The sequence below is a fragment of the Sarcophilus harrisii genome, chromosome 6, assembly GCF_902635505.1.
Source record: "Sarcophilus harrisii chromosome 6, mSarHar1.11, whole genome shotgun sequence".
Lineage (NCBI taxonomy): Eukaryota > Metazoa > Chordata > Mammalia > Dasyuromorphia > Dasyuridae > Sarcophilus > Sarcophilus harrisii.
Window position 1 is genome coordinate 55,656,646 of NC_045431.1, and position 288,358 is coordinate 55,945,003.

Here is a 288,358-nt window from a genome sequence, read left to right on the forward strand (position 1 = left end):
CTTTCATAGTTTCTTTTCTTCTTTGTCTTTTGATATGGTCTTTCAAATTTAGTAGTATGGGAAATCTTCCTCATCTAATGTAAAAAAAAAAACACTAATTTTATAGTTATTGGTTTATTTTGGTTAGCTATTTTTAAAAAAATCTTGATGTAATCATTAACTCTCTTTAAAAGATTTTTTTTCTTTGAGGTGGGGGGCTGGGCAAGGATAGTAGAGATCCTACTCATATCTACTTATTCAGTCCTAATTTCTTTTCTAAATTCCAGTATCATCTCTGCAAGGTCCTATTGTGCTTCTCAATTTGGTTATTTTTTAGACATCTTATGTTTTGTATTTCCCAAAGGACATAAATGTAAGAATTAAATAGTCCCTTTCAAAATAGCATATGATTTATATATAAAGCATGGCATCACATAAGCAAATTAAGGAATCACAGATTAGTTTACATTTCAGATCTCTGGATGAGAAAAAGATTTATGAACAAGTAAGAGGATTATTACAGTATGTAAAATAGGTAATTTTGATGAATAAATCAAAGCTATCTGTAGTCATATAAAAATTTCCAAATCACCACTGATAAAAGAAATTTAAATTACAGCTACTCTGAGTATCATCTTATAGGTATCAGTCTGGCTAATGTGAAAGAAAATGAAAATGACATATTGTGGATGGAATGAGGGAAAAGTGAGATATTAGTATACTGTTGATGAAGTTGTGAACTAATCCAATCATTGTGCTGAGCAATTTGGAACTATATCAAAAGAGTTATAAAACTGTGCATATTCTTTGACCCAGCAATAGCATTACCACATTTGTATCCCAAAGAGTTTTTTTTTTTTAATTTTTAAAGGGAAAAACCTATATATACAAAAATATCATAGCAGCTCATTTGTCATATAAAATAAGTGGAAATAGAGTATCCATCAGTTGGACAATAGTTGCAAGCTTGTGATGAAATAATATTGTGCTGTCAGAATTGAAGAGCATATTTCCAGAAAACTTATAAAGACCTACCTGTATAATATATGATATATAAATAAAATAATATAAATAAAATAAATAAAATAAATATAATGATATAAAGTAAAATAAGCAGTAAGAGAGTAGAACACTGTATATAGTAACAACAATAGTGTAGAGATGAATTGTGAATAACAGCTATGTACAATCATGCAAAAATTCAAGAAAATTCTTAAGGATTTATTATGAAAAATGTTATAAACCCTCAGAAAAAGAATTCATGGAGTGTGAATATAGATATATAGACTGAAACTTACTTTTTTTCATAATTTTGTTTGCTTTTTCCTTTACTAATATTACTAATTTTTTTGGAATCATGTAGAAATGTGTTTTGCATTACCACATATGTACAACCTATACCAAATTGTTCACTCTTTCAATGAGAAATGAGAAAAATCAAAGAATGAAAAATTTGAAATTCATTTTTAATTAAAAATTATATTACATGTAATTGTAAGAAATATTATTTAATGAAAAAGAAAACAAGAATAACAAAAAAACTTTAGCATTTCTATCTTACTTTACAACTTGCAAATTTATTTGTCCATTATCATACTATGAGCAGGAAATGGGGTTATTATTATTGTTGTTGTTTTAATAATTATAATGTCCGGTCAAGCTCTCTGGAGGGTCTCAGGACAGGCCTTATTCTTTAGGTGGAGAAGTGATGAAGGCTTGAGAGCCACCATGAAGCTGGTCAAAGATGGAGTTCTGAATCTTCTACGTCTATGTCTGAGACTCTTCTTTGACTGAGACCCCTAGTTCTATCAGCCTTTAAATACCTCAGTACAATTACATCACTACAGCACACTGAACATGCTCCAACTATTAGGAAAGCCATTACATCACCATATCACACTAAGTATGTGCTTAACTAGAGTGGTTACATCATTACAACACACTAAGTATGTGCTTAACTAGAGAATCATTATCTCATTAATCACACTGAATAGGTGCTTAACTATAAGTACACTGCTGTTAATATCTTAAGTATACCTTTTCAGAGTTCCAGCCCTCTACATATCCTGCCTTCTTTTCTTTTAGAACACAGGTGGTCATACCCTTCCTGACTTCTCAGGAAGGGAGGTGAGAACACCAATGGGAAATGGGTAGCCAAACCAGATATTATTAGCAGGTTTCCTTTGAGCTGAAATTGAAATGGGTATACATAAATCCATCAACATGGGAGGTATTACACAAGCACATATTAATATAACTCAGGCTAGTAGTGAGGTAACAAACAACATGAATCAACAGAGTGATATAACAAACAATATGAATATAAAGTCCTAGAAGGACGGTATATAAATAACAATCACACATACACCAACTTCAGTAGCCAAGAAACAGTCCAAAACCAAGCTATTGTCCAGTATTTCACGTGTCAGAGAACCCAATGATTCCTGCAAGTTTTGAAGTCCTGCAATAATCTCATCATGTGTCAGGGAATCCAAATTGGAAGGCAATCTGTACAGCTTTTTAATATACTACTTGGTTCTTTTTTTGTTATCCTAATTTCAAATGTAAAGCTCAAAGCTCAAGCATCCTGATGATATGCAGAATGAGATTCTTTAGCTGCCTGAAATAAAAGAGGATTGGCTGACATGATTAGAAGGCTATCTGCTTTTGAATTTCCATCAAAAATAGAACCTGAAAGTCGACTATGAGAGTGCATATGCAAGATATAAATCTTACCTGGATGCTTTCTCATTTGCTCTTGAAGTTCCTTAAAGAACTGATATATGTAGGACTTCTGGGGGCAGAGCCAAGATGGTGGAGATGACACACATTTCTCTCTGACCTTCTTTACAATCCTCACAATAATTATGAAATCCAGCCTCTGAAGTAGCTCTAGATGGGCAGAACCCACAAATATTGGGAGTGCTACAAATTATCAGTGGAAGGTAATTTCAAAGATAGCCAAAAAAGCTCTGTTTCAATTGAAAACAGGAGGGAGGCAGCCAAGGCAACAAGTACAAATGCCAGTGCAAAAAGCTCAGTGTCCTGGAGCATAGAATTTGCAGGAGGAAACAGACCAGAAAGAGATCCCTTTCAATCAGAAAGGGGAGAGAGGTAGCTAAGCACAAACAGCTGACCACAAACATCAGCACAGACAGCACAGGGCCCTGGGGCAGAACAATCTCAGTGTGGTGGTGAGACTTCCATGGGGCAGAGAGTTTGTGGGAAGAAGCAGACCAGAGAAGATCTGTTTCAATTGGAAGAAGGAGAAAGACAGTGAGGCCCAGGCAGATGACCACAAATGTCAGCACAGACAGCTTAGAGTCCAGGAACAGTGCAATCAATCTCAGGGTACCTATACAGACTCTGACCATAAACACCAGGCAGATACCACAGAGTCTAGGGGCATTGCTAATGACTCTATTTGGCAAAGCCAGCACCAGGAGTGAATCAATACTGACCCAGTACAGCTGTGGTTACTTAGAAAACCTCTACTGCCCTAAAGACAGACATTAACTTAAATTTAAAAAAAAATGAGTAAAAAAGTGAAGAAGACTCTAACAAATGACAGCTTTTATGCCAAAAGAGAACAGATTTCAAATCCCAAGGAGACTAGCATCAGATTATCTCCAGATGAAGCTCCTAAAGGTGAAATAATCTGGTCCCCATCACACAAGGCTTTCCTAGAAGAACTTTAAAAGAATCTTAAGAGAGGAAGAGGAAAAATGGGGAAACGGAACAAAATCCTTGCAAGAGAGTCTGGAAAAGGCAACACAAATGGAAAAAGCATATAACTCATTAAAAGATACATTTGATAAACTAGAAAAAGAAACCAACTCCCAGAAAAACAGAATTTGTGGAAAAGAAAAATAAAATAACTTCTTAAAAAACAAAATTTGTGAAATGCAAAAAGAAAATAACCCCCTAAAAAACAGAATTTGTGAAATGGAAAGAAAATTCTATAAAACAAAACAAAAACAACTCATTCAAAAATTCAATTAGACAAATACAAAAGGTAGTAAAAAAGTAAACAAAGAAAATAACACTAAAATTCAGAATTGAAAAAATGGAAAAGAATGACTCAATAAGGCAACAAGAATCAGTCAAGCAAAACCATAAAAATGAAAAAATTAAAAAAAAAATTAAAATACCTAATGAGGAAAACAACCCACCTGGAAAATAGATCTAGGAAAGATAATCTAAGGAGTATTGGACTCCCTGAAATACATGATGAACAAAAAGAGCCTAGACATTATTTTTCAGGAAACAATCAAGGAGAACTGCCCAGATGTCATAGAAACAATTCATAGATCACCCACAGAAAGAGATTCCAAAATTAAAACTCCAAGAAATATTGTGGCTAATTCCAGCACTATCAGATCAAGATAAAAATACTAAAAATAGCCAGAAGGAAACAATTCAAACACTGAGGAGCCACAATAAGCATCACTCAGGAGCTAGCAGCTTCCATGTTAAAAGGATAAAAGCCTGTAATCAATATCCCAAAAGTCAAAGGAACTTCTGATAGAAAAAAAAAAAAAAAAAAAACAGAGCTAAACAAAAACTTTGACCTCCAAATGTAGGACTCAAGAGAAGCATTAAAAGGTAAAAAGAACTCTTGAGAATTGTATTTTTGTTACAGGTATACAATAAGAGTACATGTATAATTTGGTTTACTATTATAATATAAAAAATGCTCTTACGATAGAAAGAAAATTGTACCAGAAAAAAGGAAAAGTAGAGGCAAAAAGAGGGAAACTACATCTCATCAAGAGGCAAAGGAAAGCTATTATATCTGAGAGAAAGAAGGAAGGGGAATGATTATAGTGTGAATCTTACTTTCATTAGAATAGGCTCAAAGATAAAATATTAGATATATTTGCTTTACAGAGAAACTTCTCTCACCTCATTGAACAGTTGGAGGGGAAAAGCAAAAAGGAAAGGGGTAGGATAAATAAAAGGGATTACAGAAATTGAAAGAGAAAGGTTTAAGAAAAGGGGAGGGACTCTAAGGGGAAGGGAGAGAGACTAAAAAGGAGGGCTGTGTGAGGCAAGTGGTAATTATAAGTTCAATATTGGGGAGGGGGATAAGGGAAAAGGAAAGAGAAAAGCATAATCTGGAGTTAACATGATGGCAGGAAATGTAGAATTAGTAATCTTAACCATAAATGTGAATGGGGTAAACAGCCCCACAAAGTGGAGGCAGATAGCAAACTGGGTTAAAAGCCAGAATCCTACAATATGTTATTTACAAGAAACATACTTGAAGCAGGGCAATACATACAGAGTAAAGATAAAAGTTTGGAGCAGAATCTACTTTGTTTCAGGTGAAGTCAAAAAAGCAGGGGTAGCCATCCTCTCCTTAGATCAAGCAAAAGCAAAAATTGATTTAATTAAAAGAGATAAGGAAGGGCACTATATCTTACTAAAGGGCAGCAGAGATAATGAAGCAATATCAATACTAAACATATATTTACCAAGTAGTATAGCATCTCAATTCCTAAAGGAGAAGTTAAGAGTTCTGCAAGAAGAAATAGAGAGCAAAACTATAATAGTGGGAGATCTCAACCTTGCACTCTCAGAACTCAATAACTCAAATCACAAAATAAATAAGAAAGTAGTTAAAGAGGTCAATAGAACACTAGAAAATTTAGGTATGATAGATCTTTGGAGAAAACTAAATGGAGACAGAAAGGAGTACACTTTTTTCTCAGCAGTTCATGGAACCTATATAAAAATTGACTTTATATTAGGACATAATAACCTCAAATTCAAATGCAGAAAGGCAGAAATAGTAAATGCATCCTTTTCAGTTCACAATGCAATAAAAATTACATTCAATTAAAAGCCAGGGGGAAATAGACTAAAAAGTAACTTGAAACTAAATAATCTCATGCTGAAAATGGGTGAAGCAGCCAATCATAGACACAATTAATAATTTCGTCCAGGACAATGATAATAATGAGACAACATATCAAAATGTGTGGGAGTCAAAGTGGTAATAAGGGGAAATTTTATATCTCTAGAAGTCTGCTTGCATAAAATAGAGAAAGAGAAATTCAGTGAATTAGGCTTTCAACTAAAAAAACTGGAAAAAGAGCAAATTAAAAACCCCCAATCAAAAACTAAACTTTAAATTCTAAAAATAAAAGGAGAGATTAAAAAACTGAAAGTAAAAAAAAAACTATTGAATTAATAAATAAAAGTAAGAGTTGGTTCTATGAAAAAAAACAACAAAATAGATAAACCTTTGGTAAATCTGGTTAGAAAAAAAAGGAGGTAAAGACTAAATTGTTAGTCTTAAAAATGAAAAGGGAGAACTTTCCACCAATGAAGAGGAAATTAGAGCAATAATTAGGAGTTACTTTACCCAACTTTATGCCAATAAATTTGATAACTTAAATGAAATGGATGAATATCTTCAAAAATATAGGTTGCACAGATTAATTGAGGAGAAAGTAAATTGCTTAAATAGTCCCATTTCAGAAAAAGAAATAGAGCAAGCTATTAATCAACTCCCTAAGAAAAAATCCCCAGGACCAGATAGATTTACATGAGAATTCTACCAAACATTTAAAGAACAATTAGCCCCAATGCTATATGAACTATTTGAAAAAAAAAAATAGGGAATGAAGGAGTCCTACCAAATTCCTTTTATGATACAGACATGTTACTGATACCTAAACCAGGTAGGAGGAAAACAGAAAAAGAAAATTATAGACCAATCTTCTTAATGGAGATAAATGCAAAAATCTTAAATAAAATATTAGCAAAAAGATTACAGAAAATCATCCCCAGGATAATACATTATGACCAAGTAGGATTTGTACCAGGAATGCAGGGCTGGTTGAATGTTAGGAAAACTATTAATATAATTGATTATATCAATAACAAAATAAACAAAAAAACATATGATCATCTCAATAGATGCAGAAAAAGCATGTGATAAAATCCAAAACTCATTCCTATTAAAAATACTAGAGATTTATAGGAATAAATGGACTTTTCCTTAAAATAACCAGTAGCATCTATTTAAAGCCATCAGTAAGCATCATATGTAATGGTGATAAACTGGAACCATTGGCAATAAAATCAGGAGTGCAACAAGGCTGGCCACTATCACCATTACTATTCAGTATTGTATTAGAAAATGCTAGCTTCCTCAATAAGAGATGCAAGAAGAGATTAAAAGAATTTAGAGTAGGTAATGAGGAAACCAAATTATCACTCTTTGCAGATGATATGATGGTATACTTAGAGAAACCCAGAGGTTCTACTAAAAAGCTATTAGAAATAATCCACAAGTTTAACAAGGTTTCAGGATACAAAATAAATCCACATAAATCATCAGCATTTCTATACATCACCAACAAAATATTACAGCAAGAGGTACAAAGAGAATTTCCATTAAAATAATTGTCCATACTGTAAAATATTTGGGAATCTATCTGCCAAGGGAAAGTCAGGAACTATATAAGAAAATTACAAAACACTTTTTCACAAAAATAAAGTCAGATATAAACAAGTGGAATAATATTAAGTGCTCTTGGATTGATTGAGTGAATATAATAAATATAACCATAGTCCCTAAACTAATTTATTTATTTTGTGCTATACCAATCAGACTCCCAAGAAACTATTTTAATGACTTAGAAAAAATAGCAACAAAATTCATCTGGAAGAACAAAAGGTTGAGAATTTCAAGGAAACTAATGAAAAAAAATCAAATGAATGTGACCTAGCTGTACCTGATCTAAAACTATATTATAAAGCAGCTGTCACTAAAACCACTTGATATTGGCTAAGAAATAGACTAATTGATCAATGAAATAGGTTAGGTTCACAGGATAAAATAATTAATAACTATACCAATTTAGTGTTGGACAAACCCAAAGACCCCAACTTTTGGGATAAGAATGAACTATTTGACAAAAACTGCTGGGAAAATTGGAAATTAGTATGGCAGAAAATAGGCATGGAACCACACTTGTGACCAAAGGAGAACTAGAGATCATTATTGATCACAAACTAGAAATTTTTGATTATATCAAGTTTAGAAGCTTTTGTACAAACAAAACAAATGCAGACAAGATTAGAAGAGAAGCAATAAACTGGGAAACATCTCTACACATTAAAGGTTCTGATAAAGGCCTCATTTTAAAAATATAGAGAGAATTGACTCAAATTTATAAATCGTGATTCTCCAACTGATCAAACTGGTCAAAGAATATGATGATGAAATTGAAACTATTTCTACCCATATGAAAAGGTGTTTCAAATCATTAGTAATAGAGAAATGCAAATTAACACAACTCTGAAATACCACTACACTCCTCTCAGATTGACTAAGATGACAGGAAAATATAGTGATGAATGTTGGAGGGGATATGGAGAAAGTGATGCATTTGGGACACTGATGCATTGTTGGTGGAGTTGTAAATACATCCAAATATTCTGGAGAGCAATCTAGAACTACAATTAAAAAGTTGTCAAACTGTGCACAACCTTTGACCCAGCAGTGTAACTACTAGGCTTATATCCCAAAGAGATATTAAAGAAGGGAAAGGGACCTGTATGTGCAAAAATATTTCTGGCAGTCCTTTTTATAGTGGCTAGAAACTAGAAATTGAATGGATGCCCATCTATTGGAGAATGGCTGGGGAAATTGTGGTATATGAATGTTATGGAATTTTATTGTTATGTAAGAAATGACGAGCAGGTTGAATAAAAAGAGGCCTGGAGAGACTTACATGAACTGGTGCTAAGTGAAATGAGCAGAACCAGAAGATAATTATACACTTAACAACAATACTGTATGAGGATCAGTTCTGATGGAAGTGGCTATCTTCAATAATGAAAGGACCCAAAGCAGTTCCAATTGATCAGTAATGAACAGAACCAGCTACACCCAGCAAAAGAACACAGGAAATGAGTATGGATCACAATATAGTATTTACATTCTTTCTGTTATTGTTTGCATGTGTTTTTGTTTTTCTTCCCAGGTCATTACCTTCTTTCTAAATCCAATTTTTCTTGTGTAGCAAGACAACTGTATTAATACATATACATATATTGTATTTAACATATACTTTAATATATTTAATATGTATGGGACAACCTGCCATCTAGGCGAGGGATGGAATGAAGGTGGGAAAAAAGTTGGAACAGTTTTTGCAAGCATCAATGTTGAAAAATTATCTAATCAAATGCTTTGTCAATAAAAAAGTTATAATAAATAAATAAATAAATATCATAACAAACATTAAAAAAAAAGTATGTGATGATCAATTCTGATGGACATGGCTCTTTTCAACAATAAGGTGATTTAGGCCAATTCCAATATACTTGTGATGGAGAGAGCCATCTGCATTCAGAAAGAGGACTGTGGGCACTGAATGTGAATCTCAACGTGATTTTCACTTTTTTGTTGTTCTTTGCTCACTTTTTCTTTTCTTTATCATTTTGTTCCTTTTTGATATAATTTTTCTTTTGTAGCATAATTGTGAAATATTTATGGAAAAATTGAACATGCTTAACATATATTGGATTATTTGTTGTCTAAGGAAGAGGATAAGGGGGACAGAAGGAGAAGAAAATTGCAACACCAGCTTTTGCAAAGGTGAATGTTGAAAACTGTCTTTGCATATATTTTGAGAATAAAAGGCAATTAATTTAAAGGGGGCGAAAGCTGATATATGTTAGAAGTTACAAATTTTATTTGAGCTATGTCAATTCTTTGTACCACACCTACTGAATAGGCTGAATCAGATATTATATTTATATTTCCTGGATAATAAGAGCTAGCATGATTGCATACAATTCATTCTGCTGATTGGATTGAAAAGAAGTTCTGACTACACTATAGTTAAGTCATGAGAGTATACAGCACAAGTGTTATGTTTGGATGCATCTGTAAAGATAGTTGGTCTTTTAAGAGAAACCTTAGAAACCTTTTCTTCAAAAATCCATTGCCAATTATGTAATAACCGGGTTATCTTTAATGGAGACCCGTGTGTAAAATTTGGAGCTATGGCCAATGAAACTTGCCACTCTGGGATGGTTTCACAGCTTTGTGCTTTGGTATAAAAGGTATATATCTTGTCAGATCTTATAGTGCTCGCTTAATGGCCTTTAATAAAATTCTAATCACAAGCACTTGGTAAGGAGTTAATCTTTGGTCTGGTTGTGCTGGGAATTTCACCCACTCTATCACACTGTCTCCTTGATGAAGAACTACTGTGGGTGCTTCCTTTGTAGCAAAAACTGATATTTCCAAGGGGTATTGAGTAACTCTTTCAACCACATTGGAAAATGCCAGTTCAACCTCTCTCAAAGACTCTTGAGCTTCTTTTGTAAGCTGGTGTGATGAGTTTAAAGCAATGTCTCCCTTTAAAATGTCATACAATGGTTGTAATTGATAGTTACTATCTATAGACTAACCCTGGATGCATCCAATGAATATCTCCTATCAATATCTGAAAATTATTTAAGGTGTTCACTTTCTCTGTTCCTAAATAAAGTGTTTGTACTGTAAGAATCTTAGAATATACATTATATGCTAAATATAGAAAAGGAGTGTGCCTTTGAAATTTTTTTCTGGATTTATATGCAATTTGTAGTTCCTTAGTGTTTCTATTGTCTTTTGGAGACATGCTTCTAACATTTGCTCCTCAGGTACACATCCCAAAATATCATCCATGTAATGTAACAACATAACTTTTGGAAATGCTTTTCTTACTGGATGAAAAACAGCAGCCACATTCATTTGACACATAGTAGGGCTATTTTTCATTCCCTGTGGCAAATCTGTCCATTCATATCTTTTATAATGCTCAGCTAAATTAATGCTGGGTTCTGAAAAGGCAAATTTTTTTTTTCATATCCTCCTTATCTATATAGATAAAATAGAAACAATCCTTAATGTTTATAACCCAAAGAGGCCATTCTCTAGGCAACTGAGTAGGAGATAGAAGTCCAGGCTGAAGAGTTTCCATAGTTTCCATCTGTTCATTTACTTTTTTAGATCAGTCAACATCTTCCATTTTCCAGATTTCTTTTTTTTTTTCTTTTTTTTTTTTTTACACATCAAATACAGGGAAATTCCAAGGATTTAGAGAAGATTGTAAGTGTCCTTGGTCACATTACTCTTGTACTACATCTAATAAGGCCTGATTTTTTTTCACTTGATAAGGGCTACTGTTCTACCCACACCAGTGTATCAGTTTTTGAATGGGAACAGGTGAGAGTGTATGCAGGCCTTCAACAACAGCACTGCCTAAAAAGCCAAAGTAGTCATTTATAATCCTAAGTGTTCTAAGATGTCTTCAAATATCCATATCGAAGGGGTAGCACTAACTTCAGCTGCTATTCATCCTCCTGTGCCAGACATATAGGAGTCTACCTTAATCCTTGGCCAATGAGTGGGCCAAATGGCACATCTTATGACTATAAGATCTGCACTCGTTTCTACCAACCCTTTCAGTGATATTCCATTTATATAGATAGTGAGCAGAGGATGGTTAGCTGTAACAGCTGCAGTTCAGAACATTCCTGGATTCTATTGTTGGGAGTCAAAACCTGGGTAAATATCACCAGATTGCCTATCAGGAGTATGAATCAGTAAACCTGATGCTACTACTTCTCCTTGGTGATAATTCACACATTGTCTACTTGTATTAGTGACTGGGATATTAGCTACACATTCCCCAGTTTCCCACATCAGTGTATGGATGGACACGTTTTTGTAAGCATTCTCAGGAGATGAAATGGTCAAGCCTACTGTACCTGGAGGTAAAGGATTTATAAGCCAGACAGGCACAGATTTCACTACTTCAGGGGTATCTCAATAGTGCCAGCTACATACAACTTTATTCTCCCCAATTGTAATCCCTTTGTCCCATCAGGTTGCTTCTTGGCTGATTGACCCTGTTGGAATATTGAGTTTCCAAAGACTCTCTGAGTGTAACATCAGTTGCCATCATTCCCCAAGTGTTTTTTTTTTTTTTTTTTTTTTGGCCTGGGGGCCCTGGAGCTAGACTCTACTTTCCATTTCTCTGAGTCAGTCTACATTCTGATGCCCAATGGAAGCCTTTGTTGCATTTTGGATGTAGTGTTTTGGGCTTGTTCTCCCACCCTGTTTTTTCACTCTGTCTTTTTTTTTCATTTTTTTTTATTTTTTATTATAGTTTTTTTATTTACAAGATATATGCATGGGTAATTTTTCAATATTGACCCTTGCAAAACCTTCTATTCCATCTTTTCCCTCATTTCCCTCCATCCCCTCCCCTAGATGTCAGGTAGATCAATACAAGTACATGTTAAATATAATGCATTTATACATATCTATACAGTTATTTTGCTGAACAAGAAAAATCAGACTTAGACATAAGATAAAAATAACTTGAAAGGAATAAAAAATGCAAGCAGACAAAAACAGAGGGAATAGAAATGCTATGTTGCAGTTCATACTGAAATCATCTTGCTGGCTATTTCTTAGAGAACAATAATATTCCATAACATTCATACACCATAATTTATTCAGCCATTCTCCAATTGATGGGCATCTTTTCAATTTTCAGTTTCTGGCCATTACAAAGAGGGCTGCCACAAACATTCTTGCACATACAGGTCCCTTTCCCTTCTTTAGTATCTCTTTGGGGTATAAGCCCAGTAGAAACACTGCTGGATCAAAGGGTATGCACAGTTTGATAACTTTTTGAGCATAGTTCCAAATTGCTCTCCAGAATGGCTGGATGCATTCACAATTCTACCAACAATGTATCTTTCACTCTGTCTTTATGCCAATATTGAGCTTTACTTTACCTACTTTACCACATTGAAAGCATTGATGAATCTCTTTGGAAGTCCCTTGCCAAAAGGGACCCTGTCTTCCCATGTTCAGATCTTGGTAAGTCTGCATTATAGCCTGGGTATAAAAGGTATTTGTGCCCACTGTGGCACAGCATCTTATGATCTCCTCTAAAGGAGCATACTTGTATATTCCTAGTATAATTCTTCTACTAACCTCATTAGCATTTTCTTTAGTAAGTTGTCTTAACATAATTTCTGTTGCTGCATTTTCACCAATAGTTTGTATGACTGCTGTCTGCAAATGCCCTACAGAATCAGCAAAACGTTCCGTTGGATCTTGTGCTATTTTTGTGAAGGCTTCCCCTCTATCTTGTCTTCCTGAGAGTGTCCCATGCTTTGACAGCAACAGAATCAATTTGCTCATATGCTCCTGTAGGGTAATCAATCTTCGCTAAAGTGTCTGCATAATGACCTATACCTTCTAGTTGATCAAAGGTGACTAGTATGTTAATTCCAGGTTGCCTATTTTGTTAGACTTGTATTCTATAGAGTTCACTATACTCAAAAAGCCACAACAAGTTTTGTCCAGGTTTTAAATATGTCCTTGCTATAGATTTCCCATCATTAGGGGTTAAAATTTCAAAAGCCAAATTCTATAATTACATCTTAATATAAGACAATGTAGACCCATAAAGAATGCAAGGCTTTTTCAGATATTTGATGACTTCAGGATTAAAAGGAGTATATCATCATTTTTCTTGAACTCAAGAGTCAAACTCTTCACAGGGCATGCTTCTATTTTTGAATCAGATGCATCCTGTTATTCTTCTTTAGCTTTAAATACTGCCTTTTATAATGATGTCATAGGGGGTGACCCAACTGCTGCATGGATGGTGCTGATGGTGTCACTTCCCTTCCTAATCCTCCTCCTCCCTCCACCCACAAATGTAAAATTGAGGGAGAATGGTCAGGAAATGGGGAATGTCCTAAGGATGCTTGCCCTGGTGTAACTGACCTGTAAAAGTGAGAAGCACCACACCCCTTAAATTCATCAGTGCTGTATTTAACTTCTTTCTTGTCCAATTAGCCATGCATTTCAGCTGCTTTGTCAGTATCATCCCCCTCCTTACACTTCCTTGTCTGGCTGTCCCCTTAAAAACTTTTCCTTTTTTTAGAACTTATAGGATTTTTTAAATCTAATTTTATTATATTGGACATAAGGAATGTTTCCTCAGGAATTGAATCAGGACCCATCACTTCATAATATTCAATTAGTTGTTCTCTCACTAGCTCCCACATATCTGGTTCTATTTTTTCTACCTTAACGAGCCAAGGAGATGTGCACTCTAATATATTTAAGAGTCCAGTCTTCTGCTTCCAAGTTACCAACAAACTTTGCCTCTTTATTAACCTAACTATGCATTCTACACACTTCCCTTTGGATGGACGTGGCTCTTAGTATTTGTCCCATTTCTGCTGAAAAACAAAAGTAACTAGTTTAGCTCTTACCAAAGTTTCCTGCTTTTCTGTTTTTAAACACACCCTATTTCCAGGTCACAGGAACTTCACCGAGTTTACAGTCCTGTCAGTTGAACTGATTTTTGCCCTGGTTTGCAAAGCCCAGCATTTCTGGGGCCCCGCATTTAGGCACCAAAATGTAATATCTGGGCTAGTTCTCTGGAGGGTCTCAAGACAGACCTTGGTCTTTAGGTGGAGAAGTGATGAAGGCAGGAGAACCATCATAAGGCTGGTCAAAGATGGAGTCCAGAATCCTCTCTGTGTCTGTGTCTGAGACCCTTCTGTGTATGAGACTCCCCTTTCCCTCATCCCTTAAATATCTCACTACGATTACATCACTATGGCACACTATTAGCTGAGCCATCACATCACCATATCACACTAAGTATTTGCTTAATTAGAGTGATTACATCTAAGTATGTGCTTAACTAGAGAATCATTATCTCATCAATCACACTGAGTAGGTGCTTAAATATAAGCACCCTGCTGTCAATATCTTAAGTATATCTTTTCAGAATTCAGGACCTCTACAAATAATTTTAAAAAGAAAGAAATTGGATTGCTCATGATTGTAAAACTAGTTAGAATAAGAATTTGGCTTTGAAATTCATGATCTTATACAAAATCTATTTTTGTAATAAACTGCTCAGTTTTCTCCCCATACCCATTTTTTTTCTTTTTCTCTTATGATTCTTTGAAAAGCTAAAAGAATTACTTAACACAACAACTTCCTAAAATTCTTGTAGGGGTGAAAAAAATTGGCCTTAGGGATCTAATTTTCAATCCTGCCTTTGAGATTTATTTTTTCAAGTGACCATGGATAAGACATTCTGCTTTTCTGAGCTTTCCTCATTAGTAGAAAACAGATTCTTTCTAGTATTTCACATAGTATTTGTGAGGAACAGATAAGATTATATTCAATCAAAAAGCATGAATTAAATGCCTTATACTAATGTATATGGAGCATCATGCAAGCCTTTTCACACTACATAAGCATCAACTAGGTCTCATATAATTGATGCAGACAGATGGGGGATAGAATTGGATCTGTAATTTAATGGATATACATAACTCTCTTATAAGAAGACATGCACTAACAATGCAAGTCAGCACCTTTTCTGTAATTTATAGGTTTAAAGCTTTCCCTAAAACACTACTGAGCAGTTAAGTGACTTATCTAAGCAAGATTGCTAGTAAAGCGACTGGAAATACACTCAGATTGTCTTGGTTTTTGGGCCAATTCTCTCTCTTTTAGTCCATGATACTTGTTATTAGCTGTCAAAATATGGGTTTCTTTTGTTTGTTTCATTGTTTTTGCCAGATCTAGTTATGGGTTTCTATTTAAGAATGTCTGAGTTCAAATCATAGCTTTGAAATTGATCAGTTATATGTACAAATCTAAGTAAACTAAACTATCTCAGCCTCAGTTTTCTTGTCTGTGAAACCTGTATTACTTAGATTTAGAAGTGGTATCAGGTTCAAGGGGAAACAAAGAATATTTTAAAGTAGTAAAGAATATCAGCTCTTCTTGTCAATCTATTTAAAAAATGTCCCATTCACTTTAAATGTAGTTAATTGAATACACAAAATGAATATCAGTAAAAACTCAGTAACTATTGTCAACCTAATCAATGCAGGATACTTTTGTACAGAGAGATATACATAACTAGCAGAGAAACTGAAAAAATACTTCAAGATGAAAGTATCACTCTTTCCAGTACTTATTATTAGATCATTCCTATTTTATTTCTTTTGTGCATAGAATTTTACTGCAAAAGCTCTTTCTCTCTGACTCACTATATCTGCCTCTCTCTCTCTCTGTTCTTTATTTGTTTCATTCTTTATCTCTCTTTGTATCTCTATATCTCTGTGTATCTGTATGGAATAGAGAGAGATAAGGTGAAGAACTTACAGGGATGTATGAATTCTTTTTCTGTATTTTATTATTTCTGTGTTTCCCCTATGACCTGTATAATATGTGCAGGCTCATATCTACTTGAGCCTTGGCCAGCTAGAAACATATTTACTTAACCTGAGCTGATGACATTTATTGGTATTTGACATTTATCGATATTTAATCTATTAGCTAGACCACTGTCTGCTTGATTAAGCCTGACTTAATCAAGGCCTGACTTTCTGTTTCCTTGAAATCAGGAGATTTCGGGAAACAGAAACCTTCCATTCCAATCTCTCCAAATAGCAACAACCAATTAGATGCCTCCCCCTCCCCTTCTCAATGCTCTCTTACTTGTGATGTAATTTCTTGTATAAAAGCTATGTATCTTTACTACTTCTTTAGCCCTCCTACCGCTAGCTTTCTCTTTCTTATCTCGTGATGGGATGGCTCATCCTCTGGAGGTTTTCAATAAACAACTTTTCTGCCTTCTACTGAGTAATCTCTGAGTAGTCATTTTGGGTAAGGGTCTTCTACATCCCTCACATATCTCTTTGTGTCTGTCTTTGTCTGTCTCTGTTTCTTTCTCTCTGTCTCTCTGTTCTCTTTCACTCTGTTCTTTCTCATTCTCTGTTTCTCTATGTCTCTCTCTTTGTGTATATATATATATATATATATATATATATATATATATAAATACACATACATACATATATATTTACAACTGAAAGATTTGATATACTATATCCTGAGGCAAAATTATTGTATTTAGGCAACCGGTGGCTTAATGTTTTTCACTTAAAGAAAAAATAGAGGCAGCTAATTGGCACAGTGGCTAGAGCACTAGCCTTGGAGTCTGGAGGACCTGAGTTCAAATGTGGTCTCAGATACTTAACAGTTACTTTGCAAGTCACTTAACTCCAGTAGCCTCAGGAAAAAAAAAAAAAAAAAAAAAACAAAACAAAAAACAACCTCTGGGTTAAGGTCTATTTCAGGGTCAAATTGATAAAACTGTTCAAAATTCATTAAATAAATACAATATTATGTGAGATTTAGGCACTCACCAAAATTTTTACATTTTATAAAATGGAAAATGCTTTGAGGACAGGAAATACATGTTTAACACAAACCAAAGATAATTATATTAAGACAGATCTCAGTAGTAATATATATATATATATATATATAAATATATATATATTTGCCAGAATATTTCCAAGTAGTCAGAAGACATTCAGACATTCTCAATACAATAGTTAGTACTATTTTTGTGACTAGAGAATTGAAATTTACAAAATTTGTAAATGGAAAAAAATAAAATAGTTATTAACAAAATAATGAATAATTTTACTGAACTATCTCTTCAAATATTGTGGGCTTGGCATTTTGTTGATTTTTGTGACAAGTAATAAGAAATTATTTGAGCAGAATCCCTATTATTACACATCTTAAGTGCAATGTGTCTAGTAGGAGAAATTTTTAAAAGAAAGCATGGATATACTATATATAAAAAGGAGGGTCACTATGAATACATACTTACATACATATACATGTATATATAGTGCATATCACTCCTAGTCAACTGTTAACTTAATACTATTCTAGTATTTCTAGAATTTCTAGACATTTTGGGGTCATTCTTTCTAATAATACAGACCACAAAACATTTCTGCTGTAACATAAAAAATGATTGTACTAATATGAATTTATAAGTCAGTAACTATTTTTCCTTGTAAAGAGTATATTCAAACTTATTTCTCATGTGATAGACATAGAAATCATAGCTAGACTCTTATTTTGTCTCTTCTTCCCTCCCTTCCTCCTTCCCAACCATTTTTTCCTTCCTTCTTTCTTTCCTTCCTTCCTTTCTTCTTTCCTTCCTTCCTAAGTTCATTTCTCTTTCCTTCCTAACTTCTTTCCTTCCTTTCTTTCTTTTTGCCATTCCTTCCCTCCTTTCTTTTGCAGATTTTATAATGAAGATGACACCTAAATTGAGTTTTCAAAGAATTCAAAGAATTAGGGAATGTAAGAGGTAGAGATTATGTAGGAAAGTATTCTAAATCTAAACAAGAACTTAAAAATGGTCCCAACATTTTGAGTTAGAAGGTAGGGGACGAGTAAGTTATAAAGTTTGGCTACAAAAGGGATTACATTTGTAAAGCAGGGAAAATAATTGAATAGCATCTAGAAAAGTAGATTGTAACCAGATTTGAAGGTATTTAAGTATTAAATAGAGGAACTTCATTTTTTTTTAATTCAATTATACTTTGGTAACATTTGCTATATCAAGCTTCCTTTTTATTCTTTCTCTACCTCCACAATTTTTCAGAATTATTATTAGTAATAGTCAAAATATCATTTGGACTTCAGTGGGGCCTATCATTTTAAATTTTAACTCTTTTATCAGTTTGATTATAACATTAATTTTCCTGTACACATATTACACTATTGTTTTATATTTGATGCATTACTTATTGGAAGATGTGAATAAGAAATGTTCAGAAGGACTAAGTTTTAATTAGTTATATTCTAAGGCAGTATCTAGTTTGATGAAATCATAAATTTGTAGAAGTATTAAAACATGGAAGGCATTAGAAAATATTTTTGCAAGAGAAATGCCATAACTCATTTACAAAATAATTTTAGATAAAACTTTATAATAGGGCTGATCTTGCAACTTACTATAGGTGTGACCTTGAGATATCCATGTAACATTATTAGGCTTTGCTTTCTTCATAGATAAAAAAAAAATGATGATTTATAAGGTTCTAAAACCCCACTTTACTATTTACTCCTTTTGAATCCTGGACTCAATAAGTGCCTAATAATAGTTAAAACATCAAGTGAAATATAAGCTCCAAAATGCTACATAAATACCATATAGGATTACTGCTATTTTTATTATTTTTTATTATGAATATTTTTGTTCAAATAAATTGGGAAGTTCTTATGCTGTTATAAATCCTATTTAGATCTGTGAATCAGAAAAACAATTCAAAATATTTTATATAATGTAGTGTGTGGCAAAGAAGTTAGGAGATCAATGTATTTTTAAAAAATTGACTGACCACTAAAAATGGTAATGATGACTATAATAATAAGAGTTAATGTTTGTATCAATCTATTAAAGATTTTTAAAGCTTTTTGAATATTGTTTGATGCTTGAAACAATCCTGTGAGGTGAGTTATTGAAATATTTGAAAGATGTTAAATTAATTGAAAGAGTTTAAGGGACTTGTCTACGTTCATGCAGCCAGTAATTGTATAAGGCTAGATTAAAAATTATACCTTCCTAACTCCACAGTTGTCACAAACCCTGCCTGAAACAATACCAATAGATGATAAGATGACAGAAAGAATTCAGAAGGTGACTGAACTCACTCCAGTTTCTCTTTGAAACAATCTTTACACAAACCTCTGAAAACACAAGAGAAGATTAAAACAAATGGAGATTTCCTTAAAACAATAAATAGTATCTATCTGAAATTATCATTAAGCATTTTATATAAGGGGAATCAGCTTAGAAGACTTCATAATATGATTAGAGTGAGTCAATAATGCATATTATTACTGCATATGAGTACTACAATGTAGTACTAGAAATGTTAGCTTTGAGAAGAAAAGAAAAAAATGAAATAAATAAAAAGCCACTCTTTCTAGGTAAGATGATGTTATACTTAGCAAATCTAGAGAATGAAGTGAAAAAAACTAATTTAAATAAATAACAATTTAAGTAAAGCTACAGAATATAAAATAACCCCACATAAATCACCAATATTTCTATATGTTACTAACAAAACAATAGCAACAAGAGATAGAAATTCCATTTTGAATTCCATTTAAAATAATTGTAGACAATATAAAATACTTGGGAGTCTTCTGCCAAGACAAACCTAAGAACTATATGAAGATAATTACAAAACACTTTGTGCACAAAGTTAATTCTAAATCATTGGAAAAATATCAATTGCTCATGTGTAGGCCAAGTAAATATAAAAACAGAAGGGAAAACAGAAATAGTAGGGCAAAAGTGGAGCTGCTATTAAGGGGGAGGGCTGCTTGAAAGAAGTGGTGGTCAGAAGAAAATACTGGGAAAGAGGGAAAGGGGGAAAGGAAAGAGAAAAGCATAACTTGGGGAAAATAAGATGCCAGGAAATACAAAATTGTGAATATAAATTGGATAAACTTTACCTAAAATGTAAATGGATAGCAGACTGGATTAAAAGCCAGAATCCTACAATATGTTGTTTACAAGAAACACACTCAAAGCAGAGTGATATATTTAGAATAAAGACAAAAGGCTGGAGCAGGACCTATTATGCTTCAGGTGAAGTAAAGAAAAAAAAAAAAAAAAAAGCAGGGTAGCAATCCTGATCTCAATTCAAGCAAAAGCAAAAAAGATTTAATTAAGAGAGAAAAGGAACGAAAATATATCTTGCTAAATGTACCATAGATAATGAAGTAATATCAATACTAAAAATATATGCACCAAGTACTATACCATCCAAATTTCTAGAAAAGTTAAGAGAGCTGAAAGAAGAAATAGATGGCAAAACTGTAATAGTAGAGTATCTCAATATTACTCTCTGAGAACTATATAAATTGATCCACAAAATAAATAAGAAAGAAAATAGAGAGGTAAATAGAATTTTAGAAAAGCTAGATATGATAGAACTTTGGTGAAAATTAAGTGGAGATAGAAAGGAGTATACTTTTTTTCTCAGCAGTTCATGGAACCTATACAAAATGGGACCATATATTAGGGCTTAAAGGTTTCAAATCAAATGCAGAAAAGCAGAAAACTTAGTAAATGCATTTTTTTTCAGCTCACAATGCAATAAAAATTACATGAAACAAAAGGCCAGGGGAAAATACACCAACAATTAATTGGAAACTAAATAATCTCATCTTAAAGAATGAGTAGATGAAACAACAAATCATAGAAAAAATTGCTAATTTCATCCAAGAGAATGACAATAATGAGACAACATACTCATTATTTGTGAGATATTTTTGTGAAATGCAGCCAAAACAGTTATTAAAGGAAATTTTAAAGCTCCAAATGCTTACTTGCATAAAAGAGAAATGAATATCAGTAAATTGGGTTAGCACCTAAAAAAATCTAAAAAAAAAAAAAAAAGAATAAATTAAACTCCCCCAAGTAAATACCAAATTTATAATTCTAAAAATAAAAGGCGAGATTATTAAATAAAAATAATTCTTTAGTTTTATGGAAAAAAATCAACAAAATAGATAAACATTTAGTTAAATTGATTAGACAAAGGAAAAAAAAGAAAATCAAGTTGTTAGTCTCAAAAATGAAAAGGGAGAACTTTCCACCAATGAAGAGGAAATTACAGCAATAACGAGGTGTTACTTTGCCCAATAATATGTCAATAAATTAAATAAACTAAGTGAAATAGAGGGATATCTACAAAAACATAGATTGCCTAAATTAACTGAAGAGGAAATAAATTATTTAAATAGTATCATTTTAGAAAAAGAAATAGAACAAGCTATTAATCAATTCCCTAAGAAAAAATCTACCAGGCCAGATGAATTTACATGTGAATTTTATCAAACATTTAAATAACAATCCAATCCTATGCAAACTATTTGCAAAAAAATGGGGAAAAGACCCCTACCAAGTTCCTACCATGTCTACCATGACTACCATGTCTGTGTCATAAAAGGAACTTGGAAAGAAAGTTAAAAAAAAAAAAAAAGAGAGACGAGGAAAACAAAAATGTGCCCTAAATAACTATTGATTAGAGAAAATGCAGCTCTAAGCTAAAGACTCACACTTCTAAGATAGGCTAATATGACAGAAAAAGAAAATTACATATATATATATATATGAGACGATGCAAGAAAATTGAAACACAAATGCTTTGTTTGGAGTTGTGAATCTATCCAGTCATTCTGGAGAGCACTATGCTGAAAGGGAAATAAAACTGTACATAACCTTTGATCTATCAATAAAACTATTAGGTCTATGTCCCAAGGAGATCATAATAAAGGAAAAGGCCTTAAATGTGCAAAGATTGTATATAATGAGAACAATATTTACATGTAATTGAAAAAAAAAAACAAAATATCATTAAGTGAAGAAGAGACAAAAAAAGGGAAGAGATCAAGGATGATCTTTAAGTTTTTTCTGATTTTCAAATCTATGATTCCATGATCCTATGAACTTTGCATATGCTATTAAACTGGTTATGTTAATTTATAAAGAAAGAAACACTACGCAGCACAACATGAAAGACATTATAATGAAATTTGAAAATATTTAACAAAATGAACAAAAATATCACATAACATTTATTGAATTTTAGATTTTTAGATGTGTGCATTGTTATACTCACTTTGATTCTAAGAATTTAATAAAGAAGATTTCAATTCACATTGAAGAACAAAAGAATGAGAGTTTGCTATTTTCCTTTGATTAAGATATGGACCAACCATTGATACACTTTATAAAGTTTTTCTATATGTTCCTGGTTAGACAACTTTTTATTTTGTGATCAGATCTAAATGCTAGTTTTTAGGAATAACTTTGACAAACTGGAGACTGGATTGGAAAGGGAAATTAGATTGGTGAGAAAACTTCAAATCATGATAGTGAAGAAATCCATTGTTATAATAAGGAGATTTATAGAAAATGTTTAGGCAAGGAAATAAAATTTTAAAGAAAGAAATGATAAATATTTTCAAGAATGGAAAAAAATTAATTAGGTAAAAAACAGATTTGTCTTCTGCATGTACTTTGTGAATAGAAGCAGAAGCAATTGAATTTGGGTCTTTTCAACTTACAATATATTTTGGTATGTGTAGAAGTAAATATATATGGATGTGTATGTATACATATATATATATATATGGGTATGTATATGTACACATATATTTATACAAATGTACATACACACATAAAAATACATTATATAGATTATATATACACACATATATACAATCTGCACACACATATCGCTAAATGTGCTGTGGTAGACAATGAGGATATTAAGGGAAAAAATGAAACAATACCTGCATTTAGGGAGTTTATTGCCTACTAAACTGATGGAAGTTGAAAGGTGTGGATTTCACTTTATTATTCTATAAGGAAAATCATCTCATTGATGAGAGTAGTAAAAAGTAGAATGGACTGCTTCATCAAGTGTTATGTAGATCTCTTTATTAGATGTCCTAAAACAAAGGCTAGATAAATTGGCTAGAGTGTATCAACTCTGAAGTTTTTATTTTTTTTTCTTACTTGAGGTTCCATATTTAGAAATAAAAACATCCAATATACATAGAGGAATGGAAGTAATGAAAATTGTGTTTGTTATTCTGCCACCTACAAATTCAACAGAACAGGGAGAAGAGATAAACAATGTTGAATATAGGGAAGAATAACTTATGGAGGTCACAGAAAATTTTTTTCTGATATACTTTAATTAATTCATACATAGAAAAAACTAAAAATAGGCTCTTTAAATAAGAAGCAAACACATTTGTCCAACTGTCCCTCAAACCATATCACTAGGCATGCTTAATCTACTCATCAGTTCTGAAATATTGCTTATAGCACTATTAATGCATTGGGCTAGCCATGGATAAGAATAAAACAGAATAGCTAAGCAAATGATCTTCTGAAATGAAAATCACAAAGTCAATAGACCAGAAATATGTCCAGTGAAACAAGGCTTCAAATAATAGGGTAGCTATGGGCTACTGGGAAGTTTTAATAAAACCCTGTTTTAAAACTAATATATTGATCCTTTTTAAGCAAAGAAATCTGGAAAAATGGAAATGCAGAACTATAAAAATTTTTCTTAAATGTATAAAAATAGTAGTTGTGAAATTAAAAAAAAAACTATATATTATCTATACAATTTAATAAGGACTCTAGGTTATCTTTCCCCATCAATCCTAAAGGTAGGAGTGCCATTGTTAAGTAGGAAGATTAAGATATTACAATAAGTCATTCTCTCTCTTAGTCTCATTGTATGAAAGAAATAATGATTGAGTAATGTGAAGAATGAATAAAGGTTTCAAATTAGTTAATTAAGGAATAACATTTATTTTGTAAATGAATAATTTGAAGCATACTTTAAAAAAGCATCTCATCTTGAAACCAACATATTTTTAGTAATTATTTTCATTCATTGATTTGTTTTTTGATGTTATACTTTTTCATGTGCTGTTACCTGGCCTTCTGGCCTAATCATTTTATTTCCTGTTAATTTTATTCATTTATTCTGTTTTTTTCCAGCACTTTTTCTATATTTTGACTTTTCTTATGAATTTTTCAGGTCCCATCATATTGATTATAATCAATCATTATAATTAATTTTCCCCTTTTATTAAAACCTCAGATTCCTTCTTAAACCTTTAAAGTACATTATTTAATCTGATCTGCCCTGTTGAACTAATATAATTTCATGTCCAAACAATTGTTCATTGTTCCAGAGTTTTGTTTTGTTTTATCTCCTGCTGGTTTTCTCATTTCCTTATCCTTTCTTTTCTCTTACCTGAGAAGCTATTCTCTTTCGAGGGTCTTTTGTTAGTCTTCTTCTCTATCTTTTTCTCTTTTTTTTGTATTTTTTAAAATGGTATCTTTTTACTCTATTCATGTATAACAGATTGATGTAATGAGCTCTTTCATGAACTCTTACTTTATCCTTTTGTCAGTTATAAGACCATGATTTTTTTGGACACATTATCTCAATGATAGGAAAGGGTGACACAGATTTCAATTCAAATGACTGGAGAGAATGCAACTCTAAAAGGACTGTTATTAACATTTAACTTTTCAGAACAGACTAATATGGGACATCTTTGAACAAGCAATTAACCATATTTGGATAGAATTAAATTGCATATGTTATATGTTATAACTAAATAGTGTATGGAAGATATTGCAAGGCCACTAGAAAATTATTTTGATCTCATGGAATCTTTTGTTTGCACAATTATGCTGAATCATGTGGGACAAGAAATGACTCAATTAAGTGACCGGTTTAATTCTCTTTTTTATGTTTAATATATATATATATATATATATATATATATATATTTGGATTGGAAAACAATAAAAACAAAACATCTTATGGAAGGTATCATAATGGACTAAGAAACATTTATTAACATTTTTTGAATATCATAATGGAACTATCTTTTCATTCTTCCATTTGATCAAGTACAGTTTTCCTTTGTCACAGAGGAGTTATGAGTTCTGAACATGATAAAAGTGAAGTAAAGCAAAGATGGACATGACTATCCATGTAAACCAAATCCATTCCCCAATGATTTTAGACAATCCAATAATACAAAATAAAGCATTTGGGTAAATCCAGATTATCACTAAATTAATATTTGAACTCTGGTGGCCATGATGAAAGGTAGAATCTCACCTGTAAAGTTATAAGTAAAAGAATATTTATGGGATAAAAGAGAGCTTTTTTTCCTCTTTTCTTTCCATTCAATACATGTAATTCTTTACATTCCCATTATTTACATTTACAATTCAACAATTTTTATCAAGTGCCTATGATATACAAAATATTGGGCCCTAAATTTTAGCAAGTCCCTTATAGACATTATAATATTTGACTTTCATAACAACCACTTGCATACAATCCAACTAGCTGTTCATAAGCTTCTATATGTAATACAGTTCATTTTATATTTAATTAAATTTCTAATTTATCCACATTCATTTCTTCAATGAGTGTGTAGTTGTCAACATGAAGATTATCCCATTTGGTGAATATCACAAGATGTCTCTTCTGAACCAATGAAATCCTGCTCACAATTTTCCCAATGAACATCCAGAAAGCATATCCCACCACCATCCTCTTATCTTAATAAGTTAGAGGTCTTTATTTTCTATGCCATTAAAATATTTTTACATGCTTTTTATTTCTTTGTAACAATATATGACATTGCTTATTTTTCATTTAAATTTTAAATAAATATATCCTAGAAAAACTTTATTTTTTGTTGTGTGAGGATTTTGTTTTAAGAAATAGTTGGGGGAAAAGATATCAGGAAAAACAGAAAATAGATATAAATAAATGTATATTATATATATATATATAATAGATAGAAATAAATAAACCAAAATAAGATATTTATTTATTTTATATTAAACAATAACAAAAGCTAAACATAGATGAACTTGTTGCAATGGTGAATATTTTCTCTCAGATTTCAAATGCTTTCAGTGTTCTGTAGACATAGTATGTCCCCAAAAAAAGTTTGTTTAAAAATAATTAAAAGGATAATAAAAGCATACTAAGAATTATAAAAGTTTTAAATCTTCTATAAACATTAACTTAGTTATTCATATAATGAGATCACAGATTTCTGAAATTTTTTAACATTGAATTTAAAAACACGCTAAGAGAGTCATTTGATTCCAAGTAATATTGGAGAAATAATATATTTTCCATATCTAAGACTAGTTCATATTGCCTGATGAAAAAAATTCACAAAACTTTATGAAAATAAACTTATTGCAGACCATTATCTGTACTCAGTGAACATCACATAATAATGCAGCTGAGAAAGGATAGTGATAACATTTGTATTGCAATCTTTCATAGACAAAAAAGATTCTCCAAATCTGTGTTAAAATCCATCTCCATTCCTAGTATCTGTTTATATCTATAAAATAAGAGTTTGGATTAAATTCCTGCTCTTCAGTTTAGATATTCTGTGATTTGTAACATTTTTCTCTCTTTTTGAGAACAAGTTCTAGCGTCACTTCTTTCAGGAAATATTCTAGTATAACCTCTCACCCGAAATCACCTTATCACCACCAATCAAGTAAAAGTGACATTAATCTTACATGCTCCTCATATTATCTTATTTTGACTTTTATGTGAATCTCATATTTTGATTCATATTAATGAAATTTGTATACATATTATATCCCACTCACAATTCTATAATTTCTAAAGATTTTGTTGCCAACAATCAAAGATTTAAATTAGAAAAGAGGTTAGAGTCCATCTAATTTATTAAAGCTTTTTATTTTCAAAACATATGCATGTATAATTTTTCAGCACTGACCCTTGCAAAACTTTGTGTTCCAAATTTCCCTCCCTTTTCCCTTACCTCTCCCCCTAGATGGCAAGTTATCCAACATATGTTAAACATGTTAAAATATATGCTAAATCCAACATATGTATACATATTTATACAATTATCTTGCTACACAAGAAAAAATCAGATCAAAAAGGGAAAAAAATGAGAAAGAAAAAAAATTCAAGCAAACAGCAACAGAAAGAGTGAAAAAGCTATGTTGTGATCCACACTCAGTTTCCAGTTCTCTCTCTTCATCAGAAGATCATTAGAACTGGCCTGGAACATCTCATTATTGAAAAGAGGTACAAAGGACTTATATTCTAATTGAAAAAAACAATAAGGAAGGTCCCCTTATAGATAAGAACACTGCAAGCCTGGATAGGAAATGAATTCTAGATTTTAAGAATTCAGGAATTATGGTAAAAAAAAAAAGTTGGAGAAGTTCAAGAATGTTTTTATGGAGGAGTGAAGACATAAATGAGTAAGTTTTGACTGAAGAAGCTTGTGAAGCAAGCTAATTGTACAATATTTCAGAGTCTGATTCTTTTTGTACAGCAAAATAACGGTTTGGTCATGTATACTTACTGTGTATCTAATTTATATTTTAATATATTTAACATCTACTGGTCATCCTGCCATCTGGGGGAGGAGTGGAGGGTAAGAGGTGAAAAATTGGAACAAGAGGTTTGGCAGTTGTTAATGCTGTAAAGTTACCCATACATATAACCTGTAAATAAAAGGCTATTAAATAAAATAAATAAAAATAAATAAAAAAAAAAAGAAGAAGCTTGTGAAGGATGATAGTGTACAACATGATTGTGTAGTGAAAAGATTCAGTGAATTTGTGAGCACCAAAATATATATATATATATATATATATATATATATATATATATATAAGGTTGGCAAGCTCTTGGCACTGAGCCTTATTCTGAGACAGATTGCATATAATTGTAAAGTATAGTGCAAATAAAGTAAACTAAAACTCTGTGATAAGAAGGTTGTTTGATGAGATTCTATCCAGTATAATGTCTGTATTATTTGAATTTCTTGCCTTTTTCTGGTTCTGCTTCAGAAAGTATTGCTATACAGCAGAGAGGTAAAGGATTATAAATGCACTAATTTTGTTTGATGATGGAATGAAGATATGCATGTAATGAAAGTTTTTTTTTTTTTTTTTTTTTGTCATTTCTCTAGTGGGTTCACTATTTAGTGACTTTTCCACCATACTCCAGGACTATCATTATTGGGGAAACAAATCACATCAGTCCTGAGAATCTACGTTACCCCTACTCTCCACCTGAACTGTGAAAGATGAAAATTTGAACTCCAAAACTTCTACTTACAGAGTGAGCTAAACTCAGCAAATTTTATTTCTTATTTGGCTGCACTTTTGCTATTTCCCTTGACTTTTTAATTTTGTTTTCCTACATTGGATTTTCTGTGCTCCTCATCCCACCCCTTTTTCAAACTTTTTTTGTTTTTGTTTTTAATCTTCTTTCATTAGATTGTAACTTCCTTGAGGGCAGGGACTGTCTTTAATTTTTAATGTTTTTATCCCTACTGCTTATCACAGAGCCTGGCAAAGAGCCGTTGTTCAATAAATAATTATTGGCCATTTATATTATGATCTATTTATTACCTATCTAGTTTTGATCTATCTTTCACCTATTATTATCTGTGAAGACCGTGTATTTTTAAAATCAGCAGGAGTCTGAAGTTCAGGTTAGGGTAAAATCGTCAGTCTTTATTCTCAGTGAAGAAGGATTGGAGGTGGAAGAGAATCGGCGATAGCAATGTGTGCAGCTAAGTCAAGAAGCTAGCTAGACCAGCAGCCACACGACCAGCAGCTACAAGCATGGGACCAAGGCCCAATCTCTCCCAGCTTCTCTTCCTGTTCCTCTCTCTGCCTCCACCCACCAAAATCGTCATTTCCTGTACAACACATAAGGACTTGCACAGAGAGTGAGCAGGGACCATTCTTTATCCAATCATGTATATTAATATAGTCCAATTACTATTTAGCCTCATGTACTTGGGACCTCAGTGCATCAACTCAAGCCTCAGCCCATTACATCTCCCGCTTTCTTTTATTTTAGAATACAGGTGGTCATACCATCCTTGACTCCTCAGGGAGGTCAGAGCCCCCATTGGGAGGTGATCACAGCCTCCCTAGCTTCTCAAGGAAGGAAGTGAAAGCACCGAAAAGGAGGTGATCACGCCCTCCCTGACATCTCAGGAAGGGAGATGAAAAGCACCAAAGGGAAATGGGGGTTGCTAGCGGGTTTCTGGGCTGAAGGGTCTTATTATGCACAAACCCATCAGCATGGGAGGTATTACACAAGCACATAGCAATAACGCAGAGGCTATTAGGGATGACTCTCCCCACAGTCAGTGCAGGCTCGATGTGGTGTAACAAACATGAATTGTACATGCAAGTAGTGGCATAGCAAACAATATAAATCAACATGGTGTTGGAAAAGATTATCAGAAATCCTAGAAGGAGGGTATGTAAACAACAGTCACACATACACCTTCTTCAGCAGCCAAGAGATAGTCCAAAACCAATCTACCGTCCATTGCTTCACATGTCAGGGAATCCAATGATCTCCCTGGGTTTTTGAAGTCCTGCAAAAGTCTTTTTATGTGTTAGGGAATCCAATGATTCCAGCAGATTTTGAAGTCCTGTAACAGTCTTATCATTTCTCAGAGAATCCAATGATTCCTGAGAGTTTTCAAGTCCTATGTCTCAGAGAATCCAATGATTCCTGAGGGTTTTCAAGTCCAACAATCTTTGATGTCCATGAGTCAAATGCTATAACTGCCACGTTCTTTCAATGGTGAGCACAATCAGCAACAGAACCATTCGATATTTCTTGGATCTTCTTCTTTGTTTCAAGGGTCTGCTCTGTCTCTCTGCGATGGACAATGCGAATATGGCTCGTTGGCACCCATCTGATTCCTTCTCCACCTGTAGAGATACAAGTAAACCCTCTCCCCAAAGCAGTTAGCCTATCTGGTCCTTTCTATTCACCACTTTCTGGGTCTCTCCACCTCACCTGGCGATTATCTAAAGATAGTGGAGCTGCTCACACTGGACACTGACCTTCCGGTGGGTTATAAAACCTGTCTGCCGGAGCCAGTGCATCTTTGTCAAAAATCAAGAAGTTAATAGTATAAAGAGCTAGATTTAGAAGTTCTCTAGGGCTACCTGTGGCTCCCCCTTTCTTTTGTTTTTGGAGGAGCATCTTAATATCTCTGTTTCTCCTCTCCACTATTGCCTGTCCTTGAGGATTAAAAGGTATGCCCATGGTGTGTAAAATCTTATACTGTGCACAAAAGTGTGCAAAATGTTTTGAAGTATAAGCAGGACCATTGTCTGTTTTTATTGCTTGTGGCATACCCATAATGGCAAATGCTTGTATGAGGAATTCAGTGACCACTCGGGCTGTCTCTTTTGCTGCTGGCATTGCAAAAGTGAATCCCAAAAGGTGTCTACCACAACGTGGATGAAAGACAGACGACCAAAAGATTTATAATGGGTCACATCCATTTGCCAGATTTCATTGGGTCTCAAACCACGATGGTTCTTCCCTGGAGGCAGTGTAGGAGCGTGGAAAGGAAGGCAAGCCGTACAGGCTTTTACTATGCTCCTAGCTTCCTCTCTTGTTATTCCAAATTGTAAACGTAAAGCTCAAGCAGCCTGATGATATTTAGAATGAGATGCCTGAGCTTCTTGGAACAAAGGGGTATTGACCAACATAGTTAGAAGGCTATCTGCCTTTGAATTGCCATCAAATATGAGACCTGGAAGTCCACTATGAGAGTGGACATGTAATGTATAGATCTTACCTGGATGCTTTCTCACTTGCTCTTGAAGTTTCTTAAAGAGCTGATATATATTAGAGGCTGCAAATTTTATTTGGGCTGTGGCAATTCTTTGTACCACACCTACTAAATAGGCCAAATCAGATATTATATTTATGTCTCCTAGATCATAAGTAAGAGCTAGAATGATCGTGTACAATTCATTCTGCTGAGTGGACTGAAAAGGAGTTCTGACTACGCTCTTTATAGTTAGATCATGAGAGTACACAGCACAAAAATGATGTTTGGATGCATCCGTGAAGATAGTTGGTCCTTGAAGAGGAACTTTAGAAACTTTTTCTTCAAGAATCCATTGCCAATTATGTAATAGTCTAGTTATCTTTAATGGAGACCCATGTAAAAAATTTGGAGCCATGGCTAATAAAATTTGCCACCCTGGGATGGTCTCACAACACACATTAATTTGTGTATTGGTATAAAAGGTGTATATCTTGTCAGGTCTTGTCCCAGATAATTGTACTGCTCGCTCAGTGGCCTTTAATAAAATTCTAGCCACAAGCACTGGGTAGGGAGTAAGGCTTTGTTCTGGTTGTGCTGGGAGGTTCACCCACTCTATCTGTATCCTTGATGAAGGACAACTGTGGGTGCCTCTTGTGTGGCAAAAACTGATATGTCCAAGGGTATTTGAGTGACTCTTTCAACCACATTGGATAAAGCCAGTTCAACTTCTCTCAAAGCCTTTTGAGCTTCTTTTGTAAGTTGGCGTGGTGAATTTAAAGCACTGTCTCCCCTTAAAATATCATATAACCTAACACTGGTCGCATCCATTGGATATCTCCTATCAATTTCTGAAAATCATTCAATGTGTTTAGCTTTTCTGTTCTTAAGGACAGTTTTTAAACTGTAAGCACCTTAGGGTATACTTCATATCCTAAATATTGAAAAGGAGCATGTCTTTGAATTTTTTCTGGTGCTATGTATAATTTGTAATTCCTTAGTGTTTCTATGGTCTTTTGTAGACATGCTTCTAACATTTGTTCCTCAGGTGCACATCCCAATATATCATCCATGTAATGTAATAGCATAACTTTTGGGAATGCTTTTCTTACTGGAGCAAGAGCAGCAGCAACATACATTTGACACATAGTAGGGCTGTTTTTCATTCCCTGTGGCAAAACTGTCCATTCATATCTTTTATAAGGCTCAGCTAAGTTAACGCTGGGCAATGAAAAGGCAAATCTTTTCATATCCTCCTTATCTAGAGGGATAGAATAGAAACAATCCTTAATATCTATGACCCAAAGAGGCCATTCTCTAGGCAACTGAGTAGGAGATGGAAGTCCAGGCTGAAGAGTTCCCATAGTTTCCATCTGTTCATTCACTTTTCTTAAATCCGTTAACATCCTCCATTTTCCAGATTTCTTTTTCACAACAAACACTGGGGAATTCCAAGGACTTAGAGAAGGTTTTAACTATCCTTGATCAAGCTGCTCCTGTACTGTATCTAATAAGGCCTGAATTTTATCGTTACTTAAGGGCCACTGTTCTATCCACACTGGTGTATCAGTTTTCCATTGGATAGGAACAGGTGAAAGTGTTGGCAGGCCTTCAACAGCAGCCCTGCTTAAAAAACCGAAGTACTCATTTTTAACCCTAATTGCTGTAAAACATCTCTTCCCCACAGATTGATGGGGATTTTTTCTACTATAAAAGGAGTAAAAACTCCTGTTTTGCCTTCAAAAGTCCATCTCATAGGGGCAGCACTAGCTTCAGCTGCTATTGATCCTCCTACACCAGACATGTAGGTGTCTGCTTTAATCTTTGGCCAGTGACTGGGCCAATTGGCACCTCTAATGACCTTTTGATCTGCACCAGTGTCTACCAATCCTTCCAATGGAAGGCCATTTATATAGATTGTGAGCATAGGTCGGTCAATTGTTACAGCTGCTGTCCAGTAAATTGCTGGATTTTGTGATCTGGAATCAGAATCTGGGTGACTATCACCAAGCTGCTTATTAGGATTCTGTATGAGTAAACCTGATGCTGCTATTTCTCCTGGGTGATAAGTCACACATTGTCTGCCTGTATTGGTGACTGGGATATTATCTACACAATTATCTTAGTTCATATTTGTATATTTCATATACAATATGTATCTAATATTTATGGAAATAAATTGATGTCTTTATTTTATAGGTTTTTCTTTTTTCCCCTTCTGTCTTCACGTATATCTTTTCGGAAATTTTAACTTTAACCTTAAGATTTTCTTTAGATGTACCATCTAGGTTATATAGAACTTAGTTTACACTACCTTTGTCATCAATAAGACATGGACTCATTTTCTGTCTCTGAACCATACCTGCCAGGTTACCATGACCAAGTCACTCAAACTTGATATTCTCTCAGAAAACTTTCTGATTACTTAATACATGTAAGTTTTACCCTTTAACAGAGAAGAGAGTTTCTACATTGGAAGTTACTTAAAGCATAGAATTGGAAGTGTAAGTCAAATAAATACTATCTTCTTTAATATGTATCAAGTAGATTTTTTTTTGATCCATTGTCAAAGCTTCACTTGTATCTTATATTTGTATGGTTTTTATACCTCTAACCATCTTGACTTGTCTCTTGAGTGATAATGTTTCACTTTCAGCTTTCTGATAGATGTTTCTTCTTAGCATTCAAATTCACAAAAGTGAAATTTCTCCTTACACTCCAATTCATATTCTTTTTTTTCAGATTTTTAAATTCATTGCTTTGCTTATCCCTCACAACTGTTCATTTCCCTTGAAATTGTCTTTGCAACTTAAATCTCCCTTTGCTGTTCCACTACCAACTCCTTATTTCAGAAAATTATTTGATGATTATTTCAAGTTTGGACTACTTCAACAATCTTCTTGCTGGGGTTGCTTCATTATGTCCCTTATCTGCTCAGAATTGCTACAGAATTTTCCTTTATAAGTAAAAGAACATTAAAAATACAAACTTAGAGTTGAAAACAGGTTTTCCCCATATTCAAAAGCAATGTTTGCCTATTGGAATAGATATGCCTACAGCATATCCCAAATTTCATAACCGGACATTCAGATCCATCTCTAGCTCATATGCCTGCCCCACATATTTCACAACTTTATCCATTTTTCCCTAGGACCAATATAAATTCTATCTCCTTTACAAAGGGTTACTTGATCATAGTGACCAGAAGTGATTTCTTTCTTCTATTGGAAGTTTTTATAATATGATATGATATGATATGATAGATATACAGTAATGCCTCCTGGACACAAACCTCACATTCTTTGAAATTTTGATTAATACTATGTATGCTAGGAGTTTCATAGGGCAATCTAGGTGAGCCTAGAGTAAGTTAATTCTGATTTTAAATCTGTTCTCAGATACTTCATAGCTGTGTGACATTAGATTAGTCTTTTCACCCTATTTGCCTCAGTTTACTTGCCTATAAAATGACTGTAGACACAAATAGAAAGCCACTCCATTATGTTCGCCAAGAAAACTTCAAATGTGGTCCCAAAGAGTCAGACAAGACTGACATGAATAAAAAACAAAACAGAACAAAAAAAATAACAATGTTGAAGATTTGATTGTCTTATTGTTTTGTTGCTTCTCATTATCATTGTACAATTTCACCAGATATTGTAGAGGGCTGCAGATAGTGGGGGAACTCTGAGTGAGGTATAAGACCCTTCAGCCCAGAGAAAACTTGCTAAAAATATCTGGTTTGGCTCCCCAGTTTTCCTTTTGGAATTTCTCACCTCCCTCCTTGAGAAGTCAGGGAGGATATGACCCCATGTGTTCTACTTGAAGCAAGAATATTTCACAGCTTATTCAAAGTGATTGATGAGATGATAGTTCTGTAGTTACACATACTTAGTGTGATATAATGATGTAATCACTCTAGTTGACATATACTTAGCGTGACGTAATGATGTATCGTACTGAGGTATTTAAGGGCTGAGAGGACTGGAAACTCAGATTCCAGACTCCATCCTTGACCATCCTAGTGATGGCTTTCCTGCCTTCATCACTTCTCCACCTAAGATCAAGGCCGACCCAGAGATCCTCCAGAAAGCTAGTCTGGACTCTACAAAATATATTTTTATTTCCACTGGTTTATACTCATCCTAGTCTTTTCTTTACTACTTTGCAACACTTATATTAGATTTTGATTTCTCTCCCATATTCTCAAGAACTAATCATTATGAAATCTCAACATTCTGCATGATCCAGGCAGCCTTAGTATTCAGATTCACAAGCCCTTCTGATTAAATGATGGAGCCATAAACATTTAAGGAAAAGAAACAAAGCAAACATTTCCTTAGGTCCCTGATTTTTCCATATTTTTCACCAGGCTGGATAAATACACATATTTGATCTTTTAGTTTTCCACAAAGTCCTTTGTGCTGCATAGTTTCTCTCCCAGCTTCTTTTAAAGCATTCTTTGGTGTTTTGTCTTATTTCAATAGATTTTAAGATCTTCTTTGCTTTTTTCAAAAGTTTATCCCACACTTAAAACAGTGCTTGGAACATAGTAGGTGCATAATAAATATTAATTGATCATTCACTAAATTAAATCATGGCCATTGCAGGACTGAAATAATACTATATTCACATTAATGGTTCCTATACACACAGTATATTGTATCTATATCCATATTTATAAATACAGAACAATATGTAAAGTTACCAAACTAAGAATTAGAAGCCTGTTTTTTCCCCTTTTCTGGAATAGAAACTAATTAGAAATGAAAGGTCTGACTCCCTTAGGGGTAGAAAGATGTTGTTTGCATTTGTTTAAAGATTTAAAATTTTAGAAAGAATAATTTTAGATAACCAAACAAAACAAGAAATTACATATCTAAAATTCATGTAGATTTAATTATATATATATATTCATATATATTTCTATAACTAATCTTGATAGAAAATATAGAGAAATATTAAATAGCTCATCAAAAATGGAATACCACAGGTATCCTACAAGATCTAGTTCCCCTAGGAAAGGAACGCAAAATTGCAAAAATGTTTGTGGCAGTCCTTTTTGTAGTGGCAAAAACTGACAACTGAGTGGATGGCCGTAAGTTGGAGAATGGCTAAACAAGCATATTAATGTTATGGAATATTATTGTTCTATAAGAAACAATCAACAAGATGATTTCAAAGAGGCCTTGAGAGATTTACATGAACTGATGCTAAGGAAAGTGAGCAGAACCAGGAGATCATTGTACACAGCAATAACAAAACTATATGATGATCTATTCTGATAGATTTGGCTCTTCTCAACAATGAGATAATCCAGGCCAGTTCCAATGATCTTGTGATGAAGAGATCCATCTACACCCAAAGAGAGGAATGTGTTTACTGAATATGGATCACAACATAGAATTTTCACTTTTTTTGTTGTTGTTTGCTCACATTTTATTTTCTTTCTCATTTTTTTCCTTTTTGATTTGATTTTTCTTGTGCAGCAAGATAATCATATAAATATGTATGCCTATATTGGATTATATATATATATATATATATATATATATATATATATATATAAAACCATGTTTAACATATATTGGATTACTTTGCCATCTAGGGGAGAGGAAAGGGGGGAATGTATGTAAAAACTGGAACACAAGTTTTTGCAACAGTTAATGCAGAAAAATTATCCATACATATGTTTTGAAATTTTAAAAAAGTGTAATAAAAAATGATCTACATCCTCCAGATGAGAATAGTGAATTGTAAGGCAAAATGATAGTTTCACAAACTTCCTATCAATTAAGATGTGAAAATATAATTTATTCAATCAAGGATTTCAATGCCCTAATAGACTAAGAACCTTATTAATGGGCCTGTTAAGTCCAACAATGAAAACTATAACCTATGTGTGCTGCTCTATCCTCAGTTAATCTTATCTGTGTTTTCTCTTAAAATTTCCATAGGAAATGTACCCCAAACTGAAAACCTTTTTTTCTCTTGATATAATATAAAAATTAGTGAATCATATCAACTCACAATTAGTTATTCTAACTTCTTTCTATTTTTTAAAGTTTTTTTATTATAGTAACTTTTTATTGACAGAACTAACTTCTTTCTATGTGACAAACATTTTTTCTACTCCTATTTTCCCTTATTCCTCCTCCCCACTCATGTCAAATATTTCTTTGATGCCACATTTTCTGTTTCTTCACTTTAAATTGATTAAAAGAAAAAATGATATAATTTTTAGAGATTATATTTTTTCATAAAAGTCTTTCAGGAGCACAAATTTATATTTGCTACACTAACATTCAAATGTAAACACTTCAGAAGTATCACCCATTCTACACATCTTATTTGTTGCACCCTGAGAAAATGCAGATGAGATAAACAGATGTGAGCAGAGACATATCTATTTTTATTATTTTATAGCAAAGAATATTATCTTCATTACAGAAGATAACAGTTTTATACAGAATTCCATTGCTATACCTATTTCAGCAATATGCCATTAATATTAATCTAACTTCAATATGATGCTTTCTCTGGGGTTTTTCAATATATTTCTATGCTTGATGAGAATCTTTCCATTTGTAGGTATAGAAGAATGCTGGAAAATCATTTAATAACAAGGTTTTTAAGGAAAATATAAAAAGCAAAATTTTAACTCTGATATCTGCTATCAATATCTTCTCTGTTACTTTCATAAATCTATACTATCAATAAAAGAATCAGTTATATCCTGATTTGTTGAATTTGCCAATTATATGAATGACCATGTGAATGGTCATATTGAAAATTTAAGTATCAGCTTCCTTAATCTGGTGCAAAATAGCTCTAGCAAACCAATATTCAGTGATTAGCTCAGAAAGTGAACAGGGACAATTAATTAAGTCAGAATTAAACAATAGTTTTAGAGCACATTGAATTAGTTTAGAGAGATTGGATAGCCCTTATAATAATACCGAACTTCTCTCTGAAAAATGAAAAGATAATATTTTGCACAACAATGCTATTCCATTGATGTTGTTTGGCCTTGACTAACTGAATAATAATAACTCCCAAAGGACAATGAAAAGTCTCAGCAGGTCTGAACATGCTGAAATTAATTTAAAATAATGCATTAAATAGTAAGAGAAATGTACACTGTGAGTTTTATAATAAGTGAGAAAGGCATGATGGACAGTTATCTTTGTGCACTATTGGGTATCCCAACAGAATGAGAAAAATGAAGAAGCTCCATCCCAACTTAGCAGGTGGGGCGTATCTCCTATTTCAACATATTTGAAGGAGATAAAGGTCATAGAGGATGACCAATAGGAATGCCCACACTGAGAAGATCACAGGTCTATCATGAGTATGATTTTAGATATCAAAAATATTTTGCTGTAATAGATCAATGAATATTTATCTATCTTTGAAGCCAGAAAAAATTCTGCATGTGTCCAAAACATGTATCAATTTAAAATGTATTAGATGTGTACTATAGGAAGTGTTTTAAATTTTTTCACTTACTTTTATGAGAAATACTTTGAAGGAAAGTAATATTATAAAAATACAGAAATATGTTATCAAGACAAAACCATTATGAGAAACAAAACAAAAATCCTATAACTTCTAAAGACTGTTAAACTTTATTTTGGGGGAAAAAAATCTGCCAAATATGTGTTTAATAGCTCAATTACACCTCTGTAAAGCAACAGCTGCTCAGGTCAAGGCATATTCTCTAGTTTATTTTAGCTTCAAACCAGACTATAGCTTCTTACATCTCTTTGTATATTGAGCTCTGAAATTCTTTCTGTCAAATTAAGTGACTCCACACACCTTTAGAGAATAAAGCTATTTTTTTTCAGTGATATTGTAGGAAATATTTTGAAGTCTCTTAGAAATGGTGAGAAACCAGATAATAAAAGTCTTCTTCATTGAAGTGGCCAAATCTAGCTCAAGTGAAGGTCACAGTCAGTCAGTAATTAGGGTTGATGTAGGAAGACAGCTATTTACTACATAGGTAGAATTCAGACACTTGTGTCATACTTCTAGAGATAGCTGGGACATCTAGAGTGTTATGTTCACACCTATAAATGAGAAAAGTGAACTCCACAGCTTGAAATTTGGTGGATTGAAAAGAAAATAGATGAGAAGAAAAATGTAGAGAAAATAAGCAGCAAAAATTTCAAGTAGTTGAAATTTTTGATTTTCTACTTGACCTGCAATTTTGTTTTTACCATGTATAAAAAATGAAGGGGAATTTAGTTAGCACATAGTCACTGTTCTTTAGCCCAGTTGACAGAATATCCACCCATCCAGCCTAGACTATTCTTAAAACCAAAAGGCTGAATCTGCTAAATGGTAAATTTCTTATTTTGATTTTTTTCTCACATCCATATTTTGTATTAATTCCAGAACATGGTCTAATTAGAGCTTAGATAGCTATTGAAGATATGTTTCTACAAATATGGGGAGCAGGCTAGCCAAGCCCAAATGTGAAATATGGGAACCTTTTATTTCACAATCCCAGGGTAAAAAGAAGATTCAATGGACTTATGGAAACTCATGAACAGTTACAAAAATATAAATAACTCTAAATATCTGTTTGATATGCTAGACTCTTTTATGGAATGTGGAAGTATTTCTGCCCTACATTTCACACATTCCTGCTTTACTTTCTGTCTCTAGTGCCTGAGTAATTCAGAACAACAGTGTAAAAGGTTGAAGGGTCTAGATTTCTTAACTTCTCTTAATAGATGTAATTTTGTTTCTCAAAAACAAAAACAAAAAAAATATTTCTCAAAAAAAATAAATAAAAGCTTGTTTCTCAAGCTTCAGCAAAAATTCTTACTTCTCAAGGAAAATATCTTCCTTCTAAGACTCTTCTGTCTGACTCAGGAATTCTCCATTTTGGTAATGGAACATAGAAACTCTCAGATTCAAGATTGCCATGTGCTAAAGGACAAGACTGAAAACATCAATACTTAGATTCTAGGTTTAGGAAAAAGAAGAAAGTAAACATTTACTAAGTGCCACTTATGTGCCAGGCACTATGCTAAGTACTTAAAAATATTATCTCATTTGATCCTCATGCAATTAACTTCAGAGCTAAATGCCATCATCATCTCCTTTTTAGAGTTGAGAAAACTGAGGCAGTCCAAGATTTTGTGACTTGTCCTGGGTCATAGGAGTTGTAAGCATTTAATGATATTCAATCCTAGAATCCTTTACTCCAATCCCAGTGCTCTATAAACATAAAAAGGAGAATAAACATAAAAAGGAGAAAGCAGCCAAACCATGCTACAGATGTCCTTTGTATACTTTAGGGAGGATAATTCTAGAGTCCTAAGACACATTTAATTTTAATATTTTAATTTCTAATCAGTTAGTGATTACCGTAAGTATGTCCTTCAAATACAGGAGGTAGGTTCATATTCTACAATATCATCAATTATTTTAGAGGGAGTAGGAACTCATTAAATTGACCAGAGACTCACCTGATTAAAACTTTTATCACACATATACTACCATGTTCTTTTACATAATTTATTAGCTGATAGATAAACATGTTCAATTACTTATGGATTTTCTCCTTTTGATTAAAGTTTCTATATAATTTCAAACTCTACAGAGTTCTATCCTAATTTCTTATCATTGAGTGCATGTTATATAGAACTTCTGAAATTTTGCCACACAAAACAAGCTGTGGAAATTTGAAGCAGTTGGGAAAAGCCTCTAGTGTATCCTTAAGAACTGAGTCTAAACATGAAGACTGAAAATTCTTTATATTATTTTTATAAAATAAACTAATGCTCTTGGCCTTAGAAAAGGTGAAATGTGACCTTATAGAAAGTGGGCTTATTATCATTCTCCCTAGGTACAAATATGTATAAACAATAAAGAAGCAATGTTGTTTTTCTCTAAAGGTTAATTGCTATTTTTCCCTTCGACCACAGATAATATAGAGCACTGCCTGATTCCTAGAATTTGTCTCTTTTATTAAAGTTGAGAGATTTAGCTTTTAAAATTATCCACAAACCCATTTCCCCCTCTCCCCAATAAGCAGCAATCAGTGATAGTTATAGACTCATTCTTCCTACCATAAGGGAAAATAACATAAAAAGAGGTTTAAGGAGACTTACGCAGTTTACTTCATTGAGCTGAATCCAAACAGGGTTGCTGATGGAAAGTATAGAAAGTACTTTACGTGGAGAATTTAGTGCTGCACCTTTGAGCCCTCCAATTAGAGGGAAAAAAAAGAAAGTTGCAACTGTATTGAGATTTTTTTTAAAAAGTGTAGAAGCAAAACAAACACAAATACAAACACAAAAACAAAAACAAAAAACACTTCTCTAAGGCTTAGCTGAACTTTCCTGATTGGGGATAACAAACCTCTCTTTGTTGTCCTTTAAAGTTTATAACTTGACTGAAAAGTTCCTTTCCTGTGGCTTGCTTGTCCAGCTAAGCATACACCTGGTTACAATTATTGTGATGAATCCAACATTACTCCTCTAAAATCCTCCAAACTTTTCCTTTATTTTCTCCTTACTTTCCCCTCTTGTTTCTGACCTCAATTAAGTCTGATCTTGGATTTTTTTGTTCTAAGTACATGTCACTCAACCAGTTTTGAACTCCTAATATGAAATAAAATATAAATATGCCATCTTATTTAATTGTTGCTACCAAATGTTTCATATATCTTTGCCCCAAACCCTTGCTTCTAGCTTTGTTCTACCCTCTGGTAGAGGGTAGCTAGCTCCTACTCCTCTACCCCACCAGCTTTAAAATTCTTTTTAAACTGCCTTACTGTACTTCCATTTCCCCCTTCCCATTTCAAAAACAATTATTACCCTTAGATAGATAAGGTATGGATTTGATTGAATCAATAAATCATCCTCATCCCTCTTAAAGTAACTGAATAAAATGCTATATCTCATTCAGTTTGGAATAAATGTTTCTATTGAATCATTCAAAAGTATTAAATTAAATGTGTTCTATTTAATTAAGTTATGACACTAGGTGATTCAAACCATTGAATGAAATGAAGTGACACTAGATAGGAAACATTGGTATTTCTAAAATAAGGTTCCCTTAGAACCATGGGGCTTGGATAAAAGAAGAAAAAAGCCATTTTGAAATCCTACATTTAAGTGGGGGTCAACTTAATGGTACAAGTGTCTTCAGCTGAGTGTTTGAGAGAGAATCACTTGTTAGAAGCTTGCCTATACATCCAGAGGATGAATTGTGGAGGTTTTAAAGGTCTGAAATTCTAATTATAACCCTTTTCTCTGACTAAGAAGAACATTGTTAGTAACTTCATTGGAAATTAGATGAAAACCAGGCATTTTGATGAAAAAGTATCTTCAAGAATCTAAAAGACACTCAGAAGAAAGATACTCTGTAGCAAATAGGAATTTTATGAAGACTTCACAAAGGAGAAAAAATAAAAGGAATTCCACAATATAGGAGCTGTAAGTTATTCCTTTGTCACAGGTGCTACCTAAACTTGAGTCCATATTCTTAGGACCTTAAGCATTGGTGTGAGATTGACTCACAGAGATTTTAGGGATAAATGAGGATGTGTTGCATTGATTATTCTTACTATATCATTTTAGTAAGTATGTCTTTCTAAAAGTTGTTTAAGCTTAAATATATATTTGATATCAAAATTAATAAAGGAGAAGTAGTGTAGTTAAGAAACAAGATTAATACCATTAAAATATGCCTCCAAAGTATTAGGATTCCTACTAGAACATTTTGTGGAGAAGAATCTAACTAATTTCTGAATATCTGACTTTCCATTTGCAGTGGGAGTTTAAATAGTAAGTGAAGTGTCTATGCTACGTATAGAACAACATTTTGTACAACACTGTTTTTTTTTAAACAAGTCTGTTCCTAGCTTGGCCACTGACTCTTACCTTGGCTGAATATTTTAGGCTTACTGGACCTGTTATGTGATTGTCTATGGAATCAGTAATGAACTGGTAGCAGAATACCACTTGATTGCTGCATCTGCCTGCTTTTATTTCTCTAGAAATAAACAAAATGTCAATTCCCAATGCTTCTGTGTCATGTAGAGCAACTTCCTTTGTTATTATTTTGTTTTGTTTTTCCCCTTAATGTCCTTATCTGTAAAGTGGTTATGGTTGCCTTTAAATCCTTTCCAATGATAACATTCCATAATTCTATCCTTAAAAACAGAAACTCAATTTTCTCATTTTCCAAGATGACATTTTTTCTGGAACTCTGATTTTTATATGTTCTAGTAGACTTGTGCAAATAGGATCTGAACTTTTCACTACATGTCCTTAGGAAGGAGAGTTTGAAACAACACATGCAGAGGAATCACTAAAGCAGAAATTTCGGGTTTGTGAACCATATAGCCAAAGTTTCAGAGAAGATTTACTGGATGGCAGTAATTCAAGGACTAATAATCAACCTTGCCAAGGGAGTGGGTTTTTTTATATTTCTATAATGAAAATAAATTAAATTGAATTTGATAAATTTAAATTTTAACTTGAAACAATTTAGATATGTAGATAGTTTCCACAAACAAAAGTTGATTTAAACATTTAAAATCTTTACTTAACTGAATTCAAGATCCAGATAATAAAATTACATGTTTGTGGCTTTGTTGCTTATTAATGCTCAACGTAACATAAAAGATGCTTATTTCAACTACAAATATTATTACTTGAATGAATTTTACTGCCAAGCAATTTCAGCTTTATATGCAATATTATTATCTTTCTTTAGAAATTTCTATAACTTTATTGATGCTACATTTAATTCCCAGGACTTTGAAAAGGTCATAACATCCTTGCAAATTCAGACAAAGCAAAAGGCCAAATGGATTTGCAAAGTTAGCATTGGTTTTCAGAATTGACTAGATTTCTGTCCATAAGCCTCTATTTCCCCATACAAATGAATTCTTTCCTCATACAACTCTAATATTTTAAAATGAAGTTTCCCTATGTCAAGGCATATTTCATTTAATATACTCTGTCATCTATTCTTCATTAATTTGGTTCTGAAAAAAAAATTCAATTTGTTTTTCGGCATGGACAAGTCTTTGCTTGTAGATGCAAAGAGAAAGTAACATGACATGCAGGAAGAGGCCAAGAGTGTTTATTAAAGTGTTTTTTTTTTTTCTTCATTTAACATTATTTTTTGTGCTAGACTATTGGCTGAGTGAAATAATTTTTGTTTAACATGAACTCTGATTTCTAATTCATATCTCACTCAGTTTATTCTTTGCTACTTCTATATAGTGACGATAGTTAATAGAACCAGTGATCAGCAATGATAAAACATGAAAAGATTTGCAGGTTCAGAATTATTATGCAATATGCACATTTAGTCTTGTTTTCTTTGCTTTTGGATAATAGAGAAAGTATGCTATTTTCCTTCAAAAATATGCCTCAAGATCACAATATTTCAAAAAATATTCCTCATGATTACAGTAGAGATCATCTTTCTGATAGAAACATGGAGCTAAAGTTTAAAAAAAAAAAAGAAGAGGGAGTAACTGGAGATCTTTTTCATGCAGGTCTCAATTTAGAAAGTGCCAACAGAAATTCATGCCTCATAAAATTTGGGGTAAGAAACTCTCTTTCTCTCACTAGCATTATTTTCTCACATTGTGTCCTTCATAAGATGGCATTTTGGTGCTCTTTTTCTTTTTGCTCAACAGATGGCACCTTTCTTGTCGCTTCTTTTAGATAGAAAAATGTCCACTTCTTTTATAAGACCTGAAGCTACCTCTTTCCTGTTTTGCATATTGAGGAATCCGAATTCCACAGAAATTAGTGATTGTATAGAGAACAAGGGCAATAAAAGGGATTTGAATTCATACTGTCTCCCTCTCAATTCCATTCTCTTTCCACTATTGAAAAATATTGGAAACAATACCTTTTATAAAATATTTGACAGGGAGTAAGCCACTGTCTACTACATCCCTAGAAAAGCTATTAGTCTTTTGCATAGCTGTATTTCTTAGGATGTTTATTCAATTATCAAAATTAAATGTGTTCCTTTTTAATGTCCACTGCTTAAACCCAGTATACTAGGAACATGTAAAATAATTCTAATTGTTATTAAATACTTCGCTTTTTGGTAGCACATAATTTAAGATGATTATAAAGATAGATATCTAGAGAGAGATATAAACAAAGTATTGTTTTGGCACAATATTAAATGCTATCCTTGTCATCGCATTCCTCTTTATAATGATATGCCATGTTTATTATAATATGAAATGAAGAATTCCTTTGGTGGAATAAAGATGATAACTATATATTTTTTTCACAAAATATTTTGAAATTGTTTTTGAAAAATCATTAGAAAAAATTTTCCCTCTGAAAATTTAGATTTCTATGCAACAATAACTTTATAGGATTATCATGATGGAAATATTTCCTAATGAAATGTACTAACTTGCTCCCCCCCCCCCTCAAGATTGAATGGTTAAGATAAAATTGACTAATCATGATTGGCATGTAAATCATTACCTGTGAAATTTTGTTAAATATTCTAGACAGCTAGGTCTTTCAGTGGAGACAGAATGAGTCTTTTGATTATGAAAATGTGACTTCAAATCCAGATTCAAATTATTACTACTTTAGTATTTCTAGGAAAGACATTTAACTTCAATTTACCTCAGTTTTCTCATCTGCAAAATAGAAAGAGTAAGAACACTTACTCTTAGGTTTGTTTTGAAGATAAAATTTTGTTGTTCAGGCTTGTCCAATCTTTTATGACCTCATCTAAATTTCTTGGCAAAGGTACTAGCATAGATTGTCATTTTCTTTTCCAGCTCATTTCACAGATGAGGAAACTGAGCAAACAGGGTGAAATGACTTGCTCAGAAACTGTCTGACCCTAGATTTGAATTCAGTTCTTCCTGAATTTAGGCTCAGCACTCTAACACTGTGTGATCTAGATGTCTAGTCTTGCCCTTAAATGCCTCAAATTATTTTTAAAGTTAATATTAAATATAATAATATGACAAATTAAAAGAAATTGGAAAAGCTTTATTAACTTTTTCCTATTTAATATTTCTCCAAGACATTATCCCCAAATTAGCACATGTGAAATGAGCTTTTTGGGGAAGTATCTTGGAATAATTTCTTCTTTAATATAAGGATAAATAAGTGATCTAACATCAGAGAAAGATTTTGTAGAATGACACTGGCTCCTGAGTCAAAAAACCTATATTTAAATCCCATTTATGCTACTTATTGGTTGTGTTAACAGAAGTCATTTAAACTCTAGAGATCTTAATTTCTTCATCTCTAAAATGGGAATAATACATCCTCTACTACTTATCATTTTTGATTTATGTAGAAAATGACACCTTACAAACTTTTAATTACTATTTAAATATGGCTTATTGTTTAAATAATAAAGAACTTAGACACATTAAAATATTATATTTTAGATGTAAAATTATGCTAAAATTCTTCAAATTAAAAGTAATATGTATAAATATGACCTCCTTCCAAAGTTACTGAACGTGCTCAGTCTAATGAATATTTTTTTTTGGTTCAATATTAAATAATTCTTTTAAAACAAAATAAAAGCATCCAGTTTAATTTCAATTGAATCTATTAACTTCAAAATTCTAGATTTCAGTCCTTCAAAAGATCTATAATGTCATGTTGTTTGTCTCTACCCATCTTTCCATACACTGGAACCATCCCCTACAGGATCTACCCAATGTGTAGAAAAAGGTTAAACATCTTCCACTCTTCTGTAACAGAATCTCACTCAAGCTCAAGAGCAGTCTGCCTCTTTTTTTTTTAACTAATTTGGGGATAATAGTGAAGTTGCCTTTGGTCAAGCATTACACTTGGCTTATTCATAGATCTCTGTAATGTTCTCCTCTAAAGTGTAATATTCTTTGGGAGCAGGTTTCTGGGGGGAGGGGGGAGAAGGGTTCTGGAAACAGCCTTAGTTTCAGTTTAGTGCAATAATCACCTCAAATGCAGCCAAGTGTTAAAGTCCAAATCCTTTATTGTCTCTTCCAAAATCTTATCTCCTTCATTTGGAGCTCGGCTAGTTTTCTGGAAGCCTTCTGGATCTTGGTTTCAGTGTTCTCCACAGGACAGCCTGCCACCACTTCTCTATCTTCCTTTGTTCCACCCGACTACCATCTCTGGTTTGTGAGTCTCCCGAAGTCAATCCTGGTTGAGGCTCCTAGCTTATATATGCTCTATAAGGTATGAATCTTGTGAAACTGTAGTAAGTACTAAGTACATCTAGAGAACTCTAAAGCACCCTGCTAAACAACCATAGTTTCTATCAATTCCACTGATTTAGCACCTTGTACTCTTAAACAAACAAATTAAAAAAATGTTAACAAGACTCTGACTTCAAGAACTTATACTCTACTGTATGTTTCCCATGATGTATATTCATATAGCATTCATTACTTTGAGAATATTAGCAGGGCAAAAATTCAAAAGAAAAAGATTGGTATCACAGAACCAATAGGAAATATTTCAGATATTAGAAGAAAATCACGGGCCTCCTATTCCATAAGAAAATAAAATTCCAAGTTTTCAGATATGATTCATAATGAACAGATTGCAACAGTGAACTGGACAAGATACCATAACCTGCCTACCTGTCAGTATGATCATTTTCATAGTTCCTGCCTGCAAGGTTCCCATATGGAATATTCTTTAAAACAGATAATGTGAACAGTGCCGTACTCCTCACATACACGAGGATCATGATCCTCTCCTCTAGAAATGAAACTTTGATATTATACCCCTTATGAATACAGCCTATTTTACATGATAATTATGGGCAAAATACTTTTTTTTAAGAAAGAAGAAAGTTATCATAAAAAAACAAAAACAAAACATTAAAAAGAACTTGACCCATTTGCATAAAAAGTATAGAAATATCATTCCATGATTGTGACTGAATAAATCTTGTATATTAAATTGTCTTTACCCAGTTGAAGGAATTGTGACAACTTCAGACAACTGAAGTTAACTTAAGTTAACTTAATCCATTATTAAGCAATATCTTATTTAAATTATTTTAGACATTGTATTTTATTTTATGCCTCTCATTTCTTCATTTTGCACCAATTCATTCAATTTCCCAATGTTTCTCTGATCATTTTCATATCTATCAAACCTTTACAGCAAAATAAATTTCCATGATAGGTACGTATTACAGTGTTTGGTATTCTCCAATTAATGACCATGTGACTTATTTTTGTTTTGACAAACGGTACTGACATAAATATTTGAGTGCTTTGGTGACTTGTTTTTCTTTTAGTTAATATCTTAGAATATTAACTAAATATTTGAATTACTGAAAGAAAACATATGAAAGACTATCTGTTTTTCTGCAAATTGACATTGCTGTTTTTTTTTTTTTTTTTTTTTTTTTTTAATTAGTCATGCCTGACTCTTTGTGAGCCCTTATTGGGGATTTCTTAGCAAAGACATCATGGTGGTTTTCCATTTCTTTCTCCATTTTACAGATTAAAAAAACTGAGATAAACAGGTTGATAAGTGACTTTCCCAGGGTCATTCAGCTATTAAGTATTTTAATCTAAATTTGAATTCAGGTCTTTCTGACAAAAGGGTCAGTAGTTTATCCACTGCACTACTTAGCTATCCCCAACTGCAAATTGTATATTTGAAAAACTTAAATATTACTTTCACAGGAAGTAACTAAGTGTTCCCAACATGAATTAAAAAAAAGGTTTTCTGAAGAATCCACAGTCATCAATTGTGGTCATTGAGTAATACACATTATAGTGTGGTAAAAAGTTATTTTATGTTGGAATATCCAGTGATCTGGCTATCATTTTCTTCTTAAGGATATCTGGAATATAGTAGATAAACTCTGAGATCTTTTCCACTTTACAATAATAATCTTAGTATTTTTCCCTATTTTTTCTCAGTTATTATAACAAATGTTGTCTAATTGAATTGCTCTTGTGAAGTCACTTCTCCCCTTCTGTCTCACCATATACATCCCTTAAGCAAAATTGATTCTAAGCTACTTTTTTTCCATCACAGTTTTCATTAACCATCAAATCCCTAAATACTTCACTCAACTCATCTGTTTTCTGGATATTTGACTAAATTATTGTTTGTTTTGTCCTCAAGGTTTGTGAAAGCCACTTCAGATGGATATACCTTTAGCTGATTTCAGGTCCAATTTTTGGATCTTTTATGATTGTGTCTATCACTCTTAGATCTTTCAACTTGATGACATCTCTCTATTCAGAACCTATTGCTGAGTTTAGCTTAATTTCTAACCTTTTCCCTTAATATTTTTGTCAATGTAACAATAAAAACGAAATCTATATGTCACTCTGGGGATTGTAGAATACAATATACATAATATCATTTGAACTTCACAATTAACCCATGAATCATTACTAGTCCCATTTTACAGACATGACAACTAAGTCTCAGAGAGACTAAGTTACTTGTCTGTCTTCACACTGCTAATACTGTGTGTAATAGAGAAACTGTTAACTAAAAGTATTGTTCTTGTAAGTATACAATATGAATTCATACATACTGACAATTTATGGTTTTTTTTTCTCCTTCTTCTGATTCAGTTGGTTTATTTAAAATCTACTATCATGCCATCCTGATAAGGTCAAATAGTTCTTTCTGGTCCCCACCTCAAATTATTTTTTTTTTAAAGCTGATTTTCATGTTTAGCATGCTTATCAGAGAGTGATACAAAGAAATACATGATTCAACAGCTATCAACTATGCTCTTTGAAACAAATTCTTATACAAGTTTTGTGCACAGAAAGGCAAAAACTAGTAGTTTAAATAAGATTTACCTATGTATTTCTTTTCCATTATTATACATATTTGGGAGTTAGATGTAAAAAAGTTTTGATTAATTCCTTGGCTAAAATAACCAATGCAAAAAATTCAATTTTCCTAAAGAATGTATTCTTTGAATTCAGATAGGCACTTTTATATTGGTAATATCTAATTCAAAAAGAATGAGGGGGATATCTGCATGTTATTACAGATACCTTTAGGAATTATTCAATGCAGTAAAAAAAGCAATTTAAAAAAAATCAATTTCTCTATGTATCCAGTATTCCTATGTAGTATAATACCCACAAGCTACCTTGATACCTATATTCAAATCCAGAAACTTGTACAGATTTTTTACATTAATTAATAAAGCACAAGTCTTTATTCAAGAATCATCTTACTAATAATGTAGGCCCTCAGATTAGAGCCGCCAAGTTAAATGAAATTAACTTCAAGTAAAATGATAAGTCATTTAGTTATAGATTACAAGCATATTAGTATTGCATCAGATTTTGCATTGGTCATTTTTATAGGAATCATATTTTGGCCATAAACTCTTCGTAAAAATCTCATGCAAATGAAATTTTGTATACTTATTTTTCATAATTCAATATCATGACTGAAGTTGTTTGAAGGATAATAAATTGATTCCTTCAAATTTCTAGAATTAAATAGGAGGTTCTACTTTTGTGTAATGAATGAATATATTAATGAAACAACTTTACCAGAAACATTAAAAAATAAGAGAGTGGATATTGTTTTTGAGCTTATCTCTTATATTATCTAAGACAGAATTAAATGTGAAAAATGTATTAATGATACTTTATTTTTTACCATGAACAAACTGTCTTATATATTTTTTTATTTTTCATCTTTCCAAAAGAATAAAAATCCCTGAAGGCAAGAATTGTTTTGATTTTTGTCTTTACATTCCAGTTCCTGGGAAAATACTTTGAATATTGTAGACATTTGATAAATGTTTCTCAAATTTTGTTAACTTCCAGGGAAACTATATTTAGAAATAAATATAAAATGAGACCATAACTACTATGTAGAACTGGAGGTAAACAATGAAAGCAAAAAACTTTCTAGAAAGCAATATACATAATATGGTTGGTTTTGTTTTTGTTAAGAGTAATGATGATATAAAATACTATGCAGTCTTCTGTTTTGCTTACAAGGTTAGGGAATGCAAGCAGCTGAATTATTTAATAGAAATCATGCAGCCATTTTCTAAATAGTCAAACTATTCTACAGTAAACCTTACTTCCATAGATGAAGTTCTATATCTCTAATCAGCAACATTTTGACTTCTCATTATTATTCCAGTGCTAATAATGATCTTCATTTCAGACCTTAGTTAGCATTTAATATTTAAGATGTAAAAGTATACATGTAGCTTGGTATGGTCTAAACAAGTACTAGATTGAGAATAAGAAGACCTTATGAATCCCAGCTCTGATTTTCTAACTCTAACTTAGACTCTCTGAGCTACAATTTTGTCATATATAAAATAATAAGGCTGATCTAAGTGACCTCTAAGAATTTTTCAAAATCTGTATGCAATATTTTCTTACCTTGTTAACTATCTACATTGCCAAAAAGAAATTGTTTCATTTGGGTTTCTTTGTCTCAATGAGATCAGACCCTTTGCATATTCATTTATTGAAATACGTATATTACCAAATCAGGTTGGTGCATACATCATTATTGTTGTGTGTATACATATATAAGTATGCATACTTACATGTAACTGTGTATCTGTATGTATTTGTACGTGTGTAGATATTTTTATATCACAGATTTTGCTTATCTTATTCCTGTATCATTGGATTATTGTCAAAGCAAAGCACTTCTGTTCCTTTCATGGGGTCCATTCACATAAAAAATAAACTTAAAATTAAGACTCTCTTATCCTGTATCTCTGCTTTGGGAAAGAGAATTTTTTTTCCCCAAACAAAATGAAAATTCTAAGCCTACAAATGGACTTATTTCTGTGACTGAAGATAATGTTTAACTTGGGCTTTTCAATTCTTTTTTCCCCCTTTACTGAGATTAGCATATGCTTATGACTCATTCAGAATAAATACAGTGCTCACTTTTATAAAGCTTAGATAAATATATCAACATTTTGGCATCTTAAATCCAGGCATGTCTGGTCCTAACTTCTTTATAATGTCTCATTCCAACATCTCACTAGTAAATGCTACACATTTATTTTTATGTTTTGAAGAGCTGCAACAAAATGTATTTTAAGACAACGATTTTCTCCTTTCTAAAACCCAAAGCACTAAAATAGCATAAAAGGAGCTTGATCAGTTAAATAGCATTCTAAATATTAAAATATGCATATGTGCTTCCTTTGATATTCTGTTTAAATAGAAAGGAACAGAAGGGCTGCTGTAACACTGAGTTAGACATAGCGTCTGCTGAAGAATATTAGGCCTTTTCAGTTCTTTAGAAGGAATCACTAGTAGCTTAAGAACTTTTCAAGTCTATGCATCCTCTTCAACATTTCATAGATGATCACATTGCTATTAGTGGTCAGAATCACATTAATATTTTTGAGATCACAACGGAGGTTTAGAGTACAAAACCCACAAAATTCAAAATCATTCCTTCAGTGGAACTTTCCTTCTCTATCAAAAGTTAAATTACATTTTGAAACAGATTGTACCACTTTAAATAGCTTCTGCTTAAATGATTACAAATGTTTAATGATGTTCAAGTTAAAACTTAGAATTCCAGGAATAATATGTGATTGTTACAATGGCTGGAGAAAATAGCATTTTTCAATCAGTCATACGTTTATAAGGAGCACCAAGCAATGTTCTAGACTGGTGATAAAAAAATGAATAAATAAGGAAATAGGTCCTGTTCCCAGGAGGCTTATACTCTGAAAGATGAAGTGATGATTGCCTTTATGGTCAGATTCCGTTGCACTGTGTCTATGCACCATCTGAATTCAGAAATTAGGGCACTTTTATTCTACATTATAATGCCTTTCTGTATTCAGGCTTCCCACTTTGGATAGGTAGGAACTGCATCAACCAAGTACCCTGCACATACTCTCTATACCGAAACCACACACACACACGTGCATATGTACAGAAGGAGAGAGGCTGGAGACTCTGGACTCCAGAATCCAAGGTACATCTTTGGCAAACCATGTGGCAGCTTGCCTGCCTCCTTCCCTTCTCCCCCTAAAGACCAAGGACTTTGATTTATCCTGACTCCAGCTGATCCTGAAGCCCTCCAGGGAGCTGGCCCATCCTTTACAAGTTTGAGACTCCATTCTGGTATATTTTACACATAAAATAATTTTCAGTTATTTTTTATTCTAACTACATCTTCTCAGGAAATATCTCGTTGGGCAAGTTAACTGATATTGATTTTTATCAGTGTTAAAGAGAAGCTATCAGTTATTCAAATGAGATGTAAGAATAAAAATACAAAGATGTTCTTGTGAACTGAGTACAATTCTCTTCTATTAGTACCTCATGAGAAAGAGTTCAGATTTAAAGTGGTTGGTACAAGTATTCCTTCCATGAAAGTCATTTCTAAAATGGTCCAAGTGATGGGCAAGTCAATATCTTGTTTGTGCCATATGACTTTTTGGCTGCTAGGTTAATACACTGTCATCTACACTATTCTGGTGATATTTCAGACAAGACTCACTCCACAACTGATCCAAATGTGTCATTGATGACACTTTCTGCCATGGATTCCTATTACTAAGACTTGGTATCTCTCAGAGTCTTTCAAATCTCATATGATTTTTTTTTTCCTTTTTTCAAAAGAATACACATAAAAGGAGAAGAGAAAACCATAGACCTATGCATTCATGTCACAATCCAGTTTGGTTGGTTAGATGTAGTTGGAGAAAGTGATACATTGTAGAGACTTATAAGAAATCTTCTTACTCCCTGAAAAGCAAAGGTGGAGAGAGGAAGGGAACAAGGAAAAGAGAGGGAGAAAGTAAGAGGAAGAAAGAGGGAGTTAGAGGGAGAAGAAAGGGAGATACAGATACACAGAAATACAGAGAGAGACAAAGAGAGACAAAGAAACAGATACAGAGAGAGACAGAAAGTCAGAGGAGAACTTGATTTTTATTAAAGCATTATAGTTGACTTCAAATTTGCTATCACCTATAAATATACAACTTCAAATTTAATGAATTTTAAAATTCCTGTCCTGATCATAATCTCTTCTCATTCCAGTTCTCTTTCTGCACTGAAACTTCAAGCCCTCTTCTTTGTGTGCAATTCCTAATCTTGTAAAATCCCAGTTCTTTTCCAGGCCATCACCCTTGCACTAGTTCCCCTTTTCTTTGTCTTCCATTTTGACCCCTTCATAAACCACTAAGCTTCTCTCTTCCCTTGATCACCTTGTCCATATATTCTATTATCTGTCTTGTCTTGCAAAGTCTCAGACTAAGATATTCACTTTTTCCCTTGCTTTTTGATAGCTTTTAGGGAGCTTATCTTTGATATTAACTCTTGTGACAAGCCAGCTTGTCACAATGATTTATCTCTTGGAGTTTTAAATCATAGCGTCTCCTGAATCTATCACAACTAAAGGCAGACTTCCCAAAATTTCTATAGATAAAAATCACATGATTTGATATCTGCATAATTTTGGAATTATATTATTACTATTGTGCCCTAGCATATACAGAAATGGGATATAATATGTTAACTAAATTTTATTTTTAAAATAATAATATGTCTCCCCACATTTTTTTCTTTAATCTCTAGCTGCCAAATGAAGTTCTCTGCTGATGACTCGCAGTCTTCAAGTTTTAAATGATATAGTTAGATTTTTGCTTAAATATCTTTAATGGTCAGGTATCACATCTCTATCATGCCCTAATATAGACAAAAGAATAACAGATCAACAGACATAAATTCACTTATCAAATTAGATCTAATTTTCTTCTTTCTCCTTGTTCTTGATCTCTAGATTAATGCTATAATTACCCATCTATTTGGCTCTGCATTGGAAATGCAAATGATAATGTAAGTATCTTAGTTTTTCACATTAATGACACTCAGAAATATAAATTTTAAAAATGTCCCTTCTATTCACATATGTTTGATATTAGATTGTTATTAAATTTTTCATTTCTACAGAAAAAAGGGGAAGGGTATCATACACCAAACTTAGGTCAAACTCATAGGCAATGCCTTTATTCAAGAGATACATCAATGTCTTTTTATTTTCTTTAAAAAATTTTAACATGAGATAGCTTGGCTTTTTGCCCCTCCCCCCTTTTTTGTTTAACCATTCAGAATTAATGATACTTAATATTTGTTTAATAAAGTTTTTTCAAATAATTTTAATTGCATTACTGCCTTATGTACACCTTATATTAGCCATAGGAAATAAGTGTTGCAGACATTAATATTGCAATTTACCTTAATATTCCAATTTAGCTGATAAGAAAATGAAAATCATTGAGTCTAATCTCATTGATGGACAAATCATTTGCTTGTTTCTGACATTTAGTGTCACAATAGCCATTTAGAGACATGATTCAAAACTAGATATTTCTGATTCTGTCTAAAAATGTTTTCACCATGTCAACATGAGGACCTGAAGATTACCCACTATCATTTCTTAACTGTGGGAGCTTGAGACAATGGTGCAGTTGAAATAGTGCTGAAGTTCTCTCAGGCTGCTAATTCAAAGCTTTTCAAGAATTTTCGCTAAGATATTTTCTTCATGAACTCAGAGTTAAACTGAAAAGACATTTTAAGAAAACTGAGTTTTCTCAAATATGTTTACTCCCTCAGCCTCTCAGAAAATTGGTTTTTATTATTCTTTTCTTTGCCTCATATAGTGTCTCTCAGCCGTAACAGTTAACTCTCTCCAGATGACAATTAAACTGTAGCTCTCCAAAGATTCAATTCTTTGCCTCTCAAATATTCGACAACAATCAAAGTCTCTCTGAGATTTCTATCTAAATTATGGTTTAATGTATGAATACAATGAAATTGGACACCATAGAGAATAAATGATTTTCTTAAACTCACTAAGCTTAGAACTAAGTATCAGACCCAAATGTAATGCACTTTTCAATGTATTATTTTACTTGGATTAGGTGTGAAGATGAAGTAGGCAGAATTTTTTTAGAAGGTGATGAGCAAAAAATAGGAAAGAATAAATTTAATTATTTCAGTAGTTTTTTAACTGAATAAAGTATTTCAACCCAAACGAGTCATCTTAAAATGTAAGCAGATTCTAAAGGAACTTAACAGAATTTGCCAATGATAGAAGCACAGTAAATTTTACCAAAAAAAAAAAAAAAAAAACAAAACACAAATAAATTTAGATTAATTTATTATTTTTGGATGTTTTCTCCTGATAGGAAAGTGTGGAACATAAGAATCTATCTCCTTATTAAAGTGGTTAATTTTTGAAAATGAACTTAAAATTATTACTATATCAATTAAATTCACCATTCATTTTTAAATGTATTTTTTGCATGATTTATAAGTTACTTTTAAAAATTTTCTTTGATGATGTAGATGGTGCTTGTTGATCAGGAGACAAAAACTCTCTAAACATATTTCCTAAATAATTTAAAATAATTATTGAAGTCAGGATGCATTTAACCCCAAATTATAAAAAAATTTCCTATTTTTTTCATCTCAAATAAAACTCTATTCTGGGAATTCTATTTAATTGTGCATGGATTGTACATATGAAAGATGTTGATTGAAAAGATAATTATATTTGAAGTTTAAAGATATGGCTCTGAATTCTATCTTCTTTCAAATCTCAGACAAAATCCCATTTTCAACATTATCTATCCTAATTCTCCTTAGCACTCCTTTGTTACGCTGTATGCCAAGAGATAAATATGTGTATATACAAGTTACATAGTTGTTTACATGTTATCAAGACAATTAGACTGAGTTTTTTGAGAGTAGGCCTATCCACCTTTCTTTGTGTTCCTAGCACTTTGCACAGTTCCTAAATTACAATAGATACCTAATAAATGTGACTGACTAACCAGTTACTCTGATATTGTGAAAAAAATGGTAATAACCTTAATATAGCTCAGTTTTTTTTTTTTTTTATTTAGACAATGAAATGTTTAGATAGATAATCTCCAATGAGCTTCCAAATCAGGATTTTAACTTAAAGATGATATAAATATTCTGATCATTCAAAATTACTACAATAGTGACAACAATGTTAACTTTTAAAATCAAGGAAAATAATTATTATATATTCAAATTACCAATCTTGAATGCCAAACAAAAAATATTTTAAAAAGGAATTTACATACTTCATTTAAAGAACTAAAGACATATAGCTGCATAATACTGATTAAAATCTGACTCTGTCAATATAAAACTCAATAAGTTTTAGTTACCATTTTTTTAATGGTGATCTAATTGTGATAGAAATACAAAGCAGATAAATCTGTTAAAAGACCATGATCATATTATACAAAAGTAAAATTACTAATGAAGTTACAAATTAAATACACATATTTGTACATATATACATGTACAAATTATTTGTGTATATATGTAATTGTATGTATCATATCTATAGTAATATATATCCAAGAATATATATGTATTCACACACAAGTGTTTATATACACAAAATAGTAGGTAACCCAAGAAATGGAAATAATCAAAATTGGAGAGAATGAAAAAGGCTCCCTATCCCCAGAGTAAAATAATTTAAATTGTATAAGAAAAGTAAATTCAACATGTGTAGAGGGCCAGAACTCTGAAAAGATGTACTTAAATCTAGGTCAGCAAGGTACTTATACTTAAGCATATACTTAGTACTTAATATGGTGATGTAATGGTTGTGCAAGTTCATTGTGCTATTGTAATGTAATCATACCAAAGTATTTAAGGCGGGGCAACTGGGAACTCGCTCTCAGCCACAGCCACAAGAGAAGATGCCAGATTCCATACTGTATCTTTGACCAGCCACATGGCAGCTTTCCTACCTCCTTCACTCCTCCACTAAGACCGAGAACTTGGGCTAATCCGAAGGTCCTCCAGAGAGGCAGTCTAGACTTTACATTTTGGTACCCAAATGTAGGGCTCTAGATGAGATTTTTTTACAAATCAGCTTCATTTTAATCAGAAATGCAGAGCCTTGCAAAGTAGGGCACAAATTAGTTCACCTGACACAATCAGCCAAGTTCAGTGGAGAAGCCCCTGTGACCCAGAATCAGGGTGAGTATCAAAATAGACAAGCAGGAAACTTTCATAATGGGTAAACTAGTAACTTTTGGTTTTTAGCTGAAATGGGGCAAATACTAAGAAAAGAGTTTCCTCCTCTCCAAGGAAAATATGCAAAATGCATAGTTAGTTTAATAGAGAAGCAAAGTTTGTTGATAACTTGGAAGCAGATCACTGGACTCTTAAATACATTAGAATGCTTGTCTCTTTGGCTCCCTAAGGAAGAAAAATTACAGCCAGATAAGTGGGAATTAGTGGGAGAGTAACTAAATGAATATTATGAAGCTATGGGTCCTGATTTAATTCCTGAAGAAAGATTCCTTATGTACAATATAATACAATTGGATTTAAAGAATCCCACAAGTTCTTAAAAAAGGAAAAAATTTAAGGAGAACAGCCAAACAATGAAGTGTGAGGAGAAAGAGGAGGAGGGGGAATGGTATTGACAAAGCAGCTGAAAAACATGGAGAATTGGACAAGAACAGCACTGATGACCTTAAGAGGTGTGGTGCTTCTCAGACATCATTAGGCCATAGCCCATATCTTGCCCATCCTCCCTGAATTTTGTCTTTGTGGGTAAAGGGAGGAGGAGGCAGGGGAAGGGGGGACCATCAGTGCAGCAGTTTAATCCACCCCCTATGACACAATTACAAAGGGCACTAATTAAAACTAAAAATGAAGGACAGGTTACATCTGATTTTAAAATAGAAACATGCCCTGTGATTGAAGATTTTGACTCTTCAGGTCAATAAAAAAGAAAATACACTCCGTTTAATTAAGGAATTAAGGAATGAGGTGCTTCACAGCAGGAGCCATTAGGGCATTCCCTATCCCTTGACCTACCCCCTTCAATTAACACTTCATTGGTGGAAGGAAAAAGAGGAAGGGGAGGGGCAATGACACAATCAGCACCACCCATGAAACATTTTTGTCCACCCCCTATGACAAGATTACAAAAGGCACTAGTTAAAGCTAAAAATGGACAGTATATGATTTTAGAATAGGAGCATACCCTGTTATTCAAGTGTTTGAATCTTCAGGTCAAGAAAGGAAAACATGCATTCGTTTTGATCTGGAAATTACAAAAATCTGAAAAAGGATGGCACTCTTTATGGGACTACATTGTTTTATGTTAAGATAATATTAGAGAATTTGGCTTATGAAATTTTAACCCCTAGTGATTGGAAATCTATAACAAGGACATGTTTAGAACCTGGACAAAATTTGTTGTAGCTTTCACAATATTGTGAACTCTGTAGAAAACAAGTCCAATGAAATAGGCAAACTGGAGTTAACATGCCAGTCACTTCTGACCGACCAACAGGTATAGGATTAGCACAGATTAATTACCCTTTGACATCATATGAGAAAATTGCTTCTGCTGTAATCAAAGCATGGGACATCCTACCAGGAAGACAGATAGAGGAGATGCTTTCACAATATAGCACAAGGTCCAACTGAACACTTTGCTGATTCTGTGGGACATCTGTAGACAGCTAACATATGAACTATTGGTGAAAATGTAGCAATTTCTGATAAGACAACTTGCTAAAGAAAATGTTAATGAGGTTTGTAGAAGAATTATACTAGGACTACATAAGGATGCTCCTTCAGAGGAGAGCATAAGATGCTGTGCCACAGTCGGCAAAAATACCTTTTATATCCAAGCTATGATGCAGACTTCTCAAGCTCTGAATATAGGAAGACAGGGTCCATTTTGACAAGGGAATTCCAGAGAGACTCATCAATGCTTTCAAAGTGGTAAAGTAAGTCATTTGAAAATTCAATGATGGCATAAAAGATAGAGTGAAAAAAAAGGATGGGAGAACAAGCCCAAAACCCTACATCTAAAATGCAACAAAAGCTTCCATTGGGCATCAGAATGTAGTTTGACTCAGGGAAATGGGAAATGGGGTCCAGCTCCAGGGCCGCTGGCAGCCAAAAACAAAACAAAACAAACAAACAAACAAAAAAACAAAAAACTTGGAACATGATGGCAGCCAGTGTTACACCTATAGAGTCTTTAGAAGTTTAGTACTTCAACATGATAAATCAGCCAAGAAGCAACCTGATGGGAATAAGGGATTACAATTGGGGAGAATAGAGTTATATGCAGCTGGGACTACTAAAATATTCCCTGGAGAAATGAAATCTGTCCCCATCCAGCCTATAGATCCCTTGACTCCAGGCACAATAGTCTTGACTTGTCACTTCCTGAGAGTGATTACAAAACAATATCCATCCATACACTGATGTGGGAAACTGAAGAATGTGTAGCCAATATCCCAGTCACTAATATAGTAGACAATTTGTAATCTATCACACAAGAGAAATAGTAGCATCAGGTTTACTGATACACAGTTCTAATAGGCAATTTGGTGATAGTTGCCCAGATTTGACTCCCAACAACAGAATCCAGGAACATTCTGGACTGTAGCAGTTACAGCTGACTGTCCTATGCTCACTATCTATGTAAATGGCATACCATTGAAAGGATTGGTAGATACAGGAGCAGATTGTACAGTCATTAAAGGTGACAATAGGTGACAATTCGAGTCATTGGCCAAAGATTAAGGAAGACTCCTATATGCCTGGCACAGGAGGACCAATAGCAACTAAAGTTAATGCTACCCCTTCGAGATGGATTTTTGAAAGTGAAAGAGGTGTTTTTACTCCTTTTGTAGTTGAAAAAATCCCCATCAATATATGAGGAAAAGATATCTTACAACAATTAGTATTACAATTAATTAATTTAGCTTTTTAGGCAGGGCTGCTATTGAAGGTCTGCCTATACTCTCACCTGTTCCTATCCAATGGAAAATTGATATACCAGTGTGGGTAGAACAGTGGCCCTTTGCTAGTGATAGAATTCAGGCCTTATTAGATATAGTACAAGAGTAATTTGTCCAAGCACACTTACAACCTTCTCTAAATCCTTGGAATTCCCTTGTATTTGTTGTAAAAAAGGAAATCTGGTAGATGGAAGATGTTGACTGATTTAAGAAAAGTAAATGAACAAATGGTAACTATAGGAATTCTTCAGCCTGGACTTCCAACTCATACTCAATTGCCTAGAGAATGGCCTCTTTGTGTTATAGACATTAAGGATTGTTTCTTCTCTATCCCTCTAGATTAGGAGGATTTGCCTTTTTCAGTATCCTGTGTTAATTTAGCTGAGCCTTATAAAAGATATGAATGGACAGTTTTGTCACAGGGAATTAAAAATAGCCCTACTATGTGTCAAAGGTATGTTGCAGTTACTCTTATTCTTGTAAGAAAAACATTTCTAAAAGTTATTACATTACATGGATGATGTCTTAGGGCATATACCTCAGGAGCAAATGTTAGAAGCATGTCTACAAAAGACCATAGAAACACTAAGGAACTACAAATTACATATAGGTCCAAAAAATTTCAAAGACACACCCTTTCAATATTTAGCATATGAAGTATATCCTAAAAATTTTCTTAAAGAATAGAGAAATTGAACACCTTCAAGGACTTTCAGTTATTGATTGGAGATATCCATTGGATGCATCCAGTTTTAGACTTTAGATAGTAACTATCAATTGCAACCATTGTATGACATTTTAAGGGGAGACAATGCTTTAAACTCACCATGCCAGCTTACGAAAGAAGCTCAAGAGTCTTTGAGAGAGGTTGAACTCGCATTATCCAGTATAATTGAAAGAGTTACTCAATATTCCTTGGAGATATCTGTTTTTACTACAAAGGAAGCACTCACAACAAGTCCTTCATCAAGGACACAGTGTGATGGAGTGGGTGAACCTCGCAACACAAACAGAACAAAGATTTACTCCTTACCAAGTGCTTCTGGCTAGAATTTTATTAAAAACCCTTAAGCAAGTAGTACAATTATCTGGGATAAGACCTGACAAGATATACATCTTTTATACAAATGCACAGATTAATGTGTGCTGTGAAACCATCCAAGAGTGGCAAATTTTATTGGCCACAGCTCCAAATTCTACACACGGGTCTCCATTAACGATAACATAGCTATTACATATTTGGCAATGGATTTTTGAAGAAAAAGTTTCTATGGTTCCTCTTAAATGACCAACTATCTTTACAGATGCATCCAAACATAACATTTGTGCTTTATACTCTCATGACTAACTATAAAGAGAGTAGTCAGAACTCCTTTTTAGTCCACTTAATAGAATGAATTGTATGCAATCATTCTAGCTCTTACTTATTATCCAGGAGAAGTAAATATAATATCTGATTTGGCGCATTCAGTAGGTGTGGTAAAAAAAATTTCCACAGTCCAGATAAAATTTGTAGTTTCCAATATATATTGTTTTTTGAAGGAACTTCAAGAGCAAGTGAGAAAGCTTCCAGGCAAGATTTATACCTTGCATGTCCACTTTCATAGTGGACTTCCAGATCCTATTTTTGATGGAAATTCAAAGGCAGATAGCCTTTTAACTATGTTAGCCAGTACTCCTTTATTTCAGGCAGTCCAAAAATCTCATTCTAAATGTCATCAGTCTACACAAGCTTTATGTTTGCAATTTGAGATAACAAAAAGAGCAATCTAGGAGCATAGTAAAAACCTTTACAGCTTGCCTTCCTTTCCATGCTCCTATTCTCCCTCTATGGAAGAACCTTCATGGTTTGAGACCCAATGAAATTTGGCAGATGGATGTGACCCATTGGGGACCCATGGTCACCGAATTCCTTATACAACCTTTTGCAATTATGAGTGTGCCACAAGCAATAAAAACAGAAAATGGACTTGCATATACTTCTAGACATTTTGCACACTTTTGTGTACTTTATCAGATTTTACACACCAGTGGCATGTCTTTTAATCCTCAAGGACAGAAAATAGTAGAACGAAGAAACAGAGACATCAAGATGCTCCTCCAAAAACAAAAGAAAGGATAATGACAATGATGAGACATCATACCAAAATTTGTGGGATGCAGCCAAAGCGGTAATAAGAGGGAATTTTATATCCTTAGAGGCTTACTTGAATAAAACAGAGAAAGAAAAGATTAATGAATTGGGCTTGCAACTAAAAAACTAAAAAAGACCAAATTAAAACCCCCAATCAAATACTAAATTGGAAATTCTAAAATTAAAAGGAGAAATTAAAAATATTGAAAGTAAAAAAACTATTGAACTAATTAATAAAACTAAGAGTTGGTTCTATGAAAAAGCCAATAAAATAGATAAGCCTTTGGTAAATCTGATTAGAAAAAGGAGGGAGGAAAATGAAATTAGTAGTCTTAAAAATGAAAAGGGAGAACTTTCCACCAATGAAGAGGAAATTAGAGAAATAATAAGGAATTATTTTGCTCAACTTTATGCCAATAAATTTGATAACCTAAGTGAAATGGATGACTACCTCCAAAATACAGACTTCCCAGACTAACAGAGGAAGAAGTAAATTGCTTGAATAGTCCCATTTCAGAAAAAGAAATAGAACAGGCAATTAAACAACTCCCTAAGAAAAAATCCCCAGGACCAGATGGATTTACATGTGAATTTTACCAAACATTTAAAGAACAATTGGCCCCAATGCTATATAAATTATTTGATAAAATAGGGAATGAAGGAGTCCTACCAAATTCCTTCTATGACACAGACATGGTACTGATACCTAAACCAGGTAGGCTGAAAACAGAGAAAGAAAATTATAGACCAATCTCCCTAATGAATATTGATGCTAGAATCTTAAATAAGATATTAGCAAAAAGACTACAGAAAATCATCTCCAAGATAATACACTATGATCAAGTAGGATTTATACCAGGAATGCAGGGCTGGTTCAATATTAGGAAAACTATCAATATAATTGGCCATGTTAATAACCAAATTAACAAAACCATATGATCATCTCAATAGATGCAGAAAAGCATTTGATAAAATCCAACATCCATTCCTATTAAAAACACTTGAGAGTATAGGAATAAATGGACTTTTCCTTAAAATAATCAGCAGCATCTATTTAAAACCATCAGTAAGCATCATATGTAATGGAGACAAACTGCAACCATTCCCAATAAGATCTGAGGAAACAAGGTTGCCCACTATCACCGTTACTATTTAATATTGTATTAGAAACGCTAGCTATAGCAATAAGAGCTGAGAAAGAGATTAAAGGAATAAGAATAGGCAATGAGGAAGCCAAATTATAACTCTTTGCCGATGACATGATGGTATACTTAGAGAACCCCAGAGATTCTGCTAAAAGTTATTAGAAATAATCCACAACTTTAGCAAAGTTGCTGGTTATAAAATAAACCCACATAAGTCATCAGCATTCTTATATATCACTAACAAAATCCAACAGTCAGAGTTACAAAGAGAAATTCCATTTAAAGTAACTACTGATAATATTAAATATTTAGGAATCTATCTGCAAGGGAAATTCAGAAACTTTATGAGCAAAATTACAGACCACTTTTCACACAAATTAAGTCTGATCTAACCAATTGGAAAAATATTAAATGCTCTTGGATAGGGCGAGCAAATATAATAAAGATGACAATATTACCTAAACTAATCTATTTATTTAGCGCTATACCAATCAGACTCCCAAAAACTATTTTAATGACCTAGAAAAATAACAACAAAGTTCATATGGAAAACAAAAGGTCAAGAATTTCAAGGGAATTAATGAAAAAAAATCAAATGATGGTGGCTTAGCTGTACCAGATCTAAAATTATATTATAGAGCAGCAGTTACCAAAACTATTTGGTATTGGCTAAGGAATAGATTAGTTGATCAGTGGAATAGATTAGGTTCAAGGGATAAAACAGTCAACAAATATAGCAACCTAGTCTTTGACAAACCCAAAGATCCCAGCTTTTGGGATAAGAACTTACTGTTTGATAAAAATTGCTGGAAAATTGGAAACTAATATGGCAGAAACTAGGCATTGATCCATACTTAACACCGTACACCAAGATAAGGTCAAAATGGGTTCATGACCTAGGCATAAGAATGAAATTATTAATAAATTAGAGGAACATAGGACAGTTTACCTCTCAGACCTGTGGAAGGGGAAGGTCTTTATGACCAAAGCAGAACTAGAGATCATTACTGATCACAAAATAGAAAATTTCGATTATACCAAACTGAAAAGTTTTTATACAAACAAAACTAATGCAGACAAGATTAGAAGGGAAGCAATAAACTGGGAAAATATTTGTACAGTCAAAGGTTCTGATAAAGGCCTCATTTTTAAAATATATAGAGAATTAACTCTAATTTATAAAAAATCAAGCCATTCTCCAATTGAAAAATGGTCAAAGGATATGAACAGACAATTCTCAGATGAAGAAATTGAAACTATTTCTAGTCATATGAAAAGATGCTCCAAGTCATTATTAATCAGAGAAATGCAAATTAAGACAACTCTAAGATACCACTACACACCTGTCAGATTGGCTAAGATGACAGGAAAAAATAATGATGATTGTTGGAGGGGATGTGGGAAAACTGGGACATTGATTCATTGTTGGTGGAGTTGTGAACGAATCCAACCATTTTGAGAGTAGTTTGGATCTATGCTCAAAAAGTTATCAAACTGTGCATACCCTTTGATCCAGCAGTGTTACTACTGGGATTATATCCCAAAGAGATTATAAAGAAGGAAAGGGACCTGTATGTGCACGAATGTTTGTGGCAGCCCTTTTGTAGTGGCTAGAAACTGGAAACTGAATGGATGTCCATCAGTTGGAGAATGGCTGAATAAATTGTGGTATATGAAAATTATGGAATATTACTGTTCTGTAAGAAATGACCAACAGGATGATTTCAGAAAGGCCTGGAGAGACTTACACGAACTGATGCTGAGTGAAATGAGCAGGACCAGGAGATCATTATATACTTCTACAACAATACTAGATGATGACCAGTTCTGATGGATCAGGCCATCCTCAGCAACGAGATCAACCAAATCATTTCTAATGGAGCAGTAATGAACTGAACTAGCTATACCCAGAAAAAGAACTCTGGGAGATGACTAAAAACCATTACATTGAATTCCCAATCCCTATAGTTATGCACACCTGCATTTTTGATTTCCTTCACAAGCTAATTGTACAATAATTCAGAGTCTGATTCTTTTTGTACAGCAAAATAACGTTTTGGTCATGTATACTTATTGTGTATCTAAGTTATATTTTAATATATTTTAACATCTACTAGTCATCCTGACATTTAGGGGAGGGGGTGGGGGGGTAAGAGGTGAAAAATTGGAACAAGAGGTTTGGCAATTGTTAATGCTGTAAAGTTACCTATGTATATATCCTGTAAATAAAAGGCTATTAAATAAAAAAAAATTAAAAAAAAACAAAAAAAACAAAAACAAAAGAAAGGGGGATCCACAGGTAACCCTAGAGAACATTCATATTTACCTCTTTACACTATTATTTTTTTTATAAAGATGCACTGGCTCTGGTACACATGTTCACTACCCCACCAGAAGGGCACTGTACAATGCGAGCAGCTCTACTATTTTTAGATAATGACCAGGAAAGAGTGTGGAGAGACCCATAAAGTGGTTAATGGAAGGGACCAGATAGGTTAACTGCTTAGGAGAGAAGGCTTCCTTGTATCTCTATAGATGGAGAAAGAATCAGATGGGTGCCAATAAGTCATATCCACCTTGTCCTTCAGAGAGAGAGACAGAGAAGCCTCTTGAAATGAAGGAGAAGAACTAAGAAACATCAGATGGTTCCATCACTGAATGTGCCCACTACTGAAAAAGCATGGCAGTTACAGCAATTGACTCAAAAACATTAAAAATTGTTGATAAGATTGTTACAAGACTTTAAAACTAGCAGGAATTATTGGATTCCCTGACACATAATGATACTATTGCAGGACTTCAAAACATGCAGGAATCATTTTATTCCTTGACACATGAAGTAATAGATAATAGATTGCTTTTGGACTATCTCTTGGATGCTGAAGGAGGTGTATGTGTGATTGTTATTTATATACCACCTTCCTTCTAGGACTTATAGACATGTATATTCATATTGTTTGTTATATCACTATGTTGATTCATGTTGTTTGTTACATCACTATAACTGAGTTACATTACTATGTGCTTGTGTAGTACCTCCCATACTGATTGATTTATATATACCTGTTTCAGCCCAGAGGAAATCTGCTAACAATATCTGGTTTGACTCTCCATTTCCCTTTGGTATTTTCATCTCCCTTCCTGAGAAGTCAGAGAGAGTGTGATCATTTCCTTTTTGGTGTTTTCACCTCCTTTCCTGAGAAATCAGGGAGAGCATGACCACCTGTGTTCTCAAATGAAAGAAAGTGGAAGATGTAGTGGGCCAGAACCCTGAAAAGTTGTACTTAAATCTAGGCCAGCAAGGTACTTATAGTTAAGTATGTGCTTAGTATTTTGGATGTAATGGTTACACAAGCTCAGTATGCTATAGTGATATAATCGTACTGAAGTATTTAAGGGCTGGGACAACTGGGAATGGCTCTCTCAGTCACAGCTCTCAGTCACAAACACCAGAGAAGACACCAGTTTCCAGACTCCATCTTTGACCAGTCACATAGCCACTCTTCTGCCTCCTTCAGTCTTCCACTAAGACCAAAGACTCGGGCTAATCCAGAGGTCCTCCAGAGAGCTAGTCTGGACATTACAAACATGCATATCTTTTCCTCTGGAGAAGGCACTACAAGGGATACATATTAAAAAAGGCAGAAATACAAAGAAAACCTCAATTTACACCAGGATATTTAAAACATAACTTTTTTTGATAGCAAAATTAAAAATTAAAAAAATAACTAACAAAAACAATAACAAAATTGACCTAGAAATAAAGGGGACAACTATCATTTTGGGAAAGGCTAACAAATATGTTTCTTCATTATGTATGAATATGTATGTATGTATACACATTTATATTCATTTATTTTTGCTTGTGTATATATATATATATATATATATATATATATATATGTATGTATATATAGACGGAATTCCTCTAATATCATCAGAAATGACGATGATATACAAATATATTTATCATGAAATACAGGTGCATCATTCAGGTTTAACATTGGACAAGCAGCTTAGGTGTAAATATCCTATTAAGCTTAGGTAAGATATCATCGATATATTCTTTCTAGGTTAAGTATAAACTGTAGGGTCTCAGAGTCAAAGCCTATAAATGAATAAAACTAAGTCAAATTTATAGAAAACAGTTCATTGCATAAAATCTAATAATCCTCTTTCTAAATGTTATTTTACAAAATTTTATCATTCCATGTTTTATCCTTTTAAAAAATGTTGATACTCAATCCTATGTTTGTTTATATTCAAATTTTATGTTAAAGAGCCTATGCTCAATATCAGTGACAAATTCATTTCCAGAACTATTTTCTCTTTACTTCTGTTCTTTGATTCTAAAGACAGTAAACACAATCTATTTTATTCTTTCAAGTTTTACAGATGCCTTTTGTTTTCCTAATTCAGTGATTTCATCATATACTACCCACTTATCTAATGAGCCATCTCTTATAAAAAAGAAAATGTTACTAAGCAAAATCAAATCATGCAATGACTATATCAAATAGGAAATGGTATGTTCATTATCCTTAGTTCCTAATATATCTAAATAGAAGAAAGTTATAATTCGTCATCTCTTTTCAGAGGGGGAAGATTATTCAATATATTATCATGATATTCTCCTTCCTTTTAGTATTCTTGGCTTTTACTTTACTAGTGTTCATTGATGGTATTATCATCACTATTTAAATTTTTCTTTTTTTTCTACACTACTATACTACTACTTAATTTACAACAATCCCAAAATGATGAGCTTTGCATGTACTTCAAGGTTTACTTTTTTTCTTACTATTGTAGTCTTTGTTGCTTGTTTTGCTGATCAAAAAAATCTACTCTTCTAAGTATTTTGTATATATTTGAATCTTGTCTCTAGTATCCTCAGAGTATATGCTTACTGATGTAATCTCTAGAGGAAAGCTTTTGCACATAGTCTTGTTTATTCTCAAATAATTCCATCTTTTTTTCATAGTATTTCAAACAACTCACAAGTTCATTTGACAATAGATGAGTGATATCTTTCTTTATCTTATTTTATTTTGATTTTTTCCTCTTCTTGGGTCATTTATTTCCTATTTGTTTATGACATAGAATCCCAGAATTGTTTTAACTTGATTTTTTTCCTTATTTTTAGTAATCTTTCAATGTGTTGATATTTTATTTGTATGTGCCTGAACACAAACAAGTACACACACACACATATACACACATATATCAAAAAAAAAATGTTTGTGCCTTTGGCTATGATAAGTCAGGTTATGAGTACCCTTCTATATGAAGTCAGTAGAAATATGGGCTCTTTCTTTACTGCATTCTTTAAAACAATTGAAGCTTTTCTGAATAAAAACTCACCTTTCCATTTTGCAGTTTCATAAGATGATTTTCTTCCTTTCCATCAGTTGAAGGGTGGATATTTTTGAGTGCCAAAACTTTTAGCACTCTCCACAGAAGAAAAAGAGATATAATACATACTCCCAGCAGCAATCTTAGCTACCTGCAAGTTCACATTAGCTCCTTACTGTTACTTTCAGTAAAGTGAAAGCTATGGTTACAGCAACATAAAAATATGATTTATGCCAGCTGAACTACCATCACTGAAAAAGATTTTACTGATATTTATGGAACACTGAACTGGGGAAGTATTTTTAAAGTAGGCTTTGGGTAATATAACTGACAAAAATTTAAATATTCTAAAATTTTTCACATTAGAAATATTCTTGCAATGTTAGCATATTAACCACAAGGCAAATTTGATTTCTTAATTAAACTATCCTATTTCAGCTTCCACCATAGGTCTACCATCCATTTGACAATAGGATGGAATTTTTCTAATCTCAGTCATTAAAGGAACCTTGGTGCTAGGGAAAGAGAATTGAATTCGAAGGCAGCAAACAAATTCATATTTTACCTTGCTGTATTACTCTGAGAAATACTCCTATCATTACTAATTAAAATATTGTCACACCATAAGCCACAATTTTGGACAAGACATTAAAAACCATTAAATATGTATTTGTTCATGTTGTCTTACCTCAATCTCCCTGAGTCTCATTTGTCTCACCTTTAAAATGAAGGGTTTAGATTGAGCGACTTTTAAACTACCTTACGGAATTTCTTTAGTTCTAATATCTTTTCCATTCTTTAATTTATTGCTTTAAAAATTTAAGCGACTTAATAATGTAGCATGATGTAAAATAAGTTATCAGAAGTTCTTGAAGAATGTAAGTGCAAAGAGTGGAGGCTAAATGACAAGGAAGAATTAGGGACTTGGGGAAAGGATTCCAGGGAATATCTGGAGAAAGACACAAGTAGAGGTTTGACCAGTGGGAGAGAAAAACACTTGAAGCATCAAGCAAGAGAGTCTTGGGGCTAACTGGTTTGGGAGATCACCCCAGCTCAAATCCTAAACCTTCATCTCCCAGACATATTGGTGTCAGTAATACGAGTCTAAGAAGTTGGTGGGAATCTCTGTTAATAAGGACCATCAAACCCATCAGTTTTGTTAAGATAGCTCTATTTGAGAAGGAAACAGTACATTTGGTTAGTGCAGAAGCAGTTGGGCTTCTGCTGACTGCTGGCATGTATACAAGGGTGGAGTTCTTGATTTTGGGTTCCAGGTCAGAGCAGAGAACTAAAGGAAAATGTGTCTTTGCAAGCCTAATTGGGATATTGTTAGGTCAAAGGATATGAATGACTTTATCATCCTTGGGGTTTAGTTTATGTTATGATAATTTATCAGTTAATGAATGATTACATCTGCTTTTTTGAAATGGCAACTTATTATTATATAATTTAAAGCCTCTTTGTTAAGATCGTGTATTTTAAGATCAGCACGAGACAGGAATTCAGGTTAGGGGAAAATCGTCAGTCTTTATTCTCAGTGAAGAAGGATTGGAGGTGGAAGAGAATCGGCGATAGCAATGTGTGCAGCTGAGTCAAGAAGCTAGCTCGACCAGCAGCCACACAACCAGCAACCCGGAGTCTCGAACCCAGCCCAATCTCTCCCGCTTGTCTTCCTCCCTCTCTCTCTGCCTCCACCCACCAAAATCGTCATTTCCTATACAACACATCAGGACTTGCACGGAGAGTGGGCAGGGACCATTCTTTATCCAATCATGTATATTAATAGAGTATAGCCCAATTACTATCTAGCCTCATGTACTTGGGACCTCAGTGCATCAGCTCAAACCTCAGCCCATTACACCTCTTGTATCTTCTGCTGTGCATACAGCAATGTTTGTTTTTTTTCTGTAATTTTTTTTCTTTTTCTATTTTGTATTTGTTTTAAGAAAATTAATATACTTGAAAAAGACCACTTGCTGAGTTCTCCCCCAAACTGCATGAAAGCCTTTCAATAATTCCATTAAATAAATTCTAGAGTGGTAGAACCTATAGAAGGATGAGGAGAAACAATTTTCAAACACAAGACAACTTAGAAAGTTGTCAGGTAGGATCTGTTACATGGAGCAGTGAGAGTGGAGTGAGGTTCCCAGGGGTGTGGAATAACCACAGGAAACCAAGAGTAGGCTTTGGGAGCCATTGCCTCAGCAGGAAGAGTGGCTGTTTTTGGAACTTTCAGTACACACACATGGCACAAGAGTTGAACAATAGAAAAGATCCAGGGATCTCCTTGCTGACACTGGAGATAGGACTATTGCTTTGATTATATTTGAATCCAAGTTATAGTCCTCATTCACAGTCCTAGGACAAATTGAAGTACTAGCACCACAGAACTTGTGCTCACAGTGAATCAGGAATGTTTCTTGCAATTAGAAGGCAGAATAGTTCTCTGGTCATTCTCAGACTTGAACGCTGGCCAGTATAATAATAAGTACACTTCTACTTACCTCATACCTCGTTGGAAGAACTGAAAACTTACAGGTCTCTAGAAATACATCTGAAAATAGCTGCACAAAAAAGGTTTGTAACTGTGAACCCTTTGCCCTGAAATCAGAGCCTCACTTTAGCAGATAGTTAAAAATCAAGAAATATTCTGGAAAAATGAACAAATAGTAAAAAGTAATTCTGACTACAGAATGTTAGTATGGTCACAAGGAATATTAAAAGACACACTCATTAAAAGACAGCAAAGACATAAAAGAAAAATATACATTTGTTTCAGGACATGGGGGAGCTCAAAATTTTTTCTTTTTTCTTTTTTCCTTTTTTTCTTTTATTTTACTAATTATATATGTATATTCACTGTTTTTGAATACACATTTCATTTTGAGTCATGTTAAGAGAGAAAAATCAGAACAAAAGAGAAAAACCAAGAGAGGAAAAAAACAGAAGAAGTGAACACAGCATTGATTTACATTCATTCTCCTAAATTTGTTTTCTGGCTGCAGATGGCATTTTCTGCCCAAGTCTATTGGGATTACTTTGGATCACTGAAACACTGTGAAGTCTTTCATAATTGATCATTTTACATTCTTGCTGCAACTGTGTACAATGTATTCCTGTTTCTGTTTGTTTCACTCAGTATCAGTTTATGTACATCTTTCCAGGCTTTTCTAAAATCACCTTGTTCATCATTTTTATAGAACAACAATATTCCATTACTTTATATTCCACAAAATATTTAGCCATTACCCAGTTGATGGGTATTTTCCAGGTTTTTGCTGCCAAAAAAGGTACTACTAACATTTTTCAGATATGGATCCTTTTCCCTCCTTTATGATTTCCTTGGTGTGTGTATATATATACTTCCAGGAAGCATCGGAAACTACAATACAAATTTTATATATTAATAGTTTTAAAAGCTACTTGATAACTTTTTATTATTATGCATGAGATTTGTAAAGGCAAAGAAGCAAACTATCAGGATGATGTTTCTTATATGTCAGTAAATCTTATTTTAATGTCACATTATTAAAATCTTAATTTGATTCTTTAGTTATGTTTATCAGAAATTCCTAAAGGAATGTTCTATCACGATTATCTTAACTTGTCACTTCAGCATTTTCTGTCTTCCCTTTCCATTCTCACCAGGGGCCAGAATGGCACATAAATAATAAAGTCCTTAAAGCTTCATCTGAATGAAACTAATCAGAATTATTTTGCTTTGTAACTACTCATTAACAATCTGTGAATTTATTTATTTAACTAGAATTATTGTTGATGGTAGGACTCCCATTTCAGTCATTTGCAGCAATTTTGAAACTTCATGAGGGCTTTTGTTCCATATTATTACTCATTATCATAATCACCACAATACTAAAATAGCTACCTTAGGAACTGTTTTATCTATTCCAAACATCTCTTTAAACAAAGAAGATGCAATATTTCTATTGATACTTTCCCTTGACATGAGTTTCCTACTAGTGCCTTTTTTTTCAAGATAGTGAGAAGATCATAAGATTTAAAATGTAGAACTGCTCATGACATCAAAGGTCATCCAGCTACTTTTGAAATTTTGTTTTCATTTCATGTTTTTCAATTGACAAACACATTCCCTTTCCCTCCTATCAATCCTTTTTTCTTTTTTTTTTTTATTTATTTAATAGCCTTTTATTTACAGGATATATACATGGGTAACTTTACAGCATTAACAATTGCCAAACCTCTTGTTCCAATTTTTCACCTCTTACCCACCCACCCCCTCCCCTAAATGTCAGGATGACCAGTAGATGTTAAATATATTAAAATATAACTTAGATACACAATAAGTATACATGACCAAAACATTATTTTGCTGTACAAAAAGAATCAGACTCTGAATTATTGTAAAATTAGCTTGTGAAGGAAATAAAAAATGCAGGTGTGCATAAATATAGGGATTGGGAATTCAATGTAATGGTTTTTATCATCTCCCAGAGTTCTTTCTCTGGGCATAGCTAGTTCAGTTCATTACTGCTCCATTAGAAATGATTTGGTTGATCTTGTTGCTGAGGATGGCCTGATCCATCAGAACTGGTCATCATCTAGTATTGTTGTAGAAGTATATAATGATCTCCTGGTCCTGCTCATTTCACTCAGCATCAGTTCGTGTAAAGTCTCTCAGGCCTTTCTGAAATCATCCTGTTGGTCATTTCTTACAGAACAGTAATATTCCATAATTTCTATATACCACAATTTATTCAGCCATTCTCAACTGGTGGACATCCATTCAGTTTCAGTTTCTAGCCACTACAAAAGGGCTGCCACAAACATTCGTGCACATACAGGTCCCTTTCCCTTCTTTATAATCTCTTTGGGATATAATCCCAATAGTAACACTATGGATCAAAGGGTATGCACAGTTTGATAACTTTTTGAGCATAGTTCCAAACTACTCTCCAAAATGGTTGGATTCGTTCCAACCCACCAACAATGCATCAATGTCCCAGTTTTCCCACATCCCCTGCAACAATCATCATTATTTTTCCTGTCATCTTAGCCAATCTGACAGGTGTGTAGTAGTATCTTAGAGTTGTCTTAATTTGCATTTCTCTGATTAATAATGACTTGGAGCATCTTTTCATATGACTAGAAATAGTTTCAATTTCTTCATCTGAGAATTGTCTGTTCATATCCTTTGACCATTTTCAATTAGAGAATGGCTTGATTTTTTTATAAATTAGAGTTAATTCTCTATATATTTTTGGAAATGAGGCCTTTATCAGAACCTTTGACTGTAAAAATATTTTTCCCAGTTTATTGCTTCCTTCTAATCTTGTCTGCATTAGTTTTGTTTGTACAAAACTTTTCAGTTTGGTATAATCAGAATTTTCTATTTTGTGATCAGTAATGATCTCTAGTTCTGCTTTGGTCATAAGACCTTCCCTTCCACAGGTCTGAGGGTAAACTATCCTATGTTCCTCTAATTTATTAATAATTTCATTATTTATGCCTAGGTCATGAACCCATTTTGACCTTATCTTGGTGTACGGAGTTAAGTATGGATCAATGCCTAGCTTCTGCCATATTAGTTTCCAATTTTCCCAGCAATTTTTATCAAACAGTAAGTTCTTATCCCAAAAGCTCGGGTCTTTTGGTTTATCAAAGAATAGGTTGCTATAGTTGTTGACTGTTTATCCCTTGAACCTAACCTATTCCACTGATCAACTAATCTATTCCTTAGCCAATACCAAATAGTTTTGGTAACTGCTGCTCTAAATATAATTTTAGATCTGGTACAGGTAAGCCACCATCATTTGATTTTTTTCATTAATTCCTGAAATTCTTGACCTTTTGTTTTTCCATATGAACTTTGTTGTTATTTTTCTAGGTCATTAAAATAGTTTTTAGGAGTCTGATTGGTATAGCGCTAAATAAATAGATTAGTTTAGGTAATATTGTCATCTTTATTATATTTGCTCGCCCTATCCAAGAGCATTTAATATTTTCAATTGGTTAGATCAGACTTAATTTGTGTGAAAAGTGGTCTGTAATTTTGCTCATAAAGTTTCTGATTTTCCCTTGGCAGATAGATTCTAAATATTTAATATTATCAGTAGTTACTTTAAATGGAATTTCTCTTTGTAACTCTGACTGTTGGATTTTGTTAGTGATATATGGAATCTGATGACTTATGTAGGTTTATTTTATAACCAGCAACTTTGCTAAAGTTGTGGATTATTTCTAATAACTTTTAGCTAGAATCTCTGGGGTTCTCTAAGTATACCATCATGTCATCGGCAAAGAGTGATAATTTGGCTTCCTCATTGCCTATTCTTATTCCTTTAATCTCTTTCTCAGCTCTTATTGCTATAGCTAGTGTTTCTAATACAATATTAAATAGTAACGGTGATAGTGGGCAACCTTGTTTCCTCAGATCTTATTAGGAATGGTTGCGGTTTGTCTCCATTACATATGATGCTTACTGATGGTTTTAAATAGATGCTGCTGATTATTTTAAGGAAAAGTCCATTTATTCCTATACTCTCAAAGTGTTTTTAATAGGAATGGATGTTGGATTGTATCAAATGCTTTTCTGCATCTATTGAGATGATCATATGGTTTTGTTAATTTGGTTATTAACATGTGCCAATTATATTGATAGTTTTCCTAATATTGAACCAGCCCTGCATTCCTGGTATAAATCCTACTTGATCATAGTGTATTATCTTGGAGATGATTTTCTGTAGTCTTTTTGCTAATATCTTATTTAAGATTTTAGCATCAATATTCATTAGGGAGATTGGTCTATAATTTTCTTTCTCTGTTTTCAGCCTACCTGGTTTAGGTATCAGTACCATGTCTGTGTCATAGAAGGAATTTGGTAGGACTCCTTCATTCCCTATTTTATCAAATAATTTATATAGCATTGGGGCCAATTGTTCTTTTAAATGTTTGGTAAAAATTCACATTAAATCCATCTGGTCCTGGGGATTTTTTTTAGGGAGTTGTTTAATTGCCTGTTCTATTTCTTTTTCTGAAATGGGACTATTCAAGCAATTTACTTCCTCCTCTGTTAGTCTGGAAAGTCTATATTTTTGGAGGTAGTCATCCATTTCACTTAGGTTATCAAATTTATTGGCATAAAGTTGAGCAAAATAACTCCTTATTATTTCTCTAATTTCCTCTTCCTTGGTGGAAAGTTCTCTCTTTTCATTTTTAAGACTACTAATTTCATTTTCCTCCCTCCTTTTTCTAATCAGATTTACCAAAGGCTTATCTATTTTATTGGCTTTTCATAGAACCAACTCTTAGTTTTATTAATTAGTTCAATAGTTTTTTTACTTTCAACATTTTTAATTTCTCCTTTTAATTTTAGAATTTCCAATTTAGTATTTGATTGGGGGTTTTTAATTTGGTCTATTTTTAGTTTTTTTAGTTGCAAGCCCAATTCATTAATCTTTTCTTTCTCTGTTTTATTCAAGTAAGCTTCTAAGGATATAAAATTCCCTCTTATTACCGCTTTGGCTGCATCCCACAAATTTTGGTATGATGTCTCATTGTCATTATCTTGAGTGAAATTATTAATTGTATCTATAATTTGCTGCTTCACCCAATCATTTTTTAAGATGAGATTGTTTAGTTTCCAATTACTTTTTGGTCTATTTCCCCCTAACTTTTTGTTGAATGTAGTTCTTACTGCATCATGATCTGAAAAGAAAGCATTTACTATTTCTGCTTTCTTGCATTTAATTTTGAGGTCTTTATGTCCTAATATGGTCAATTTTGAATAGGTTCCATGAACTGCTGAGAAGAAAGTATATTCCCTTCTATCTCCATTCAATTTCTCCAAAGATCCAACATACCTAATTTTTCTAATATTCTATTTACTCTTTAATTTCTTATTTGTTTGTGGTTTGATTTGTCTAATTCTGAGAGTGCAAGGTTGAGATCTCCTACTATTACAGTTTTGTCGTCTATTTCTTCTTGCACTCTCTTAACTTCTCCTTTAGGAAGCTGAGTGCCATACCACTGGTGCATATATGTTTAATATTGATATTGCTTCGTTGTTTATGCTACCCTTTGCTAGGATGTAGTTTCCTTCCTTATCTCTTTTAATTAGATCAATTTTTACTTTTGCTTGATCTGAGATAAGGATGGCTACCCCTGCTTTTTTGACTTCACCTGAAGCATAATAGATTTTGCTCCAGCCTTTTACCTTTACTCTATATGTATCCCCCTGCTTTAAATGTGTTTCTTGTAAACAACATATTGTAGGGTTCTGACTTTTGATCCAGTCTGCTATCTGCCTCCTCTTTATGGGGGAGTTCATCCCATTCACATTTACAGTTAGAATTACTAAATCTGTATTTCCTGCCATCCTAATAACCCCAGATTGTGCTTTACTTGTTCTTGCCTCCCCAACCCTCTTTCCCCCTTTTAAACTTATGTACCCCTCTTGTATCACGATACTTATCCTCTTTATAATCCCTCCCTCCCCCCTTTGAGTCTTTCCCCCTTCCTTCCCTTATTACTCTTTTTCTTTTCCCTTTTCCTCTCCCGCATTTTTAATGAGGCGAGAGGGAATTTTCTCTAAAACAAATGTCAATTATTTTTTCTTTGAGCCAACTCTGATGAGAGTAAGATTCACACAATGTTCCTCCCCCTCTCTAAATTCCCTCAGATATGATAAGTTTCCTTAGCCTCTTTTTGGGATGTGGTTCCCTCTTTTTATCCCTCCTTCCCACCTTATTCTGCCATCATCCCTTTTCCATATCTACTTCCCTTTTTTATGTTATATCAGTACAATCAAATTTTACATGCATTTTTTTTTTATATCCACAACAGAAATACAGTTCTCAAGAGTTATTTTTACCTTTTCTGCATCTCTTGAGTTCTATTCTTGGAGATCAAATTTTTTGTTTAATTCTGGTTTTTTCTTCAGAAACAAATGGAATTCATTTGTTTCATTAAATGTCCATCTTCTTCCCTGGAAGAAAATGCTCAGCTTAGCTGGGTAGTTTATTCTTGGCTGCATCCCAAGTTCTTGTGCCTTTCGGAATATCATATTCCAGGCCCTTCTTTCCTTTAATGTAGAGGCAGCCAGATCTTGGGTGATCTTATTGTGGCACCTCGGTATTTAAATGGTTTTTGGCTGCTTGTAAAATTTTTTCCTTAATCTGATAGTTCTGAAATTTTGCCACAATATTCCTTGGGGTTTTATTTTAGGGTTTCTTTCAGAAGGTGTTTGATGAATTCTTTCAATGCCTATTTACCTTCTCATTCTATTACATCTGGGCAGTTCTCTTTGATGATTTCTTGTAAAATAGTATCTAGGCTCTTTTTTTCATCATAGTTTTCAGAAAGTCCAATAATCCTCAGATTATCTCTCCTAGATCTATTTTCCAAGTCTGTCGTTTTTGCAAGTAGATAATTCGTGGTTTTTTCCAGTTTGTCATTTTTTGTTTTGCTTGACTGATTCTTGCTGTCTCAATGCATCATTAGTTTCAATTTGTTCAGTTCTAATTTTTAAAGAATTATTTTCATCATTAGCTTTTTTACTTCTTTCTGTATATGTCCAATTGAGTTTTGAATGTATTGTTTTGGTCTGTGGAATTTTTTCCATTTCACTAATTTTTTCTTTAGTGAATTATTTACTTTTCAATTCACAGATCCTACTTTCTTGCGTGTTCTTTGTCTTTTTCAATTCTGGATCCTACTTTCTTTGAGTTCTTTGTCTTTCCAATTCACAAATCCTACTTTCTAGTAGATTCTTTATTTTTTCAATTCACAATTCTTACTTTCCTAGATTTTTTACTTTTCAATTCGTATTTCAGGGAAGTTGTTGCTCTCTTGTAGGCTTCTCTTTCCTTTCCCCATTTATCTTCTAACTCTCTTTTTGGACTTTTAATGGTCTCTTCTTGGGAGCATCATGTAAAGGAGGACAGTCTGATGCATTTTTGCTGTTTGAGGTCTCTTCAGGTTTGCTGACCTGCTCTTTTTCTGCATAGAAGCTGTTGATCGTTCTTTTCACCTTTTTATTCATGTTTTAAAGCCTTTAGGGTAGGTCTCCTAGGCAAGGGGGTTACCAGCTTCCTCTGCAGAACAGGGAAAGATTTAAACCGATTTCCGGCTCCGAGGTATGGGAGTGCTCTGAGTGAGAGTTTTCCCTTCCCCCAACAGGAAGTGGATTCAGCACTGGCTGAGCTATCAAACTGCTTAGTAGGGCTGAGTGGATTATCGATTGCCCTGGGCTAGAGACTAAGGGGTGAAAGTGTCACTGCCCCAGGCCGGAGCCTCTTGTGGGACTGTGAGTATTAGCAGCTGACCGCAGACCGCCAGGAACTCTGCCCCAGAGTCTCTGCCCAATGCAAATCGGCCCTGGAAAAGCTCTATGGCCCCCAAGCCGAGCTCCCCACTGTGCAGATTGGAGGCTAACCCGGGTTGCGTCCTCCTGCCGTGCAGGATCACAACTGCCCCAAGGAAAAGCCCTTACTGCTGGTTGGGGATGCACGCTTGTGCTGAGATCTGTGCTTTCACCCTCGGTTTGAGACTCTCCTTGGAACCTAATTTCTCTCCCTGTCTGCGCTAATCTCCCCCCTGGCCCCGGAACCAACCTTTTTTGGCGAGACTGCAGGTTTTCTTCGGCCGGTGAGTTGTTCTACTTCTTATCTTTACGAATTGTAGCAGTCAAGACTATTTTTGAGGCTCGATATAATATTGATAAAGAGGGTAAGAGAAGAGCTTAGAAAGTCGCGTGTGTCTTCTCTGCCATTTTGGCTCCGCCGCCCCTATCAATCCTAATTAAAAGAAAAAGGAAAAACAATAACTAACATACAGAGTTAAGGTAAATAAATTGCTTCATTGGCCATGTCCAAAAGAGAATGCCTTTTAAAAAATATTAATAATTATCATTGCTGTTATTATAATATTACATATTATATTAAGAATATAATATTGCAATACTATGCTTAATCTATCACTTCTCTGTCAAGAGATGAATATAAAGTTTATCAATGGCCCTCTAAAATAGTGATTACTCATTGAATTTTTAGTGTTTTAGGTCTATCAAAGTTTTTTATCTTTGGAATATTGTAATTTTAAAAATTATCACCTTATTTGGTTTTCCTCACATGTCTTGTTCAATTCAGCCAAATCTTTCTAGCCTTCAGTGAAACCAATTTTCATAATTTATTATGACATAACAGTAATACATTATTATAATATGAATTGTTCAATCACATCCTGATTAATAGGTAAAAGAAATGTTTTTAGTTCTTTGTCCTTACCCAAAAAAAAAAAAAAAAAAAAAAAAAGAAGAAGAAAAAAAAAAAACAGACACACATACACAAGGAAAAAAAAACACTTCTATAAATATTGTTGGACCTATGGGACATTTTCTTCTTTATTTGATCTCTTTGAGTTATATATCCACTTAGAAATATTACTAAGGGCATCCATACAGTTTAATGAGTCTGGGGATATAACTCCAAATTGTTCTTTGGTGTATTTGTACCAATTCAGAACTCTAGCAACAATTCAATAATGTGACTTTTCCCCCATAGTTATTTCTAATATTAAAACAACATTTTCTTTCTTTTTTTTTTTAATTTGCTAAATTGATGGGTATGAGCTGTAACTTTGTAGTGTCTCTAATTAAAATTTACCTTAATAGTAGGGATTTTGATCATATTGCTATATAGCTGTTGGTGGTTTAGGTAATCTTACTTTGAGAACTGACTGTCTTTATTTGTTAGAAAATTGCATAGGGAGTTCAAATGACTTTGCCAAAGTCAAATATCTAAGTCTCAGAGCTGGGTTTTAAACCAGTCTTTTGATAAGGGATAAATTAGTTTGAGAAATAGTCCCAAAACATCAGAAAATGATAAATAAAAAGCATAATTTTATTTAGCACTTAAAATACAATTTAATTTGGGAATCTATTTACAGTAATAAAAATGTGAGACTTATGATTCTAAAAGTTACACCCTTCTCTTAAATATTTTATAATATCCAAAATTTAGTAGGAAAAAACCTGTTTTGAATTTAAAGTGACAATACTTTATTATACAAAACTTTATTTGCACAAGCTTTGAATGTTCTATATAAAGACATTCATTACTATATTTTTTTACCATTGATACTTTTGATATTTCAAAGGCTGCAGGATTCCATTGATGGGAGTATTTCTTCCACAAGTGCATGTCATAACCCCTTCATTACTCTTTATTTTAGGATTAGTGCTATCCTCTCATTTTATAATTGGGAAAAAAAAAAAAAAACAATTCTGGAGATATTACTTTTTCAGGTTACTTGCAGGGTTTTATCAGTTGTAAATGGCTGTCAGAATCAGAAGTTGAATCCTGATCTTTTGAATCCAAACAAAATCTTTGTCATCTTACTTTCATCCATGCCCTCTCATAAATTCTCCATAAAGAATTTGTACAACATATAAAAGATAATGTTTTAATAATTTGTTGGTTCCAAAACAAAGTTCAGGCTCCTTTTTTTCATTTAAGTAATAAAACTAATTTAAAAAGGCCTTTTCATAATAATATAACATCAAATAGCAATATAATAAAAATATGATTATACATAAAAATGCAAATCTATTGTGTACAAATTGTTAGTTCACACACACACACACATATAAAAGTTATGAAGTATTATTTATTTTTCTCCCCTCCCCCATATACCCTCCAGATGGCTACAATTAGATAGAAATAGGTTTGTGTGAGTGTATCAACTGATAAATAGTATTATGTGTGTGTGTACATCCATGTGTAAAATAATACTAAAGTGGGAGACTACATTTATTGAACATGGCCATTAATAATATAAAACAGTCTTTTTAGAAATTATAAAAAAATATGGTATTGACACAAGAAATCTTTTCTCATAGTATTTGATAGGAGGACAGGTAATCTTATTGTGGAGAGAAAAACTGGTTTCTGACTCAGTAAAACTTGGGTTCAAACCTGACTTTAATATCTAATTACTTGACTCTAAGCAAGTTATTTCATCTCCCAGTGTCCCTGAGAACCTTCTAAGAGTGTTAATTAAAATGAGTTTCCTATTTCCACCAGGGAGGGAATTTTCCACTGGAATTTCCCACACTGATTAAGTCAGAGGCTTATAATCTTAATCCACCTCCCTTCCACTTTTGATTAGTACTTTAAAAACTGTGTCTCTTAGAACTTTATTAAGTGAGCTATACATAAATTTTTTAAAAAATAATATTAGGCATGGTCAATATGTATGGAATATGATTAGAGATATAAAAGTATTTTATATGCATTTGTGTACACAAACACATTTGTATACACATACACATGTGCATATACATATATAAAAGTATGTGAATGTGTATGTGAGCTATCTATATGATATATGTATATGTGACATGTATGTATCATTTAAAGCTGAAAAGTATATTTGTAATCTTCTTGAACTATCCTTTTATAAATTAGGAAAAACTAAACCAGCATATTTAATGTGATTTGTTTCCAAGATCATAAAAGTATAAAATATAGAAGTCGTTATTTTCACATAAGTTTTTAAAATAGTTGCTTATTCTTCTAGGCTACACTGCCTGACACATCTGTGCATGTGTTTTAATGTAAAGAAAATTTATCATGAGATACTCAAAAAAAAGTCCTGATTGAAAATACTTAGCAATGTAAATTGAAGAAAAGAGGCACTTTGCATACAGATGTTCTGAAGCTCCTATTATCTGTGATTATAGAAAACTTTTTTGAATATTTGAATTTAAAATACCTTTATACATTAGTATTTATCTGTCTTGTGCTTATGGATGTCATTTCTCATGGTATGTAATTTTCAGATACTCTTGTATAAAAATGATATAGTAGTCATTTCCAAATATGTATTCTACAATGTTCATTTAAAGACTTTTCAACTTTTACTATACTCTCCTTGATTTCCAAACATAATTTTATTTCATGCTACATTAATTCCTATTATACACTTTGGTACTTTGTCATTAACATACTTTCATTATTTCAGTAAATGAAACTAAATGTAGTGTTAGCTGTTTGGCTCCATGCTTAGCTAATTCCACCAGGCAGCTGTAAGACAATCAAATAAATGACTGTGGCATACTATTGTTTTAATTATGCTTATTGATTCTGGGTGGTTTAAATCCTTGTTTATTTTTGAATAATTTATTTATCTCTATAAATTGATTAATAAATTGTAATCTCCATCATGCAATAATGGATCCCACAGCTGGCTCAATATTTTTTTTTCTCATACAAATTTGCTAAAATCATATGTGCCAATCATTTTGCATTCTCCATTTACCAGAAGCAAACTTGCCAATAAATCCTTTCACCATGAAGGTAATAGTAATTAGAAACGATGCAATCCCTTAATTCCAGGGAAAGAAGAATGGTTTTGGAATCTGAGGACCTCGGACCAAATCTCAACTCTCCTGCTCACTACTTTTCTGATCCAAACATCTTTTGTCCTAACCTATGGAGTGAGACTAGACTGAGTCTAAGGATATTACCATCTATACATCTGTGACCCCCTGTAAAGTGACAAGTTAACTTGGGCAAGTAACATAAACTTTCTAATATGTTATTTTAAAAAACTTAAATTTTAAACTTTTACATTTTAAAACAATAAATCAAGATAGCAAATCCCACATTGTTATTCCCCACAGTACTCTTGCAATCTCTGCTGCAGTTCCAATGGTATTAAATTTGGAATTAAAGAACATGAATTCAAATCTTTGCTCACATTAATCATACCATAAAGTTGTCTTTAAAAGTATGTTGTAAGGTACTGACTTTTGTGTATTTTTAAATTTTTTTTGATATTTCTTTTGAAGCTTTGCCAAAGTAAACTTTCACTTATCCTAGATAAGTATACAATAATAATTTTGATTTTGAATAACAGAGTATTCCTTAATTGAATAGCACTTAAAGTATAATAGATGCTCCTAGAATTTTAATTTATAGACATGGTGAAAACATAAAATTATTATGTAGAACATCTTAAAAAACTTTCTTCTATTGTCCCTACAGTTTTTAAAATTCAGTCTGTAGTGTTGTTTAGTGTTTCTTTGAGAACATTTCAAGAATTATTAAATGCTTCACATCACTTTTTAAATTTCTTTTAGTATCTGTAAGCTGAAAAAATTCATTGATCAGGTAGATCTTCTCGGTGATTACAAATATCCAGATGTTTTGCTAATTATAAATATAATTCTTATTAAACATAGTTCTACCTAAGTATTAATTAGGTAATTAAGTGTTTACATAATTTCAAATAATTTATTGTTTGATCAATGTTCAGAAAATAATTTAATCTTAAGATAATTTTTATGGGTTGTGTTTTCATTTTGCTAGGGACATGAATCATTCAATCAAATCAGTCATAATTATTCTTCAATTCTACTAAGAGAAACTGATTCACTTGCCCCATACCTGCTGTGTTTTATAATTATTGAGAGAGAAAAACATTTTAATCAAATTAATTTTAAAAATGGTAAAACTGAAATTAATGAGATTTGAAATTAAATTATATAACTTGTTCATATAATCTCATGTTAAATTTCTCAGTCCAAGTTGCCTGATTCCAGTCCCCCCAAATATATATGGATGAGTCCTCCCATAAGATTTCTTTAATTTTTTAAAAATTTTGTTGGAATTAGAGATGTATTAGACTTCAGCTATTATAAACCTTAATTTATTTCAAAATTCAGCTCAAAGAAAACTAAAACATCTTTTTATTTAATTTTGAAAAAAAAGCCAGTTCTGCTATTTTGATAGTCTGAAAAATATATATTTTTTCAGATCATTCAAACTTGAAAAGTGACTATCCAATCTCTGAATTAACTAAAAAAAAAAAAAAAAAAAAACTCATTAGAAAAGTTAAAGCTATTGTCATATACACAGAAGATTCTTCTCCCCCTCACAACCATTTCAGAGCTCTGATCTCACCTTTATTTTGTTCTGACTTAAGTTCTTACATTTTTTTTTTTTTTTTGTCTCTGAATAGCTTGTTGAAGTTACTTTATTCTGAGGGATTCTTTCTATGATTTTGAGGGTTCCCCCCACTTGTATTCTTGGGAACAACAATAAATTGACTACAATAATTGAAGTCTCACAAAAGAAAATAAGTTAGATCATAGGAAAAACAGATTTAATTTAGATTTTAATTTAGATAAGATATTGATAATTTTCTCAGGCTCTGGGCATCATGATCCTCATTTTGGGAGCAAAAGCTTTGCACAATTGCCTAGAATATGAACAACCCACACATTTTCAGAGCTTCTAAAATCTTTTATATTGTGTTTCTTAATTTATATAATACTGCAGTTGAATATATACTGAGTCCATGAGTAATAAATATATAATAAAGCAATTTAATGACATATTAAATGTCTCCTATCAATAGCCCATACAACATAAGTTATTATAAAGAAATATTTTATAGCTGGTAGATGTATTACAAATAATAGTTCTTATCATGTAATATACATTATAGAAATTTCCATTCCTTATTTACATGTAAGTTAACTTGAAAGAATTTTTAAAAATTAATCATCTTTTTTAATTTATTAAAAAGAATACCATGTTTTAAAACTTGTTTTGTTTGTAAATACCTGATTAATTTTCTAGTGCCATGGGACATATTTACCAAGTTGTAAAGTACAAGGTGAGAAACTATTATGAGATCCTATAGTTTTTAATGAGTACAAGTTTTTTCCTGTAGTATTTTATGTCTCTAAATACATGTAAAAAGTTTCCAAAATTAATTTTTGTAGTGTGCTTTCTAGTGTCCCTAAGTTGGGGACTATGCTTTCTAGAGCCCCTACTCTGGGGTGCCAAAATGTACCATTCAGACTTGCTCTTTGGTGGATCCTGGGAACAGGCTGAGGCCTTGGTCTTAATGGAGGAGTGATGAAGGCAGAGACCCATGAAGATGGTCAAAGATGGAGTCCTTTTATTTCAAGTCCTCTCAGCCCCTAAATACAATTTACATCATTATACACAGTAAAATTACATCACTATAGAACACTGAGAAAGTGCCAACTATAATACCATCACATCTCCACAGTACAAGTGCTAACTATAAGCACCCTGCTATTGATATGTAAATGCATCTTTAGTGTAAGTATCCCTGATTCAAGTATAACACAGGTAGTCAATACTCCCCCACCACTCACCCCTCCCTGACTCTCAGGAAGGGTGGTGCAACAAGGGGAGATGAGAGCCTAACCAGAACCATTGTCAGCAGGTTCTTTCTGAGCTGAAGGGTCTCACTGAGAATTCCCTCCTGTCTGTGGTTCCCTACACATTTTTATAAGATTTTATGTTTTAAATTTTCTCCCTCCCTCCCTTACCTCTCCCTTCAACAATATAGGTTAAATATAAATGATTCTTTTAAATATATTTTTGTATTTAAAATAGCTTTCCTGGGGGCGGAGCCAAGATGGCGGAGAAGACACACGCGACTTTCTAAGCTCTTCTCTTACCCTCTTTATCAATATTATATCGAGCCTCAAAAATAGTCTTGACTGCTACAATTCGTAAAGATAAGAAATAGAACAATTCACCGGCCGAAGAAAATCTGCAGTCTCGCCAAAAAAGGTTGGTTCCGGGGCCAGGGGGGAGATCGGCGCAGACAGGGAGAGAAATTAGGTTCCGAGGAGAGTCTCAAACCGAGGGAGAAAGCACAGATCTCAGCACAAGCGCGCAGCCCCAACCCGCAGAACGGGCTTTTCCTTGGGGCAGTTGTGATCCTGCACAGCAGGAGGACGCAGCCCGGGTTAGCCTCCAATCTGCGCAGTGGGGAGCTTGGCTTGGGGCCATAAGAGCTTTTCCAGGGCCGATTTGCATTGGGCAGAGACACTGGGGCAGAGTTCCTGGCGGTCTGCAGTCTGCGCTCAGCTGCTAATACTCACAGTCCCACAAGGGGCTCCGGCCTGGGCGGTGACTCTTTCACCACTTAGTCTCTAGCCGAGGGCAATCGATAATCCACTCAGCCCTACTAAGCAGTTTGATAGCTCGGCCAGTGCTGAATCCACTTCCTGTTGGGGGAAGGGAAAACTCTCACTCGGAGCACTCCCATACCTTGGAGCCGGAAATCGGTTTACATCTCTCCCTGCTCTGCAGAGGAAGCTGGTAACCCCCTTGCCTAGGAGACATACCCTAAAGGCTTTAAAACATGAATAAAAAGATGAAAAGAACGATCGACAGCTTCTATGCAGAAAAAGAGCAGGTCAGCAAACCTGAAGAGACCTCAAACAGCAAAAATGCATCAGACTGTCCTCCTTTACATGATGCTCTCATAGAAGAGACCATTAAAAGTCTCAAAAGAGAGTTAGAAGATAAATGGGGAAAGGAAAGAGAAGCCTTACAAGAGAGCAACAACTTCCTGAAATACGAATTGAAAAGTTAAAAATTCCAGGAATGCAGGAAACAAAATTGGTGAATTGGAAAAAATAAAAAATCTCAGGAAAGTAAGAATTGTGAATTGAAAAATAAAGAATTCACTAGAAAGTAGGATTTGTGGAATTGGAAAGACAAAGAACCTGCAAGAAAGTAGGATCTGTGAATTGGAAAAGAAAATAATTCACTAAAAAAAAAAATTAGTGAAATGGAAAAAATTCCACAGACCAAAACAATACATTCAAAACTCAATTGGACATATACAGAAAGAAGTAAAAAAGCTAATGAAGAAAAATAATTCTTTAAAAATTAGAACTGAACAAATTGAAACTAATGATGCATTGAGACAGCAAGAATCAGTCAAGCAAAACCAAAAATGACAAACTGGAAAAACCATGAATTATCTACTTGCTAAAATGACAGACTTGGAAAATAGATCTAGGAGAGATAATCTGAGGATTATTGACTTTCCGAAAACTATGATGAAAAAAAGAGCCTAGATACTATTTTACAAGAAATCATCAAAGAGAACTGCCCAGATGTAATAGAATCAGAAGGTAAAATAGGCATTGAAAGAATTCATCGAACACCTTCTGAAAGATACCCTAAAATAAAACCCCAAGGAATATTGGGCCAAATTTCAGAACTATCAGATTAAGGAAAAATTTTAAAGCAGCCAAAAAAACCATTTAAATACCGAGGTGCCACAATAAGGATCACCCAAGATCTGGCTGCCTCTACATTAAAGGAAAGAAGGGCCTGGAATATGATATTCCGAAAGGCACAAGAACTTGGGATGCAGCCAAGAATAAACTACCCAGCTAAGCTGAGCATTTTCTTCCAGGGAAGAAGATGGACATTTAATGAAACAAATGAATTCCATTTGTTTCTGAAGAAAAAACCAGAACTAAACAAAAATTTGATCTCCAAGAATAGAACTCAAGAGATGCAGAAAAAGGTAAAAATAACTCTTGAGAATTGTATTTCTGTTGTGGATATACAAAAAAATACATGTAAAATTTGATAGTACTGATATAACATAAAAAGGGAAGTAGATATGGAAAAGGGATGATGGCAGAATAAGGTGGGAAGGAGGGATAAAAAGAGGGAAACCACATCCCACAAAGAGGCTAAGGAAACTTATCATATCTGAGGGAATTTAGAGAGGGGGAGGAACATTGTGTGAATCTTACTCTCATCAGAGTTGGCTCAAAGGAAAAATAATTGACATTTGTTTTAGAGAAAATTCTCTCTCGCCTCATTAAAAACGGGGAGAGGAAAAGGAAAAGAAAAAGAGTAATAAGGGAAGGAAGGGGAAAGACTCAAAGGGGGAGGGGATTATAAAGAGGATAAGTATCGTGATACAAGAGGGTACATAAGTTTAAAAGGGGAAAGAGGGTTGGGGAGCAAGAATAAGTAAAGCACAATCTGGGGTTATTAGGATGGCAGGAAATACAGATTTAGTAATTCTAACTGTAAATGTGAATGGGATGAACTCCCCATAAAGAGGAGGCAGATAGCAGACTGGATCAAAAGTCAGAACCCTACAATATGTTGTTTACAAGAAACACATTTAAAACCAGGGGATACATATAGAGTAAAGGTAAAAGGCTGGAGCAAAATCTATTATGCTTCAGGTGAAGTCAAAAAAGTAGGTAGCCATCCTTATCTCAGATCAGCAAAAGTAAAAATTGATCTAATTAAAAGAGATAAGGAAGGAAACTACATCCTCCTAAAGGGTAGCATAAACAACGAAGCAATATCAATATTAAACATATATGCACCAAGTGGTATGGCACTCAGCTTCCTAAAGGAGAAGTTAAGAGAGTTGCAAGAAGAATAGACAACAAAACTGTAATAGTAGGAGATCTCAACCTTGACTCTCAGAATTAGACAAATCAAACCACAAAACAAATAAGAAAGAAATTAAAGAACTAAACAGAATATTAGAAAAATTAGGTATGTTGGATCTTTGGAGAAAATTGAATGGAGATAGAAGGAATATATACTTTCTTCTCAGCAGTTCATGGAACCTATTCAAAAATTGACCATATATTAGGACATAAGACCTCAAAATTAAATGCAAGAAAGCAGAAATAGTAAATGCTTTCTTTTCAGATCATGATGCAATAAAAACTACATTCAACAAAAATTAGGGGAAATAGACCAAAAGTAATTGGAAACTAAACAATCTCATCTTAAAGAATGATTGGGTGAAGCAGCAAATTATAGATACAATTAATAATTTCACTCAAGATAATGACAATGATGAGACGTCATACCAAAATTTGTGGATGCAGCCAAAGCTGGTAATAAGAGGGAATTTTATATCCTTAGAGGCTTACTTGAATAAAACAGAGAAAGAAAAGATTAATGAATTGGCTTGCAAACTAAAAAAACTAAAAAGACCAAATTAAAACCCCTAATCAATAATACTAAATTGGAAATTCTAAAATTAAAAGGAGAAATTAAAATATTGAAAGTAAAAATCTATTGAACTAATTAATAAAACTAAGAGTTGGTTCTATGAAAAGCCAATAAAATAGATAAGCCTTTGGTAAATCTGATTAGAAAAGGAGGGAGGAAAATGAAATTAGTAGTCTTAAAAATGAAAAGGAGAACTTTCCACCAAGGAAGAGGAAATTAGAGAAATAATAAGTGAGTTATTTTGCTCAACTTTATGCCAATAAATTTGATAACCTAAGTGAAATGGATGACTACCCCAAAATATAGACTTCCCAGATTAACAGAGGAGGAAGTAAATTGCTTGAATAGTCCATTTCAGAAAAAGAAATAGAACAGGCAATTAAACAACTACCTAAGAAAAAATCCCCAGGACCAGATGGATTTACATGTGAATTTTACCAAACATTTAAAGAACAATTGGCCCCAATGCTATATAAATTATTTGATAAAATAGGGAATGAAGGAGTCCTACCAAATTCCTTCTATGACACAGACATGGTACTGATACCTAAACCAGGTAGGCTGAAAACAGAGGAAGAAAATTATAGACCAATCTCCCTAATGAATATTGATGCTAAAATCTTAAATAAGATATTAGCAAAAAGACTACAGAAAATCATCTCCAAGATAATACACTATGATCAAGTAGGATTTATACCAGGAATGCAGGGCTGGTCTCAATATTAGGAAAACTATCAATATAATTGGCCATGTTAATAACCAAATTAACAAAACCATATGATCATCCTCAATAGATGCAGAAAAGCATTTGATAAAATCCAACATCCATTCCTATTAAAAACACTTGAGAGTATAGGAATAAATGGACTTTTCCTTAAAATAATCAGCAGCATCTATTTAAAACCATCAGTAAGCATCATATGTAATGGAGACAAACTGCAACCATTCCCAATAAGATCTGAGTGAAACAAGGTTGCCCACTATCACCGTTACTATTTAATATTGTATTAGAAACGCTAGCTATAGCAATAAGAGCTGAGAAAGAGATTAAAGGAATAAGAATAGGCAATGAGGAAGCCAAATTATCACTCTTTGCCGATGACATGATGGTATACTTAGAGAACCCCAGAGATTCTGCTAAAAAGTTATTAGAAATAATCACAACTTTGCTAAAGTTGTTAGTTATAAAATAAACCCACATAAGTCATCAGCATTCTTATATATCACTAACAAAATCCAACAGTCAGAGTTACAAAGAGAATTCCATTTAAAGTAACACTGATAATATAAAATATTTAGGAATCTATCTGCCAAGGAAAATCAGAAACTTTATGAGCAAAATTACAGACCACTTTTAACACAAATTAAGTCAGATCTTAAACAACTTGAAAAATATTAAATGCTCCTTGGATAGGGCGAGCAAAATAATAAAGATGACAATATTACCTAAACTAATCTATTTATTTAGCGCTATACCAATCAGACTCCCAAAAAACTATTTTAATGACCTAGAAAAATAACAACAAAGTTCATATGGAAAACAAAGGTCAAGAATTTCAAGGAATTAATGAAAAAAAAATCAAATGATGGTGGCTTAGCTGTACCAGATCTAAAACTATACTATAGAGCAGCAGTTACCAAAACTATTTGGTATTGGCTAAGGAATAGATTAGTTGATCAGTGGAATAGATTAGGTTCAAGGGATAAAACAGTCAACAAATATAGCAACCTAGTCTTTGACAAACCCAAAGATCCCAGCTTTTGGGATAAGAACTTACTGTTTGATAAAAATTGCTGGGAAAATTGGAAACTAATATGGCAGAAACTAGGCATTGATCCATACTTAACGCGTACACCAAGATAAGGTCAAAATGGGTTCATGACCTAGGCATAAAGAATGAAATTATTAATAAATTAGAGGAACATAGGATAGTTTACCTCTCAGACCTGTGGAAGCGGAAGGTTTTTATGACCAAAGCAGAACTAGAGATCATTACTGATCACAAAATAGAAAATTTCGATTATACCAAACTGAAAAGTTTTTGTACAAACAAAACTAATGCAGACAAGATTAGAAGGGAAGCAATAAACTGGGAAAATATTTTTACAGTCAAAGGTTCTGATAAAGGCCTCATTTCCAAAATATATAGAGAATTAACTCTAATTTATAAAAAATCAAGCCATTCTCCAATTGAAAAATGGTCAAAGGATATGAACAGACAATTCTCAGATGAAGAAATTGAAACTATTTCTAGTCATATGAAAAGATGCTCCAAGTCATTATTAATCAGAGAAATGCAAATTAAGACAACTCTAAGATACCACTACACACCTGTCAGATTGGCTAAGATGACAGGAAAAATAATGATGATTGTTGGAGGGATTGGGAAAACTGGGACATTGATTCATTGTTGGTGGAGTTGTGAACGAATCCAACCATTTTGGAGAGTAGTTTGGAACTATGCTCAAAAAGTTATCAAACTGTGCATACCCTTTGATCCAGCAGTGTTACTACTGGGATTATATCCCAAAGAGATTATAAAGAAGGGAAAGGGACCTGTATGTGCAACGAATGTTTGTGGCAGCCCTTTTTGTAGTGGCTAGAAACTGAAACTGAATGGATGTCCATCAGTTGGAGAATGGCTGAATAAATTGTGGTATATGAAAATTATGGAATATTACTGTTCTGTAAGAAATGACCAACAGGATGATTTCAGAAAGGCCTGGAGAGACTTACACGAACTGATGCTAAGTGAAATGAGCAGGACCAGGAGATCATTATATACTTCAACAACAATACTAGATGATGACCAGTCCTGATGGATCAGGCCATCCTCAGCAACGAGATCAACCAAATCATTTCTAATGGAGCAGTAATGAACTGAACTAGCTATACCCAGAAAAAGAACTCTGGGAGATGACTAAAAACCACTACATTGAATTCCCAGTCCCTATATTTATGCACACCTGCATCTTTGATTTCCTTCACAAGCTAATTGTACAATAATTCAGAGTCTGATTCTTTTTGTACAGCAAAATAATGTTGTGGTCATGTATACTTATTGTGTATCTTAAGTTATTTTTAATATATTTAACATCTACTGGTCATCCTGCCATTTAGGGGAGGGGGTGGGGGGGGTGGGGTAAGAGGTGAAAAATTGGAACAAGAGGTTTGGCAATTGTTAATGCTGTAAAGTTACCCATGTATATATATCCTGTAAATTAAAGGCTATTAAATTTAAAAAAAAAAATAAATAAAATAAAATAGCTTTCCTTTTCTTTTTAATGTTTATATTTTTATTGTTTTCAATAGTATTTTATTTTTCCAAATAAAGGCCAAGGTAGTATTCAACGTTCACCCCCAAAAAACCTTGTGTTCTTTTTTTTTCCTCACTCCCTTCCTTCTTCTCTCCTCCACAAGAGAACAAACAATCATATATAGTCTAAATATTTGTTGTTCTTCTAAACCTATTCCTAGGAGGTTAGAGTGTATCCAGGAAGCTACCTGAACTCTTCCAGTTTCCTTTGAAAACCACATAAGACCAATCTTCTGAAGACAGTCTGATGAAACGAAATCTCTTTCTAATTCATCATAGATTGGAAAAACTCCAAGAAAAGTCAGTGTCACTGTGGTGAAAAGAGAGTTCAGCCTACCTCAGACAGACTCTGGGAAAGCCAGTAAGAGGGGCTTAAATCAGTAGCTGAGACCCTCAGGCCTGGTTCAGCAGAATAGCACAGAAGCAGAGCAGCTTCCAGTCCCAGCTCAGAAGGCAAACTCTAAGAAACCAGGCTGTTTCTAGAACAGAACAGGAAAAGATCCTCCTGCAACCACAAGTGCCTCCTGGCACTATGGTTTTTAGCCAAGACTCAGAACTGCACTGGAAACTTGGGTTACCACCCCCACCCATACCCCAGAGCTCAACCATAGAAGTAAAAAAAGAGGAAATACCAAAGAAAAGAAAAGAAAATGAACAAGAAACAGAAAAGAACCTTGACTTTAGAAAGTTGTTGTGGTGACTGGACAGAGAACAGCACAAACTCAGGTGAGGACAGAATGTCCATTACAGAAAATCTCAAAGTATGATACAAATTGGTCTCAAACTCAAAGAGGCCTCTTGAAAGTGCTTATAAAGTACTTTAAAAGGAAAATAAGAAAGGTAGAAGAAAAAGTGGAAAGGAAATGAGTGGTATACAAGAAAGAGTCAACAGCTTGGAAAAGGAAGATAATTCCTTTTAAAAATACAATTGGCCAAATGCAAAAAAAAAAAAAAAAAATTATCCACTGAAGAAAACTACATCTTCAAAAGTACAATTAACAAAGTGGAAAAAGAGATATAAAAGCTAACCGAAGAAAATCATACATTAAAAACTAGAATGATATAAATGGAAGCTAATGACTCTATGATATATGAAGAATCAGTCAAACAAATGAACAAGAATGAAAAAATGGAAGAAGATGTGAAATTCCTAGACTCACTGAATTGGAAAATAAGTGCTAAAAGAAACAACATAAACTTATTAGTTTACCTGAAGGCCAGGACCAAAAAAAGGACCTGCATAATCTTCTTCAAGAGATCGTCAAGGAAAATTGCCATGATATTCTAGAAACAAAGGGGAAAATAGTCACTGAAAGAATTGATTATCTTCAGAAACACTGAAACACTAAGGAAAACACCAAGGAAAATTGTTGGAAAACTCAAGAACTACAAACTCAGGGGAAAAATATTACAAGCTGTTAGACATAAAAAATTTCAAATATCAAGAAGCAACTGTCAGGATTATTCAGACTCTGGCAGCTTCTACAATAAAGGGTCAAAGGCCTGGAATACCATATTCCAGAAGGCAAAGGACCTGGGGTTACAACCAAGAATTAACTATGCAGGGAGACTCAGCATCATCTTTCAGGAGAGGAGATGGATCTTCAATGAAGTAAGAGACTTTCAATCATTTCCATTGAGGAGAAAAATGAATTAAATGGTAATTTTAATCTACAAACAGGATTTAAGACAAGCATAGAAAGGTAAACAGGGGAAAATAGACATTATTTAAAGGTTAAACTGTTTACTTCTGTAAATGGAAAATGATATCTTTAATTCTTAAGGATGTTTCTATTGCTGGGGCAGACAGAAGATAACATCACATAGACAGAGGCGTGATTGTGAATGGAAGCTGATGTTATATGAGCAGAAAAGACAGTAAGGGATGGTGAAAGGACTGTGCAGGAACAAAGGGAAAAGGAAAGTATAATGGGACAAATAATATCACACGAAGAGGCGCAAAATACCTATTACAATAAAGGGAAACAAGGCAAAGAGATGAGCATTGTCTGAAGCTTAATCTCATTACTTTGCGTTCAAAGAGAAAATAACTTAATTATTCTTTTGGATATAGATATGGATCTAATCTATAAAGAAGTAGGAGGAGAAGTAGGAAAGAAAAGGGAGGCACAGGATAGGAGGGAGGACAGAAAAATTAGCAATAAAAGGTTAGAAAAGTGGGGAGGGAGAGAGGATATTAGTGAGTGAGATGGGTCAAAATAGGATAGGGAGGTAAGAGAGAACAAAAGTATAGACAGGAAAGAAAATAGGAAGGAGGAAATACAAAGCTGGTAATCATAACTGTGAATATGAATGGCATGAACCATCCCATAAAACAGAAGCAAATAGAATGGATTAAGAAACAGAATCCTAGAATATGTTTACAAGAAACACATATGACACAAAGAGATGCAGATAGAGTAAAGGTGAAAGGTTGGAACATAATTTATCATGCTTCAGATAAAGTTTAAAAAATGCATGGTTAGCAATTCTGAATTTAGGTAAAGCAAAAATAAAAATGAATCTCATTAAAAGAGATAAGGAAGGGGAATACATCTTGATAAAGGACATTGTAAAAAATGAAGTAGTAACAACTTTAAATGTATATGCACCAAGTGGTAGAGCTTAAACCAATTACAAGAAGAAATAGGAAAACTAAATTAGTGGAGGACCTCAAACTTCTTTTCTCATAATCAAATAAATCTAAGCCTAAAATAAACAAGAAAAAAACTGGGAAGGTTAGTAGAATCCTAGAAAATCTAGATATAACAAACCTCTGGAGACAATTGAATAGGGACAGAAAGGAACATACCTTTTTTTCTCGGCAATACATGGCACCTACAAAAAATTGACAAGGTATTTGGGCTTAAAAAATCACAATCAAATGCAGAAAGGCCAAAATTGTAAATGCTTCCTTTGCAGACCACAACACAATAAAAAATATTACTATGGTCAGGGAAAGGTAGACTAAAAAATAATTGGAAATTAAATAATCTAATTCTAAAAAATGAGTGGGTCAAATAACAAATCTCAGAAACATTCCATAATTTCATCCCAGATATGAAAATAATGAGACAATATACCAAAACCCATAAAATGCAGCCAAAGCAGTTCTTAGAAGAGATTTTATATTTCTAAATAGCTACATGAATAAAATAGAGGAAAAAGAGGTCAATGAATTGAGCATGTAACTAAAAAGTCAGAAAAAAAACACATTGAAAACACCCAATTAAAAGGAAATTAGAAATTATGAAACTCGAAGGAGAGATTAGTAAAATTAAAGCTAGGAAACTATTGAACTAAATAAATAAAACTAAAAGTTGGTTTTATGAAAAAAATAGAAAAAACTTTGGTAAATTCTATCAGACTAAGGAAAAAAAATATTATCATCAAAAATATAAAGGGTGAACTTACCATCAATGGAAAAGAAATTAAAGCAATAATTAGGAGCTACTTTGACCAACTATTTGGCAGCAGATCTAAAAATCTAATTGAAATAGATGAATATGTACAAGATATGCACTGCCCAGATTAACAGAAGAAATAAATTACTTAAATAATGCAATTTTAGAAAGAAATTGAGCAACTTATTATGAACATCTAAGAAAAACCTCTAGGGTCAGATAGGACAGAGAAGTGAATTCTACCAAACATTTAATTGCTGCTAGTTGAAGTAGTGGATAGAGTACCAGCCCTGAAGTCAGGGGAACCTGATTTCAAAGCTGACCTCAGACATTTAACATTTCCTGGCTGTGTGACCCTGGGCAAGTCACTTAACCCCAATTGTCTCAGAAAATAAAATAAAACAAGGCATTCATTCCCATTAAAAAACACTAGAGAACATAGGGATAAAGGGAGCTTTCCTTAAAATAATAAGCAGTATCTATCAGAAACCAATACCAAGCCTGTTTTGAAATGGAAAGAAACTGGATGCCTTCCCCAAAAGATCAGAGGTAAAACAAGGATGTCCTTTATGACCACTATTCTTAAACATTGTACTAAAAATGTTGGCTTTAGAAGTAAGAAAAGAAAAAAGAAATTAAATGAATTAAAATAGGGAATGAGGAAATAAAGCTATCACTCTTTGAAGATGATAAGATGATTTATGTAAAGAATCCTAGAAAATCCAAAAACCTACTGGAAAAAATAACAGTTTTAGCAAAATTGTAGGATATAAAATAAAGCTACACACATCATCAGCATTTCTATATATAACTGAAAAAGTTATAAAGAAGAAATAGATTCCATTTAAAGCAACTATAAACAAAATAAAATACTTGAAGATCTATGAGCCAAAATCAGCCCAAGAACTATATGAGCACAATTACAAATACTTCTCACAAAATAAAGTCAGATCTAAACAATTGGAAAACATCAATAGCTCATGGAAAAGTTGAGCTAATATAACAAAAACAATAATTCTGCCTAACTTGATCTAGTTTAGTGCCACAAAAATCTGCCAAAAATTATTTTAGAGAACTAGAAAAACTAATAACAAAATTTTTCTGGAAGAACAAAAGGTCATAAATATCAAGGTAATTAATGAAATAATCAAAGGATGGTGGCTTAACAGTATCAAGGGCAAAACTATATTATAAGGCAGCAATCAGCAAAAACATATGGTACTGGCTAAGAAATAGTGTGGTGCATCATTGGAACAGATTAGATACACAAAACACAATAATGAAGACCTATAGTATTCGAGTGTTTGATAAACCCCCAAATGTCACCTTCTGGAATAAGAATTCAATATATGATAAAAATTGTTGGAAAAATTATAAAATAATATGCCAGAAACTTGGCATATATTTACATCTCATATCCCATGAAAAAGAGGTCAGAGTGGGTATGTGATTTGAGTATAAAGGATGATATTACAAATTAGATCATTGGAGAAGGGAGGATGTTTTTTATTAAAGCTTTATATTTTTGAAAACATATGCATGGATAATTCTGCAACATTAATATTTACAAAATCTTGTGTTCTAGTTCCCACCCCCTTCTCCTACTCCCCTCCCCTAGAGGGCAAATAATCCAATATATGTTAAACTTAGAAGAAATACATGTTAAATCCAATTTATGCACTCTCTGGATGGAAATGGCACTTTGCACTTCAAATCTATTGGATTTTCCTTGAATCAATGCATTATTGAAAAGAGCTAAATCCATTACAATAATCTTGCTGTTATCATGGACAATGTTCGCTTGGTTCTACTCACTTCATTCATCATTGGTTTATTTAAGTCTTTTGATGTTTTTTTTCTCTCTTCTGAAATCAGCCTACTTATCATTTTTTTATTATTTTTAAAGCTTTTTACTTTTTAAATCAAAGCTTTTTTATTTTCAAAATATATACATGGATAATTTTTGGCATTCACCCTTACAAAACTCTGTTTTCTATTTTTCCCTTCCTTCCCTCCCTCCCCCACTTCCCCTAGTCAGCAAGTTATCCAATATAAGTTAAACACATGCAAATCCTTTATACATATTTCTACAAATATAATGTTGCAAAAGAAAAATCATAGCAAAAAGGAAAAAAAATACTAAAGGAAACAAAAAGCAAGTGAACAACAAGAAAAAGAGTGAAATTATTATGTCGTGGTCAATATTCAGTTCCCACAGTACTCTCTCTGGTTGTAGATGACTCTCTTCATCACAAGACCATTGAAACTTGTCTGTATTGTTTACAAGAGCTATGTCCATCAGAATTGATCATCATATAATCTTGCTTTTGCCATATACAAGGATCTTCCAGTTCTGCTCATTTCACTTAGCATCAGTTCATGTGAGTGTCTCCAGGCCTCTCTGAAATCATCCTGCTGATGTTTCTTATAGTCATATTCCACAACATTCAGATACCATAACTTATTCGACCATTCCATTTGATGGGCATCCACTCAGTTTCCAGATTCTTGTCATTATGAAAAGGGCTGCCCCCAAAATTTTGCACATGTGGGTTCCTTTCCCTCCTTTAAGATCTCTTTGGGATACAAGCCCAGGAAAAACATTGCTAAATCAAAGGGTATGCACAGTTTGACAATTTTTTTGAGCATAGTTCCAAATTGCTCTCCAGGAGGGCTAGATCCATTCACAGTTCCACCAACAATGTATTAGTGTCCCAATTTTCTTACATCCCATTCAACCTTTGTCATTATATTTTTCTGTTATCTAAGCTGATCTGAGAGGTATATGGTGGTATCTCAGAGTTGTCGTAATTTGCATTTCTCTGTTCAATACTGATTTAGAGCATCTTTTCATATGATTAGTATTGGTTTCACTTTCTTCACATGAAAATTATCTGTTCATATCCCTTAACCATTTATCAATTGGAGAATGGATTGAATTCTTATAAATTAAAGTCAGTTCTCTTTATATTTTAGAAATGAGGCCTTTATCAGAATACTTCAATGAAAAAAAAATGTTTTCCCAATTTATTCTTTCCCTTCTAGTCTTGTCTGCATCAGCTTTGTTTGTATTAAAACTTTATAACTTAATATAATCAAAATTATCTAGTTGGTGTTCATTTATGAGTTCCAGTTCTTCTTTGAACACAAATTCCTTTCTTCTCCACAAATCTGAGAAGTAAATCCTACTATATTCTTCTAATTTGCTTATAATATCACTATGTCCAAATCATGAACACATTTAGATCTGATCTTGGTATGTGGTGTTAGGTATAGTCGAACCTTAATTTCTTCCATTTTAGTTTTCAATTTTCCCAAATAGGGAATTCTTATCCCAAAATTTGGGGTCTTTGGGTTTGTCAAACACTATATTGCTATAGTTATTGACTATTATATCCTGTGATCCTAATCTATTCTATTGATAAACTACTCTATTTCTTAGGCAGTACCAAATGGTTTTCATGACCACTGCTTTTTTATATATATAATTTTAGGTCTGACACAACTAGGCCAGCTTCATTGAGATTTTTTCCCCCATTAATTCCCTTGAAATTCTTGACTTTTTGTTCTTCCATTTGAACTTTGTTATTATTTTTTCTAGGTCTTTGAAATAATTTCTTGGGAGTTTGATTGGTTTGGCATTAAATAAGTAGATTAATTTAGGTAGTATTGTCATTTTTATTAAGCAAAGGAGAGACAGCTGTTTTATTTTGCCCTGAGGTTAGTTCTGCTGATTGACTTCTGGTGCTGGGTAATCATGTTTAAGTCCTTAGTTTTTCTGAACCTCGCGGTTTTCAATTGGCCTTTTGTAGAAAATCTGTTAGATCACTTTCTTGTAATCAGGACAGAGTAGCCTAAGAAGCTTACAGAATATTCGCAGGTACATGGAAGCTGAAAAGCTCTGATTCCTCACCCCAGCTCCTTGCCCCACTCTCCCTGTAGTGTGGTCTGGGCTCAGCAGACTGCCCCCCTTCCCTTTTGAAACAGATCTGTTCTGATGATTTTCCAAGGTGTCTTCTTCAACAAATGTGTTGTGGGTTCTGTGACTCCAAAACTGGTTTAGTAGCTTAATCTACTTTTGATTTGAGAGAAGGTCAGAGAAAGTTAGAGAAAGTCATGTCTACTCTTCCCATCTTGGCTCTTCCCCTGGTAAATTATTTTAAGCTTTTAAAAGTAGACATTTAAAAATGTGGAACTATTTCAGACAGTAAATGGATAAAAATTAGCACTGTGTCACAGATATCTGGCATTCTGGAAAAACTTATGGAATATTCCTCAGAAAAATGTATTTAAGTATATCAAATCTAAAGAAAAAATGTGATATTGAACAGAAATTGATAAAATATAGAAAGATTATCAGCTTCATGTTTAGTACTTCTGAAGTAGAATAATTAAAATGACTCCTAAAATATTTAAAATAATGAAAATTATTCACATAATTGATTCAATCATTAATAAAAGTTTAATAATTATATCACTATGTCAATATATTCAGAAACAACTTTTGATAAAGTACAATATTCATTTCTGTTAAAAAAAAAAACTTGAAAATGCTGGTATAAATGGATTTTTTTTTAATGTTAACAAAATTTATCTAAAACCATCAGCAAACATTATTTGCAATGGGGCAAAGCTAAAAGCATTGTCAGTAAGATTAGGTATGAAACAAGGATGACCACAGTCACCAATATTATTCAATATTGTATTGGAAATTCTAGCAATAGCAAATAGGGAGTGTTATAATAAAACTAACTTTTTGCAGATGATATATTTGGAAAATCCCCAAGGCTTAACTAAAAGAAAAGATGAAATGATTGATGATTTTAGCAAAGCAGCAGGATATAAAGTAAATATATATAAATCACAAGCATTTCTATATCTTATCCAAAAAAAAAAACCCTATCTAGAAGAGATAATAAAACTCATCATTTAAAATAGCTGGTTAAATAGATTGAGGCATTTGACTTAGGAATTAAAAAAAAAGAATTTATATTTTTACTGCTTCACAGATTTCCAAGTCATCTAAACCAAAAAGTTGTTATAAGATCTTTACAAATATTAAAGAACCATGTATTAGCTATTCTATTTGTTATTGTTATTATACCAATATTTAAAAAAAGAAAAAAATTCATAGGATTTCTTCCCATTTACTGAACATTTCACTTCTTTATTTGTCCTTTGGAAACAATTGCTATTTAAGAATCTATGATTTTACATTCTACTTTGATTATAATGTTTCTTTAAAGAAATGGTATTGTTCAAATAATTTTAGAAGCTATATAACCAGTACCATGGAAACATCTGCTAAATGATCACTGAGAAACAAGTTATATAAAAATATTTTTTTTGGTGGTTTAAAATTTATAAATAATTCTTGCATCTTTTTAAAAAATGAAATCTAATTATCTATGAGTGAATCTGTGTCTAAATGTCTCTTTACTTATAAAAGTTAGTATGTATAGGAAATTTTGAAATGGCAGCAGAAGAAAAGTCTAAATCATCCAAAGAAGCCAAAAAACATATATTATGAGAAAAGATAAATAATGACTAGAGGTGGGTAGTTGAAAGAGAGAATTTTTAAGTAACATTATTGAAGAGATTCAGAGTTATTTTGTTTTTCAGGAAAATTTTTTTCTTTGCCTAAAATATATCCCACCTAGTTCATTGTATCTAGAGAAAATTGCTGCCTTACTCAACCAGAGAATTTAAAAAGAATTTAATCTAGGACGAATTCTGTCACATTGCGTTCAACTCACATTGGGTAGGAATCCTTTGTATATACTGGCTAAGTCTGGGAATGGTTTGGAAGTACATGATATAATAAAACTCACATCCTGAAATTGCTTATTAGAATAGGTCCACTTCTCATTATAATATTCATTCTCATTAATTACTAAACAGAATTGATTGTCATCAGTCAGGAATATTGAAAAAGTATATAAGTAGCAAAAAGTGGCCATGATTCCTCTTTCAATTTTTCAAAGAAACAAAATGAGTCCATATTGTTCATTAATTGCAAGCCATACGTTAAAAATTCCATAATAATTTACACATAAACTCTGTCTCTTGGAAATTTTCACTCACATTAGTAGCATAATCTTATTGTGTTAAATCAAGTTCAAGGCCTCCAAATTTATGCTGACATCATAATGCTAAAACACAATTAACTATAACAATGAGTGATTGGAACAATGGAAAGTTAGGTCTGGATTTTGTTATAACACCAATTTTGGGAGCTATTTAATTCCAGATTTTCCAAGAAGAAGCAGTCTTGTGATATGTAGACATGTAACAGATCTTAATAAATCTGTTACAAAAGCACATCTTTGGATTGTGCTTTTCCCAATGTTTAATAGTCATGCCTAACAAGATCTTTTTTTTTCTTTTTTTTTATTATAACATTTTATTTACAAGATATATACATGAGTAATTTTTCAGCACTGATAATTGCAAAACCTTTTGTTCCAACTTTTCTCCTCCTTCCCCCCATCTCCTCCCCCAGATGGCAGGTTAAGCAAAAATGTTAAATATGTTAAAGTATAAGTTAAATGCAATATATATGTACATGTCTATACAGTTATTTTGCTGTACAAAAAGGATCGGAATTTGAAATAGTGTACAATTAGACTGTGAAGGAAATCAAAAATGCAGGCAGATAAAAATAGAGGGATTGGGAATTCTATGTAGTAGTTCATAGTCATCTCCTAGAGTTCTTTTGCTGGGTGTAACTGGTTCAATTCATCACTGCTCTATTGTAAATAATTTGGTTCATCTCATTGTTGAAGAGGGCCACGTCCATCAGAACTGATCATCATATAGTATTGTTGTTGAAGTATATAATGATCTCCTGGTTCTGCTCATTTCACTCAACATCAGTTCATGTAAGTCACTCTAGGCCTTTCTGAAATCATCCTGCTGGTCATTTCTTACAGAACAATAATATTCCATAATATTCATATACCACAATTTATTCAGCAATTCTCCAATTGATGGGCATAAACTCTGTTTCCAGTTACTGGCCATTACAAAGAGGGCTGCCACAAACATTCTTGCATATACAGATCCCTTTCTTTTATTTAAAATCTCTTTGAGATATAAACCCACTAGTAACAATGCTGGATCAAAGGGTATGCACAGTTTGAGGAAAGTTCCCAATTGCTCTTCAGAATGGCTGGATGTATTCACAATTCCATCAACAATGTATCAGTGTCCCAGTTTTCCCACATCCCCTCCAACATTATGCATTATCTTTCCCTGTCATTCTAGCCAGTCTGACAAGTGTGTAGTGGTATCTCAGAGTTGTCTTAATTTGCAATTCTCTGATTACTAATAACTTGGAGCATCTTTTTATATGGCTAGAAATAGTTTCAATTTCTTTGTCTGAGAATTGTCTGTTCATATCCTTTGACCATTTATCAATTGGAGAATGGCTTGATTTATTATAAATTAGAGTCAATTCTCTATATATTTTGGAAATGAGGCCTTTATCAGAATGTTCGACTATAAAATGTTTTCCCAGTTTATTGCTTCCCTTCTAATCTTGTCTGCATTTATTTTGTTTGTACAAAAACTTTTCAATTTCAAATAATCAAAATTTTCTATTTTGTGATCGATAATGATTTCTAGTTCTCCTTTGGTCATAAATCCCTTCCTCTTCCAAAGGTCTGAGAGGAAAACTATCTTATGTTCTTCTAATTTATTTATAATCTCATTCTTGATGGCTAGGTCATGAACCCATTTTGACTTTATCTTGGTGTATGGTGTTAAGTGTGAGTCAATGTCTAGTTTCTACCATACTAATTTCCAATTTTCCCAGCAATTTTTGTCAAACAGTGAGTTCTTTGTAAAACACTAGATTATTAAATCAAAGTTATTGATTATTTTGTCCTTTGAACCTAAATTATTTCACCAATCAACTAGTCTATTTATTAGCCAATACCAAATGGTTTTGGTAACCACTGCTTTATAATATAATTTTAGATCTGGACAGTTAGGCCACCTTCATTTGATTTTTTTTTCCATTAATTCCCTTGAAATTCTTGACATCTTGTTTTTCCATATGAACTTTGCTGTTATTTTTTTCTAGGTAATTAAAATAATTTTTTGGGAGTCTGATTGGTATAACTCTAAATAAATAGATTAGTTTAGGTAGTATTGTCATCTTTATTATATTTGGTTGCCCTATCCAAGAGCATTTCATATTTTTCCAATTGGTTAGATCTGACTTTATTTGTGTGGAAAGGGTTTTATAGTTTTGCTTATATGGTTCCTGATTTTCCCTTGGCAGATAGATTTCTAAATATTTTGTACTATCAGTAGTTACTTTAAATGGAATTTCTCTTTGTAACTCTCTTTGTAACTTTCTCTTTGTAAGTGTTGGATTTTGTTAGTGATATATAAGAATACTGATCACTTATGTGGGTTTATTTTGTATCCTACAACTTTGCTAAAAGTGTGGATTATTTGTAATAGCTTTTTAGTGGAATCTCTGGGGTTCTCTAAGAATACCATCATATCATCAGCAAAGAGTGATAATTTGGTTTACTCATTACCTAATCTAATTTCTTTAATCTCTTTCTCAACTCTTATTGCCAAATCTAGCATTTCTAATACAATATTAAATAGTAATGGTGATAGTGGGTAGCCTTGTTTCACTTCTGATCTTCCTGGGAATGGGTCCAGTTTATCCCCATTACATATGATGCTTACTGATGGTTTTAAATAGATGTTATTGATTATTTTAAGGAAAAGTTCATTTATTCCTGTACTTTCAAGTGTTTTTTATTAGGAATGGATGTTGGATTTTATCAAATGCTTTTTCTGCATCTATTGAGATGATCATATGATTTTTCTTAATTTGATTATTATTATGATCAATTATACCAATAGTTTTCCTAATATTGAACCATCCCTGCATTCCTGGTATAAATCCTACTTGATCATGGTGTATTATCCTGAGCATAATTTTCTGTAGTGTTTTTGCTAATATCTTATTTAAGATTTTAGTATCAATATTCACTAGGGAGATTGGTCTATAATTTTCTTTCTCTGTTATCAACCTATCTGGTTTAGGTACCATGTCTGTTTCATAAAAGGAATTTGGCAGGACTCCTTCATTCCCTAATTGTTCTTTAAAAGTTTTGTGGAATTCACATGTAAATCCATCTGGTCCTGGGGATTTTTTCTTAGGGAGTTGAATAATAGCTGGTTCTATTTCTTTTTCTGAGATGGGACTATTTAAGAAATTTACTTTCTCCTCTGTTTATCTGGGAAGTCTATATTTTTGGAGATAGTCATCCATTTCACTTAGGTTATCAAATTTATTGGCATAAAGTTGGGCAAAATAACTCCTTATTATTGTTTTTATTTCCTCTTCATTAGTGGAAAGTCCTCCTTTTTCATTTTTAAGACTAACAGTTTGATTTTCCTCTTTTCTTTTTCTAATCAGATTTACCCTATTTTACAGGTTTTTTCATAAAACCAACTCTTAGTTTTATTTATTAATTCAATAACTTTTTTATTTTTAGTATTACTAATTTCTCCTTTTAATTTTAGAATTTCAAATTTAGCATTTGATTGGGGGTTTTTAATTTCGTCTTTTTCTAGCTTTTTAAGTTGCAAGCCCAATTCATTGACTTTTTCTTTTTCTATTTTATTCAAGTAAGCCTCTAAAGATATAAAATTTTCCCTTATTACCACTTTGGCTGCATCCCACAAATTTTGGTATGATGTCTCATCATTGTCATTATCTTGAGTGAAATTATTAATTGTGTCTATAATTTGCTGTTTCACCCAATCAATTCTTTAAGATGAGAATATTTAGTTTCCAATTAATTTTTGGTCTATTTACTCCTAACTTTTTGTTGAATGTAGTTTTTATTGCATCATGATCTGAAAAGAAAGCATTTGCTATTTCTGCCTTCCTGAATTTAATTTTGAGGTCTTTATGTCCTAATACATGGTCAATTTTTGTATAGGTTCCATGAAATGCTGAAAATAAAGTATACTCCTTTCTGTCACCATTCAGTTTCCTCCAACGATGTATCATGCCTATTTTTTCCAATATTCTATTTACCTCTTTAATTTCTTTCTTATCTGTTTTGTGGTTTGATTTATCTAATTCTGAGAGTGCAAGTTTGAGATCTCCCACTATTATTATTTTGCTATCTATTTCTTCCTGCAATTTTCTTAACATCTCCTTTACGAAGTTAGATGCTATGCCACTTGGTGCATATATGTTTAGTATTGATATTGCTTTGTTGTCTATGCTACTCTTTAGCAAGATATAATTTCCTTCCTTATCTCTTTTAATTAGATCAATTTTGATTTTTGTTTGATCTGAGATAAGGATGGCTACCCCTGCTTTTTTTACTTCACCTGAAGCATAATAGATTCTGCTTTAGCCTTTTAGCTTTACTCTATTAGTATCTCCTTGGGTTAAATGTGTTTCTTGTAAACAACATGTTGTAGGGTTCTGACTTTTGATCCAGTCTGCTATCTGCCTCTGCTTTATGGGAGAGTTCATCCCATTCACATTTACAGTTAAAATGATTAATTCTGTGTTTCCTGCCATCTTATTATCCCCATATTATGCTTTTCTTTCCCCCCTTATCCCGTTTTCCAGTATTAAACTTATGAACACCACTTGCTTCACGTAGCTCTCTCTCTTTAAGATCCCTCCCACTCTCTTTGAATCCCTTCTCCTTTCTTGTACCCTTCCCTTTTTACTCTTTTCTTTTGCCTTTTTCCTCTCCCACTTTTTAATGAGGTGAGAGAAGTTTCTCTGCAAACCAAATATGTCAATTTTTTTTCTAATTTTTCATTTTTTCATTTTTGCTTGACTGATTCTTAATGTCTCGATTAATCATTCATTTTTGTTTAGTTCTGATTTGTAATGAGTTAATTTCTTCATTAGCTTTTTAAAAATTCTTTTTGTATATGTCCAATTGAGTTTTTAAATGAATTGTTTTGTTCAATAAATTTTTTTTTCCCATTTCACTATTTTTTTTACTGAGTTATTTTCTTTTTCCAATTCTCAAATCCTAATTTCCTGGGAGTTCTTTACCTTTTCCAATTCACATTTCAGGAAGCTGTTACTCTCTTGCATAGCTTCTCTTTCCTTTCCCGATTTTTCTTCTAACCCTCTTTTAAGATTTTTTTATAGTTTCTTCTAGGAGAGCCTTGTGTGATAGGGATCAGGCTATATCCCCCTTTGTGGGTTTTGTCTGGAGAATGTCTACTATTAGTCTCCTCGGGTTTGAAACTTTCTCTCTTTCTGTAGAGAAGCTGTTGATTGTCCTTTTGATTTTTTTTACTCATTTTTAAAAAAGGCTTTAGGGTCTTCTTTCAGGGCAAGAAAGTTACCAGCTTCCTCTGCAGATCAGGGATAGGTATATGGACAGTAGCTGTCCTGCCAGTGGGCTTCAAAAGGCACCAAGATGTGGGAGTGCTCTGGAAAAAGTTCCCCACTGGAAGTGACTCAGGTCTGGGTATCATGGCTGAGCTGTGGATGTGCCCACGAAGATCACTACTGTGCAGATTAGCAACTGCCCTGGGGCTAGAGGCTAAGCAGCAAAAGTGTCACTAACGCAGGCCAAAGCCCTCTCTGGGGCTGTGGGTATTAGCAGTTGCCCAGGGAATAGCCCTGCATGGCACCAGAAATATCTCTGCCCAGGGCAGCACAGTCCCTAGGTGGAAGTTCTATTGCCCCAGGCTGAGCCCTACACTGTGCAGATTAGAGGCTGCCCCAGGCTGTGCCTCCTTGCTGTGCAGATTTGTGACTGCCACATTAGAGCCTTGTGCTGCAGAATGCTGTTGCACAGCTGTGCTGTGGTCTCTGCTGAGTCACTTCTTGTTTTGGGTGGGTATAGCCAGATCTTGGTAGGTTGTGGCATTTTTTAGAGTATTCTCTACCTTTGGTTTTAATTTCTCTTCTGGTCTTCTGCTTTGCAACCAAAGTAGAGCAGTCAGCCTATGCCAGAGTCGTCTGTAAATTTTCTAACCACAGAGGCCACCCCCGCCCAGTCTGCTCAATATGCTAGCCGCTGGTTCTATCCCTGTTTGTGCTGGTCTGTTCCCGCCTCTCCAGACAAACCATTTCTGGTGATCTTCAAGATTATCTTTGCCTGGTAAGTTGTTGCACTTCCAATCTTTGTGAATTTTACCATTCAAGCACTATTTTTGAGGCTGAATTTAATAATTGGTAGTGAGGATATGAGAGTCTCAGAAAGTCATGTGTGCCTTCTCTGCCATCTTGGCTCTACCCTCCCTAACAAGATCTTTTTATTGACATCCATATATGGCTTTCTAGTTTTCTACCTCAGTTTTACGTCTTTGTTTTACATAATAATAATTTCTTATGCATTTATTGTCTGTTCAAGCTCCAATATATATGATGCTGTTAATCCACATCATTCCTGCCATTCTTGCTAAGTTCCTCAAGGGCAGGCCTATATTCCTTTCACTTCAGTGAAATAATACTTGGGGAACAAAAATTTACAGAGAGGAGCTTAATGATGTTTGTTAATAGTTATGCATAATTTGGCTATATCACTGGAGTTGATAGCTAAACTGAGTTGGGGAATTATATGTGGATTTCTTTAATCCATCTGATATACTTTCTTCCCATTTTGCATGGCTAATTGAAAACTGACTACTTGGATTTCTTTCTAAGTCAGAAATACTGCTCTCAAATTATAAGTATAAAGCATTCTATGAGTTTTAAGGCAGCTCCAGTAGAGAAGAGATATTAAAGTGAAATGCACTTGTAGTATAGATGTGTAATAAATATTTCATAAAAGCATTTGAAAAAAGGTAGGGACTATCCCTCAGTGTCTTGGACAAGATTGCTCATCTCTTATCCTTTATAAAGATGACATCACTGTATTCAAGAAGGGATGTTGCCTATGCAATCCCAGCAACACTTGATTATCTAATGTTGGCTTGTCTGATAGATATACAGCTAGTTTTTTTTTTTTTTTTTCTCTGAGGAAACTGGGGATAAGTGACTTGCCCAGGCTCAAAAAACTAGGAAGTGTTAAGTGTCTAAGACCAGATCTAACTCAAGTCCTCCTGACTTTAGGGCTGGTGTTCTATACACTGCAGCAATTAGCTGCCCCGCTAATTTCCTTAAAAAAGTTTTGTGATGCATTACAATTGTCTCTTTTCAAGAGACATATATTCTCCATGATTTTCATTTAGGAGTGAATGTCTGTATTACATTTTCAAGGTGGCAATAAATTTTGGAAAACATGGTTTCCAATGAAGTTGTTTAATTTTCACAGATGAACTTTTCTTGAATTTTTCAATAAAAATCGATAAATTACACTTTAAAAAAGCCTTTGTGAATGCTTAAATTTATTTATTTACTTGAAGTTAGAAGTAAGTTATAAGGTTCAAGTCAGTGGTCTAATAGAAGGAGCTATGGATCTGGAGGCTCAAAATCTCTTTTATCACTTTTTGTCTGTATAATCCCGAAAACATTGCTTCCCTTCTTTCAACCTCACTTTCTCGATCTGAACAAGGATATTGTTCCAAATAATTCGAAGTTCCTTTTATTTTTTTACTATAACAATGATCATAGTTTATAATTATTATTATTTAAGACCTCATTTCCAAAGACCTGTATTAAGGACTTGGAACACAAATAAACACACACACACACACACACACACACACAAACACACACATGGGGAGAGATAGACACACACAGAGAGAATTGTGCATCTGTCTGTCTTGAAAGAATTTACATTCTAGAAGAAAACAAGGATGATGATTATTAAATGTTAAACAAAAAAGGAGATTATATATATAAATATATATATATATATATAATCTCTTTTTTGTTTATATATATGTACATATATATATAATCACTAAGAGCTATTACTAATAAGGGCATCAGGAAATGCTTTTTACATGAGATGAGTGGCACATGCAGTAAACTTGGAAGATCCTTGGAATTCTAAGTGAAAATGTGAGAGAGGAAAGTGATAGAAGCAGGGGATAGGTCTAGAGTATGAAAAATTGCATTCAAGGAAGAGCAACTAGACCATTTTGACAAAATAGAGAGTGAGTGGCAAGAAGTAATTTTCTATAGGTCTGGAAAAGTAACCCTGAACATCTGCCCTACTCTATGTATAATAATTTTGATCAAAAACAGAAAGGGATTTTCTAGGGTCACTGGCTTAAGTGTATTTCTTATTACTCAAAAATCTGAGTACAGCTTTTTGTCTCCACTTAGAGACAAGGAAACTAAGCAAGTGGTAAGTTCCTAAGGTTTTAGTGCAAGTTAATATTACTTATAATAAAATATTACAACTAGGATATTTTTTGGAAGCAGGTACCTATTCAGAATCAGAAAAAGTAGCTCCTACCATTAAAGAAAACAGACCAATTTTTTTCATTCATGTGTTTCCATAATTCATCATGAGGATAGCCAACATGATATAGGTTTTCCTCTCTTTACTTGACAAGTTTACTAATGAAACAAATATTTTGTGGGCTTATATTTATTTCAACCTGTGAAATAAAGTGAATAAATACTAGTAGAAAACAAAACCATGATTGAAATAGCCTCCCATTATGTGGGGAAGGGGAATCTCAATTATTCCAAATGGAATAAAAATATTTTTGAACAAGCTTTGTGATGATAAAATATCACAGTCTAACTAAACTGTTAAAATATATTCAGAAATAAATCACACTCACAATTAACAAATATGGAGAGACAATAATCTTTCTGAAAAATATAAACACATCATATAGGGCTATAGAAATTATCTGAGGAATTACACACACACACACACACACACACACACACACACACATACACACACAATCTCATTGCCATCTGGACAGCCCATGAGCTAATTCTAAAAAGAAACATGGGATGGGGGGGAGGTCAGGGAATGCTTGGTGGTTGTGATGCTTATAAATCCTCAAGGAATAAGAAAATTTCTCCATAGAAAGCTCAGGAAAAGATGAAAATATTTATTCATTAATATAAAAAGCTTATTCAAGTAGATGAAGTAGAGTCTAAAACCTTGTGACAATCCAAAGGGCATTGCCCTTGGTAGATTAAATTTAGCAAGAATAAACTCTTTAATGACTAAAGAGGCTTTCAGAAATCATTGAATGTCAAATGTCTCTAGGCTCCCAAATTGACTTGTCCATTCAAGTATGAATGAGTTGAATCCAGAATAATATATATGCCATTGTGCCTGATTAGTTACTTAGAATTTTCTTTATAAAGTCACAGCAAAGAGTTGGCTTAGCTTAAAACTCATACAGTTCCTGTAACAGGATGTATGCAACCTTAGCAACTTCTAACAATTAGTAAACCTAGGAAAAATAAATGGAAGTTAAAATGACAATATAATTCTATAATCTGTCTAACAAATATTTGACAGCTACTTTTTATAAAGCAGGATTATTTGTTTTTATTTCATAGCTTTTTATTTACAAGTTATATGTATGGATAATTTTACAACATTGACAATTGACATACCTTTTGTTCCAATTTTTCCTCTCCTTCCCCCCATCCCCTCCCCTAGATGGCAGGATGACCAGTAGATGTTAAATATTAGAGTATAAATTAGATACACAATAAGTATACATGACCAAACCGTTATTTTGCTGTACAAAAAGAATCAGATTCTGAAATATTGTACAATTAGCTTGTGAAGGAAATCCAAAATGCAGGCAGGAAAAAATATAGGATTGGGAATTCAATGTAATGGTTCTTAGTAATCTCCCAGAGTTTTTTCGCTGGGCGTAGCTGGTACAATTCATTACTGCTCCATTGGAAGTGATTTGGTTCATCTCATTGATGAAGATGGCCAGGTCCATCAGAATTGATCATCATATAGTACTGTTGTTGAAGTATATAAGGATCTCCTGGCCCTGCTCATTTCACTCAACATCAGCTTGTGTAAGTCTCTCCAGGTCTTATAAAGCAGAATTAATGATAGTAGCACTAAATCTTGTAAATTTCCATTAAATGTGTTAGTTTTCTAATCCATATTTTGCATATTACTTTTTATATTCAAAAATTAGCAAAAAGCTAGAGGGTGAAGAAGAGGAAAATAAAGGAGAATGTTAATTGGATTTAGAAATTCAAATGCTTGATCTGGATTTCTGAACTGAATAAGGAAGTATAAGAATTAAGAAGGCATTTGAGTCTTTGGAGCCTGAGGATTGTGTGGTTTTGTGTTGTTTGTTTTCTCAACTGTGAAAGGGGGGAAAATACAACTAACAAGAATGTTGTATAGAAAGTACTTTGTAAAATATAAAGCCCTGGGCAAATATAAACCATTTATATAATATGTGGAAAGGATAGATAGATCAATAGATATAGACATAGAAAATGTGTTCTTATATGTACACATAAAAGTTTAAAGAAAATTTTAAGACTATATTAGCTATTCAAGATTTATCTAGATTTGTTTTGTTCAAACTTTAGTTTGCTTTTGCTTTTTTATAAAGACTAACAAATAAATATTGTCTCAAAATCGAAATCCTTCCCCTGCCCCCATAAAAATGAATCACAGTTAAATAGATTTGCTTTTTAGTATAAGTGTTGTTTTCTGGCACAGGAATACAACACTAATGGAAGTGAATAATTGAAAAATACTTGAACTTCCAAACTACTTTCACCTAATTTTAACTATTCACATTTAAAATAAAATAAATAAAAATAAAATAAAAAATCTTCCCCAAATACTTAGATGTACCAGAAATGAGGTATATTTTATTCTAGTCATCCATCCAACAGAAACATGTATGGTAATCAAATCCATCTGGCAATTAAAAATTTTTCAATTCATTTTCAGTTATTAAAAACACCAGAGACAGGATCTATGATTTAAAGAATTTTTTTTTTGCCTTGTAGAAATAAGCAGTTACAAAGATCAATTTCTTAGCATATGTCTTGGCTGGTGCTTTCATTATTTTCCTTTTCCCCCTCTATTTCACCCATTGAATTCCTGTCCAAAATTTCTGTTACAATTTAAAACTTACACCTACCAAGGAACTTTTCTCTTGCCTTCTGTTAATCACCTTTAAGAATCATCGAGGATATGCTTCTTATCCTCTATAAGGATAGAGAAGTCAGGAATATCCCAGTTCAAATCTTTCTTAACACACTTCATTTCGATTATTTTTTGGAAATTATGTTTTACTTACAAAAAAGTACAGAAACATCTAACACTAAAATCAAATATCCAAAATTGCATTGTGATAAATTGCTAATTTAGATAATTAAAAGCACAATTATAATTCTAGTCTACCAAATACTATTATTATGATGTCATCTCTTTAGTGTAAACTTTGTTGTGCTTAAATATTACATATAATTACATATATAGAACATGATAGTAGGCAAATCAGTTCTGTCTACTTCAGTTTCCTCAGTGGTGAAATTAGGGGATAAAGTCTTTAACTTCCAGAGTAGCTATTAGGATAAAATTGAATGTCATTGTAATGTGCTTTGCAAATTAATTGGTACACAGATATGATTTAATAGTTTTTTCTTTCTTCCTTCTGCTTCAGTTCTCATGTAATACATTTTTATTTACCTCTGACATTTATGCACTTTTTTATGTTGCAATTATCTAAAAATACTTATACAATTGCATAACTTGGTGTAAAGGATCTAGACTTTATAGCCCAATTAAATAAAAACAAAGTCCATCCTAAATACCTGGCAAGTGGTCATCCAGTTTCTGCTTTAACATAACAAGTGATCAAAAACCATGGTTTTTTAAGGAAACCCACCATGTTATCTAAACTTTAAGATCCTATCCTTAGGTCAATCCCACATTTTTCTCTTTAGAGTTTCAATATATTGTTTCTGACTATCATTTAAAGCCAAAGGACATAATTAATACTTCTTCCATATTATAGCCATTCAAATTCTTTTAAAAAAGATGATGTATTACCTAAATTTTCTCTTCTCCAAACTAAATGTCCCTCATTGTTTCAAATGATCATCCTGTCTTTCCCTCTGGATTAGACTAAACTAGACTTTATGAGATGTAGGTACTTTATGCAGCACTGACCACAGACCCTGGTACATATTAGAACATATAAGCACAAGAATTATGGTGGAGTCTTAATGACAATCTAGTCCAGCCTCATCCTTTATAGATAAGGGAAGCAACATCTACTGCGGTGAAGTAATTTGTCTCAGGACAAGTATGGTTGTAGATCACAGATTCAGCTATTTAAAATAGTTTTCTTACATTGAATTATATGATAGACAAGTATAACAATATTTCAACTTTACATAGAAATTTAGAATTTATGAAATTTTTTGATGTCCAAATCTCACATAAGGAAAGGTTTTTAGAATATAAGTGAAGAAATTTCTGAATGCAAAGTAAGGTTGGCCATCATGTTCCCAAAATGTGTTAATGTACACCCTGGAAAATTCCTTAATATACACAATACCAAGAGATCTAGATGAAGTTCCCTAGTGTTGAGTGAACTTACTTGTGGAAGATCTAGGGGAAAAAGTAAACAAGTATGGTATACTATGCCGTAATATATAAGGCTATGGATGCTGTGTAATCTATAAAATCAGAGGAATGTCTACATTAATGAAAACACAGATAAAGTGAATATAGAAAGAGCATCACAATTAATATGCTATCTTGTCTAATTACTATTTTTATCAAAGTTGTTTAGGGGAGGAAGAAGTTTGGTAAATGTCTTTTTTGAAGAACTTTTAAATATGGAATCAGTCAATTTTAACACAGAAGAATAATCTAATTATTATATTGTTGTTTTAATGTGTTGGTAGCACTATGCTATTTTAATTCTTCACATATTTAGATAGAAGTCAAGAGTTATCTGTTCTAGAACTAGATAAACTACAATTTCTTTTTCTCCTTGTTTTTGAGATTATGTTCCTATTTCACCTAGGTTGTATGAGCAATGATAAAAAACAAAGCACCCTTTGAATTATTCCATTCCTTAGTTAGATAAATTTGCCCCTCCTAAGGGAGCCTGATGCCCCCTCCTTCATACACACACCTAAGATTTTGGTATATTAGTGCCAGAATTTATTTGAACATCTGATTACTGTTATATAAGTTCAGAGTTCTTGAGGTCAAGCTGTACCGAGCCTCAGCTTTCCAGGAACAGAGTTTATAGGCAAGGCCATACTAACATTTATTCCTGTTTCAATTCAGTGAATTTCAGCTGTTTTTTTTTTTTCTAGCCACTAGAATAATTGGAACAAATTATGAAGTTTATTATTTATCCTTTCTTCTTGCTTCTATCCAAAATGCCATTGGTTCTCATCTTTATAACAGGCTAAAAGAAAACATTGGTAATCCAAAAATAAAGTTTTCATTTCACAAATGTACTTGATTTTTAACACTAGGTAAACATGTCTTCAACCTTTTCAAATGTGAACATTTCTCATAAAGGCAGAAAGCATGTTTTAAAGAAAATTTTTATCTTTTGTAATTAAATAAAGAAGGGATAACTAATGAAGTTTATTACTGTTCATCCCTGTTGGCAAAAATCATCCCTACTTTGTTTTAGTCATACCATGTAAACATTAATTCTTAGAGATTAAACAAGAAAAAGCAATAACTGCATTCATTTTCCCTTTATTCAATTGATTGTATAGCTAATAGTGATCAATTAATGAGCCAAAAAAAAAACCATTCATTGCATCAAGAACTGTGCTAAGCACTAATGGTACAATGAAAGTTTTAATAGAAAACAACCTCTGCTCCTAAGGAACTTATATAGGAAGACAACATGCAAGCAACTGTAGAAATAAAATACTGATAATATTGATGACATTGATGATGAAGATGATGATGATTTACAATTTCATAATACTTTACCGTTTATATTTTTTATCTCTTATTGAATTGGTAAGATAGGTTGTATTGCTTTTGTTTTGTATTGTTTTGCTTAACCCCCCAGAATTGTGATTTGGTTTATTCAGAGACTATCCAGTTAAGAACTCCCTCTATGTTTCTCTGCAACAAATAGTCTTACAGAGTTGCCGGGACATTGAGAAGTTAAGAAAATTTATCAATGTTATTCAACCAGCAAACAGCAGAGGAGAAATGTGAAAATATGTCTTTTTGATTGCAAGTCAACTCTCTTCGCTGTACCATACTTACCATCAAGGTAAGTAAAGTGAGTGTAGTTATGACCACCATAGAGGAGAGAAGAAGAAAAAAACAGGAGAGAAAAGGAGGGGAGGGAAAGAGAAGTTAGGGAAGGGAGAGGAGGGGAGAGGAAAATAATACTTACAATAAGTACCTTACTTAAAAACCCACAAGTAAATAACCATCAAGTTTTGAGCTTTAATTTTTTTTGACTCTTTGGCACTGTTTCCGGCTACACCCATTACTGATCCAACACATCCCAATAGATATAACCACCACAATCACCACCACCCACACATGCATAGTAAAATTGTTGGATAAAATCATTTTTGAGATGGTAAAATTTTTGCCTGAGTTAATAAACATAGTCTAGTACCATGCTGTTGATAGAAGCTAAGACATGAATGAGTATAATTATATGTATGTTTAACTCCTGTTTCCACACATTTTATTTGAAATAAGCCAGTTGTCTTTGGGGAAAAATGTTTCATTCAAATACATATAGATAGCTAGCTAGATAGGTAGATAGACAAATATAGATAGATATACATTGACAAATTTATCAATCGTATCAAGTTATTTCAAATTCTAGCAATACACCTACTTCATTTTTATACTACTGTCAGAGAGTACATTCTCTTAAATATTGTGAAAGTATAATCTTTTGAGATGCTGCACCAAAAATAAAATCTTTAATCCTTTATTTTGCTTTTCTTTATTTCTCTGTCTCTTCTCATGTGGAAAATATTGCATTGTTTATCAAAAAGCGCTATCTTTTAACTTGGGGATTTGAAGAAAAAATATAAACTAATAGTCACTTTCCCTCAAAGCAGGAAAAAAAATATTCCTGCTATGGACAATACATTTAAAAGTTGGTGGTGGGAACAGTTTAATATACATTTAATATTTTAAAATTTTCATTTTTGCCCAATTTGATTGATTGATGGATTTAATTTGCTAGAAAATTTAAGTATATACATATGTGTATATATAAATACAAACATGTCATATTTTGTAGGAATTTTATCACAACCATATCTTTGATGGAAAAATATCTAATAGTGTAAATACATGTAATTCTGTTCTAGGATAGAAAGGGAAAGATATTTCTATTTTATGAAAAAAGCAATATGAAGAATTGCAAAATATTGAAACATGTATAGTCTTCAAGCTACCCTGATATTTTAAAGCAAAGTAAGGGCTAAACCCTACTGAAAAGAAAAATGCCTACTCTATCCTTATTTTTGAGGGTTCCTGATTTTTTTCACCATGTAAAAGTTAAAATATTATTTTATGTATAATTGAAACATAAATTTTAGCTTTAATTGACCTTTCATTGCCTTGTGTAGTTGAGAAAACGTGATGGGTTCATCCTTTGATGCTAGAGTTCTGTTGAATATAGAAAATAATTTCATATAATCTAAAACTTTTAATGCCATTGCTTATCACTATTTTTGTCCAGAAAATATCCATTCCAAAAGTAAGCTATTTTTTCCATGAATGTGCCCCATATAGATGTGCAATTATATATTTATATATGTGTATATGTATTTATATTTATATACACATACATATAATTACATACATGTGGATAATAAACATACATATAAGCATATGCTATATTGTATATATATGTATACATATATATATGCATTTTTTGTGTACAGATATACAATTTAGAGCATTCTAGGAAAAAAACTCCCTAATATAAAGTTTTTCTTCAATTTCTCATTAAAATATAAAATATAATTCGATTCTACTTTATTTCTCCAGCAAAAAAAAAAATAATCTCTTTTTATATCTACTAAGAAGGCTCTCATTGTGGGACCCATGACAAACTCTGTATCAGTATAAGCAAAGACTACCTTTTTCAATTTTGAAATTTTCTTCAAATTATCTCTATTGGAGCCAAGTGAACACATCTAATCCACTTTTTGGGTTACAGTCCTTCTAATATATAAAGATAACTATTGCTAGCATATTTTTCAAAATATCTTTGGCCTGAAAATCTTAGCTTCCCTCAGTTGATCATCATACTATAATATCAAGACATTTTTTCCACTTTGAATGGTCTCTTCTCAATATCATCCAGGTAATCAAGGCTGTTCCTTATATATAGCAGCTAGAACTGAATGCTGTATTTATCTGCAGAACAGAAAATGGTGTGATTATAACTTTGCAAATCATCAAAAATGTGCTGCTGAAATTAATCTAAATTTGAATCAGCTTTTCTGTTGCAACCATATATTACTAAATCTATTGAGCCTTCAGTTCACTAAAACTACTAAAATCACAGCACAGAGAAATTGCAAATGGTGTCAGTGAAAAGAGTGCCCACAGAGATAAAATTGCAAGTCCTTTAAATCTCAGAATATAATTATGCTAATAAACAAGCCATGTTCATGGGTTTGATCTCTAAATGAATCCATTAACTTCCCTCCGACACATACTGTATTAGGATATTGTGCATGCATCTCCTCAGTATGTACCATTGGTCACAATGTGAAGCAGAGAAAAGAATGGAAAACTAACTTCCTGAACATGACAAATCAGGAACAATTTGTTCTAGGATGGACTTTAAATAAAACAAGAGATTTTTGTCTTTTCCATGATGCCTAAGTGGAATTTTATGTCAAAGGGATAGAGAGAAATAATTTGTATCTATCTTTCTTTGAAAATTCTGATGAAGCAACAATTTGAATTTTATTCAAATTTATCCTTAGATGTAGTTGTGAATTCTAGATCAAAACAAGACTGATTTGTTCCTATAGTCAGAATAAATTAATCATTTTGTCAGTCAATAACCATTTATTGCTATGTCATGCAATATATTAAACTCTATAGCTATAAAGATAGGCAATTTTTGTCCTAAAGAGTACATAGTCTAATGCAAAGAAAACATGCAGATAACTGTGTACCAAAAGATGATATAGAGAATAAATAAGGGATAATGAATAGAAAGAAGATAATAGCATTATGGAGGATCAAGAAAGTATTCTTATAAGAAAGTTTAGCCAAGATTTGAACAAATCTAGGGAAGCCAAATAGGCTGAGATTAGGATGGGGAGTAAAGGCACGAGAGACAGCCAATGATCCTCCCCAGGATCAAGAAATGAAGTAACAAGTGTCAGTGCTACTTAGTCACAGGGTATATATGATGGAAATAGTGTAAAAAAGACTAGTTAATTGTGCATGTGTGTCTAGGAAGAAAAGTTATAATACTTTGAGCACCAAATAGGGACTTTATATTTGATGCTGTAAGAGATAGAGAGTGACAAATTTATTGGAGGAAAGCAGTGACATGGTTTTATCTGAGTTTCAGAAAGAGCACTTTGATAGCTGAATGAAGAATAGACTGGATTGTGAGAAACTTTGTGGCAAGCAGATCAATCAGTAAGCTATTACAATAATCCAGAAAGAAGCAGATGTATACCTTCATCAAAGCTGTGGGTGTAAGAGGAGAAAAGGGGAGCATATTTTAATAACATGGATTGATATGGAAGAGTGATAGAAAGTAATGGGGGAAGAAATCTTTATTACAATCCTAGAGAATGAGGAGCAAATCTGGTATCCTTGACATCATTAGGGAAGTTCGGAAGAGAGGAAGGATAATGAATTCACTTTTGAAAATTTAAGATGTGTACTTGTCACATTGTTCATGATATCTTAGAGACAATTGGAATTAAGAGACTGGAGATTAATAAAGAGATGAGGACTTGACAATACATGTAAGAATCATCAATGTATAGATGATAATTCAACCTATGGAAACTGATGAGATCACAAAGTAAAATAATATAAGAGGATAAAAAGAACAGGGAACAGGAGAGAGCCCTCTGGGAAATTCACTATTAGTAAGCATGAGCTAAATGAAGTTCAGACAAAAGAGACTGAGGGAGAATGGTTATGCCTGAAAATAACAAAAAAGAGATGAAATGGAAACAACTATTGCGTATGGTCAACTCAAGGATACCATGAAAGGCAAGAACATGGGGTAACATTTAGCAAGGGTGGATAGATCAAGTAAATGTTTCTGAGGATATGATCTTTTTTTTTCAAATTGCCTCATGTTAACTGAAGAAATAAAATTAATGAAAGAAAACCAAAGTACAATACCATCTTAAATTGACAGCTCTCTTTCTCTTTCTTTCTTTCTTTCTTTCTTTCTTTCTTTCTTTCTTTCTTTCTTTCTTTCTTTCTTTCTTTCTTTCTTTCTTTCTTTCTTTCTTTCCCTTCTTCCTTCCTTCCTTCTTTTTTCTTCTCCCTTTCTCCCTCACTCTCCTTATGCTCCTCCCTCTCTTCCTCCCTCCTTTCATCCCTCTCTCCCTTCCTCCCTCCCTTTCTTCCCTCCTCCCTCCCTCCTTTCATTCCTTCCTTCCTTCTTTCCTTCCTTTCTTCCTTCTTTCCTTCCATCTTTTTTCCATGTGAAACATTGCTATTAAATATATAGACTTATGATTTGGCATTCTTATGTACCTGATATTTCAGCTGTGCCTTGAGGCCATCATCAATTGCAGTGGAAACAGGAATTTGTTTTGCTTTAGGTAAAACATGATGATATTTACTGAAATATTAAATAAGAGAACAGATTGCAAAACCCTGGGCTAGATATCACATGTGGTTTTAGAGATATTTTGGGGGTATTTTTTCTACTTGATTTCATAAGTAGGATAAGGTAAACAGCTTCTCTAAATGAGTAAACATTCTCTCTAATGATCCCAAAGGTAATCAATATAGTGAATAAATATAAACCTTGATACTAAGGTCATCCATATTACTATTACCATACCATAATTACCTACCAGAAATGCAAAAGTACAGTATTTAATCTAGTTCCATTTGGTGGCTTTATTTTTTTTAAATTTTGTTCACATACACATACATAATTTAATTATGTTTATAACCTTAATTAGTTGCTTTGAAGTAACCTTAAATATTATTTTTGCAAAATAAATTTCTTATTACTGTGATATTTCAATGAAGTGAATTCATGAACTTTCAGATTACTTTCCTTAGGGTAAAATATTTCCTTAAGGTTACACCATAATCTACAGATTTCAGAAGTATTCCTGTGCTCAAAATGTTCTATCATATCCATTATCTTCTTAATATGGCTATTCTCTCCCACTGTGATCCCTACAATTCAACATACTTACAAATCCTGGTAACTATTATTCACTTTTTCCTAGAAATCAATTATAGAAGATCTGTTTATTGTCCTGAGGGCTTTCCCCATGTTCACATGATCTTGTGAGTTTTCAAAGGGAATACAATAAGGATTTCACAGCAGTTATCCTTTTCTCTTCCTATATTATTAACCCACTTTGTTTTACTCATAAAGTTGTTTGATAACATGACAATCAAGAATTAAATTAGAGATATTTCAATCATTTTGAAAAAAAAACAATTATGATATCCTGCTTATAAAAGAATAACTGTTCTTAATTTCCATCTAGAATTATTTTGAAATGACTTTAGTGGTCCATTTTTTTCTTTTGATTTACATCTATAATTTTGTGACTTTAAAACAATTAAATATGTTGTATTGTACATTGTACATATAAACATTTTAATCCCATTTTAAATAGAATATTAACATAACTTGATTTTCTACAATTCAAATAAGTATTTTTGGTTTTATGCTTATGTCCTTGGTGTTTCAAACAATCAGTATGTATATAAACCACATTTCATCATATTAAAAATATTTAGTGGCATATATGAGTATGTATAGATGTTTTCAAGCTTTTTCCAGGTTATTCAGTCAGAGTTGACTGTTCCCAAAACATTTCTATGTATATTTTAGCTTTGTATTATATTCTCTGAGAATAACAATCTTCTTTCTTCTTTTTGAAAAGAATGTCTTGTTTTTTTTTTTTTAATTTTTACTTTTTTTACAAGTACACACTGCATAGACTTTTATTTTGGTGATCATCTGTATCGAGTGTTGCTTATTTTATAATGCCAAATTATATATTAGGATTTGTAAATAGGTAGCTTTGAAGTGTCCTAAATGTTTTCTTCCCATTAAGTTTTTACTTCAGAATACCAGCCTGTCAGTCTGTTAAGAATCATAGCCTGTTTTTTTTTCTTTAATAACCTTAAATACTCAAATGTGTCTTTCCTAAAGATGATCAAGGTATTTTAAGTCATACTTTTATCTGTTAGTCCATTTTGACTCTGTATTCACTTAAAATTTTAATCTCTATTCTTTCTTTGTGTTAATTATGAATTTTAAACTTATTAAGCCCAATTATCATCATTGTGGTTGGAGAATTTTTTATTTTATTTTTCCCATCTTTAAATTAAATGGAATTCAGAGAAAAAAGTCTCAGGACAAGATGCTACATTATTATTATTTAGTTTTTAATGTTCAGTGGACTATTATTTTATACATAGACACACACACACACTGTGTGTGTGTGTGTGTGTGTGTGTGTGTGTGTGTGTGTATAACTTTGGTAAAATAATTGGGGTTAAGTGACTTGCCCAGGATCTCACAGTTAATACTTATCAAATGTCTGAGGATGGATTTATACTCAGGTCCTCCTAACTCCAGGTCCAGTACTCTAATCACTGTGCAATCTTGCTGCCCTGAAATCAATATTTTTTAAATGAATTTTGGAAGCATGTTAATATTTTGTGACTCACTGAATACATTTTTAAGGGTAACAAACTTACAAGATAGAATCATGGAAAATTCTTCTTGTTCTAATATATTTTTGTTTGTTTCCTCTGCTAGTTTATATGTTTTTTTTTTTTTTTTGATAGAATCACAGAATCTGAGTGTTGGAAGAAAGATCATGTGTTATTTAATATAACCCACAAGCAGAAGGAATCCCCAGTCTTACACACCTGACAGTCATACTACCTGTGGAGGTTTTCCTGGAGTTTGCCTTAGTTTCAGTTGAAATAAATAATTGCTCCTAAATCTCAGCCAGCTGGTAAAAGTGCAAACGTTTATTTCTCCTTCCAAATTAGCCCGGTTAGTTGAGGCCTATCTCTTTGCCTGGCTCCAAGAGCTCTTGCAGCTTTGTCCTTGGCTTCTGCCTCTGCTTTCTTCAGCCTCCAGCCAGCTCCGACTCATGGCTTCTCAATCTCCAACTGAGGCGAGTAGTCTTTTCTTCCAGAATGTTCTGTCTCAGAGCCCTGTAGATGTTCCGGAGAAATTCTTCCTACCTCCAAGAGCTTCTTCCATATATATCATCTCCCAAAGGTTAACTCCTCCTTCTTGAGGTAAGGATTATGGGTTATCTCCCAGAGTGCTCTCTGGTCCTAAGAATTTCAAGGGAGGTGTGAATTCGGACTAAGCCCTACACATGTGAACTCCATTGAGTACTTAGATACTTATGAGCTCTCTAAAGATGTGAACACAAGCATTGTTTCCATCAGTATTAGCAACTTATCACCTTGTAAGGATTCACTCTAAGGTGTGAATCTATAAGCACTGTATCAATTCTGTTGAGTTAACACCAGGATTCTGACATCACCCTTGAGTTTTCACCTTGTTTCAAGTTGAGTTGACACTAGGATTCCAACACTACCAATGTTTGAAAATCTTAAGAAAAGAGTATTCTGTAATGAATTTCAATTATGGACATTTTGAATTGTTCACAATTTTATGCTAAAATAATAATTTTCTTGGAAGCTTTGAATATAGGAGCTTTTACTTTGGTATCATCTTCTGAGTCTGTGTTTTGATTCTCTTTATCATCATAATAACTTTCAGTGGTCAGAAATTTTTTTTTCTTTCACCCTGATGTCACACAGACCATTTCTGCCAAGCTTCTAATTTTCCTTCTGATGAAGAATGTTCTACTTAGTCCTTTGGGATGTTTTGACACTCTAAAATTTGTTTAGATTCATTTTTTAAATAAATTTCAAGCACTTTAGGGGAGGGGTTGAGTTCCTGCCTTTAATCTGTGACCCTGGATGTGCCTCTCTCTTTTTCTTGACCCTATTATTTTTTTATGTTAAAGTATACATTAAATACAGTTATCTTGTTGCACAAGAAAGATCAGATTTAGAAAGAAGGTAAAAGTAACCTGAGAAGAAAAAACAAAAATGCAAGCAAACAATAACAAAAAAGTGGAAATGTTATGTTGTGGTCCATATTCATTTCCCAGTGTTCTGTCTCTGGGTGTAGCTGGTTCTGTTCATTACTGATCAATTGGAACTGACTTGGATCCTCTCATTGTTGAAGAGAGCCATATCCATCAGAATTGATCATCATATACTATTGTTGCTGAAGTGTATAATGATCTCCTGGTTCTGCTCATTTCACTTCGCATCAGTTCATATATGTCTCTCCAAGCCTCTCTGTATTCATTGTACTAGACATTTCTTATAGAACAATAATATTCCATAACATTCTTATACAATAGTTTATTCAACAATTCTCCAACTGGTGGACATCCATTCAATTTCTAGTTTCTAGCCACTACAAAAAGGGCTGCCATAAACATTTTTGCACATATATGTCCCTTTCCTTTCTTTAATATCTTTTTGGGATATAAACCCAGTAGTAACATCGCTGGATCAAAGGGTTTGCATAGTTTGGTAACTTTTTGAGTATAGTTCCAAATTGTTCTCCAGAATAGTTGGATCCATTCACAACTCCGCCAGTAATGATCAGTGTCCTAGTTTTCCCACATCCCCTCCAACACTTCTCTTGACACTTTTCTAATCTTGTGAATTCAATCCAGGTGTCCATGATCATTCATAAATGTAATTGACAGTTGATCAAAACCATTCTTTGTTTCTAGTAAATTTATTTATTTTTAGTACACATTATTTTATGAATCATGTTGGAAGAGAAAAATCAAAGCAAAAGGGAAAATCATGGGAGAGATAAAAAATTGAAAAAAAAAAACGAATGAACATACACATATATTTATTTACATTCAGTCCCTTTAGATCTTTCTGTATGCAGATGGAATTTTTTGCCCAAAGTCTATTGGGATTTCTTCGGATCACTGAATCACTGAGAAGAACCAAGTCTTTCAATGTTGATCATTGCACATTATTGCTATTATTATGTTCAGGCTAGCTTTTCTGTCAGTCTGAGGCAGTCTCACTCTGAGCCAGTCTCTTCCAGCAGTCTGACAGTCTGATAGTCTTAACCAGTCTCCCCCTCAGTCTGACTTTGTCCCCAGTTTAAATACCTATTACAATTACATCATTACAGTATTCTGAGTATGTGTGAACTAGAGAACCATTACATCACCATGCTAAATAGTAATTATGTGTATGCTAGAGAACCATTATCTCATCAATTCCACTGAGTTAACATTTTGTTTCAAGTATACTTCTCCAAAGTTCCAGCTCTCTACATTATTGTGTACCATGGATTCCTGCTTCTGCTTGTTTCACTAAGCATCACTTCATGCAAATCTTCCCAGTCCTTTCTAAAATAAGCTTGTTCATTTTTTACAAAACAATAATATTGTACAATCTTCACACACCAGTTTGTTCAGCCCTTTCCCAATTGATGAAAATCTACTTGTTTTCCAATTCTTTGCTACCACAAAAAGATCTACTATAAACATTTTTGTACGTTTGGGTCCTTTTCCCTCCTTTAAAATTTGTTTGGGATATAGATCTAGTAATAACACTGTTGGGTCAGAAGGTATGCACAATTTTATAGCTCTTTAGGCAGAATTCTAAATTGCTTTCCAGAATGGTTGACTCTCTCATGATTCCACTAATAATTCATTGGTGTCTCAGTTTTTCCACATATATCACCATTTTTATAATTTCTTATCATCTTTTCTTGTAATCTTAGCCAGTCTCAGAGGTGTGAGATGGTACCTTAGAGTTGTTTTAATTTTCATTTCTCTAATTACTAGTGATTTACAGTATTTTTCATCTACTTACAGATGGCTTTAATTTTGGCGTTTGAAAATTATCTGTTCATATCCTTTGACTATTTATTAATTGGGGATCAAAACCATATCTAATGATGTAGTTCAGCTGGACTCAGTTATTTCAATTAATTAATGCCAATGAGATGTTCTCTTCCTATGTCTTGACCATTTGAGGTATTAGCTTGTGTTGATATTTTCTACATAACAGTCCCTCTTTTTCAGATCAAAAGAAAATGAAATAAAACTGGGTAACTCTAATGTTAGTTATCATTTTACCACTTACTCTTAGAAAATTATAATCATTCTACTCAAATATTTGAGCCTCTTTGATCCTCCTTTTCTCCAAATGTAGTTAAACCAAAAAGAAAACAAGCCATATTTGTAGTGTGCTTAGCCTCAAAAGGTTAAGGTTCTAAACTATTCTTTAGTGTTCCTGTTATTCTCCTTTTTTCACAAGATTATTCCATATATTCATCTTCTGTTAGCTGAATTTCCTTCCATGTTCTATATATTTATTTTCATTTAAATATTTCATTTAAAAATTACATGTTTGTCATTGAGTTGCCTATGCCTACACAACTGTTCTTTGTAGAGAAATTTCATTTTTCCTTCTCATTGAAATTGTTTTCCTTTTGTGTCTTCAGAAATTAATTCTCAAAAATCTCCTATCAATTCTGGGCTTTCATCTCCTGAAGCATTGCAGTCCATGGTATTCTATATTTATAATTTGTTTACTCTGAAATCTGCTTTCTGCAAATAAAGGATGCATCCCAGCTTATATCCAATTTTCCTGTTTTCTCTATCATAAATTTTAATATGAAATCAATACTTACTTTTCTCTTTTCCCATCCCCAGAATTTTCATCCTTTCTATTTTAACCACTGATTTTATTTGGTAAGAAAGACTATGATAGAGACTATAATTTGCACTTGCTGATTCTTTAGCCATTGGAAGACTAAGATTATTCCTAAGGAAAATTATGAAGCTATTAATTGCTCTGTTATTGGAAAATTATCTAAATAATTGATAAGCCTGTCTACTATTATAGTACGCTTCCTTGAAACACAAAATAATTCTTCCCCATTCTTTGGACTTCACTCTAAATTTTCTATATTGATGTTCTCTTGAGTCACTAGGTTCCTTTTAAATACTATTCCTTTGTAAAATATAAAATTAGTGATCACTTTTTTTTCCTGTTCTGTTTCTTTGGAATAAAGTATAAACATCCATAAACATAGTTTGGGCCTGATTTTATCCCATCAACTTTCAGTCATAATTATATGTACTCCTTGAGTTTGTATATTATCTTCTTCATGTTTACTGCCAGAACTTTGAGAAAGTATATTTGTATGTGTATGTGTGTGCGTGTGTGTGTGTGTGTGTGTGTGCGCATCACTCAATTTGCACCAATTATTGATTGGTTCTTTTCTTTAATTCTTGAAGAGGACCAACATGATGTGACTATGTTACAGACAGTCACAATGTATTAAGCTAATCAGACCAATATGAGTTCAGAATTCTCTGCCACAGATTGGGCACAAATAGTCCTTTTGAACATTGTAATGCAGTCTCTAACTTTATTCATCTCTTGCATTTCTTCTTAAATACTTCAATTCTGTTTTCATTATAAAGCAGAGGGCTTTATCTCATGAGGACATGCCATGTTAGTTTGTCCCTCTGCCAGTGTGTCCCTTGTAATGCAATCAATACTAAAGTGTTTTTTTTTAATTAAAGCTTTTTGTTTTTCAAAAGATATGCATGGATAATTCTTCAATATTAATCCTTGCAAAATATTGTGTTCCAAAAGTTACCCCATTCCCCTTCCCCCTCCCCTAGATGGAAAGTAGTCCAATGTATGTTAAACTTGGAAGAAATATATGTTAAATCCAATATATGCATACGTATTTATACAATTATCTTTCTACAAAAGAAAAATCTAATCAAACTGGAAAAATGAGAAAAAAATAAAATGCAAGCAAACAACAACTAAAAGAGTGAAAACGCTATGTTGTGAAACATACTTGGTTTTAACATTCCTCTCTCTGTGTGTAGATGGCTCTTTTTATCATAAGATCATTGGAATTGGTCTGAATCATCTCATTGTTGAAGAAAGCCAAGTACATCAGAATTGATCTTCTTATAATCTTCTTGTTGCTGTGTACTAGGCCTGGTTCTGCTCATGTCACTTAGCATCAGTTCATATAAGTCTCTCCAGACCTCTCTTTAAAACAAATTTTATCTATAATACCCAAGTACTGGAATGATCAACTTATTGAATCTCAGGGATATTTGGATGTTTGTAATTCTATTGTGAGATTCTTTCTTTGGTTTGTTTATGAAAAATAATAAGTTGTGTATTTTTTGGCTAATAATTATTAGTGCTTTGATAAGTATTCCACAATGCTACAATCCTTTTTTGTTTTGTTTTAATACTGTGATTCAGTATATCTTTTCTGCCATTTTCTAGCAAAATTTAATCTGCACTTCTTAAGAATTTGTTTCTTTTTCTTCTTTGCTTTCTTTTTCTCCTCCTTCTTCTTCTTTTTCTTCTTCTGCTCCTTCTTCTCCTTTCTCCTCCTTCTCCTTTCTCCTCCTCCTTCTCTTTCCCCTCCTTCTTCTCCTTTTTGTTCTTCCTCTTTTCCTCCTCCTCCTCCTCCTCCTCCTCCTTCTTCTTCTTCTTCTTTTTCTTCTTCTACTTCTTTTTTTCTTCTTCCACAGAGTTTGAGAACAATAACCATTTTTTTCTTATAACTATATTAGGGATCTGGATCTTATAGTTGTATTTTGTAGTTTTTCTATGTTATACCAGTTTTATTTTAATTCTGTGCACATTGCTGTTGTTGCTATTGATATTGCTATTATTTTCCCTGATACTTAATAAATGTTTTCAAGTTTCAATTATAGCCATATAATAGGTTAATAGGGAGTTTTTTTAATCAATAAGGAAAGGTACTTTTTCAATTACAAACATGTCCAGAATTCATAGAAAAGAGGACATTTTAATTTCAATATGATATAACCTATCTACAAGCTTTTAATTTACCAGATAATTAAAAAAAAAAACATAACAACAAGAAGTGTTCTGTGATTCTAATAGAGTTTTGCTAGTGTTCTTATAGTTGTAGAATTGGGATTCATAATCAGAAATGCCATTTTCCTTTATAAAACAATTGGTAAAATCATGAAATCTTTTGGACAAATTTTAATATTACCTATATTGGATTACACTTCTTATATTGTCTAAAGAACTAAAATTTACTTAATTGTTTCATTGATTAATTAAGGGATGGGAGGGGTAATGAGATTTTTGTTTGTTTTGTTTTGTCGTTTTTTGGTTTTAGGGCAAAATAGAAGACTCATTCATTAAATTAGGCATTTGACTAATGGATGGCAGAGGATCAGCAAGATTAAGGGCTTAGATCTTCCTTGCCGTCAGTTACTTTGCTAAATGAAATCCAAGGAATGATAAACAAGGGTAATTGCAGAAAAATAAAGCTGTGGGGAACAATTCTGAAGTATTCTACTATTTTAACTTCAAGGGATACTCAGTGGTACAGTTTAGGAGGGGTATGGGATCTCAGAATAATGTAGTTGGCCTTGAGAAAACAAATATCCAACTCATTATTTCATAAAGGAATTTATCACAGAATTCTTAAAAATTCAAAAAAAAGAAAAGATTAGTAAGCACTTTCCAGCAGAAGATCAATCTGAGATGTGTTCAAGAATATTAAAGGAATAAACTCAGAAATTGTTTGATACCAAAAGCAAAAGCCTTAAAAATATATATTAGCCAGCATAAGACCTTAAAAAATATCAAAATATTCAGCTAGCACATAACAATCACTATAGTTCTAATAACCAGAACTTAATGAAACTTAGATACCTAAAATAGGAACTAAATTACTTTTGTCTCACTGAAATAAGATTTGTATTGTTCAGACTTAAAAAATACACAACACAAAATGCAAATTAAGTCGATAAGAAAATAGTAAAGCAGTACATGAGTGAAAACCTCAAACAAGTAATAATGCAGGGATGTGTGTGTGTGTGTATGTGTGTGTATGTGTGTCTTTCTGTCTGTGGGTATGCATGCACATAAGAAATATCTCCTGTTTTCCAGCATATCAGTCTACCCACTACTCCTTAATACATGGTGTTTCTGCCTTATCTCAGTTAAAATGGGAGTGTGTGTGTGTGTATATATATATATATATATATATATATATATATATATATAATGCTCATTGCTTCAACACATCTAATAGTTTTTAGAAAAAAATGGTTTAGGAGGAAGTATCAACTTTTCTAGAGCAAATATAAATCCAATACTGTTTTTGTTTGTTTGTTTACATGATGAAGGGTCTAAAAGGTTTTTTTCAATGATAATTCATTTTAGATTTTAGAATTTATTTTATTTAAAAAAAAACAAAATAAGAAAAGGAATATAAAACAAAAAAGGAACATTGTCATGTGTCCAGCAGAACATCAGGGAAGATGCAAAATATATAAAAACAAATTACCATTTCAAGCAAGTATATATATTAATAGACAAGATTATGTTCATGAGTGTCTATCTTTTCTTTCTTCCTTGTAAATTTTTCTTTTGTTTTCTGCTGTGCACCTTTTTTACTTTATTCTTTTTTTCCCACCCTTCTGTCCCCTCTCACTTCCAAGCAGACTATAATTTAAAAGAATATATTTATGTATACAACGTATGTAGATATACTCATACACACACACACACACATAACTCCACACATATCTTTCCTATTGCTTCTTTTTACTTTATTTTTTCTCTTAAACTTGCCTTGCTATTACTGTAGTTCCTGAAATTTGGTAACAATGTTCCTATGTGTTTTCCACAAAGGATTTTTTTGAGGTGGTAATCAATGGGTTTTTTCTATTTCTTCTGTCCCCGCATGTTTTATCATTCCAGGACAATTTTCTTGTATTCTTCCTTCCTTCCTTCCTTCCTTCCTTCCTTCCAAGTGACTTGCCCAGGAAGTGTTGAGACCAGATTTGAACTCAGATCCTCCTGACTTCAGGGTTGGTACACTATCCACTGAATCACCTAGCTTCCCCATATCATTTTGATGAAAAATCCAGAGCTGAACAAAAAAATTGATCTCCAAATACACAATTCAATAGAAACCTAAAAAGGTTAAAAGGAAAGAACACTTGAGAACTATATCTCTTAGAACCATACATGAAGAGTGCAGGTATAATTTGATTTTATTTAAAGACTATTATAATTGAGGGAATGAAGGGAGGGAAATGAACATTGTGTAAATCTTACTCTCATCAGATTTGTCTCAAAGAAAGAGTATTAAGTATATTTAGTTTCATACAGGAATTTATCTTACCTTATAGGGAAGTGGGAGGGGAAGGGAAAAGGAAAAGGGCAAGATCATAGAAGGGATAACAGAAGTAGTAGGAGAAAGTTATAAGAAAGGGGGAGGAGCTATAAATGGGGAGGGTCGTTTGAAAGAAATGGTGTTCAGAAGCAAAATACTTGGGAGGAGGGAAATGGGAAAAGAAAAGAGAAAAGCATAGCTTGGGGTAAATAAGATGGGAGGAAATACAGAATTAGTCATTTTAACTGTGAATGTGAATGGGATGAACTCCTTTATAAAACAGAAGCAGATAGAAGATTGAATTAAAAACAAGAATCCTTCAATATGTTGTTTACAAGAAACACATTTAAAGCAGAGTGATATATTTAGAGTAAAGGTAAAAGGCCGGTGTGAAGGTTTTCTGGAGGCAGCATTAGTCTCAGTTGAAATAAATAATTACTCCAAAATCGCAGCCAGTTGGTAAAAATGCAAACGTTTATTTCTCCTTCCATATTAGCCCGGTTAGTTAAGGCCTATCTCTCTGCCTGGCTCCAGGAGATCTTGCAGCTTTGTCCTTGGCTTTAGCCTCCAGCCAGTACCAAGCTGGAAGATGCAATGAATCTCTCTTGCCTTGAAGTAAGTACCTCCAGTCCGTTCCCAAGCTCTAAGAGCTTCCTCTATTTATGTGATCTTCCAAAGGTTAACTCCACCTTCTGGAAGGAGAGGGATTCTGGGTTATCTCCCAGAGTGCTCTCTGGCCCTAAGAACTTCAAGGGAGGTGTGAATTCGGACTAAGCCCTACACGTGTGAACTCCATTGAGTACTTAGATACTTATGAGCTCTCTAAAGATGTGAACACAAGCATTGTTCAATCAGTTCCACTTAGTACCTTGTTTCAAGTTCTGGTCCAAAATAACTCTTTCTAAGATTAAATCAACTCCAATGGCTTAACACTTTGTAAAGATTCCAACAGGTTGGAACAGAATCTATTATGCTTTAGGTGAAATAGAAAAAAAAAATCAGGGGTAGTGATTCTATCTTAGTTCAAGTAAAAGGAAAAATAAATCTAATCTAAAGTGAAGAGGAAGGAAACTATATCTTGCTAAAGGGTACTATAGATAATGAAGTAATAACAATTAAACATATGTGCACCAAGTTGTATAGCATCCAAATTCTTAGAGGATGATTTATGAGAGCTGGAAAAGCCAAAAAAATAGACAGTAAAATTATACTAGTGGGGCATCTCAAATTTCCTCTCTCAGAATTAGATAAATTAAGCCATGAAATAAATAAGAAACATGTTAAGGCAGTAAGTAGAATTTTAGAAAAGTTAGATATGAAACTTCTTTGTAGAAAGTTGGATGGAGACAGAAAAGAGTTTACTTTTTTTCTCAGCAGTTCATGGAACATATACAAAAAGTGACCATAGGTTAGGGCATAAAGACCTCAAAATCAAATGTAGAAAGGCAGAAATAGTAAATGCATTTGTTTACAGATAATGATGCAATAAAAATCACATGCAATAAAAGACCAGAAGAAAATGGAGCAGAATTAATTGGAAACTAATTTAATTCTAATGAAAGAGTGGGTGAAACAACAAATCATAAATGCAATCAATAACTTCATCCAAGAGAATGACAATAATGAGACAACATACCAAAATTTGTGGGATGCAGCCAAAGCAGTTATTAGGGAACATTTTATATCTGTAGAGGATTATTAGCATAAAAGAGAAAGAAAAAAAATCAATGAATCTGGCTTACAACTTAAAAAGCTAGTAAAAGAATAAATTAAAATCCCCAATTAAATACCAAATTTTAAATTCTAAAAATAAAAAGGGAGATTAATAAAATTAAAAGTATGAAAACAATTGAATTAATAAATAAAACTGAGTTGCTTTTTGTAAAAAAAAATAGATAAAGCTTCCCTTAATTTCATTAGGAAAAGGAAAAAAGAAAATCAAATTATAATCTCAGAAATGAAAAAGGGAAATATTACACCAATGAAGAAGAAATTAGAGCAATAATTAGGAGCTATTTTGCCCAACAGTTTGTCAATCAATTTGATAATCTAAGTGAAAAGGAGGAATATACATAAAAATATAGATTGCCTAGATTAACAGAAAAAAAAAGAAATAAAGTACTTAAATAATCCCATTTTAGAAAAAAAAATCCAACAAGCTATTAATCAACTCCCTAATAAAAAATCTCCAGGGTCACATGGATTTACATATAATTCTACCAAACATTTAAAGAACAATTAATTCTAATACTATGCAAGCTATTTTAAAAAATAGGAAAAGAAGGACTGCAACAAAATCCCCTTTATGACACAGATATGGTGCTGAAACCCAAACCAGGTAGGATGAAAACAGAGAAAGAAAATTATAGACCAATTCCCCTAATGATTATTGATGCAAAAATCAACTAAAATATTAGCAACAAGATTACAGAAAATCATCCTCAGGATAATATATCATGACCAAGTAGGATTTATACCAGGAATACTGGGATGGTTCAACATTAGGAAAATTATTAGCATAATTGACTATATCAATAAACAAACTAACAAAAATTATGTGATTATCTCAACAAAAACAAACAAAAAAAAACATTTAGTACAATCCAACACTTATTCCTATTAAAAGCACTAGAACATATAGGAACATAAGGAAAAAACGAATTTTCCTTAAAATGATCAAGCATCATTTAAATCATTTAAATCATTCTAAATGATTTATTTAAAATCACCAGCAAACAAGATAAATAATAGGGATGAACTATAACCATTCCCAATAAGATCAGGGGTGAAATAAGGTTGTCTGTTGGCATCATTACTATTCAGTATTAGAAATGTTAGATGTGACATTAACATAATAAAAAGAGATTAAAGGAATTAAGTAAAGAGGAAATCAAATTATCACTCTTTGCAGATGATATGATAGTATACTTAGAGAACTCTAGAGAATCAACTGAAAACCCATTAAAAACAATTCACAGCTTTAGCATAGCTGCAGGTTTAACAAACCCCCAAACACTAGTTTTTGGGATAAGAACTCACTATTTGAGAAATACTGCTGGGAAAATTGGAAATTAGTATGTAAGAAACTAGGTATTGACCTACACCTAACATCATATTCCAGATAAGTCAAAGTTGGTCCATGATTTAGACATAAAAAGTTATATAAGCAAATTAGAAGAATATAGGATAATTTACTTCTCAGATCTATGGAAAAGGGAGGAATTTTTGACCAGAGAACTGGAGCTCATTATTGAACACCAACCTGATAATTTTGATTATATTAAGCTAAAATTTTTTCTACAAATAAAATTAATGTAGAGAAGATTAGAAGGGAAGCAATAAATTGGGAAAACATTTATATATTCAAGGGTTCTGATAAAGGCCTAATTTCTAAAATATGTGGAGAATTGATGCAAATCCATAAGAATTCAAGTTATTCTCTAATTGGTAAATGATTTTCAGATATGAACAGTCAAATTTCAGATGAAGAATTTGAAGACATTCCTAGGTATATGAAAAGGTGCTCTAAATCATTATTGATCAGAGAAATGAAATTAAGACAACTCTGAGGTACCACTACACACATCTCAGAGTGGCTAAAATGACAGGAAAAGATGATGATGAATGTTTGAGGGCATGTGGGAAACTGGGATAGCAATACATTGTTAGTGGAGTTGTGAACAGATTCAACCATTCTAGAAAGCAATTTGGAACTATGCCAAAGAGTTATCAAACTATACCTTTTGATCGATCATTGTTTCTAATATCCCAAAGGAATTTTAAAAGTGGGAAGAGGACCCACATGTGCAAAAATGTTTGTGGCAAACCTTTTCGTAGTGACAAGAAACTGGAAACTGAGTGGATGCCCATCAACTGGAGAATGACTAAATAAGTTATGTAAATGAATGTAATATAATAGCATTGCTCTATGATAAATGATCAGCAGGATGATTTCAGAGAGGCCTGTGGAGATTCCTAGGAAATGATGCTCAGTGAAATGACCAGAACCAGGATATCCTTTTACAAGGCAACAGCAAGATTATACGATGATCAATTCTGATAATTCAGGCCCATTCCAATGATCTTGTGATGATGAGAGCCAGCTACACCCAGAGAGAGGACTGTGGGAATAGATTGTGGATCACAACATAGCATTCTCACTTCTTTTGTTGTTGTTTGCTTGAATTTATTTTTTCTCATTTTTTTCATTTTGATCTGATTTTTCTTGTGCAACAAGATGATTGCATACATATATATGCCTATATTAGATCTATATATATTTTTCCATGTTTTATTTGACATTTAAGGGAGGGGTTGGGAGGAAAGGGGGGAAATTGGAACACTGAGTTTTGCAAGGGTCAATATTGAAATCTTATCCTTGCATATGTTTTGAAAATAAAAAAGCTTCAATAAAAAGCTTAAAAAATAATAGGTAATAAAAGAACGGTCTGTAAGTATTATTTCTTATACCCAAAAGACTTCCTGTCTTAAATCTTAAGATCTTGAAGCTAACTCAGTTGGCTTTACTTTTTAAGTTTTGACTTCACTCCAAGGTAAAACTCAATAGAAATTTAAAAATCAAAGCTTACATATGAAAACTATTCTTTCCCTATATATAAACACAAAATTACCTCTTAAAATTGTACCCACTATACTATATATATATATATATATATATATATATATATATATAAATTTTCCTCCTTAGGAAATACTTAAGAAATAAGACAATCACAAGAATACATGAACAAATACAGGAAACATGAAATTCACAAATAGTCCATTTTTAGGATTCTTACAAGGTATAACTTGTAAGAATCAATCCTAACAGTCCATGAGATTCATGAACTTTCACTATTAAGGGACTTGAAGTTCTGAACAAACATGAACCATTCATCCTGGATCTGGAACTGCTGCATAACTCATTAAAATGTCATGAAGAATTTTGGCAGTAATTACATGTTTTGGTCCAATATGACATGGATTTATAATTCAAGGTTGCCAATTATTCTGTAGATGTTTCATGTCCAGTTCTTAGAAGAATAATCTTTTCCTTGGAAGACACAGTCTTAATTTTGTAACCAGATGAATTTTTCTGAACTTCTCCATATTGCCCCAGCCATCTGCAAGATTATATCAGCCCCTAGAGCTCACATCTCATCAGTGTTCCCTGCCCTTTGGGTCCCTGGTTCCTTGCATTGAAAGGTGGAAATATTTTTTCCCAGAATCTTGATTTGAGAAGTTCGTCTTGTTAGCTAGATATTTATTTTCTACCCAGCTATACTTATCTGAACTTCGCCATTTACTAATGCTGTGCATCTACTCCTACTCTTTTTTTTTTTAACTTTTTTTAATTCCCTCATTAGATTATAAGCTTCTCGAGAGAAGTTTATTGTAATTCCTTTTTATCATTCTCTGAATTTCCAGCACTTAGCACAGTGGTCAGAACATAAAACATGCTTAATGAATGTTTATTGACTTGCCAAGGTTTTATTTTTTTTTTCTTTGAATTAAAAACGATCCATATCATGCATTTTCTTGAAATATGTAACCTCATTTCTGGAAAGGTTAACTGATAGAATCTATCAAAAACAAAGGAAAGATAAAGGTAAATGAAGACAAACAGGAATTAGAGGTTTCAAAACTTGCTCTTAGAATGCAGTTATAGACTCAAGGGACAGAAAATTGGACTTGGAATCAAGAAGCCTTAGGCAAAATTGTGTCTCAGACAATTGTTATCTGGATGAAAACATTTACTTTACTTGGACTCAATTATCTGAATAGCAAAAAGACAAAAATATATTGGGATTGTAAGGATCAAATGAGATAATATATAAAGCATAGTGAAACTTATAGAAATCTTCAAATGCTGCTAAAGCATCATCACTATCATCATTCATTCATTCATTCACTTTTAATAAGATAAGGAGACAAGATCCATTGTCCTGAACTTTACTCAACCAGTCATCAAGAGAGGACTCCACTTTCTGTAAGGAAATTTTTGAGTTTCCTTTGTCCTCTTAGCAAATGATGGATCATAGAATATTTTTTTCTTTCCGAATGAAAATCCACACTGAAATCATCAAAGGTATCAACAAGTAGATCATTATTCTTCTGATCATTCCCATTACATATATGTAACCCATATCTCATCTTGTTTATGAAAATAAATTTAATTTATTCATTCTAAAATGCAGATGCTGACATGTAATTGAAAATGATTTTTGTTTACTTGTTTGTGTTGAAATAATATATGCATACATAATCTCATGATTTTTCCTATCCACCCATCATAGAATTCTAAAATACAAAAGCATTTTTCAGGCAGAGAGGGAGGCACTTACAAACATTTCAATCTTTGCTTTTAACACCCATTAAAGTTTGGAGACATGTCAAGAAAATGAGAAATGCATGCAAAACCTTGTATAAAATCAATAAGATCAAGTGCAGATTTATTAGGCATTTCCTTTATCAGACATTACATTTTTAAAAATCATCTTCAGCATCACAAACTTTCTTAACTAAAAGAAAATAGACTCCCATAATTGAGCTGTCTTGAAAATCAATAAGTGGAATCAACTAAATTAAAATCAAAGACTGTCATAAAATCAACATTTTCCAATTTAGAAGATCATAGAAGACAATTGGAAAAGAATATTTATTCACTTTTATTTTAATATCATGGTTAGCTAGGGTTCTAATGCATAGCATAGTAGGCACTTAATAAATATCTCTTAATTCACTGTTTTAGTGCCTGAAGTAGTCTCAGAAGCAAGATTATCCAATATTTGCGTTTGAGATAAAAAGGAAATAGTGGGAAAGATTATTGCCAAGGTCACATAAAGAAAAAATAATTTCACCCTTGCCCTCAAGCTGGTCATGAAAGATATTCTTTTTCTTATAACACATTGCCTTTTTGTTTGTTTGCAACTATGAGATGCTTTATTTACAGGAGATCATTGAAACTCGTAAAATACTTATCTTTGAAATTTGTTGTTGAGGCTATCAAAATACACAAAATACATGGCAAAACACAATGCTGTTGACTAAAAGAAGCCCTCCTCATTAAAACTGAGAAAGATGTTTTTTTCAATCAGTTATTTGATTGTCAACTATTATGAGTTCTTCAAAGAAGATGCTCTGTACTACTACAAAATCCTTTCCAAAGAAGAACTAATGGGTTTGTTCTATTATAACTGAAGTGTATGCACAAGAAGCTTTTTTTCTTATTCTACTTTCATTAAAAATGGCTCCAGATGAAAATGTGATTCAAGCTAGTCTGGATAATATAAAATATGTATTTTTCCCTTTACTTATTACAACATAATAAAATGAAACATCTATTTGTCACAGAATTATAGTAAGAGCTAAAGTAATCTTAAAAATCCAAGTTTCTCATTCTATAGATGGGAAAACTGTGATATAGAGTTTTGAAGTGATTTGTAAAAGATCATACACAGAATTCAAAGTGAATTTTTCTAAATTCAAATCTTATTCTTTCCATTGTCCCAATGTAGTGTTTGTGTGATGCTCATTCTAATTTGAAAATACCCAGAAACTGGAAAGAAGAAGCCAAAGGAAAGAAGGTGTAAGTATAAGAAGGAAATTGAACAGAATGGACAGATAAAGAGGCAAAGAAATATGAGAAAACTTCAGAAAGCAATTAAATTCAAAAAATATGTACTAAGCTATGCAAAACCTGTACGAGGAGTGCAGATTAAACACAAAAGAAAAAAAAGAAAGCATTGCTGCTATCAACTTTTAAGAAATGATACATGGTATACAAAGAAAGTTAATATAATTTGTTATGGGAGAACTTAATAACAAATGTGATGATTAAGAAATGTATTTTTTTCTTAAAACTTCTCCCCTCTATAGTTCTTCTTCCATACAGCTATCAAAGTAATATACCTAAGAACAGGTCAAATAATATTATCTTCAAATTCATCAAACTCCAATTATAATTTTTTAAATTAGAATATGTAGAACTCTGCCTAACATTTAAAGTTTTTCATAATCTGGACACATTCCTGCATTATTTATTTTAAACCTACTAATTAATTAATTACTAATTAATTGCACTAGGGGAGTTGGAAGACAAGTCAATAGGGAATTGTTCAGGGTATGTCTCCACCATCCCTGGCCCCCACTAAGTTGGCTTCTAGTATCCATTATCTTTTATACTCTGTCCAAAGACCAGAAACCTTTCAGGGATAAAACTTATATAGGTCATAAGTCCCTCAAGGATAAAAACCATTTGGACCTTTAAACAACAAGCCAGTATGACACCAATGTGAGACTGCCCTGTTATCTGTAGCATCAGGAAATTGAAAGTAATTTCTAAATTACCTAGTAAGAAGTGAAAATTGAGAAGTAGGACTATAGAGAATTTAGCCCTAATTATGCAAATGTTGAAGAATTTAGGAAGATTCTAGACTTGATGTAGAATCTCTAATTTTGGCATGTATGCATCCTGGTTGGATGGGGACAAGAGTGTTCTGCAAAAAAGAATAAGGATACTCCAGGATAAAATTGTACTACAATCCCATGTAATTCTACTCACTTGAATACTTTAAGCCTATTTTTGTTCTTTAAAAACTACATTCTTTAAAAGCTTCTGCATTAGCTTGGACATCCCTTCCCCAGAAATAACCTCTTACTGTTGTCTTCATATCCCTAGATCTTAGCATAGTGCCTCAAAAGTTGTTGTTCAGTCACATATGAGTTATACCTTGGACTTTGTGACCGCATTTTGGGGTTTTCTTTGAAAAGATAATTCAGTGTTTTGTTTTGTTTTTTTCCCTCCAGTTTATTTTACAGATGATGAACTAAGGTAAATAGAGTTAAGTGACTTAGGTCATACAGCTATGAAGTGTTTGAAGGTAGATTCGAATTGAATAGCGTGATGCTTATATTATAATAAGTTCAAAATAATGAAATGCCTGAAGTTTAGGGTCCTTATAAAAAACATGCTATAATTAGCTAAAAGAAAAGTGTATTTAAAGGAAATGGAAGGTATCTTTAAGTATTTGAAAGATTATCTTCTAAGAGAGGTATTGAGAATTCTATTTGTTTCTGAAGGCTTAAAACAGGAACAAAAATATAAGTTTCAAAAAAGATAAATTCAAGATTAAGAGTTGCATGAGTTATATAACTGCTCATACTCAAGAATTAACAATTAATTCTTGTGAAGTGATATAAAATATCTCCAATAAAGCCCTATACTTAGGTTACATTGGATGTCTTATGACTTGGTGTGTTTTTCCTCAATGATGGGCTTGCAATAGAAGCCAGGAGTCGACTTACTTGACATAAAAATTTTTTGGCTATAATTTGGAATAATAAGCTACTGAGATACCTTGTAAATTTAGATCCCATCTATTTTTGTGCATAAATTCTAAGAGTTATGTAGAAATAAATGTATACAACCTGCACATAAGGTACATGGTTTTTCTTAAAACAAGAATTAATGTTCCACAACATTCATGAAAACAATATGTGACTCTTTAGGTTAACAACAATATATTTTAATAATTTTTACTCCTTTTTTTGGTGCACCAGAAATCAATAGTACAAGGAATGATGTAATAAATACCCACAGCTGTTCAACTTATTTTTTTCCTGTAAAGCCCCAATGATTAAATATTACTTTGAGAAATGAGAAAAGTCTTAATATTCACAGGTTAAGCTGAACAAATGTCAACAATATCTGAAGTAAATCATTTTTTGAACTTGAAAGTGAATTCAAATAAAACATTGCATCCAGCTTTTTAAAAAATCAAAAGGGAATACAGAAAGCTAATCACTGCCCCTAACTATAGACCCTAATTCTTATCTAATGAACCTTAGAAATATCACTAACTATATATTCTGGAGCCATGTATATTTGCTTTTAGATTATTCTCTGATCAACTTGGTATTTTTGGATGCAAATGAGTCAGCACCAACATTTACCCTATCCGGCCTTAAACAAAACAGGAGGACTCATGAGGATGGAATTCACACTTTGCAAATGTTAAAGGAATAAAGCATCTGGAAGAGACTTTAAATAGGAACCAATAGAATCTGTCCCAGGAGCCATTTTGTGAAATCTAGAAAGAGGTTTGTTATTCAAAACTTAATAAATTATATATGGTAAATCAGATAGAAAAAGTTATATTCTATAATCCTGACAAAATACTTTTGGTTTTATAAAGTGAAAATAAACATAGCCTTTGTAGATGTGTAAGAGTTGAATTTATACTCTCCTGCAATAGATATACTTCTAATATCTCACACACAGATGTATACATATGTACATATGTATGTATAAATATGTATTATACATTTTACATTATGGTATCAAAAGATTATATATCACAGGCAAGAAATCCTAATTATAATAGATTGAGGAACTCATTTTCATGAGGAACTATTTTCATAGTGTTACTAAATTATAAATTATTTTCAAACACTACCATTTTATTTATATGTGTGCATATTTATACATATACCTACAGCACTTGCTAGACTATTCAAATAAATAGGCATTTCATTATTTTTCAAGTGATTGTTTTCCTGGAGTTAATTATTTCATTTCTAACCCTTCAAAATATTATTAAAATGAGAAGAAAAAAGAATAATCCTTTAAAAAATACAATCATTGTAATTTAAAAAATATAGACATCCATATCATTGACAAGAAACAACACCCTCTTTTGTTTTCTTTAAGAATAACAGCAACTTTCAATTACATATCAATCTAATGTGTGCAAAGTTTTCTTCTTAACAACCATGAATTATTATACTTATTTGATGAATGAGGAAACTGAAAGTGATTAAATGATTTGTGAAACATATACATCTAAAAGATAAAACCAGGATTTAAATGCAATTCTTTATTTCATTTGACAAAGCTTTCCTTTTTTCAATTAATTATTTATTTACAATTTAAATACACAATAGAAAAAGAAATGAATGCACTTCTATGTACACAGCAGAACATCAGAGAGAATTAAAAATATAACACAATGAATTTCCATTTCCAAAAAGTATATATAATAAATATGAACCATTATATTCAGAGCTGTTCATCTTTTCTTTATTCCAATGTAGAGTATATCTTGTTCTCTGTTATTCTGTTTTTACTTTATTCTTTTCTCCCCTTTCCTCCTCCTCCCCCTCCACACACACACACACACATATGGAGATATATACATAACATAAATACATATAAGTAGGCATATATATGCATATACATGGATATCTATAATGACAATCATTTATTTATTTATAAATTCATATAAATCTAGTTAGGGCCAAACTAAACTTGGTTATGCCCTGTTTTTCTGAAAATAGAAAACATCTTCCTTAATGAGTCCAATTATTTCCATATTTTTCTAATTCACCAATTTGTCATTTACATCACAGAAATATTGCAACATTTATGTTATTTTAAATGTCTAAACTATATTGATTGATATGACATATATATGGATAGACAGATAGATATTGTAGTTTCCCTAAATCATTATTATTATGTTTGTGTCTGTCTTTTATTTCCTTTCCCTGCTGACTCCTCTACTTTAATTTTGCCTACTTATTTTGCTTTACTCTTACTTAACTTACACTCCCCCCACCTAAGGATAATTCCTTTATCTTCTCTCCTCACCTTTTCCTTCCATTTTCATCCCATTACTATTAGTCTACATACCTTATTTCATTCCCTTTAATGTACACAGCATTCCATTCTATTCTTACCTTATTCCATTCCCTCTTTCTCTTTATTAGAAATAATGCATTAACTTTAGAATCTTTATAATCTTCTACATGCAAATGTATTGTTCCCTCTTCAACCTATTCTTGATGTGAGGAGGATTTCAGAACTACTCTTCTCCTTACATAATTCCTCTATATCAGTTCTTGCTTTTATACCTAATTTATATAATTTAATTACTCTTATTATCTTTTCTTACAAGTTTTTACTTTTCAGAATCACATCAGATTCTGTTCAACCCCAATCCTTCTTTAAAACTACCTAATTATTAATGACAATCTTAGACATATGGGTTACATTTTCATGTATAAAAAAACACAAATTGTTTGTGCTTATTGTGTCCCTTGAAATTAATCTTTAATTATTACCTTAGATTTCTTTTGCATCTTATAAGTCCAATTTTCCATTATGTTCAGATCTTTTTGCAGCAAAATCCTAAAAGTCTGATAATTTATTGAATGTTATTTTTTGTTGAGCATCATATTTAAATTGGCTGTATATTTTGCCACAACACTAGCTCTATAGCTCTTTCATAAATAGTGTTTCAAAACCTGCAGTGTTTTAATGTATCAATCGCCAAGTCTTATGAGTCTTCTTGTGGCTCCATCAAATCTGATTTTTATTATTCATTCTATTTTGTCCTCTGAAATCTGGGGGTTTAAGAATTTGGCTATTATATTCTTGTAGGTTTCCTTCAGAGGATATCTTTCAGGTATTTGTTGGATTTTTTTTCTTTTCCTTTTTTCCCCTTTGTTCTATGACCTCAAAATAATGTTTTTCTTTATTCTTGTATTATTGTATCAAAGTTCTTTTGAAATTGTAGTTTTCAGGTAATTTAATCATCCTCATATTTTCTTTTCTTGATCTTTTCTCCAAATAGGTTATGGTTGTTACTATTATTATAAAATATATTACATTATGTTCTGTATTTTTCCATTCTTTTGATTTCATTTTTCTTGATTTCTTATAACTTTCTGGCTACCCATTGCTAAATCCTACATTTCATTTGACACCTTCATTTTAAGGTATCATTTTCTTCCTTAAAATTCTGGGTCTACTTTTCTAGTTGTTGTTGTTTTTTTTTCATTTTTTTTTTGTTTTTCTTGGATTGTTCTTTCTTTTTTAAAGTTTTCTCAATCTCTCTCATTTGATTTTTGAAGTATTTTTAAGAGTCTTCCATGAATTCTTTTTCAACAGATGTAATCATTTTCTTTGAGGTCAAGAAACTTTATTTTTCTTATATCAGTATTCCCCTCTGAAGTTGAGCCCTGTTCTTCCCTGTTCCCATAGTAACTTTCTATGATTAAATTCTTTCTCCATTCCCTGTTCATTTTTAGAAGGTTGTTGATGTAATCAACTCTAGTCCTGCAGTATGAAAAATAATTTCTCTTGCCTAAGATTCTCCTTCAGTTTTTACTTCGAACCTGAGAGTCATACTTCTGTAAACGTCCACAGTCACAACTAACCCTGCCCCAGTCCTTTGGCACTTTACCCGCACCAGCTAGTTCCTTTTTACCCAGGATATATCAGCAGCACAATTGAAACTGACATCCCCTATCAGCAGAAGTTTCCTTGATCTTCCCTGACTCAGATACCTGATTCTACACTATGTCTGGGAATTAAAAACTATTGTGGTAGGGATGAAGCTTCCTCCCAACCCACCTAGCCCAAAAGATACCAACTTTCTGTTTCAGCAGAAGTAGCCTGGAGGAATTTATACTTCACATTGGTCGAACTTTAATCCTCAGATCTATCTTTGAAAATTTTACAATTATTCCAGGTGGACCTCTGTTCTGTCCCAACTTTCACTTGTTTGTTTGTTTTGTTTTGCTTTGTTTTTACTGCTCTAAATTTTTCCTGAAAGGTACTGTTGTCTATTTTGTGGGGAAAATATAGAGATCTTGGAATTTTCTGACCTAGTCTGGAATGTTCTCAGAATCCTATTTGATAGAGATTTATTAAATCATGTCATGCTAATTCTCATATTTGGTTCTAGCTAAAAAGTAACTTGTTAATACTTATTGTTCTGTGAAACTTTTAAAATAATGTCATTATTACATTGTGGGGATGACTTAATTTTGAAAATATTTGAAAAGAGAGAAGGATGGGAAATTTCAATTTGATAATTGCTTCTGTAGCTGCAATACTAAAAATCATGGAATAGTTATTCTTTTTAATGAAAGTGAATGAGGATGTAAAGGAAATGGAAAGGGGGGAGGAAAGAAAAAGGAAAGGGAAATGGAAAGGGGAGGAAAAGAAAGGGGAATTTATGGAAAGGAATGGGAGAAAAAAGGGGAGAAGAAAGGGAAAGGAAGGAGAAGAGGAACAGAAAGGGAACTGAATGGCCAGAATTTATGTTGTAGAAGGATGAAGTAAAATCTATAAAAGAGCTCAATGATGAAAACAAAGAAGATTTTGAATAAATATTGGAGATCAAAAGAAGAAGCAAGCTTAATAATAGAAGAAATAATTGATAGTTTTATTTGCTGTAGAAAAAAGGGATAATTCAAAAATTTGAGAAAAAATGCTTTTGCATTTAGTATAATGAACATTATGGTTAAGGAATGAAAAATTCTAGTAATTTTTGTTTTATGAAAAGGGATGAAAACCATATTGGAAAAAAGTGTTCCTGAAATATTATGTGGTCTTGGATAGGCCGAGCAAATATAATAAATATGACAATACTTGCTAAACTAATCTATTTATTTAGTGCTATACCAATCAGACTTCCAAGAAAATATTTTAATGATCTAGGAAAAAACAACAACAAAATTCATATGGAAAAATAAAAGGTCAAGAATCTCAAGGGAATTAATGAAAAAAAATCGAATGAACGTGGCCTAGCTGGACCTGATCTATAACTATATTTTAAAGCAGCAGTCACCAAAATCATTTGGTATTGGCTAAGAAATAGATTATTTGATCAGTGGAATAGGTTAGGTTCACAAGACAAAATAGTTAACTATAGCAATCTAGTGTTTGACAAACCCAAAGGTCCTAACTTTTGGGATAAGAATTCATTATTTGACAAAAACTTCTGGGATAACTGGGAATTAGTATGGCAGAAATTAGGCATGGACCCCACTTAACACCGTATACCAAGATAAGATCAAAATGGGTCCATGATTTAGGCATAAAGAATGAGATTATAAATAAATTAGAGGAACATAGGATAATTTCTCTCTCAGACTTGTGGAGGAGGAAGAAATTTGTGACCAAAGACGAACTAGAGATCATTACTGATCACAAAATAGAAAATTTTGATTATATCAAATTAATAAGCCTTTGTACAAACAAAACTAATGCAAACAAGATTAGAAGGGAAACAACAAACTGGCAAAACATCTTCACAGTTAAAGGTTCTGATAAAGGCCTCATTTCCAAAATATATAGAGAATTGACTCTAATTTATAAGAAATCAAGCCATTCTCCAATTGATAAATGGTAAAAGAATATGAACAGACAATTTTCAGATGATGAAATTGAAACTATTGCCACTCATATGAAAAAGTGTTCCAAATCACTATTGATCAGAGAAATTCAAATTAAGACAACTCTGAAATAACACTACACACCTGTCAGATTGGCTAAGATGACAGGAAAAAATAATGATGAATGTTGGAGGGGATGTGGGAAAACTGGGACACTGATGCATTATTGGTAGAGTTGTGAATGAATCCAGCCATTCTGTGGAGCAATCTGGAATTATGCCCAAAATGTTATCAAACTGTGCATACTCTTTGATCCAGCAGTACTACTACTGGGCTTATACCCCAAAGAGATACTAAAGAAGGGAAAGGGACCTGTATGTGCCAAAATGTTTGTGGCAGCCCTGTTTGTAGTGGCTAGAAACTGGAAAATGAATGAATGTCTATCAACTGGAGAATGGTTGGATAAATTGTGGTTTCTGAATGTTATGGAATGTTATTGTTCTGTAAGAAATTACCAGCAAGATGAATACAGGGAAGCTTGGAAAGACTTACATGAACTGATGCTAAGTGACATGAGAAGAACCAGGAGATCATTATATACTTCAACAATGACACTGTATGAGGATATATTCTGATGGAAGTGGATTTCTTTGACAAAGAGACCTAACTCAGTTTCAATTGATCAATGATGGACAGAAGCAGCTACACCCAAAGAAAGAACACTGGGAAATGAATGTAAACTGTTTGCATTTTTGTTTTTCTTCCTGGGTTATTTCTACCTTCTGAATCCAATTTTCCCTGTGCAACAAGAGAACTGTTTGGTTCCACACACATATTTTGTATCTAGGATATACTGTGATATATTTAACATATATAGAATTGCTTGCCATCTAGGGGAGGGGGTGGAGGGAGAGAGAGGAAAAATCGGAACAGAAGTGAGTTCAAGGGATAATGTTGTAAAAAATTACCCTGGCATGAGTTCTGTCAATAAAAAGTTATTATAATTTTAAAAAAAGGAAAAAAAGTCTTCCTGAAGAGGTTAGACAATGAAGTTAATACTGTTTTAAATAGATTTAGATCTTATAAACTTATGTATATAACTCTGTATAAACTCCTGCTTTTACTTACATACTTTATCCCATTCCTATAGATTCCTCCTCAAATTATCTGTATCTTTCCACCCACATTCTCCTATAATTCATTCTCTCCTTATCATCATTTCCTTTTTCCATTGTTTACAAATATGCCTTGATCGCCATCATATTAGAAAAACCTGTACTTCATCATTAAAAAAAATTATGTCACTTAAACTTAAGATCTCCTCAAGCTTTCTTTCTAAACCTTAGCTTTTGTTCATAGGGTAAATAAAGTTTTCTCCTATCCTTACTTGTAATTTTCATTTCCTGTTTCTCAAATTTTTGTAATCCAACTTCCTATCTCATTCAGTTGAAATGGGTATTTACAAGCAATATTTTTATCTACTTATTTTCATTATTCTGGAATAATAATCAGTATAAACACTTCTACATAATAACAAACACAGAAAGAATCTGATATGTGATTGTGATTCACTTCTATGTTCATTGTACTTCTTTAAACTCAAAAAATTAAATCTGTTAGTTTCAAAGTTGTCCTGCTTGTTCATGCCTCCTTCTGAATCTCCTCCTGTCAGACTTGATCATGTCACTCTCCTGCTCAAAAAGTTAAAGGGGTTTCTTCAATGCCTCTAGGACAAAATGCATACTCTTCTGTCTGTCATGTAAAGTCTTTTACCATCTGCCTCTAACCATTCTTTCTGGACTTATTCCAAATTGTTCTTCATGTATTATATGTTCTAGCCAAACTGTTGTGCTTGTCTCTTCCTAGACAAACATTTTCTCTCTCTCCTTTTACAGACTGTCTTTGATGTTGGGATAAATTCTTTTTCGCCTTTCCCTCCCAGAAAAATCTAGGCTTTACTTCTAATTCTATATCTTAAAGAGACATAAAAGGAAAAGGGCCTTTTTTTGGTACAAAAATATTCATATTGACTCCTTTTGTGGTGGCTAAAAATTTGAAGTGAAAGAGATGCCTATCAACAAAGGAATGACTAAATAAGCTGTGGTATGTGATTTTGATGGAATATGGTTGTGGTAAATAAATATCAGGAAAGGAGGTTACTGGGAAGATGGTGGAATAGGTCAGTAAATTTCAGGCTCTACAGATTTCTCCCACAAACAGAACAAATTTGCAATTCAGGGAGAATGCAACCTTGTGAAAATCAAGAAGACTGGGGCAGAATAGGTGTTCTCCTGGAAAACAAACAAACAAAAAACAAAACCAAAAAACAAACCTAGAAAATAAAAAAAAAAAAAAAAAAAAAAAAAAAAAAACAGGCCAGGGATTAACCTGTCTCCAGGCTAACTTCAGGGAAACACCAAGTCATCAAGTGGGAGACATAGGAATTAGCTGGGTTGATTTGCTTTAGCAGAAATGATAGAAACTTTCACCTGAGTAAAGGGTCTGATTCCAGGAAAACTGATGGAGCCTCTGCTGATCAGGAACTCAGGCCCAGGTGCGTAGCTGAGATACAGCCCTGAGTGAGAAGAAAACAGCATGTTGGGAATGCAGGAGGGGGAAAGGAAATCTGCTAATTGTGGGCACTTGTGGGGGAGTTCTTGGTTGTCCAGGTTGAAGGACAGAGTTGAATGGAAGTTGGAGGCACCATGCTCCCACCCCACAATTAGAGATGCTTATACTAATACTTCTTGTTTTTAAAAAAATGAGCAAAGGAGAAAAAACCTAAACACAGAAGTTTATTTTGGGAATGAAAAAAAAAAAAAAAAAAAAAAACCAGGATTCATCTTTATAGGAACTGAAGCAAAAAAAAAAAAAAAAAGTTTCTATCCCAAAGAGTAATGTGAAATGGCTCCAAGCCCAAAGATAATTCATAGAACTCAAAAAATACTTTAAAAATAAAATAAAAAGGAATGAAGAAAAACAAAACACCATCCAAGAAAACCAGTAAAACTATGAGAGGAATAAATTACAAAATAAAACAGTTGAATGAAAAAATAGAACAGAATGTGAAACATAAGAAAAACAACATATCTGGAGAACAGAAAAAAGGAGAGAAAATATAAAAATAATTGGACTAAGTAAAAGTTATGACAAAAAACCCAATAACTTTGAAACAATAAGGCAAGAAATAATTCAAGAAAATTGTCCTAGAGTGATAGAACAGGAGAGGAAAGTAGAAAAACATCCAATGATCACCTCCTCAAAAAGATCCCATTTGGAAAACATGTAACAAATCCTTGCCAAATTTAAAAACCCCCAGATCAAAGGGAAAATTTTGCAAAACACAAGGAAAAAAATAACAATGCAAATACACTGGAGCTATAATTAGAATTGTACAGAACTTAACAGCAACCACAATAAAGCACTGCAGGTCCTGGAATTATATCTACTGGCAATCAAAAGAACTATCATAGCCAGCAAAATTATCCACAATGTTGAATGAAAAAATGGACATTCAACAAACTTAGAAATTTTCAGATCTTTCAACCAAACCTGAATTTAAGAGGAACTAACATATAAAAGCCAAGGTCAATATTAATTTCAAGGAATTTTACATGAATAAGTTTTAAATGTCTTTATATGGAAATCTATACTATATAGTTAGATTGAAATCAGTAAATGGGTAGTTTAAAAGAAAGACTGTGGCAGAGTTGAATATGATCTGACTCTAAAAAGTAAAATTGTCTAGGAAATGGTCAAAATAGTAATCATGTTATACAAATGATGTGCAGAGAAAGAATAAACACAGAGGCATTAGAGGGTGAGGAAGGTTCATAGTTCTGAAAACCTACTCATGTAGGGAACAGGTTAAATAGGCAACACTACATATACACATTAAGGATATGGAACCCTCCAAAATCTAGAAAGATATGAGAGGGAAGGAATAAAGGGAGGGAATAAGTAATGGTAGAGTATAGATAGATCCATAGACTTAAAGCAGTGGAACAAAGTGTATAGATTAATGGGCAAGAGATCAAGGATAATGTGAGGTCCAGAAAGATGTGTAGCGTTATGGTAGTGGGACAAGATGTGCAGATTAATGGGAGAATGATAAAATGTGACAAAGCATGTAGATTAATGGGTAAGGGATAAAGAGAGAAAAAACGACTGGGTGAGGGAAGATAAAGGAGAGATCCACAGCCAGGAGGAGGTTAAGTAAGGCAAGTTAGAAAGCAAGATAGGAAATAAGACATATAGAAACATTACAAGATCAAGTAGAATTTACTAGAAAAAAAGTAGGGTTAGTAATAATTGATTTTAGACAATGTCAGGCTTAAGGATACAATCGAGAAAAAAAATCTACATTGCACGTCAGCCATATTATTATTGTCTTAGATTAATTTTTATATATTGATAAATGCAAATGTATAGGCATATCTGTGTATCTATGTATATGTGGGTAGAGATGCATGTAGGTCTATGTATGTATATATACATATGTATTTTTGTAGGTGGCTGTGAATGTGTATGTGTATGTATGTGTGTGTGTATGTATATATATATATATATATATGTATATATATATATATATATATATACATATATATATATATATATATAATAGAATTCTATTGATACTTAAGATTTTCCAAATTCAAGAAACATATACTTTCATACGATATAACTTCTATGGCAAGATTGTGGCTATGATTTAGGTATAAACAAAAGGATAGTTGAAAAACACATAGACTACCTTACATAGATTCACATGTATGATAAATAGCACTAGTACATGAAACATATAGTGCTTTAAGTATATGTGTGTATATATATATTTGTGGATATGTAAATGTACCTGTGCTTAACTTTTATCTGCTTGGGGGAGAAAAAATGTAAAAAGTACTCAGCAGATAATAAAAAAATAATTTACAAAGAAGCAAAAAAAAAAAAAAAGGATGGACATTCATGAGTATAATTTATTCTATTAATACATGAGTTTTCTTAAAATGGAAATTTATTCTTATATATTTTGAATATTCCTTGATATTATGTTGGTACATGACAGTGTTTTATTTTTTTCCTTTTCTTTCTTTCTTTTTTTCTACTCTGTTTTTTTCATTTATTTTGTATTTAGTTCCAAAATTAAGGAAAGAAATAATAAGCAAAATGATTTTAAGCAATTGTTTAAATGTATGTATTTTAGATTATTCCCTAGGAATTATTGAATAGGGTATAGACAGACTGGATCTCTATTGGTGATATGAGTTTCCACAAGATGATTATATTGAACCAAAAAAAATATATCAAATCCTTTGAATTGTATAACTTCCTATAAAAAAATTAATATTTGTCATATGCTTACTTTTAGTCTATTTTAACTGATTGTCTCCTAGTGGAATAAACTATACTTTTTTAAATTAAAGTATAAAAATTAACCAATATTTCAGCCATCATTTTTAATAAATAAATAAGGTATCACAAATTGCAATTTTTCATGTTCAGGTCAGTTTAGAAAATAAAATATAATCAGAGGTAAAATGTTAACTTGTAATAAAAGACAACATTTTCACTAAAAGTTGGAAGCAAGAATTATTTCCATAATTCACATAAACATCTGAAGCAATTGAAGATTTTTCATTTCTTGATAGGAGTTAAAGGATCATAATTTCAAAAGATACAATCCCTCCTTTTTTCTCACACACAAAATTGAATGTTGCAACTATGCCTGGAGTTGTTTTTTTATTCAATGTAACGATGCCTGAAACAAGTTAATTTAGAAGATGCAAGCCACTGTTAATTACAGGTATGGTGTGCTGGGGCTATTTTCTGTCTGAAAAAGGAGTCTCAATTGGGTACTTTGGAAAATGTAAGCCTTTAAGTCACATGTGAGTTATAATCATGATTTTATATGTTTTGTATAGTTGCTATATGCTGAAAGGAGTTATGGAATAATAGAGTTGAAATCAGTAAGCAAGTTTAGATTGAGATAGTTTTCTACTCTGAATTCTATTCTTTTTTATGAAATTAACTAAATATTGAAGACATTTTAAAACTTCTGCTGTAGTGACAGTAGGCGTACTTTCTTTTCAATATTTATTGAATTTCCATATGTTGATTTCTCTGCAATAAAATGTGATTATAGTAAGCAGAAAGCCTATAAAGAAATGTCACATGATTATTACAAAACTAATGAGCAATTGCTATCAATGTACAATATTAGATCTATCATATATTCCTTGTTTTTTTTTGAAATCTTTAATATAGTCTTAATTACATATATAAATTTAAAATGTAAAACAGTTGCTACATAAGCCCAAATTCAAATCTTAAATATATTAAATATATTTGAATCAGAGATATCTTAAAATATACATTTTTATTCTAGATAACATTGTATTTCAATAAAAAAAGATTAAAAATTTTGGACTGTCAACATAGGGTCAAGATGTTGGATACAAAACTTAATTGACTATTACACATTTTCCATCTAAAATATTTCCCAGCCATTTTTAGTACTCTAATATTTTCAATTACAAATTCATAATCTCTCTAGAAACCTTTTCAGATGTCTTGCCAGTGCTGCAGTTAAGTTGGAAGACAAAATATTTGTATATTAAAAATTACATATCTGTATAAGTGTACATATATACACATATGTGTATACATGCATTAATATGCATACACATAATATATTTATGTACATGTATTTTCATGCATATAGACATTTATCACATAGTCTAAAGTCTATATAACATATTATACATAAATGATATGCTTATGTAGTTAATATTTAAGGTTCTTGAGGTCAAGATGTTTCTTCCTTTTCTTTCTTTCTTTCTTTTGGCATCTGTATACTCACTCTTTACAATGCCTGAAATTAACTTGATACTTTATAAATGTTGGTTAAATTGTTTTGAGTCTATGTCTCCACATACATACATGCACATACACATATATATGCATATATAACATATATTTGTTTAGATAGGTTTATTATACACATCACTTTTTTGGAATTGATAAACATGCACATTCATTAGCTACTGTTCTCAAATACTCATAAAAACGTATATGTTTATATGTATCATTTCAATGTAATTCAAGCAATGAAATTTGAAATTCACCTACTAAATTCAAGGAATTGTTGTAAATATGTAAAGTCCAACAAAATAAAATATATTGCCCTTGACTTCCAAGAACCTCAAATGCTCTTGGGAAGATACACTAGTTATATAGAAAATAAATACAACATAATTTGTGGATGATAAAGGAAGAGAGATTATCTCAAAGAGCTTCAAAAATGTCTCCTGGCCTCTCAGTCCATTTATTTCAACAATATCTCTGTTATCATCAAATGTAGATTCTGTTTCAAAAAATAACACTTGGCAGAGAGACCATAAATGAATATTATTCTATTCATAAATTTACATGTTAATTGAAGCTTAGATTTCTTCTAATTTCACCCATCTCCTTTAGATACAGAAACTGAGTTCCAGATAGTTTAATTGACTCACCTAAGGTCACCAAACTATTTTAAATCAGAGAGAGAAGAACAATACAAAGTATATTTGCTAAGCACTTACTGGGTGTTCTGTACATGTATATATATGTATATAGTTCTAAATTTATGTTCATATAATTTATATACACATATATGTATGTATATATTTCTAAATTTATTTATATGTGTATATGTTTTTACCTGTATTCTAATGCATAATTTCTGTAGATTGTCCATCCAACTGCATACAATATTCTTAATGATAACTATTTTTTTTTTATTTACTTGGTAAAAGAAGTAGAGGAATTCTATTGATACCTAAGATTTTCCAAGTTCAAGAAACATATACTTTCATAGAGTATAACTTCTGTGGAAAGATTGTGGATATGGTTTAGGTAGAAACAAAAGGATAGTTGAAAAACACATAGACTACCTTACATAGATTCATGTGTATGATAAATAGCACTAGTACATGAAACATATAGTGCTTTAAGTATTATATAGCTCATTAAACACATCACAATCAAGGAATTAAAGAGCTGTATGGAGTTCATAAACAAGTTACAATACATTATAAACAAGAAATTAAATAAACCTGATTTAAAGTATTTTTTGAAAGAAATGTCAGCAAAAAAGTAAAACAGACACTGAGGACAAGAAAAAGAGATAACTATTGACAGCTGATGTGCAAAATTAGTACCCTAAAAAATTCAGTGTAACTTGAAAAAGGCCCCTAGCATAGTGGGGTGAAGGACCACCTATAAAGAGGGCATGAGCAAGAATTTCTCAGAAGGGATAGAATCATATACGTTGATTTTTGCTTTGTTGTAGGGAATGCCCAGATCAATAAGCGAGCAGATGCATTGATGCATTTGAGTATTTGGCCATACAAAGCCAGAGGTCATAAATTTGTGAGATTCTTTGAGCTTCTGGGAAAGATGTATAATATAAATTCAAGTCAGAATATCAACCTTACAGTAAGGCTTCCTAAAAAATAAATGTAAAAGTAAGAAAATGAAAGAAAAGGAGCTTAGAAACTATATAATATTTGACATTTGATTTATAGATTACTGCTTTGATCTATATATGTAACAACAGTACTTTGAACATCTGTCTAAATTGTCTAATTTACATTATATTTTTATTACAGATTCTCTAGGTGCTAATTTAATCATAGGGCTGTTTCTTTTTCATAGAACAAGTTCATGTTTTTAAAAATCCTTGGAATAATGATCATCATTGCAATTTTTATACCAAATTCTTTTAGACATATTTCCCCCAGAGTGTGGCAGCAGGCTAAATTAGGATTTATGAAAAAGACAGAAACTGAAATGACCTTGAAAGCCATTTTAAAACATAAAATTATCTCCCTGAGAATGAGTAATATACATAATTCAAACACCTAACTACATATTCCCGTGCTGGCATAGTGAATTCAGGTTGTTTAGGGATAGAAATTATATCAATATGAAAAACAAGATCACTGTACTTTAAAAAATGCAATAGTGTCTTCAGTAAGACATACATTTATTTAAAACTAATTTATTATTCCTTTATTTTTATTTTAAAGAATTTTAAATTGAAGGGTATAAATTTAAAACTAATTTTGAGTGGTAAAATCCAGTTATAAGTTGTAAAATAATAATTTAATTATAAAGTTATTGAGTTTTTTCTAATCTTTTTAAAAAATTCTTAAATAAGACAACCAGAAGAAGAAATTAAAAATTTTCATTTAGGTAGCTCTTGATTGTCAACAAGGAAATATGAGAAGAAAAAAGAATTATCACTTTCTAAGGATTTCTTATGTATGTCTATATATTTATACTTATTTGAAATAATATGGAAGATTTCTAAGATGCCACCAGTTTTTAAAACTTAACAAGACTTCATAAAGTTTAATTTTCTCAGTGTTGCTTAAGTTGATGTCACTTCTAGCCTATTATCCAGGAAATTCAATAACCAGAAATCACACTTTGTTATTATGATCAGTATCTTTCAAATTTGGTGCTAATCCTCTACTTTTTAGTTCCTGGGAGCAAAGGATACGAATAAAGATGATACCAAAATCTAAAAAGACATGGATTCCACTAAAATGTCCTCAGACTGAGAAATAGAGATCTTGTTGAAGAAAAAAAAACTCATTTTTGAGATAAAAGGTAAGTAAACTTCATAAGAACTTTGTAATAGTATTCCTCATCTGTCAACACAAGTTGTTTATTTCTTTCTTTCTACAGACAATTTGTTTGATAGATTGTGGTAGGGAATAAAATGTCTTCAGGATAAAATTTTCAAATAAAATCCATGGCAGTTGTGTCTTTACATATGTAAAATCACTGTCAAAATTAAGATACCAAATACTAAATATGATAATGGCACAAAATATATATACCAGAATGCAATACTACAACTTTCAATTAATGAGCCAGAATTTGAATGCATATAATTATTTTCAGGTGTGGATGGAATTTCATCAAAGTAGACAATATCCTTCACTCTACATTTCTAAATTTCTCCCTTACTTAAAGCCCAGGGAACTAGTTGTTGGAAGCCCACATAAGTTGTTACTCACTTGTGTCAGATAGCATAGTTAGTAAAAGTCAAAGATAAAGTGTCAACCCAGATTTTTTTGCATCTAAATCTGGCATTTTGTTCATTCTATGGTGCTTCCTGAAATATCTGTAAGAATATGTGTATGTGTGTGGGGGGGATATTGGGGGAATGAGGGATGGAGAGGTGCTCAGTTTTGCCCATTTGTGAGCATGCATGCTCAGACACAGGTGTGTGTCTATAAATGATTTTCAGAGAGACATGAATAATAATCTTTGTATTTTTTCAACTACTCTTCTTCTGTAAGGGAGACTGATTCATAACAGTAAATCAGAAGTTTGATCCCTGAGATTAAATAGGCTGCTCTCCTTCGGTTGGCATTATGTTTGCCTTCCTTCTTAAATATTATTAATCTATAGGAAATAATTCCTAGATTCAGAGTTATTGTTCACTTTCTCTAAATATAGGAATCCAAGCAATTTATCCAAGGCTTGACTCCTTTCCTACCAACTGTCATTTCTACAAAGAACAAATGCTTAGCTATTCAATCATTTCAGTCATGTCTGACTCTGTGATTCTATTTAGGGTTTTCATGTTAAAGAAACTGAGGTGGTTTGCTCTTTTTTTCAAACAATTTAGGAATTAAAGCAAGCAAGAAAAGTGATTTACCTTTAGTCATATGGTATAATACACATATATGTGTAATTATGTATACACTCATACTGATGTATGTATCTGCTGCTAGATTTGAACTCATGAAGATGAGTTTTCCATGCCCAATGCTCTATTCACTGTGCCACCTAACTTCATGAATAACTAATAGAAAAAAAATCCCTATACTTAAGCCAATAGCAAAAGAAATTCAGAGAAGATATACAGAGAGAATATATATATATCAGATAATATACACTGAATGAGCTGTACACAATGGGAGTGAGATATTGTAGGTCAATCAAGAGAGATAAAGTATCCCAGATCTCAACAAAGAAGAAATTACCAAAAGTCTTGGACATAGTCAATTGAGGATAAGGATTATTAGAGATCCCTTCTCTTCTACATGTTTTCTTCCAATCTTTATCATCCTTCATGAATTTTGAAGAAAAACCTGAACTATATCTCTTTGTTCTAGAAAAATGAAATCAGAACAGCATTCTGTTTGTCTTTAATTTTTTTTTAATTCTACCACTCACAAGGTGGGTAACTTACTGGATAAGTGGGTAATTACTCTCCAGTATTTAAAAAAAATCATGCAAATGGGTAATATGCATGTTTATATTTCCTGTTTATTGAAGATAGTACTAATTCAATTCTACAAATTGAGTAGGATTGAAAGTTTGCATCTATTCTGATTTTTGCTTAGTGATGTAGGGAACATAAATGACAAGTGACAAGATTCTTATAGTGGAGAAGATGGGACAAACAAAAAACAAAACCCCATATAGACAAAAAGGAAATCATGGCAGAGTTAATATTATGGAATCTGAATCAATAAATAATGACATTGGGGAAGCTAGGTAGTACAGTGGATAGATCATCAGCCCTGAAGTTAAGAGGACCCGAGTTCAAATCTGGACTCAATAATTCTTGGTTGTGTGATCTTGGGCAAATCACTTAACCCCAATTGGTTCAGCAAAAATAATAATAATAAATGAAAGAATGAATAAATGAGTGAATAAATAAATAAATAATGATATTTAGAGCTGAAATAAACTCTACAATAGTCCACACTAATGAAAGGTAATAGCCCTAGGTGATAGATATTTCAGCTTCTTCATATAAAATGAAATGAAAACAGGCAAAAGAAAAAAAAAAACACACAAAGCAAATGGATAAATCTCCACTAATGCCCAAGTCAAAAAAAAATAGTAAATAGAAAACACAATGCTCATTATAGAATAGTTTTGTGCTTGATTATCCTGGAATTGCTTCATATTAACTAGGTATCTTGTGGGTGTTATTATGCCTCTTTATAGTTGAGCTCCTTCATCTGTAAAATAAAAGAAGGAGGCTAGATGATTCTTGGGGTCTCTTATATACTTTTAAGTCATCATACTATAGATATAGAATTTATTTACATGAAAGATGTAGGTAAAGCCTATTGACCTTTATATTGGTATATATATATATATATATATAAGCATTTTAAGTTTTGCAAAATGCATGTATGCTCCCAACAAACCTGGAAGATATGGGCCACCATTATCCCCATTTACAGTTGAGAAAACTGAATTCAACAGAGATTAAACTTCTATCACAGTACTGCACAACAAGTAGGTTTATGAGTTTGGATTCATACTTAAGTCTTACTGCTTCTGGAACTAATACTCTGTGTAATAAATCACCTGTCTGCCAAATGTGTGCTAACAAAAGTACATCAGAAGTTGCTGAACTCAAATGCATTTTTGTTATTATTCCATTTAGAGTTTCCTCAAACAATGAATATTTAAATCCACCCTTTCATGTCATTACATTCTTTATGCCTCACCCACATCCTTTCAACAGCAGATCCATACAGCCGACTGGAATTTTCCCTAGCTTTCTTCTTGCACATCACACTCATGCAATTAGAGTACTCTGAGTGTTACCTGCCATTTAATCCCAATGGTCAATAAAAGTATTTTGTAGTTTTCCAAAAGCAATGCAGTTTTATATCCTACTCATTTTAAATTCTGGGCCAAACTCATTGCCCATCTGCACTATTTGTTCTAGATCTATGTACTATTGGACAAGGTGTAGAGCCTACCCATTGAGGAAGATGTTGAAATATGAGTAATAGACATTAATTTTCTCTTTATTATACAGAGATAAAGTCTTTTAAGTGGTTAGAGTTATTTTCTAGGAAACTGGGCAATAACTTGAAGTTTGATGAAATCAATAAATATAATCCACAAATAATCACATGTGGGGGATCTCATCATTCTGAGTTCCAAATTCTATCCCTCCCTTCTTCCCTCTTCTTCCCTCTGCCTGAGATGACAAACAATCCAAGTCACTTGACCCAAATTGCTTCAGCAAAAATCAAAAAAAAAAAAAACTGTCTTCTTGTACAAAATCATTAATGTGGAAATGTTTTACATGATTGTACATGTCTAAAATATATTGTTTGTATCCTCGAGTTATTGATTACAAAGTGGAGTAAGCACTGGATATTTTCCATCTTAGTAGAAAATACTTTAGCATATATATGTCTGTTTTATGCTTTATCTAGTATTTATTGTTAAATGATTATTTAACAGGTTTATTCAATTGTTACATCTTCTAAGGAAACTTGGATGCTCTTGATATAGTGTCGACTAACATCTTGTCGAAAAAACTGCCATCAATGAATAATTTTGTTTATATTAAGTTTAAAAGTTGTTTTTTTTTTTTTTGTATAAACAAAACCTATACAGACAAGATTAGAAAAGAAGCAATAAACTGGGGAAAATTTTACATTCAAGGGTTCTGATAAAAGCCTCATTTCTAAAACATATAGAGACCTGACTCAAATTTATAAGAATTCAAGCCATTCTCCAACTGATAGTCAAAGAAAATGCACAGACAATTATCAAATGAAGAAATTGAAACCATTTTAGTCATATGAAAAGGTGCTCTAAATCACTATTGATCAGAGAAATGAAAATTAAGACAACTCTGAGATATTACTACACATCTCTCAGATTGGCTAAGATGACATGAAAACATAATGACAAAAGTTGGAGGGGATGTGGAAAAATTGGGACAGTGATGTATTTTGGTGGAGTTGTGCATTGAATCAAATGTTCTGGAGAGCAATTTGGAACTATGCCCAAAGTGCTATTAAACTGAGCATATCCTTTGATCCAGCAGTGTTTCTACTGGGCTAGTATCCCAAAGAGATCATAAAGAAGGGAAAGTGATCCACATATGCAAAAATATTTGTGGCAGTCTTTTTTGTGGTGGCAGGAAATTGGAAACCAAGTGGCTACCCATCAGTTGGAGAATTGCTGAACAAGTTATGGCAAATGAATATAATGGATTATTATTTTTCTATAAGAAACGATTGGCAGGATGATTTCAGAGAGATCTAGATAGACCTACATGAACTGGTGCTAAGTGAAATAAGCAGAACCAGGAGATCATTACATATAGCAACAGCAAGATTATGCAATAATTAGTTCTGATGGACTCGGCTTCTTCAGCAATTAGATGATGTAGGCCAGTTCCAATGGTCTGGTGATGAAGAGAGCCATCTGCAATCAGAGAGCGCAGTGGAAATTGAGTGTGGATCACAACACAGTATTTTTACTCTTTTTGTTGTTGTTTGCTTGCATTTTTGTTTTGTTTTTCATTTGTTTCTTTTTTCATCTGATTTTTCTTGGGCAGCATGATATTTGTAGAAATATGTATAGAAGAACTGCATTGTTTAATATACAATGGATTACTTGCTGTCTAGAAGCAAAGGTGAGGGGAAGGGAGGAAAAAAATTGGAACACAAGGTATTGCAAGGGTAAATGTTGAAAATTATCCATACATATGTTCTGAAAATGAAAAGATTTAATAAAAAAAGAAATAATAAAACTGTCATGCCTCAGTTGCTCTGAGTCATTTTTTATTTATTTTTTTGTTTTTATAATCAATAGAAAATTTCATATTGTTTAGTCAGTTGATACAGTGATGAAGCAATGTGTCCCAATACTGACTATTATTTGGAAAGCATTTTCCCCCTTTATTAATGAACTCATCAAGGATGAGTTCTCATCACTTCAACTTGTGAATAATGGCGAATAAGTAGTACAGTGGATAGAATTTTGAGTCTAGATTCAGTTCAAATCTGACCTCAGTAAATCACAAGCTCTATTTGCCTCCATTCTTTTCATCTGTAAAAAGAGAGATAATATAAACTCCGACTTTGAAGAGTTGTTGTGAGAATCAAATCAAACAGTAATTGTGAAATACTTAGCACAGAGCCTAGCATATAGAAAGTGCTATTTAAATGTTAACTATTATTATAATATTATTAGATGACTCTCAAGCATTTTGTATATTTGATAGTTGGCACACACATCATTTTTACAATTGTAGATTATTTTAGTCACTGTTTTTTTTTTTTCAGAAAATATAGAAGTCTGACATTTCTATGCCTATGGTAAATTTTCTTCTTCATATACCATGTAAATTGATCCTTCAAGACCATCACAATTGTACTGACTTTAGTACAGATTCCATGTATTTATATTCATGCCAATCTAACTGCTTTCTTTTTTCTTTGTTTTCATTAGTAACAATTCTACTTCCTCCATAAGCTTCTCAAGAACTGTGATATTTGGTTCTATATCTTCTAGCTACACTGTTCTTGATTGAAAAGACAATTTGTTTTAATGAATTTTTCAACTACATTCATTTTTCTTCTTTTTTATAGTCTTATTTTATTTTTTTTCATTGTAATAGCCTTGAAATTATTATTCTTGTTTCAATCTTGTCAAATCTTCTTTACTTTGGACTAACCTTCTACTACTTCTCAATGCTTTGAAATATTACACATATTCATTCATCATCCTTTCTCTTAAGATTTTGTCTGCATTTAAATTCTAACCTAGTATTTTCTTTGGCAGCCATCTCTCTTCATTCAGCAAATAAGTCAAATATTTGCTAAATTGACTTTTAAGTTGTCATGGCAGTTTCAGTGGGAGAGCACCCGACCAGCTCAGGCTTCTTGCTTTCTCAGGAACAGATTGATGGGATGGAAGCCAGTGAAGGTAGGAAAAGATATCAGTTTATTGAGCATCACAGCCTTTGTTTTAAACACTTTAACAAGCATGATCAGTGAGCATTCCCCAATCACTGTACAAAGAGCCTATATGTGCACCTTGTGAACACCTTGTGAACACCTCGTGAACAGTGAGAAAATAACAATTGGAGGAGAGCCTACCCAGTGTGTCAGATGCTGACCACCAAGCAAGCAGTTTATGAGAACATCCTTGCATAGTCAGCAACTTGCTGTGACCCTGAACCTATCTCTCATACCCAGGGAAATATGGCAACTTCTTGTTAGGTCCTGAGAACAAAGAGTGCCTTTTACTCCCATGGATTCTATACTTTCAGCAATATTTATCATCACTGGCCTTTGGGGGGAAAAAAACTTTTCATATTTAAAGAATCAACAGTCAAATCAATGTTTGTTAATAGTCTAGTAACTACTAAATTCTTCATATGTTCTTCCCCCTTTCCCCCCTACTATACAAAAACACTGTAGAACTAGAAGAGAACTATAAGAACTGAAAATCTGGGAATAGTAAGGGTTAAAAATATTAGAAAAGAATGTAATACAACTGAGAAGAAAATGGTTCTTTCACTTTCTGAGGACAGAATTAATTCTTCTTCATCTCCTTTTCTATCCCTTTGCCTCTCTTTTTTATTTCTTCTCTCCTTAGGAAACCTTTATTCAATTGCAATATAGAATGATTATGGATTTTTCAATTGGAAAGGATAAAGGTTTATATGCACAGTAGCCCAAGTCAATACAATGATGCATTGCTTGTTAAGCTATGAATATGCACTCATGTTCCAAGACAGGAAACAAGAAAACAAATATATATATATATATATATATATATATATATGTATATATACATATATATATATATATGTATATATATATGTATATATACATATATATATATATATATATACATATGTAATAATCTGTAGTAATTTACAAATACTCTGATAAAGTTGGCAAAAGAATTAGGATATCATGTCTTCTCTCAGTTGCATTTCTTACATGTTGTTATTTATTACCAAATGCATGACCATGAACAAATAATTTCACTTCATATCTGTAAAATGAGAACGATTATATCTATGGTAACTATCTTGAAGTGTTGTTGTCAGCCTAAAATGACAAGACATATGCAGAACATGTTTAAAACTCTTTAAATGTTTTTAAACTTGATAAAACTATTGTGCTTATATTTGAGGTAGGCAGTACTAATATCAACATTTTCATCTTATAAAGTTTGTTGTTGTTTTTAACTTAAGTAAATGTAGGAATTGCAGGTCTGGTTGGTCATTTAAATTATTGCAGTAAGTAAGATAAATGACTAAGCCAGGATTCAAACTCAAGGTTTCTTCTTTCTCTTCCTCCTGAGATAAAACAACTTTAGTGTGCTCCATTGAAAGGCAAATGATGCAGAAATAAAAATGGAATCATCAAATTTATTTTTAGGCAATTACGGTGATTTTCCCCCTATTCTTCACATATAACACATACTTTAAAAGCATAAGTGGGAAGGTGGTACAATGGACTGAGTATCTGTCCTGTGGTCAGGCATACCTGGGTTCAAATGTGGTCTTAGATGCATGACCCTGGACTGGTTAAATCATTTAATCTCTATTTCTTTCAAATTCTTCAACTGGGAAATACGAACAATAGTGTTGACTACCTCACAAGGACTGTTATGAAGTTCAGATAAGATATTAATTGAAAAAGTGCTTAATAAGTTGTATGGCATTTAGTGAGTATTACATAACTATTTATCCCCTCTCTTGTTTTTTTCCTTTCCATCACTATGCTCTTCCAATGGCTGTCCCCATTATTCTTCCTTCTAGGCTTCAACTCTCCAAATCTCTAGTTTTCTTCTAGTTCAAATTAATGTCCATGCTCTTCAGGATAGTTTTGTTGACCTCTGTGAGGTATCTCTGGACCCTCCAAATATCTCATAATTGTTTTATATTTACTTGTGCAAATATAGATTCCCATATTTATAGCAATTAATGAATACATTGTTACTGTGTGTCAGGTAATGTATAAATTCTTGAATGCAGACACTATTTTATTTTTGTTGTTCAAAACTAGTATCAATTTAGGTCACTGGAAATATTGCCAGACTTGAACTCAGAAAACTTAGATTAAAATTCCAGCTGTGCCATTTGCTTCCTATGTGACATTGTGCATATCACATCCCTACTTTGAGTTCAACATTTCTTCATCTAAAAATAAAAATGTTGGATGAGCTAATTTCCAAAGTACTTTCTAGCTTTGTATTTGTGAACTTGAAATGCTATTTTTCTTCCCCATTCCTTAATAGCATTCTATCTTCCAGTCAAAATGGTTTGTTTGCTGTTTCCCATATATGGCCTTCTTTTTCTTTCCATATTTTCCCTCCCTTTATATGTGAAATGTACTCTTTCATTTCTATCTCATAGAAGTACTAAGTTCCTTCAAAAAAATTAGGTTGAGTGATGCCTTGTTTTCTGAAGTGAGTTGAACCTGTATTCATGCTGAGATAATGACCAATTTGCATTTATATTATGATAAGAAAGACATACTTTAAGTTGTTCAATTAAAATAGTGTTTCTATAAAGGACTTGATAACACAGTCAAAATGGATATGTCCTAAGTTGTCTAAATTCAAATTTAAAATTGCTAAGGTCTATAGAATTAAATTCTACAAAATTAAAATGTTTTTGACAATATCATTAAAAATTCCAAGGTACTTTAGGAAAATAAGATATCCCTTCTATGGTACATATTTCTAGATTATAAATATTTGAAGTAGTTAATCCTGATTTACGGGAGCATTCATGATGCAATGGAAGTTTTTTTTATAAAAACTGACATGTTGGCACTTAGGTGGAAGAAACATATATAAAATTCCTAGAAAACCATCATTTGGGAAATGTTTCCTGTATTTTATTTGTTTACATGAATTTATATTTTTAATTAGTAAATAAATCAGGATGACAAAAAATAAATCTTCTTAGGATTTTACATATTTTCTTTGGGAACAACAAGACATGCTTCTTGTTTGGGTAATGAATATTTTTTCACACTTCAACTTGAAACATTGCCAGATCTTGAGTTTCTATTAATTATTATTTGCAGAATCAAGATTTTATCAACTTATAGACCTGTAGAACATGAGATATGCAGTTTGAAGTTGCTGGATTTGGTTGAAGAGAATGTCGGGTCAAATTGGAATCCAGCAAAGTGTTTATTTCATTTAAGGCAAGATATATTCTTTTTTTTTAGTGCACAATGGTGCCCAACTTTGGGATATATAAAAGATTCTTGACTGGAATTGAGTCATTTTTTTTGTAGCCTTAGGAAAGACAAGTTTCCTTTCTGCTCTCCAATTTACTCATGAGTAAAAATGGTAAAAGTGAGGATTGAGTTGGGATTGAGGAGCAAAATTTGATTGTCTCTTTCAGCTCTAGATGTATGATGATCAATTTTGATCAGCCAACATGGTTCCATCGAACAAAACTATTCATTGAGGTGTGAGTAATACAAACATTTCGCTATCCCTCCTTTGCAACTGATCCCTAATCAGGTATGCAATCAGAGGATCCCCATAAATTCCAGAGTATGCAAAAAACAGGTGGGGAACAGAAATTTGGAGCTTTAATGAAATATAAAGGTCACTAATTCCAATGTTTTATGATATTGATGTGGACATGGGCTCCAAAATGTGTCGTGACTGTTACACTAATACAAGTAGAAGGGAACTTTTCTGCCCTCAAATATAATAATCTCTCCACTGCATTAATTATCAAAATAATAGCAATTTCCTAAAATTCAATTTAAAGTACTATTGGCTACTGCTCTTCTCTCCTACAATAAATAGATAATTATGTAGTATCTCTCTGCATGAATAACTCATTGAATACTCATTTAAAAATTGATTGTTATAAAAGGAATAAAAAAATTGTTCTTATTTATTTTTACTAATATTTCCTTCATCTGAGATCCTTCAGAATCTTGAGTAAAACTTCCTGCCTTATGGAGTTGATTTGGGCTCTGAAAGATTACATAGTACTCTCAAGCATTCCAATCAGATGGTAAAGATAACTTGGACTTTTAGAAGGTACCGAGTACCAAAGCTAGAGAAATCATGATGATGAGATTTGTGATGAATATTTTGTTCTGGTGAAAGCATGATTTTGGAATTGACAAATTATAGATTATAAATTATTTCCCATGGCATTTTCCCTATTCTGCATACCACAACCTTGTCAACACACTGAAAAGGCTTGTATGTCTGTCTCCAAAGCCAGAATTCTTTTTCTACAGGAACACACTATCTTCCACTTTAATGTTTAATATATTCTTTATATGCTTCCACCCTCCACTACTGCTTTCTTTCATTACTTTCTAGATTTAATAGTATTTAAATTCTTCTCTAAACTCCATTCAAGTTTAAACTGAATAGCAATTTAATTAGATTAATTAAGTAGATTAAAAATATGGTAAAAATTAAGCACAAGAGGCAAAGGGTTGGTAAAGCATAAATCCCACTAACTCCTGGCTCCATCTTTTTTCAGGCTGGAGCTTAGTTTGTCTCTTTTCATTATCCCAACTTGACCGAGGATAAAAATGCCAGTTTCTTACAGTGGATCTTCACTATTCCAGTAAAATCAGAACAATTATTTACATACCTGGATCATTTACATACACTAAGTTGAAGATTTAGATAATATAATTCTTATAGTCATAGTTCCATAGCTGAACAAGCAGCAAGATGACTTGTCTGTTGAATCTAAATTATGCAGCTTTACTGGGTTTTTAAGCATATACATCTGTTGGTCATTGAAGAAGTAATGTTCCCAGAACCAAGAAAGTCTGGGACATTTGCAGAGGATGAGTATGATCAGGTTATTCTCATGCTGAACAAATTGTCCTGGTACCATTGCCTTTTCAAACACTACTTTCCATTGAATTAGCCTGTGAGAACAAAAAGAGCAGATTCAGATATCTGAGAGTGTAACAATGGAATAGAATGTCCCCTTAATTTGGGGGACAATTTTGAGAACTTGAGAACCAAGACTCAGGAAGTTTAAGTGCTTTGCTTGGGGTCAGATTTCATATTTGAACTACCATATGTTGCCAAATGGTACAGTGTACAGACATCTGAGAGACTCCCCTTTCCTTTAATCAATTCTAAATAGAGCATTCCAAAAGTATAAAAAGATTCATTGATTGATTGATTTTGTTTGTTTTGTTTTTAGCTGGAATGATACTCTTTTTAGCATGTCAGGACCTCTAATTACATTAACAAAAAATATAAAGGGGCATTTCATAGGATCATAAATTTAAGATGGAAAGAATAATTAAGCATCGAATAATTAATAGTAATTCAACTGTAGTAATAATAATGATAATATCATAGGATGAAGGCCCTAAGGCTGGCAGTTAACTAAGAAATCATATCATTCACCGCCCTCCTTTTGCAAATGAGGAAACAAGGTTACACAGAACATACATTTTGAAAATAGGATTTAAGTCACTTCAGAACCAATTCTCTTTCCACTTTCTCCCTTAACTGATATTTATAAAGCATCTTGCATTTTGCAGAGCACTTTGACAACATTATCTCATTTGATCCTCAACAACTCTACGAGGCAAATGTTATTATCTCCATTTTACAGATGTGGAAATGGAAGCTCAGAGAACTTAAGCAAATTTTCCAGTGTCATGTAGCTAGTACTTGTCAGAGGCATGATTCCAACCTAGGGCTTCTTTCTCCAAGTCCAGTAATTTATCCAAGCATTTCTGCCTCTGACTTGTTTCAGAAATACATCAGTGATTACAGAAGTATATCAATTATAAATGTTTCTTTGTCATTATTACCCTAGTAAAAAAGCTAAAGTGAGTAAATACACTTCCCTTTAGTAGACAACTATGAGCATATCTGCTTTGTGGAAACAACAGCCTAAAATGTTTGTTGTATTGGACATTAGATGAATATTTCATGAGCTCACAGGTCCCAGTTCATTTTACTACACTGGCCACCTCTGTGCATATCAACATTTATAGTGGAAATCAATTGAACTATAAAGAAAACAAACTAAATATTCAAAGTCTTGTTGATAGTTTATATTCAAAGTGACCCTGCCATTAGCGACACAGATCTGCATTTGGCAGCCATACCATTTTGAAGTATGCCCCTGGCACTCTTGTCACAGAACTGGTAGCATATCGCCAAGTTCCAAGGGAAAATGTTAGAGCTCTCTCCTAGGGAAATCCTAGAAAAATGACAAACCATTAATGACTGGCATCATAAGTTTTCTTACTTAGTAAATTTTAAATTTCTGAATAAATAAAACATAGAGTAGAATTACTGGATACTCTCCAAGTGGGGAGGGAAGTTGAAATTGAAGCAACAAATATAATTATGAAATTTGCCCTACTTGTAGGGCAATTCCTAGAGACACAATCTGGATAACATCCATAATTTTTGATCCAGTATTCGTTACTGGGCTTATACAAAAGTATAAGCTCAGAATCTATTAAAAATAATGAACTTCCCACATACATATAAGTAGTGGCTATAGTATTTTTTTGTGAAAACAAAGAATTGGAAACAGAGTAGATGCTCATTGATTGGAGAATGGCTACAGAAATTGTAGTACATGTATATAATAGAATATTGTGTTGTGCAAGACATTATATATGTGCTAAATACAAAGAAACATAGAAAATATATATGAATTGATGGGGAATGAAGTTAGTAATGATGACAAAAAACATGCTATATGTATATATATATATAAATGTCAAAAATACATCAAAGATTCAAATATGAAAATAAAAAATCTTGTAAGGATCAAGCAGGATTTGAATGAATATATATAGGAGTAAACTTCCAATACACCCCTTCATGGAAATGGGAGGTCTACATGTTTTAAACATTTCATGTCTTTTCAGATTTCTTCAATGATTTAAAAAATTGTATTGTTCGTTTTGTGTTTTTTTTTCCTCTCTAAAAATACTATTTTTTATATAGTATAGTTCTTTGGGGGAGTGAGTAGAAGTAGTATTTTGTATAGCTATGACAATATAAGAAATAGAAAACATCAATAAAAACTTAATAAAAAAGAAACAATGAAGAAAATAAGTTTCTACATCATAATTGCAAACTTCATAATGAATATTCATTGAAATAGGAAAAACTGCTCAAGGCTTCATAAAGATGACTATGAAATAAATGCATGAAAACAGAATTTCCAGAAAATTAGAAAATGTAATGAATCAAATATTTTGCTCATTGCCTAAATCTCAGAAAATATTTGGGGTTTAAAACTGTCCTTAATGATAGTAAAGTAATTCAGCATTCTTACCTTTTATTAAGCATTTTTTTTCTGGTGATGAATCTTTTTCTACCAATTCAGACACTGAGCCAATAATTTTTCTCTTTTAATGTATTTATTTGGATTCCTTTAAAAAATTATATTTCCATATTATCTCTCTTCTTTTCACCTATCCTCCACTCATTGATAAGGAAACAAAGATATCAATAATGCAGCTAAGGTCATCCAAAAGACATTTCTGTAAATGAGCCATATTATCCCCCCCCCAAAAAAAAAAAACATTAAAAAGTGAGAAACATAGAAAGTGGGGGGGGGTTATGCTTTAATCTGCACTGAGTTCTTTAGAAGTCTCTCTGGAGGTGAATAACATGGACCCTTTGGAATTAAATTATTATTTTGATATGAGTAGTTAAGTTTTTCATATTTAATCATTATTATGTCCTATGTACAATGTACTCCTGATTTTGTTTACGTGAAATTGCATCACTTCATGCACTTCTTCCCAGGTTTTACCTTTTTCCTGACATCATTGTGTTCATCATTTCTTACAGCACAAAAATTCTCCACTGCAATCATATACCACAGTTTTTTCAGCTATTTCCCAAATATTGAACATCTTTGCAATTCCACTGTTACCAGGTAGATGTGATGAACGTTGAGCTATTATAAATATTTTTGTACATATAGTAACATTTCCTTTAAAAATAATCCCTTTGGAATATGACCCAGTAATGATTTTGCAGAGTAAAAGTAAAAGTAAAAAAAAAATGTTCTCCTGAATAGTTGGATTACCAGATTACAAGTCTACCAATGGTGCATTAGATATATTATTTTTTTCTAGATCCTAACCAGCATTTATGATTTTTCTTTTCTATTTTGTTAGTCAATGTAATACATGTAAAGTGGTGTTTCATGGGTGATTTTATTTAAATTTCTCTAAATAATAGTGATTTTGAGCATTTGTGATTTCTTTTTAAAAATGCTTTTTCATACATGTCTTTTGATCATTTATCAATTAGAAATTATTCTTATTTTTTATAAATTTGGCTCAGTTTCCTATTTTGTTTTGTTTTTATTTTTGTTTTTGTTTTGGGTGGTGATTGTTTCGTTTTTGAGAAACAAAGCCTTCGTTAGAGAAACTTGTTGCAAATCACGCTCACTCAAGTTTCCTAATTTTGTACTACATTTGGCTTCATTGGTCTTGATTGTGTGTGTGTGTGTGTGTGTGGTTGGAGGGAATGTTTAATTCTATAAGATAAAAATTATCCATTTGATTTCACACAATCCTTTTTATCTTATTATTGTTAATAAACTGTTACCTTATTTATATATATATGAAAGGTACAATTTTTCATAGTCTCCTAATTAGATTATATCATTCTTTATGTGGAAATATTGTATCCATTTTGAATTTATCTTGGTATGTAATGTGAGATATTGATTTATGACTAGTTTGTGCCAAACAGCTTTCCATTTTTTATATTCCCAGCAATATTTTGTCAAATAGTGATTTCTTTTCCCAAAAACTTTTATTTGGGGATTTATCAAACACTAGGTTACTAATGCAATTTTTTAGTAAATATAGTGTACACAATCATATTTTGTTATTTACAGCTTTATTTTTTAGTTAATAAGAGATTGTTTTTAAAATTAATATCTTATAAAGTAGTTTGAAATCTGCTGCTTCTAAGCTACCTTTCCCACATTTTTTCCATTCATTTCTTAGATGTTATTGACCTTTTGCTCTTTATTTATTGTTTTTTTTCCCTAGCTCTACATAATAATTTAATAATACTTTGGTATGGTACTGCATAAGTAATGTAATTTAAATAGCATTACCATTTTTATTATATTAACACTCCCTATCCATGAGCAATTAATATTTTCTAATTGTTTAGATCTTTCTCTATTTGTGTGAAAAAATGTTTAATTGTGCTCATATAATCCATGAGTTGGTCTTGGCAGGGAAACTCTAAAATATTTTATGATATTTGCAGTTATTTTAAATTGAATTTCTCTTTCTATCCCTTCCTGCTGAGTTTTGTTGGAAGTCGGTAGAAATTCTGATGATTTATATGGATTTACTTTTTATCTTCCTGGTGAGAAAACTCCTTCTATCAATGCAAATACCCAGCCAATGTTTTCTTATTAGATTTATCTAAAGAACAATGGACTTGGCATCAGAGGACCTGAATTCCATTGCTAATTTCCCTTAATGCCTTTGTGATCTTGTGTGAATTATGTCCCCCCTCTAGATTTCAGATTCTTCTTCTCTGAAAGGAGGGAGATGAGAGGAGTTTAACAAAAAGAAATCAGGGGCATTTCATAAATAAATCTATGGTTTTTGATTGATCCAAGTTTTATGTACTTTTCTGAGGCACAAATAAATTTAATGACTTCCTTCTGGTCACACACTAATATGTTTAAGATATGGTGTTTGAACTAAATCCATATTAACTTCAAGGCCAGCAGTCTATCCAGTATTTTGTTATGTCTCTGACTATAAAAATAAGACAAAATTATAATTATCACCTATACCTTTGCTAAATAAAAGGTATAGACAGTGGGGGAATATTCTACTTTAAGGTTTCAGAAGACTAGAAACTTTATTCTATACACTTTGTCAAATTATACATATGCATACACATATATGTGTGTGTGTGCATATATATACACATACAACAAATTTCAAGTCAGCTACTATCATTAGATATTAATAAAATGTCAACAATTTAAGAAATTTTCACATATTAAAAAAATCAACATTACTTTAATATATAAACATTAGTGTCTAAGTTTGTTTTGCCAGTTATTTTTTCCACAGTTTCAAATTTTCTTTTATATATTAACAATCACCTTTCCTGATTAAAAATAATCAGTAGCATGCCCCAAAATAATAAATAAATAAGATATAATTCTTTCTTTCATCCTTGCCCCAAGTATTTTTTATGCCATCTAGGATTTCTTAGAATCTTTCTCTTTCCTAGGAAATTCACAAGAAGATAACTCTTATTTTGAAAATCTTCTATTAAATCTAAAGATATGTGTAACTCAAGAAAAAAAATATAAATATATTTGTAGCTGAACCTACATTGCTGTTTTTCCAAATGTTTAATCTAGAAAATGTGTCCTTATGCCTATTATTATTGCATAACTTTTCTCATTATCCAAACAGATAGCATATCTTATTTTAATTCTTCAAAATCTCTAGAATTTGTCTCTCCCTATATACATAAGCATAATTAGTTCAGGTTTGTATCACTTTTCAATTAGATGCTTACAATGATCTCCTAATTGTCTTTCATACCCTGTTTCTCCATTTCCTGATCCACATAGCTACTACTGATATTCCTAAATCCAAAATTTGACATGTCATTTCCCAGTAAATGCTAGTGATATTTTATTAACCTTAATATCAGACAATGACTTTAAAAAAAAACTTTATTCTATTTTTTATCCTCTTTGCAGCAACCTTTGAAATATTAAATCATGTTCTCTTTTTCATAATTCTTTATATATATATATATATATGTGTTTTCAGGTTCCTCCTTTCCTGATTTTCCTCCTACCTCTAGCACTGCTCCTTCTTTGTCTCTTTTGTTTGGTCTTCCTTCAAATTATATCATCTAACCACAGGTGTTCCTTTGAGTATTATCTTTCTTCCCTTTCTACTCTTTTATTTGTTGATCTCTTCAAATCTCATGGATTCAATTACCATCTCTATGCTTGATGATTCTCAAAATTACCTTTCTTGATGACCTCTAATCTCAAGATGACCTCAAGATTGCTTTATAGACACTTCAAACTGTATTTCCAGTAGACTTTTAAACTCAATATGTTCAAAAATATGTTCAATAACTTTCCCCCTAATACCACACCCACCTTTCCTACTACTATAGTAGGCAACACTATCTATTTAAAAAAGTGTATTTATTTAAAACTTAAATGCATAATAGAAAAAAAAAAAGAAGAAATGCTATAGGCACAGTAAAACATGAGAGGATTCAAAATATAAAGCAATATATTTACATATGAAGAAAGCCTATATAGTAAATACTATATATTGTCTTAAAAGCTTTCTAGCCTTTCTTTACTTCCTTGTAGATTTTTTTTAATTCTCTGCTGTTCTTTACTTTCTTTTTTTCCTCTTCCATCCCCTGCCCCCCACAGAAAGGTCCAATTAACTGCAGATATATTTTATGTATATTTTATATTTTGAACACCCAGCATATACTACAATGCTTAGTAAAAGATAAATTTTTCAAAATATTTCTTGAAGTACAATTTCTTCAGTTTGGCTTTTAAGCCTTTCACAACCTGGCTCCGAAGCACCTAAACATAATATATATTGCACAGCCAAAATAGCATCCTTTTTGTTTCTCACACACAATATTTGAATTCTATTTATTTGGCATAGCATAAGCTATTCCGTTCTGGTCTCAAAGACAATTCTTAAGTACACCTTTTATAATCCCTCCTTTTGTCATAGAATACAAGTCTCCATAGTCAGAGTAAGAGATGTTAACAAATCTGTTGCAGAAAGATAAAGTTAACAATATAAATTGCCTATACCTGACTATATATACATATATACACACATATTTGACTTAACAAACACATAATTAATGCATATTGAAAATTGTGGAATTATAAATATTTAGAATTTTGAATGAAAAACGAACAATGAAGTAAAGGGAAAATATGATTCTCATCAAATACTAATTATTTGTTGCATGTGTTATAATTAAAAGTTTATACTTAGTTACATTTGTGGTATATATATTTTTCATGATTAGATGCCAATACTAAATGGACATACATGTATATAGCAAATGATTAAACATACATGTACATATGTTTATGAATGTGTGTGTGTATATATAATCCAGTAGAACTGGAAAAAAACAATGAAGAGATGATTGCATAATATATGTTATTTTCATGGTTACTTTAAAATGAAAATTGAAAAGGGATGAGGGAGACTCAGCTATTTATTCCCAAGCCCTTTGGAACTAAACCAAGTGAAACAAGTAGCCTACCTTGTCCTCCTACTACCTGCAGGAGAGGAAATACGACATTCCCAAAGGAAATATCTGCTTAGAATTAACCAAGAAACATGACAGTTAGCATCTGCATTTATTGCTAAATGTCAGAGTAGCATATAACATGCTGATATTGACCATCTGTTAAAAATGCTCACATGCTTTGGACCCTAGGTTTGAGAGAAATTCATTTTTTAAAAATGAATTTTTAGTGAGTGTAAGACCTTTATGCTACTTGATGCTTAAATTTGAAAATGAGGAATATTTTAATGAGAGTAAGTTATATGCAGATTGTTCTCAAACCATTTCGATTTAATTTTATTTGTTAGTAATTCATATTTTAGAAATAAGAAAAAGGAAAAATTAATTTACTTCATGCTTAGTTTATGTCTTCTTTTCTATCATTTATTTTATGGGAAGAAACCAGAATCTAATTCAAGAAAATCTATTATTTAGAGATGGAGACATCTAATCCACCTTCTTAATTCTATAGATGAGGAAACTAAAGGCCACCGATATTAAGTGATTGGCCAAAAATCACAAAACTAATCATTGGCAAGGGTGGGAATGGAAGCTTACTCCTTAGCCTCTAGATACATTGTGTTTTTATATCATTAAAAGGCAGTGTTATAATTGAAATGAAGTTAACTGAGGTATAGAGTTGTGAGCATTATCAATGTATCAATAGAGCACAAATTAACTGATTACAACTGATAGTTCATCATTATTATATGCCATTTTCTTTTCTTTTCTTTTCTTTTTTTTATTTAATAGCCTTTTATTTACAGGATATATACATGGGTAACTTTATAGCATTAACAATTGCCAAACCTCTTGTTCCAATTTTTCACCTCTTACCCCCCCACCCCCTGCCCTAGATGGCAGGATGACCAGTAGATGTTAAATATATTAAAATATAACTTAGATACACAATAAGTATATATGACTAAAACGTTATTTTGCTGTACAAAAAGAATCAGACTCTGAAATATTGTACAATTAGCTTGTGAAGGAAATAAAAAATGCAGGTGTGCATAAATATAGGGATTGGGAATTCAATGTAATGATTTTTAGTCATCTCCCAGAGTTCTTTTTCTGGGCATAGCTAGTTCAGTTCATTATTGCTCCATTAGAAATGATTTCGTTGATCTCGTTGCTGAGGATGGCCTGGTCCATCAGAACTGGTCATCATCTAGTATTGTTGTTGAAATATATAATGATCTCCTGGTCCTGCTCATTTCACTCAGCATCAGTTCGTGTAAGTCTCTCCAGGCCTTTCTGAAATCATCCTGTTGGTCATTTCTTACAGAACAGTAATATTCCATAATATACATATACCACAATTTATTCAGCCATTCTCCAACTGATGGACATCCATTCAGTTTCCAGTTTCTAGCCACTACAAAAAGGGCTGCCACAAACATTCGTGCACATACAGGTCCCTTTCCTTCTTTTAATAATCTCTTTGGGATATAATCCCAGTAGTAACACTACTGGATCAAAGGATATGCACTAGTTTGATAACTTTTTGAGCATAGTTCCAAACTACTCTCAAAATGGTTGGATTCGTTCACAACTCCACCAAGAATGAATCAATGTCCCAGTTTTCCCACATCCCCTCCAACAATCATCATTATTTTTTCCTGTCATCTTAGCCAATCTGACAGGTTTGTAGTGGTATCTTAGAGTTGTCTTAATTTGCATTTCTCTGATTAATAATGACTTGGAGCATCTTTTCATATGACTAGAAATAGTTTCAATTTCATCATCTGAGAATTGTCTGTTCATATCCTTTGACCATTTTCAATTGGAGAATGGCTTGATTTTTATAAATTAAGAGTTAATTCTCTATATATTTTGGAAATGAGGCCTTTATCAGAACCTTTGACTGTAAAAATATTTTCCCTATTTATTGCTTCCCTTCTAATCTTGTCTGCATTAGTTTTGTTTGTACAAAAACTTTTCAGTTTGGGATAATCAAAATTTTGTATTTTGTGATCAGTAATGAACTCTAGTTCTGCTTTGGTCATAAAGACCTTCCCCTTCCACAGGTCTCAGAGGTAAACTATCCTGTGTTCCTCTAATTTATTAATAATTTCATTCTTTATGCCTAGGTCATGAACCCATTTTGACCTTATCTTGGTGTACGGCGTTAAGTATGGATCAATGCCTAGTTTCTGCCATATTAATTTCCAATTTTCCCAGCAATTTTTATCAAACAGTAAGTTCTTATCCCAAAAGCTGGGGTCTTTGGGTTTGTCAAAGACTAGGTTGGTATATTTGTTGACTGTTTTATCCCTTGAAGCTAATCTATTCCACTGATCAAATAATCTATTCCTTAGCCAATACCAAATAGTTTTGGTAACTGCTGCTCTATAATATAATTTTAGATCTGGTACACTTAAGCCACCTTCATTTGATTTTTTTTTCATTAATTCCTTGAAATTCTTGACATTTTGTTTTTCCATATGAACTTTGTTGTTATTTTTTCTAGGTCATTAAAATAGTTTTTTGGGAGTCTGATTGGTATAGCGCTAAATAAATAGATTAGTTTAGGTAATATTGTCATCTTTATTATATTTGCACGCTCTATCCAAGAGCATTTACTATTTTTCCAATTGGTTAGATCAGACTTAATTTGTGTGAAAAGTGGTCTGTAATTTTGCTCATAAAGTTTCTGATTTTCCCTTGGCAGATAGATTCCTATATATTTTATATTATCAGTAGTTACTTTAAATGGAATTTCTCTTTGTAACTCTGAATGTTGGATTTTGTTAGTGATATATAAGAATTGATGACTTATGTGGGTTTATTTTATAACCAGCAACTTTGCTAAAGTTGTGGATTATTTCTAATAACTTTTTGGCAGAATATCTGGGGTTCTCTAAGTATACCAACATGTCATCGGCAAAGAGTGATAATTTGGTTTCCTCATTGCCTATTCTTATTCCTTTAATCTCTTTCTCAGCTCTTATTGCTGTAGCTAGCATTTTTAACACAATATTAAATAGTAACGGTGATAGTGGGCAACCTTGTTTCACTCCAGATCTTATTGGGAATGGTTGCAGTTTGTCTCCATTACATATGATGCTTACTGATGGTTTTAAATAGATGCTGTTGATTATTTTAAGGAAAAGTCCATTTATTCCTATACTCTCAAGTGTTTTTAATAGGAATGGATGTTGGATTTTATCAAATGTTTTTTCTGCATCTATGGAGATGATCATATGGTTTTGTTAATTTGGTTATTAACATGGCCAATTATATTGATAGTTTTCCTAATATTGAACCAGCCCTGCATTACTGGTATAAATCCTACTTGATCATAGTGTATTATCTTGGAGATGATTTTCTGTAGTCTTTTTGCTAATATCTTATTTAAGATTTTAGCATCAATATTCAATAGGGAGATTGGTCTATAGTTTTCTTTCTCTTTTTCAGCCTACCTGGTTTAGGTATCAGTACCATGTCTATGTCATAGAAGGAATTTGGTAGGATTCCTTCATTCCCTATTTATCAAATAATTTATATAGCATTGGGGTCAATTGTTCTTTAAATGTTTGGTAAAATTCACATTAAATCCATCTGGTCCTGGGGATTTTTTCTTAGGGAGTTGTTTAATTGACTTGTTCTATTTCTTTTCTGAAATGGGACTATTCAACAATTCTTCCTCCTCTGTTAGTCTGGGAAGTCTATATTTTTGGAGTAGTCATCCATTTCATTGGTTATCAAATTTATTGGCATAAAGTTGAGCAAAATAACTCCTTATTATTTCTCTAATTTCTTCTTCATTGGTGGAAAGTTCTCCTTTCATTTTAAGACTACTAATTTCATTTTCTCTCTCCTTTTCTAATCAGATTTACTCAAAGGCTTATCTATTTTATTGGCTTTTTCATAGAACCAACTCTTAGTTTTATTAATTAGTTTGATAGTGTTTTTACTTTCAATATTTTTAATTTCTCCTTTTAATTTTAGAATTTCCAATTTAGTATTTGATTAGGGTTTTAATTTGGTCTTTTTTAGTTTTTTAGTTGAAGCCAATTTATTAATCTTTTCTTTCTCTGTTTTGTTCAAGTAAGCCTCTAAGGATATAAAATTCCTCTTATTACCACTTTGGCTGCATCCACAAATTTTGGTATGATGTCTCATCATTGTCATTATCTTGAGTGAAATTATTAATTGTATCTATAATTTGCTGCTTCACCCAATCATTCTTTAAGATGAGATTGTTTAGTTTCCAATTACTTTTTGGTCCATTTCCCCCTAACTTTATGTTGAATGTAGTTTTTATTGCATCATGATCTGAAAAGAAAGCATTTACTATTTCTGCGTTCTTGCATTTAATTTTGAGGTCTTTATGTCCTGATATATGGTCAAGTTTTGAATAGGTTCCATGAACTGCTGAGAAGAAAGTATATTCCCTTCTATCTCCATTCAATTTTCTCCAAAGATCCAACATACCTAATTTTTCTAATATTCTATTTACTTCTTTAATTTCTTTCTTATTTGTTTTGTGGTTTGATTTGTCTAATTCTGAGAGTGCAAGGTTGAAATCTCCTACTATTACAGTTTTGTTGTCTATTTCTTCTTGCAACTCTCTTAACTTCTCCTTTAGGAAGATGGATGCCATACCACTTGGTGCATATATGTTTAATATTGATATTGCTTTCGTTGTTTATGCTGACCTTTAGCAGGATGTAGTTTCCTTCCTTATCTCTTTTAATTAGATCAATTTTACTTTTGCTTGATCTGAGATAAGGATGTGCTACCTTTTTTGACTTCACCTGAAGCATAATAGATTTTGCTCCAGCCTTTTACCTTTACTCTATATGTATCTCCCTGCTTTAAATGTGTTTCTTGTAAACAATATATTGTAGGGTTCTGACTTTTGATCCAGTCTGCTATCTGCCTCCTCTTTATGGGGGACTTCATCCCATTCACATTTATGGTTAGAATTACTAAATCTGTATTTCCTGCCATCCTAATACCCCCAGATTATGCTTTACTTATTCTTGCCTCCCCCAATACCCTTTCCCCCTTTTAAACTTATGTACCCCTCTTGTATCACAATGCTTATCCTCTTTATAATCCCTCCCTTCCCCCCTTTGAGTCTTTCCCCTTTCCTTCCTTATTATTCTTTTTCTTTTCCCTTTTCCTCTCCCCCGTTTTTAATGAGGCGAGAGAGAATTTTCTCTAAAACAAATGTCAATTATTATTTCTTTGAGCCAACTCTGATGAGAGTAAGATTCTCACAATGTTCCTCCCCCTCTCTAAGTTCCCTCAGATATGATAAGTTTCCTTTGCCTCTTTGTGGGATGTGGTTTCCCTCTTTTTATCCCTCCTTCCCACCTTATTCTACCATCATCCCTTTTCCATATCTACTTCCCTTTTTTAAGTTATATCAGTACAATCAAATTATACATGTATTCTTTTTGTATATCCACAACAGAAATACAATTCTCAAGAGTTATTTTTACCTTTTCTGCATCTCTTGAGTTCTATGGTTGGAGATCAAATTTTTTTTTAGTTCTGGTTTTTTTCTTCAGAAACAAATGGAATTCATTTGTTTCATTAAATATCCATCTTCTTCCCTGGAAGAAAATGCTCAGCTTAGCTGGGTAGTTTATTCTTGGCTGCATCCCAAGTTCTTGTGCCTTTCGGAATATCATAATCCAGGCCCTTCTTTCCTTTAAGGTAGAGGCAGCCAGATCTTGGGTGATCCTTATTGTGGCACCTCGGTATTTAAATGGTTTTTTTTTGGCTGCTTGTAAAATTTTTTCCTTAATCTAATAGTTCTGAATTTGCACAATATTCTTGGGGTTTTATTTTAGGATTTCTTTCAGAAGGTGTTCGGTGAATTCTTTCAATGCCTATTTTACCTTCTGATTCTATTACATCTGGGCAGTTCTCTTTGATGATTTCTTGTAAAATAGTATCTAGGCTCTTTTTTTCATCATAGTTTTCAGAAAGTCCAATAATCCTCAGATTATCTCTCCTAGATCTATTTTCCAAGTCTGTCGTTTTTGCAAGTAGATAATTCATGGTTTTCAGTTTGTCATTTTTTGTTTTGCTTGACTGATTCTTGCTGTCTCAATGAATCATTAGTTTCTATTTGTTCAGTTCTAATTTTTAAAGAATTATTTTCTTCATTAGCTTTTTTTACTTTTTTCTGCATATGTCCAATTGAGTTTTTAAATGTATTGTTTTGGTCTGTGGAATTTTTTTCCATTTCACTAATTTTTTTTTTTTAGTGAATTATTTTCTTTTTCTAATTCACAGATCCTACTTTCTTGAGTGTTCTTTGTGTTTTCCAATTCACAAATCCTACTTTCTAGTTAATTCTTTATTTTTTCCAATTCACCAATTTGCACTTCCTGGGAATTTTTTAACTTTTCCAATTCGTATTTCAGGAAGTTGTTGCTCTCTTGTAAGGCTTCTCTTTCCTTTCCCCATTTATCTTCTAACTCTCTTTTGAGACTTTTAATGGTCTCTTCTATGAGAGCATCATGTAAAGGAGGACAGTCTGATGCATGTTTGCTGTTTGAGGTCTCTTCAGGTTTGCTGACCTGCTCTTTTTCTGCATAGAAGCTGTGGATCATTCTTTTCATCTTTTTATTCATGTTTTAAAGCCTTTAGGGTATGTCTCCTAGGCAAGGGGGTTACCAGCTTCCTCTGCAGAGCAGGGAGAGATGTAAACCGATTTCCGGCTCAGAGGTATGGGAGTGCTCTGAGTGAGAGTTTTCCCTTCCCCCAACAGGAAGTGGATTCAGCACTGGCTGAGCTATAGAAGTGCCCTGTTGGGCTGTGTGGGTTAGCGATTGCCCTTGGCTAGAGACTAAGGGGTGAAAGTGTCACTGCCCCAGGCCGGAGCCTCTTGTGGGACTGTGAGTATTAGCAGCTGACCGCAGACCGCAGACCGCCCCGAACTCTGCCCCAGTGTCTCTGCCTGATGCAAATCAGCCCTGGAAAAGCTCTATGGCCCCAAGCCGAGCTCCCCACTGCACAGATTGGAGGCTAACCTGGGCTGTGTCCTCCTGCTGTGCAGGATCACAACTGCCCCAAGGAAAAGCCCCGTACTGCGGGTTGGGGCTGCGCGCTTGTGCTGAGATCTGTGCTTTCACTTTCGGTTTGAGACTCTCCTCGGAACCTAATTTCTCTCCCCGTCTGCGCTGATCTACCCCCTGGCCCGGAACCAACCTTTTTTTGGCGAGACTGCAGATTTTCTTCGGGTGGTGAGTTGTTCTACTTCTTATCTTTACGAATTGTAGCAGTCAGTAATATTTTTGAGGCTTGATATAATATTGATAAAGAGGGTAAGAGAAGAGATTAGAAAGTCGCGTGTGTCTTCTCCGCCTTCTTGGCTCCGCCCCCGATTATATGCCATTTTCAAGATAGCATTCTTACATAGGGTCTAGATAATGGACTATGCTGTCATGTTTTTTTCATTTACCAATGGCACGAAGCAGGAGTTTATGCTTTTTCCCATGCTTTTAGAATGATTCTTTCAGCAATAATGTCAGATACTTTCAGTGAAAGGGAAAATGACATCAAAGTCAATTACCACACCATCTATCTAATCTAAATCTACATCATCTGTCCTTATACCTATGTCTATATTCTTCTCTTTCTTTGGGAAGAATAATTGTGCTAGAACTCTATGAGAAAGGATGTTATTAAGCATATAGAAAGTAAGACTGATCTTAATGAATAGAAAAACTCTGACCTTATTTGATAATAAAGGAAGGGAATGAATTAAGGCAAATATCCCAAGAGTTTTAAATTGTAGGATAAAGACAATAAGGTAATTTATAAAATATAACATTTATTTCTTTTTTAGGAAAATAGGGAAATCTGAGAAAGTTAGAATTGCAAAGATGATGGAGGAGAGAACTTTTGTAATAGCCTTTGTCCATGGGCTTTTTCTGTCAAAGATACTGGCATGGTTTGCCATTTCCTTCTCTAGTGGATCACTTTTTATACATTTTGGGAAAGTTCTTGGCATACTACACTGTTTTATCGAAATAAAAAGTCCTTCTACACTGACAGGAGAGAAGAGTCAGTTGTGGTTGTCCTTCATAATGCCATTTGGTATCTTAGCAAAGATACCAGAGTGGATCACTATTTCCTTCTCTAGTTCATTTTGCACATTAGAAACCTGAAAAAAACAGCATTAAATAAATTACCTAGCATCACACACATAGTGAAATGTCTGAGGTGAGATTTGAACTCATATTCCTTATTACAGTATTAGTGTTCTATCTACTGTGCCACAAGAGTCACTTAGGGAAGAGTTAAAAGAATGACCTTCCTGCATTGAAGGCTGAGATGAGATTAAATAAGAATTTTTTTTTTATACCCAGTTAATGCTGATAAGGGGAACTGGGATTAAAGACTGCAAGATTGTGAAACATTGAAAAATTTAATGATGTGATGCTTATAGACAAAGGGCAAAGTCAGAATTGTGTTGCTAGCTTAGGAAAACCAAAGGACTTGTGTATCCATTAAGGAGCCAGGCTCAAGCAGGTGGAAAGGCAGAGATAGAGAACTGACTAATATAAAGATGTTTAAAAGTTCAATCACTTTGAGAGAAGGCACATTTGGTGAGTGGGTAGGGAGGAATGAGCATTTATAAATGCCTACTCCATCTTAGCACTGTGATAAATGTTTTTGTTTTGTTTTGCTTTGACAGATATCTCATTTGGACCACACAACCACCTTGGGGAAGTAGGTGCTAACATGCCTTCCATATTGCAATTGAGGAAACTGAGGCACATTGATTAAGTGACTCACCCAGACTCACAACAATAGTAAGTGTTTGAGGCTATATTTGAACTCTGGTCTCCCTGACTCCAGGCTGAACACCTTGGTCCATTGTTCCACCAGTTGCCTAACTAGAAAGAACAGTCCTGGCCTTAAGAGTTGGAAAACTTTAGTTAAAGTCTAGATTTGGCAGTTTCTTGCCATTTATCTGAAGAGCAAGCCCCCTAATCACTCTGAACTACAAATTTCTCCTCTGACAAGCAAGAGCCATCATGTTTGTACTATCATTAAATGGCACAGAAGGAAAAAAAAGCATTTGATTTGGAGTCAGAAAACCTGCTAGCCTAAGCACTAATAGTGTTAATAATAATGATTGGGATGGAGAGAAAGGATCTTGGCTTTGGACCTGTGGTGTCATCAGCATAGGGGATTCCTGACGTGGAAACTCCCACCCATGCAAATCTGCATTCTGTTTCATAATTTTTAATCTTAGGGAGTTTCCTGAGAATCCAATTCATAAAGAGTTTGACTTACTCATGGTCACATAGCTAATGAATGTCAGACAAGAAATGCTGAGCTTCCTGACTTTAAGGTTGACTATTAGACCATGTTGCTTCTCAACCTCCTTTTCTGTTTATTTTTGGAGAGAGCAACACCAAATCTGTGATTTGATTGGAAACTGTCTGCCAATGCAGATTGACATCTCCTTTGCAACATGTCTCCCTGGGCAAAGTGATTGCTAAAAGTCATTTAGAAAAAATACTTTTATTTCAATTTGTGGTCATAGTATATAGGTAGTGATGTATTCAGGATATCAAGTTCTAGCTCCAAATGATGTATTTGGGGCTCAGCACCAAAAGATGCACCAAATGATGGGGTTTGGTCATGTAAAGAATTTATAATGGCTATTCTCTTTAGCAAAAGGCAGGTCTGTTTAGGAAAAGAGTTACAGACAAAATGAAACAATAAACACCAGGAATGGTAAATATAAAACAGAGTTGGGAAAGCACATAGTTAGCAAGGAAAGGGGCTTTAACAATTAACAATGGAAAGGATAAGTTCCCTGGTGGACCATGCATTAAGTAGGAGAAAGGAAATACCCCATGAGATAAGAACATGCTCTTAACTGGAAATTTAATCCATAGAGGGATTTAGTACCCTAAGAGAGTTAGTTAGTTATAAAGAGAAAGACACCATGAAACAGATTTATAGGGAAATTTAACCTCAGGGACTTGACATAACTTGGATTTTTGACTGCACAAAGCATGGTGGGCTATTCACAATCTCCATAGTGGGTAGGATTATAGGGTTGAACTGATCCCCATCAGTGCTCTTCCCTGCTTGCCTCAGGGAGTAATTTTGTCAATACTACAGGTTTTCTCTGCCAATCACCCTTAGTAACTCAGGTCTTTATCAGGTATTGATGTGGATTTTGAGCTTACTTTCTTCCCTTGTCAGGAAGAAGCCCAATTATCACGTATTACCAAGTCCCAAACTATCCTATTTTTATTGTATAGAGTAATTCAAGAAAGGAACATTTTATTAAGCACTGTTGTTGCCTGTCCCTCCAACCTCAGAGCATTTTTAAACAACCTTTGAGATACTGATTAAAATATCTTTAGACAGGGCTGGACCTGATCTGCTGGGTGTATTCCATCTGGCTCCTCCTTGATCCCTCCCTCTGAGCTACCAGATTCTTTCCTGATACTTCCCTTATTCCCCCTGAAAATTCCCCAAGTTATAGTTCCTGTATAAAAGATGTTCTCATGATGAAGATCATCGCTAAATCCTTTTCAAGACTGAGTTGGCTATGAGGTATTCTTTCTTTCTCTCTTATAGTGTCTTCCTTTTATTAGCATCTTTCTCCTTGCTATAGCTAACTCTGCTATACTTCTTTATTGGTTTAACCTGCTAGGGAATATCATTTTAAGGCTTCATGGCATATTCCTTTAATAAATTCTTACAGACTCCTTTCCTGGGCAACCCTATGGCTCTCCCAAATCTATTTCATATTTACCACTTCTGGGGTTTATTTTACTACTTCATTTTGTGTATAAGCTCTCTTCCCAAATAAATATCCCTTTTGGCAAAGAGAATAGCCATTGTGCATTTGGCACATGTTTTTTGAACTAGGAATTGGTTCCCTGACTTCACTAGTTTGCATAGTGAATCAAGGGACTAAGGTTCAGAATCAGACTCTGCTACTTTTTAACTGTGTGACATGAGCAAGTCCTTTCTTCTTTCTGGACCCTGCTTCTCCATATGTAAAAATGAAGGGGTTGGACTCAATAGTTCCTAAAGTCTCTTTGAACCTCAAATCCCATGATAGCTCCCATTTCCACCTGACATTGAAATATACAAAATATTTTCATTATAATACCCTAATATAACATATTATTTACTAATATTTTATATTCTACTTTTTTACAGAGAAGGAAAGTGGAAGTTTCCTTCTGAATGGGACTGATTGGATGAAGTATTTCTCAGTATTGTCACATGATATAGAACTGGGACCTTGGGAGGTCATTTGATCTCTAGAGGGATAAACTTCTGAATCTGGAAATACAGAAAGTTGCAGGAAGTGACTTGATTTGTGGAAGGCAGCCAGCATTGGTGACCATTGGTCAAGGATGGTTAAGTCCTTTTAGTCTATCGAATGGGAAGACTTGAGTCTTTTGCTTTTAAACCCTGGAAAAGCACACATGATGGGCGTTGGGATGATTCCCAGGTGTGTCTGGGCCTCTTCCTGCAGGCATTAAATAAATGCTTTCTCTTTGTTCCTGATGATGTGTCTGATTAATTAATTGGGAAGGGGATCTTGCATCCCACTTGTCCTACACACTTCCTTTAACTAAGAAGTTTCAGAGTTAGTTTCTGAACCTGTCTCCTGATTCAAGTTGATGTAAATGGTGTCCCCTTGATCTTTGGGGGGGGGGTGGAGCTGGGTTAGAGAAATCCTAAAATCTCAACCCCTCCTGAGGGGCCCCACCTTCCTGTTCCTAAGGGTAACTCCCATAGCAATCTCCACCTACAATTCAATTGGGGATCTTGGTCTAGGACATAATCATCACCCTTTATTGAATTGAAAATTAGTCCCTCAACTTCATCTGGACATCAGTCCCTAGCTTTGGGCCACAAAAAAACAATATAATCAAACCCCAAACCTTTGCTAAAAAATCCTTTCAGGATTTAGCCCAGTGAGGAAGTTGTTTCTCAGTGTAATAAACCCATTTTTGCCACAAATCTTGCCTGCATTGGAAATTGTGAATTCTTTTACAAAATCTATGACACTACACCAGCCTGGGCAATCTCTTACCTCATTTCTCACACTTCAACAAAGTCACATGTCCCTGCAGTGACCAAGGACCCAGTATGGGAGGTGTGTTTGGAACTCCCAACTATGTTTAGTGAAGGTCAGGATATGATATTCTATCTTAAAATTTTTTTGGGGGGAGGAGGGTATTTTTGAACCTTTTCAAAGGTATCTTGGAGTTTATGAGTTAGATTTCTTCAGGACCATGCCTTAAACCAAAACAACTCTGATTCAGAAACTGCCCAACATTGGGCTCAATTGGTCATTGTTTGGATCCTATCCAAGTCTGAATAAATGTAAATAGCAATCTTTTCTGTTTTGGCAAGAAACCCTGTGGGTCTTCTCCTTCCAGATTTATTTATTTAGATTTTTTTTTAATTAGGTGAAATAAGCCATTCTTACTTCAGTTGCTACCTAACCTTAACACTGAATGGGTGTGGCCTCAGTCAAACAGATCTGTTAAAGATTTTAGCATAAAAAAAGCCAAAGTCTCCCATAGCATCTACTATCTTACTATCTATATATGGCCACAGGATCCATGTGACTCTGAAGGGAAAGTGAGGCAGGTGACCTTGCCCAGCCCTCCGTCACTTAAATCCAATCTATTTGCCTGGCATAGCACCTTCTTAATGTCATATTCTTCAAGAACAAGGGACAAACAATAACCTTGGAGAACAAAGGACAAACAAACACATTGGGATAATACTGAGTCATTGTGAAATCCAATAAATAAATAAATAAATAAAAGAATAGATAATTCAGAAGTGAAACAGTAGGAGACATCATAATCAAATAATGGAATTTCAAAACTCTGAAAATGGAACATTTCTGGCTAATCATGAGATCAAGAGAGTGACTGTTTACCTGAAATAGAATGAGGGATTCTTAAGAATTGGGAAGATTGAGGAACTGGTTGCCAATGGCTATGCTCGTTGTAATAAACTAAAACAAAATAAAGAACAAGAACAAGAACAAGAATCAATAAAACTGAAAAACAAAGAGAATTTTGAGAAAGTAATCAGGCTTTTGTATAGTTATGAAGCACATGACAGTAAATTCAGGTGATACCACCATAAATTTAATGCAACTTATGGGAGATAGAATATTCCTAGACATCTGAAAAATGACTTCCTACTTTGTTATTTTATATATTTGTGAGTTTGTTGATTTAGATACCTCAACACTATTATGATTTTTAAATTATCATAATCATACTATGCATACATATGTTGAAACTTAACCAGGTTGTTTATCTAATGTCATCATTGCATTCATACTTGAAGGATTTCTAACTTCACTGGATCTACCATATTTTGTTGTCTCTCAATCCATTGCACTTTTACATTGTATTAATGCAATTGATGAGGTACAAATGATGAGGTTAGTAGTAATTGTGATGAGATGTAAAAATTGGGATGGGGAATCCCCCTGGTCACAGGTCCAATGCAAAAGAATTACCAAACCTGAAATCTGTGTGGCAAAAAGGGATTTTTATTTTACACTAAAAATGAAGCTTTCTTAGCTGGGCAAAACTCCTGATTAGGAATTTGGCAGATATGGATTAACGAAATCTTGATTATATGGGATAAGTTTTGGTCTGGGGCTGAGAACTCTCTGTGATAATCAAGAGAGGACCATCAGACAGAGATCTCCACTTGAATAAAATCACTTAACTGGGAGTTTGGAGCCTTTTCCCAAGGTCTGGGAACACCCCATGGGGGTACAGTTTCTGGGCCCCCAAAAGATCTCAGTTTATGTCAATGGAGGGTGACCAAGATCTCTGATTGAATGAAACCACTTAACTTGGGAAGAGCTTGTCTGGGAAAGGTATACTTTGCCCAGGGTTTGAGCGTCTCCCCAAAGGGGACACAGTTTACATCTGTGTCCCCCCACAAAGGTTATTTTTTTCCCAAAAAGATCTCAACTTACATCATAGTATCATGATATAGTTATTTTGGCATAAAAGGTCTAAGTTCTTATTCATAGAAAGAAATTTAGATTAAAAAAAAACACCCCTATGTTAAGGCCCCAAAAAGAATTCTTAGAAGAAATTTTTAAAATTTCAAAAATCAAAAAAGAGATTTAGAGGGAAAATTAGGGAAAAAATTAAAGTAATCCAAAAAAATTATGAAAAAAAAATGTTAACCAGTTGGAAAAATTTCCAATATCTTGAGAAAATAACTCCTTTAAAAGTAGAATTCGGAAAGAAAACTTCAATGAAAGACACCAAAATATTAAAAAAAAAAAAAAAAAAAAAAGGAACACAGAATAAAACAAAAGAGAATCTGAAACATCTCATTAAAAACAAAGTGATTTGGAGAACAAATCAAGGAGAAACAATGTATGAATTGTTAGGCTACCTGAAAGTATGATTAAAATAAAAAAGCATCTGGAAACAATATTACAAGAAAATGTTAAGGAAAAATTGCTACCTAGAACAAGAAAGTAAAGTAGAAATAGGAAAAAAAAATTTCCATTCATTACCTCAAAGAAATCTGAGAAAGAACTTACAGGAATGCCATAATCAAGTTTCAAAACTCCCAGTTTGAGTTATGTAAATAACAAGGAAAAAAATATATAATTTAAATAATGTCAAAAAATGGTTGAGATTTCAAAAGACCTAGCAGTGTCTACTCTAAAAGTTCCCAGATTTGGAATATTATATTTCTTTGTTCCCCCCAAAAGTATTTTAGTTTAAAAATACACATAAAGAGAATTTTCAACATTCACTTGGTAAGATTTGTGTTGCAAAATCCCTTATATGTTAAATATATGCAATGCTTTAAGCATATTTCCATGTTTTGTTGTTCAAGAAAAATCATACATAAAAGAGGAAAAAACGCAATAGAAAAAAAATATACAGGCAAATAGAAAAAGTAAAACTATTACACTTTGATTCCCTTTCAGTCTCCAGAGTTGTCTTTCTGAATGAGGTAGCATTTTCCATACAAAGTCTATTAGAATTGTTTTGAGTCATTATACTGCTCAGAAGTCCAAGTCCATTACAGTTGGTCATCACATAATATTGTTGTTTCTGTGTACAGTGTTGGAGCATTATATCTCAAAGTGTCTAAGAATAACCAACTTACCCAGCAATGTTGAATATAATCTTCAATGGAAGAAATAAATGGTCATTTGATGAATTCAAATACTTTCAGGTATTTGTGACAAAAAGACCAGAACTCATTGGAAATTTTGATATAAAAGATCCAGAAGAAATATAAGGAAAACTTTAAAAATTAATTACAAATCACTCATTAATGTCAAACTGTTTCCTTATCATATATATGAAAATGTCATCAGTATTCTAAGAATGAGATCATCATTAAAGTATTTTGAAAGAAAGGTTGTTTCTGAGTTGTATATGATGAGATGATTCTAAAAAAAAAATAAAATAAGAATAGGTAAAAGGGAACAATTATACTATAAAAATTGGGCATGGAAATAAAAATTAACACAAGGGAAGCAGATAGGGGTGGAGGGCTGGTAATGCTGGAAATTTACTTTTATCTGGGTTGAAAAGGAAACTATATATATAGAAGAAATTTACATGGTAACTTGTATATTCACACACAACAGCAAGTTTATATCTGCTAGATTTCTAGATTTGTAATTTCATGTGCATTCATCTTTTTTATTTCACTATTTCAAAAATGCTATTTTCCCCCAGAATTGAAACTGAAATAAATTTAAGAGAGATAGACAGAGATAGACAGATAGACCGACAGAGATTGAGGGAGAGGGAGACAGAGATAAAATATTATTTTCTGATAATATATAAAACTCTTTTCATTTTGCCTGCTACCTATCTTTCCATACTATTTTCATATCATTCACCTTTCTAATGCTGAAGTTGTCAAAGTGATATATTTGTCATTGCCTTTCTATGACATTTCTTCCACTTTTTCCTCTCTATATGCAATCCAACGTGCATAGAATGCTCTTGTTTTTTGGAATTTGACCACTGACTCAGATCAAATTCTTCTTAAAAGAAGCATTTTATCAACCTTTCTATCCCATCTTACCATCCCCCTCACCATCCCCCCCCCCCCCCACACACACACACACGAACATCACTACAGTTTTTAGTGTATCCCTGGACTGAAATTTAATTGTTTTTATTTTGTATAGATTTTATATTTACTTATCTGTGAACATTCCTAACTTCCACTTCTACAAGTTAAATTCCTTGAAGGAATTACTATTGTCTTCATATCCCAAACATCTAACTCAGGAATAATAATTATGGCTAACATTTATAAAGAGCTTTAATTTTTACAAAGTACTTTATAAATATTATCTCACTTGATCATAAAAACCTTGGAAGATAAGTTTTATCTCTTCATTTCATATTTGATGAAGGTGAGTTAGAGACATTTATGTGACTTGATTTACATCATATCAGTAATATATTAGGATAAACTTCTTTTTTTTTTTTTTTTTTTTTTTTTTTTTTTAATAGGATAAGCTTCTTGACACTGGTGCTAAGGTCCTATGCCCTATGCCAACAACCTAACATATTGTAGCCCTTAATAAATGATTCTTGTTTTCAATTTAACAGAATTGAACTACTCATCTGTTTTGCTTTTGGGAAAAGAAAAATAGCAAAATGGCTAATATAATTTTAAATTCCACTTTGACAGTAATACTTTTTAAAAATGAATTTGGCATACTTATATATAGATCCTGTTTTAGCTTTATAATTGAAAGAGCTAGAAGAGTGATTTTGTACATTTATGGATTTCAGATATAGTGCTCTGTATAATGCTGTTTATGCTATTTCAAGGATTTTCATGTATAATTTGCCTGATGCCCTATTTGATAAAGCAATGACCTTTGTATTCTTTTACATTACATTACAGCATATTGCCTTCTTTGTGTTCTCTGTAGTCTATCTAAGAAATTATAGGAGAAAAATGTAAAATATATAAATTTTTATACTTTTCTTTCAAAAGTGCACAACAGGAAGCAAAAGCCAAGACAATAAAGTATTTCTCTCCTTAGAAAACTTGGCAATATTTGCTATGTCAGTCCTAGTATACACAACTCAGAGTTAAATGGATGTTTGTTCCTTTCCATTGAGCATAGATGGGTTCGTCTATGTTCTGTGTACTTTATCTTTTAGCTATTAATTGTGTCTTTAGAATGATCACTTTTAGCAAGAATTGTGAGCAATACTGGGCTGTAATAAGAGGTGTGGGCATTAGGCCCATGAGGAAATTTTTTCTAGTTTTTCTTTTTCCAGAGTTGTAAAAAAGGCCTGATGTGACCTGGTAGCTCAGAGGATAGAACTCTAGGGCTGGAGTCAGGAATCTAAGATATTTAATATCTGTGTTGAGCCTTGGCAACCTTTTTCTGCCTCAGTTTTCTCAGTACAAAATGAGGATAATAATAATAACATCAACTTTGCAGGGTTATTTTATGGATTAGAATGGGATATTATTTGTAAAGTATTTTGCATAGTGCTTGGAGCATAGTAAGACCTGTATAAATAGCATCTATTATTATTAGAAGTATAATTATAATTAAAATAGGGTAAAAATACTTATTTTCCAGCAAATGACCAACAAAATTATATACTTTTTATTTTAGCAACATAAAATACCTATTGACTAAGATCTTTGACCTTATAATCAAAAATATTTATTATGAAGGATCTATGACTTTCTCAGCATGAGAAACTAATTATGTGGGAAATCATTCCAACCACTGTCATTGTAATGCCACCCATTTATGCCTTTATAGATCAGTTCTTAGTTATTTTATCTGAACTAAAATAACCTGACCAGGATAAATCAACAAGTTTTGAAGAACAAATTCAACTAAGATTTTCCTTACTCTAGGGACTAAAACATTACTGAACTACACTGCTTTAAATTAGTTAGAAAGATGAGTTAATTTAAATAGAAAGCTATGAGATCATGGGAATTGTTAAGAAAATCAATTTATGAACCCTTATAATAATTTCTGTTTATGCCCAATTGAATTTGTCTTAAATCGTTTCTTCCATTATTGTTTCATCATGAATGACACAGTTGATTTAAGGTATGTTTTATTCTGCTCATTCAAGCAATAAGGAATGCTAGTTTGAGCTCTGAATGATACTATGTGATGAAATAGTTTGTATATCTTTGGGGATAATCAATCCCTATTAATTCCCCAAGGACCAGGAAGAGCTATAATGTGGACCATGATGTATGTATGTATACATTATGGTTCACAGATGGTATGTATATGTATATACATATGTGTGTGCCACATTATATATACATATTATATATATATATATATATATATATACTATATAATATATATTATATAGTTATAATTTATATATAATAATAATTGGAAAAATAAATTGGTAGAATGTCTATCTACCAATTTATCTATTTTCCCAATTATTATTGGATAGATATTCATAGATGAAGATGTGTTAGGTTGCAACTAACACTACAGTCTTGAATAACTAGTATTGTTTGTGACTAATACACAGAGTACATAGACTTGAACTATTTTCCAAATACCATCCATTTCATTGCTGCATGACAGAATTGCCATGATTTTTGTTTTCAGCATTCTGAATAAAAGCTTGAAATTTAAAGGAAAAAAATAAAACTTAAGGTCAAACTAGGTACAATGAATGTTTCCCCTGAGTGGTATAGTTAAAATGAAAATATTATTTTAAAGGTTTAGTTAGTGGTAACTAGAAGTAAAATCAACTAAAGACTGATTTTAAAAATCCCTGAATGACAGATTAAAGATATTGGTCTTATATGTGTCATGTTACAAAAATAAGTTTATTTCATTTAACTATGTATTTGCAAAATTAGGAAGCTTAGAAGGATTGAGTTGGTCTAAAATCCTTTTTTTTTAGAAAATTCTGAATTATTGTGATATTACATATAATACTGACCTGAAAATATTCATTACATAATTCTCATAAATATGTTTTAAACTTCAATCATCAACAGTATTTACTCAATTGTACATACTACAAAATAGCAATGGAAATACCGGTTATCTCTAATACATGAAATAAATGCTATGACTTTTAATAACAGTGGGCTATTTTTAACATGAGTTCAAGTACTTTTAAACATATTTGAAATGCATACATTCCTGGTGAAAGAATATGGATAGAATGCTGTGATTAGATTAAAGAAATTAGGATCAAATCCAATCTATATTATAGCTAGCTCTAACTATAGACATTGGTTAATAATGATATGAATTAAGTAATTCGTTATGATATATCTACTAATTTGATGATGAGTGGTGATATGAATGAGTTGATAGAATTTCCACTCTGGGAGATATTGATAAAGTAATAGATATCTCATCTATTTCTGTCATAAATGGCCATATGAGTTTTTTTATTTTGTTTTGTTTTGTTTTGTTTGCTGAGGTAATTAGAGTCAAGTGACTTGCCCAGGGTCACACAGCTAGGAAGTGTTAAGTGTCAGAGACCAGATTTGAACTCAGGTCCTCCTGGTCAGAGCTGGTGCTCTATCCACTGCACAGCCTAGCTATTATTTCTATTCTGAGATATTCTGTAAAGACATAATCAGACTTGGGAAGGTTTTGTGACACTGAAATTTCTCCTCTACTGGGAGTTGGTTTTGATTCAATTCATAATCATTAAGTTGTCTAGGAAGAAGAGAACATCATATGTTCTAGGTGAATTAAAACATTAAAGGATTTTAAAAAATGGTGCTTTATTTTGGAATTAGTTATTTTAAAAGTCCATGTAATTCGTTGCTTCTATGATCTCTAAAAGAATAAGTGAATGTGACCACAGTTGATATTCAAATCCATTTTGGGAAAGGGACCAAATAATATGTAAATAGGGCAAAAGCTTAAGGATAAAGTCTCTGTATTCTGTCTGTAAAAGTTAAGCATAACACAAACTTTGTATGTAACCACATTTCTAGAAGTTTCAAAAGGAAGATTAGCCAATATTTAAAGTGAAAAGGGAAAAGAAAAAGTAATAAAAATCATTTTAACCTTGAGTTCTAAAACATCAATAGGTGACATAACTTTAAGATTTTAAGATTGATACCATTTGCTCATATCTAATATGAAGCATTTAGTTTCTGCAAATGGCTTTTGAATATTCATGCATGCATATACACATGCAAATATATAAGAACAAATATGTGTATATAGCACCAGAATAATTATATATGTAATGTAATTTTAATGTCATAAATAATGTTTAGTATGTTGGGTATACATACACATGTGTGTGTATATATATATATATATATATATATATGCATATAAACATATCAAATGGAAAAGATACATTCATATAAAGCTTATTTTTAAAATTTAAATATGTATATAATATATATATTTTTTTTGCTAGGGTAACTATGCCATGATAGAGGGAGTGTACATCTAAGAGTCAAGAATACTAGAAATCTAATCTATGGTGTGATCATGAACAAATCATATAATTCATTATCTGCAAAACTGAGGAAGTTATACTGATGGACGCTACCTCCTATAGTTGTGATGATGTTCAAGCAGCATAATATATTTATTTATTTTTATTGAGGCAAACAGGATTAACTGGTTTTCCTAGGACCATATAGTTAGCAAGTCTCTGAGGTTGGACCTGAAATCACAAAGACTCCAGACCAGATCTCTATCCACTGCAACACCTGCATGCTCAAAGTGGAAAATTTTTTTGTTGTTTCTTTGTTTTTTAGGCAGTTGGATGCAGGCTCACACACACAGCTAGTAATTCCTTTTGACTCCAGGGTCAATACTCTATTCACTATGCTACCTCATTGCCTCTGAAATGTTATAGTATCTTTGAAGCATTTTGTAAACAGTTAAGTATTTAGTAAATGACAATTATGATGATGGTGTTATGGAAAATTCTTCTACCTCAGAAAATTCTGGTAGGCAGTTATAAGCTTCATCATGTCTTTGGCCAATAAGGTTTGCTTGCCTTGACAAGTCTATCAGAAGAACACCTTTCGAATTCCTGGAATTTTATTCTGTATTTTTTTATTTAACAAATGATTTTTTTTTCTTCCTGTCTATTTTATAGAGTGATAAAATACATACAATTGCTTTGTAAAAATGTTGTTTACCATAGATAGGGTTAATAGAAAAATTAGAATACATTATTCAAAAATTTGTAATTGCAAATAAGAAACAAAAGAACTTGGCAAAAAATGAATGATAATCATCACTTGTATTTGTCTAGCACATGGGGTGGGCAATGGCATTGGGGAGGAGGTAGCTCTGAGAGTCCCAAGCCCAATTTATCTTAACACATAATCTTTCATTATCTGCTGTGCAACCATTCAGAACTCCCACTCCTGCTGACATAACCAATATGCTGAAAGGCTTTGGATTGTTTCTGGGGCTTTACCAGAATATGAAGATAATCCACTGATACACTCCGGAATTTCATACAGATTTTTTTAACCTTGTCAAAGTAAGAGCAAAAAAACATAGGTTATAGTATTGTCCATTACAAAGAAACTTCATTACAAGAAATATTGCCCTGATGTTTTAGTTTTAATTTTTAGTTAGTTGTTTTTTTTTTTTGATAGGGGAATCATAAGAGTGATTTTAATATATATATATATATATATATATATATATATATACACACATTAACTTTAGGTTTAAAATCTAGAATAAAAGTCCATTATTAAATGGTAGGTATTTCTTTTATATATTCAATCCATAATCAAAAATAATCAAGAAGAGAATACATACATACATATATATATATATATATATATATATATCATATTCTACTTCAAAGAATATGGATTATATCTCTGATTTTATTTATACAGAAAAACCTTCAGGTAAGAAAATTCCATTTAGCAACACTGTTTGGCACCTTATTTTTAACTCAGAAAGTTGTCTGCAGCAATGAGAGGTTATATATTAAATAAATTATATATATTATAAAATAAAGGTTATATATTAAATTATTATATATTAAAATGCAGCAATGAGAGGTGTATATATTAAAAGCAGGATTTGAGACCAGGGATAGAAACAGCTGCAAGGCCAGCTGTTTATCTATTATATCATAATTCTTCCCAATATATTTCAAAATATTATTTTTTCCAGAATTTCTCTTTTTTACAGCACACCCCAATATTCAATTCACACAAACTCTCTCTGTGCTCCTTAATTCAAATTCAAAAACATTTAATGATATTCTATATGCTACTATTTAACATTAATCTGTATTCTATATTTAAAATAACTCAGTAACTGTAAATTGAATTTCTGAAAGTCCTATACAAGAACATTTCCCCACATCTACATTACTGACCTGATATGGTCTAAAGATCTGAAAATGCTAAAATTTCACCTCATTTGAATTCAGATGGGTAATACCTGTTAATATAATTTGACACTTCTAAGGACCTGATGAAATACCATAAGAAATAGCATAAGAATTGCACCACACCTAGCAGATTAAAATCATGTGTGTTTTTTTTTTTTTCCAATAGTATAATATTCATTACTCTTTCCTCCTTGACAGAGATCAGAGTACTCTGGCAATAGATAGATGGTCTAGATATGGGGGACCTATACTTCTGTCCATAAAAACACATACTTTTCCAAAATAGATAGTGAAGTAGCAGTGTCTTTAAATCCTATACACTTTAGTGAAGTGACTTTAAATCAAGGGGTTTGTTTCCCATACCAAGTTTTAAATGTTAATAAGAAGATAGCACTCACCTATTGGGTATGAAGATTTATAAAAATACAAGGAAAAACATTGTAATATATATTATTCTTCCTAAGTGACAATTTTAATGTTGCCATTGGCCCATATATTTCCCCCCAAATGAGCATAAGGTCATTGAGGGCTAGTATATTTCATCTTTGTCTTGGTATGCCAGTATCTGACAGTTCCTGGAACATAGTGAATCCTTAGGAATACTTAGTAAATGCTTAGTGAATGTATAGAAATGCACAGGAATATAGATGGTAGCTACAGGTATTTAAAACAGATACATCTTGAACCATTGTAGAAACAGATTTCCCCAATGGTCAACCAAATGTGCTTTTGATTAACTATTATGCTTTTTACCCATTATTGATTATAAAGTTGATTTAGATCATATTTACAGCTCTTTGCTTTTGTCTTTTTGAAGCCCAATCTGGGAATGAAAATTGAAATTCATAGCTCAGTTTCCAATATCTACAATATATTTTACTCAAAGACATCATAACTAAAAAACAATAGACTAATTCTAGTCCAGTCTTATGGTTTGAAAATAAGTGGGCTATGCATTTTGAACTGTCTATAAAAGTTATCTCCATAATGTCCTCATCCATGTTAAAAAAAAAAAAAAAAAAACTTGCATTTTAAGTAATATCAAATACAAATCCTGTGGTAACATAAAATGACATTAATACTTCACACTGTTGGGAAGTACTATAATAACTTGCTAGTTTTGCCCCAAATTTCATATGTGGGTAATAATTATCATCTTCTCATTGAAAATCAATACTTTTTTAAATATATACTTATTTTATTACTAGAACCATTAAAATAATAAATGACTTGCCCATGTGTTCACATAACTTATAAGTGTCAGAAAGAAGACTTAAATTCAGTTCTTCCTATCACCAAGATAAACCCACTCTTTACTATAGAATGTTATCTTTCTTTGTAAATTATAGGTGCTTAATAACTATTTGCTAAACCTATTTAACCTATATTGAATTCTTTGTTGTCTAGGAGAGGAGAAGGGAAAAGGAGAAAAAAAAAATGTGGAATACGACATTTTGCAAGGATGAATGTTAAAAATATCTTTTCATGTATTTTGAAAACAAAATGTATTAAAATTTTTAAAAATTGTGACAGCAACAAAAATGTACCCTATAAATCCTCCCTCCCCAAAACACAAAAAATAAATGAATGCTAATTTGAATATACATTTGCTGGACAGCAGAATAGTTCAGGGAAAAATTTACTACATTTATAGTCTGAAATCCTGTGTTCAAATTTTGAATCTGCCATTGCCTATGTGCATGACTTTGGCTGTCACTTTAGCTCTAAGTTTTTTATCTAAATTTTTTAATCCCTCTCTACAATTAAATTTTCTGATGTATTTATTTTACCTGTGAAATCTTAGGACATGAATATTATGTATAAGCAAAAGATGAAACAAAGTCCTGTGTGTATCTGTAAAAGATCCAAAGATATTTATGTTTTTGAAAAATGCAAAAAGAATCAGTCATGCCCACTTGGCTTATTCATAAGGGAATCCCTTCACTGTAGTCAATTTCTTTTTTTTTTTTTTTTTCTGATGTTGATGTGTTGCTATACTTATTATGGTCACATTTGATGCACTGATAAACTTTTCTTTTTTATCTTATGTGTCGTGCTAATACAGAATCTCAAGACAGGGCATCTTTCTGATGTTTAATAGAAATATGATAAAATCAATTCTAATTTCTAGATTATTGAAAGCTTTGTTTTTAGCAAAGTGTGTTATGTACTAACAAGTTCTGGGGAAAATATTTTAAAAGATCTAGATTTTATAATTGTTTTCTTCTTCAAATGTTTATGACATTCAGTTTTTTATATGTATATGTTTAGTGCCTGGCACAATGAATAGAACTTCGGCTTTTGTGTTAGGAAGAATGAGGGGTGAGATCACCAAAACTTATGATTTTCAGAGTATAATTATCTTTTGGGAAAACTTCTGCCAATGTATACTGATGACTGATGATAATGATGATGATGATTACTTTTTCTCCCTTGAAACTAATAGTCTTTGAAGAGTTGATTGGTGATTTAAGATATTAGATAATTTGACCCAGGGTCAAAAATCAGTGTGTACTAGAAATTGAACATAGGTCATCTTAACTCTGAGACTAACTTCTTATCCAGTATTTCACATAGTTTATGTTACACTCCATTAATGTTTACTTGCCTATTTTTAACATAAGTAAAAGCTTTGAGGTTGTAAAGACTTGTCCGTAACCATAGAGAAATTACCAAAGCCATGGTTTAAGCATGTTTCTCCTGACAGCAAATTCTGAACACTTTCAATTACTCTGTATTGCCTTGATGGCTAATTAGGATGGTTCTATGTGAGGATGATTTTTATCTAGGTATACTTATAAATATTATCTATAACATTCTGCCTACCATCCTATACTCTCATGTAATAACAATTGTCCATAAACAAATATGTATTTTAGTATTATGGTGCAATGTTTTGTGAAATATTTCAATAATATTGCCTTTTTCCAAGACAAATGTTTCTGATTGTAAAGCCCTTGCCTGACTATCTATCTACCTATCTATTTATAGAATGAAATTCTTATAAAAATATGTATTAATAAGAAATAATATAATTCAGATTATACGGCATTTTCCACATTCATAGAAATATAGTCTTTAAAATGTTTGATGAAAATTTAAAATATCAATGATTCTTTTTCCCTTTTTTGTTTGTTTTTATTGCTTTGAAAAGAGACTATTTTTGTAGTAAACTAACAAAAACTACATAATATCATTATAGCAGGGATCTATATGAACCTATGATTTAAAAGGCATTCTATATACATTATCATGACATCCTATATCTTTTAATTCCATTTCTATATCTGTAAAATTTCTCTATCTTACACATGTAGAAATGGAATTAAAAGAAACTAAGCTGCTATTGTAAAGCCTTATAGTGTATAGGTAATAAATATAGATTTGGACCCAGAATGCCTTGCTTTGTCTACCAGGTTATACTTTATACCATTTAATGTCAATTTCCAAATTATCATAGAAATTTAAACTTAGTACTTCATCTACTAGTATATCTTTCTCATTTCATATATATTTAAAACAGTGACCTAGAGAGATGATTCAAAGATGTAGAGGTGAGGAAAAAGCATATTTAAGCATAAAAGACAGGCAGACTGTATATGAGAATTGATATGAAATGTAATTTGTAAGGAATATTGAGATCAATATGATTGACTATTACAAATATATAGGGCTGTGACATATAATCAGGATTGACATGTATGCTGAAGCCAGCATATTAAAGGACACAAAATGCCAAACAGGAGTTTGTATTTTATCCTAATAGTAATAGGGAACCATTGTAGTTTATTGAGCAGAATAATAAAGTGTTCAGAACTGTAATTCAAGAAAATCACTTCAACATCTCTATGAAAGATAAATTGGAGAGAAGAGAGACAGAGATACCAATTAGGAACAGTTAACAATAACTTTGGTGAGAGATTGTGAGAGCTAAAGCAGTAGTTGTATAAATGAAGAGATACATGAGAGAAGCTGGGAGATATAATCAATCTGGTTTTAGAACAGCTTCTAGGTGTGGAGATAAGGTAAAATAATGATTTGAGGATGATTAAACCTGTAAATAGGTGTGACTGGTAGTATGACAGAAACTGAAATTCAGAAGAATTGCAGGTGTTGGACAAAAGAATAATGGATTCTGTTTTGGATTTTTTTTTGAAGGGGGGGTTAAAGATGGCATATCTAATTAAGAATGCTCAATGTCTGATCAATCTGAAGCTAACGAAGGTGTCTGGGTCTAAGTGACAGTTGTCAATCCTACCTCTTATAATCTGATTAATTAACTCCTTGAAAATTAAACCTTATAAAAGCTAATGAGATTGTCATACAAGTATAGGGGTACATAGAATAAGAAGAGAACCTAGGCCAAAGCTTTGCAGTACACCCATGTGTAAATGATAAAATGTTCACAATATTGCAGAAAAGCTGACTATGAAGCAGCAGGTAGAAGAATAGAAGAAGAGAGGAAAGGGTATGTGGGAAAAGAGCAAAATTAAAGTCAAGAGGAGTCATATCAGTTATATCAATGTTACAAACATGATGGACAAGGATTGAGAAAAGACCTTCAGGTCTGCTAAATTAAGGTCATTGGTAACTTTGGAAGAAGCAGTTAAATTAAATGATGAATTTGTAAACTAGATTATAAAAGAGTGGATGGTGAGTGAAACGGAAGAAGTGAAAACAGTATTTATAAACAGATTTTTTTTCTTCCTAGATAAGTGAGATAAACGGAAAGTGATTAAAAGAGAGAGGCAAAGAGGCAAAGATAGAGACAGAGAGAAACAGAGGTAGATTTTCTTTCCTAGCTGTGATAGAAGAGATAAAGATAATAGGATGAAAATATATTAAACATATAATCTTGGTGAGAAGAGTAATTTCTTCAGCAGAGATTAAAATAAGATAGAGATTGGGCAATCAAATCATGTTTTTTTGAGATAAAGAATATTAGAGAGGAGGGGTCTCCTGGCAAATAAAGTCTATTTTCTCTGAAGAATAGGAAATGGGATATTTTGCCTAAGAAAGGAAAGAGCAATAGAATGGAGATTGGAGGAGTAGAGGAAAAAATGGGACAATTTATGTGGAGCATCCTCAATATTTGGTGCATCCCCCTCTCCTAGTCAAGACAGTTGTGAGACTTTCTATTTGATATTTCCCCTGAGCTGAGGTTTCAGAACCTCAACTAGCAGACCAAGAATAGTGAATAAAGAAAGATAATTAGAATAACAAAAACAATAACAATGATAACCATAAAACAATCTAGCTTCTACTTTTGGTGTTGTGTTCATTACACTATGATTAACCTAGAGATATGGTAGCAAATTAAAATAGAAATAGAAACCATTCAACAGCAAAATTATATGATGATCAATTCTGATGGACATGGCTCTTCTCAACAATGAGATGATTCAGGCCAGTTCCAATGATCTTGTGATAACGAGAGTCATCTACACTCACAGAGAGGACTGTCTAAATGAGTGTGGATCACAACATAGCATTTTCACTTCTTTTGTTATTATTTGCTTGAATTTTGTTTTCTAACTCATTTTTCTTCCTTTTTAATCTGATTTTTCTTATATAGAAAGATAATTGTATAAATATGTATGCCTATATTGGATTTGCATATATTTTAACATATATTAGATTATGTGCTATCTAGGAAGGGAGATAGGGGGAAACAGGGGAATATTAGAACACAGTTTTGTAAGGTCAATGTGGAAAAATTATCCTTCCATAAGTTTTGAAAATAAAAAGCTTCAATTAAAAAAAAGAAAAAAAGAAATATAAATTACTAAACTGCATTTAATGAACCCTGAAGAACAAAAACCTCATATTAACATTATTTCTGTTTTATTGTGTTTTATTTATTTTATTAAACATTTCTCAATTATATTTTTATTTGGCTTATTCACACTCAGGTATGCATCATCTCTCTGTATCCCATGCCACATGGTAAAAACCTCTTGGCTATAAAACCAAGAAGTAACTTAGCCCAAGATCATACTTACCAGCATATGTCAAGGAACAGTCATAGAAACAGATGACCTAGACTTCATAGCTAGAACTTTATCTGTTGTATCATGATGTTTGGTATTTGGGAAAATTATACACTTAAAATTATACATTTAAGTTATTATATATTAAAATAATCTATATAAAATAATACATTAAAAGTATGCATTTAAAATTATTTGTATCCCCATATGCTATACTATGCATTATAATATCTCTTATTATCCTCATCATCTGATAATTTTATAGTTTTAGTCTTTATTTATGTACTATTGCCTTATTATTCATACATTGTGAAAAAATCAAATAGGCTTTCCATCACTTTAACAAAGAGTTGACCAATAAATAATTTTCAGTGTTTCTATTTTAGTATTGTTGGAAGGAAAAAAAAATAGCAGAGAATGGTTTTCTAACAGGAAATCATAGCATTTTCATGATGTTTTTTCTACTAGATCACAAAAAAAAAAAAAAAAAAATTAGGAGCAACATTATGTAGTCTTTCATCTTTTATATCGCCAATTTTTGCTCAGTAACTTGCACATAATAGGCCTGGAATAAATGCTTGTAGACTGGAAGAAAAAAGGAAAAGAAATGTACTACTAATCTGTTTTCCAAAAATAAACTGTAACTTAAAGAAATGATTTGTAACATCTTTTTGGTCACTATGGTATTTACACCTGCGTTGAGGGAGCTGTACATATTGATGAAGAGACTGATTAAAATATCTAGATACTCGCTCCGGATTTGGCACAAATAACTTCAAAGAGAATTCCAAGCATTATGCTATCAAAATGAGTTAAGTTGTATAGTGGATAGTACGGGACTTCTATTTTTAAAGACTAGAGTTTGCAAATTATGTGACCCAGAAAAAAAAAATCACAACTTATATTTGCCTCCGTTTCTTCATTTATAAAATGAGATAATTGTATTTACCTTCTAGGGTTATTGTAAGTATAAAATGAAATATCAGTAAAGTGTTTTGAAAAACTTTAACTGTTATATAAAATGGTAGTCTCTTGTCATTGAACATTGTAATTTTGAGATGTAACTGTTTTATTATTAACTATGTTCCAGGCTTTTGTGGTACACAATTTGAAAAACAATGGACAAGTCAATAGAATTCCCAAAGTATAATGAAAATATAACATCTCCCCCCACACACACCATTCTTTCCCTCCTCCCACCTGCATACATATACATTTGGTTTAACTTGTATCACCCGGAAAAGTTTCTTGAAAATATCTTAAAACTAATGTGGTGACAAAGATATCTTTTTATAGTTATAGTGTGCAAGCTTCTAGGAAGTTCAGTATCTCACTCTAATATAGTTTCTAATAATAATTTCTACATTTCCTCTTAATAACTGAATAAATGATTCTGATTAATTATACCATTAGTACTAGGAGAGTAAGTAATGGTGGCTACTTTAATATTCAAATCAGTGCTTTCTTGCTGATAGATATTATTCTATTGAACATTTCAAGTATGCACAGCTCTTGACATATAAAAAGCAAGCCTCACTTGAATTTACACCTTTATGAATGTGAAACCTTGAGATGATTATTTCTGACAGCATTGAAATAAAAAAACAGACAGATTGACAAATATACATAGATTCAAGAATCACATTGAACCAGTTCTTCTAACATGAATGATTCCATCCTGCTTTGGACCTGGAAAGATGAGGATATTTGAGTTCCTTGATTTCTATGGAGAGCTCCATCCTTTTATAACAAAGAAAAGGTTCTAACACATATGCATAATTCACAGGATGACAATGAATTAATTTACTGATGCTGTGAAATCTTTTTAATAAAGCAGAGTGCATACCTTAGTTGTCTCTTATACATATACAAAAACTTAGTATTTTTGCCTAGCAGTTACCTATCATATAATTTACATTTCTAATGTGAAAATGCACATTTACAAAGCATTCAACTCCAACCATTTTGAAGAAAGTAGAAATTAGCACCACAGAGCAACTTAAAATCAACTGTCATTATTTGATTGATCTGAATTACAGTATTCCCTAATGTTTTCTTAAATTCAGGCATAGTCCTGTTGTGTATTAATTATAGTGGAAGGATAAAGATCATTATGTTATGAAAAACATAATTAAATTGCTTTTAATATCTTGTACAATAAAGCTTGTCCAAGGCACTGGGGTACATATTGTAAAATTCATTGTTTATCAGGTTTATTTTCAAATTGTTCATTGCTTAACATTTCTCCCAAAGAGCAAAATACTTGGAAAATGGGCTCTTCTAATAAATAAGTCATTCAAAGACATATTTGGGGCATATTCATAAATACCATTACTAACATTTTATTATGCACCAGATGCATGCATCTCTTTTTTCTTAGTAATTCATGAATAGTTGTTCAGCCAATAAATCTCATCCAAACATTTTTGGAGAACTCGCTAAACCATAATAGGTTTTTTTAAAGGAAGTTAAAGCTAACTGGCTCAGTATATTCATCTCTACAGTGTATATATTATCTTTGTTCTAATGTTGACATTCTTTCATGTATCATATTTAAAAGGCTTCACTCAGAACTTTGTAAGGCAATTGGAAATGTATCTCCTTTGGTTCTAAATGATTTGTAGGACATACTTTAATCTCAAAGTAATAAATACAGTGTACCAGGTAAAGAGCTTCAAGCAAAGTCCTTTAAGGAATGAAAGATTTGATGCAAATGGTCCCATAAATGTACCATATTAATATTAATTTATAATAAAAGGGAACAGGAATCAAGAACTAGATACAGCAGTCCAAGTTCTGATATATATAGCTGTTATATTCATTATTATGCTGCCAGCCAGTGTTTCTCAGTTATGTGGTGCACCACTCTGCCCTTCTATTAAACTTAAATGTGCAGAAGTTCCAATCTGAAAAATTTGTGTTTTAAGTCAGAACTCAAAAATCTTAATGGCTTTGAGATTTTCCAAGAATGTATATAATCATGTTACTCTTCCTATATTATTTAACCAGCAAAGGATGAAAACTATAATTATTCATATATCCTTATTCTCAGAAGGAGAAAGGAAGAAATGAAGGAAACAGACATTAGTAAGGACTCACTCAGGAGCAGAGTGATAGTTCTGTGGACAAAGCACCATTCCTGAAGTCAGGAAGATTCTTCTTGATTTCAAATGTGGCTTCAGTACATACTAGCATATTTACAATTACATCAGTTTCCTTATTTATAAAATGAATTATAATAGGAAATGGAAAACCACTTGAGTATTTTTGTCAAGAAAACCCCAAATGAGGTCATAATATGTTGGACATAACAAAAAGAACTATATCAAGTGCCTCCTAAGTGGAAGACATTATACTAACTACTTTATAAATAATATTTCATTTGGTTCTCCCAACAACCCTGTAAATGGACCATAAAGGCTAACAAGACCAGGCAGGCAGCTCATTATATATATATATATACTTTGCTATAAGGTCCTCTCCAATTTTCCAGGAAATAATTTGCATTGTCTTTCCTTATTATTCCTCATCTTTTGTGATCTTTGTCTTAAGAGATTCAAGACCAAAATCTAGATGTTACTATTGAGGGGCTACCAATTATACTTCCCTAATAACCATGTTCAAAAAGATGGTTAGGAATTCTGGATACACATTTCAGTACTGGTCCAGTGTAGCATGTGTCTAATCATTTCAACTTTCAATTATAAATTTCTCTGAATATTCTGTACATATTTCTTTAGATCTTGTACCACTGCTGGTGGCTAATCAAGGAACACTCTATAGTCTAAACTAGTGGAAGATAAAAATTATTGAGTAGTTTTATTCTTTCATCTTTGTAACACAAGACAAAATTAAACTATTTCAGGTCCCAAAAGAAAATTATAAGACTTGTTGCAAAAAGGTCCTATTTGCTTTAACTTGGGGGGAGAGGGGAACAAAGCAAACAACAAAATTTTTCCATTATAGAATGTTACTAAAATTCTTCAACAGTTGTGTGGTCCTCTTCTTAGACTTATATCATAATTTTGAATTTGCTTTCTGCAAATATACATATGAATATTTTTGATATATGGATGCATTTGCAAGTTTGCCTATAAGAAAACTCCTCTTAATGCTTTCTACTAATTTAAATATAAAACACATTCCCATTGGGCCTTTAATCATTTTCAAGAAGAGAAAACAAGATAATAGTTAAAAGTAGTCCAATCAAATGACTATCCACTCTATTGTGAAAGTAATAGGTTGAAAGTAATAGGTTGCCTATTTTGCATAAACATTCCACTTCATTCACTCTAAAAACACCACAGTGAATATGGATTTATAGACAACAGAATTAATCTTTGAGTACAGAAAGTTTGGGATATTCTTCTCAATGAATGGTTCTTGGATTCTTAAGAGAATTAAATGACTTTAGAGGATGAGTTTTATATAAACATGCTCCATAGCTTTAGTCAGTTTTAGGCAACCATTTTAAAAGATATTTTGGCCAAATAATGGATTTGTTTTATTCTCAGATAAATCACCCAATAATCCCCTGCTTTTCAGTTTATAGCTGCTATAGCCAAGGTTAATTAATTAGAAATATTAAAGCTTGGATTAACACTTGGACCTGATTCACAAATCATTTACTTGACAGTTTCATAAGTTTCCCAATGGATTAAAACAACAACAACAACAACAACATTGCATTAAGACAAAAAAAAGTTAAATCATTTCACAGTCCTGTAGACTCATACTCTCGGCAGCCCACAGGAAATGGAAGAGAGGTTTTTCAGTCTAGATTTTTACATCAGCCAACAGGCCTCAAGCATTCTTCCTTTATGATCAGTCCTGCTGGTTCCTGCCAAAATTTTGTTGCTGTGTATTACATATTTGTCAGTACAGTGACTGTCTATGTCTTAAGTGTCTTCAAGGTAAGTAAAGATATATGATATAATCATGAACCTTCAGAAGGAAAAGAAACCATTTTGTATTGTAAATTTTAGAGAATAACAGATTAATCTGAACTACCCAATGATTTCAGGGATAAGAAATATGTACATATACTAATGAATATATGATTTCATCAATATGTTCAATCTATTCATATTTGTCTATCTTATATATTTCTTGTGAATAGCCTCTAGTAAAATTACATAACAGGTTTATTCAGTTTTTAGCAGGTGTTTGTCCAGAGTTTCTTATACTTCCTGGATATTAATGGTATAAGTGGTCAGATTTTTGGTTATCTTTGTTTCCAGCTTATCTTTTTTGTCTTTTTCAGTTGATATATGTTTAACATGAAATCATCCTTGATACCATATCTCCTATATAGTTCCACATTTATACTATGTTGAAACCTGTTCATATAAAGTATATTTCTCCATAAGGTATTTTATAAATATTAATGACATAAATTTGGATGGATATAAATACATATATATGTATATTTGAGTTAGTCTATTGGAAGAAAAGAAACATTTTTAAAGTATTTACTATATTCTAGGTACGCTTCTAAACATTGGAGATACAAATATTAGCAAAAATGTCACCCTTGATGCTAAGGGGTTTACATTCTGACAGGATAAGACAATATACTAAAGGGAGTTGCCAAAGAGTAACTGGAGGAAGGAATAAGGCCCACAACTCAGCAAAATGGTAGGATAGGAATAAAGGGTCCCTGGGATCCTTCACAAAATAGATACTGAGAAGAAAAAGACAGACTTTGGAAAAGGATATTCTAAATTGAGAAGGACTGATAGATCTTTATATATTCCTGGTCAAGGAGAACAGGCACTGAGAAAACCTATTATATAAGATACTAGTAAAAGAGAAGAGTTTGGTCTTTAACTTTAGAAGTCAGGAAACAAGGACAAAGAGACATTGCAGATTAAATAAGATAAAATTGAGAAGTGAATAGTCAGTTGTTCGTGGACTGGATTACATTTGGAAAATTTCACTATTTCTTATGATACCGACCTACTTTCTTAAACAAATGCCCAATTTCATAACATCAATATACTTTCAGTGATTCTATATTGGTACAAATCTTAGAATGCTATAATCTCCAAAGAATCAAAGTTCTATATAAGACAAAAAAGGCAAGGAAGTATAGGCTAAAGAAAATTGACAAAAATGGCATATAGATAAAATGTGATAGGAAAAATATTCATGACAGACCATTATTGATCACAAAATAGATAATTTTGGTTATATTAAGTTAAAAGGTTTTTGTACAAACAAAACTAATGCAGACAAGATTAGAAAGGAAGCAATAAACTGAGAAAACATTTTTATATCCAAAGGATCTGATAAAGGCCTCATTTCTAAAATATATTCACAATTGACTCAAATTTATAATAGTTCAAGCCATTCTCTAATTGATAAATGATCAAAGGATATGAGTAGTCAATATTCAGATGAAGTAATTGAAACTATTTGTAGTGACATGAAATGGTGCTCCAAATCACTATTGATCAGAGAGATGCAAATTAAGACAACTCTGAGATACCACTACACACCAGATAGATTGGCTAAGATGGTGGGAAAAGATAACAAAAAATATTAGAAGGGATGTGGGAAAACTGGGAAGCTGATAAATTGTTGGTAGAATTGTGAATGGATCCAACCATCCTGGAAAGCAGTTTGTAACTGTGCTCAAAAAGTTATCAAACTGTGCATACCCTTTGATCCAGCAGTGTTACTACTGAGATTATATCCCAAAGAGATCTGGGTTTTTATGTTAAAAATTAATTGCTCAAAATGTTTCAATAAGACCTTATGATATGTTGAGCATAATAAAAATTTTACATACTTGAATATTTGAATATTCCAATGGATTTATGATCTTATGAACTGGGCATTCTTCAAGTAATATGGATTTCCTACTATCCATGCAAATTCATGAATTCAATTATAATTCACCATTCTGTATAACTATAGTCCATATGTTTCCCTAAATTTATAATGATGACCACAACTGATTATCTAATATGCAAGGGTGCTTCTTCATTTTCTCTGTTGTGCCACACTTCCCTTTTAATGTCCTGACCCAGTTTCCCTAATTGTCCTATTCAGTTACTCTGTCTCAGGTTATAACCATTCCCGCTTAATGTTTGAGATAAAGATCTTATATCTTTAGGCTATAATCATTCCTTCTTAATGTTTGACGGGATAAAGGTCTATCTATTTTAGATATCATTAGAATATCAAAAGCCTTTCCAGTACCTCGCTCCATTATATATGTCATCCTCATCCTAGGTTCCTCCCCAATTATGTCATTGTTCTTGTTACCTTATAAAAGAATCTTGTTATCTGACATTCAGGGCTGGATTCTTTGAAATGATAGTCTCATTCAGTCCTGGGACCAAACATGGATCATTTGGTCTCAGTAAATCTCTTCATTTAATAAACTATTAAATTGTTATCTAATTTATATCCTGCCTCATTTTCTTTCAGCATTGCATTTTGGAGGCCCCAGCGAGATATCAGAAACTGAGAATGGGACTAGGGGTTAGAGACATTTCTAGTCTCCACTTTGGGCCTGGAAACAGTTGGGGATCTGAATTTTCTTTTTCTTGGGAAAGGTTCTGGATTCCTCCAGAGGCTACAGGAAAAGAGCAGTTCACCAACTGGGACCACACCTGACAATGTATACTTTTTGATTCGGCCAGGGGACAGTAAGTCCAAGTATTGGAAGACACAATCTCATCTGTTTGCCTGTCTGTGTTAGCACCTGGATTCTCAGAATAATAGAATACTGACAGGCATTGAATTCTGAGAAGGTTATTATTCAGGATGCTGGATAATAATACCCTCTGGTCTTGTGTCTCCTAGACACATGATCTGATCTGATTCTGAGTACATTTTTGGGCACTATTTGGTTACCTGCTTGTGCTAGCACCTGGATTCTCAGAATAACAGGACACCAACAGGTGTTAAAATTCGGATAAGTAGTGTTGAACTGGATGCAGTTGGCATTACCTGAGTGTCTCCTGAGACACATCATCTGGTTCTGTGTGCCACTTGGCACAATTCTGGGCATTCCAGAGTATAAATCTGGGTGTTTCTTTTTTGTTTGTTTTTTTAAGACACCATCTGGCAAAAAAAAAATGGCAGTTCTCTTTGGATTACGGGAGGGGAGGGCAGACTGGAGCTGACAACTTCCCTCAGGGCTATTCTTTCCAGATAGTCCCTGACCTGTGTTAAATGTTTTGACTGCTGGACAGTCTATATGTGCTCTGTGTTCTGTTTAATTTGTTTGTCTGTTTTGTTAATTTAAGAGCTCTGTTAAGTTTAAGAATAATGATCAAATATGGGAAATAATTTTATTATTACCTTTGCATGCCAGATTTGTTCTGAGTATTCTTTTAGGCAGTTTTAAAATGTGAGAAATAATGTTACTGTTGCCTATTCCCAGCTAGATTTAATTAACTTTAAGTATAAGATCTTAAAAAGAACAATAGCTTGTTCAAGAAGTTCTAACTTACCTGAAAGGGGTCATGTGCCTCTAATTAGGAAAAGTATGTAGCAAAAAAAGGATCTGACTTATGACAGCTTCAACTCTGGCCAGGTTAGAACTTAGGAAAAGTCCATTGGGAATAATGGCCACATGGGGCCAGAGGGAGAGAAAGAAACTATGCTGTTTCATTATTTGAAATATGATAGGAAAAGCGGTTTCGTATTATTGGGAATTTAAAGCTGTATTTAGTTTGGTTCAGAGTTTGTTACCTATATTATAACATTATAAATTATGCTTTAAATCCAGCTCTGCTGGACATGTGGGTTTTATGGAATCTTCCCCCTCCCCCGCACTGATTTCTGCTACTTTAAAGGTTGGGTGGGGTTGGGATCTTTTGTCTTCAAAGGTAAAAATTTAAACTTGCCCCCCACTGATGTTACTTCAGCTATTGGAGAATCTAGTTAGCCTGGAGTAAAGTTTAGTTCGACTTTCCACACACACACACACACACCCTCCCTGTTTCTTTGGAGATGGAGTGCGGGGAAGGATGGCCACATGGAATCCTCTCCTCCTCCCTCCCTCTAAACTATTCCAGAGTTTTTTTTTAATCAAGTTGTAGCCCCCTGGTTCTTGGCTAAAAGGAGCAAACTGATTTGTATAAATATAAGGTTATGGTAAATATCTGTTTAGGATTTGTCCAAAATTTTGGTTAATGGGATTTGTTATTGGAGGTAAAATTTCTTGGGTTTGTAGTTAATATGTCACTGCGTTTTTTTCCTCCTGTAACTGATTTCTATAATCAGAGCAACTGTCAATAATAAATTGTTAATGCAATTCAATTATGTCATACCTTGCTGTTTCCAATCTGGTTATCAGTAATCATTATATCCTAAATACTTGAGCAAATTAAGTAGTTAGTCTGGTCATCTATAGGTTACTAGATATTGTGTCTGGATATTCAACTTTTTTTTTTTTAAGGTTTATAATTGTAATGAGAGGCCACATCTTGTAGCAGTCCTTGTGGACCAGTCTTTCTAACTCAGACTGTTCTTACTTTTCTTTGTTAGATTTATTTTTGTTTCTAGATTTGGTCAAATTACAGATATATTGACTTGCTTCTGGGACCTAGATCAAGCTTTGATTGCCAGCACACCACACCACACCCATCCCCCTCCCTGGATTGAGCATTTCCACCCATCTTCAGCAGGAAGCAGCTTTTGAGAAAAACATTGCCCCTTCTCCTGATGTAATTTGGACTGACATGGAGGAGTTGAGTGGGTTGAATTGTTAGAATTTTAACTATATTACTGTATGTTTAAGACTTGGGATGGAAATTGTTAAACTTGTGTAACTATTGCTGTCATGTTTGTGGGATTTTTAGTCTGTTATATATATATATATATATATATATATATGCATATGTATATGATTTATATGTGGGATGGTCATTTGATAATTCCTTTCCATGAGAGGAAAAAAAAAGGGGGTGGAGATAGGAAATTGAAGAAACTGGTGTATTTTCTTAGGCACTTCTGCCCTACCTCCTATCTTACTAGTTCAGATTTAATTGGAAGTCCTTTTAAACAGTCCTTTTCATTTTTTACTCCTTGCTTAAATTTACCGGACTATTATTTGCTGGTTATGCTTTAACTTTGAAATCCCTTATTGTGTTGGAATTGCCCTGGCAGACTCAGTTTTTAGGATTATTTTTTAGAAACAACCAGAAATTGGATACCTATCTTGGGACTGGCAGTCTTTCTGATCTGTTTCTCCACTTCTGTTACCCCAGGTCCTTAATTAGTATTTCAGCATACTTAAAAGGACCTTGTAGTTGATATCTGGCCTCTAACAGTTTGGGGTTTGTCTTCCTTGGTCTAACTGTGCATAATCTGCTCAGAAATCTGTATTCTAGTAGCAGCCCTGTCTGTTCCTCTGGGCAGGGACAGGGGAAGCTACTCCAAGCCTCACCCTTCTCCCTTGGAGCGGGTTGTCCCTCTGAATGGGCAGCACAACTGTCTTGAACCCTGCTGCTCTGTAGATAGAGGCCAAGTCATGCACAAATGACCACAGACCTAACTCACAGTGAATTGTCCATTTGCTCCCCAACTGCAGAGGACATAACATGATTGTAATAAGGAACTTTGTGTATTGCTGATTAACTTTGGGGTTATCAGGGAGAGACTTGACTTTGCCATAAGTCCTTGCATTGTTCTAGCTTTATTTTGATTTTTATTTGGTCTATTTATTTCACATAGGGTTGGTCAAAATTATGGTGCTAAGACCTTCTGGAGGAAAGTAATTCAAAGATTTGAATAGTTAGAAGAGAGAAAGTGTGGAATGTTGTGCCACAGTTCCCTTTTAATGTCCTGACTTAGTTTCCTTAATTGTCCTATTCAGTTACTCTGCCTCAGGTTATAACCATTCCCTTTTAATGTTTGATGAGATAAAGGTCATATCTTTAGGCTATAATCATTCCTTCTTAATGTTTGATGGGATAAAGGTCTATCCATTTTAGACATCATTAGAATATCAGGAGCCTCTCCAGTACCTCCCTCCATTATGTCATCCTCATCCTAGCTTCCTCCCATTAGGTCATCCCCATCCAGGCACCTCCCCCATTATATCATTGTTCTTGTTACCTTATAAAAGAATCTTGTTATCCCACATTCAGGGCTGAATTCTTTGAGACGATAGTCTTGTTCAGCTCTGGGACCAAACATGGATCATTTGATCCCAGTAAATCTCTCCATTTAATAAACTATTAAATTGTTCTCTAATTTCTATCCTGCCTCAGTTTCTCTGACATCACATCTCTTATAATCACAAAATAATACAAAAATATCCTTGGCTAAGCAATTTATTATCCCTTAAACTTGCTTACTCCCAATCTTCTTTATCAATTATAAATCCTTTTGAAGATATTCTTTATTCTAGTTCTTTTTCATACTTTCTTATTTATTTTGTGTCACAAACTCCTCAAACCCAGTAGGAATTTCTTTATTATATTCAAAATTATACCTATTCTTAAGTTGTGGTTGTTGCTGTTGTTTTGTTTCTTTTGTTTTGTTTTTGAGATACAGGATGTAATACACAATTTGAGCAGGTCTGATTAATGACAGAATTTATTTTCATTGACTCAGTCTATTTTTGACAAGGGATTTAGTTTTCTTTTTCTTTTTTCCCAATGGAAGAATAGAAGGAAGAGGAAAAAAAACATTTAATAATAAATTTTTTAAACTTTTGAAAATGACAGTGCTTTCTGACTTGTCATACTATAACACTGACTGCATATTGATACTGAAAAACAGAAAGACTTTTTTTTCTTCCAGAGATGTTAATTCATTTAATAAATTTTGAATTTCCTAAAGGCAAGTTGTCTTACTTTTATTTTTCCTCTTATTGAATTCTGGGTTTAACTCATTTTCCATTTGTCTATATGAGATGCAAACCTTACATACACACACATATGCTATCACATATGTACTTTAAAAAGGCATATACAAGCTAAATATTATTAGTTAGTTGAAGTTTCCTTTGTGAATACTTATGTCATATTATTTTGAATGGTTAAAAATTTCTTCTAGGAAGTTCTTTGATATCCCAGGGCTATTTTTTATAATGAAAAGGTATAGAGAAACAAGGTGTTAATTCAGTGGAATTGATGAGATCATGGTTCTCTAGTTCACATATATAGTTAGTTCACATATGTACTTTTCAATTGAAGTTCCACTCATTTCACTCAGCATCAGTTTATGTAAGTCTCTCCAGGCCTCTCTGAAATCATCCTGCTGATAACATTGATATACCATAACTTATTCAGGTATTCTCCAACTGATGGGCATAAAATCAGTTTCCAGTCTCTTGCCACTACAAAAAGGGCTGCTACAAACATTTTTGCACATATGGATCCATTTCCTGTTTTTAACATATATAATCCCAGTACAAAATTGCTGGATCAAAAAGCATGCACAGTTTGATAACCCTTTGGGCATAATTCCAAATTATGATTATTCACAACTCCACCAAAAATGTATTAGATTTGTTTTCCCACATCCCCTCCAACATTCATCAATTTCTTTTTCCTGTTTTCATATGATTACAAATGATTAAGTTCTATATATGAAAATTGTCTGTTCATATCCTTTGATCATTTATCAATTGGAGAATAGTTTGAATACTTATAAATTTGAGTCAATTCTCTATATATTTTAGAAATGAGGCCTTTATCAGAATCGTTGAATGTTAAAATGTTTTCTGAGTTTATTGTTTCTCTTCTAATCTTGTCTGCACTAGTTTTGTTTGTACAAAACCTTTTTAACTTCATATAACCAAAATTCTCTATTTTTGTATTCAATAATATACTCCAGTTCTTCTTTGGCCACACATCCTTCCTTCTCCAGAGATCTAAGAGGTAAACTATCTTTTGTTCTTCTAATTTGCTTATAATATCACTCTTTATATCTAAATCATGAACTCATTTTGATCTTTTCTTGGTATGCAGTGTTAGATGTGGGTCAGTGCCTAGTTTCTGCCTTACTAGTTTCCAATTTTCCCAGTAATTTTTGTCAAATAAGAGAGTTTTTATTCCAAAAGCTGGGGTCTTTGGGTTTGTTAAATAGTAGGTTATTATATTCATTGACTATTTTTCCTGTGAACCTAACCTATTCCATTAATTGACTACTCTGTTTCTTAGCCAGTACCAAATGGGTTTGATGACCCCCCTTTTCTTTATAAGAGACAAGTCCATACAGGTATCAGGATTTATGGATCTATATGAGTGGGCAGTATATGAGGGAAGTCAACAAACAAACAAATAGATTCTGTGATCATTGTTTTTATTAACATAAATACATTTTTTTTAAATGAGAGGAATTATAAAGTTCCTCCATGCCATAACCTTCTCAGAACTCATCTAAATTGTTGTGTTAAATTCTGGGTACCATATTTTAAAGATATTGGTATGTTGGCACATGCCCAGTAGAGATCTTCCAAGTTAGTGATATTGTATACAACTTTAGCATAAAAGAACTGGTTGAAAAATGTGTGTAATTAATATGAGGAAGATGTATAAGGTACTTTTTTTTCTTCAAGTATTTCAATAGTTTTCATAAAGAAGAGGAATGGGATTGTCCTAATTAATCTTTAATTGCAAAAGAAAAGTAATGGTGTATATTGGATGAAGGTAAATTTCTGTTAAATATGAAGTGTGATGACTGTGCTAGGATTCTGAAGATACCTCAGAATCAGCCAGAGTCAGGATAAGCAACAGTTCCTTAATCTTTATTCTTGGTCGTTAGGGATAAAAGTGAACAGATGAAAGCAGAATCTCCTCAATCGTCTTCTTCCTTGTCTATCACTAAAGTGACTCTGGCTAGTCTTACTCCACCCCCTAATCGCTCCTACAATCCTCTATATACACCAATTATTGAGCCAGCACAGGATAGTGGGAAGGGTCATTTTCCAAGCATATGCCCATAGAGTTTTGTCCAATCAGTAGTTAGCCTCAAGTGCTTGGCTGTCCTGACCTCAGTGCATCGATTCAAGAGTTTCAGCCCTCTACAATGAAGCAGAATTTCCTAATTATTAAGAGTTTCCTAACAAAAGCTATGTTATTTTAATATGTGATAATTAAAATAATAATAATGAGTATGTTAATAGTACATAATGTTGAAATTTTTTAAATGCACTAAAGTTTTCAAATAGAACATAAGCATATACATTCTTACACATACATAATATTTTAAAACTCACAACCTCAGCTGGTAGTTGGTTTTATTGTCATCATTTCAAAGATGAAAATACCAAAGTTGACTGAGGTTAAATGACTTTTTTAGGATCATACAGTATATATGCCTGATGAATATCTTTCGCTTCAAGAATAAGTTGGACTAGAATATGTCTACTTCTAAAATTTTCTAAGAAGAGTAAAGTTACAATCAGTCAATGACTGTCAATATTATATGTGAAATTAATGTAAATGACTACATTTTTTGTAACTGTAGTTGGCTAGCTTAGGCTGTTTCCCTGTCTTCCCTCCACTAATAGGTCACAAAATCTAGAAACATAAAAAGTGTCAGATAATTTTGAAAGAAAGATGGAGACTAGACAAAGATGCACCATCAGCATCAAAAAATGATATCTGAGAGTGATATGGAACATGAGAAACACCATCAAGAAAATACAGTAGTTGTGGACATTTGGTGCAGAAACAATCATCCTTGTTTGCTCAAAAGACATAAAAGGCATCATTTATAATGAATGACAGTGCTTAACATTCATATTATGTTTATAATAATGATTATCTGATGTCTTCAAAAAAAGGTGAAATCACATTCAGCATATTTAAGACAAGATACTGTAATATATTCTAGAAAGATTCTGTGAAAAACAAACTAAAAATTAGTGGCTAGTGAAAATTAGAATTTATAGACTAAATTTGGCAAAACATTGTACATATGTTAAACTTTATTTTATCCTTAGAACAAATAAAGGAGATAGTCCTGATTATTATTAATATTTTATAGATGAAGAAACTGAGACAGATAGAATTCGACTTATCCACAGACACATAGCAAGAGTCTCAGTTAGAAATTCATAGTCAGATCCTGTGCTATATCTGCTGCGCCACCAAGCTTGTGTTTTAATGTTTAAAGGGGGTAGGAGATTTCAACAATCCTGAACTTCCAAATATACTAAAAGATGCTCCAATATTGGGCACATAATAAGGGAGGGAGAAGAGAATATGCATTTGTATTACTCCATACCTTTTACAAATGTTATTTCATCTGATGCTTTCAACAATTCTGTAAGTTAAATTGTATTATTCTAATTTTACAGTTGAGGAAACTAAAGCAAAAAAAAAAATTAGGTAAATGGCCTGTTCAGGAAATGTCTGAAGCTGGATTGACATCTTTCTGACTTCAGGCACAGCCCTCTGTCTATTCGTTGTACCACCAGCTTCCTCAAGCAGGTGATTAATAAATGTTTGTTTAATTGGCTTGAAATGTAATTGTAGCAATTCCTTTGATGTTAAATTTGCAAGCTGAATGAATTCATTGGTTTTCACTTTTTTAGTACATATAAATTACTTTCTGAAGAAGCTTACATAATCAAATGTAGCTGTGGGAATTTTAAACAATAACTTAATAAAGCAGAGCTGTTTAGTGAGTTAACTAAATGCCTAAAATGTAAAATAACAAGATAACCTTTTAAATTTGGAGTCTATAAAGTATAAATTAAAAGTAGATTCTCAATAAAAATTGTGAATTTTTATGTATATTAATGACCAAAAATTTCTGCTTTGTGTGCTACTCGAATCATATCTAGAGTACTGACTAATCAATTTGAAACTGATAGGGACTTCCTGGTATCCTTCAAATGCAACAATAAGGTTAAGAAGGCTAGCAGAATTGAGAAATGACTGCTGTCATATAGCTGGGATGTGGAATCAATTTTAAAATGAAAAAGAATTACTATGTGAATTACCACTTTAGAAGAGGCACTTGACTTTTTAGCTATCCTTTCCCCCATTCTTCAAATATAGTTATCAGATATACTCTGCACAGTCTCTTTTCCATTCACAAATGCTTCATATGACAGATTTCAACATAAGATACTGATATGATTGCTTAGAGTAGGACAATATTACAGGATAAATATATATCTAGACCTTGTTTTTACAGAGAAAAAGAAGAGTTAGGGATCTAATGTCTATTTCTGTCTCTGGCTCTGTTTGTCTCTCTGTCTCTATTTCTGTGTGTGTGTATGTGTGTGTGTGTGTGTGTGTGTGTGTGTGTGTGTATTTCTCTATTTTTGTCTCTTTCTCTGTGTGTTTCTATCTATCTCTCTGTTGCTGTCTCTTTCTTGTCACTCTGTATCTCCCTATCTTTTCTCTCTGTCTGTTTTTCTCTCTCTTTCTGTGTGTGGGGGTCTCTGTCTCTGCACCTCTTTCTCTGTTTCTTTCTCTGACTCTCTCTCTCTGTATGTCTCTTTGTATCTCTGTTTGTCTGCCTCTGTCTTTCTGCCTCTTTCTCTCTCCCTCTATCTCTCTGCCTCTCTGTCTCTGTCTGTTTCTCTCTGCCTATTGTCTATTTTCTCTCTCTCTTTTCTTTCCCCTCCTCAGGAGATGACGGCTATTTTCTACTGTTTCGAATCAGAGGACCTGAGATGGAATCTCTACTCTGACACATCCTAATGGATATGTAGATATCTAAAGTCTTATCATTATAGTCTTTCATATATAGTTACTATTTTTTCATTCCTTTCTTATTTGTTAAACTCATTGTTGAAGATGTTATTATGAATTCATTATTTAATTGATTTTAAATTAAATGTTTAAATTTTGTTACTATGTGTTTTTTTTTTTCATTTCCATCATCACTTTATTTTCTCTGATTGTATACCTTTGCACTCATTTGTGAGTTTCTGTACTTCTCTGTATTCATCATGTTTGTTGTTTCTTTTTTTTTTATTCATGACCAAACCGTTATTTTGCTGTACAAATAGAATCAGACTCTGAAATATTGTACAATTAGCTTGTGAAGGAAATCAAAAATGCAGGTGGGCAAAAATATGTTGCTTCTTTTTTAATTGTACATTTGGTATTTTATTTTTTCTATAATTGATTGTAAAAACAATTTTTAGAATCAATTTTTAAAAATTTGAGTTCCAAATTATTTCCTTCTCACCTACTCCACTTTTAGAATACAATATGTACAAATTAATTTTCATTTTTCTGATCAATAGTGATGAAGATCAGTTATTCATATACCTACAGATAGCATTGATTACTTCTAAAATTTACTGTACATATTCTTTGAGCCTTTATAATTTTGAGAATGGCTCACATCTGTCTGAAAAATAAGGGACCTCTATCAGAGAAACTTGCTCTGATTTTTTTTTCTCAGCTGTGATTACTGTATACTTCTTTCCAACTTATTCCACCCCCCCTTCTTTAACCCACTCACTCTCCCCTTTCACCCTGATTTTTTTTTTAAATATCTGAGGGTTTTTTTTTTTTTTTTTTTTTTTTTTTGGTCATCTGTGGCCTAAAAGATTCAGAAGCTACCACTGTCATCACCAATTCAATTGCCCCAAGGCTTTTTGCTATTTTGCTTGGACACAGCCCACAATGACTCAACCAGTGCTGTATTGTTCTACACTCTCACTCTAGCATGACAGACATTTCCTATTCTACACTGTCTTGCAGTGGAAAATTATTTCACATAGTCTATCTGTAAGTTTTGTTGCTCCAGAAATTGTGTTGATGCATCATTTCAAGTTATTTGAAGGGAAATTTGAGAAAACTCAGGGGAGTTCTTGCCTTTTCCTCAACATCTTGACTCCTTCCCCATTCATTTCTTTTTCAAAAAATGTTATTTTTTTCTAAATGTTTTTATTGCTATTAGTGTTCCCTCATCTTGAGAATTCATAGAACTCTGCATTTCACAAAAAAGATTCACTTTCCTTTAGTTTGTAATATTTGTTGAGAACTTTGTAATCTCTTTGAGAATTGAATATCCTTTATTTCTTCTTTTAAAATCTTTTCTGCCTCAGAACTGGCTGAATCACTTTCTACTTATTCTTGTAAGGTGAGAACTATAATAGATAGGATATTTAGGAAGAATGTGTGGAAGCAACACATTTCCAGACCCCACCCTCTACACACACTTAAAATTGTTCTACATGTTGTGATATAGAGATATATAAATATATTTATATATGTGTAAAATCATGCATATATGTATACATACACACATGTATGCATTGCTGTATATACATATATACATATTCTGTTCATGTATGTATATTTACATGTATGGATACACATATAGGGGTTAGTGAAGCTTGGAGAAAGTGACTAATCGGTTATTTTGTTATTAGTCACATCACTCCAAGAGAAACCTAAGACCTTCATACAGGTATTTGTTGGAAGCATTACAAAATTTAAGTAGAGTGATTAAGAAAATTAATCCATTCATCTTTCTAGCCAAGAAGCATTTTTAAGCATCTACTATTTTTCATTTTACACTCTTCATTCCACCTCTTAATATGTATAAGAGGAGCCAGACAAAAAGTTTTCTTGTTGAAATTATGTCACAAATACTATGGAGTACCCAGGTATGTCTTAGAAACTAGATACAACAGAATTTTAAAATATCTCCTTACCTTCATCGTTCTTCCCTCCTTAGCCATTATTGCTTCTCTCATGCACATCTACAAATTACCATTTAAAAGAATTGTCATGTAATTATTTTCCTGTGATATCTTTGTCTTGGAAACACTGTTCTTTTTCTATTACTGACACACAAAATTGAAAAACAACACTATTTTTAAAAAAATCTATGTTTCTTGCTATATTGACCTTCAAACATGGTTATATAGAATAGTTATTGTAACAGAATTTCGATTAGAAGGAATCAAAGTGGCCATCCAGTCCAGCCCATTTATAAATAAGCAATGAATTTCAAAGCAACAAATATTGGATTTAGCTCCAAGTAACAAGGGTTCAAATTTGAACCCTGTTTCTATTTCTTGTATTTTAGTGGGCATGTCACATTATCTTTTTTTTCTTTCTTATTTTCAGCTGTGAAATCAAGATGTTGGATGAGATGACATTGAATAGTTTACTTAAATCTATATCTTTGGATCCAAATTAATATCCAGAATTTAATGTTAATTTAAGTAAATTACATGAGTTATCATCTAGCCTTTGATTAAAGATGTCAAGGAAAGCTGAATACATTACATACTGAGACAAGTTATATTTTGGGATTTTTTTTTCATCAACAATCCTCAATCTATTGTTTATAATTTCTGTCTTTTCTCCTTTCTCTCTTCCTTGGAGACAAGTAATAAAGTCATTTAAATTAAAAAACAATTTCTCTCAACTTTTTTTCTTTTCTACATATGGTAATTTCAGGACCATTTCAGGATCAATCCTTATATATCAGACATGTTAAACCTCATGGATAAGCCATGTTTGGATTTAACTTTAGATGTATAAGGCATGACTCCATGAGATACTTATAGTTATGGCATGAAGTAAGTTTTATTGAAAGTCCTTAAGGGAAGAGTTATCAGTACACAAATTATCGTCCTAGTACATGCATCCACAGTAGGTTCAGACTAATGGTCCCATCTTTCATGTTTCCATGAAACCCCAAAACTTCAAAGTACTTGGGACATGACCAGTGCTAACAAATGGAAAAAATTTGACAAATTCTAATGGCATTAAGGGATTTGATACTTGTTCAAAGAATGAATGAGTGATTCTCAGAAATGTTTTTATCTTAAAGGAAGATTACATGGAAATATACTGACATTCCCCTTGTAGTATTCCCCAAGAGACTTCATATAAAGCACCTAAAGGATAATTTGGGGATTTTAAAAGATTTGTGGCATATGACATGATTTATCAGATCTGATAAGCCAAAATAAGTTAATTTTGTTTTTAAAAAATGCCTGAATATATTACAGTCATATGAGTTAATAGAATTAGCCCAGTAATACAACTGATGTCCTTCACACATGGTCTTAAAAGCTCCTTGTTATCCTACTCTGCCATCCTCATAATTTGTCCTTTTCCCCTATCCATACCATCACTACATTTGTTCTTCTCAGAGTACTAATAATAGCAATTGTCAGCATTTAGATTTTAGGAGCAGTGGCTGTAATTATATTACTTTTCCTATAAATAACAGAAGCATTGGTGCTTTTATGATGGAAATGAACTCCAGTGATTGAATATTTATGAATTAAAATCTTTTTTTCGAAGAGAATATGACAGTATTGAAAACATGCAATTACCAGAAATACCTATGATGATTAAAATGTTAATTAATGATAGCTACTTTTATTAGCATAAAAGAAAGTATATGCATATAGTAAAAATGAAAATCTTTTGCAGTGTTTTAACTACAAATTCATATAATCATAGAAGAACAAAATCACTTAGCTGTCAGTTACTTTTTAAAAAGTGTTAAAAAAACTAATAAAAGGAATATATTCAAAGGGCAGAATTATACATCATTTTAATTTCCTCCTCTCCCCACTTCAAATAACATGGTACAATCTAATATTCCTCCCTGACGATTTGAAAATAAAAATTTTGAAAATTCCTAAGATGTTGATTACTAGTATATCTTCACATTCAAAATGGAAACATTTTGGAATAATTTAATAACAAAAATTCAGCAGAAGTGAAGTTTTTTTTTTTCTTTTCTTTCTTTTTTTGCTTGTTTGTTTTTATCAAGTGTGGTACAATGGAAATTGCATTAGAGTAAGTGACAAGAGAAGTCATTTTGGTGCTAGTTGTATGATTAACTGGCTATAGCTTAGGCAAATTAATTGATATTTTTGTTCTCAATTTACAAAGAAGCACATCAAAATAAAAATGATAATAATTCTATCCACCTCACAAGCTTGTGGTAAAGAAATAATTTATAAGCTTCAAAGAGCTATATAAATGTATGTTCCCTTTAGTGTTGGATTAAGTACCTGAAATTAATTGTTGGTTATAGACTTTTAAGGGACTGCTGCTTTACACAAATTATATTAATGGAGTTGTATGCAATATCATCTTAATTCACTATTATCAAAAGGCATTTGGTGTTGTGTTTATTCTTTCTGTGTTTTGTAATATTTTTAAATTCTGAGTAGTCTCAATACATAATGACAGAAATTTGAACTATTACATTTTTTCTCATTGGATTCCTGTTAGCTTACACTGTACTTCAGGTAGTTTTTAATCTTCCTTCTTTCTTTTGAGTAGCTGAAAAAAACCCAAAGTCTGCAGCTCCATGCCTTTAGACCTACCGGATTCCAAATAATGCAGGTCTGATATTGCTTCCTCAAAAAAAAAAAAAAAAAAAAAAAGAAAAGTAAAGAAAAAGAAGAAGCAATAAGAATCTACTGAATTTGTTGTAACCTCAAGGCAGGGAATAAAACCCATACGGCACAGAGTGTTATGATCCTCTAATCTAATACTTAAAAATCTATCTATTAAAGTTTCATTCTAATAAATGCATTCTTTTTTAAAGGTATCTCGTGGTTTGTAAAGGCAATCAATCAATAACCAAGTCTTTTTAAGTGACTAACTTGAGAAGAAGACATCGTAGTACACACATAAGGGTATCACAAGGGTAGTAAATAGTAAATCTATTATTTCAACCAAAGTCCTTTGTGGATGAATACAATACAGTAGAATAATCTTTCCATTATATGATATTATAAATCTGTAAATGTTGGTAGAAGTTGTATTATTGAATCTAGAGTGAAGATTTTGAATATTGTTTAGAGAGGCAATAATGAGCTATTGAAGGTTTTTAAGTAGAAGCATGGCCACATATATGATAGAGCAGCTTTTAGGACAGTGGTTTGGAATAGGAAAAAATTGAAAGTGTTATTATCTATGTGGGAGGTGAGAAGGACCTGAAGTAGGTTGGTGATTGTGCAAGTAAAGAGGAGATAGCAGAGAGAGGGATGTTCTTGAGACGGAATCTACAAGATTATAGAGGGCAAAGATGCAAGAACTAATATTATGGACCTGAGTAACATTAAAGGAATGGAAATTTGGAGGAGAGATAGGTAGGTATGGAAATAGTGATTCCCAAGTGAAAAATGTTGAAGTTGAGGTATATGGGATATCAAGTTATGGATATTCCATAAGCAGTTAACATATCAGAATGATAATAAATAAAAGGGGAAAACATTCCCATATAGGTATTTATTGAAACCTTTGAACTTGATGTGATGACTGCAAAAAAGGTCTTACAATCCTAGGGAGAATATTAGTGACATCTATAAATTGTTTTAGGATCATTATTTTATACTAAGCAAAGAATATCCCAAGATTGGAAAACATCTTAACCCAACACATTGCTGCTGAATATATTCGTGTTTTGTTTATATAAAACTATAATTCCCTGGTCTCTACACATTTTTCCTTTATAAAGTAATGCAAAATGAATATTATATTTCATTTTGCTAGCTATTCAATATGATTGATGTAGACTTTTAATGTGTTAATTTTACAGAATGAAATCACATTCAAATAGTCTTGATAGGAAAGTGGAATGGAAGCAAAGAAGCTTCAGTAAATGCCTGCAATAACCCTGGACAATTTGAATTATTAGCCTGCCTAATGTTGGATTCTTTTATAGATTTTTTTTTCTTTTAACAGCTCAAAGATTCAAAAGAAAGTGGGGAAAAAAAAGTGGGGAAAGTGGGGGAAAAAGAAAGTGGGGAAAAATTTTTCATAGTCCATGAAAAATAGATGTCAGTACATAAACAAGGGTTGGGGAATGCAAACATTCATGTAAACCTATGCTTTCACTTTATTGAATCAAGTGTCCTTCAAATTCTTTTAAATGTCATAAAAAAGAAACCCTTAACCTCTCCCATGATGAAAATCAGACTTTACTTGAGCCTCTCCCAAATTAAATCCTCAATTTGAAACCTTGTCATGAGTAAGTCTTAGTATGTAGGATCTTGGAATGTTTATTCCAGCCATTGTTCTGATGTTTATAAAAGAGTTATAATGGGGCATTATTAGTGAGATTCTAATACAATTAAAGTATCATGATGTTATTTGCCAAGTTTATCACATTACTGATGTTCTTTTCTTTAGTAATATTTAAAATTATAATATAATTTTTTTTCTAGAGATAAGGATAAGAGGAATGATATAGTAGCTCAAGAACTAGGTTTAGAGTCAGGAAGTACTAAATTTGATATTTCTCTCAAATACATAACAGATTTATGAATCTGAGCAAGTCATTTAACCTGGTTTAGCATACGTTTCCTAAGATGTAAAAAAAGAAAAGATAATAATTTTACCCTGATATTGTTGTGAGCTTCAAATTTTGGGGTATAAACTAATTATTTTTAAAGCCATCAAGGAACTTTGTTAACATGATCTCAAGGGACAGCTAGGTGGTGCAGTGGACAGAGCACTCCTGAAGTCAGTAGGACCTAAGTTCAGACACTTAACACTTCCTAGCTGTGTAAACTCTGGGCAAGTCACTTAACCCCAATTGCCTTGGAAAAACAAACAAACAAACAAACAAACCAAAAAAAAAAAACTTGATCTCAATTTGTCTTTATCAAAGTATATAATTTTCTGCTGATTAAATACAGCCTATAGAAAAAAAAATCTGCTGAATTTTATTAAAATCTCCTTAATGAAATGAAAAAAAAATTATGGCAATGACTTTATCTAGCAAAAGGGGGAAAAATTCTAAGCCCACACTATGCATAAACAACTGAGTTGGTATTGAATTATAAAAACTAGCATAAACTCTGCAAATGACATACCTTTGTTATTAAGAGAAATTCACAATATTCAAAATGGGACTATTTACAATATTGTAAAACACTGTTTAATCTGTTCTTTTTTTCCAATATAATGATTACTTTATATTGTAAGATGAGTATACATATTGTTAAAATAAAACTTGAATATTGGAATGTTGAAATACACTGTAAAAATACCTAATGCTTTACCAATTGTTGATTGTTAATAAGTCTTATCTCATATAGACTTAGATCTTTAATCCTCAGATAACTACCTAATTATTGAGTTTCATATTACATAAAATCTGGCACAAATGCTACATTAGAGCAGCTGGAAAACAGTGTCCAACTGACAACTGTTATTAGAATAATTGGCTTGATTCCAATTTGCTTTGAAATATTATAAAGATTTGTATCAACTAAAAGATGGTTTGAATTGTTAATTGAATTATTTTACATTGATTTAAAAATGAATATTTGTTAAATGAAAGCAAAATTAATATTTTTCTAGAATTTTTTTATTTAAAGTTTCAAATCAAGTCAAGAAATCTTGGAATATAGTTTTACATTTTTCTCCTTTGTTATCATTAAACTTACTATATACTGTTATTCTCCAAAGGTATTTGCCTCTAACTATCAATAACAATAATTTTGATTTATTTCATAAAATATTGATCATACACAATAATCAATGACTATAGTAATCTAGTATTTGAAAACCACAAAGACCCTAACTTCTGGGATAAAAATTCACTATTTGGCAAAAATGGTGGGACAATGGTGGAAAGTGATATGGCAGAAACTAGGGATTGAACCAAACCTAACACCCTATACTAAGATAAGGTCTAAATGGTTTCATGAAGTAGACATAAAGAATAATATTATAAGCAAATTAGAAGAACAAAGGATAGTCTACCTCTCAGATCTGTAGAAAAGGAAGGAATTTTTGCCCAAAGAAGAATTAGTGTATATAATAGAATAAAAAATGAATAATTTTGATTATATTAACTTTAAAAAGTTTTGTACAAACAAAATTAATGCATATAAGATTAGAAGAGAAATAGTAAACTTGGGGAAGGGGAGAATTACATAAAAGAGTTCTGATAAAGGCCTCATTACTAAAATATATAGAGATTTGACTCAAATTTATAAGAATTCAAGCCATTCTACAATTGATAGTCAAAGATGTGAAAAGATGATTTTCAGATAAAGAAACTGAAACCATTTCTAATCATAGAAGAAAAAAGTGCTTTATATCACCATTGATCAGAGAAATGAAAATTAAGGGAACCTTTAAGATACCACTACACACTTCTCAGATTGGGTAAGATGACAGGAAAAGATAATAATGAATGTGGAGGGGTTGTGGGAAAACTACTACGTTGTTGGTAGAGTTGTGAACGATCTAACCATTCTGGAGAACAGTATGGAAATATGCCCAAAGGGCTATCAAATTGTACATACCCTTTGATCCAGCAGTGTTTTCGGGGGCCTATAAGCCAAAGAGATCTTAAAGGAAGAAAATGGACCCTCATGTGCAAAAAATGTACGTGGCAGCCCTTTTTGTAGTGGCAAGAAACTAGAAACTGAATGAATGTCCATAAGATGGAGAATAGGTGGATAAGTTATAGTATATGAATGTTATGGAATATCATTGTTATATAAGAAATGATCAGCAGGATGATTTCAGAGAAGCCTGGAGACACTTAGAGGAATTGATACTACATTCAGTGAGCAGAACCAGGAGATCATCGTACATGGCAACATCAAGATTATACAATGCTCAAGTCTGATGGATGTGGCTCTTTTCAACAATGAGGTAAGTCAGCTTGTTCAAATGATCTTGTGATGAAGAGAACCATTTACACCCACAGAGAGTATTATGGAAACTGAATATGGATCACAAATGTGCTCCACACATTTTTTTGGTTGTTATTTGTTTGCTTGTGTTTTTTTTCTCTCTCTCTTTTTTTTTTCATTTTTCATCTGATTTTTCTTGTGCAGCATGATAATTGTGAACATATGTATAGAAGAATTTCACATGTTTTCACATATATTGGGTTGTCTAAGGGAGAGGGTGAGGGGAAGGGAGGGAAAAATGATTTGGAACACAAAGTTTAGCAAGGTTGAATGTTGAAGATTATGCATGTGTTTTGAAAATAAAAAGCTTTATTAAAAAATTGCTCATGTTCCTCAATTTTCCATTATTCTTCTCCAGTTTTATTGAAATTCAACATTTTCCTTTTTTTTTTTTTCATTCTTGTTCTTTTGCTGGAGCCAAGAAACATTTTAAAGATAAAATAATGATCCTTTTTCTTCCATATCACTTCTTATTGAAATATTGTATAGGAAAAATAAAAATAATGTGTAATTCAAGATTTCTATGCAAGTCCAGAATAGCTTGCATAACACTTTCCTACCTGTTGACGAGAAAGATACTTTGATGCTGTGTGGCTGTGTAAGGGTTGGAATTGATGTGATAACATTGGAGAGGAGAGATGCTTCTACTTCTTAAGAAAGCATAAATTTGACAAAATTCTTTAGCATTAAATCCAGGGAGAAAAGAACAAAAATAATTGGGAAAGCCAATGTCTAGGTTAACCTGGCATCTCAACATATTCCTGTTTTCTAAACTTCTCTAAAGACTTCGTGGTATTTCTTTCTTCATGAAACTAGGGTCTATCTCTCTTTATTAAGTGACATCTTAATTTCTTCTAATCTAAACAATTCTTTGAATTTTTTGTAATTTTTTATTTATTTTGATCTGAAGAACTCTTTTCTTTTTGCTATTTATTTGAATAAATAGATTCACTTGTTTTGTTGTTATGTTTACTATTTGTAAAGGTTTTATACATAAATCCTACTTGGTAGGGAGTTATATTTGCAGTGATAATTTAGGGGCACCATTCAATCTTAAGAAATATAGACTAGGGAAGGAGCTTAATTAAGCCTAAAATAAATTTGCTCCTAGAATAGCATATTTATTATTAAGTTAGATAGGTAAAATTCTAATATGGTTCCCTTGTCTCTCAGAAAATAGAGCAGCCAGCTTTATATTTCCTTTTTCTACTCCCTTAAAGACAAGAAAGAGAGACCCCTGGAGAACTGTGGGCAAGATTTTAGAGATATTTATCATCTTCTTCCTGTTACTGACACTTAGATAACTTGTGTATATTCTATATAAGCAATTCACACTTTACATTTGTAAAAAAATTTTAAAGAAAGACTTTATCAAATACCAAATTATTGGAGCTCTAATCAAGTTCAAGTGGCTGAGTTGAAAACTGGGGAATATAAGATATGGAGAGGATAAGCAGGAGCTAAAATGGTCTTGCCTTACATTTACTCAGTACTTTAGGGATTCCTTACTCATGACTAGAATAATATGAATATACCTTTCTATGAAAAAGACTGTATACCTACTAATAAACCTTAATACATTTTATCTGAAAACATTTGTGATGACTTGTTCATTACTTGTATGACTGTGGGGAAATCGTTTTATTTCTATGGGCCTCTTCTATAAAAAGAAGGGTATTAATTGGAATAACTTCCAAGAGTCTTTTAAAAACTTGATCTATATCCTTTGGTCATTCAGTACAGATTCTGATGACAAATCACCTATACTTAACTAAGTTTATCTTTAGGTTACACAGTCTATCAAATAGATCTACACTTGGACACTTGTCATCTTGACAGATGTAGCTTTTCACAGGTATAGCCTTCAAGGAACTAGATTTGCTTCCACATAACCTGTATCACATGAGGCCATAATCAGGACTTATAGGAGGATGGTTTGTAATCTTCTAGGGGAAAAGGATTTAATTAAATCTTGAAGAATTAGATCTGGTATTAAGATTCCTTCAAAGAATTGCCCATCCAGCTACAAAATGAATAGCTTTACTAAATAATTCACTATGTATGCATTTTTAAATGATGGTGATTATATTTCAATTCATATACTTTCATGAAGCACTTATTCTGAAAAGCAAATGCTTCAGGGAACTATCTCTTAAACAAATCTCTACATACAAGTTACACACAATATAAACAGGAAATAATTATCAGAGGAAAAGAATTAGATTTTAAAAGGGCTAGGAAAAAACTTCTTGTAGAAGATGAAATTTTAGTTAGAATTTGAAGAAAGTCAGGAAGTCAAAAAATGGAGATGGGGAGGAAGACCATTCCAACCATGAAGATGTTACTACTAAGAAGATTAATATTGCTATTGAGATGAGAAGTTGTGATCTTGTTCAAGGAAAAGCTCTGTATGACTAATTGTTATGCAGGCCAGAATCTTGAAAAAGGTATAATTGGAATTGAGGAATTCAATGATTTAAACGTCTAGTTCAGCATTGGATCATTCATACCTCACAAGAAATACTATATGTTATCTAGTGATACTGTAAATAGATCGATTGAAGCTTATACTCAGTGCTCAGAGCATAGTTCAAGCTAGGATTTGCTTAGCCAGATTGTATTTGGAGATGTATTCAGAGGGCTTGTAATCAGGGGAAACAGGAGCTCTAAGTTATCTTGAACCAAAGAGGAGATAGGCCTCTAAAGCTAATTGGAAACCAGCTACAAGGATGACAAGACTTTGTTTTTTTGTATTTTTTAATATACCCTTTTATTTGCATGGCATATATGCATGGAGTAACTTTACAGCATTAAAGCAAACTCTTGTTCCATTTTCATCTTACACTCACCATCCACTAGATGGCAGGATGACTTCAGTAGATGATTAAGTTACATTTAAAATATAGAAATTAGCATGTCAAAGATGAAGATATATTGACTTGAAAAGCCTGATTATTTTATGGTGGCAAAGAAGAATCAGACTCTGGAAGATATTGTACAATTAGCTTGTTTGTTAGCAAGGAAAGTCAGGAAATGCATGTATAGGTATGATGAAATATAGGTATTGGAATTCAGATGTAATGGTTTTTAGTCATCTCCAGAGTTCTTTTCAGCATATAGTTACCTCTAAGTTCATGGTACTGCTCCAGTTGAAAATGATTTGGTTTGATCTCGTTGCTGAGAGATAGCCTGGTCCATCAGAACTGGTCATCATATAGTATTGTTGTTGAAGTATATAATGAATCTCCTGGTCCTGCTCATTTCACTCTAGCATCAGGATGATGTATAGTCCCTCAGGCCTTGTCTGAAATCATGCCTTGTTGGTCATTTCTTATATAACGTTAAATTTATTCATAAATATTCATGTACCACAATTATATTCAACCATTCTCCAACTGATAGACATCTAGTTCATTTCCAGTTTTTTAGCCACTACAAAAGGGCTGCCACAAGCATTTAGGTGCACATCAGGTGCACTGTTCCTTCTATTTATAATCTTTTTGGGATATAATGACCCAAGTAGTAACACTGCTGGATCACAGTATGCACAGTTTGTATAGACTTTTCGCATATGTGTCTCATAACTACTCTCCAAAATGATGTGGATTCATTCACATAGCTCCATCCAACAATGCATCAATGTCCCAGTTTTCCCGGATCCCTGCCAACAAGTCATCATTATTTTTTCCTTGTCATCTTAGCCGTGTAATCTGACAGGTGTAGTGTGTATCATCAGAGTTGTCTTATTCTAGTATTTCGATTAATAATGACTTGGAGCATTTTTCATATGCCACTATGAAATAGTTTCACATGTTCTTCATCTGCAGAATTGCTGCTTCATATCCTTTGATCATTTTTCCAATTGGAGAATGGATATTTTATAATATCAGAGTTAATTCTTATATATTTTGATGAGGCCTTTATTGCAGAACATTTGATCTATAAAATATATTTCCCAGTTTATTCTTCCCTTCTAATCTTGTCTGCATTAGTTTTGTTTTGTCATTAGCCTTTCAGTTTGGTATAATCGAGAGTTTCTGTATTTTGTAGATCAGTAATGATCTCTAGTTCTTCTTTGGTCATATATAGACTTCCCTTCTCATCAGGTCTGAGAGGTAAACTATCTCTATGTTCTTCTTGAATTTGATTTTTATATAATTTCTATTCTTTATGCTAGGTCATATGAACCCATTTTGACCTTATACTTGGTGTCAGTTATTAAGTATGGATTCAATTGTCCTAGTTCCTTGTGCCATATTTAGTTTCCAATTTTTCCCACAATTTTGTATCAAGGACAGTAAGTTCTTATTCTCCATAAAGCTGGGTCACATTTGGGTTTGTCAAAGACTAAATTGATTGGATTGACTGTTTTATCCCTTTGAACCTAATCTATTCCAGTGATCAATAATCTATTCCTTAGCTCAATCAAATAGTTTTGCGTAACTGCTGCTCTATAATATAATTTTTAGATCTGGTACAGCTAGCCACCTTCATTTGATTTTTTTTCATTAATTTCCCTTGAAATTCTTGACCTTTTGTTTTTCCATATGAATTTTGTTGTTATTTTTTCTAGGTCATTAAAATAGTTTTTTGGGAGTCTGATTGGTATAGCGCTAAATAAATAGATTAGGTAATATTGTCATCTTTATTATATTTGCTTGCCCTATCCAAGAGCATTTAATATTTTTCCAATTAGTTAGATCAGACTTAATTTGTGTGAAAAGTGGTCTGTAATTTTGCTCATAAAGTTTCTGATTTTCCCTTGGCAGATAGATTCCTAAATATTCTATATTATCAGTAGTTACTTTAAATGGAATTTCTCTTTGTAACTCTGAATGTTGGATTTTGTTAGTGATATATAAGAATGTGATGACTTATGTGGTTTATTTTATAACCAGCAACTCTAAAGTTGTGGATTATTTCTAATAACTTTTAGTAGAATCTCTGAGGGTTCTCTAAGCATACCATCATGTCATCGGCAAGAGTGATAATTTGGCTTCTCACTGCCTATTCTTATTTCTTTAATCTCTTTCTCAGCTCTTATTGCCAAAGCTAGCATTTGTAATACAATATTAAATAGTAACGGTGATAATGGGCAACCTTGTTTCACTCCAGATCTTATTGGGAATGGTTGCAGTTTGTCTCCATTACATATGATGCTTACTGATGGTTTTGATAGATGCTGCTGATTATTTTAAGGAAAGTCCATTTATTCCTATACTCTCAAGTGTTTTTAATAGGAATGGATGTTGGATTTTATCAAATGCTTTTTCTGCATCTATTGAGATGATCATATGGTTTTTTGTTAATTTGCAGTTTATTAACATGGCCAATTATATTGAAAGTTTTCCTAATATTGAACCAGCCCTGCATTCCTGGTATAAATCCTACTTGATCATAGTGTATTATCTTGGAGATGATTTTCTGTAGTCTCTTTGCTTATATCTTATTTAAGATTTTAGCATCAATATTCATTAGGGAGATTGGTCTATAATTTTCTTTCTCTGTTTTCAGCCTACCTGGTTTAGGTATCAGTATCATGTCTGTGTCATAAAAGGAATTTGGTAGGATTCCTTCATTCCCTATTTTATCAAATAATTTATATAGCATTGGGGCCAATTGCTCTTTAAATGTTTGGTAAAATTCACATGTAAATCCATCTGGTCCTGGGGATTTTTTCTTAGGGAGTTGTTTAATTGCCTGTTCTATTTCTTTTTCTGAAATGGGACTATTCAAGCAATTTACTTCCTCCTCTGTTAGTCTGGGAATTCTATATTTTTGGAGGTAGTCATCCATTTCACTTAGGTTATCAAATTTATTGGCATAAAGTTGAGCAAAATAACTCCTTATTATTTCTCTAATTTCCTCTTCATTGGTGGAAAGTTCTCCTTTTCATTTTAAGACTACTAATTTCATTTTCCTCCCTCCTTTTTCTAATCAGATTTACCAAATGCTTATCTATTTTATTGGCTTTTTCTATAGAAGCTAACTCTTAGTTTTATTAATTAGTTCAATAGTTTTTTTTTTACTTTCAATATTTTTAATTTCTCCTTTTAATTTTAGAATTTCCAATTTAGTATTTGATTGGGGTTTTAATTTGGTCTTTTTAGTTTTTAGTTTCAAGCCCAATTCATTAATCTTTTCTTTCTCTGTTTTATTCAAGTAAGCCTCTAAGGATATAAAATTCCTCTTATTACCACTTTGGCTGCATCCCACAATTTGGTATGACGTCTCATCATTGTCATTATCTTGAGTGAAATTATTCATTGTATCTATAATTTGCTGCTTCACCAATAATTTTAAGATGAGATTGTTTAGTTTCCAATTACTTTTGGTCTATTTCCCCTAACTTTTTGTTGAATGTAGTTTTATTGCATCATGATCTGAAAAGAAAGTATTTACTATTTTCTGCTTTCTTGAATTTAATTTTGAGGTCTTTATGTCCTAATATATGGTCAATTTTTTGAATAGGTTCCATGAACTGCTGAGAAGAAAGTATATTCTTTTCTATCTCCATTCAATTCTTCTCCAAAGATCTAATATACCTATTTTTTTTCTAATATTCCATTTACTTCTTTAATTTCTTTCTTATTTGTTTTGTGGTTTGATTTGTCTAATTCTGAGAGTGCAAGGTTGAGATCTCCCACTATTACAGTTTTGTTGTCTATTTCTTCTTGCAACTCTCTTAACTTCTCCTTTAGGTAGTTGGATGCCATACCACTTGGTGCATATATGTTTAATATTGATATTGCTTCGTTGTTTATGCTACCCTTTGGCAGGATGTAGTTTCCTTCCTTATCTCTTTTAATTAGATCAATTTTTGCTTTTGCTTGATCTGAGATAAGGATGGCTTCCCCTGCTTTTTTGACTTCACCTGAAGCATAATAGATTTTGCTCCAGCCTTTTACCTTTATCCTATATGTATCTCCCTGCTTTAAATGTGTTTCTTGTAAACAACATATTGTAGGGTTCTGACTTTTGATCCAGTCTGCTATCTGCCTCCTCTTTATGGGGGAGTTCATCTCATTCACATTTACGGTTAGAATTACTAAAACTGTATTTCCTGCCATCCTAATACCCCCAGATTATGCTTTACTTATTCTTGCCTCCCCAACCCTCTTTCCCCTTTTAAACTTATGTACCCTCTTGTATCACAATGCTTACCCTCTTTGAATCCCTCCTCCCCCTTTCAGCCTTTTCCCCTTCCTTCCCTTATTACTCTTTTTCTTTTCCCTTTTCCTCTCCCCCATTTTTAATGAGGCAAGAGAGAATTTTCTCTAAAACAAATGTCAATTATTTTTTCTTTGAGCAAACTCTAATGAGAGTAAGATTCACACAATGTTTCTTCCCATCTCTAAATTCCCTCAGATATGATAAGTTTCCTTTGCCTCTTTGTGGGATGTGGTTTCCTCTTTTATCCCTCCTTCCCACCTTATTCTGCCATCATCCCTTTTCCATATCTACTTCCCTTTTTATGTTACATCAGTACAATCAAATTATATATGTATTCTTTTTGTATATCCACAACAGAAATACAATTCTCAGGAGTTATTTTTACCTTTTCTGCATCTCTTGAGTTCTATGGTTGGATATCAAATTTTTTGTTTAGTTCTGGTTTTTTCTTCAGAAACAAATGGAATTCATTTGTTTCATTAAATGTCCATCTTTTTCCCTGGAAGAAAATTCTCACCTTAGCTGGGTAGTTTATTCTTGGCTGCATCCCAAGTTCTTGTGCCTTTCGGAATATCAGATTCCAGGCCCTTCGTTCCTTTAATGTGGAGGCAGCCAGATCTTGGGTGATCCTTATTGTGGCACCTCGTATTTAAATGTTTTTTTTTTTTTTTTTTGGCTGCTTGTAAAATTTTTTCCTTAATCTGATAGTTCTGAAATTTGGCCACAATATTCCTTGGGTTTTTATTTTAGGGTTTCTTTCAAAAGGTGTTCAATGAATTCTTTCAATGCCTATTTTACCTTCTGATTCTATTACATCTGGGCAGTTCTCTTTGATGATTTCTTGTAAAATATTATCTAGGCTCTTTGTTTCATCATAGTTTTTGGAAAGTCCAATAATCCTCAGATTATCTCTCCTAGATCTATTTTCCAAGTCTGTCATTTTTGCAAGTAGATAATTCATGGTTTTTTCCAGTTTGTCATTTTTGTTTTGCTTGACTGATTCTTGCTGTCTCAATGAATCATTAGTTTCTATTTGTTCAGTTCTAATTTTAAAGAATTATTTTCTTCATTAGCTTTTTTACTTCTTTCTGTATATGTCCAATTGAGTTTTAAATATATTGTTTTGTCTGTGGAATTTTTTTCCATTTCACTAATTTTTTTTTTTTTTTTTAGTGAATTATTTTCTTTTTCCAATTCACAGATCCTACTTTCTTGCAAGTTCTTTGTCTTTCCCAATTCGCAAATCCTACTTTCTAGTGAATTCTTTATTTTTTCCAATTCACCAATTTTGTTTCCCTGCACTTCCTGGGAATTTTTTAACTTTTCCAATTCGTATTTCATGAAATTGTTGCTCTCTTGTAAGGCTTCTCTTTCCTTTCCCCATTTATCTTCTAACTCTCTTTTGAGACTTTTAATGGTCTCTTCTATGACAGCATCATGTAAAGGAGGACAGTCTGATGCATTTTTGCTTTTTGAGGTCTCTTCAGGTTTGCTGACCTGCTCTTTTTCTGCATAGAAGCTGTCCATCGTTCTTTTCATCTTTTTATTCATGTTTTAAAGCCTTTAGGGTATGTCTCCTAGGTAAGGGGGTTACCAGCTTCCTCTGCAGAGCAGGGAGAGATGTAAACCTTTCCGGCTCCAAGGTATGGAAGTGCTCTGAGTGAGAGTTTTCCTTTCCCCCAGGAAGTGGATTCAGCACTGGCGGAGCTATGAAGTGCCCAGTAGGGCTGTGTGGGTTAGCGATTGCCCTTGGCTAGAGACTAAGGGGTGAAAGTGTCACTGCCCCAGGCCGGAGCCTCTTGTGGGACTATGAGTATTAGCAGCTGACTGCAGACCCCCAATTCTACCCGAACTCTGCCCGGGAACTCTGCCCCCAAGTCTCTGCCTGAAGTAAATCGGCCCTGGGAAAGCTCTATGGCCCCAAGCCGAGCCCCCCACTGCACAGATTGGAGGCTAACCCGGGCTGTGTCCTCCTGCCGTGCAGGATCACAACTGCCCCAAGGAAAAGCCCTGTACTGCGGGTTGGGGCTGCAAGCTTGTGCTGAGATCTGTGCTTTCACTTTCGGTTTGAGGCTCTCCTTGGAACCTAATTTCTCTCCCAGTCTGCGCTGATCTCCCCTCTGGCCCCGGAACCAACCTTTTTTTGGGGAGACTGCAGATTTTCTTCGGCTGGTGAGTTGTTCTACTTCTTATCTTTACGACTTGTAGCAGTCAAGACTATTTTTGAGGCTCCATATAATATTGATAAAGAGGGTAAGAGAAGAGCTTAGAAAGTCACGTGTGTCTTCTCCACCATCTTGGCTCCGCCCCCCGGAGACAAGACTTTGAAGGAGACCATAAAATTTGGACTTTAACACCTGGTTACACTTGTGGTGATTACTAAAGTGAAATGAAGGCTGCTCTCAAAGACCCCCAAGAAACCAAACCAATAAAAAACATTACATTTTGGCATCTGAACTTCGGGCTGACATGATCCTGATTTCAGTAAAAAAGTCTCCCTGATCCAGAAATTAGGGTGAGTACAAGAAGGAAACTTTGTAAAGGGCCAAAATAGTATTCCAGTTAAAATGGGACAGATGTTTAGAAAGGAGATTTCTCCACTAAAAGGAAAATGTGTCAAAGCTTGGTCAGACTGATAAAAAACAAGGTTTAATTGTAAATTGGAAGCAGATCATTGAACTTTTAGAAACATTACAGTACACATCTCCTTGGTTCTCTAAGGAAAAAGAATTGTATCCAGACAAATGGAAATTAGTAGGAAAGCACCTATGTGAATACTACAATGATTATGGACCTGACTCAATTTCCAAAGAAACACTTTATACATATAACTTAATACAACTGGCTTTAAGAAATTACATAAGTTTTAGAATAAGAAAAAAAAAAGAAAGAAAGAAAGAGCAGAAGGGGGAGGATCCAGATAAATGAGGTGAAAAGGATGAAGAATCAGATAAGAATAGAGTTAAGTAAAATTCTGAGTGTGGTGCTTCACATCACGAAAAATTAGTGTATTCCCCATCCCTTGACATACCTCCCTAAATTAACCCTTCATGGGTGGAGGCAGAAGGAGGGGGAGAGGCAGAAACACAATCAGCACCACCCATGAAGCAGCCTATGACAAGATTACAAAAGGCACTGGTTAAGGTTAAAAAAGAACAGGATATATCGGATTTAATAAATGTATACCCTGTGATTGAAGAGCTTGACTCTTCAGGTAAACAAAGGAGAAGATATATTCCTTTTGATCTGGAAAAATTCAAGTATTTGAAAAAGAGTTGCACTCTTTATGGAACTACATTGTCTTATGTAAGATGTTACTAGAGAATTTGGCTTATGAAATCTTAACCTCTAGTGATTGGAAATATATAGTAAGGACATGTTTAGAACCTGGACAAAACTTCTTGTGGCTTTCAGAGTATAGTGAACTATGCAAGATACAAGCCCAACACAATAAGCAAATTGGAGTTAAAATACAAATTACCTTTAACCAACTAGAAAGTGAAGGTCAGTATGCAGATAATTCAGCACAGATTAATTACCCCATAGCAGCACATGAGCAAATTGCTACTGCTGCAATAAAAGCATGGGGTTCCCTCCCAAGGAAAGATTGAGGGGAAGCCTTCACAAAAATTTTGTGGGACATCTACAAACGGCTATCACAAGAAAATGCAGCTACAGAAATAATGATCAGACAACTGACTAAGGAAAATACTAATAAGGTTTGCAGAAGAATTATATGGGGACAACATGAAAATGCTCCTTTAGAAGAGATCATAAGACACTGTGGCACAGTTGTCATAAATGCTTATTGTACCCAGACTATGATGAATATGGGAAGACAGGGACTTCTAGAGAAACTTCAATAATTTCAGTGTGAAAAAATCGGACATCTGAAAGCCCAATGTAGGTATAGAGATAGAGTGAAAAGACAGGGTGAGAGAAGACCTAAAACACTATGTCAAAAATGCAACTGAGGTTTCCACTGGGTCTCAGAATGTAGATTGACTCAGGAAAATGAGAGGCAGGGCCCAACTCCAAGACATCAAACAAAAAACACAAGGGGCATTATGGCAGCTGAGTTTATGCCCAGAGAGTCTTTAGAAGCTTAATACTATGATATGATTAACCAGCAGAGAAACAATCAGATGGCAAAAAGGGATTAATGATCAATCAGCAGAAAAGCAATCAGATAGCAGAAAGGAAATACGATTAGGGAGAATACAGGCTTTTTTAACCTGACAGAAGGGCAGTGTCCAGTGCAAGCAGTTTCAATGTAATTGCCAGGTGATGAGGAGAGATTTAGAAAGTGGTAAAGGGAAGGGACTAGATAGGTTAACTGCTTGGGAGAAAGGGTTTGCTTGTATCTTTACAGATGGAGAAGGAATCAGATGAATGCCAATGAGCACCTGGAGAGAGACAGAAAAAAAGAAAACTCTCAAAACAAAGGAGAAGACCTAAGAAACATCTGACACTGAAAGAGCATGGCTGATAATGAGATTGTTAAAGAATTTTAAAACCAGCAGGAATCATTGGATTCCCTGAGATGAAAAATTGTTCATAAGACTGTTGCAGAACTTCAAAACTTGCAGAAATCATTGGATTCCTGGCACATGAAGTAAAGGATGTAGACTTTAACACCTGACTACACTTGTGATGATTACTGAACTGAAACGAAGCTGCTCTCAAAGACCCCCAAGGAAAAAAAAAAAAACAAGGAGAACTTTACAACTAATATCATTGAATTAAAGAGTATGTGTTGGGGAGTAAGGTGGAAGAAAACTACAGAGGTGTATATACAGAGATTGAATCGATGTAAAGCTTAGAATGACAGGATTTTACATTTGATTTTGGAAATGAGATGAAGTCATTGAAGTTTATTGAGAAGAAAGGTGACCTGGTCTAGCCTGTGCTGTGGCAGTGGATTGAAGGATAAATTGGAGTGGGGAGACATTTAGAAAAGCAAATCTATTAGTAGGCTATGGAAATAGTCCAAGCATGAGGTGAAGACAGCCTGTATCAAGACAACAAGTAAAAGAATGGAAAACAAAATATATTGAAGAGATGTTGTAAAGATGAAATTGACAGGTCATGGAACAGATTGGATATGATGGGTGAGATTTATTGAGGAGTCAAAAAAAATTAACTCTTAAGGAATGAGAAAGTTGGTAACTCCCTCTACAATAATAGGATTATTTTAATTAGGAAAGGATTTAGAAAAAAAGACAATGAATTTAGTTTCAGTAATATCAAGTTTAAGATATAAAATCCAGTTTAAAATATATGAAAAGTCAATTGGTGATATGAAACTGGAGTTCAACAGAAACATTAAGCCTAGAGAAACAAATCTGAGAATCAGTAGCAAAGAAATGGTAATATAATCCTTAGGATTTAAAGAGATAACTGAAATAATAGGAAGGAAAAAAGAAGTGGACCCAGGATTGAGCCCTGTGTGACATTTCCATTTAAAGGGCACAGTGAGGATTAGAGATCCAGCAAAGAATACTGAGAAAGAGCAGATAGACAGTAGTGTCCCAGAAACCTAGAAAGAATTGATTATTAAGAGGAAGATGAAAAGCAGTGATGATGGTTGAAGAAAGGTCAATAAGAATAAAGATTCCATTGGAGTTTGCAATTAGTACATTATTGCCAACTCAGGAATAATGAATGAAGAGACAAACTGATGAACAACCTAATCAGTTATGGTTCTGGAAAAGACCTTGGAAGCAGATTATTTTATATACCCTTCTCAGAAAAAGAAAGGGACACATCCAAGACCATTAATTGTTGTTAGTGATGTGGCTAAATCTAGAACCAGTTCTCCTGGTTCTCAACAACAATGTATTAAGCCCCTATTTGGACCCTATATGCTGATGAATAAAAAATATATTGTTAGTCATGTCTTTATATAAAGCTATCTTTAATAATCAATGACATGACAACTTAAGATAGTAAAGTATAAATAGGATATATGGAATATTGCCATTTTATTCATGAAAACCTGTACTCAAATTCTGTCTTTACATATAAGATTTTGACCCTGATCAAGGCAGTCCCATAGCCTCACTTCCTATATCTTTAACATAGAGAGGAAATTATTTTTGGGATTTATCACAGAATTGTTTTGGGATGAAATGATAGATACTTGCCAAGTATTTTGTATAATGTGAACATACTGTATAAATATTTATTGTTGTTGCCATACTAATAGTATTCCTAGTAGGAGTAGTAGTAACAGTAGTGGCAATAGCAATAGGTTACACTAATATCCAATGAGAGAATTGAGAGGTTCATTCCATATAAAATAATACATGAAATAAATTGTCTTATGGGCCATAGAGTATGTAATATTCCATTATATACTCAGATAATTATGATGACTTGAAATTGAACATTCAAAAGACCCTTTCAAACAATAGAGCATACCAGCAATCCTTCTACTTTATGAATTCCTTCCATCAATATAAATTAAAGACTAAGTTACCTATAGCAAGGTTAGTGAGTCTTAGGAAGTTGAATGAAGCACAAAGTGGTTGGCTCACACGATTTCTAGGTGTCAAAGTTAGGAATTATTCCCATTTTTTTCTTGACAAAAGCTCAGTACTATATAAACTATGCCGATTATTCTCATAGTGTTGTGTAAGTACTTCTAGAGGCCCTCAGGCCCTTTCAAGAGATATCAAACTATTTTGATAATATTTTTTATTATAGCTTTTTATTTACAAGTTAAATGCATGGGTAATTTTACAGCATTGATAATTGCCAAACCTTGTGTTCCAATTTTTCCTCTCCTTTCCCCCACCTCCTTCCCCAGATGGCAGGTTGACCAATACATGTTAAATATGTTAAAGTCAAAATTAAATACAATATTAGTATACATGTCCAAACAGTTATTTTGCTGTTCAAAACTGGATGTGGCTGGTTCAATTCATTACTGTTTTATTGGAACTGATTTGGTTCATCTCATGGTTAAAGAGGGCCACATCCATCAGAACTGATCATCATATAGTATTGTTGTTGAAGTATATAATGATCTCCTAGTCCTGCTCATTTCAATCAGCATCAGTTCATGTAAGTCTCTCCAGGCTTTTCTGAAATCATCCTGTTGGTCATTTCTTACAGAACAATAATATTCCATAATATTCATATACCACAATTTATTTAGCCATTCTCCAATTGATGGGCATCCACTCAATTTCCAGTTTTGGCCACTACAAAGAGACCTGTCACAAACAATCTTGAACATACATGTCCCTTTCCCTTCTTTAAAATCTCTTTGGGATATAAGCCCAGTAGTAAACTGCTGGATCAAAGAGTATGCACAGTTTGATAACTTTCTGAGCATAGTTCCAAATTGCTCTCCAGAATGGTTGGATGTATTCACAATTCCACCAACAATGTATCAGTGTCCCTGTTTTCCCACATCCCTTCCAACATTCCGCACTATCTTTCCCTGTCATTCTAGCCAATCTGACAGGTGTGTAGTGGTATCTCAGAGTTGTCTTAAGTTGCATTGCTCTGATTAATAATGACTTGGAGCATCTTTTCATATGGCTAGAAATAGTTTCCATTTCTTTGTCTGAGAATTGTCTGTTCATATCCTTTGACCATTCATGGATTGAAGAATGGCTTGATTTCTTAAAAATTAGAGTCAATTCTCTATATATTTTGGAAATGAGGCCTTTATCAGAACCTTTGACTGTAAAAATGTTTTCCCATTTTATGGCTTCCCTTCTAATCTTGTCTGCAGTGAAAATGTCACTACCCCAGGCCAAAGCCCACCCTTAGGCTGTGGATATTAGCAGCTGACCAGCAAATAGCCCCCACAGACCAGAAGTGCCTCTGCCCCAGGAAGCACAGTTGCACTGCAGAAGTTCTATTGCCCCAGGCCAACCCCACCACTGTGCAGATTAGAGGCTGACCTGGGCTGTGCCCCCCTGCCATGCAGGTTTGTAACTGCCCCGAGGAAAAGCCCCATACTGCAGGTTCGGGTTGCACAGTTGTGCTGTGATCTGTGCTGAGTCACTTCCGGTTTTGGGTGGGTAGAGACAGATTCTGTTAGGTTCTGGCGTTTTTTAAAAGTAGCCTCTGTCTTTGGCTTTGATTTATTTGCTGATCTGCTGTTTTGCAAGTAGAGCAGAGCAATCAGCTTGTGCCAGAATGGTCTCTGTAATTTTTCTAACCACAGAGGCCAAACCCTCCCCCAACAGATCCATTTGCTAGTCTCTCCTATTTCCCTGTTTATGCTGATCTGCTCAGGCCCCTCAGGACAAACCTTATCTGAAGAACTTCCAGATTATCTTTGGCTGGTAAATTGTTGCACTGCTAATCTTTGTGGGTTTTACCAGTCAACTGCTATTTTTGAGGCTGAATTTAATAATTGGTCGTGAGGGTATGAGAGAGCTTAGAAAATCCTGCATGCCTTCTCCCTTCTCCACCATCTTGGCTCTGTTCCCCCCCCCCCCCCCGCCCCCAGATAATAATTTTGAGATTTTATGGTCTATTAAGATTTTCATCCCTTTTCCAGCTACATGGAAGCTGAGATCAGATTTTCTTCATATACTTCAAACCAGAACAACATAGTACAAAAAAGTGATATTGGAAAAAAGTAATCTGATAAATATCGACAGATATTTCACCTAAAAAAGTTCTTTGTGAAGTCAGTCAGTCAATCAATTTGGTGTTAATCAAATGCCCTTTTGTGCCATAACCCAAACTAAATCCTAGGGAAACAAAAGGAGGAAAAAAACAAAACAAAACAAAACAAAAAAGAAACAAACAAAAACAAACAAACAAAAAAAAAAACTTGAGAACTGTTGAACTATGATATTGTAGCTTTCCATATATACATGTTTGTAAATAAACATTTACATTCATACATACATAAATTTGCACACATATATGTACTATAAATATTGTGTAATTTCAGTCTTTTTAAAGTAAAATAAAATAAATCGATGTCAAAAAATTATGAAGGAATTTTTATCTAATGGAGAATATCTCAATGGATTTTTATTGAGTGCATTTAAATTCTATTTTGTTCTGTTTTTTCTGCATACCTCAATTCCCAGGAAGTATAGTTAGTTTATAAGTAGTTAGCATAAGGTAACAATAGCAGAAAGTAATGTTAAAATAGTACTTTACAATCCCACCCTCTATCCAAAGGATCCTTTTATCATTCCCCATTCCTTAGTTGTAAATTGGAAGCATCAGCACTGAGTCTATAAATTAAGTGAGTCTATAAATTAAGCTATAATACAGTTAATTTGGGTCTGCTACAGGATTTGAACTCAGGCATTCCTGAATCCATATCCATCATTCTTTGTTTTGTTGAGCTATGCTTTATTTATTCCTTAAAATTTTCATAGCTAATAAAGTTTGAAAGAGTATGCAACTGGACAAAATATGGTATATTTAAAAGGTTCAAATTAGTATGCTAAATATCACAAATTATAAAACATATCAGACCTCCCAGTCCTGACACTTCATTGTCATGATCAAGATTGTAAAGATGAAGAATTATAGAAAATTAGCCTATTATGGATTAACACTTGCAGACTATAATTTTATGGTACTTGAATTCCATTTCCAGAACCTTCTGCCTGTTGCAGTTAGGCAGACATGACTTTAGTAATTAACTAGGGAATTAAAAAAAAAAAGAAATGGAAACAGTCAAATATATAAGTACTATAATACCAATATGAAATCTAGTCAGCATTTTTAAATGAGTAGTTTGGCTATGCTAGCAGAAAGAGCCTAATATCTGCTTCAGAGATCTCAATTTCATTATTCATGCCCACATGGTGCATTCCATTTCAACATTAATAGGAGCTGTCTGTGAACAGTAAGGGAAGAAGTGACCCTCTAATGCTTGAAATCTAATGCTTGGTCATGCACTGCCACCTTATTGCTAAATTCAATGGAGCACATAAAAAAAAAAAAAAAAAAAGAACTCACAGTTCAGTGAGTATTATGGTGAGTTGTAAAATTGGCACTCTGAAAGCTTTTAAATGCTATACACTTTACAAATAAATTACAATTTTAAATATTGCAACTCATCTTGATTTAGCAGGAATTTTGCCCTATCAAAATTGAATGAAGTTACAGATGTGATAAGCCATTGGCCAATATTACAACTGTTGAGATGAAACTGAGAACTCTTCCCAAAATGAACAAAATACAATGGGTTACTTCAGTAGGATACATAGATAGTGACTATATCCCCTCTGTGAGAGACCTAGGGTCTATATTTCAATATAAAAGATACAATAATTTTTAATCTCAAGGAAAATAAGTGGAAAGGGAGGCCTCCTAACTGAACAAATAGTCTGTGAATTTTCTTTACCTTTTTATTTTTTTTCCTTTTCTTTTTCTAAAATTTGGGTTCCAAATTCTCTCTCTCGTGCCTTGACTCACCTCACTGAGAAGGCAAGCCGTATGAGATTGATTATAAATCATGTAAAACATACTTCTGTATTTGCCACATTACAAAAGAAACAAAAAGAAAATAAAACAGAAAATTATACTTCAATTTTCACTAATAAATTCTCTGTCTGGATATGAATAGCATTTTCAAAAAAAAATAATATATTTACCCTAAGTTGTCTGGAATTGTCTTTTTTTTTTTTAATTTAATAGCCTTTTATTTACAGGATATATACATGGGTAATTGTCTTTTGATTGTATTGATCAAAGAAGCCATATTTTTCACAATTGATCATTACAATTATTGTTGTTTCTGTGCATAATTGTTTCCCAGTTCTTATCTCTTCACTTTGCATCAATTCATATAGGTCTTGTTATGTTTTCCTGAAACCATCCCTCAAATAATTTCCTTTAATATAATAGTGTTCTATCACAATCATGTCACATTTTTTCAGACATTTCACAAATATTGAGTATCCCCTTTTTAATTCTTTGGCATGATAAAAAGAGCTAATTTAATTATTTCTGTACATACACGTTTTCATATTTTTGTTGTTGTTTTTTACCTCTTTCAGATACAGATATAATAGTGATGTTGCTAGATCAAAAGATATGCAAAGTTATAGTTCCAAATTGTGCTCCAGAATGACTGGACTAGTTCAAACCTCCATCAACAGTTTGTTAATGTACCTATTTTTCCTCATGCTACTCATCATTTGTCATTTCTATGAAATATTATGTGGAACCTGAGAATTGTTTTAATTTTAAGTTCTCTAAATAATAGTGACTTAGAATATTTTTATATGATTGTAGATAATTTCAATTTCTTCCGCTGAAAAGTGCTTGTACATTCTTTGACCATTATCATGTGGGGAATGAGTTTTTTATATATAAATTCAAATAAGTACTATATACATTTGAGAAACAGGGGCTTTTACCAGAGAAATTTTTTGAATTTTTTAAAATATTAATTCATTGTCTATATAGCTTTTAGCAAAATGTGGTTTCCCTGGTTATTCCTTTCAGTTAAACTTGCTTTTGCTTTTGCTTTGTCTGAGATCATGATTGCTGAAGCATATTAGTTTCTGCTCCAGAATCTTCTATTAGAAGATTAGGATTTTTGTCTTCCATGTCACTACCAGTTTTCAGCAAAAGAAATTAAAACTATCTATAGTCACATTAAAATGTTCTAAGTCACTTTTTATGCTTAAGTCCTTTTTTCTGTTTTTTTTTTGTTCATTATTACAAATTTCTTGATTTTGAATATTATGAGTATTCTCTGCTTACCTTAGTGTGGAGACACTAATCCAATATTCAGGCTTTTTCATACTGCTATTTTCAGAGTGAATTCTGAAGGTCTTTATTTCTTCAGGATTTCCAAGATAGAGGGATCTAGGGAAAGGTGTAGTCACTGTTCTCCTAACCTGCATTTGGTCTTTATACATCAAGGCCTCTATTTTCCTTGCAGTCACAATCAAGAGCATTCCTTTTGGTCTTGCAACTGTGCTCTAAATTCTCTTTTCTCCAATATCTGCTTTGCTAGAGTTCCTTCCTGACCTGGGACTGCAATCCAGGACATTTCTGGGCTGAGAGTTCCTTAAGTTACTGTTGCTTCTGCCACACTGCTATTGCTATTGCTTTGAGCATGGACTGGGTACGGACTCCACTATGATGTTACACCCTTTCTTGTTACCCTCCTAAATTTTCTAAACCAGAAAACATTTCAATTTGATATTTATTTGACCTTGACACTCCAATATTAGATTCAAAGTGTTATTATAAGTTGTTTGGAGGGGAATATTGAGAAAATATTAGATTGACTACCAAACTGAAGGTCTACAGGGCCATTATGCTGACCTCATTGTTATAAGTCTGTGAAACCTGGGCAGCCTACTAGAACCATGATAGGAAACTGAATCGTTTCCATTTGGATTGTCTTAGGAAAATTCTGATCACCTGGCAGAATAAGGTAGCAGATACTGAGTCCTTTCTTGAACTAAACTGCCAAGCATCGCAACTATTGCAGAGAATACAACTCATCTGGGCTAGCCACATTGTTCAAATGCAAGATGTATGCTTGCCAAAAAGACCATTTTATATAGAATTCTCATAGAGCAAGCACTCATAAATTATCAGAAGAAGGACCCCCTCAAAGTCTCTTTTAAGAATTTTAGAATTGGTTGTATTACATGGGAGATACTGGCATAGAATTCCCAGCATGGCATGCCCTCATCAGAGAAGGTTCTAAGTTCTATGATCAAAGCAGAATTGCATTACTTCAGAAGAAATGCAAGATGCACAAAGTTGGAGAATTCACCTGAAAGTTCATAGACGCTTTTTGTGTTTGAACTTTGGCAGAGCATTCTGGGCTCATATTGGTCTGATCAACCACAATTGGACATAATGACTTAACTCTAACATAGTGATATCATTTGATAAAGGACAATAACCAAATCAACTGAACAAGTAGTACTAAGATGCCACTTGGTGAAGTACAGGAAATTCTGTTCTTATGTTCCCCCAAAAAATTCCTCCACACAGAACTAGAAAATACACCAGAGCAAAAAAGGTAAATATGAGGGAAAATAATGACTCATTTTTCCAATTTAGATAACCAAAGGGAAATACACAGAGAAAGAAAAAAATCTTATAGTTTGGGAGATTGGGATCTAAGCAAACTCTAATGTCTAGAAAGAGAAAGTGTACCAATGTACATAGAAGTCCTAGACCTATCATTGCAGGGAATAGGTGCTTGAAACCAGAAGTTTCAGGTACTGAAAACAGAGAGGAGAAAATTCAGAAGCAAGCATCATCTGTGTGGCTCAAACTCCAAAATTAAAGCTGAATATCATTTTCAGGTTCCTGCACAATCTGAAAGCTGCAAAGGAATAACCAGGAGGAATAGCACTAGTCAGAGTGTAGCTTTGAGTTCTGTAACTAAAGCCAGCACAACTTCAAAATTAGATGACAGAGGCTGAGTCCAGCAGCAATCTACTGTTGTTCAAATCAAAACCCAGTTGAGGAACTTGCAGATCTCACATCAAGATGAAAGAAATCACACTTTTTGTCCTGAATCAGAGTACTTAGAGCACCTTGGAAGTTTGCACTTTCCTACCTTAAGATGTCTTTGATATCCTGAAACTATACAACACTCAATACCCAAAGAAAACTACAACCCATACAAACCCAGACATTTCCAACAGACATTCATAGTCTAAAGTCAGAAAGTAGACTAGAAGAATGAGCAAACAAACAAAAAAGCAAGCACAAGAATCACACTGTAGAAAACTATTATGGTGATAGAAATATGAAAATTGCAAACTCACAAGAGAATGACTTAAAACATTCTACAAGCAAAATCTAAAATAACCTAGGTTGGGCATAGCTAGAATTTCTAGAAGAAATGAACTAAGAGATTTTCTTGGTATTGTTCACTAAATAAGAATTAAAATGTTTATCAATAAAACATGCGCTAAAGGGAAAAAGTTGGAAAAGAAATAAGAATTATGAAAGAATGGCTTGTAAGGAGATTTAAAAACTTGCCACAAGAAATAAGATCCGTGTAAATTAAAATGAAGCAAATTAAAGTCAATTATTCCATGAGACAATAAGAAAATATCAGAATAATAATAATAGAAATATCAAAACAACATTAAAAGATTGAAAAAAGAATAGAAAATATAAAGTATTTCATAGCAAAAATGACTGACTTAGAAAAGAGATTGAAGCAAAAATAAAAGAACCATATAACCCAGAAATTTCAATTTCTAGATAAAACATGAAAACAGCCAATAAGAAAGTATGCATATATGACAAAATCAGTTAAGATCACATAAGATTTAGCATCAACCAATATAAAATATATGGAAACTTAAAATACAATATTCTAGAAGACAAAGACAGTTAAAAAAAATCACCACGTGAAAATCAATATTATTTGATGGAGGGAAAAAAATGGATCTTTAATGAAATAGTCAACTTTCAAGCAATCCTAATGAAAAGACGAGCAAAAGAGAAACTTATATGTACAAACACATAAATTAAGAGAAAATAAACTGACAGATATGCATGAAAAAAAATCACAAAATATTTCTAAGAATAAACTGCTGATATACAAATATGGGGCAATGATACCTCTGTCCCCTCTAAATTCTATCAACAATGGGAGTTATAAAGGAATTCTAATTAGAGAACATCTAATTATTTTATGTTTCGATGATCTTCAGGAAAGAATGCAAAGAGAACAGGGAAGGATAATTGTGGTTACAGTCAGAGAAAATCACCTCACTATACCAAAAAAGTGTAGGAAAGGAGCAGAAGGAAGCTATCATTTGAATTCATCTGAACTTGAATTCATCTGGTCCAAGAATAGAAGAATACATATAGTCATATACTCAGCTGGACATAAAAAGAGGTATCATTTAAGAGAAATGGAGAAAGAGAAAGGAACAACAAAAAAAAAAGTAGAAACAGAGGGAGGGCAGAATTAGTCCTAAGTAAAACAAACTCCAACTAATGATGTAAAGATAGATAGATCGATGACTGATAGATAGATACATATATGTATCTTTTTGAGGTGGCAAACAATGAGAATCTGAGGGTTCAATCAACTGGGAATTGGCTGAAAAAATTACATTGTGTAAATGTGAAGAGTTACAACTGTGCTTTAAAATGAAGAATAGGATATTTACAGAGGAACTTGGGAAAACTTAAATGAACTGCTAAAAAGTAAATGAACAAAACAAGAAAGAAATTTCTCTAAAGACAACAGTATAGTAAAGACAGTGGATTAATGATGAAATATGTTACTGACCTCCTGATAAAGAGAAAAATTACTCAGAAAACTGAAATGAGGCATATTTGTATCTGTGTGCATATAAACATATATGAACACACAGATACACAATATGTGTATTGTATATATGTGGATGTGGTCATTTGTGTATGTATGTGTACCTAAATATACATAGATGCATAGCAAGACATACAAGCATACACACACACACATAAGTATACATGTGTGTATGTATATCATGGTCATTGCAGAAATTTGTTTTGACTGACTGCATATTCATAACAAAATATTTTTCTTTTTCTTTTTTTTCCCATTCTCATGTAGGTGTTAGGGTTGGGAGGAAGAAGGTAAGAGATTTTTTGCTGAGTAAAATATATATCACTATATTTCAGTCTATATATTTACATCTATCTGTCTATGTATGTCCCTATATGTGTACAAGTATGTATATATGTGTAAACATCATGCATGTGTAAAGATGTATATATACATTTACATGCAAATGTATATAGACACATACATATATATGTCTATCTATTGGCACAGTTTACACTAGCCAAATCAATCTTCAATCTATTTGACAGTATTCAATTGTCATAGGATAAAGAATCTATATTCTAAAAGGAATAAACATAAAGAAGGTCAGGAAAGCTACAAATTTATCTTATTAAATAATTTAAAAAGAAGAGCAAATTGGACATAATAGAAACCCCTAGTTTTATATATAATCCTTTTTTTCTGTTCTACTATGCATATACAAATGCTTATTCTATTTGATATTTGTAAAGGTCAGAATAAAAATAAAACTTCTAAAAATAAAAATCAGCTAACATTTATATAATATTTTAAGATTTGTAAAACACTTTGCATAAATATTTTTTATGAGTTTCATAACAACTCTGTGAGATTCAGGCTATTGGGCAATTTTTACAGATAAGAACTGAGATCCAAAGAGTTTAATAGATCTGTTGATCTTGACATAGCTAATAAATACCAGAAGCTGGATTTCAACCTAGGTTGCTTCTTGAGGATAGTGCTCTTAGCAGATGCTGGAGGTGCAAAATGGGTTATTTTTCAATTTGAAAAATCATGATACTTGCTCACAGATAATTTGTAATCATTTAAACAAAATAAATTAATCCTTGAAAAATAGTTAATTAAATGAATGGACTAAAACTAAGTTCACTTTCTGTTCTCTGCATAAAAAGTAAAAAAGCTAAGGTAATTTTAAACTAGGCCTTTATGGAGAAATGTATGATTAAGAAGATATAATACTGAATTTTGATTTTTTAAGAAAAATGCATTCTTATTCTGACTCTTTCTTACAATATATGATCTTGATAAATCACCTAACTTCTCCAAGTATGTTTTCTCTTTAAATGACATGTTTTAAGTTAATACACAATAAGGTTCTTTCCACTTCAAATTTCAGATCATATCTGGTATCTAAGAAAAAGGAGAATTCTTACACAATAAAGAAAAAGGCTAATAAAAAGTAAAAGCCAGAAACAGTATAGGAGAAGTTAATTACTGTTGAATAGACTTGCAATAAATATGAACGTCTGCAATTTGTCCATATGCAGAAGAGGGAAATCTATGTGGGAAGGGTTGAATGGGTTATAGCTGGAGTGATATTTTCAATAATTAAGACGGTTTCAAAAGCATAGTTTAGACAAAGGCATGGGGAGAGAGGGTGGAAAGGAGGAAGGGAGAAAGAGAGAAAAAAAAAGAGAAAGAGAGAGAGAGATACATCTATCAATAATATATAATATGTGAATATGTAATATATGCCCTGTGTATGTATATGTGTGTGCATAAAATCTGCAATGATTTTTCAACTATGCCACCCAATTGCTTTTTACCCTATTTTCCTCAGGTAATCCAGTAGGAAGCAGGTTATGCTCAAAGACCAATTAGCAACTTATAATTAGCTCATAATTAACTTAATGAAACTAGCTGTAGTTGGTTTATAAAATATAAGAATTAGTATGATTGACAGAATTCATAACAAAAACAGCTCCAGAGGAACTAAAAGATCTCCTAGTGAGATGAATCCTCAAGTCAAGACAATTCCAATTAAAATCATTGGTTCTAGAGTCAAAAGTTTTAGATTAACCATATGACTTTGGATATATGTAAGCCTTTCTGAAACTCAATTTACTTAACTATAAAATAATGAGGTGATCTCCAATGTATTGGCCAACTCTAAATTTAGGAAAATAATCTCTCTTCTGCTCTTTACCCCACTGTGTTGTGCTAGATACATGTTCATCATCACTCATGTTGTCCTAAAACATATTTTGGGGGAAAAAAATCTTAAGTTTTTGAGTCACTGAGGAGGGAAACAAAATGACATACCAATGTACAAAGTGAATATTTCCCTCCTCCCAAAGGATGCACTTAAAAATTGATGCTATGATGATTTTTCAGTGCTTATAAATAGCTCTGTGTAGGCCCAGATGATGAAATGAAGTTGGTACTTATTAAACTCTCTTGAAAAGTGACTATCCTTTGTCCGCTCAAATAAGGGACAAAATGTACCTGAGAAGCATCCCAAAGGGGTAATTATCTTTTGATAGCCATCTCCTTCTTTATCTCATCGGTAATTAAATTAATTAATTAAGTAGCCTTTTCCCAAGCAGACATGATTTAATGTGCTGCATAAAATTAACAACCTTCAGAAGCAGAAATGAACTGATTTTGTTCATGATTAGACAACAACATAATCCAAAGAGTTTTGTAATATATATATATATATATATATAGGCTGAATTTTAATGTTTGTCATCTTATATATGAGAGAAAACAACAGCAACCTTTAGTAGTCATAAAAACATGTGACAGCCATTGGAAGAATATAAGTAGACCAGAATCTACTGTCAAAACATAATTTATGTTACCTTTAAAGCTGTTCAAAACCATCAGGGACATTTGAGAACAAAATTGGAACATCTATTTCTGTTGTGAATATTTGTGAAGAGGAGGACTGAAGGACATTTAAGTCAAATCTTGGCCCAATAATAACATATATACAGATAGATGTGAGAAAAGAAATAGCCACAACATTTCCTACAAAGCGAAAAAAAAAAAAAAAGAATAACACTAATTTTAGAAACTCATATACTGATACTCTACATTTTAAAAAGATTCCCTGTAAAACAAAGTATCCTCTTCCCTCCTCTTTTTTAAAATCATTATCACATAAATGCAGAAACTAACCTAAAGAAATATTAATATTAAATTTATTCTATATTTATTATTTATTATATTTATTTATTATATCTATTATATTTATTCTATATTAAATATAGTCAGACATATATAAAATGAAATAATTTGATTTTGAAGTTTTTTGGTTAACTTTCCACTGAATTTTTATTTTTGTTCAAATTTGGGACAGGTCTTCAAAAGTTAAACAAAGAGAACACAAGTATTGGCAAGCCCTACCAAGTAAGAGTACTATGTTGAAAGACTAGGAAGGAACTAACTGCAGGTCTGATTTACAAAGAAATTAAAACAACTATAAGACGTTGCCAAACTCAAAACAAAGAGGCAGATCAGTAAAGAAACAGATATAGGAATTCCTCAGTGGAGTAGAGAGCGGTCTACAAAAGTTCTAATTCCCCCAAAGCAACTCCAACAGCCTAGTATAGTTACTCATTCTAGATTCACCCACATTTTGTCTTTATGTATTGCAATTGTACTAGAAAAGTAAGGAAGTAAAAATATGACAATCCAGATGATCTTGGAAAAATGGGTTTCTTCTTGATGTATCAATTATTCTTTGTGAATCAAAAAGTAATCACAGCACTTCAGCAATTCTGGGCCACTTGTCTTAGAATGAAATAATATCATAGTGGTTTCAAGATATGGAATAACACTTCAAAAGCAGAAAGGTACTCAAAAAGGAATACAGAGAGACTCATCTCTTATTGAATAGTACATAAATCAGCAATATTCAATCTGTTGGAACCATGAGCTGTTGATTAAAAAACATTCTGACCTGCATTTTCTAAAGCTAGAAAAGACACAGATGTCATTGCTTAACATTTTCTAGTTACAGAATTATTATAAGAAAATTAATCGGTGAAAAAAGTGACTATAAGGAAATCTTAAATATTCTATTCACAAGAGGATGTATGTTTAGTAATTTCACAATACTCAAACAATGCCTTTCCATCCTGCTTTCTGATATAGTCTGGAGTAAAATGGCTTTCCTTGATACATAAGCCTATATTTAGCTATCATATTTTCCTGATATCTTACTGTTTTCCAAACTCAGAAACAATTCAATTAACTTTTTTTGTCTTTGCACAGCCAGTCAGTTCTCCAGGTATGAATATCTTTCTAATTTCCTCTTTCCCATTGTTTAGAATTCCTAGCTTCCTTAAAGGTCATCTTTCTATAGGACAACTTTTCTGAACTTCAGCCATCAACTTTATTATGGCCTTCTTCTTCCTGAAATTACTTTCATTTATGTCTGTACAATTTATATTCCCCAGTATAAAATAATTTCCTTGAGGGAATATTTTATGTTTATCTTTCTATACCCAATATGAATTATAATTGTTTAATAAATAGTAGACAAGTTTATTTGAAAGTATCTTAAATAGAAAATCTTTTGGAAAATTCATATTAAAACATAGTTTTGAAGTAGTTTTAACCAACAGACATTACACAACACACACACACACGTTCAATTTTCAATAGTATTTTAGTTTTCAAAATATATGTAAAGATAGCTTTCAACTTTCATTTTTATAAGACTTCATGTTTCATTTTTTTCTCTCATTCTCTCTTACCTCCTTGTCCCCCAAGACGGCAAACAATCTAACATAGGTTAAATATGTGCAACCCTTGTCAACGTATTTCCACATTTGTCATATTGTATTAAAAAAATCAGACCAAAATGAAAAAAAAACCCCACAAAAATATGCAAAAGAAAAACAAACAAAGCAGAAAATAGTATGCTTTAATTCAATTTCCATAATGTTTTCTCTTGAGGTAGATGGCATTTTCCATCCAAAGTCTCCTGAAATTGCCTTAAATCACCTCAGTGTTGAAAAAAGCTAAATCCATCACAGTTGATCATCACATAATCTTCCTGTTACTATGTACAATGTTCTTCTAGTTCTGCTCACTTCACTCAGCATCAGTTAATGTCTTTCAAAGCATCTGTGAAATAATCCTACTGATCCTTTCTCATAGAACAATTATATTCCATAACATTCATATACCCTAACTTATTCAGCCATTCCCCACTTGATAGTATCCACTCAGTTTCCAATTCCTTACCACTACAAAAAAAGACAACTATAAATATATTTTTTATATTTGGGTTCTTTGCTCTTTTTTTCTAAAAAGAAAATATTGTAATCTTTAGAATCATACTACTTAATAACATGGAACCAGAAGATATGAACTATCTTTAAAAAGGGGGTACTTTCTACTCTTTAAAATGTTGTGCTTGTCATAAACAGAATTCTTCTGAGTAAACATATTTTAACATTTCTTACAGGAAATATAATTTGCTTTTTTATCTTTTCCTATCCTTTCAAAAGGCAAGTTGATTAATCCTGAACAATTCATTTATCTCTTCTCAGGATTTTACTACTATACCAGTTATTCAGAGCTATAAAATCTTTATAAAGAAGTCTAATGTTCAGTGTGATGTAATTGCTTGTACTGCTTGTTTTTTCAATCAAGTAAGGCTTTTATGCCTTTTATTGTGATAGAGCATCATTTCTAGTCTATACCAGGGTCTTAAACCTCCATTCTCAATTACAACAATTCATTTTAATTTATTGTTCAGAATTATGAACATGGTTTAGTATATTGAAATATTGTGGAAATAAATTCACTAATGCCAGGTGATAGCTAATCTTTAGGATGATATCACTTGGTGCTTAAGATAATTTCCAGTCTGTATGTACTTCCCTGTCAATTGTAAATCATGAACAAATCATAGTTTATCTTGATGGTTTAACACATTTGTTATCTTTTAGGTTTTCTGTTAAGAAAATTCTATTGAAAAGAAAGACCTAACTTTAACATTGAACCCTTCAAGACTTTTCTGCGACTCTATTTCTTCTAGCATAAAATATAAATTCTTCTGTTCAGTTTTAGGATCCTTACAAGGTGCTAAGTAAGTGGAATTGAAGAGACAATGGTTAAATCTAGTTTAGCATTGATTTAATTCTACAACAAATAATGGTTTCCTAGTGATGTAATGATTGTATACTCAGTGTACAGCATATAAACAAGAAGCTCTCAGGGCCAGACACACAAGCCCAATAGAAGCTCTTGGAGCCTCAACCAGGATTCAGTTGAGGAGATTCAGAAGCCAGAGAAGGCAGTCAGGCAGAACTAAGGAAGACATAGAAGTGGTGGCAGGCTGTCCTGTGGAGAACATTGAAACCAAGCAGAGGCCTCCAGAAAACTAATGGAGCCCCAAGTGAAGGAGATAAGACTTGGAAAGAGACAATAAAGGATTTGGACTTTAATCCCTGCCTGCACTTATGATTTCTGAACTGAGACTAAGTTTCCCTTCTGAAGTCCCCCAAGAAACCTAATCCCAGAGAACAATATATTTTAGAGAAGAACATTACAGTTCAGCTTTTATAATCCTTCATAATATCACTTTGTTTGACTTTTAAACACTTTAATAACCTGACAATGTCCTTTCAGTCTTTTTCAATATACTTACACGTAGTCACTTCTCTGTATTCTGCAATCCAATGACACTACCTTCCTTGCTGTTCTTTGCACAGAACACTCAACCTCCTAGTTCCCAGAATTTTCATGGATGTCCATCATACCCAGAATACTCTTACTTTCCCCTTTTGCCTCCTAACTCATCTGGCTTTCTTCAACCTTCTTTCAGAAACTTTTCCAAATGCTTATTAATCTTAATGTCTTGGGTCTTATTTCTTATGTTTATATGATGTTTACATTTTATTTTTGGATCTTTTGTCTTCTCTCAATCAAAACAAATAGATTTGAAGGTAAGGAGTATTATTTATTTATTTTTTTATTTTGCTTTTGGTTGTTGTTGTTGTTGTTGTTTTCTCTACTTAACATAATGACTCACATGGTGAGTATTCAGTAAGGAATTTTTAAATAGTGCAAAATTTTACAAATATGATGTTCTGTCTCAACAACAGTAAATTTTTTAAATAATTATATATATATGCACATATATATGTAAAGAAAAAGACAAGACAGAGAGAATTTTTTTTTTAATTTGCTTCTTTTTCAGAAACTTCCAAAGGCTCTTAGTTGATGCACAAAATATTAATTTACTGAATAGTTTCAATTACATTTCATTTTTTTTCCTTTTTGGTTTTGACAGGTTAACTTTGCTTATCATAGATGAATCAACAGATTTGAAATGTTGACTAAATATGTTTTATTTTTGTTTTGTTTACTTTGACATCAATTAGCATGGTCTTATTTTTTTAGTAACTATTTCACATTTTACTTTCAATCTAGATTATGAAATAATACAGAGTTCATATAAAAGAAAGAACAAGATAGCATGTTACTATATCATAAGAGTATAAAGAGAAGTTCTCTTTGGTCCTTAGAGAATAGGCAATCTTCTAGCCCACATCACTACTTCTTTCAGGTAGTCCATATTTATTGCATTAGCATAAGAAATATACTAAATTCATATTTACTAAATCAGAATGGTTCTCATGCTATCTAACTGAAAAAAAATGATTCTACCATAATTCACTTATCTTCTATATTTTATGAATTCTCCTATGGGCCCTCCTCTAGGGGCCATCCTATTTTCCATATACTTTGCAAGCTGCTAAGGATAAAAAGAAGAAAACCAAAACCAAAAAACCCAAACATTCCCCCCCAAACCTCCATAAAAACAACAACAATAGCAACAACAACAAAAAAAACCGTATTTGGGAGCAAGGCTCCACCAGGCAAAAAAAGAAAAAAAAATTAAAGAAAAAAGTTTCCATGTAAAACTTCGATGCTTATCTTGAACCTAGAAATAAAAACTCTAAAAGACTGAGGAAAAGAGTAAGTTTATCTCAGACTACCCAGTACTTTTCTCCTTTTATATGTGAGATTTTCATTTTCTAATATATGATCATTTTTTATAATGATATTACCTCTCATCGATTAATAAGGGTTTATCATATCTTTTTTTTTCTAAAATTCTATTCAGGCACATAATTTCTCTCACATTTATTTTTGGCTATTATGTATCTAGTCCTGAGATGGATATATTGAGATCTTCCACTATTAAAGATTTACGCTCTACTTTTCCATCTTCTCCTTCCTTTGTTCCTTCCTTTCTTTCTTTTAGTAGGGCCAGATATAATTCTTTTTGCTTTTGTATGTATTACATTCTCAGTACACAGATTCAGACCAAAAACCTTCTTTGCCATAGAGGACTACTCCTAAGTTCATATGTGATTCTGGTGACAATTCCCAATTCTGCTTCTTTATTCTTAGATGTAGGTACCCGCTTTAATCAATTAAGAGTCTTTCCCCCTGCTCTGTGGAATGAGCAAAGGAGTGATCACCTGTTTTTGTTCCTTGAAGAAGGTAAGTCTTTCTGTACTGAAAGTGGGATCTATTTTGGCTTAATGCACACAATTCTATCCTCTTTCTGTCTCTTAACTTCATGCTGGCAGACTCTGTGCAAATATATTCTGGGGTAGCTATTGCCCAAAGTTTTTATAAACATTATTGTCTCCTTATGCTGATCAGGGTTAGAAAATGACTCATGATTTTTTTTCCACAATGAAAACTTAGCCTGACATACTTTCTAGATTTTTACAGAGTAATTATAGGGGAAAACTGGACAATACTACTTCATTTTAAGTATCCTGAGTTGTTCAGTCTTAAACTTGATTTATTATTCAGTTTTGTCCAACTCTTTGTGATGCCATCTGAGATTTTCTTGGCAAAGATATTGGAATGGTTTGCCATTTCTTTTTCCAGAAAATAGAATTGATTTTTCCCAGGATTACACATTTAGTAAATATCTGAAGCCAGATTTGTATTCAGGAAGAGGAACCTTCCTGACTCTAGAACCTGTACTCTGCCATTGTGGCACTTAGCTGTCCTAAACTTGCTTAATATGAGCAACAAATTTATATGAACAATTGCTTTGCTTTAGGTTGCCATATATGCTGTGAGTCAAGTACAAAACCATTTCAGAGAATAAGGTGTTTTTGAGAGCTTTTTGCTTTCGTTGTTATGACAGTTGATTTACAATGGGAAAAACTTAGAAGGAAATTATTATGATCAGTTTTCTTTATTTTCTATTTTCCATTATCAATAATTAAATTGACTGTTAGAGTTGTTTGAATTTCATAAAATACATTTCATATAATACATTTTCCTTACTATTTCTACTAGTTTTTTACTCATTTTCATCTTTGTCCTAAGTTGATAACTGGGCTATAAACAGCAGATTCAGCAATAGTGTCTGTATTTATAATGACCTTTTTCCTACCTGCTAAAATATAAATAATTTCAATTCTTTTATATACATATATACATACATACAGAGAGAGAGAGAGAGAGAGAGAGAGAGAGAGAGAGAGAGAGAGAGAGAGATTATCATCTTCTAAAAGCTATATTTTTTTCCTTCAAGAATGTAGGATAGGGACAGCTAGATGGTGTGGTGGATAGAGTACCAGCCCTCAAGTTAGTAGGACCTGAATTCAAATCTGGTGTCAAATACTTAATTACTTAAGTAGCTGTGTGACCCTGGGCAAATCACTTAAGCCTGAATGCCTCAGAAAAAAAAAAAGTAGGCTAAAGAGACAAAAGACTTCCATGTTGTCTACAATTCTTTGGCTTTTCCCCTCACTTATTCCAGATGCATAACTGCCAATTTATTTTTTTGATGTTCATCTATGAAAACTTAATAAGTACCTACTATGTGCCAGCATGGAAAGATAGAAATAAAACAATATTTGCAAAATAATTGCTTGCATTTTATCAGTGGCAATACTGCACACAAAATAAATAAAACATCAAAGAAGGAGATTGCATTAGCTTATAGGATCATAAAATGTAAAAGTAATACTAATGTTTAAGAAAACAACACATTCTAACAGAGAGACAAAAAAAGCATATGCATTTCCAGTCCTGAGAATAACCAGTCCAAAGGCACAGACAAGAAATGAATCATTATGTATGTAGAAGCATATTATATAGGTTGGTTTAATTTAAAACTATATAATTTAAATTATATTGGTTTTCCTAAAATGTATCTACCAAAAGAAGAGAAGGAGGTAAACAGGAAAGGTTGAGAGAAACAAAAGAGAAAGGAAGGGAGGGAGGGAGGGAGGGAGGGAAGAAATGTTTAAGTGTTTTCTATGTGTTTTATACTAAGTATTGTTGATGGAAAATATGTAAAAGAAAGATAGTCCCTGCCCTCAAAGAATTTCATTCTAATATGGGAAGACAAAATGCAAAAGAAAGCTTAAAAGTAGGACAGGGAATCAAAGTACTTGTTGTGATAAAATGACTTTGAAATCCCAGGGGAATTGCAGAACTGGGACTGAAAGAGAATACAGGCAATCTAGCAATGACCAATATCCAAAATGGAAGCTGCAGAATGAATTTACCAATCATTAAGAGGGTTGTACCTTGTAGATATAATTCTATGGTGAATTACCACAGTGGTGATACAAAATATATTGGTTTATAAGCTTCAATTTTTCCACAATGAACTTTCTATAAATATTTTTTAAATTATTTATGCAATGAGATGCTGAAATTATATTTGTTATTGATTTTGGAAACACAATTTAAAAATTGCCATTTTTTCCTCTCCAAATTGAATTTCTAAAAGAATGAAAGGGTAAGAAAATAAGCATTTATATAGTGCTACCATATTTGCAGATTAAAAAAAAAAAAGCAAGGCAAACAGAGGGTAAATGACCTGTTCAGGATCATTGAGTTGAAGTGTGTGAAATCAGAATTGAACTTGGGTTTTCATGACTCTGACACAATAACCATTGTGCCATAAATTGTTTATCTACTACTTGTGAACAATCCTAGTTTTTGTAGCTTCCTTCTTTTTTTCTAATTTTTTTTGTAAGGAGAAAAAAAGAAAAAAACAGCTTGCATTTTTATAGTATTTTAAGGTTTACAGAGCACTTTATGTTTATTATCCCATTTGATTCTCATAACAAACCAGTAAGGTAGATGATATTATAATCAATCTCTATTTTCCAAATGAGGAAAAAGAGACTGAGAGATTTGCCCAACATGGTACACTTTAATGTCATCTGAAGCAGGATTCTAGCTTACTACCAGACTATAATTCTCATGCTTTAATGAACTGAGCAAAGTAGTTGCCAAGAAGTGGGAAAAAAATAAATTTCCATTTTCATTTGGAGGATCAACGTTGTTAAAATAGGTCCTCTAGTACCATTTCTATTGGTTTATTAGTATAACTCATATTAAACTATTATGTGGGATGTTAATCTACAACACCAGAAAAAAAACTTTCTGATTCTTGGCACATCTGATTCATCATTAGAAAAATATAAAAAGTTTTCCCTCTTGCACCTCCAGAACTGATCTCAATTTTGTACTTTTTTTTTTCATATTACTACAGATGAGGAATTCATCAGCAAGTAATCATCATGCTGTCAATGGGACACTCAGTATTTACTGGGCTGATACTTGAACAGCAAATTTATTTGGTTGCCAAAATTATATACTTCTAAGATCACTAAGAACAAGTATTCTCCTGGAGTATTCTTCAACAGTCTTGTTTGTACATGTACTCTCAAATTGGATTCTATAAATTTGTTGATTTCTAAATATATTTAAAACTGTAGTTCAATGTAATCTGTTTCTTATTATCCTTTATATTTTAGTTTATACATATAAAAATATTGTATAAAAGTTCCATAGGCTGCACGTCACTGTAAAAGATATGTGACACAAAAAAGTCATGTCATTACTTTTTTATTTTCTCCACATCATTTGTAACTTTTTTATTAACACCATCATTTAAGAAACCTGTTTCCTGTCTGTGTTTAATTATTTTTTTGAAGAAAACAAGTCTGTCCACTTGCAACAGGACAAATATACTAATTTTCTTTATTTTTTTTTTTTACATCTCCATGTCAAAATGTCAAGTAACTAAAATGTTATGGTAACTATTGAATTCTACAATACTATCTCTCAATTCCCACAGTAGTTGTGTTCTGCTTTGTTTGGCAATACAAAGGAAGGAGGAAAAAAATTATTATTTGGAGATCCAGCTGGCATCCCTAGAGAGATGGGAATCTCCTCTTCACTTCTAATTCAAATGAGAGGGTTGCCACCTCTTAGGAAGAATTTTGGTAGTTTCTCTGCCTTTAAGTGAGAAAGAAATAATGTTTATCTCACTGCTCTCTCTAACTAGGTTGGGATAATGATTTCCTCATATAGATTTTGTTTCTTAATATTCCATCCAAGTATTTATTGGGGAATTTTTTGTTTTAAATTTTACAAAATGAACAAATGTACTTGTTGAGGTTAACCTTAAATAGTATTGGACCAGCTTCCATCTTTAATTCTTAGTCATTTCTACCTTTAATCACTAGGGTGCTATTGCTGCTGAGTTACCTGGATATTTTAATCATGAGTGGTCAGGTGTCTATTGTTCACCCTTTTAGCTTTGCATTATTCCTCTTATCACAGGGTCCTCAAAGAAAAGTCTAATAATTCTAAGGTCTCAGAATTGTTACTCTGTCATAGAGCTGCACATCTTTTGATAGCTGAAGGTGCACATTTGAGAAGAAGTGATGGTAATAGTAGCAGCAGCAACAGTAGTACTACTACTAGTAGCAACAGCAACAGCAATAGCATTAGTAGTTCTAGTAGTAACAGCAGCAGCAGCAGCAGCAGTAGCAGCAGTAGTAGTAGTAGTAGTAGTAGTAGTGGTGGTGGTGGTGATAGCATCAACAGTAGTAGTAGCAGCAATGGTAATGGTAGTAATATTAATATTAGAAATAGTAGCAGTTGTAGTAGTAGTGGCAGTAGCAAGAGGAGGAGTAGCAGTGGTAGAAGGAGGAGTAGTAGCAGCAGCAATAGTATTATTAGTAGTAATTTTAGTATTAGTAGCAGTAGTAAAAGTAGTAGTAGTAATAGCAGTAGCAGTTGTTGTAATGATAGTAGTAGTAGTAGTAATAGTAGCAGCAACAGCAGCAGTAGTAACAGCAACAGGAGGAAAAGGAAGAAGAGTAGAAATTATAGTAGTAGCAGGAATAGTCATAATAGTAATAAAATTAATAGTAGCATTAGTAGCAGCAAGATAGTAGTAGCACTAGCGGTACTACTTGCAGCAGCAGCAGGAGTGACAGTGGTAATGGTAGTAGTAGTAGTAATAGCACTGGTTAGTATAAGTATTACTTGTACTAGTAGTAATAATGGTGGTAGTAGTAATAGTGATAATAGTAGCTAACATTTATATAGCACCGACCATGTGCTAGTTGCTGTGCCAAGCATATGATTAATATTGTTTAATTTGATCATCACAAATCTGTGAGACAGTTTCTACTATTGTTTTCATTTTAAAGAAATTTTTGAGGAAACCAATGCAAACAAATTAAATAATTTGCTCAGCATTACAAAGATGTGCTAGTAATAGCAGCAGCTGAAGTAGCATTGGTAGTAGTACTAGTAACAGCAGTAATATTAGTACAGTAATAGTAGTAGTAGTTTTAGTAGTAGTACCATTAGCAGTAGTAGCAGCAACAGTGGTAATAGTTGTAGTACTACTAGTAGTAGCAGGAGTAATAGTAATTGTAACAATAGTAACAGCAGGAATGTCTAAGACTGGATTTGAACTCAGGTCTTTCTGACTTCAGACTCAGGGTTCTATCCACTACACCATTTAACTTCCTTTTTTATTAGTCTAAATGTATGGCCAGCATTTAACAGCTTAAAAATAGGCATTAATCCTCTCAACAAACCTAGAAGGTTGATGCTGTGTTTTTGTTGTTGTTTGTTTGTTTTTGTTTTGTTTTGTTTTGTTTATATCAGACCTTTGTTTTCATTGGCATGGAAACTCCAGATGTGGAAACACTTTCCACCAACTCCTTCTTATTCATAACTAATGGAACTGGAGATTTCCCTAGGGCATCAGAGAAATAAGGTAACTTGTTTAATACTGTTTAGTATATATCAGAAACAGGACTTGATACCAAGTCTTCCTGTGTCTAAGACTGGCCCCTTAACTAATGGATACTAGATCACATCATTTTCCAGTTTTTATTTTAAATTAACAACAACCATGTTAATCACAGCCTCCTTCAAAAACTGGGAACTAGTTTTTAATTATGTGAGGCTTTCTAGGTAAATCAGTCTTCCTTACATTTAAGAAATCTGCTGGTTTGTTGTATGGCAACCAAATTCTTATTGCTGCCTTGGTACACTTGGTTACACATTGTTACCTTTTAATAAGATACTAGGGTCAATTACATGTTTTATCAGATCACGTGTCTCAAAAATTTAGTCCCTATGTTGATACCACATTCTTCAATGAAGTGAGTCTTTTTTACTCTAAAAACAAGTAACAAAACCTGAAATATAGAAATGAAGTATATCCTGATATCTATACCAATCGATAGAGTTCTATATTTGGAATAATTTAAGAATAGATATAGTTTGCTATTCCATAGTAGTGATAACAAAAGTAAAAAATCATAAATTTTCCTGGATGCAATAAATCCCTAAATTACAGACTATCTGGTGATGCATAAGGTCTGAGTATGTTGAAAGAATATATTGGCTCATTCTCCCAAGAAATTTGGGGAAATATATACATGTCACTCACTCTTCATGCCCCTTTCTCTACTTCCTCACCAAAAACTGAGATCAACTCCCTTTTTTGCAAGTCTGTAGATTATTACAGAGGAAAAAGTTTTTTTGTTTTTGTTTTTGTGGAATACGATAGGAATTATCAAATTAGCAACTACCATTGTCAAAAAAAAATTTGAGTCCCTGAAATAATAGTTGGGAATATGAGGATTTATTTTGTGGAGTATGGGTTTTCCTTAATCATTCCCGGTTTTGGCTCAATATTCCTTCTGTTTCAGGAGAGGTAGTATTTTTTTTATTCTGTCCCTGACCTTTTCATCAAATTCAACCAGCTCTCATGGGATTTACAAGTCTCTAAGTCCCTTAACATAGGTGAGTAGTACTATAGACTTAGAGATGATACAGTAGAAACCTCTCATTTGGCAAATGAAGGAATTTAGTAAATCTGATGACTTAGCACTAAGTAATTCTTCTTCTCCCCATGTGACATTGAATTTCTTCTTTTACCTTTTCTTTTTAAGGCTATTTTCAATCCTACTCTCATCTAGAGGGTCAAGGGGGTATTCTCAGTTGTTCAAATAGACAAAGGAAAAGAGAAAAATATCTGCATATATATGTGTGTGTGTATGTGTGTGTGTGTGTGTGTGTGTGTGTATGTATATATTCAATCACATGTATGGTAGGCATTCTCCTAGTGAAGGTTCCATGCTGGAATGAAATGAGGCACTTGTGAATCATTGAATATTTATCAAAGAGATATTTAACTGCAAGGATATAGATGCTGGATCCTGCTCCTCTCATCACCATCAGGAAACAAGTCTGGTCAATCAGACATCAAGATATCAAATTTGAGTGATCTCAGGCACAAACTTGAATTTGAGAGAAATATAATTCATAAGGCTTCAGGTTTTTATAGGTTCTAGGATAGGAAGCAGTTTCAGAGAAACCAAAAGAAGTTGTAGGGGGACAAAACTATTGATGACAATACATCTCAAATAGTATATACATGGAAAAAAATTTATTTTCCTCTAGAGAATGAGAATCATGAAAAATAGCTAGATGAACAAGGTAAAAAAAAAAGTCCTTTTGTAGGGTCAGGATATTGGAGTTACAACAACAATTAGGGTTCCATCATTCCAACTCAAAGTACTGGAGACCAAATTCATATGGGGCTAGGGATAAAGGTCTCACACTTCAACCTGACAAGATGCAAAAAGCTAGTCCTTCCTAAAGACCATGAGAAGGGGAAGATGGATGTGACTTTCACCCCAGAATTATATGTATATGTTTATTCATATAAATATATATATAATTTCCCATTATATCCTCTCTACCCATTCCCAGGTATAGGTAGAATTTTATCCCAGTAACTGGGTCACAGCATTGCAATTCTCTATGAAATCCTATTTGCCTGAATGTCCATCTACTAAAAGCTGCTTTTAAAGTCCCTAGGTACTATGTTTTGCATATTCAAACTTCTTCCAGTTACCAGATTGGATCTCTATTAATAATTGGCAATATCTCTGTGAATTTTTCTGTTCCCAGAGTATTAATTGTCTCTGGTCTGGCACATCTTTCCTATAAGCATGTTCATGCCTTATCATTTAAAAATAATACCAAAGGATCAAAAAAAATTTAGGAATCTATAGTTGGAAGGGATACCAGCAACATTTTTTCCTACCCATAACTGTAAAGTAACCCCTAATACAACACATTGGCAACAAAACTTCCTTTTGTTTAAAGACTTCCAGTTACTACCAGGAAAGTTACTACCGCCTAATGATTGGATGTATATTCTTTATATAAAATTAATATAAACATACTTTATTTAAACTTAAATTTGCTGCTTTAAAATCAATTCTATTTCTGATCTAAAGATAAGAACATATTCAATACAATTTACTCATTACAGAATGTCAAAAGACAAACCATTTAGATATAATGATACTTCATTTAACTAGTCTATATTTAAAAAATAAAAGCTTTTTGGTTTTTGTTGAAGTGTCTTATTTCTCATTTTGTTCATTGATCAATTCTGAAACATTCAAGGTCTAGGATGAATATCAGTACTTGAATTCACTGTCATTAAGAACAACAAAGTTAGTACTGGGCAAATTACAAAGTTGTCAGAGGATTTCTGTAGCCCTAACCTCTACTAATTGTCCCTTCATGATATTCCTTCTCCATCTCCTATTCCTTGGTATTCTATGTTTTCTTGTTTCCTTTACCTTTTCTTCCTTTTTAAAACATGTTTCTAGTACAAGTTCTCTGAAATTCTTTAATTTTTAAGTATCAATAACTAAAATGTTAATATTTTTACAATCAAAAAGGAATTCCCAATTTAATAGAGTATAAAATGCCTTTATCTTTAATCAAAGTACTGCAATCCAATTGTCACAAAGAGAAAAACAATGGAGGCTATAATTATGAACTGGTAAATTATAGGCACTAGCATTTGAGAAAAGTTGACTCATACCAGAAAATGGACCACCTTTCTGTCTTTTTGGAAACTTAGTTCCAGAATTCAATTCAATTAAAATAGCATTTAGTAACTGACCATGTTAAGCATTGTAGATAAAGAATCAAAATAGTGCTTGCATTCAGGGAATTTATATTCCCCTGGAGGCAAACAACATTTACATACAGCTAACTACAAAATAAAAAGTAAATATAAAATAATTTTAGACGGTAATTTCTAATACATGTAGATTTCTGGAAGTCCTTGCATAGAAGGCAGTATATAAACTGCATCTTGAATGGACTTGGAGATTCCAAGATAATGATTGGGAACCAAGAATTGACCATTTCCCACAGGATACTAGAAAGATCAGTACAGTACATTTACCTGATAATGATTAGAGAGAAAAAATAATGCCCCAGTAATTGGAGGAGAAATTCAAGGTTGATCCAAGGATATTTTAGAACTAGTTGAGAGATTATTAATAACTCATGTCACTTGGGTCTATAAAGTTGTGTATTTTTTTTTACTTAATTGCATGTTGTTCTAGTATATTGCAATTAAATAGATAACAGAGCATGAAATCCCAAACAGTCATCACTTTAGTGAACTCCTTTTCCACCAACCAATTTCTTACCTGCTATATTCAATAAATAGGGGTCTATTTTATCTCTGGGTTATAGTATCAAACAGAGGTTAACTTTTGCTTCCATTATAAGACTCATTTGTAAGACAAACAGATACCGCACAATTGTAAATGTCTCAGTATAGATAGAAAAGAAATAAAATTAGGGAAGTTTATATTAACGAAAGAAGCATAAAATTTAGGGGGGAAATAGAACATTATTTCATATACTCTTCCTTGATTAGGATTATTATTTCAATGTTTTCTGGTACCATATTTCTAGTACATACATTGATATCAGAGAAGAGAGACCATAATAGTGAAGAATCTTGAGCTCATACAATGTAAGTACCAGCTGAAGGGATTAGTATAGTCCAGAGAATGGGGGGTGATGTATGAAGTTACAATCAGCTAAGTGATAAACATGGAAAAGGGACTAGATTTGTTCTCCTTGGTCCCAGGAGCAAAATTACCAGCAATGGTTTGAGGCTAAAGAGAGATAACTACAGTCTTCATTTTAAGAAAGGACTCCTAAATCTTGGAGTTATCCCACAATGATATGTTACCTACATTGTATTTTTTTTTAAACAAAGCTAGATAGTCATTTGCCAGTTATGGGTTGCAATAGCCTCTGAAGTATCATTTAATTCAGAAATCTTTATTCTTAAAGGATTTCTTCATAATTGTTCTGAACTCAAAAGAATTATTGTAAAGAAAATGTCTCCTCTAAGTTCACAATGCCCAACTCCCTCAGCACATTGGAGAACAAAACTTTTCAGCAATAAGCAAAACAACAAATTGATTAAGGATAAGCAGCAACAGTTTTTTTTTTTTCTTTTTTTTCCCCGGGAAGTAGAGGATAGTATCACAGAAGAATAGGTACAATGGCATCTTTATTTGATTCAAATGATTTTGAAGTCAGAGAGTTGTAAGGACATGCTTTTTACAGCATCATGACAAGAAGGTTAACGACTTGTTATGCTTCAATGTCACTCACACTGTCTGCAGAACATCAAGCCTAAATTGAAAAGGGCACATCTTTTTGATTTAGTCTTTGTCTGATTAATGGAATAAGTCTATTCAGGTGCTTTTTAACTGTTTGAGATTGCTTCTATTTAAGCCCTGAAGATGATATTAATGCAGATCCTATTATGCCCATTTGGTGTAAAGTAAAAAAAAAAAAATACACTCATCTATATATCTATATAAATATACAAATACATATATGTTCAAATATGTATATGCATACATGTGAACACACATATGCATAAAACAATTATAAATTATAAATACACTACAATACTATATTTTTCTAAAATAATAGAAATGTATATATATATTATATTTATATTTATATATACATATATATACACATTTGCATATTTACTTGGATATATATGCATACATATACTCTTTCTGGATACCATGTGACTCCCCCATTTGCAAATTTAATTATTTCCTTTGGTTTCTTTAGTATCAATATCAACTTCAATGTCTCTATTGCTATCAATATAGATGAATATGCAGAAAAAAAACACTCTTTCCAATCTTCCCTTTAAGGAGGGGAAATCTATATTTTTTAATTATTTGATTTCTTGATTTGCCACTAGCTCCATAGCTTGCTTTGAACTCCACTGTCATCATGATCCCTTGGCTGAATCCTTTTCTTTCTCAATTTGCAGTTTTCATTCTTCTGTTTTTTGCCTTTTTTTATTAGATTGTAAGGTCCTTGTGGGTAGGGACTATCTCTTTTTTTTCCTTTCCTTCCTTCCTTCCTTCCTTCCTTCCTTCCTTCCTTCCTTCCTTCCTTCCTCTCTCTTCATTTCTTCCTTCCTTCTTTTCTTCCTTCTTTCTTTTTTTTTTATTTGTGTTCCCAGTGCTTAACATAGTTCCTGGAACATAATAGATGATTAATCAATGTTTATTACATTATACTGTCTTGCACTGCACTGTATTGTATATTTATTTTCTTATTTGATCATCACAACTCTATGATCTCTGTCAGATGTACTAAGAATTTAGAAGCATACCTTGCAGTATAGTAGGTCAATGAGCATTTATCAAGTTCTTATTATATGTCAAATATTGTGTTAAATGCTGGGGGATGGGCACGGGGGTGGTGGGGAGAAAATCAAAGGAATTGTTCCTTTTTAAGTAGAATGGAGGATGAGGCCAGTAAGAGAAAAGTTGAGGAGAAAGAATGAAGGGGAAGTAGATAGTGAGTTTGAGATATCCATATGATATCTAGCCCAGGTTGTTCAAAAGGCAGTTGGTAATGAAAGAGTGAAACATGGGAGAGAAATGTGGTGATAAGAGAAACACCTGCTAGTGGTTGCTGGAGGTCTAACTCAGATCTCTAGAATGGATCTCTTCATGTGAGAAGATTATAATGATATGAAACTAAGAGACAGTTGGTTCTCTGACCTCTCTCCTCTTGCCTCCAATTTATTTAATTCCCAATCTACAAGGAACATCTGGGTAAATAAAGGCTGCTTTGCAATTCCTTAAATTGTTATGATTCACAGCTATGGAGGCTCTCAGAAAATTGACCTGCCCCTTCACTTAGGTATAGTCTTTAACAATTCCCCATTTTTTTTTTTGTTTTATGGGAATGTAATTATTTTTCCCCCACGGCATGGTCAGTAAATTTATGCATTGGCTATTATTTAAGTTCACATACAGCACTATAACAGGTGTTGAATCTTGTGAGATGTCATGGAGGCAAACTTTCAAACCAAAAAGAGGATTGTAGTCAGAACAGGAATTTTTCATAAATCTCTCATCAGTCTCCTGGCTCAGCCCTTTGATGTGTTGGCCCATTTAATTATCTTGACTAAAAAACTCTTATCAGATCTCTTCTCCCTTTCCTTCCCCACAGGTTACCAAAGAACTCTCCTGGGAGGATCCTACTCACAAACAGCTGCTTCTTTATTTCTTATGCTTCTTTTGATTCTTGTATCCCACATAGGGTGCTAAAATGTAGTGTGCTTTCTAGAAACCCCAAATTGGGGAGCCAAAATACACCATCCGGACTATCTCTCTGGAGGATCTTGGGTCCAGCCTGAGTCCTTGGTCTTAGTGGAGGAGTAAAGAAGGCCAGGAGACCCATGAGGATGGTCAAAGATGCAGTTCTTATTTCAAGTCCTCTCAGCCCTTAAATACCTTAATATGATTACATCATTACAGCACAATAAGCATGTACCAACTAGAGAACCTTTATATCATCACATCACAATGAGCAAGTGCTAACTATAATAGCATTATATCACCACAGGACACTGTACAAGTGCTAACTATAAGCACTCTGCTATTGATATGTAAATAACTCTTTTAACTGTAAGTATCTCTTTCTTCAAGTAGAACACAGGTGGCCATGCCCTCCCTGACTTTTCAGAAAGGGTGAGAGCACCAAAGGGAGGTAGGGAGCCAAACCAGACATTGCCAGCAGGTTTCCTCTGGTCTGAAGGGTCTTGTACTTCACCCAGAGTTCCCTCACTATTTGTGACCCTCTACAGAGAAATCATAAAATGTAGCAGGTACATTTCAGATGAGATAATCAGAACTAATTTTGAATTTTTAAAGTCTCATTGCTAATACCAGCAAATCAGTCATCATATGGAAAGAAATAATAAATTAAGTTTGGGCCTAATAAAGGAAGTTAACTAGGGAAAAATATATTTCCATTTGCCAGGCTTTGAAACTATACTGAGATTGGGCTGAAGGAATACCAACAAAAAGAAGAACAAAGAAAGACTTAGAAAAAAAAAATAGCTCACACTTGATTTTGAGGCCGTAACTTAAAAAAAAAAGTAGCAAGAACTAATATAAAGTTGAGTGTCATGGTTTAAATGGCCCAACAACTTGGTGTCAACTGTTTTAATGTCATTAAATATTGTTAAAGGACAATATATTTTGGAGTCATTCTATTGTTAGTATGATCATTGTCTGAGTAGCCATATAAGAATCATATTATATGTTATAATGTAATAAATATAATTATGCATATATATATATGTGTATACACATATATCCCTCTTTATATACAAATATGCACCTATATACAAGCATACACATGAATATATACATATATCTATGTGTTCATATATACATGTGTAAACATGTTTCTACAGATTTTGATATATGTGCTTTACTAATATATATTGGCCTAGATATAGATATGTGATTTATTCAAGCCCACACAGCTTATAAATTATAAGATCAGATTTAAACTCACAATTATCTTCTAGTCCAGCCAACTATCTCTTCTACTATGTTAGTAATAGCAACCTTCTTAAGCCACTTAAAGGGGTTAAATGATTGTTATTGATGTTTTCTTTGTATATTTCACCATAGGGATTTACCATAATATCACATAAGTCACACACCATATATATATAAAATTCTTCTATTGAACTATCAATATGTATTGGGAGAGGGTAGAGTATAATTTAGAGCAAGTCTTGTGAATATTCCCTTCACCAAAGCATTCATTCACGTATGATTCAATTTTAGTGAATTGTCCAGGTAACTAAGATTAAATGACTTACCTTTGGACAAAAATCTAATATATGTCAGAGGTAGGATATGAACTCATATACATTTTTGTTTTGCTTCAAGGGCTTTCTATTTACTACACTCTGTTAACCTGGTGTAATTCCTTAAAGTAAGTTAATGAGCATATATATTATCATCAATCCCCTCCCTTCTCACATTGTAGAAAATAAATGAAAGTTCTAGAAATTACTATTAATGGTATTAAAGATTGGATTTGAATTTGTAGGTAGAGAACAGGGCATGGGGTCAAGAAAACATTGGTTCAAACACTGTAACTAGTAGATAGCTCTTGGCAAGTCAATTGACTTCTCTGACGCTGAAGCTACTCATCTGAAATATGGGATTAATAACACTAGTATTTATTTCACAGGAGTGATTGTAAAGTTCAAATGAAAATGTGTGCACAATGATAAAGTTTAAATTGCATCATAAATATCAATTCTGAATATATCAAAATGCATCAAAATATGTGGAAAGACTAGGAAGTCTATAAAACAAATTAATCACCAATTTTATTTTATTGTTAATTTTGCTATTATACATGATCAACAACAATGGTTATTGTTTTAAAAAAACAGACATATTATATAAAATTAATTCACCATGCAGAGTATCCAATGCTTTATAATACCTTCTTGACTTGAAATATTTATTTTCTAAATAAAAAAAACAAAAAACCATGGAGATATATACAACTGTGGACTGACACCATATGGAATATCTAGATGAGTGCATTTTTGATTAAATTGACTGGACATTTTGGGGTTATGTGAATTTGACCTCAAATAATAACTTGCTCTTTTGGTGCTCCAGGCCATGCATCAAGCCAGACATTCTCTCCCCACCAATCCTTTACTGTCCTGTCTGAAAAGATTCTTTTTGTTTCTCAAAAGGATTGTATGTGTTGGTCCCTAAAGACCCACACATCTCTGAAATCCCATGACACTGAAAAAATGTGCAGAACCATATATTTTAATTATCACTATGTAAAATAGGTACTTGTAAAAATAGGTTGTTGTAAAAATGAAAAGACTACATTTTTGATTTGGGGGCACATTTATATATGCTTTTGATATAAAACCTGAATTATGTATAATCTTTAATACCCAAGTAGCAAAAACACATTTTTCCTATTGAGTGTGATATAGAAGAAATAATCCAAGATTTGGATTGAAGACCTTAGTCCCAATTTCATCTATTTTCCTTATTACCTTTGTCTGGGATTCAGTTTTCTAATCTATAAAATCAAGAAATTGGAGTAGTTAAGTTGTAAAGTTCTTTCCAGCTCCTAAGCTTTTCTCAATGAGTGGCTGACCAGTGCTAACTCTCAATATACCTTATTCTACATATGGATAATTACTTCACTGATTGGTTTTGCTGACATTTTGCAAAATAGCATCTCTAGTCATCAGGACCTGTTCTTCCTTGTCACAATTTAAGCAGTTACTTGAAGGAAATTGAGTGACATAGATAGCACTGCTGCACAGATAATTTTCAGATGAAGAAACTAAAGCCATTTTAGTCATATGAAAAAATACTGTAAATCCCTTTTAACTAGAGAAATGCAAATTAAAACAACTCTGAAGTACCATCTCATACCTCTTAGATTGGCTAAAATGACAGGAAAACATAATGATAAATATTGGAGGGAATGTGGGAAAACTGGAACTCTAATGCATTATTAGTGAAATTATGAATGATGCAACCATTATGGAGAGCAATCTGGAAGTATGCCCAAAAGGCTATAAAACTGAACATACTCTTTGATCCAGCAGTACCATTATCAAAATCATAGAAATCATAGAAATAAAAGAAATAATAAAATATGGAAAAGGACCCACATGTACAAAAATGTTTATAGTAGTTCTTTTATGGTAGCAAAGAATTGGAAAATGAGTAGATGCCCATCAACTGGGATTCACATGGCTGAATAAGTTGTATTGTAAGAAGGTAATGAAATATTATTGCTTTATAAAAAAAATGATGAACAAGCTGATTTTACAAAAGTCTGGGAAGATTTTCATAGATTGAAGCTGAGTAAAACAAGCAGAACAAGGAATATATCATACACAATAATAAGAAGAATGTGCATTGAGCAATTATGAAAAACTTAGTTCTCAGCAGTTCAGTAATACAAAGAAATTACAATAAATTTTGGATAGAAAATGCCATCAGCATCCAGAGAGCGAATTATGGACTCTGAATGAAAATCAGCATATGCTAGATTCACTTTTATTTATTCTTTTTTTCCGCTCATGTTTTTTTTTTCCCTTTTGCTCTGATGTTTCTCTCCCAACATTATTCATAAGGAAATATGTATGTCTGCTTTTGTGTATTTGATTTTGAGGTTTGTATGCCTTAATACATGGTCAATAGTTGTGTAGGCTCTATGTACCACTGAGAAAAAAGTGTATTCCTTTCTGTTTCCATTCAATTTTCTCTAAAGGTCTTTCATGCCTAACTTTTCTAGAATTCTATTTACCTCCTTAGCTTCTTTCTTATTTATTTTGTGGTTTAATCCATCTAGTTTTGATCTAGTGAGGTTGGGATCCCTGACTTGTAAGTTTTGCTGTGTATTTCTTTTTGTAGCTCTCAATTTCTGTAGGAATTTAAAGCTATACTGCTTGGTGCATATATGTTTAATATTGATATTACTTCATTATAGAGTTTACTTCCTTATCCCTTTTACTTATATCTAATTTTATTTTTGCTTGTTCTGAGACTAGGATTACTACTTAATCATTTTTTGTTGTTTTTTTCTTTTCTTTTCTTTTCTTTTTTTTTTACTTCAGCTGAAGCATAATAGATTCTGCTCTAGTCTTTTACCATTACTCTCTGTATATTACTTGGCTTTAAAAGTGTTTCTTGTGAACAACATATTGTAGAATTCTGGCTTCTAATCCAATCTATCTACTTCTGTTTTATGAAAGAGTTCATCCCTTTCACATTCACATGACTAATTCTGTATTTCCCACAATCTTATTTTCCCCAAGTTATATATTTTTTTCATTCCTTTCCTTCTTTCCCTCCTCCATTGTATTTCGCTTTTGACCACTCCCTCCCTCAAACAACTCTTCCCTTTTACATCCCATGCCCCTTTCTTATACCTTTCCCCTTCTACTTCTGTTCTCACTTCTATTAGCCTCCCCCTTTCCTTTCCCCTTTCCCCTCCTACTTTCCTATATACAAATTTCTCTGTGAAGTCAGATATGTCTGATATTCTCTCACTGAGGCAAATCTGATCAGAGTAAGGGTTCACACAATGCTCATCCCCCTCCCTTCTTTCCCTGAACTATAATAGGTCTTTTTTGCCTCTTCATGAGATGTGATTTATTCCATTTTATCTCCCCTTTCCTATTATTCCAGTACAATTCCTTTTCCAACTTTAGATTCTTTTTTATATCATCACAATAAAATCAAATTATACCTATACCCTCTAAGTATAAGAATGTAATTTTTTACCTTTTAAAAGAAACACATTTTTTCCTTCCTTTGTTTTTTTTTATGCTTCTCTTGAATTTTGTATTTGAAGATCATATTTTCTAGTCAGTTCCAATCTTTTCCTCAAAAACAAATGAAATTCACCTATTTCATTGAATGTCTTGAATTTTTTTCCCTGAAAGATAATGCTTAATTTTGCTGGATAATTGATTCATGGATACAATCCAAGCTCCTTTACCCTCCAGAATATTATATTCCAGGTCCTTTGATCCTTTAAAATGGAAGCTACTAGATTCTGGATAATCCTGATTGTGACTCCTCAATATTTTAATTGTTTCTTTCTGCTGCTTGCAATGTTTTCTCCTTGATCTGATAATTCTGAAATTTACCTACAATATAACTTATGATTTTCATTTTGGGGTCTCCTTCAGGAGGCAATCAGTAAATTCTTTCAATAGCTATTTTACCCTGTGGTTCTAGAATATCAGGAAAGTTTTTTGATGATTTCTTGAAAAATGATTATCTAGGCCCTAATTTTCATCATGTTTTTCAAAGAGTCCAATAATCCTTAGATGGTCTCTCCTGGATCTATTTTCCAGGTCAGTTATTTTTTCAATCGGGTATTTTACATTTTCTTCTTCTTCTTTTATTTATTTATTTATTTATTTTTGTATTTTGGTTTTGTTTGATTGATTCCTGAAATCTCATTGAGTTATTCAATTTCATTTGTTCAATTATAATTTTCAGTTAATTATTTTCTTCAGTTAACTTTTTTATTTCCTTTTTCATTTGGTCAGTTAATCTTTCAACTAGTTGTTTTGTTCATTGGATTTTTTTCCCTGTTTCACAGATTCTGTTTTTCAAAAATTTTTTTTCTTTTTCCATTTCATCAAATCTATTTTGTAAGGTGTTACATGCTTTTGCCATTTCACTAAATGTAGCATCCCTTAAGGCTACTCTATCTGCCCTTCCATTGGTGGCCACAACTCAACTAGGCCAGCTCATCTGCCTTTGGGCTCTAATCACGCAGAAATAAACTGACCAGGAGGTGCAACCATTCTGTTTTTAATCAGTCATCTTCTCAGTGAGGGTAGCAAGAAACAAGAGCACAAGACTGCAGTAGTGCAAGAGAGCCAGTTCTGCTCAAAGCTGTCTATTTATGCTGCCTCTCTTCTGGGATTGCCAGTGCCCAGCCCACTCAGAACTGCATAGGTAGAACCCCAGAAGGGAGGCTTCTGGAGTTATTACTCAGTCCCAGGAGGAGATCTAGTAAGAGGATACACCCCTAGCCATCTGAAGAAACCTATTAGCAGTTCCTTTAACTCCTGCCAGATACAACCTCCTGCTTCAGAGGCCAAACCCCTTTTTACCTCCTGAGCCTGCCCTACCAGCTGACATGGAATACAGGCTCCATGGCACATCTCAAAGAGAGCAGTGCTTCATTGCCCCTAATAACTAAATCTATATTTCAAGAGTTTTCTTCAGATAATTTATCTTTCCTTTTCCAAACTCTCCTCTGAAGTTCTCATTTCCTTTCCTCATTCTTCTTCTAATTCTCTTTTAAAATCATTTTTGAATTCTTCCAAGAGAGCCTTGTGAGATGGAGACCAAATCATATCACTCTTTGGGTTTTCATCTGGAGACAAGTCCTCATGATCTGAATTCTGTCTATCTATGGTCAGAGCTCTATTTGCTTTTTCTCTTATTTTCAGAGTTTGAGATCTACTTTTAGAGTAAATGGTAGATTATCTCAAATTTCCTCTACAGGTGACAATGGCTTCATGCTGTTCTAGGACTGGTGCTTCAGATTTCCCTCTGATCTAACCTACTGGAAAAATATTAAATGCTCTTGGATTGGGTGAGCAAATATAATAAAGATGACAATACTACCTAAACTATTTATTTAGATCTATGCCAATCAGACTCCCAAAAAACTATATTAATGACCCAGAAAAAAATAACAACAAAGTTCATATGGAAAAATAAAAGGTCAAGAATTTCGAGGGAATTAATGAAAAAAAAATAAATGAAGGTGGCCTAGCTGTACCACCTTTAAAATTATAAAGCAACGGTTACCAAAACCATTTGGTATTGACTAAGAAATAGAATAGTTGATCAATGAAGTAGGTTAGGTTCAAAGGAAAAAGTAGCCAATAATTTTAATAATCTTGTGTTTGACAAACCCAAAGACCCCAGTTTTTGGGATAAGAACTCACTATTTGACAAAAATTGCTGGGAAAATTGGAAATTAGTATGGCAGAAACTAGACATTGACCCACACTTAACCCCATACACCAAGATAAGGTCAAAATGGGTTCATGACCTAGGAATAAAGAATGAGATTATAAATAAATTAGAGGAACATAGGATAGTTTACCTCTCAGACCTGTGGAAGAAGAAGGAATTTATGACCAAAGAAGAACTAGAGATCATTATCGATTACAAAATAGAAAATTTTGATTATATCAAATTGAAAAGTTTTTGTACAAACAAAACTAATGCAGACAAGATTAGAAGGGAAGCAATAAACTGAGAAAATATTTTTACAGTCAAAAGTTCTGATAAAGGCCTCCTTTCCAAAATATATAGAGAATTGACTCTAATTTATAAGAAATCAAGCCATCCTCCAATTGATAAATGGTCAAAGGATATGAACAGACAATTCTCAGATGAAGGAATTGAAACTATTTCTAGCCATATGAAAAGATGCTCCAAGTCATTAATTAGAGAAATGCAAATTAAGACAACTCTGAGATACCACTACACACCTGTCAGATTGGCTAAAATGATAGGGAAAAATAATGTGGAATGTTGGAGGGGCTGTGGGAAAACAGGGACACTAATACTTTTTTGATAGAATTGTTAATACATCCAGCCATTCTGGAGAGCAATTTTGAACTATGCTCAAAAAGTTATCAAACTGTGCATACCCTTTGATCCAGCAGTGCTACTACTGGGCTTATACCCCAAAGACATACCAAAGAAGGCAAAGGGACCTGTATGTGCCAAAATGTTTGTGGCAGCCCTTTTTGTAGTGACTAGGATGCCCATCAATTGGATAATGGTTGGGTAAATTGTAGTATATGAATGTTATGGAATATTATTGTTCTATAAGAAATGACCAGCAGGAAGAATACAGAGAGCCTTGGAGAGACTTACATGAACTGATGCTAAGTGAAATGAACAGAACCAGGAGATCATTATATACTTCAACAACAATACTGTATGAAGATGTATTCTGATGGAAGTGGATTTCTTCGACAAAGAGATCTAACTCAGTTTCAATTGATCAATGATGGACAGAAGCAGCTACACCCAAAGAAAGAACACTGGGAAATAAATGTATTGCATTTTTGTTTTTCTTCCCAGGTTATTTATACCTTCTGAATCCAACTCTTCCTGTGCAACAAGAGAACTGTTCAGGTCGGCACACATATATTGTATCTAGGATTTACTGTGACATATTTAACATGTATAGGGCTACTTGCCATCTGGGGGAGGGGATGAAGTGGGGGAGAGGATAAAGGAAGGGAGAGGAAAAGTCAGAACAGAAGTGAGTCCAAGGGATAATGTTGTAAAGAATTACCTAGGCATGAGTTCTGTCAATAAAAAAGTTATAATTATGAAAAAGAAAGAAAGAAAGAAGTAGGGTGATGATTTGTACAAGTGTTAGAGGAGATTTATGTTAATCAATATATTTGGTAGGGGGGCGGAGCCAAGATGGTGGAGAAGACACACGCGACTTTCTAAGCTCTTCTCTTACCCTCTTTATCAATATTATATCGAGCCTCAAAAATAGTCTTGACTGCTACAATTCGTAAAGATAAGAAGTAGAACAACTCACCGCCCGAAGAAAATCTGCAGTCTTGGCAAAAAAGGTTGGTTCCGGGGCCAGGGGGGAGATCGGCACAGACTGGGAGAGAAATTAGGTTCCAAGGAGAGTCTCAAACCGAGGGTGAAGGCACAGATCTCAGCACAAGCACACAGCCCCAACCCGCAGTACGGGCTTTTCCTTGGGGCAGTTGTGATCCTGCACAGCAGGAGGACACAGCCCGGGTTAGCCTCCAATCTGCGCAGTGGGGAGCTCGGCTTGGGGCCATAGAGCTTTTCCAGGGCCGATTTGCATCAGGCAGAGATGCTGGGCAGAGTTTGTGGTGGTCTGTGGTCTGCAGTCAGCTGCTAATACTCACAGTCCCACAAGAGGCTCTGGCCTGGGGCGGTGACACTTTCACCACTTAGTCTCTAGCCCAGGGCAATCGATAATACACTCAGCCCTACTAAACAGTTTGATAGCCCGGCCAGTGCTGAATCCACTTCCTGTTGGGGGAAAGGGAAAACTCTCACCCAGAGCACTCCCATACCTCGGAGCCGGAAATCGGTTTACATCTTTCCCTGCTCTGCAGAGGAAGCTGGTAACCCCCTTGCCTAGGAGACCTACCCTAAAGGCTTTAAAACATGAATAAAAAGATGAAAAGAAAAATCGACAGCTTCTATGCAGAAAAAGAGCAGGTCAGCAAACCTGAAGAGACCTCAATCAGCAAAAATGCATCAGACTGTCCTCCTTTACATAATGCTCTCATAGAAGAGACCATTAAAAGTCTCAAAAGAGAGTTAGAAGATAAATGGGGAAAGGAAAGAGAAGCCTTACAAGAGAGCAACAACTTCCTGAAATACGAATTGGAAAAAATAAAGAATTCACTACAAAGTAGGATTTGTGAATTGGAAAAGACAAAGAACTCCCAAGAAAGTAGGATCCGTGAATTGGAAAAGACAAAGAACACGCAAGAAACTAGGATCTGTGAATTGGAAAAAGAAAATAATTCACTAAAAAAAAAAATTAGTGAAATGGAAAAAAATTCCACAGAACAAAACAATACATTCAAAAACTCAATTGGACATATACAGAAAGAAGTAAAAAAACTAATGAAGAAAATAATTCTTTAAAAATTAGAACTCAACAAATTGAAACTAATGATTCATTGAGACAGCAAGAATCAGTCAAGCAAAAACAAAAATGACAAACTGAAAATACCACGAATTATCTACTTGCGAAAACGACAGACTTGAAAATAGATCTAGGAGAGATAATCTGAGGATTATTGGACTTTCTGAAAACTATGATGAAAAAAAGAGCCTAGATACTATTTTACAAGAAATCATCAAAGAGAACTGCCCAGATGTAATAGAATCAGAAGGTAAAATAGGCATTGAAAGAATTCATCGAACACCTTCTGAAAGAAACCCTAAAATAAAAACCCCAAGGAATATTGTGGCAAAATTTCAGAACTATAAGATTAAGGAAAAATTTTACAAGCAGCCAAAAAAAAACCATTTAAATACCGAGGTGCCACAATAAGGATCACCCAAGATCTGGCTGCCTCTACATTAAAGGAAATAAGGGCCTGGAATATGATATTCCGAAAGGCACAAGAACTTGAGATGCAGCTAAGAATAAACTACCCAGCTAAGCTGAGCATTTTCTTCCAGGGAAGAAGATGGACATTTAATGAAACAAATGAATTCCATTTGTTTCTGAAGAAAAACAAGAACTAAACAAAAAATTTGATCTCCAAGAACAGAACTCAAGAGATGCAGAAAGGTAAAAATAACTCTTGAGAATTGTATTTCTGTATGTGATATACAAAAAGAATACATGTATAATTTGATTGTACTTGATATAACATAAAAAGGGAAGTAGATATGGAAAGGGATGATGGCAGACAAGGTGGGAAGGAGGGATAAAAAGAGGGAAACCACATCCCACAAAGAGGCTAAGGAAACTTATCATATCTGAGGGAATTTAGAGAGGGGGAGGAACATTGTGTGAATCTTACTCTCATCAGAGTTGGCTCAAAGAAAAAATAATTGACATTTGTTTTAGAGAAAATTCTCCTCTCGCCTCATTAAAAACGGGGAGAGGAAAAGGAAAAAAAGAGTAATAAGGGAAGAAAGGGAAAGACTCAAAGGGAGGAGGGGAGGGAGTATAAAGAGCATAGTTTCTGTGGTACAAGAGGGGTACATAAGTTTAAAAGGGGAAAGAGGGTTGGGGAGGCAAGAATAGTAAAGCACAATCTGAGGGTTATTAGGATGGCAGGAAATACAGATTTAGTAATTCTAACCGTAAATGTAAATGGGATGAACTCCCATAAAGAGGAGGCAGATAGCAGACTGGATCAAAGTCAGAACCCTACAATATGTTGTTTACAAGAAACACATCTAAAGCAGGGGATGCATAGAGTAAAAAGTAAAAGGCTTGGAGCAAAATCTATTATGCTCAGGTGAAGTCAAAAGCAGGGGTAGCCATCCTTATCTCCGATCACAAAAGTAAAAATTGATCTAATTAAAAGAGATAAGGAAGGTAACTACATCCTGCTAAAGGGTAGCATATAAACAACGAAGCAATATCAATATTAAACATATATGCACCAAGTGGTATGGCACTCAACTTCCTAAAGGAGAAGTTAAGAGAGTTGCAAGAAGAAATAGACAACCAAACTGTAATATTAGGAGATCTCAACCTTGCACTCTCAGAATTAGACAAATCAAACCACAAAACAAATAAGAAAGAAATTAAAGAAGTAAATAGAATATTAGAAAAATTAGGTATGTTGGATCTTTGGAGAAAATTGAATGGAGATAGAAGGAATATACTTTCTTTTCAGCAGTTCATGGAACCTATTCAAAATTGACCATATATTAGGACATAAAGACCTCAAATTAAATGCAAGAAAGCAGAAATAGTAAATGCTTTCTTTCAGATCATGATGCAATAAAAACTACATTCAACAAAAGTTAGGGGAAATAGACCAAAAAGTAATTGGAAACTAAACAATCTCATCTTAAAAATGATTGGTGAAGCAGCAAATTATAGATACAATTAATAATTTCACTCAAGATAATGACAATGATGAGACATCATACCAAAATTTGTGGGATGCAGCCAAAGCGGTAATAAGAGGGAATTTTATATCCTTAGAGGCTTACTTGAATAAAACAGAGAAAGAAAAGATTAATGAATTGGGCTTCAACTAAAGAAACTAAAAAGACCAAATTAAAACCCCCAATCAAATACTAAATTGAAATTCTAAAATTAAAAGGAGAAATTAAAAATATTGAAAGTAAAAACTATTGAACTAATTAATAAAACTAAGAGTTGGTTCTATGAAAAGCTCAATAAAATAGATAAGCCTTTGGTAAATCTGATTAGAAAAGGAGGGAGGAAAATGAAATTAGTAGTCTTAAAATGAAAAGGAGAACTTTCCACCAATGAAGAGGAAATTAGAGAAATAATAAGGAATTATTTTGCTCAACTTTATGCCAATAAATTTGATAACCTAAGTGAAATGGATGACTACCTCCAAAAATACAGACTTCCCAGACTAACAGAGGAAGAAGTAAATTGCTTGAATAGTCCCATTTCAGTAAAAAGAAATAGAACAGGCAATTAAACAACTCCCTAAGAAAAATCCCAGGACCAGATGGATTTATATGTGAATTTTACCAAACATTTAAAAGAACAATTGGCCCCAATGCTATATAAATGATTTGATAAAATAGGGAATGAAGGAGTCCTACCAAATTCCTTCTATGACACAGACATGGTACTGATACCTAAACCAGGTAGGCTGAAACCAGAGAAAGAAAATTATAGACCAATCTCCTAATGAATATTGATGCTAAAATGTTAAATAAGATATTAGCAAAAGACTACAGAAAATCATCTCCAAGATAATACACTAATGATCAAGTAGGATTTATACCAGGAATGCAGGGCTGGTTCAATATTAGGGAAAACTATCAATATAATTGGCATATTAATAACCAAATTAACAAAACCATATGATCATCTCAATAGATGCAGAAAAGCATTTGATAAAATCCAACATCCATTCCTATTAAAACACTTGAGAGTATAGGAATAAAATGGACTTTTCCTTAAAATAATCAGCAGCATCTATTTAAAACCATCAGTAAGCATCATATGTAATGGAGACAAACTGCAACCATTCCCAATAAGATCTGAGTGAAACAAGGTTGCCCACTATCACGTTACTATTTAATATTGTATTAGAAACGCTAGCTATAGCAATAAGAGCTGAGAAAGATTAAAGAAATAAGAATAGGCAATGAGGAAGCCAAATTATCACTCTTTGCCGATGACATGATGGTATACTTAGAGAACCCCAGAGATTCTGCTAAAAGTTATTAGAAATAATCCAAACTTTAGCAAAGTTACTGGTTATAAAATAAACCCACATAAGTCATCAGCATTCTTATATATCACTAACAAAATCCAACAGTCAGAGTTACAAAGAGAAATTCATTTAAAGTAACTACGATAATATAAAATATTTAGGAATCTATCTGCAAGGGAAATTCAGAAACTTTATGAGCAAAATTACAGACCACTTTTCACACAAATTAAGTCTGATCTAACCAATTGGAAAAATATTAAATGCTCTTGGATAGGGCGAGCAAATATAATAAAGATGACAATATTACCTAAACTAATCTATTTATTTAGCGCTATACCAATCAGTCTCCCAAAAAACTATTTTAATGACCTAGAAAAAATAACAACAAAGTTCATATGGAAAAACAAAAAGGTCAAGAATTTCAAGGAATTAATGAAAAAAATCAAATGATGGTGGCTTAGCTGTACCAGATCTAAAATTATATTATAGAGCAGCAGTTACCAAAACTATTTGGTATTGGCTAAGGAATAGATTAGTTGATCAGTGGAATAGATTAGGTTCATGGATAAAACAGTCAACAAATATAGCAACCTAGTCTTTGACAAACCCAAAGATCCCAGCTTTTGGGATAAGAACTTACTGTTTGATAAAAATTGCTGGGAAAATTGGAAACCATATTAGGCAGAAACTAGGCATTGATCCATACTTAACGCCGTACACCAAGATAAGGTCAAAATGGGTTCATGACCTAGGCATAAAGAATGAAATTATTAATAAATTAGAGGAACATAGGATAGTTTACTCTCTCAGACCTGTGGAAGGGGAAGGTCTTTATGACCAAAGAGAACTAGAGATCATTACTGATCACAAAATAGAAAATTTCGATTATACCAAACTGAAAAGTTTTTGTACAAACAAAACTAATGCAGACAAGATTAGAAGGGAAGCAATAAACTGGGAAAATATTTTTACAGTCAAAGGTTCTGATAAAGGCCTCATTTCCAAAATATATAGAGAATTAACTCTAATTTATAAAAATCAAGCCATTCTCCAATTGAAAAATGGTCAAAGGATATGAACAGACAATTCTCAGATGAAGAAATTGGAACTATTTCTAGTCATATGAAAAGATGCTCCAAGTCATTATTAATCAGAGAAATGCAAATTAAGACAACTCTAAGATACTCACTACACACCTGTCAGATTGGCTAAGATGACAGGAAAAATAATGATGATTGTTGCAGGGATGTGGGAAAACTGGGACATTGATTCATTGTTGGTGGAGTTGTGAACGAATCCAACCATTTTGGAGAGTAGTTTGGATCTATGCTCAAAAAGTTATCAAACTGTGCATACCCTTTGATCCAGCAGTGTTACTACTGGGATTATATCCCAAAGAGATTATAAAGAAGGAAAGGGACCTGTATGTGCACGAATGTTTGTGCAGCCCTTTTGTAGTGGCTAGAAACTGAAACTGAATGGATGTCCATCAGTTGGAGAATGGCTGAATAAATTGTGGTATATGAAAATTATGGAATATTACTGTTCTGTAAGAAATGACCAACAGGATGGATTTCTAGAAAGGCCTGGAGAGACTTACACGAACTGATGCTGAGTGAAATGAGCAGGACCAGGAGATCATTATATACTTCAACAACAATACTATATGATGACCAGTTCTGATGGACCAGGCCATCCTCAGCAACGAGATCAACCAAATCATTTCTAATGGAGCAGTTATGAACTGAACTAGCTATACCCAGAAAAAGAACTCTGGGAGATGACTAAAAACCATTACATTGAATTCCTAATCCCTATATTTATGCACAACTGCATTTTTGATTTCCTTCACAAGCTAATTGTACAATAATTCAGAGTCTGATTCTTTTTGTACAGCAAAATAATGTTTTGGTCATGTATACTTATTGTGTATCTAAGTTATATTTTAATATATTTAACATCTACTGGTCATCCTGACATTTAGGGGAGGGGGTGGGGGGGTAAGAGGTGAAAAATTGGAACAAGAGGTTTGGCAATTGTTAATGCTGTAAAGTTACCCATGTATATATCCTGTAAATAAAAGGCTATTAAATAAAAAAAAAAAAACAAACAAAAAAAAA